This window comes from Rhopilema esculentum, chromosome 1, assembly GCF_057945365.1.
Source record: "Rhopilema esculentum isolate cy_ngs chromosome 1, ASM5794536v1, whole genome shotgun sequence".
NCBI classification, from domain to species: Eukaryota; Metazoa; Cnidaria; class Scyphozoa; order Rhizostomeae; family Rhizostomatidae; genus Rhopilema; species Rhopilema esculentum.
This window is the reverse complement of record NC_142815.1, coordinates 3,221,005-3,439,584: the sequence shown is the minus strand read 5'-3', so window position 1 is coordinate 3,439,584 and position 218,580 is coordinate 3,221,005. Positions and strand designations below refer to the sequence as shown.

The 218,580-nt window shown below is 37.7% G+C and overlaps 12 protein-coding genes across 15 annotated transcripts; 5 read left to right on the top strand and 7 right to left on the bottom strand.

The window, feature by feature from the left end:
• Positions 1-7,591: 7,591 nt before the first annotated feature.
• LOC135690302 (uncharacterized) lies at positions 7,592-23,001 on the bottom strand. The gene is made up of 2 exons (XM_065207822.2): positions 22,422-23,001; positions 7,592-9,137 (listed from the first exon to the last, which is right to left on the bottom strand). The coding sequence occupies exons 1-2, from the start codon at positions 22,522-22,524 to the stop codon at positions 8,680-8,682; spliced, it is 561 nt and encodes a 186-aa protein (XP_065063894.1). The 5' UTR covers positions 22,525-23,001; the 3' UTR covers positions 7,592-8,679.
• An 18,024-nt stretch (positions 23,002-41,025) lies between these two features.
• Positions 41,026-86,959, top strand: LOC135690278 (uncharacterized). The gene is made up of 38 exons (XM_065207786.2): positions 41,026-41,417; positions 43,611-43,870; positions 44,626-44,748; positions 46,444-46,488; positions 47,421-47,483; positions 48,087-48,107; positions 50,653-50,738; positions 51,473-51,574; positions 52,209-52,294; positions 54,722-54,794; positions 56,178-56,205; positions 57,293-57,367; positions 58,017-58,109; positions 58,616-58,682; positions 65,558-65,679; positions 66,317-66,472; positions 67,040-67,612; positions 68,025-68,078; positions 68,973-69,026; positions 69,802-69,861; positions 70,445-70,510; positions 70,969-70,992; positions 71,709-71,738; positions 72,682-72,768; positions 73,530-73,646; positions 74,686-74,955; positions 75,421-75,477; positions 76,078-76,198; positions 77,020-77,174; positions 77,876-77,995; positions 78,552-78,719; positions 79,323-79,527; positions 80,030-80,252; positions 81,257-81,512; positions 82,552-82,661; positions 83,982-84,118; positions 85,217-85,337; positions 85,827-86,959. Exons 2-38 carry the CDS (start codon positions 43,682-43,684, stop codon positions 85,885-85,887), a joined length of 4,398 nt encoding a protein of 1,465 aa, XP_065063858.2. The 5' UTR covers positions 41,026-41,417; positions 43,611-43,681; the 3' UTR covers positions 85,888-86,959.
• LOC135690280 (trace amine-associated receptor 1-like) lies at positions 58,033-63,706 on the bottom strand. The gene has a single exon (XM_065207787.2). It carries the CDS (start codon positions 61,307-61,309, stop codon positions 60,380-60,382), a length of 930 nt encoding a protein of 309 aa, XP_065063859.2. The 5' UTR covers positions 61,310-63,706; the 3' UTR covers positions 58,033-60,379.
• A 710-nt stretch (positions 86,960-87,669) lies between the features above and the next one.
• On the top strand, positions 87,670-92,907 carry LOC135690281 (ropporin-1-like protein). Its single transcript, XM_065207788.2, has 6 exons — positions 87,670-87,872; positions 88,959-89,079; positions 89,726-89,817; positions 90,118-90,187; positions 90,782-90,957; positions 92,694-92,907. The coding sequence occupies exons 1-6, from the start codon at positions 87,742-87,744 to the stop codon at positions 92,770-92,772; spliced, it is 669 nt and encodes a 222-aa protein (XP_065063860.1). The 5' UTR covers positions 87,670-87,741; the 3' UTR covers positions 92,773-92,907.
• A 3,717-nt stretch (positions 92,908-96,624) lies between these two features.
• Positions 96,625-100,931, bottom strand: LOC135690436 (cathepsin Z). The gene is made up of 4 exons (XM_065207997.2): positions 100,764-100,931; positions 100,063-100,298; positions 98,919-99,119; positions 96,625-97,834 (listed from the first exon to the last, which is right to left on the bottom strand). The coding sequence occupies exons 1-4, from the start codon at positions 100,886-100,888 to the stop codon at positions 97,500-97,502; spliced, it is 897 nt and encodes a 298-aa protein (XP_065064069.1). The 5' UTR covers positions 100,889-100,931; the 3' UTR covers positions 96,625-97,499.
• Positions 100,932-101,585: 654 nt separating this feature from the next.
• On the top strand, positions 101,586-105,098 carry LOC135690437 (cathepsin Z). Its single transcript, XM_089115424.1, has 4 exons — positions 101,586-101,743; positions 102,636-102,871; positions 103,840-104,044; positions 104,627-105,098. Exons 1-4 carry the CDS (start codon positions 101,622-101,624, stop codon positions 104,955-104,957), a joined length of 894 nt encoding a protein of 297 aa, XP_088971550.1. The 5' UTR covers positions 101,586-101,621; the 3' UTR covers positions 104,958-105,098.
• A 5,899-nt stretch (positions 105,099-110,997) lies between these two features.
• LOC148960645 (uncharacterized) lies at positions 110,998-124,565 on the bottom strand. Its single transcript, XM_089115126.1, has one exon. The coding sequence runs from the start codon at positions 116,150-116,152 to the stop codon at positions 113,018-113,020; it is 3,135 nt and encodes a 1,044-aa protein (XP_088971252.1). The 5' UTR covers positions 116,153-124,565; the 3' UTR covers positions 110,998-113,017.
• Positions 124,566-124,702: 137 nt separating this feature from the next.
• On the bottom strand, positions 124,703-132,456 carry LOC135690438 (isochorismatase domain-containing protein 2). Its single transcript, XM_065208000.2, has 5 exons — positions 132,295-132,456; positions 130,507-130,554; positions 128,811-128,963; positions 127,803-127,919; positions 124,703-125,025 (listed from the first exon to the last, which is right to left on the bottom strand). Exons 1-5 carry the CDS (start codon positions 132,421-132,423, stop codon positions 124,879-124,881), a joined length of 594 nt encoding a protein of 197 aa, XP_065064072.1. The 5' UTR covers positions 132,424-132,456; the 3' UTR covers positions 124,703-124,878.
• Positions 132,457-134,624: 2,168 nt separating this feature from the next.
• LOC135690440 (methanethiol oxidase) lies at positions 134,625-157,092 on the bottom strand. Its single transcript, XM_089115170.1, has 11 exons — positions 156,906-157,092; positions 146,672-146,835; positions 145,021-145,091; positions 142,450-142,561; positions 140,694-140,814; positions 139,622-139,804; positions 139,207-139,388; positions 138,423-138,501; positions 137,596-137,717; positions 136,466-136,677; positions 134,625-134,957 (listed from the first exon to the last, which is right to left on the bottom strand). Exons 1-11 carry the CDS (start codon positions 156,913-156,915, stop codon positions 134,795-134,797), a joined length of 1,419 nt encoding a protein of 472 aa, XP_088971296.1. The 5' UTR covers positions 156,916-157,092; the 3' UTR covers positions 134,625-134,794.
• A 3,460-nt stretch (positions 157,093-160,552) lies between these two features.
• On the bottom strand, positions 160,553-164,975 carry LOC135690439 (signal peptidase complex catalytic subunit SEC11A). Its single transcript, XM_065208001.2, has 6 exons — positions 164,816-164,975; positions 164,427-164,536; positions 163,388-163,537; positions 162,759-162,878; positions 161,781-161,838; positions 160,553-160,709 (listed from the first exon to the last, which is right to left on the bottom strand). Exons 1-6 carry the CDS (start codon positions 164,882-164,884, stop codon positions 160,659-160,661), a joined length of 558 nt encoding a protein of 185 aa, XP_065064073.1. The 5' UTR covers positions 164,885-164,975; the 3' UTR covers positions 160,553-160,658.
• A 3,219-nt stretch (positions 164,976-168,194) lies between these two features.
• LOC135690434 (tyrosine-protein kinase Fer) lies at positions 168,195-182,633 on the top strand. The gene is made up of 14 exons (XM_065207995.2): positions 168,195-168,846; positions 170,517-170,980; positions 171,754-171,891; positions 173,468-173,596; positions 174,310-174,364; positions 174,925-175,004; positions 175,751-175,829; positions 176,363-176,461; positions 177,003-177,185; positions 177,822-178,007; positions 178,912-179,299; positions 179,476-179,706; positions 180,173-180,339; positions 181,090-182,633. The coding sequence occupies exons 1-14, from the start codon at positions 168,622-168,624 to the stop codon at positions 181,246-181,248; spliced, it is 2,583 nt and encodes an 860-aa protein (XP_065064067.2). The 5' UTR covers positions 168,195-168,621; the 3' UTR covers positions 181,249-182,633.
• Positions 182,634-183,690: 1,057 nt separating this feature from the next.
• LOC135690290 (paired amphipathic helix protein Sin3a) lies at positions 183,691-213,505 on the top strand. 4 transcript variants are annotated; one of them, XM_089109722.1, is made up of 35 exons: positions 183,691-183,775; positions 185,044-185,250; positions 186,141-186,213; positions 186,800-186,871; positions 188,071-188,177; positions 188,365-188,578; positions 189,491-189,739; positions 190,074-190,112; positions 190,736-190,822; positions 191,310-191,351; positions 191,642-191,674; positions 192,411-192,579; positions 192,852-192,979; positions 193,447-193,533; positions 193,923-194,041; positions 194,622-194,746; positions 195,530-195,722; positions 196,912-196,933; positions 197,667-197,737; positions 199,042-199,128; positions 200,323-200,491; positions 200,961-201,056; positions 201,538-201,603; positions 201,749-201,885; positions 202,109-202,152; positions 202,337-202,371; positions 202,802-202,864; positions 203,127-203,310; positions 204,376-204,482; positions 205,289-205,471; positions 205,883-205,963; positions 207,757-207,851; positions 209,959-210,072; positions 211,076-211,229; positions 211,924-213,505. In XM_089109722.1, the coding sequence occupies exons 2-35, from the start codon at positions 185,075-185,077 to the stop codon at positions 212,140-212,142; spliced, it is 3,840 nt and encodes a 1,279-aa protein (XP_088965848.1). In that variant the 5' UTR covers positions 183,691-183,775; positions 185,044-185,074; the 3' UTR covers positions 212,143-213,505. The 4 variants fall into 4 exon arrangements, with proteins under 4 accessions (XP_088965848.1, XP_065063871.2, XP_065063872.2 ...); XM_065207799.2 differs by having other exon boundaries at positions 197,667-197,752; XM_065207800.2 differs by having other exon boundaries at positions 189,491-189,748.
• Positions 213,506-218,580: the final 5,075 nt, after the last annotated feature.

The window sequence follows — 218,580 nt, the reverse complement described above, 5'->3', positions numbered from 1 at the left end:
GGGCCCTTGAAGAAATATTGTATAAAGCAATTTTAAAGTGAGAAAAGTTTGTATTTGTTTCTCCCTAGCATCTGAAGGTAGTTTTAAGGACACTGAGAAGCTTATGCAGTATGCGGTATTGAGCAATGTCCTGGCCCTTCCTCTCGATGTGACCACACCTCATGATTCCTGCACCTGGAATTACAGAGGACTGGCGACTCTCCTCACTCTGGGTGAAGGTTTGGTCAGGTCAGGACTCGAACCACGGACCCTTGGATCTGTAGTCAGCGCCTCTAACAACTGAGCCGTCCTCGCATCCTTGAATCTTGGATCTGAGACCCTAACCACTGGGCCATCTTCGCACGAAAAGTTAGTACCGTTTCTGAGAGGGTTGGAGAGGCTGCCCCCCTTAGGAAAGGGTGGGAAGCTTTACACTTCTGTAGACCTTAGTTTTTAAGCAAATTATCTTCACTAATAGAGGTTAAAAAGAGGTTAGTAGACTGGAATTTAGGAACCTGAGATGCTGGGAATCAAATAATGTAAAGGTGTTGAACATTTTAAAAGAGGAAAAAGAAGACAATCTTAAGAGAAGATAGACTTACCTTGCAGGTCTAGTACCCGAAGAAGCTGAAATTAATTGAAAGTTAAAATCAAAACAAAAACATTAACAAGATGAAATAATACTAATACAGAAGTAATGTAATTACACAATAGAATAAGAAAATAGTGTATTAACGCCGCCATGTATCTATTCAGAGAAACTTTATGCAATTAAGCATTTCAATTTCTTTGTGTAATTTTTTTATTTACAAAGATGAAGTTTTTGTTATGTGTTATTCCTCCGGCAGCGAGTTCAACATTTTAATGTCATCAAAAGTGAGAAAGTTTCTCTCTCTTTTGGAAGTTTGTTGAAACTGTTAAAAAAACCATTATCTTGATGAGAATATTGCCTTGTATTGCAGTTGTGGAGTTTATTTGTATTGATAATCTCGTATACATTTAACAAATCTTATTCGGAAGAGATTTATAATGAAAAAAGAAGATAGGAAATCAAGATGAGAAGGAAGAGAGGGATAACAGAAGAAAGAAGAAGATGACAGAGAAGAAGATGAAGAAAAGAAAAATTGAAAAGAACACTGAGAAGAAATGGAAGTTGAAAAAAATACCACAAACAGCAAATGGTTTTTGATTTGATTAAATTTCATAACGTAAATTTGTTCAGAAAGGCGCAGTCTTTTCGTTATGTAATTTTAGTCTAAGTCTTCCCAATAAATTTTTGCCATTGAAAAACTTTCACTTTTGAGTTATAACCATAAAAACATAAAAACTTTTCACGTTACTGCATATATCAGCGAAGTATGAACACAAGCTGAGTGACCCAGTAAGGCCATGTCGAATGACCTTGGACACGTTTCAGAGATCGCTAAACAAATTCAATTTTTTTAATAACCACACTATGCATTTCAAAGACATTTTCCACACAAGAATGCTTTATCAAAATATTAAGAGTCAAAGAAAGTTTATTGAACATATGTAGTATTGCAAAGTCATTAAATCTAGAAATTTACCCAATCTACATTCTTAATCATGAAACATCTATCCAGGAAGACCCAATGATGGTAAGATCTTTTTATAAATAGGGTATTCTTTCTTTATCGCTTAAAATTTAATAGTTACTATATGTTATGATTAATTTTGCAAAACCTAGTATTTCATAATGGCGTTATAATATCTTCGGTGATCCAGACTTATTGCTTGCCAGTTCCAGCAAAAGGGACCATTTTGACAAGTTTTTTCTCATTTCTTATGCAAAAAACTTTTAGCATTAAGCAAAATTTGCCCTCTTAATGCAGTTGGCAATTGCTGGAACTACTCGATAATTTTAGTTTACACGCAATTTTGGCAATAACAATACCTAACAATTTTTCGTAACATATTTTTTCCATTTTCATACCCTCCCGATTTGTGTCTTAAGGCAAATAAATATTTTTTATAGTTTTCGATTTATCTTCGTACCTGCGAATGTCTTGAAACATAAACAATATTTTTAAAAACTTTTGGAAATACGCATTTTTAGTATTTAATGATGAGTGTTTAAAAAAAGTCTTTTAAAATTCCTTGCACTAATATCTTCGAATTTCCAAAAGTTTCCAACATTCTTTGAACTTAAGTGCATAAACCATATTAGCTTTTTCTAAGGGGATCAAACATGAGTTGAGGATCAAAGCTTTTGTATTGATAAAAGAGGAACAATAGTCTAGTTTCGTACGAAAAAAATTTCTCTTGGAAGGGAGGGTAAATTGACCCCTGGTTAGCATGATTGAAAGGGCTCTATGTACACGTGTCAATATTTCAATTCAATGACACAATAGAAGTGTAATAAAGATGTCTAAATATCAGAGTCGAGTCAAAATTTGCAAAAATAAAATCAATTCTTGTTCGACTTTCCATGCTCTCGTTCGTAATAGGTTGAATACAAAGCAGGCATGTCTTTCTAAAACGAGTCTCATTCCAAACGAGGTCATGTCGTAACAATGTAGCTAGCACATATCAAACACGTTCTGAGATTTTTAGTGACCCTAGAGTTTTTGTCCTAGCTAACCCTCTGGGAGCCTCTGTTATTGGCCTAACACAGTAACAATTTGGCAGTTATCACTTGGCTAAACCAAAACTCAAGGTCCAAATATTGATATCACATAAAATTGTTTTTGTGATTACATTTTGGTAAGTTGGTTTTAAAGTTATAATCAATTAAGTGTGTTTTGCGACAAGTTGGTTTTAAATTGCCATTTAGATGGCAAAACCAATTCTTCCGAGATAATAATTAAAGTCTCGACCAACAGCATTGAGAGCATGTTTTCTTGAAAATCTCCAGAGCACCTCCAGAAAGATGACACGGTTGTCTTATTAACACCATAGCTAGAAATTAAGCATTTCCCTCAGACAAAAGCTCTCTTGGAATGTAAAGATAATAAAGCTACCCACTGGAAAGTATATTACATTCTGGAAAGGTATTTTTGCTTTGTGTTTAAAAACTACGTGTGCTTTGGGCGAAAACTGTATGAATCTTCAGGATCAATGACGTTATTTTCAGCGATCGTAGTTGCTATGGTTTCTGTTTTGCTGACGTGATCGTGACCTGCCATGACAACAAACGAAAGCTTTTAGTGGGCACGTGATTCACTGTGAGTTAATCATTGAAAACACTTTAAATACATAAATGTAGAATTTTTGTGACGAACTTGAAGTTGAGTGGGAAGTGCAGTGGGAAATCCTCTTTGTCTCGATAAACAGTTACGTAAAACCCAATCAAAGTTTGATTCAAACATTCCTTGTCTGAAACAGCTGGTTTCTGATACTCTACTCTGCTATCAAGATAACATCTGGAAACTCCTATGTAATCCTGCTGTTTTGTACATACAGATCGCTTCAATAAATTGAAACAGAAGCCTGACGTAAGTTGGAAAGTGGTGGGGGAAAGGGTTAACTAAAGACTAAAAACAAAAACTAACAGGACAAAAGTATTGCAACACCCAAGTGAAAATGGCATCCAAAAAAATGAACTTTTGTAAACTTATATCTTTACGGTGAAAAATTCCGGTTAAAAGAGAAAACAATCAGGCTAAACCAGTAATCAAATTTTTTGAAATTTATTGAGGATTTCGAAATACTGTACTTAGAATTACGATATTGATTGAGAATGAAACAGAATCCCAGTGCATTTCATCAACAAATTTTGTGCATCAGTTTCAAAGCAATTTTCCGCACTCATCAGAGCCAGAAGCACCTCCACAAAATGTGTGTTTAATTTAAAGTTACTTGAATTGCTGATTTAAAATGATTAAAAAATAAAAATGAATATTTGAATTAACGCATCATTGAATTTTCAGTTTTATTTGCGCGCCATTGGCTGATTAAACAATAGCTTATCCAGAGAACAACAAATTTATTGCGTGACCCGCCATTTATCGCCTTCGCAGGTGTTGCAATATTTTTGTCATGGTAGTGTACAATAAGCTTATCTTGTAGCAAGGGTTGTGGAGATACATTGGTCTGTAGTTCAAATCACCGAAATGAAATAACTTCTTTTAGAGTGAGGAGAGTCGCCAGGTCGCTGTAATTCTAGGCGTACATATGTATACGATTGAGACCATACAAAAAACTGAAAAAAGCAACCAAAGATGAAAATCAAATTTATCATTCAAAATTACATCTATACTATTAAAACTATTTTCTGGAAGATTTAAATGTTATTTTGACTTTCAGATGGGGTAGCAATTGTTAGAGGTACGCGGAGATTGTTGTAGATATGCGAGAATGATACACAACAAATTCAACAATGAAACGAAGTCAGCCATATTGAAATTAAAAGTACGAGGTAAATCTCATAGGTTAAGTACCTCATGTAAAGATGAAACGTCACTTCAGTACAACAATGTCGAGTATACATAACTTTTCTTCAAATATTTTAAAATGCAAAATGAATACCAAAATTGCAATTTTTTTCTTCAATTTTCCACTGCTTATAGAATGACATAGTTAATAGAATATTCAGCAAAAATTTGGTTCAAGTCTCATTCATAGTTTTTAGGGAAAATGCAATCATACAAATGTACTCTTTTTTATAAGAACAATTTTGTAAGAACACGAGCCTCGAAATTGGTCAAAAGTTAAAACACATTAAGAACAAGCTGAGGGTGAGCTTCTGCAAAATGCAATTTTGAACAACGTTTTATCTCAAAAACGAGGATTTTTCAACGAATATTGAAATTAACCCACTTTCCTCATAGTCCAAAAATTTGCTGTTCCTTTGTACGATTCAGATTTTACAGAAAAAAAACATTGAAAAAATGTGGAATTCAAAATTATCAATTACAGTGACATCAACACAATTAAAATTAATTTTTGGAAGATTGAAGGATGCGAAGACAATTGCACTCTATTAGATTGTCGTGCTGTTTTGAAGTAAGATGGACTCAGTATACAACTTCAAATTCAAGACAACATCTTAAGTTCGTTCGCTTTTATGACTGACTTCATAAAGGTACTGAGCCTAAAGACCAAGTTCTTTTGGGAAGTCTACGAAATTATGATTTCCTGCCCGTAATGTATTTTGGGGTTCATGTGATATATTTGGGTAGATTTCAGAAAAAGTTGCAACGCAATTCAGCTAAGGTTTTTTAAATTGGAAAAGTATTGAAAAGATTCCTCTCAAGGCTACAGCAGCTGAACGATACTAGGCCTCTCGGTGGTATATGGGAGGAACATTTAATTGGGAATGTTATATAACAGGGACTATAATCCTCCCAACTTGTTTGCAATAATAGGCTAGGAAATGTTTTGAAAGTTTATGCTAACGAACCTATTAGTAGCAGTTCTTCTTGACTGGGAACCCGTTTTCATTCGTTTTCGTTATATTCTATCTTGTTTGATCCAAAATAAACCTGTATCTTATCTAACACGACTTTGAAATTTAAATCTTCTCTGGATCGTTGTGTTTATGAAGAAGGACAGAAAAAAGCAAATATTCTCTGAAAGGGATGTTTTCCGGAGTTTCAAGGGTCGTTGCCGTAACAAAACTTAGGGGCAAGCCCCTAGCTCCTTTCCAGCCATTCCCTTTTGGGCTGGTGCGTGGTGTCTGCGGTCAAAACAAGATGCAGATAAACATCGCGAAAATAGAAAATGAAGAGACAACCACAATTTTTACGTCAGTGAGAGAAGATATAATTGGCCATCCATAACGAGGTTCTCGTTAGTAATAAACATTTTTGAGGAAGAGGAAAAGATTTGATGACAAAGAGTTTGAGGGGCTGAGTGCAAGTAAAAAATTTTCATAAGCAAAAAGAGACTTAAGAAAGCTTCATCCAGCTTTTGTCCCAGACAAAAATTTAGCAAGATTTCATTTAATTATGCATTGAAGTTTGAGAAGTGAATGATTTTGATCACAAAGATCTGAGACTTATTCTTAGAGGAATTCTACCAGGCGAGACAATGGCTCGGATTCTCGAAGCAAACTCTAATTCTGCTAATGTAGAGAGGCTGATTCCCACCTACAACAAGATAGAAGCAGGTGGGGAAAGCAGCATAGCTCCAGAAAAATTTAACAAATATATGAATATTGCAATAAATTTGTTTCTTCTTGCAAGTTTCGAGTTCTGTGAACGACTGCAAAAATATTGCTCCAAAAATAATGACTTTTTACTAACAATTGAAACATCACTGAAATTTATGATCAAAACATTACAAAAATTTCATTTGTGTTCGTTATTCATGCGTGACCATTTTCATTATTTTGAAAATATAGCAAAGCAAGTACAGTTGTTGCTTTCCTAAATTCATTATTGCTTCTGACATTTTATGATGGATAAGAATTACATACATAGCATTTCTAGTAACTTAATATAATATCATTCCCTAACTAATTTTGCTTCGAAAGATTTGATTGTTTTACTGACAAATTACAAAATTCATACTTGTTTACATTAAATGGAAGAATTAGGTTTAATTTTGAGTTCGGTTAGGTGAGCAGTTGACTGACACAGAACTCTATCAATCGTTTATAATTATGGTTTATTATTTACTGACAATTTTTTCATCTACTTCAATAATTCTTCAATTCATATTTTCCAATTCTCGATTGTTCACCAATAATTCAATAATTTCAAGCTTTTGCGATTCTCTAGTTATTCTTTTGTAGTTTCTGACTTTTTTCAATTACTTTTTTGCACATTTATTTAACTTTTAGCATTTGATTCAAATTTAAATCTTGTTTCGTATGCTTTTAGCGTTTCTTTAACTTTTTATCTATTTGAAATATCTTATAACTATTTGAGGTTATTTTAATGATTTTATGATACATTTCTGGTTATTTTTTACTTTGATCAAAATTTCCATTGTCATTATTTCTTCTAATAAATTCGATTATTCTATATTTATTTGCTAATATAAGCAGTTTCTGAAAAACTGTTTACAATTATTTCATTTGGTAGTGTAAAAATTGAAAACGGTTTTAAAAAACCAAGCGTTTTAGATATATTAAAGCTTTTTGCCTCACACTCTTCAGGAGATAAATCACAGACCAAGGACGGCGACAAAAAATGCATCGCAATAGTAGTTTTGTTCTATTGACTTGAATTCCTCATCAAAATAGTAGCCAAAATCATGAGGATAGGAAATACAGTACATACCCAGTTGAGGATCGAAATAGACCAATCAAAAACGCGAGAACAAGGCAGATATTGTTTGATTACCCAATCAGTGTAACATGCTTGAGAAAATTTGCATTTTCGATCCACTTTCTGACGTTTCATAATTTCAGTCAGTCTAAAATTGGTTGCTTTTTCAGAACCGCTTTGAACTAAATTATAATATATCGTTCTTGGATTTCTATGGGATCATATGGGATCAAAACTCAAAATTCTAAAAAAATATTTTTGTGACGTAATCTGGTTGCCACTTCATGAGAATAAAGGAATTTCAATCACCACACCCAAACCACGCCCTATTTTACTCTTCTTTTCAGTAGGATATTATATTGGTTTGGCTCACTGGCCAAGAGAAGTATGAACATTTTCCAAACTCTGAGAAATTGAAAGCAGAAAAGAAAAACGACTCTCTGTTCTCATTTATCTTGAAATTCGCACTACACAATAATAACAATCTGCTTGAAATTTACAAAATTTTCACCCACATAAAATAAAATAGTCTACACTGTTCTTAACCCCCTGCTATAATCATTAATGTAATCGAGGATTCATTATTCTCCTAGCGATCTAGGGGGGTTATTGTCAGAAACACCGTTGTGTCCGCCCTGACCCCCACAATCATCAACACATACATTATCAACGAGCCCCACGCAAAAATGGCCCCCAATCTGTTCTTGACACCGTAGGATCAAAATTTAGTCACAATCTAAGAAAACTCTATGTCTTAGAAACTAAAATTTGAAAAAAATTCATAACAGATCTTTTTACTTGAATTTACCCTCATCAGTAAAGAATCAAAACTAAATTTAAGGTCTACTTTTTGTTAACTTGAACCGAAGGTAATTTCAGGTTTGTAATTTCGTAAAACTAGAATATAGTTTGAAATTTGTCGATAATAGTGGTCAATTATTAGATTAGGAACTTTTGAAGCTATTTGTGAATCTCCTAAATTTTCAGCTAATTAGAAAGCAACTTATGTATCGAATAATCCATACAGAAAATAAATTTTAGGCACTTTCAATTAGGTTTTGAATTCAGTTGGAAATATCTCACACCGTTCTTTTATAAGCAGAAATTCCCCACTTGTGAAAGAATAGCTCTTTAGAGGGTAGGGTCATCTTAATAGTCGTAAAGGCAGTAGTTTCTGATTTACATGAGGTAATTGAAAGATCAATGACTGGCTTGGTCACATGTAGGCAAATTCGTGATGCTTCGAATTCATTAACTTGAAATTCAAGAGGACTGCTTTACACGTGACCTCTGTCTGAAATAGACACCAAAACGAGGGTTGATTCTACGCAATGCTTTCTTTCATGCCTAGCTAGGCTAAGAACTGCCAAGATGGTGATTTACTGATTTCATTTTCTAGTAACAAAACCATCCAATTTTATCGACACTGTTCTTCGTTTGTCATCCAATCTAAACACCATTATCCATTCTGCGGGTAACTGCATTTTAACTTACATCCTAACGAGGAGAGATAGAAATCTGCGTATTAAACGAGGGTCTCACGCGCTTCAATGGTTTCACCAATAGTCCTTGATCTTGGATCCATTTGAACGAAATACGCCTCTTGTTTCGCGTTCGAAACGTCGAAAATCCTCATTACATAATTCTGAATTTTGTATCGAATTCCCGAAGTTCGCGTCCGTGAGCAATGCTCGCAAAGCGCTTCGACGTCCTTGCCGTGCGGTAGGTCCACAATTTCGTATTGCCGCAACAAATAGACGCCAATAACGACCAAAAATATAATGAATACCGACCCAACAATTGGCGCGACGACAACCGCGCGGTCATAAAATACATTGTCGTTGTCCTGATGAGGATTATCCTCGTATGGAAACGATCCTCCTTCCCAGTCCAATTTACTGTTACTGAAGTTCAAAGGTCGGAATTGAGTTGAATTGTCTGATACATTGTGTCGAGTGTTGAGTTCTGTCTTCAGCCGTTTACCTAAAAAAGAATTCAAAAAAATCAAAGACTTTGCAAACAAAATCCAATTTAAAGCTAACAGTTTAAAAGTAAGAGTCAGAATTTGTCTGAAAGTTTAGTTAATTAGGCATTGAAACCCAGTAATTCAATTCAATTCTTGCAGAAACGACAAAAACAACACCAACACCAACACCACCACCACCAACAACAACAACAACAGCAAGTGCGTTGCCAAGAGCAACGGGATAAACAAAGGAAATATTGAATACACCTTATCAGATCACATAACTAAACTCTAAAAGACTCTTCTATCTGAAAGATTTTCGGTAATGTTTTAGCATCTGATTGAACCATAAGCTAGACTAAGTCCTTTAAAGCGGGTGTTGGTCACCCGCTTGTTTAGCCCTTGATCAAGATTGCCGAGAGGGAATATAACTCTATAAAAACCTCCTATATTTTTGGTAGAATCCTATTATTTTATCAGTAAATCCCTAGAAACATGGACGTAGCGAAGGCTAGAAGTTTAGGGGGTTTAGCATGGGTGTTGCCGAATGATTTTGCTTCGTTGAAACAAAATTGTCCGAATGGGCCTAAAACTGGTAAAATTTGCATGATTTGGGAGGGGGGGGGGCTGCAGAGCCCCTATGTTTACCACGCCTATGCCTAGAAATTATTTCGCTTTGGTGGAAATCTCCTACACTATTTACAAATACGAATTGCTTCTCGCCTATTACAGTTGATCATACGACCAACATCGTGAGAGCCACCAGCCTCGATTAAGTTTAAACCATCCTCGATTTAGCTGGCAAGGTCGCTTTGACGTCACAGCACACGAATAAACAGGATTTCCATAATCGTACACGCGCTTTCCCCCGGCATCAGTTAGCAGACTTTAATAAGTTCAGAATACCATAGGATAATAGAAGGGCTGTATCTTCAGTGATATAGTTTAATCCAATTTGAGACGGTTTTGCGAGTATTGTCTTGTAATCCAATACAAGACAAGTTTCCGAGGTTGGGTTGGACGGCCAGAGATACGAAAACCAAAGACCTAGTAATACTTGCTAATAACGATAACAAGTTTCCTAGCCTTTCACTTGAATCTTCTTGATGAATTAAGCAGCCGTTCAGAGCATTGCACTGCTGTGATGAAGTGAAATTACTTGGCTGCTGCGGGGCCTCCTTCGTAGTAGTAAGCCCAGGGAAGTTACTTTACAAGGAGTCACTTGAAATGCATTTCTGACAGATTCAGAGAAACGTAATGTCTGGGTTTTAATTAAGATTTCGTATAAAACGTTTTTAATCGTTGCCACGGCTGTTGTTGCGTTAGTTGTGTTGGTGTAAAGATAGAAGAGAAATCTAGACGTGATTCTCCAACGCTGACATTATATTATTTCTTGTTTGTACGTGTATAATCCTTGACGTGCCGTTCAGATTACTTCAAACAAAAATATACTCCCCCCCCCCCCTTCCCTGCGATATGTCTAATCGGGCTCTAACGGAATATAAGTCTTCATCCCTACAAGTAATCAAACTTCCTAGTTTTAAGTCAACCTTGAAACTTTTAGTAACTAGAATTCACTATCTTAATAATAAAAAATTTGTGTACTTTTAATTAAATCTCATTTGTAAGTGCCCATGGCCACACGCGTCCCGTGTAAGAGGCTGGGAGGGCGCGAGTGGACTCATGGACTGCAGAGCATATTATAGATTGAGGGGGCTGAAACATTTTGTTTTCTAAACTTGTTAAAAACCAAGAGCAAGACGACTTTTTGTATGGTTTTAAGTACATTTTGGAAATTATTGGAGGGGCGAAAGCCCCCTAACCCCTCCAACACCTCCGCGGTCCCTGGGTGGACTTGCTACAAGCCTCTCTCTCTCTGTTTAGTTGCCGGAAATAGAGAATAAAAGAGAAAAATGAACGGGAAAGAGAATCTTTATTTTTCAGATTACTAAATATCGAGAGAGACCTGTAGTAAGTCCAGGGGGTGGGGGACTGCAGGCCCCTAGAGTTAAATATTCGTGAAAATTGACTGAAGATCGGTCGAAAACGCCTTTCATGCTCAAAAGAAACTGCCATACATGTCCAATCAGTTAGAATTTTAGCGCTCGAAGTTTATAAAACACGTAACAACCTTAATCCTGTTTTCATGAAAAACTTTAAAAATTTGATCAAAACTTGGTTCCTTGAAAACAAGTGCGCATGCTCATTTTGCAGTGAATGAACTGTCTTATGCAATCCTTGAAATTGCTTCATGTTAGTCTTAATTAGTGTATATTTACTATTGTAGAAACTAACATTAAATAATCTACAATACAATACAATACAATACAATACAATACAATACAATACAGTACAATACAGTACAATACAGTACAATACAGTACAATACAGTACAATACAGTACAATACAGTACAATACAGTACAATACAGTACAATACAGTACAATGATAATATAAGCATCATAACATTCTAAAGAAAATGCCGTCAATTTTCTATGAACGAGTAACATGACCTAGCTTTTAAAGATAGTGGTTGTGATGTTTCTGCAAGTATAATCATCATAACTTTCAAATGAAAACATCATCACATTTCAATTAACTCTTGACTCTAGCTTGTATTTAAAGATTACGGTTGTATACAGGATAAGTGGCGCCGTAATCAAACGCGATAATCCACAGACCAAAAGCAGCCGACCAATGATAAGCAGGTATTTGTGTTGTTAGAACCCTCAAGACAACACTTGCCCAAAAGACACCGCTCGGATAAACGATATACTTTAAAATTCAGGAAAGACCAGCTTGAAATAATCAGCAACAACAACGTGCTAGGTTGTTTACAAAAGCTCGGACCATATCCGGAAATAAGGGGCTGAAAACGGGGGATTTCTTCTCTGAGGTTGTGTCAACCCTTTTTTCATGTACCATAGCATTTCATGACGTAGGGCGAGGGGCAAATCATTCTAAGAAAATCTCGTACACCTTTTGTGAAAATCCTATCGTTTTACCCGAAAATCCCCAGAAAAACTTTTGTTTAAGGCAAAATCTTGTTCGCTATTTGCAAGAGTGAATCGCCCCTCAACGTAGGGGCTCCTGAATTGTCTTTTAGTCACAGCCCCGTCTTTCTCCATCTCTCTCTGTCTCTCGCAATATTCCCAACTACCCGGGTGTTTTTCAGCTTTTGACTCAATCCCGGAAAATATTTCAGAGAGGTCTCAACATTTTACTAAAAAACCGAGTCTATAGCAACATGATAATAAAAAAATCTTTAAATTCAAAAAACCCATTTTAACAGTCAAATTATTAATCAAAAGGACATCACCGTTCCTTTCACAAATATAATAATAATAATAATAACTAAAAAAGGATTATCTACAATCATTCCAAAGTCCACAGGTCCGCAAATTATAGTCCCCCTTTTGCCCTGGTCCATTCAAAAGCGTCCGGCAATGGCTGTGACAGGTGGTGAAGACGAAATGACGACATGGTATTGACGGAGCATTGTAGTGTCACCAGACAAAACATGGCACACTGGACAAATATTTACTAAACATAGCGAAATAATACAATGGCCTTGCAGCGACTGTCTGCACCACCTAGACGTCAGGGGGGACGAACGTAAAACATCATGAAGATCACACCATCAGTGATCATAATAATCAACACCATTATTAATCGTTATAATTGTCATAATTATCATAAATAAAATCATCACCGCTATTTGTCGTCCTAATTATCTTGATTATTATAATTTTACGAAATTATATCATAATTATGTCATAATAATAATCATGATCAAATTCATAATCACAGCCATCACCACCATTGTCATAATTATCATAATTAAAATCATCACCACTATTTGTCGTCCTACTTTTCTTCATTATTATAATTTTACGAAATTATATCAAAATTATGTCATAATAATAATCATGATCAAATTCATAATCACAGCCATCACCCCCATTGTCATAATTATCATAATTATAATCATAAACATAATTATGATAAATGTCAGAATAATAATCATGATCAAATTCATTATCACAGCCATCACCACCATTGTCATAATTATCATAATTATAATCATAAACATAATTATGATAAATGTCAGGATAATAATAATGATCAAATTTATAATCACAGCCATCACCACCATTGTCATAATTATCATAATTAAAATGATAAACATAATTATGACAAATGTCAGGATAATAATAATGCTCAAATTCATCAACCAAGCCAATCATCGTCATCGCTTTAGTCACGAGGATTGTAAAAGCAACAATAGTACTACACGGCGGACCAAATGACTTGCCACTCAGATATTCGGGTTTCAAAACATATAACCAGTCTGCGAAAGCCTCAAAATGGATCATGGCTTGCAGACTCATCCTCACATTTTGAGTAGGTATCCATTGAATTGACCCTTCTGAATTTAAATTACGTTTTGTAACAAAAGGCTTTTCATTCTTGTCCATGTGGTATACACATCTCTTGGCCGTGAAATTTGTCACTTGGCCTAACAGCTTTGCAGTAATCCCTCCGTGGTCAAGTACGCTTTACTGAGGATATTTAACGAAATTTTTCATCAACACCGACAACAGTGGTAAACCTTTCGGATCTGAGAGAAAAATCAAGGAAACAGAGCCAAAAGATCTTTGTCTATCCCCAATGAGAACGAAAAGATCACGTGTTAATCATAGAACCAAACTTAACTACGGCGGTATTCACTTGACTGAATGCAGGTATTTGGCATTTGACCAGTGGTGTAGTGCTATCAAAATAACAAGAGGGGCTCTTGCATTAAATGTTACGAAGAACAGTAGCAAAAGTAGAAAATTTCTAATTTTTGGCATCAACAAAGGGGCCTAGCCCCCTGAGCCCCCCTAGCACTACACTACCCCCTGCATTTGACTGAAACTGCAAATGTCAAGAGACCAAGAATGACGAATACAGGGCCTCCGACGAAGGGGGGGCCGGGAGGGCCGTGCCCCCCCCCCCCCACTTTTTTGCAAAACAATGGAGTTTTTTTCAAAATCTTTTGTTATGGGTGTTAAATTCTCTCTTGGCCCCCCCCCCCCACTTTTCAACCTTTGTCGGAGCCCATGGAATAAGAAACAAAAAAAAAGCACGTGAGGCTGAAATTAGGCAAAAAATTAAGAAATTCCAGGTTGAAACTGGAGCCAAATGTTCTTATAAAAAAGCATGAATCAAATCCTCCGGGCCTTTCTTCGCCTCGGTTTTAAAAGCGGTTCTTGGCCCGACTGATATCACCACCTTGCGGAACACAGTATAGGCGCCTGTCTGCCCCTTTCTACTGGAGATTATCAACCTACAAATGAGGTGTGGCTTGTACAGACAGCTATTTAGAGAAACATGTCGCCTCCAACCGGGCCAATCAAAACACGAAATAAAACCACATGCACAGACTGTCGATGAAGTGTGAATTCTATGCTATGACTTGTGATTCTGGTGATAAAGCAGGCCCAGATTTTCGGAATATTTGCTAAAAACAGCAACAAGGACTTGGTAGAATTAGAGTGTAGTATACTGTATATCGTTATATTGAAAACTCTGAATCCTAGTGTGGGGGGGGGGGGGCAATTCCCTCTTGCCAATAGCGTACTCTTGCAGGGCCTACGCCACGAATTTGAAAATGGGGGGGGGGGCAAAGCTATCAAAAGTAAGGGGCCAAGTCTTTTCGCCCTTTTACTGCAGCTTTAAACTATTTGCTTAGCAAGAAAGACGAGGGCATGGCTCCTCCGCCCCCGGTCGTGTAGGCCCTGTCTTGTTTTCAATGCGTGATAGTGAATTGAGAAATTTGATGTGAACTCTCTTTTTATAAGAACCAGTAAATAAAAGTTCAGAATAGCTGCTTTTAATTTTTTCGAAATTTGAGATTGGATTGCTCTTAATTGCTCTTATTTGTGAGGGTGGAAGCAGTGCAATTGCTAGCTAGTGGGCTCATTTGTCCTAGGGGGGCTGTTCAGGCTTCGTTTGCCAACAAAGTAAATGAGGCATCCTTTACTTGCCAACAAGTTTGAAAATTCACCGAAAAGCACCCATCTCACGCAAGAAACTCATCGTTCTTGAGATGAAATTTGTTGGTTCCATAGCATTGTTAATAATCACAATTTACAGTAGCTTAGCCTTAATTCTGTTCTTAATTTGTTCTTAATCTTTGATCAATTTTGAGGCTCGTGTTTTTATAAAATTGTTCTTATAAGGAGTGTAGTGTATATTCAAATTTTCACAACTTGAGGCACAACAAAACATGAATACGGACTCGCTCTGACCAGTTTTCTTTGGTCGCAATTCTGTTTGTTGTTCGTTTCGAGAATAAACTTAAGTAAATCCAGTTTGATCTTGTACAAATCGCAAGATTAATTGCACATTCCAATGTTAGTTCAATGAATTCACAAATATCACTTAAATGGTTCAAAGAAAATCAACATTTGCAAACACGAGACATGCTGTTTTTCTTTATGTTGCGATGAATGATGAGGTAGGGGGTAGAAGCTGGGGTAGAAGCTGGGGCAGAAGCTGGGGCAAAAGCTGGGGCAGAAGCTGGGGCAGAAGCTGGGGCAGAAGCTGGGGCAGAAGCTGGGGCAGAAGCTGGGGCAGAAGCTGGGGCAGGCGATGCCCCCTAAAGCATCAATCTAGAAATTTTGTGAATTTTTGTATTGTGTTCGAAATCTTTAGATTACAGTTATCTCAAACCCCTTCCCAAAGAGAAAATTAAACTCCCACTGTCCCCCTCAAACAATCAGCAAAGAGACTAATAGTGATCCTTGTAGAACTACATCTTATCAGCTTTTTGCATATAACGTAAATCCTCGTATAAGCCTTAAAAGGGCTTATTTGCAAAAATGATTTTTTAGGTGGGGGCTTATTCGAGGAAGGGGGTTTTATTCGGGAGGGGGGGTTATTCGGGGGGCTTATTCGATCGTAGGGGCTTATTCGAGGATTTACGGTATACTGCAATGCCACTGTTTAAACAACAAACAAGAGTGCCATTCACATCAAAAGAAAACCTCTTTCCAACAAGTACCTCGCAAAAGAACTTCGTCTTTGACTGCAAAAGTATCATATTGACATATCCCTACAGACGTTCTACAGGTGTTCATTACACGGAATTCATATTGTATGCAAGACCAGCCTCGATCACACAATAAACCAAAGTTATAGGAACCATTAGGAACCAAATGGGGGGAGGGCACATCTCCAACTCCAACTCCATGAGTTGCAAATAGGCACTTTACTTCTATTTCTGAAAAGAATGGCCCAATGTGCCCCCTCCCCATTTTTAATACTGTTTACGACACCAGCTTTGATTATGCAGTTAGCCATGATGTACAAGAACCACGTTCTGTTGAAACACAAAAAACTGTTTACGAGACATTTTTAACTAACCTATCTCTTCAGAAAGAAAATTCAGATCTGATTGGATAAGGTGAACTTGCCAGTCAACAAATAACCAATCATAAAGAGGATTTAGACCAATCAAAAACGAGATTATTGCCACGTTTTTTTCTTCAAAGTCGAAAAATTTCCCCGTCTCTTAATTACCTAATACTTACTTCAATAACTAAAAATGTAAGCTCGATTCATAAATGTATGATTTTCTGTCTAGCCTTTAAATATCTTTTACAAACTCAACCAGACAATGAGCCCCGTGGAACTAGTATGGGTTGGTTAAGGATTTTGATTGATTTGAAAACTAGAGCCAGCGATTGCCTATGGATTTCCTATGGTTTACACAAAGATTCACTTTGATTAGTGGGCTCTCCATTATAGTTGACTTTGGATTATGATGGATTCATCTAGGATTAAGAATGATTCCAGTGGATTAAATATCATTGGCTTGGCAATGACAAATCTCAAATAAACCCTTTGTTTTCAATTGCATTGAACGTCTCTGAAAAAAGTAATATGTAATTCCTCACCATATAACTTGCAAGAAGACCCACAACTTCCAAACCTTTCGTCACCCCCTAGCAGACTAGAGAACACACACAGTTTTGGTAGAAGTCTGTGTGGGAGGGGCGAGGAATGTCAGGGGGGCACAACTTCTTCACATGTTGCTAGGTACTTTAGCTAAGAACACATCAACAGTAAATTATGATGGGCTTGAAAAGGATTTAGAATGTTGGATTAATATGTATTTGTATTTTTGTATTTGTACTTGTGTTTGTTTCTACCTAGCATACGAAGTTAGTTTTTTAGAACACTGAGAAGCTATGCATGACGAGCAGTGTCCTGGTCCTTCCTCTCGATGTGACCACACCTCGTGATTCCTACGCCTTTCATTACAGAGAGCTGGCGACTCTCCTCACCCTGGGTGAAAGTTTGGTCCTGCCATGGACCCACAGAACTTTGGGTCTGTAGTCCGCGCCTCTAACAACTGAGCCATCCTCGCAACCATTCTAATATCCATTAATGGATATATCTCCGCTTTTGGAACTTTTCGGTGTTGTTCTGGCCCCAATATGTTTGTGCCTGAGGCATTTCTGTTATTGAAGACATGTGGTTTGAGGGGGAGGCGCTTAGGTAGTCCGTTAATGACAAGCAGGTGGTTTAAGCCCCTATGTGGAGGAAATTTCTTTATGAATAGGTAATATTGGGGTGTCTTGGATGATCCTGTTACAAATCTAAAAGATTTTGAATCCCTTTTTTAAACTTTATTTATGCATAACTTAGCTTTTAAAAACTATTTTATCAATTTCTAAGTTTTGTCTTTTATTTATTTGTGAGTTTTTGTCATAGCCCCCTGACAAGCAATCTGCATAGATTGACGGGGTTACCGTGAATAAAGAATTTAAAATGAAATGAAACGAAACATTGGTCCCTAACTTTGACAACATGTACCCTCAAATTTTCCCCATGTATGTATATATGTGTGTACCCTGCAAAAGTTCCTGTATCACAGTTATCTCATGACGTCACTAGTCCAGTTCCGTTAGGAAGGATAACTGACTTCTGGGCGCAGTACCTATGTGTCTTTTTTAAATATTTTTTAATCTTTCCTAGTCGCCGCTTGTCTAGCCGTGGTCAATCTATATTGCTTCAATCCTTCCGATGGAAATTTAAATGATTCAAATATCAGGATGATAGCCCACGAATTGCCATTCGTCTGATCCGCAACACGAGTACAAATTGAGGGTAAATCCGGGGGTTTTGATTCTTACGGATATGAGGGGTTTTGACTCTACGACAGACGACAGCTGTGTCTTTTTTAACATATACAAGGGATCAGCCTAAACCCCCTTTGCCCCCAAACTCCACACCTCTGGCCCCAGCAAGCAGATTTATCTTTTTTATATAGGTGGATTTCGACCACACCAAGAGGGCTTCACTAGCACCAAGAAGGTTTCATTAACACCAAGAAGGTTTCCACAACATCAAGAGGGTTTCGACAAAAAAGAGGGTTTCGACAACACCAAGAGGGCTTCATCAGCACTAAGAAGGTTTCATAAACACCAAGAAGGTTTCTAAAACACCAAGAGAGTTTCGACAGCACCAAAGGGGTTTCAATGACCTCGCGATGGTTTCAAGCCTTTGAGGATTGGGTCTGTGACGCAGGATAATTGGCTTCAAACACTAAACGTCTGCACACTGCAAAGGTTTCAATTAAAAAAGATGCCATGGTTTTTAACAGGCACTTAAAAAACAATTTTCTCAATGTACTTTACAAGCAACAAATTGATTAACCATCATGTTATGGAACTTTCATTAATTTTCTGAGGTTGCTTCTAAAGTAATCCTTTTTGATTATCTTTACAAACGCAAGAAACAGCACTAAAAACACAGACATGGCTAAACACATTTAATGATAAAACGAAGCGTGTGTCAAAAGAAAAGTTTTACACGCTTTTTTAACCTTCATCAATAGGTGTTATTTATCAATTTTTAATACGATTGAAAAGAATTTCGCAATAGAATGGAGAGGTCATCGAATGAAGTGCATGGGCACAGAATAGAAAATCTCCCTATGCTCTGAAAAGTCTTTTATTTTTACAAACAAATTGAGCAGCAAATTGAAATTTATCAGTCATAAAAAATGACTGATAAAAATCTGGAGCTCATTGTGAATTGCAGTTGGTGTTTCTACTGAGAAACTTTTGGAGAAATTGACACAAGGCACAATTTTACCTAAAGAGGGCCTGGATTTTTGGATTTAGTGCCAAAAAGAAATCTTCAAATCATTAACGCTTAGTTTGTTTACCTTCATCCATATCAAGAAATATCAAGGAAAATCATACCTAACCAGCGGAGTAACTACCTTTGCTCGATTCTTGATTGATTTTAAGACAGGAATGTCTCTGCCTTAAATGTTTCTTCCACCGACCGGATTTTGCCTAAAATTTTCTATTGGGATATTATTGGGGGTATGACACCCCCACACCCCCGGTCGTGACGCCCCTAAGTCCTCAATATCAATTTCTTGCCATTTTTTCTAGGGTTAAATCACCTTCCAATGTCTACCTGTTACTTGAATAGAAAAATCTTAAAAATAAAGAATTTGACGTAGTAAAATTTGATCCTGGCAGAAATTAGCAATGATATTATATCTTAAAGCTACCCCAAAAAATAGGAGGAGGTGCAGCCCCCCATTCGAAAAGTTGAAGGGGGCTGAGCCCCACTCTTCTACAGCCCTGGGTAAGGGTACAAGGGAATCAGGGATGATACCCTGGGTTCTAGAGAATCACAAATGGATTTTTGATAAAGCTGGTTGTTTTGAAATGTAGCGAAGGAAAGGAAGAGCGACTGAAGAGAAAGGTGTCTTTCTTCTTAACTTCACACTAACCCGTACCGCGTACCATGTTTTTACCGCAAACCCTTGTCAAGAAACATATAGAGGCGGTAGGCCGGCTTATAAGCATTCGGGTTGCAAAAAACAAGATCAATGGACCGTTTTTGCTATGATCCTTTTCTCTCTGTTGACTGTATCAATTAGGCCGTCTAGTCAAGAATGATACTTTGGAGGCCATGCTAAATCCAAACCCAGTCGAGAGGATGGATGAAATTTTCATTTCGACATGTTTTCATTATGGCAAAAAATATTATCATGTGGTTAGAACAGCTGGTATCCTATAAGGTTCGCAGTAAACGAATAGTCAATATTTGAGGTTAGGCGACTAAATTTAAGAGAATATGCCAACCAGGGCTTCCAGGCAAGTCCTCTCTAAATATCATCATCAGGTACGATCAGAAGGTTGGCTACCATGACATTCTAACTATCCCAAAATCTGAGGGTTTGTTGTCATGATCATAGATAAAACTAAGGGGCTAATAGTAGAAATGGGCCCCCAGAACCAGCTAAATAATTCAATTCTCTAAATAATTCAACTCTAAAAAAGTGCATTATGTGGGATTCCTTACACAGCAAAGGCTTCATTCCAGAAATCTTCAAAAAGTACACCGAGACCTTTGCTGGGGCCTGGGGCAAAACATGGGCATATAATGACGCAATCGTGATTTAGCCCATATCAGTTCAGGGCTGAAGCAATCTGCACCCTGCACCGTATCTCCAAAAGAAACCCATCAAAATTTCATACAACAGTATCTTATAAACAAGCCTGTTTAAGGTTAACCAAGACAACTCATCTTATGTTATCTTGTCTTACAAAGATATGTTGGACTATTCTCTACTTTCTGGTGATTTCATCACATATTAAAGTCCCCAGCAGATTCTTCGAAACTGAAACTTGCGAAATGGTCTCGAAATTGATTTCAGGTGCCAGAGGGAAAGTAGAAAACTCATATCGATCAAAACTGATACGATCAATCAATCACTGAATCAATCGAAAAGCTCCAATAGCTCTGCTGTTCTGATATTGATCGTAGTGATTAATTAGGGTTTTAGACGGAGAGTGTGCTTGTAATAACACCAAGATAAAATAAGAGAACTTCTCTTGTTTTATCTTGATAACACTCCCAACAGGAGGAGGGCATTGATGACGGAGGGGCTGTTTCATAAATAAGTCATTGCAAAATAATGACACAGTTAAGTAGACCCCCTACAACCATAAGTCTGTTTGTGGCGACAATTGGCAAACAGTATTGAAAAACACAAAAATTTGGAATGGAAACTAGCCGATTAAAATTGCCATGTACGCAGAAGATCGCTTCATTCAATAGCGGTGTTTACTACCAGTTATTTAGTTAATTAGCACAGTAATGTTAATTAGAGCTTTTACAAGAAGCCAACAGTTACAAACATAACTGCCCTGCAAAAATATTGGCCTCCCCAAGCTTTCAGTGACCCGTGTAACTTCGCAAAGGTTTCGCTAAACAAGAAGCCAACAGTTAGAAACATAATTGCCCTGGGTGGCTTCATATTGGCCACACCAAGCCTATCGTGACTCGTCTAACTTCGCAAAGGTTTCGCAAAACAAGAAGTCAGCAGTTGGAAAGATAACTGCCCTGACATAATAGTGGCCTCACCAAACTCGTCTGATTTCGCAAAGGTTTCACCAAACTAGCCTGGCTTCACTGACAATAATAGTACACGGATTTGTTTTTGTAAATCGTTCGCATTCCTAGAAAGCTTCCTTGATTTGTACTAATTATCGGAAGATATTGAATCGAAGTTGGCAGAAAAACATACGGTTTAGTTCAGCAGATTTAACACTGATGATAATATCACGAAAGACGAAATCACGCAAAAATTATTTGTGTTGCTACATTGTTGTTTCCATCGTGTATGTTGTTGATAAGATATTCATGTATTCTTCAGGATTTGCAAACAATAAAGAGCTATTTAAAATTCATAAATGTAACAAAGACTCGGCCAAAAATCCAAACCATGATTACTTGATTTTTCAACCGGGTTTAAGTCAATCAAATTACTGAATATTTGGGTTTGATGTACTAAAATTGAGACTTCAAAACCATAATTTTGAGCTAACTCGTGTTTCGCAGAAGAACGATATGATAATGATATCGATTTCCAATCTACAGTGTAATATCGAAATGACTTTCAAAGAAGTATGATATAATCGAAACAGAAATCGTATTATTGAGGATTTCCATGCGGGCTAGATTTAGAAACTGAGGTGGGAAAATATATCAAGGAAATCTGTTCCGCCTATATTGACCTTAAAACTTAGAACTAATATCACGAAAGAAGTAAGGATGTTTTATAAGAATGAAGTAAGATCAGACGAAAAATTTTTCTAGAGCAACGGTCGTTCGATACAGGAAATGAGAATAGTGCCATGTTTATGTTATAATCTAAAAGGATACACCTCGTGTTGACGTCAAAGACAAAACATTGTATTTAGAATGTTTCAACTAACCTTTATGTTGTTCTTTCGCTGCAGTTTGGCGATTTGATGTGATAATTAGAGCGAACAAGAGGAACAAACAGGGGCTTAAAGTCCCTTTCTTATGACAATCCATGTTCGGTTAGATGCGCTGTGAAACTCTGTGAATTCCTACAGAGATAGCCAGTCACAGATTTTGATGACCTTTTGAAGGCTGCAGCTACCAAATCGCCACCAGCCGATAGAGTAAAGAGCTAGCAAAACCCGGCTTGGCTTGACCACATTGATTTCGTGAAATAAAATTGTACTCTGTTATCTTTCTTGCGTTGATCAGTAACGATACGCGATCATTAGCAACATCACAAGGGTTTCAACAACACCAAAGGGGTTTCAACGACATCACATTGGCTTCAAACCCTACGTCTGCCCACCGCAAAGGTTTCACTCCACTATTAAACTGCATCCAGCAGGCAAGTTGTAGCGGACTATTACTGTTCCATGACACATTTAGAATGTGGCCATTTAAGCGAGGGTTAACGAATTCTAGACAATACACTGACTCCAGAGTGTCTGCCAAAGCGAGATATGAGGTGCTAAGCATTCTCTTTTCAGAGTCGCATTGAAAATGTAGTAGACAGGACGGGGGTCGCTTGCTCAAGCCTGTTGGTGTCAAGTGGCAATAGGAATCGTGGACCGAAGGATTCAGGGGCTGGCAATCTGAGATTGATGATGAGTGGAAGTCTCGTACAGCTTTTGTGGAGATTCTATTGCTGCATCAAAAAATTTGTAGAAATCCGTTTGTTTTGATGAAATTCTCGTACGCTATTTACAAAAGTGAATTCCCCCTTGAAAAACTAGAACTATAACTGTGCTAAGAGCCTGTCACAGATCTTTGGAGTGACTTCACCCTGGACAGACAATTATACTGACAGACCACTTATGTCAAACCAAACTCTAAGTAATAACAAATGTAACACTCAACTGATAGGTAATGGATGTCAGAAAAATAGTCTGTCCTGGGAAAAGCCATTCCATACTCATCTTATTTTCTCAAAAAGATAATTTTGTTGTCTTAATCTAAACTGTTGAAAGAATGTCTTCTTTACAAATAAATTTCTTATCTCCGAATAAATTGTCCAAATTATTCTTGAATGAATTTGAATGATCAACTTCATTTCCATTATTTATTTGCAAGATAAAATAAGGTCTTTTATTTTATCTTGATTTTAGTAATAACTGGATTTATACTTTAATGCTTAATTTTATTCTTAACGTTACAAAACTCTTATTTATCAAAGAGTGATTATATATTGCGTGGGTCCTTTGATAATTTTTTCTACGACATGGACAACAGAAGCGGGAGGGGGCTAAGGAAACCTACACACTGTACCAAAAGATGTTTTGATAACCCTGGAATGCGTTGTCTTGGTTCTAAACATTTTGAGCCTCAACAAAATTTATTTGCCCCTCCAATTCTAATTAATTCTCCTATTTGTTTTGGCATTCAGAGATAAATTCCGTTCGGTTGTTTAATCCTGGGGGTCAGGGGGCACCATTTACTAAGAGGGGCAAATCACTCTTGCAAATAGCGTACGAGATTTTTCCCTAAAACAAAAGGATTTCCAGGGATTTTATATAAAACAATAGGATTTTCACAAAAAGTGTAGGAGATTTTCTTGGAGTGATTTGCCCCTCGATTTATTAAAGTCCCAATGTGGCTAGCTGTTATTTTTAATTATTGTTTTATAGATATTTCTGAGTACCCAGCATACCCTACTAAGGTGCCTTAACGGCAGAGAAAATCTATAGTCGTTTCATATCATTCGGTTTCGCTCAAGATTTATCCAATCAATGCTCGGCTAGTATATCCCTCGGACATAGCGAAACCCTTGTAGTGTCAAACGTGGATGGTTGAAACGAAACCAAATACCACGAACATCGCAAATAAAACCCGAGCCACGTATAGATCTATAAATGAAAAACAATGAAATAGGAGAACAGAAAAATGACACTGTATATCACACAAAACAAATAATGATGTGATATGCGGACATAGTTTCCCTGTCTGCAAACAGTTATCCTCAAAACTCCACCGAATTTGAGCGAAAGTTTAACTGATGTCTGAAATGCTGTGACTCGCTTGCACGATTTTTGGTAGCAATTTTAAAGAACTAGACACTGATCCTATATTTTTATTTGCTTTAAACCAAATCGAGTGGGCAAATCTTGCGAAGGCCTAAGTTACATTCAAGCAACGTTACTCCTTCAGTAAAAATCGTCCCCTTTCGCATAATGTACATTATATTTTAAAAAAACAGAACTTGCTATAATTTTACTGACTTGTCAGTTTATTACCCCCCTTCTTCTTTTTGCTATACCCCTGTACATATAATATATTTCAATATTTGCATTCCATGATCCGCCGGTCCGAGTCCGGGTTTTACGCTATTTAAACAACCACAAATTGGCTATTGAATTCGTGTCTGCACCACTTTAATTATGATTGTTAAAACTTATTTTTGCTTATTTCATAAAAGAAGATTTATACAAAGAAATGAAGATAAGGCAAAGGCTACCGAATTTGAAAGGAAACTCCAAATGTTCATTGGTAAACATCCCATCCTATTCGAAGTACGAGATGTTTGGCGTCGACAGTCGAACAATCAAACAATGAACTCAACAATCGTGGACTAAGGGTTTTCTTTAAAGGTTACTCCATTCTTTTTGAAAACAAGTTAGGACTTTCACAAAAATTTTATCGCTTCATTCAAAATGTCTGGCGGAGTAAAGAGGAGTTATGAAAAGGTTCACTTAGTGTAGTGAATTAACGAACTGTCAACGATTTAACAATTCCGTGAAATTTGCTCTAAAATGCCCGAATCATTTGTGTTAAAGCCGTTATTGTGTCGCGGATAAACTCGAGGCACAGTTAGAAACTGCAAATTTAATGTTTTGCCACTGAATTGGAAAATTTTTAAAATCTTATCATAAAGCTGTTTTCCATGGATTATTTTCTGAAAATCGAGGGCAATCAAATCAAAGACTTTTTGCTCAGCAATACACCAATTTAACTTACAGCCTCATTGTGGAGAATTCTTCAAATTCTTTTGTACAAATTTTTCATCTCAATTTCAGAACGATGGCAAGGTTTTTAGTCTTCTTGGAAGTGTTCATTATACTTTTCCTCGCGATATCGATCTTATAAAGGCATGAAAATGAAAATTCTATAAGGGATTTAACCTTGATTGGCAAATGTGAGGAACAATTTCTTCACCAAATTTTCAAACTTCATTTCTCCGTAAAATCTAAAATACAAGCGCAAACAAAATGAAAAATTGTACCCGGCCTAAAATTATGGTGATAAAACCAAATCTGAGCTTAAAAATAGGTACAATGAAGTTTGGAGAAATTTCTAAAACGAGGGCGTAAGTTGAATTGGTGCATTAAAATAAAATATAACTTGGGGGCACTTAGGGGGTCGATATGATGGGGATGTAGGCAGTGGTGTAATGCTATCGAAAAACAAGAGGGCTCGTGTACAATTGGCTAAAAAAGAAATTGACTAATTTTCGGCTTTAAAAGGGGAGTTAAGCAAGCTGAGCCCCCTAGCGCAGCACCCCTGGATGAAGGGTGCCCCTAAAAAAACATGGTACATATTTCGGCTGGAAAGGTTTTAAGAGCTCAACTTAAAAGATGATTCATAGTTTATGATACGTGTCGGGAATTATTTGGGGGCTATACCCCTACTGCCCCACCCCTTACAGCACTCGCCCGTTACAGGTAGTCCCAGTGGCGGCGCCAGCTATTACAGAGTGGGAGGGCAATGGGCGTGGCCAGTGTGACCACGCCCCTTTTACCTCGTTCAAGTGATTCGTCCCTTACCTTGGAAAATTTGATCTACCCCTACCCAGCGCTTTTTAATCCATTTTTAGAAGAAATATATAGACCATATTTTCAGAAAAGTGGGGAGGTAATTACTCCCCCCTCCCCATACCACCCCTTGGCGCCGCCACTGGGTAGTCCTACTCTTAATCTTACTGTTTAGATTTCAGATGCCAGTACTGATCTGTGCAGAATTGTTATATGCTGATGGCTCCAGTTCGGTACTACAGATACTGGATAAAAAAGACAACAGTAAATTGTTTAGGCCCAAATTTTAATTCCAATGTATAACTTCGATCAATCATAACATAAATTCTAGTTTAGGTTCGAACTTCGATCCGTTCTAATTCTCTGTCTTCCAACGCACACTTCAACGTGTACATCAAGTCACTTCAACAACAGCATCTATTGACGAGTACGTCATACCATACAATCTCTTACAAGATCTTGCTGTGATAGAGAATGGTTTTAAGCTTTTTATTTTAAGATAGTCGGAGACATAGTTGTTCTTGAGCTTCAAGATAAGAACTGGCAGTATAGGTAATATAGTTTTGTTATAGAATGAATAGAACTTAATCTATGTTCAAAAGTATTGACCGTTGTGCGCCAGACCCCTGTGACGTCAAAGTTTATCCTGTTCTTCCGACGGCTTTGAACAAGTATGAGCAAGTCAAAATGGTTTTTACATGGTTTTGCATTTATTGGTAATTTTTTCTACCTATCGGGTAGTTTTTAAGACATTGAGAATCTATGCTTATGAAGCTATCGTCCTCTCGATGTGACCACGCCTCAAGACCTCTTGAAAGAGTTACTTTTCCTCTATATTATTGGGCACGTTAATAATGGTAAACCCTACAATGCCTGCCAAAAGTCTTGGAACACTGACATCAATTTCCAAGGTTAAAATCAATCATCCCCCTCTCCCCTACAGAACAATCTTGGTTTATTATCAAACGGGTTAGGACTTTAGGAAGCACTTTCTTTTGCGCTTCTTTTATGATATTTCTCTAAATCATTAACATTGTTTTAGGGGAAAGGGGGAGGAAGTAGCAACTTTTCTTCATGAAAGGAATGAAAGAAATCAAATGCAGCGTTAATTGGTGGGTGTTTCCAGTGAATAGCTTGTGGCAGGCATTGTAGTTCACAAAACGGCGCATCACACAAGAAATATAGTCAGCAACATTTATTCATAGCTGAGGCAGTCCACAATTCCTTATCATGTTATAAGAGTGACATGTAGAAGAAGGTTCAATTACATCTTAGTTTCATAAAACGAATTTGAGTAAATGAATTCGAGTACTGCTATTTTGAGTAACTGTCGTGTTCACGACGGCAGCGGTGGACCATTAGCTTTTAGAATGGTTGGGCATTGTAGGGAACGGACCTTTATCTATTGAAGGGCAAGAGGGCAACCCTTGATTAGAAAGTTGGCGCCCGAGAGACGGGTCAATCTGTGATAAATGAATGCCAGATGTTTTCGAATTATTTTCAAGAGATGGGTATCTTGTGGAATCTATAATGAGGTGGTCACAAAAATATCCCCTACTCCCGAAAGCTAGGCCTACCCCATTCATGTTTGCCCCCAAATCTCTTCACCTTCGCTACGCTAAACCCAGTATGACAGTATGACATATTTCGACGACCACGGACTGTGTTTGCAGGAACTATTTCAATAGCAAACATCAAGCCTAGTCGAAATTTCGAAATTCGGGGCCTAAAAGTGAAGTACGTTTCCTCTACTGTAATACAAAATAGCAGGCTTGCAAAGGCAGTGGCCAAGCCTCGTTATTGTGAAGATTTCTTGGCTGGGTCGCCTGGCTGGGAGGCTAAAGTGCGAGAGGCAGGATGCTGGAATGATGCTATCCCCTAAAGATAGGACACAATGAGATTTTCTCCCCTTAAAGATAGGACACAATGAGATTGTGAAGATTTCTTTGAAAAGAGGTGGCTTCGGAGAAATCATTGTCATGTCAGTGTTCACGGCATCCTCTCTACAATTGTGAAAGGTTAGTTACTGATGCGAACTATTAAGGGAGGTTTGAGTCAAAGTTCAGAAAAAATAATCACTGGACTAGGATCTTAAGTGTACGAAGCGGGATGCTGCTGCCCCCTAAAGATTGTTTAAAAAGAGATTTTGTACCCCTAAAGACAGGATACAAATAGATTATGTCTGCATTAAGATATGGTTGCTTAAAATTTGTTAAAACGATTGCTATACGTTTTGGAAGCCTAAGGAACGTGCACTCTCTAGGATCATCATGATTTCTTGGTTTTTGGCTTTTTACTGACGTTTTGTGGTAGCTTTTATTTGCTCAATGATTTTCAATTGGCCTTTGATTAAACCAAAAACGCGTAGGTGTTCGAACGTCATATAGGGTTTCATTGCCAGAGATATCTGATGGTGGAAATTGAATCTAGTTGCTGGATTATGAGATGGGACTAACTGTACAGAAACCATACATGGACTTCAGACTCGTGACGTTATCGATGGTACATACCAAGTACTCATAGCTAAGGGTTAAAGGCAATCGACAGTTATAAAAATGACTTAGGTCATCTGTCAATATATGTTAGCCAATTAATGAGCGTGTGAGTGGAATCTCACTCTCTGATTGGTCAGTTCTTTTATTTAAAGATGGCAAAAGCCCCTCAGTAATTTGCGGTTGCCATTGATGATGTTAATGTTTTGCTTAGGAGTCAGACATAGCTAGCAAATTTGGGCGTGTCCAATTTAGGGCGTGTCCAAATTAGGGCGTGTCCAATTTAGGGCGTGACAGATTATGGTAGTGTCCAATTTAGGGCGTGTTCAATTTAGAGCGTGTCTAATTTAGGGCGTGACCGATTAGGGTAGTGTCCAATTAAGGGCGTGTTCAATAAAGGGTGTGTCCAATTTAGGGCGTGTCCAATTCGGGCGTGGTTTACAAGGTTTTACACAATACATCTTATCCTAGTCATGTTTGCTTGTTTGATAAATCAATTTCATGAGAGAATACAATAGGTTGATTTGGGGAATTTGTAGCACATTTAACGGATTTTTATTTTTCAATTTCCGTGGAAAAATTAAAAAAGTTCTAGGAAAGATTTTGGTCAAACACTGTTGAGATGTATTCAATTGCAATCACAAAATTATTTTGCCAAGAATTTATTTTAATGTAAATACTGTAAAACTACATTTTGGGGTAAATATAGTATACATAATGCATTTAAAAAATTTCTATATATTTCTATATAATAGGAATATAATAATTTTAAGTGGAAGTGTACCATAGCTGTACGAGCTATTTCAAGGGGAGTGACCCTGAATACATGAACTCAAAAATACCGATTTAGTTTTAAAAATTTATAATCCGTACAGAAGAGGGTTCGGACTTTCTAACCCTTTAAAGATCTGGCTCGTACAAGCTATAAATGGGAAAATGACCCTAGGCATATTGTTTACCTCAAAAAAGCACAGTTAGTCTCACAAACCGGAATTCCTGGACAAAAGGGGGTTAGGACTTAGGCACTGTAAGTTACTGTGAATCCTCTGTAATGTGAAGAGTCCAAGAAAGCTTTGCCCAAAAAGCTTCCAGACTACACAATTAAATATCTTACTTTTTTGCTCGTGCCGTTCAATGGTTTACCGAAGAATTAAACTTCTATTTTAGTGAGTTTTAATTTCGTAACAAAGGAGATCTCTTTTATACTATTGTTCAGCTATACTAATTTGTGATGCTTCTCCAATTTCGAGAACCCTCAAAATTCAACAAACCATAGCCAACAAACAGCGCGAAATACTGCTCATAAACCACCCTCAAATATTAAAATGTCCTCCTAAAATCAGTAGTATATTCCATAGGCCCTGACATCTTGTTGTGAATTCGCTATAGATCTCTGAACATTTTGATCTTAGAACCATTACGAACGTATCAGTATTGCAAATTATGAAATATATAACATGCAACAATCACGTGGATTAGAACCTTTATGCACATTTCCTTTCAGGTATCATATTCAAATCTGTATCTCGACATATAACCTCTATTTCAGGAAGCCGCTGATCCAAAAAAGAGGCTGTTAATGATGGGGGATTAACATCGGATATTAAACAATTGATTTGGTGTTTATTGGAAATTCAGACCTTCTTAAAAACGTTGCTTTGTGGGATTAAGCAAATGGGTTTCTGATCTCATAGAACCTACAAAAGATGGAATGCTTTTTGCACTGTATCATATATCTCTCCCACGTAAAAATAAATCTGATAAGGGCATTGAAATGGATTTTGACTATCGTAATTACTTTTCCATCTTCTTTTATTGCGTTTCCTGGTTCAGAATTCTAGATCATAACGAGAGGCATATCACTTAAAGAAAATATCTTACATCTTTGGCAGAAATTCTTTTGTTTTTGAGTGAAATCCCCGAGAAATCCTTAAAATCCCGAATAAAATGGTATTGCTCTAAAAATCTTCTACACTGTTTGCAAAGGGCTCTACAACTCTTAAATTATACTCTGCATTCTAACATACGCTTTTTATTGTCTATTGGTGGGCTGGGGTGCGTGGGGGCCAGAATTGAGACAGAGATGCAAGCACCGCGGAGCATTGAGAAAAGTGGGGGTTTAAAAATAGTGGGGGGGCTAAAACCGTATAAAAAGAGGCTTTACTGGTAATTTATTACTTAGTTTTTGTCATTTTTTTGTAAGAAGTGGGCTAAAGCCCCCCAGCCCCCCTGCTCCGCGGTGCCTGAGATGGCACCAGAAATTTCCAGACCGTAGTGCCAGAAATCCCTCTCATAATGCTACCCAGCAAAGCCAGAGGTTTTCCACTTGCGTGCAGCTCAAATTCGATAATAAAGGGTTAACGATGGGGTGGGGGGGGGGGTGTTATAGCTCCTTTAGTTTTCCCTTCGCACCACTTCTTTATGTGTCCCCTCTCCAACCTACCTAGGGTGCAAGAATCTCTAAATACAAAAAGGGATCCAGTTAAAAAGAATTTTGGGAGAGACATATGTCACCAGTTCTTCAACCTCTTTTTTCGTCTCATCTTTCATCAGTACTTTAACCCCAACACAGATTAGCATTTATCTTCGGTCCCGGGGTGTCTCTTTCACTCCATTGACTGAGAGACCCTTGCTTCCTCATATACAATTGATTATTGCATTACAAAGTTTGAGCCAAATCAATTTTGTCTCTAGGCTAAGTTTCAATGCCTCTCCTCACCAGGGAAGTTGGAACTAGAAGTCACCAGGGGCACGTGGCTCCTACATTACCCTTTTTCTCAGCACCTATTGCAGTACCCACGCCACCGGGGGGTATCAGGGTGGCCATGGCCTCCCCTCTTTTATCCGAAGCAAATGGTTCCAAAGTCGCAATAGAGGGTGAAAAGCCTTGACCCTTCATGTTTGCTACCTTTGCTTACCCCTATCTTAAACTTCGTAGCGGGGGCCCTGTGTTGCCCATCCCCAAAACTCTGAAATGCTTCCCACAGTCCCTGGAACAGCTGAGTTAACAGCAGTGTTTTTAAAGTTTGAAAATCAAGTCATTTTTTGTTTTTACTGTTCTTTGGAGAAACCACGATGTAATGGAAAGAAACCCACTCATAATGTTGGTTGAGTCGAATGGTGATATTCTTATTGAAAAAGTAATTAAATAACAGAAACAGATAAGAAACATCGTTAATGCCGACCAACTTCTTGAAATAGCAACAATCTAATTATGCTGTCAAAGAACTTTGGCCGAAAAGATACAAGGAAAGTTGACGAGCAAAAAACACACGGAGGTCAGTAGTGTCGAAGATCCATAGGAGACTTAATGGATTGTCCAAAATAACACGAAGTCCTGGGGGCTCGAGCCCCCGCCCAGTAGTGTAGTGCGGCGAAGACAAGAGGGACCTGACGCCTCCTCCCAATTGCAAAAATTATCTTTGAAAGGGCGTTCTCCGGCGTTCCAAAGGATGTGGACGCTCAACTTGTCTTTGCCCTCCAGTCATACAACCCAGTCTACGATATTGAGAATATTTCACCTGAGAATATTTTAAGAGAGAGCTCAACTATTACTGGTATCCAGTAGCGGAACCAAGGGAGGCATGTGGGGGGGGAGGGGGATTACATACACACTTTTCTGAAAACATGACTGCAATATTCCATTATAAAATTACAAAAATGCACTGGGAATCCAAAAGCTTTGTTTAATGAAGCTTGCTGTATAGCACATAAAAGAGGTCAAAGGAAAGTGTTCTCGCGAGCCCACTACGCAACTCTATGCAATCGAGGGGCGAATCACTCAAAGAAAATCTCGTACACCTTTGTGAAAATCCTATTGTTTTATCTGAAAATCCCCAGAAATCCTTTTGTTTAAGGGAAAATCTCGTACGCTTTTTGCAAGGGGGAATTGCCCCTCGTATGCAGTAGTATGTCTTCACTGTGGGCGCATTTTCGATGCAAAACGGCACTGGGGGAAGCAGCAAAGCCAATACAATTTTTACATTTAAGAGCAAATATTTAGCAAAGGGTGTTTTTAGCAGACAAAATTTTCTATCAAAGATGACTTAAATTTTCAATAAGCAAATTGCAAAGATATTGTCATCATTTCATAACAATATTTTCTTTTAGTAATTTCAGCTAGCACCCCTTTCCCGATCGAGTGTTTGGCTTCTCTTTCAACTACCATAGGGCTTCTGAATGGCTGTTTCAAGTGTGGCGTCTAAAAATTGGCTGAAGCCTGAATGTCATAAAAAGGGCAGAGATATTTTTTAACTTTTTAACATGTTATTTGAAAAGCCGCTTTGAAATACTCCTAAACATGCAAAGTTAGTTGAATTTGTCGAAATTGATTTAGATATTGCCAATGAAAGATTTGTAGATTGCTAACGGATAAATGCTATTTTGGCTCTGTTCATAAAGTTATGACTTGCCTTGGCTAATGTGGCTAGATCACTACCAATTCATGTCACATTTGACTTAATTTGCAAATTTAAAGATATATCATGATGTTTTCTTTCGCTATGTGGTCAAATTTAAAAATTGTAGAAATAGTTTTTGTGACCTCGTCACTTAAGAACTCTCCAGAACTCCATTGTCGTTGCTGAAATCGTGTGATTAGGCCATTGGATATCAATTGCAAATGGGTGCAAAAATACAAGTCCAAAATAATCAAATAATCTTGAAACATAAATCATTTAGCTGAAAGTATCTACTGATTCAAATTTTTGCTACGAAGAAGCTTTATTAGCAAATAAACTGAATGTTTTAAATTATTGTGAAAGGCAACACAGGTTTAATTAATGCACTATCCTCGTGTCGACTGCGTGCATTAACAGCCAATCAGTTTGGCGCATGCACGTCGAATTCAAACACGGGGGATTCCTCATTCGACGGAGAATTTCACTTTCTCGTCGCCCTTATAATCAAAACTGTTTGTTACTTGCCAGCTTTGTTAAATGAGCAAGAACTAAACAGTGGCAGACAGACCATTCGAAGATTTCGTTCGTGATAAAATCACTTCTAGTTTAAACAGATCTCTCACAGTCAACCTGTCTGCTTTTAACGCACTAGTTTTAATTATTAATGTTTGGTATCTTTTGAAATTAGATTTTGACGAGCAAAAGAAAAACTGTTTTATCTTAGTCTGAAATCGGCTGTGTCTTGATAAAACCTGTCTATGATGAGGTCACCATGAACGATTCGCCAGCAATCATATGTGGCGGAACAGATAACATCAATTACACAAACACATTTTTAGCAAAGTATGAATAATTGGGTCGTTTTCACTTAAACGATTTCTGAGCATTTGAAATCTTTCTGGCGTAGAAGAAACTGCTTTCTTTGATTGACCTCGCTGTCACGTGAGATGTTAGGCCACAATGATTGGTCCAAAATCATTACGTTCTTTTGGATTTACACCAATCCAAGTCAGTAGGTGCGGTCAATTGGAACATTAACCGAGCTAGAAATGTGGAGCGAGTCACTTACGTCTGTTGTAGAGAGCAACTTGACACGCAACAGTGATCAGCGATTGGCTGAGGATTTATGGGGAATGAGGAATGAAGTATGCCTAGGCAGAGGCAATGCCCGTTTTTAAATGAAACATAGCACTATTCTTAGACGTTTGGTTTAGTGGTGGCGCCAGGGTGGATTTAGGGGGCTACAGCCCCTCCGTCGGAAGCATCTGCCCCCCCCCCCCACCCACCCACCGGAGGAAATTTTAGGTTATTGTCGGAGCAAAATTGAGATAATAACGTACAAAAAATGCTTATTTGAGTCATTTTAGCCCTCTTGTCGGAAGCTCCAACCCCTCTGTCGGAAGATTTCTGGCGCCACCTCTGGTTTGGTTAATACATGGCTTTGACCTATGTCGTACAGAGAATCACCAAAATATTCCACTCAAGATAGAACGATAGTACATTAAAATATTAAATGTCCCAAATATCGTGGCCACGGGATACAACCTGACTGATTCTTTAGATGGTAACTGCAATCAAAGTGTCCTAATAGGTATAAATTTGGCTGCGAAATATATATGCCTTCAATTCTTGCATTGAAATGACAAGGAATTAAGGTCAAATAGTAAACCACAATGAATTTTGCTACTTCAATAACTTTGCTGCTAAGAAAGCATTGTTGAAATTCCACAAGAATTAATTTTAGTGACATTCATGTTGATTCAAGAAAGCATCTACTGTCTGGTATGCTTATGCGAGTTATAAGATGTCTACCCTGGGTACCAGGACCCAGGAAATAAAATGCTCCTCCGCTTCTCCACTCACATCTCCTCATATTTTCTGCTATTGAAAATCATCATGATGACGCTTTAGAAGTAGAATCCTCCTGCGCTTCTCCGCTCATATCTCCTCACATTTTCTACTCTTGAAAATCAGCATGGTGACGCTTTAGAAGTAGAACCCTCCTCCGTTTTTCCGCTCACATCTCCTCACATTTTCTGCTATTGAAAATCACCATGGTGACGCTTTTGAAGTAGAATCCTTCTCCGCTTCTCCGCTCATATCTCCTCATATTTTCTGCTATTGAAAATCAACATGGTGACGCTTTAGAAGTAGAATCCTCCTCCACTTCTCCGCTCATATCTCCTCCGCTCATATCTCCCAATATTTTCTGCTATTGAAAATCAACATGGTGACGCTTTAGAAGTAGAATCCTCCTCCGCTTCTCCGCTCATATCTCCTCCCCTCACATATCCTCATATTTTCTGCTATTGAAAATCATCATGATGGAGTTTTAGACATCTGCTGGCGATGGCGATATCCAATTTTGATTTGAATATCAAATGCCCATATCAGACTCGAGTTATGACAGTCATCCAGTTAAACCAGAGACTGCTATGTATAGCTTATCGGAGGTTTTGAAAGCCAACAATTAATTGTAGACATTGAAGATTTCATAAAAGGATTGGGGCGTTATATACCCACAACAGCCCGGCTTTGACATGATTTTTAAAATGATACCCCAGGGGCCTAGATCATAAGAATAGAACGGGGGTGTTGTGCTATGATAAAGGTTTTCACTTGCAGATGTATGGAAAACGGAACAAGAAACCTGTCACCTTATAAAAAAGACAAGGCCCCCCTTGCCCCTTGGCACCAAGACAATATCGAGATAAAAAATCTGTCACTTTTTGGCAGAAGAAGAAGCCCCCAAAGGTACTCTGCTACTGGCACTAAGGCAATAGCAGATATAAAAATCTGTCACTTTTTGGCAGAAAGAGTAGCCCCCGCTGTACTTCACCCCTGGCACAAAGGCAATATAAAAAATTGGCACCTTGAAGTAGAAGGGGAGGTCCTCAAAATTCTCCACCCCTGGCACATTGTAGCTTGTTTTCCTCTTGTGCCAACATCCAATTAATACGATCACTGTTATGAGGTCCACTGAGAGGGGGCATGGAGGCAGATTGCCACGGCCCTGTATCGCTTGCCACTATTACATGTTTAGTTAAAGAGAGCTTAGATTTAGGAAGCACACGTACCACTTTTTAATGGCTTAGCTGTACTGTCGATTAGACAAGATACGTGTTATACTGTATGCGAGAATAATATCGCTTAGTCCTTTTGTTTCCATCCTGGTTTTTTACTAAAAGTTTAGTTCGAAACCGGCTTTAATTGTCCGTAGTTATATCGTTTAACCTCCGTTTTGTAACTCAGTTCAGTTCAGTTTTTTATTGAAAATTCCACTGCATTCAATTTATTGTTACTAATTATGAACAATTTCTTGGCGGTACAGAACTTGAAAATGGCTTGAAAATATTTTCCATCGTGTTCTTTCAGACCCTTATTATGACGTTTAGTGCTCTGAAGATTGTCAGACGAAAAAGCTTTTAGCCAATATGTTATAAAATGTTTGCTTTTTCGAAGCCACTTGCAACTAATTAGGCAAGGTAAACATTTCCTTAACACATAATTAGACAAATTGATATATTAGCATGTAATTTATATTATTAATATATGAATTAATTGATAAAATATACAAAAACAGAGCAAGGAACTAATTGTATAGAGGGAAATATTTAAAGAAGAATTTATTCCAGAAGATAAACCAACCGAGGAGAAGGCACCTTCCTTGTATAAAAATCTATGATTTTTGTATTCAAAATCATGTAAAGGTTGGCCTCGTGTTAATATGAAAATACAGTCAGAAGATCTTCAAAATCTAGACTGACCCCTGAATTTCACACAGTAGCTCTCTTTGATTTTTGTGGGAGTTTTTGGGGTCACCTCCCACCTCCCCAGGCACCGCGCAGCCATTGGGCTAGCAGGGGCTATAGCCAACCCACTTTTTGCAATAATAGGCTAGAAATTTTTTGAAGGTTTACTCTAACTCAACTTTGGATAGTTTACTCCTATGTAGTAGCAGTTCTCATTGACTGGGAACCAATTTGTTCTTTTTCTAGGTGTTTCACCTTGTTTCTTAATATGATGTATTTTTTAACTTGGTTAGCTTGGTTTTTTATTACCCTCGAGCTAATTATATCTATTTTCATAGTTATTGATATCTTCTCTGAACCAGACTCATTATAAAAATTCAATAGAAATAAGCAAGCATCTAAAGCGGCGTTTTCCGGCGTTCACGAGGGCGTGGCCTCGAAAAATTTCGGACACACCCATTTCAGCCCCTCCACTTTTAGAGAAGTGCGCGGTCCCTGCTCCCCCAGCCATAGCACGCCCCGCCACTGGCCTCGGTGCTCTTATAAAGTGCGTTCTTACAAAGAATAAAGAATGTAGAAGCCTCTCTCTCTTGCACATATGAAAAAGTTATAAGACCTTCCCCCTGGATTACAAGACATCCCCCCTGGATTTAATCAACAGTTTTACGCTTTAACATTCTCCTGACTTTCAAGCTAGATTGCATTTGCCTGTCGAATGACATACGTCGCCATATTATGAGACTTTCAAACATAATCGAGTTAATAACATAGCCACATCCCCCCGTCTAAGGATTAAATACATGCCATATTTCCAATCCAATAACCAACATAATTGGTAATCTTCACCGGGTGATTGCTACTGCCGCCTCTTTATCAACCAAAGGCCCTTCATCCGTTTAAAGATACATCACCATCACAGTCTCAGAAGTACTGATCGAAATCAAAGAGAAAAGATTAGAAAGAAACTAACCAATCAGAGAAGGGGAAAGACCACCACGTAATACTCCTTCACAAGGACAGTTTCAAAACTAAAAAACACAGAAAACACTGCATTCCTGGTAGAAAATAAAGAAGCAAGTATGTGCGAAACCGAGGGGAAATTCGCTCTTGCAAAAAGTCAGAAGAAAGATATTTCTAGGGATTTTCAGAGAAACAAAATCAAGGGATTTTCCCAAAAGGTGTACGAGATTTCCAAGTGATTTTCCCCTTATGGAAATTTTTCTGCTAAAAATTCCCTTAATCAGCCTCCACCAGGGACACCGGAACGACCAAGGGGCAAGGGGGCCGGCTTTAGTAAAAGGGCATTTGAAAAAAGATTCCCAGCTACCAACAATTCTTCCGTAACTGTCATTTAGTTTCGATCTTCTGTGGGTGTCTTTAAAATCGGCTAACTACACTTCGCCTTTGTAAAAGGCTTAGTGGTGCAAGTCGTACAATAATATACGTTAGAGAAAACTATATCTGCGTTTATTTGTTGTGTCATTCTGAAGTGTTGCCGAACATTTAGCTCGGAACCTGCCGTATTTAGAAACCATTTTACACTTTGATAGCCCCACTTAAAGGCATTGAGTCATGATAAAATGGATTGGGTATACCCTAAATGCCAAAATCCGCTGAGTCATGATTTTCATGACTGCAATGCTATTGGTTGACCTGAAACTGGTCACATGAACTCACCTCGTACTGATTGACAAAACAATTTTCATCAATAGCAAGTTGCTAACAACGGATGCAAATATCATATGAAACAACAGCGATCACGCCGAAACCAAATGACTCCCTATAGTGAAAGCCTATTTACCATGACTCAATGCCTTTAACTACCAGTCTCGATTCAACTTTCCTGTGCATGCCAACGAGGTGAATAGAATACGAAAACCTCATTGGTGCATGCTCGCTAACTGGCTGCATTCATTCACTACAGGAAAAGCAGCTATTCGTCTGCCAAGCAACCCCCTGGCCTGGAAACCACCATCAGAGTTCTGACAGCAGCCGTTTATAACCTACCTTCATATGTAGCCATGGGAACAAAGGACTTAATTCGTATTTTCATCAAGCAGGTAGTAAAAAGTGTTAATAGAAAGTGTATATTATTAGAAAAGGACAATTAAAATGAAAATTCGGCTCTTTATTACTTTACATATCGTTTTATTGGAAAAAATATAGCATCGCGCGTCAGTGGACTTTGAACATTAAAACTACAGTTCTTCAGGACCTCCTCTTCACATTGAGGCTTGGGACATTCCAAGTACAGTTTACGTAGAATCAGGTTGTACATAGCCTGTTCCCCAGACCCCAAAAAGTCCCAGTATTCTTAGTTTGGGGTTTGGAACTCAGGCTAGCTGTACATGGCTTTTTTCACAGGTGCGCAGTGGCCGAGTTGGAACCGGCTACAGCCTCCTAAAGGACAATTTCACCGAGAATTTCTTTGATGAGATCCAAAGAAAATTTGAGCTTTAAACCCTTCAAAATCGAACTCCCACTGCACCCCTGTATGTTTTAACACTGTTCTATATATACAAGGATAGATAGAGGGGACATTTGTTAATGGAACTGTAATTTTTTCAAATGGTGTCGAGGCCGAGCCGGCCCTTCACCTACAATGCCTGCCAAAAGTACTTTGAACACCTAGCAATTTGCGCTGTATTTCATATCTCTCATTCCTTCTCCGAAAAAAATTACTTCTTTCGCCCCTTCCCCAGTTTAGTTTGAAAAGTGTTGACTGCTTAGGCTATCAATGCTGACTGATCAGCGTACTTTTTACTTATTATAAGACTATCAATTGAACAGTGATTTACTGATTAATGTTGATCAGCGTATTTCTGATTGATTACAACACTATCAATTGAGCAGCGATTTACTGATTCATGTTGATCAGCGTATTTTTCTGATTGATTACAACACTATCAATTGAACAGCGATTTACTGATTCATGTTGATCAGCGTATTTCTGATTGATTACAAGACTATCAATTGAACAGCGATTTACTGATTCATGTTGATCAGCGTGTGTGAACAGAGTTTATAGCCTATCATTAGAGAAACGCTAAAGAAGGTACTTCCTTATTCCTTTACTCAATTTAAAGTAAACAAACATTGTTCCGTGAGGGGGGGGGGGGGAGGGGATGGCTGAATTTGATCTTGAAAATTGACTTTTAGCAAGCATTGTAGGCATAATTCAACGTGCTTTTAAAGTACAGAATTAATAGCGTAAGACTACGTATCCGAAGCATAACAAGAAACATACAATAACAATGATAGTTATTAAATTAAAAATGGCTTTGAAAAAGCAAACATTTTGAGTCATACTGAAACTTTTTGTCTGACACTCTTCAGAATTCAAAAGGTCTGAACATAGATCGAAAACTCTACTCTAGAAAACATATATACCCATAATATATTTTTCAAAGCCATTTTTAAGTTTTATACCACCAAGATATTGTTTGACTGTCAAAATATGACAGTACACAATTGTCAACACATAGTCCAAGTAAGTTTATTAAACCACAGATACTTAAAGAGATATTAAGAGGTATTAGGTATTTTGAAAGAGATATTAGACCACAGTTACTGAAGATTTAGAAGTTGAAATGTTTTTGAAGATGCATTGTTGTAATCCCATTGCTAGTTTGTTTAGTCCTTTCCTGGAATGCTCTAAAACAATAGACAGGCTATATGGAAGCCTAAAAGACTAAATCTAGCTTTTTTATCGGCTTATTTAATTCATTTTACAGCTATTTTCAGCATTTTATTATCATTTTTTACAATATGGCTTGTGAACTGAAACGGCCCATCGCCAACACAATTGCTATACTTACAAGTTAACATATTCTCCATAATTACAAAATTAGCAATAAATCTAAGAATACAGCAAACAGATAAGCAAATGTAAAAATTATCATAAGCTATACAGTTTATTTTACGTAAGGGTACACACAGAGGACTTCCCAAAAGATTCCCGTGACTCAAAAGCCAGTGACATGAAATTAGCCATTTTATCAGTAGCCTCAGTTAAAAGGAAGAAATTTTGTAATTAGGAAAAAAGGCAACAAACAATAGCATTGTTTATCTGGTGTTCCAATTTGCGTAAAAGCAAGCCTTGATGTCTAGATGTACCAATAGGGTAGGTACAAATTCAGGGACCCCGGAAGCGGGGGAGGGCCAAAAAGTTTCAAATATCCTTTAACCATACAAAAATCGCCCTGCTCTTGGTTTTTTAGCATATTTAGCCCCCCAAAATATTTTAGCCCCCTCAATCTCTAACATTCTACGCGGTCCTGGTACAAGTTCCGCATGGAACCAAAAATTGGGACCTGAGAAAGAATGTTTGACCAGGAAGAATGGATCTTTCTTTGGGCGTTGCGGAGCAGTTCTGTTTGTTATGGCAACGCAGCCTCGTTTCTGGTAAACAGTCAAAAGAGCAATGGCGGATGCTTGCAAATATAACGAATCGACAACCGCGATAAATTTTGCTTTGAGAAGCAGCTGCAAGACACATAGATTGTGTTTCAAAAGGTATTATCTTTTTGCTTATCATTTATCTGACTTTTGCAGCTGTCTTAAATTCCAGATCGGCTATTTTGACATCCAAATTATCTCATTTGATTTCTTTTCAGGCGCCTAATTTTTTAGGCATTGAATTGACTTAAACAGTTCAACAGACGAAATAAATTATCCTGTAAAGAGAAAAGAAACATATTTGTATGTTTCACGGATTCTGTAAATCAAAATACCATGTTATGTCGATGAGTTGCTGGTGTATTCTGTGAATTACATGACTATATTATGTCGGTAAATTGCTTGGTGCATTCTGTAAATTAAAACACTATATTATGTCGACGAAGAAATGGTTTTGCTGTCTTATCCAATCCTGTTTAAATATGACCAGCCATCCTTATTTGAAATTAAATCTTATGAAATGAAATTATGATAATAATTGTTTTGCCCAGAGGTCATAACTGAGAGAAGAAGGAGTTTTGTAAAATGTTTCATTTCATAATACTCAAGAAATTATCATTAAGAAATAAAGTGGTTGTTAAGAAGAAAAAGAGATGTGTTATATCTCATTCAAAACTTTTTAGGGCATTCAACATTGTCTTCCAGATCAATTTGACATAATTATAGTGAGTCTTATAATGTGATGCTACAAGCAATTTCAAACTATTAGATTTATCTGGAACATTGAAAATTTAGGTTTAACCATCTCAACTCGAATAACTACAAAACTATTAACTCATGCTAGGATGCAAAACAAGTTTTTGTGTAAGATCAACTAGTAGGAAATAACAAGATTGTGATTCGCACTTAGCGTGAAAAGAATTTAGGTGACATTGTTTGTTCATAGCGTAAACTTATAATTTTTCTTCTTTACACATTAAGTTTCCTCCTTTTTTATTTTTCTTTACACATCAAGTTTCCTTCTTTACACATTAAGTTTCCTCCTGTCTTTGTTATTTTTTCCTCTCAACTTTCTCCTGTAAACTCGATCTCCAATCAGCCAACTTATCTATTTTCAGAATATCATGTAAAACCTTTTTAAAACTTTATCTAAGTTTTGGTAGAAACTATTTGAGTTTTATTCATATTGAAACCCTGTTGACAAACCATAAATCAAAGAAAAATTCTGATGATCTGTGAAGACAAAGAAGGGGAGGTCTGTGAAGAGTCATCAGTTATAAAATTTACTGTTTAAGTTCCAGGTGAAGAAGGAAGTAGGTGCGATTTCACCTACTGCTTGGCAATTTGCCAACAAATGAAAGATTTTTGATTTGGTCTTGATGACAAACAAAATTACAGTTTTTCCTTACGATAATGTTCAATCTAATCATTGATCAGTGGAATCTTCTAGCACTTTTTATCCATTAATCTATTATTTCTTGCACTCTGAGCATTAGACTGATGCTCAGTATCGATGTAGAAGTAGATGTTGACTGAAGATTCATCAACCATTATCTCAGTGTCCTAGGCAACATTTCTGGGAAATTTTTGTCACAATCTTTTTACTTCTTTATGTTCACAACAGCAGATTGGTTTAATTAAATAGATATTTAATATATGCCTTGAGACTGTTGCTTAATGAAATCAAATTTGAACTGAATTACCAAGGTTATGTAAAATTTGTGGTGGTGGGTGTGTCATATCACCTTACACCCCTCATCTTTTATGTCCCTAAAAAAGGTTTCTTGTTATTGCGTACCAAGTTATTGAATGGCTTCTTCTTGTTTCTAATATTTTATGGTTAGTGACATATCTTGTGGTGTTAGGAAAAGGTGGACATTCAATAATTTTCTTTATTTTTGCACAAGAGATTCCCTGTATTTTTTGTATTTTTGTAATTTACTGTATTTTTGTGAAGATCAGGTTGGAAAACATTGTATAATGTAGCTGAGAACAGTTTGTGAATTTCCAAAGCGCAAGCAGGGATCCAAATAAATTGCAACATCATATTTTGTTTAATGCATAGAATAACTAATTATTTCTTGAGTTGAAAATGAATGTTATTCTAAACTGCATGCCAATAACTTTTTATTGTAATTGCTGTCAATGTTTTGGCTATATTTCTCAATATGGAAATAAAAGTTCAAATTTTCAGACCTTAATCTTGTTTATCACTGTATATGACTGCAAGTTTTCCAATCTGCTTTAATTTTTAATGTACAAAAACCCTAAAAATATATGTTTTCTGACACTATCTCACTCTTTTTGCAGATATATGTGTTGATGTTGAAAATACTGTTTAAAATAAGGAAAACAAAGAGACGTGGAAATCAAGGAGAGTTATGGCATCAGAAGAATTACAAGATCGAATTATATCAACTGCAGGCAGTATGGTATCTGAAGGAGGATTCCTAGAGAGGGGTGACGCCCCTGCCCAGGCTGTTTTGCATTCAAATGCTCAAGCAATGGCTCTGAGAAAAGCAGCCGAAACTCAGGAAGAGCTTGGTAAAATAACTGATCGCGTTGACAAAGTAAGTTCTAAGACATTGTGAGAGATAATGGAACAAATTGGAAGATTGTTGTGCTCTTACAGAAAGTATATGGTAAACTGACTAGGAGGAGTTTTGAACACCCTGGCTTAAAGATTTCAAATTTGTCCTGCAACAGTGACTTTTTCATGAAACAGTGGCCTTTAGATGCTACCATTTTTCTGAAACTAACTTGTTGATCTGATTCTATGAATTAGGTTTTTATTAGATAAAAGTATAGTTAAGTAAGTATAGAATTTAGAAACCAAGTTAAGAAGATTTCTGAAAATTGTTGCAGAATTTGTGTACAGATGCAAGGTTCGATTCTAAATTGCTTAGAAATTACCAAATGGAAAGATTTAAACCTATTTAAATGTATCTTGTACTTCAGTGCCGAGTCATCAGCATTGAAGTTGTAAAGAATAGTTCACAAAATTTGTCTACCTCTAAGGACATCACAAACAACCAGAACATTAAAAGCATATGAGTCAGTAGCACAGGTCAGAAGAGGCACACATCTTTAAGAAAAGGGGTGCTTTTCAAACATTGATAAAAACCCTGAGAGAAAAGACACTTCTCTTAAGTTGCAGGCACGTGCCAATGGAGGGGCGGGATTCGAATTTCCCTACATAGAAGATTTCTGTATCTGAATTTGCCATTTTGGATAAGGTTCAAAATATATTTCACAAAATTATTATTCTGTTTAGCCTTTACAGCATAAGAAAATAACTGATACAGACTGTCCTTTTTTATTTCAGACTTTGAGTTCATATATATTAGCCGACTCGATAGAGCAGCCAATAACAGGAGCTGACATCAATAAGATAAAGGACACATATGTTAAAGACAGAAATGCGACGCTGGAGCTTGTCGATGACCTGGTAACCATAGAATTATCCTTTCATGCTGAAAATCTATAAAGTTAGCTTGGTATAGCAATAATTTTATCTAAGTATGACAGTGACGGCGTCGTCAATGGCTTTAAAGGGGGAGGGGGTACAAAATTACGAAATCTAGGCCACCTTCTTTATACTGTTAGAAAACCCCAGTTTGCCAACAAGGAGCACCAATTTTACCTTTTGCGAACGCCCACGTTTAACGTTTTGTAAAGTCATTGCAAAATCATTGAACTACGTCACAAAAAATACTTTGTCAAAATAACATGCAAGATCAAGAATGAGAATAGCTAACCGGACTTTGAAAGAGGGAATGGATATCCGGACTTTGAAAATAGAAACCCTAAGAGAGAGAGTAATTGACAGGACTTTGAAAATAAAACAACTACCCGGACTCTGAGAGAGGGAGTGGATGTCCGGACTGTGAAAATAGAAACCCTAAGAGAGAGAGAGAGTAATTGACAGGACTTTAAAAATAAAACAACTACCCGGACTCTGAGAGAGGGAGTGGATGTCCGGACTGTGAAAATAGAAACCCTAAGAGAGAGAGAGAGAGTAATTAACAGGACTTTATAAAAAACAACTACCCGGACTCTGAGAGAGGGAGTAGATGTCCGGACTGTGAAACAAAAATAGTTACCCGGTATTAAGGCTGTGTGATTCAACCTTAGATCCTAATGTGTCCAACTAGCTTTGATAGGAATTGATAGGAATTTTCCATTAGCGATGAATGGGACACGAGAGGTTAAAACTATTAGAAATATGATCTGAATCGAATCCAAAAAAGAACATTTTGTTTATCGTCCTTAGCAACAGAATTTTTGTCCAAAAGATTTTGTTTATTCCAAGAAAGCTCGTTAAAATATTGATCATTAAACCGTCACGAAAAGTGGGGATGTTATCAGCTTATACACATGTGCCAAGAATCGTGAAACTATGCATTAATAAAGTTCTTATTTGCCCACTCTCTTGGTTCAAATAGAATAATGTGTCAGTTTGTTAGAGTTAAAAGGTACATTTTGTGCCAGTTTAGGGAAGTGGTTTTGTAATTTACGGAAAGTCCCTCAGAGAAATATATGGCACTTTATCTAAAGAACCTTTTTATCATTGTTATTAGGTTTGTCATGTGAGGAGAGAGGGAGTGGATAACGGGGGTGAAATGATATGTCCTGGTAAGACGTTCTAAATGAAAGAGAGACTAGCAAAGGATGACAATGGAGAAAGAGATGGATGACGGGATGGGAAGTGAAAAGGAAGGAAGTACAGTAGAAATTTTAGGATAACGAAGGAGTCTGGGCTTGATTGGGAGAAGGGAAGTTAAAAAGGGGGAGGGAGGAGGGGTAAGCAGTGGGGACTATAGGATGGTGGGGAATAAACGTTTACAGGAAATAAGATAAAGCAAAACGGACGGAAGTAGAATCAGGGAAAGATAGATTGGGCTTGAAAAAAGAATGGTAAATTGAAGTAATATGGTTGATAATAAGAATCAAAGGAAAAAAAGTTATGGCTGATAGAGTTAAAGCAAAATAAAGATGATTGAATGATGTTATTAAGATGTTTAGAGAAAAACAAGAAAACAGGACAATTTTTTTGCTTAATTAACGGACTAACTAAAGTAATAATATATTGATAAACACGAGATGCAAATATGACATCCGAACTATCTTTCTTTTTTTGCAGACACAGCTCATTATTATTTTGTCAGATCCCATCGCCAAGAAAAAGGTAATTTCAGCACATTTTGTAGATTGCCTGCAAATGCAACTCCACTGTTGCCTAATTTTATACAACGTTTATTGGTTTCTTAAGCATAAGTGCGTTTCTTTTTAACTGTAAAATTAATATTTTTCTTAAAATTTCTCCGCTCTGCAAATATTTATTGCAGAATGAGTACCGGGCTGACAGCTGAAAAATTATAAAAATCTCTAAATAGATAAATATGAAATAGAATTATTTTTATTAAGCACACAACAAACACGGCGATTAAAAGATACATTTTCTGGATATCAATTTTCGATAAAATCGGTGAAACAAAGCTCGAAATATAAATACGAAATAATCAGAAAGACATAATCCGTTTTTTAAATGTTTTAACTCTAGCTAGAGTCATCTTCAGTAAAATACTTGAAAAAACAAGAATTACACTATAAATAGGAAAGGATAAAACAATAAGGATATTATTTTAATTAATATCTAGAACAACTCTGGAGTTGAGAGACTGAAAATATTATTCTCCAAATCGATATGGAAATATTAAGGGCCATGAAATAGAAAATCAGTGATGACGTCATGTTTAGACTTTCCAAATTTTTGTCATCCGGTCTAAAATGTAAGGAGGGGGGATGAGCTACGACCCCAGGGGTCAACGGCTTCGGGCGGAAGAACTCCTGGAAAGAGGGATGGTGCCCCTTTAAAAACACTGTAGAGGTGGTTCTGGGGGCCCATCTTAATATTAGCCCCTTAGTTTTATCTATGACCATGACAACGAACCAAAATTCAGATTTTGGGTTAGTTGGAGGGTCATGGTAGCCAACCTTCTGATAGAAGATGTTAATGAATCTAAAATGTAGCAAAATAGTCCTATGTATCTCAAAATAGTCAAGCCAAATATGAAATATGTTTTTTATATATTTTAATATACTTAAATTTTCTTTTAGTATCAGCAACAAGTGACAATCTTTATTGTGGGATATGAAAATCTGTGTGGAAACAGAGTGAAAGTATGAGATCGCTCTTATCTCTTTTATTTTACATTTTATTGATCCATCTTTTATTTAAAGAAAAATAGAAGTCAGAAATACGAGACTCAAATACCAACAAAACTGAGAGACATCTAAGAAACAGATAGCTTAGGTAGAGGGATAAGGAAGAAAAATAAGTCAAATGTCATTGCATAGAATCTAAAGTATAAATCAGAATGAATCTCAATTAGAACAAGCAGCTTCTGTTACGATGTGACACGGAATGTGACACGCAACGTGACACACAATGTGACACTCAAGTGTCTTATTTGTTAACTGAGAGCCTTAAGAGACGTAGAAATTCAATCTGAAAGTTTCGGCTACAGACTTTTTCCATGTAATACGCTAAAACAAGAGTCCGTTTTTAAGAAACATTTAAGAAGCATTTGAGGCTCCAATCAACAAGATTTTAAGAAATTTTAGGCCTACCTGGTTTGACGTGATTCTTTTAATTAAAAAGTCCTGTTATCGTTATCGACAGTATCTGGCGCCACCACCAGCTGTATCATTTAAAGCCGGTTGTATTTTAAAGATATTGATATAGAACAATATCGATCTTTAATTGTTTTATCTTTTTTTCAGATCCTGTCGCAGTTGAATGAGGTTGGTATAATACAGATGTTTTGAAGTTGAATCTTACGGTTTGTTTTGAAGAACAGGTGGTTTTATGTTGATCTAGGTGTTTCAGCAGCCACGTAGCTGCAGGGGGGGACACGGGGGGCTGCCCCCCCCCCCAAATGAAAATTTTGACAACAGCTTGTCCACTATGGCTACAGTTTTTCCAAATGATATTTTGAAAATTTGGCATATTTATAATTCCATGATCTTGATTTTGTTCAAATATATCTGTTTTCTTGTTTTAAAGCCTGCCCCCCTCAGGTATGGTTCTTGCTGAAGGGTGGCCTGTTATATTACTGTGGACCAGTTTGTTATGTTACAGAGCTCTGGATATATCATAGGACCAGTATAAAGATTTGTTGATTAGATGGCTCTTTGCTTCACATGACTGTTCTTTGCCACAATCCCTGCCAAAAGTTCTCGAAACGTGCTTCACATGACTGTTCTTTGCCTTAATCCCTGCCAAAAGTTCTCGAAACGTCCTGCGGTCGTTGAAATTTTTTGGTACATTAGATTCCGGTCATAAGATACAGTAATGTTGATTGAAAATATTATCATTATTATTTCAATTAAGGTTCTGATGTAATATATTAAGTTAGTTACGAATGATAATATTTTAAAACACTTTGTTCGTAATTAAATCTACTTAGTGTAACACAAGTTTTTAGTTGAAATGTATTTGCCAGGCAAGTCTATATTTTGCTAGTTAACAAGCTTCTTTCCATTCGACTTATAAATGTCTCGTAGGTTTGATGTTATTATTCCGAGACAAGTTAGTTTTGGGCGGCCTCTTGGTCCTGTTTATTTTTCATCCGCGTATCCTAAAGCTAGCTGTGCAGGGGTTTGTTCTGGTAAGCAAAGTGCATGTCCTCAGGGGTGGCGCCAGAAATCTTCCGACAGAGGGGCCAAAGCTTCCGACAGGGGGGCTAAAATGACTGAAATAAGCAGTTTTCGTACGTTATTTTGTCTAATTTGCTCCGATAAAAACCTAAAATTTCCTCCGATGGGAGGCTAGATGCTTCCGACGGAGGGGCTATAGCCCCCCCTAGCCCTCCCCTGGCGCCACCACTGCCTGTCCTAACCATCTAAATTGACGTTTTTCCATAATTTTGCTCAATGATGTTTCATTAGTTTGTTGGTAGACAGCATCATATTTCATTATATTTAGTTTTATATGTATGTTCGTTATAATCTCTTATGAAAAGCCCATAACTCTACCTAGCTGATAGGGTTACAGTGGTTGAGTTTCCAACTTATTATCTGTTGTTATTCAACATTATTTTAAAGGGGAGAGAGGGGGGGGTTGGGGGTGCAACCGAACTTATGCGAAATTTTTGTTCACTGTACCGAAACGTTTGGCAGGCATTGTATCCGTGTATTAAGGCCGACCTCCACTTGGCCGCGCGTACGGTGCGGCCAAGTCACCAAGTCTTGCAATTTGATTGGATAATCTCCGACGTACGTAGAGCGGCCGCTCTGAGAGTAGAACCAGGTTCTACTTTCAAAGCGTACAAAGTTTGAACGTGACGGGCAAGAATATTGCATCATACCGAGTCACTGGGCATGCGCTGACTTGGCCGCACCGTACGCGCGGCCAAGTGGAGGTCGGCCTTTAAGCATGCTGGATAAATAACACTCCCGGGAGATTCTATGTTGCTATTCCAAGTTCCACGCTAAAGACGATCATCAGGAAATATTCACGTTAATATATATACTACTTAACGTTTAATGAATATTGGCTAAATGAAGATTACCTTTTGGTGGTCTGTGGTCTATGGCTCGATGTCTTGACTCCTGCTTAAAACGATTTAAAATGAAAATTTCTCTTTACCGGTCTGTCACAAAGTGCTCGATGACGTATAGGCAGAGCTGTACACGCTATTTGGTGTATAGAACAGGACGCTTCTAAGTTGCAACTCCGAGTTTCACGCTTATTGTGATCGCAAGACATTGTTTGTTTATTACTAGGCTATTTGTGTAAAAGCATATTGACTAATGAAGATTAATGATGATTACCTGTTTTATAGTCCTTGCCAACTGCCTAGCTAGCAGAGGGTGAAGGGGCGACACCCTCCCGCTTCATTCTAAATGATTTGGTTGGTAGAAATTCAGTTGGTCCAAAAACTCCTTAGTTTGTCGGTAAAATCGTCTATAGGTAGGCTAAGTAACACTTAAGTTGTTCTTCATCTTTGATTAACTCGACAGATTTTACTATGGAGGATTCCTCAATTTTCTATAGAGGATTTCTCAATCCACCAACCCCCCCCCTCCCCCCCCTAATGCCTTCCCTCCCCTGGTCTGGAAGGCCAAGCTACGCTACTGGTGTTCGATGCCTCAAAGACATGACTTTACATGCTTGGTGTGTAGAACGGGACGATTCTTAGTTGCAACTTCTCGTTTAATGTAACCTCGAGATGTTGGCAAAGAAATTATGTAAAATAAGTTTGAACTTTCTAAGACATAATTTTCCCAAACAAAGCTGTTAACAAACATGAACTATACTATACTTTATTTTCGTATTCTTTTTTAGTTTTTCATTCAAAATAGCAAAGACGAAGATGCATATGACATAGAGTATCCAGATTTCGACATTGAAGAAGTTGGTAAAAATGTAAGGTAAATACCCCGAATAGACATCATATTTTTATAGTATGTGCTGGCTGAATGAAGACTAATAAGTGGAAAACTATATTTCTTCAAAAGGGAATGTGTGGGAGAGAAAGGGGTGGAGAGAAAGGGGTGGAAAGAGGGTCATGGAGGGATGGAAGAGGGTCATGAAGGGATGGAGGAGAAGTGAAAAGGGAGAAAGTAATATATTCTATGTACTGACGATCATACCAAAAGTTAAAATAACAACCAAACTATTTTTCCAACAAACTTTCCAAAAACTGGGATATGTGCTACAAGCACACCACTTCAGATAGAACCACTCACCCTCAAATGCAGCTACTTTTCTATAAATGTAACGACTTCCCCTTTATATACAGCCACAACTTTTCAGATACTGCCATTACCCCTTCAGATAAACCCACTTCACCGTTAGATACAGCCACTCCCCCTAAGAAACAATGAATCCCCTTCAGATTCTGCCACTTTCCCTTCAGCTACTGCCACTACCCCTTCAGATAAACCCACTTCACCGTTAGACACAGCCACACCCCCTAAGATACAATGAACCCCCTTCCGGTACAGCCACTCTCCCTTCAGATACAGCCACTTCATCCATTGAAACCCCCAGAATGGTGTAAGTCGAAGCCATGTCTCTCAGAGACGTAACATTTGCACGTCATCAATTCTTAATGAATTGTATTTTAAGCGGACTCACTTTTTGAACATTTTCTATGTTTCAGAACCGCTTTGGATAGAGCAGAAAAAGCTCACGAGCGACTTAATGCAGTTTCCACTGAAGTTATAAAAGTTTTAGAAACTGTCAACCCAAAGGAAGCAAAAAGGCAAGTTTGAAAACAAATTAGTCATATTGTATCGTTCTGTTTTCCTTTGTATTTGTTTACTTGTTCTACATAAAACTGGATTTAATTTCAATGTGATAGTTTCGGATCTATATTTTCTTGCATTTATGTTTCTTTAGCGTATATTGATATGTAGTATATTTAATGGTTTGTTGTTGTAGTAAATTAAGTTTTCTGTTATTCTATTTTATCTCACGGTACGGTACGGTACGGTACGGTACGGTACGGTACGGTACGGTACGGTACGGTACGGTACGGTACGGTACGGTACGGTACGGTACGGTACGGTACGGTACGGTACGGTACGGTACGGTACGGTACGGTACGGTACGGTACGGTACGGTACGGTACGGTACGGTACGGTACGGTACGGTACGGTACGGTACGGTACGGTACGGTACGGTACGGTACGGTACGGTACGGTACGGTACGGTACGGTACGGTACGGTACAGTACGGTACGGTACGGTACGGTACGGTACGGTACGGTACGGTACGGTACGGTACGGTACGGTACGGTACGGTACGGTACGGTATGGTACGGTACAGTTTAACAGTTAAATGCATTGAGAAAATGATTGTTTTGCAACTGGTAACAAATTTTTATTATCCAATAGCCGGAAAAAGAAGCTTGAAAAAGCCATCATCCAATCAAGAGATGACATCATCCAGCTCACAGAAAAACTCACAAGTGTCCAGAAAGGTGAGTTCAAATCGTTTCTTGTTCAAATTTTAATGCCAGTTGAGTGGTGAATATGCACCCATCCGCAGAGGAGGACAATATAGCCCTCGGACTAAAGGACTATTTTTCTTGGGGGAAAAGGCGTGTCAAAACCTATTACAAACTTAAAAGTCCCTTGTTTTAAATTGAAAGTATCTTTTGTTCCTAGAGTTTCCAAACAAACGTGGCTAACACTTGTAGAGGACAGGTGCTCAATTTTGCCCTTATGCAAAGCTCCTCCCCCCCCCTGATGATGTTATTGCTCCTACGGCATTGAAAGAGGAAAAACCAATCGTACCTTCAAGGCAAATTTTGCCAGAAGCCTTCTTATACATCGATATGCCCTGTCGATCTGTCTCCAGTATAACTTTCTCCACATGATCCATATCTTTGCCTTAAAGTGGGTAATTAACTTTTTATAGCCTGTGTTTGTTTACCGAAGGGTTAGGCTTTTTAGACCTGGGTGGAGCTCAGCTAAACCCATAAGCCCTGTTTAGCGAAAAATGATGTGCTTTTGTGGTTGGAAATAGGATCAAACCTGGTTGGCTGTTTAAATTCCAGTCAGTAATTAGAATAATGATACCCAGTGGTTTTTCATGTGAAAACAGGGATGGTAAGATCTCATTGCTATTTAGAATGGACACAAGTTCTTTCAGCGGTCTTTATATGTAGCGATTGGATTTCCAAGCGGATGGCAAAAAACTTTCTGAATTTACCGGTTGTTAAAAACATTTCCAAATCTTCAACCGCAGCGAATAACTTAGCCTTCCAGCCTTAAGTTCAGTTCCTTTTATTTTAAAATTCCACTACAATGCAATTCCACAAATTATACTGTAAATTAAACAACAAAAGCTTTACAAAATCAATGAAATACAATTCTACAAAACAAACTACAATACAAAATAAAGGAGGAGAGCCTTTTATTTACCCCCCCCCCCCTGCCTTTTAAGGCCCCTGTTAAGATCAACTAAGTGGATTAAATGTACCATCATTTTAATACTCTTGCATAAGACGGGGTTTAATGTTGATTTGACTGGAAATTAAAGGCAAGTTACTTTACAGGAGGGTACTGGACCAAACAATGTTAAGATATCGTAACACCTTGTCACTTATTTTCTTATCTTACTAATAAAACACAGACAGTCTCCAGTAGTATATCTTTCTAATTACCAACGACACACACAAAAACTGAACGTCTCCGTTTTTCTAACAGATTCGTGATGCAACCCTCTTGTTAACGCCCTTTTTGTTAACGCCTCTCCTTCTTTTAAACATCTTTTTAAGAGAGCTTAGTTATCATGATCAGCCCTTTGACGTTGAAACAGTTGAATGGTAGAATTCCACCGGCCAGGAGTCTCATATTTTCAACGCTCTTTTCTGAAACTCTGCTCTCAAAATATCATATTTTGGAACGATTGTATATTTTATTCATAAAGGCATTTTTTAATCTTTTAGCATGAAGGCAAAATGTCGGGTACAAATATCTTGTTGATTTTCCACCGTGTCATCAGTCCCGGGCTCAGACTGAAGCGACCGGAAAATTTGCTCCAGATAGCATTTCAAAATAACAGCTAACTGGATATAACGTTTTTTCTCAGCGTTTGGTTTTCGATTTTGAGTGAACGTTAAGAATTCTAATTAATTATTTGCAGACCTCTCGGATCCCTCCTCTCATCTCTCCTTGCAACTATTCTTGCCCCCACAGAATCTCTTTGTTTACATTTGAACATCTTAATTTTGAATGCATCGACTGGAAGGAGTTATTCATAATTTTGCACCAGCTGACAAACGTTATGGTCTCATAAACCAATGGGATCACTGAACTTTGCTCCAGTTGAAGCAAATTCGCTTCGGGAAGTGCTAGATAGCCAATCAGATCGCGTAACAGCTGGAGCAAGATCCAGCCTTTTGATTGGGTTAAATTCCTTAGCATGAGGAAAGTGGAGCGAGTTCGTGCAGGTAGGAGCACTGCAAATAGACAAATCATGATGAACAAAGAAACTGCAATTGCATGTTTGCTATCTCCAGCCCGAATTACAGCATTATATTTCACATCACTTGATTTTCCAGCATAGCACTAATAGCATGGGATCCGTCATAAGCTGGAAAATGGGGGGGGGGGAGAGAAAATTTATCACTTATAACCAAAAAATTTGAAAAAAGCTCTACTGTTTTGGAAAAGGTGGGCGTGCCCCCCTCCCACGGCCCTTCCTCCGTCGGAGGCCCTGAATAAGTTTGGTTTCAATGCCATCAGAAGATTTTCATGAACGGATTGACCTCTTTTAACTTTAGGTAGGAATTGAAAGAAGAAGTAATGAAACCAGGCCAGAGATCAGAATTTTAAAATCAAAGGTGAAAAGTCAAAGTTTAAGTTGAAAATTAAGTAAAAGTAATTTTTTTGCTTTTCAGAGTTGGAGGCAAACGAAGGGAAATCATCGCAACTTTATAAGACACTGGAAGGCAAACAGATGGAAATTGAAAAGTAGGTTTCCGTTCAATTTAATCAACTTATGATTAAAAATATTTTCTAAGTAAACGCAGTGTCTTATTGTTATATATTTGACACTATCGTACTCTATCAAATTTATTGTCTTATATTTTTTGTTGTGTTTTACTTGTTTGTCTTCTATCATGTTTCAGTGTATTTATGATTCATCATATCTTATTCTATCGCATTTATTGCATTTCTATTACTTTCTATATTTTATGTATCATATTTCATTAAATTTCCTGTATTGTACTTTATTTATTTTATCATATTTTTTTATTCTATGTTTTTGCATTTTTATGATTTTTATGCGTTATTTTAATATATTATATTTATTTTGATTTATTGTACTTTACTTATTTGGTCACACTTTTCACCAAACACAATTAATTGCTTTTTGAAACCTTCAATCCTTTTTTTGTGACATCTGGTAGTGCTCTGATGCGGAGCCCAGATATCCCTGAACCTTCCTCTTAACAAATTATACAATTGACCTCTCTTTTAAATGAGATACAAAAGCTTCAGGCTGTGGAGCTATTTATGTTAATTATTCTAATTATGATCATTCATTCCATCTATGGTCATTCAGATTTGTGATAAATTATGATGATTATTCTCTTTATAATCATTCAGCGAAGGAGAAATGCATTGTACTTTTTATGTGTACTGCCATAAATTATGCTAAATTTATTGATAAATTATGTTGATTATTCTAATTATGATCAATCAGCGAAGGAGAAACGCATTGTACTTTTTATGTGTACTGCCATAAATTATGCTAAATTTATTGATAATTTATGTTGATTATTCTAATTATGACCAATCAGCGAAGGAGAAATGCATTGTACTTTTTATGTGTACTGCCATAAATTATGCTAAATTTATTGATAAATTATGTTGATTATTCTAATTATGATCAATCAGCGAAGGAGAAATGCATTGTAGTTTTTATGTGTACTGACATAAATTATGCTAAATTTATTGATAATTTATGTTGATTATTCTAATTATGACCAATCAGCGAAGGAGAAATGCATTGTAATTTTTATGTGTACTGACATAAACTATGCTAAATTTATTGATAAATTATGTTGATTATTCTAAGTATGACCAATCAGCAAAGGAGAAATGCATTGTAGTTTTTATGTGTACTGACATAAATTATGCTAAATTTATTGATAATTTATGTTGATTATTCTAATTATGACCAATCAGCAAAGGAGAACGCATTCTATATATTACAATGTTTGTCTTCGTGTGATATTTTTTGTCTATTTGATTCTTAAGGATCCCTTCGACAGTTCAATAATCTTAATATATAGATAAATATATAGATTGAATCACAATCGCTTATATTGGTGCTAAATTAAATTTCAGGTTGAAAGGACACGTTGAGATGGGGAAGGTTTGAAATTTTCATCATTTCTAGCTTGCCTCTTTGTTTTGAAATGGTTCTTAATGAATAACAAATCCCCTTGAATTAATCCTGTCTTTATGGTCCAAGCAAGGATTTTTGAAAAGGAAAATCTATTCTTGCCCGTCACATTGTATTCTATTTGCTATCTTCAGCAAAGAACAAAACGCATTGTACTCTTTATGTGTATTGATTCAAATTATGCTAATTTCATTGATAAATTATGTTGATTATGCTAATTATGACCAATTAGCAAAGAAGAAATGCATGCTACGTTATATGTGTAATGATATAAATTATGCTAATTTCATTTATAAACTATGTTGATTATGCTAATTATGACCAAGCAGCAAAGAAGAAACGCATTATACGTTATATATGTATTGATTCAAATTATGCTAATTTCATTGATAAATTATGTTGATTATGCTAATTATGACCAATTAGCAAAGAAGAAATGCATGCTACGTTATATGTGTAATGATATAAATTATGCTAATTTCATTTATAAACTATGTTGATTATGCTAATTATGACCAAGCAGCAAAGAAGAAACGCATTATACGTTATATATGTATTGATTCAAATTATGCTAATTTCATTGATAAATTATGTTGATTATGCTAATTATGACCAATTAGCAAAGAAGAAATGCATGCTACGTTATATGTGTAATGATATAAATTATGCTAATTTCATTTATAAACTATGTTGATTATGCTAATTATGACCAAGCAGCAAAGAAGAAACGCATTATACGTTATATATGTATTGATTCAAATTATGCTAATTTCATTGATAAATTATGTTGATTATGCTAATTATGACCAATCAGCAAAAAAGAAATGCATGCTACATTTTATGTGTCAAGAAATAAATTTTGCTAATTTCATTTATTAAACTATGTTGACCAATCATGTTATAAACTATGTTATAAATTATGACCAATCAGCAAAGAAGAAACGCATTGTAAGTTACATATGTATTTATGTATACATATGTATTCAAATTATGCTAATTTCATTGATAGATTATGTTGATTATGCTAATTTTTTGAGCATTTGAAATTTTATTGTAGAGAAAAGCCCAAGAACTCGATGAACTAAAATCTGAAGCTGAGCAGAAAAATGCCACCATTCTAAAGATGCGGCAAGTATGTTGCATTGACTCTACTAGATCTCTTTTTGACACATGACATTTTGCACCTAGAGCCACCGAATGAAAAACAGGCTAACGGTTGAGAATTAATTAAATGAAATGAATGCACAGCATGAAAAACAGGCACTTCAAAAGCAGGGAGATTTTGTAAATACGGTTTTATAGTTTGATTCAGCTACAATTTTTTCAATTTCTATTGTCGTTCCCCTTGCAGTTTTAGAATCTATCTACATAAGCACGATAAAACCGCTACTGTGTAGACAAAAGGAGTTCGTTTTCACCTTAGGATTCCACTGGTAACATTCTAATAGGCAAGCGGCACTGACTGGTGAACCTTTACAGTCATGTGCTCGTGTTTCTGATTGGCCTATTTCGATCCACAACTGGGTATATATATTTCCTAGCGTAGAGTTTTCGGTCTATGTTCTGACGTTTTAAACTCTGAGGAGTGTCAGACGAAAAGCTTCAGTTTACTAAATGTTTGCTTTTTTCAAAGCCATTTCAATTTCTTTCCTTAGATTATATTCAATGTTTTTATCCCTTGAAAACAAGTTTCTGTTGAAGCGCAACCTTCCTTGAACGAATTAAATATGAATATATGGTCCACTGACTGCCAATTGTAGTACAATTTTGTTTTTTTCCAGGAAATGGATAAATTAAAACTACTGCTCGCCCACGCAGAGGACAAACACGAGCATGTGTCGAACAAGCAAAAGGAGTCTCGAGAAAAGCAACAGGTATAACAACATCGGTTTGCTCGAATAAAACATCCCTTTGATCGACCTCTACGATCCTTTTCACAGACCTTTAGAGTCTGTGTACTTAATAGCCTGCATCGCTGACCGTATTCTTCGTAAGTTTTTTATTCACATGGGTGAAAAGAGAAGGCATCACACTAGGCCCTAACCTCGCATTCGCGTTAAACATTTTGCATAAATTATATTCCAGCTTTCCATAATTTAATTTATGCAGAGATCGCATGTTCACAGATCTTATTCTCCTTCAGAGCATGGTCTGCGACGCAGGCTACGACCTTAAAGGCTCCTGCGCAACCAGCATGCTTTGCGGTAGCAGTTTTTTTACGCGGGAGAAATGGACTGTATTTGGTTATTTCATGCAGGACGATATTCGGCCGGTTTTGAAAACATTGTTACAAATCAGGCCGGATGCGCAAGGGCCTTTAACCCATTATCCATCTTGCACCTTATAAAAGTTTTTAATCTGTAAATGTATTTCTTTGTAGAGAATGCAATCCGACCTTGAAGAAAGAGTCAAAGAACAGCAGCAAAAAGTTGCGGAGATACGAAAAGGTAACTTCTCAGAACATATTGTTTATGCAACAATTATCAAATATTTGTTAACTAACAGAAGGGGTTTTACAGGGTCTACGATGCTAGGGGGCCAGGGTGGCCGTAGCCCCCATTTTTGAAAAAAAAGCTTTTTTGCAAAATATTTTGTGATGAGTCTTAAAGACTCATTGCTAACAATGACCATTGCGCCACGCAAGCATCCCATAATGCATTTTCAGACAGTCTGAAATCAATTTTGGTTAATCCGTAGAAGTTTACTGCCATTGTTTGGATTGTCACTCTCGCAAAGGCTCATTGTTAGCAATGAGTCTTTAAAGGCATTGAGTCGTGATAAAATGGATTGGGTATGCCCTAAATGCCAAAATCCGCTGAGTCACGATTTTCATGACTGCGATGCTATTGGCTGACCTTAAACTGGTCACATGAACTCAACTTGTACTGATTAACAAAACAGTTGCCATCAATAGCAAGTTGTCAACAACGGATGCAAATATCATATGAAACAACAGCGATCACGCCGAAACCAAATGACTCCCTATAGTGAAAGCCTATTTACCATGACTCAATGCCTTTAAATTTGTCTCTGTTCCCTAAATGCTACCTGGATCCTGGAGGTTACTTGGAATTAATAATCAGAGGGTTCAACGTTACCAATTCTTCGACGTGCATTGAAAAATTACTAAATTCGCCGTGCATTCAATGGAAAATTACTAAATTTCTGCAAATGTACCAACTATTGAAACGAAAAATGTATGTTAATTTGGTCTAGGCTAAGGAAATGAAGCTTAATTCAATCATGGCGAAGATATTCCGTTTCTCTTGGTGAATTTAGATGGAATTAGACACTCTATTACAAAATTACTACTCCAAATTTGTCCTGCAAACTTTAATAATGCTTTCCGCTCATGATTTACATCAGTAAGGGAAGATTTTTAGTGTCATTTCGGCCAATTTTTATAAACAGCACCCTGCGAGTTGTAGTATCCTAGCCGTGTTGTGCAGAAGATTTTCAGGACTTGAAACAACATATGTTTCCTAGAAATATAGTCAAATGCCTCGACGCATTCTGGTAATGCCTCGAGCATGAATATTTCAGAGCCTAAGTAAGATGAAAGTTATTGGGAAGGCTGACAAGGGGCCTAGGGGCAATTTCTTAAAATATTTGTTTGCAAGCCAGTCCTTTAAGATAGTCTTAGGACGTTTTTTCTTACATTGTAGTATCGCATTGGTATTTAATCAGAAAATGTACACAAGGACAATTTGAAAATATACACTTTCCTCCTTAGCTGTTTTGGACCTGATATTTAATCCAAAAAATTATCCCTTTCCTCATTTAAAGGCAATCTGTCACGACATTGATTGGTTATAAGAACAAAGCGATTTCTATTGTTTGTCCAGTCCCTCTTTAATTTATCGCATTGTAAAAAATATGGCGGAGCGCTGGAATCGTGTTTAGGCTATTGTTCCAGCTATTGTTCTCGTTAACCAATCACAACGAGACAGATTGCCTTTAAACTTGAGAGCGTATGTACTTTCACAAACTGTTTAGGATTTTAGATGACATATTGACATGAATTTATAAGAAAGTCATCCCAGGGGTGATGGTTTTTGCTGCCCCCTAGGTTACAAGATCATTTTCACCCTAGATTACAAAGTCATGTCATAGATTTGTTTGAGTTCCATCTTTGTTGTTTGGGTTAAAACCAGAATATGTTTCTGGCCCTTTGAAAAGTTTTCTGGCAATAACGTCCACATGTCCACATTTTCGTAATCCTTTTCCTGTATACCGGACTGAATGCACATGATATGACCGGATTTATAAGCGAGTTTCCGACCAGGAATGTCCATTCCCAGCACAGTAGCCTATCGAGGACCGGACTTTTGACTCCATTTAACCTCAACAAAGCCCGGATCACTGATGGCAAGTAACAGAGAAACATCGAAACTACAATAAGGCCTCCTAAGGTTACAAGTTTCCGGTCGCCTCGGCTAAGTGTTGTATGCCCGAATCTCGCTGCCACAGCATGTATCCGGCGTCGTGTGGACCACGCAATCTTCAGTATACTTCCATAGCTGAACAGAACAGTAATCGCTCCGATTGCTATACTGCCAAACATCGATACATACACAACGATCATATTTTCCGTTAGCTGGTATGAAATCAGGACCAGAATAGGAAGAAACCAGGCAGTGAAAATAAGAATCCGGGTTTTCAAAGTATTGAATTTGGTAAAGTATGTAAATGGATAGCAGACTTTTGTGTACCGTTCTAGAGATACCGTTGTTATTGTTAGAAATGAAGTCGAACCGAGAATAAATGCTACTGAAAATGTAAAATCCGTTATTGTACAATATTGATCCGGACCAATCATTCCACCAAAAACTAAAAAAAGTCCGGGCATGACTATAACGCCTGTTCCGACATCGGTAATTGCAAGATTTAGTAGTAGTTTCTGACATGGGCTGGTCCGGTCTGTTGTTGTCAATATGGCGATGATTAAGGAAGTATTAATGACAGTTGTTGGTAGTGCAAGAATCATACTTACAATGGCACATATTTTCCAATCCTTGATCTCAGTGGTTGAATTATTGATTAACTCGTTATAATAATAACACGAGAGCTCCATACGTCGTTTCCGGCCTCTGAAGTAGCTCTGTATCCTAACTTGGTCCTTTTCACTTAACCACGGATAATTTTCTTATTTCAATTCAATTATAAAGGGCCCGCGGGTCTTTTCCGAACTCTTTGGCACAAGCAGTAACTCTGTACCGAAAGCCGGTCTTTTCACTCAACCACAAGCTATGTTATTACTTACAAAGAACCGACCGTCATTCTGATAAAGTTAATACTATGCAAAGCAATTTGTGGCAAGTTTCCTGGCAAGCTCCGTATTAAAAACATGTAAAATGACTTGACTCGCGAGTTCTTGTATTAACTTGTCCGCTTTTTTCAGGCCTTCCTTTCTCGATCTAGTGAGAACGTAAGCGCCAGTGTCTACGAGTAGCTGTTTCGAATTCAAGGCCAAGTTCTATGCTCTGTTTATCATCAAATACTTCTCTATTGTACTAGCAGAGGTAATTTGTACTCCAAAGCATAGGACGCATTGTCTATCATTTAATTAGAATCTTGCCTCTCAGTCTAAATATTGCCAAGTTTCTCTTCAAAGAATTTCCTCTCCATGTAGTAAATTTGCCATTGTATTCTTTTATTGTGTTTATCTCCGTTTGCTTGAGGTATTTCAATTTTTCATACAACTGTCTTTGACCTCTGTTTAACTGCACTCACCACAGCACATAGTCAAAACGAATGCAGTGACCCAAGCTCCTATTGGCTAATATGTGTTAATCTACGTTACCAGTCTCACAAAATATCACCAAACAACGAAAACATGGCCTGATAGCATGGACTTAACAGCTGCATGCAGACTTTGCGTATCTGTACAAGATCACAATATAGCATCAACTGCGACAAGTATTTCTTTAGCGGTCTTTTCTACGCATTGAATGACACAGTTTTTCGGAGAATAAGACAAAGAACCCATGCAAAATTTTGAGAAGATAACCAACGAGCAATCAACACCATCAATAAGTCTGTACAATAACGTTGATCTGAATCAATATGACAATTTTCGTGTTTTCTGAATCAGCGACATACCTTTCTCAAATATGACAGTGAAGACATTAACATCGCAAAAAGTTTCTAATACTGACAAAACGACGAAACAGCAAAAGGCATCGTGATTTCGTCATAGAATTGATGAACTTCAATTTATTGTGGCTGTGTGCTTCGATTGTTGAATAGATTACTGAAATTTCCAGATAATTTGCTGAATCTTTCAGAGGAATCGCTGCAACTGATAGATTTTCCTGAAACTCAACGACTAATCGCTGCAACTTAGATTACTCACTGAAGTAAAACTCTCAGATATATTGCTGGAACTTGATGACGCTCTCAAATAAACTCTGCGAGAAACTGCAGATGGCATGAAACTCTATTTAATTTCTCTAGCCGCAACATACCTGTAACAGATACATCAAAATTTACTTTTATAGTTCTTTTGTCCGATTTCTTTCCCACTGCATCGTTAGCAAACGTCTTCTCGTTACACGATACCTGAATTTCCGCTGTCTCTCTCCTCAATTCTTAAGCATGTAAACAGTAACAAATGTTAGTTACGTTGTGTCAAGATCTTGCCAAAGTTTGTCAATGTTAGCCTCAAACAAGAGGAAAAAACGCAGAGAATCTTCTTAAACAAAACGGTGTGACAATGGTAAACAAAATTTCAAGTAAATTTCGTCGTTAAAACCAAAGTAAACATCCGTACTGGTTTTGTGAAACTTATGAAAGCAGCTGATAATTCTCAATCATAACGAAAATATATCACAAAGCTTTTTGTTGCTAAGGGGGGACTATCACGCAATGAGCATGCGCAGTATAGATTGCCATCAATGCGCATGCTCGCTGATACTAAAGGCGGGGAATGACTCATTCGACAGAAGTTTACGGAATTGTCTAGTTTCCATACTGCTCGAACTGATAGTCATAAATAAGCATGATTAATTATTTCAAGTAAAGGGTTAGGGTTAGGGTTAGGTTTAGGGTTAGGTTTAGGGTTAGGGTTAGGTTTAGGTTTAGGGTAAACTAATTACGTCATCAGGTCGAGCAGTATGGAAACTAGACAGCTCCGAAGTTTACAGTCAGTCACCGGAAAGTTTTTTTATTCTGTTGTCTTATTGTTGGCAAGATCTTTTTTTCCTAGAATGCTTGATTATAAATGTATCTTTGAAATCTTATATAGATTATTGGGATTTGTAGATAAATATTATGAAATGAATATAATTAAAAAAGCATATCTAAATACATATTCGGCGCCAACTACAATTGAAACTTGGTTTTCCAGGACAAATGTGAAATGATATTCGCTTCCTCCTGAAACGTCACACAATTTCTACAATTTTAGCAACAAATTGAGGCTGCATGTTGTCCGGAGAACGGGGGTTGTCTCATACAGGAAAAGACTACGGCCTCTTCCTCCCAACCCCCACCCCCCCCCCCCCCCCTCCCAGAAATTCTTGTTGTTGTGATGAATAGATGTGTCAGTTTCTGGTGTATATATATTGAAGACAGTAAAGAAAATGATATGATAGTGACTCCTACATAGTGCTGTTTAAAGCTTTTCTGGGGCCTGGGGCAAAAGGACAGTTAGGCCCGTGATGACGTCATTGAAACTGTGATTGTTATTATTAATTTTTTTGTTATGAACCCAGCTAGAACTTTTCAGAGGCCCTCTTAGCTCGGAGCTCGGGTCTATTTTTCTCCTGCCCCTTCTCGACGGGTCTTGCTCCGTATCCAAGGCAGACATAATTTAGGGGAAGGCCAGACTATGTTACCAACCTTTTTTCCTTTCTTCTTTCTTTCTTTCTTTCTTTCTTTCTTTCTTTCTTTCTTTCTTTCTTTCTTTCTTTCTTTCTTTCTTTCTTTCTTTCTTTCTTTCTTTCTTTCTTTCTTTCTTTCTTTCTTTCTTTCGTTCTTTCTTTCGTTCTTTCTTTCTTTCTTTCTTTCGTTCTTTCTTTCTTTATTTCTTTCTTCCTTTCTTTCTTCCTTTCTTTCTTTCTTTCTATCTTTCTTTCTTACTTACTTTTTTATAACCCTGCTATTCTTTAAACAACTATTGCTGAACCAATTTTCATGGTCATCGACAGTGAAAAGTTTTGCATCCCTAATTTTTCGTGAGAAAGTATCGTGGTTACTTAGTTCTTTCCCCTCCTTCTTTTCTTGACCCTATCCCCATATATCATGAACCTAGGAGTAGTTACTCTGTCTGGTTGAAAGCAATCGAAAGATTCTTTAGGCATTCGACACAGGTAAAAATGGCTTACAGCCACTCGACCACGATCCGCTGACCAATCAAATTGCGCACAGAGAAAAACACGTGAACAGTTTCTGCCTTTCTGCAAATCGGCGAAACCCTAGAGTGGTTTCACGTGAGCAGTTTCAAATTCCTTTCAAACGCGCGTGCTCTGATCGAGTTATTTTTGGATTGGCTGTGCTTATGCATGTCAATGCCTTTAAGGGGCTTATGTCATCCTTCAATCAAAAATTGACCAATCAGTGAGCGTGATTCTATTCTACGCTCATTGATTGGCTAATGTTGATTGACAGATGCCATAAGCCACTTTTATATCTTTTCATTGCTTTAACAAGTCAACGAAATCTTGCTGAGGATTAGCCGCCCATTTACAGTCAAGGAGGCACTATTTTAGTGGAAATGGGTCAAAAACGTCCTGCAAAACGTATTTCCGTAAAAATTATCTTCTTTTAGGTACTTGGGGGAAGAGGAATCAAACTCTCCTCGTTTCGATTCAAAAGACACTTTAAAGTTAAAGTCAAGCAGTTATTTTTATATGCTGAAAATTACTCTTTTAATCTTATTTATTCTTATTCATTAAAATTCATATTTTATAGTATTAATAATCAATCTTTGTCTGTGATTCGGCGGTTGGTTTGGTAATGTGTGGGTGGTTGGGGCTGGGTTTGAGTGAAAGGGGCTGGGGGTGGATGTGGTCAATTCACTCAGTTGTGTTTGTCCCACACCTGAATGCAAACGTGATAAGTTTTAATGTTATAATGGCTGTTTTAGATATATGTAAAATTACGTTACCAATTTCATTTTATTAATCTATTATTTCATATACCTTGTCCTTTTTATTTGTCACCAACAACTAAGTGGTGCTTAACTTTCTGATGTCCGTTTGTGCGCTGTCAGAGCGTCGTTTATATCTTTAAAACGCACGAGAGCTTTATCGTTGATAGCCTTCTAAATACCTTAAAAACTCTGTTAACAATCTCATCTTTGTCTTATTTCTATTTTCAGCTATGGAGACACAGCATGACCAAGAATTAAAAGATTTAAGGACGAATTACCAAACTGAGATGTCTGAAATAAAATCGAAGTATGAGCAGGAAATATTCACGCTTAAGGAAAGCGTTGCATTGGTATGTATAAACATTGCATCTTGGCAACATTGCCACAAAGTCTGACATAGTCAAATCTATTTTTAGAACTTTCAACATTTGACCAGATATTCTGAAAAAAATGGTCATAAAATACCTCTAAATGTGACAAAGCAGCTAATTCAGTTACAAATTGCCTGAGACATGGCAAATGAAGGAGCTTGACTTGGCCTTCTGGCTTGACTAGCAGTGAACATCAGGTTGGAGTACACCGGTTGATGCCTGGAAATTTTAGCGCATGCGTTTGCTTAGCCAAGGCTTAACATGTATCTGTGGCAGAAATTGCTTAAAACAAAGAAAGGAGAAAATTTGGTTTTGATAAAATACCCCATAACTTGTAAAGAAATTTTGTTTTGAAATTTAAGTAGTTGACTGTGTGAAAAGTTAGTGAGAATATATCAGGGGATGATTCAGGCTTCAAAAACAACAAAGTTACCTTTCTGCCTAATTCCTATTCTGTATCCTGGTTCATCGATTTTGGAATCAGGACCAAATGACAGTGCTATGACTGGTAGAAATGACTTTTCTTCTGTTACTTTGTCACCCTGATCTTTGATCCTAAATGACGTCATCTGTTTATCTTTGACCCTTATTTAGACTCTTTGCTACAATTTTTTAGACCGAAAAACAACGAGATGACGCTGAGAAAGAGCGAGCAGAACTGCAAAGATTCACGACATCATTTTTTAACGAAGACACAGAGAAGAGTCGATCTGCTTCCAAACTTTCTTGGAAATCTTCTGCCAAAGCACTGCGACTTACAACTGCAAAGAAGGTATGTGTATTTCATTGATAACGACTGAAGGTTCAAGGTCGTAAACCAGGTCTTAGGTCAAAGGTTAAAAGTCAAATACCACTGCAGTGCAATGCAGTGCAGTGCTAGAAGGCTCAGGGGGTTGAGCTCCCATTTTTAATGCCGAAAATTGGCAGATTTCTACTTTTGCTATTGTTTTTCGCAAAAGATTTTGAGCAAGAGTCCCCTTTGTTATTTTGATACTACAACAACGCTGCTTGTAAGTGCCATTCATCGTGGGAACTCGATGATCATGTGTCCATTCTCGCCGTGAATGGCCAACTTGAATTTTGTTGTGCTTAGTTTGTCTGTTAAATGTTTCATTGCGTATTTTTTAAAAGTTTATTAAAGATAAGACCCTTAGACTTTCCCATAAGAAAACTGATAAAGTTCCGCTAAAGCGATTTATCAATCTGAGCCTCGTTTCCATATCACATCAATACGAGACCATATATAAATTTGGGAATGGTGTATGGTGTATTTTTAAAAGTGAGATCAAAACTTTACGTAGTTATATGCTTTCTATGGCAAAGCTCTTTTCTCTCATAGAGCCAAACCCTGGGAACAGATTCACTGCCATCAACTCCTAAGAAGGCGCTACAAACTGACGGTTCCATCGCCTCTTTGAAATCAAAGACGGCTTCAGACCTGAAAACAGATGCCAGCCAACTTGATCGATCAAACACGGAAGCAAGCTACACTGGAAAAATTCCAGGAACTCCAGCAGCTGCAACTCCTGCTACCCCTGCGGTGCAGAAGCAGCCGGATAATGAGCATCGCAGCGTCTCATTCACGGGCTCCTCCGTAAGCGGGACACCAGGTTTGCCATCAAGCCCGGAAAAGTCTATGGGATCACGTGGGAGACGCCGCACAGGGAAACTAGTGCAGTCAAGGAGCAATCTTTCGCGCACGTCATCGAAGCCATTATTGTCGACCCAAGAAGAGGCTGCTGCAGCTGGTTTAGTTGAAATGATTGACGAAGCTATCCAAACCGAGGTTACTGTGCCGGAAAAGAAGGAACTCGATTCGGATATGGAAACTGCTATAAGGAGGCTATCGCTGAACTTGATTCCTGAAGATGCCATCAAAGATATTGACTCAACGGATTTTACTACGAACTGGGTGAGTGCTATAATTCTTTAAGTGACGTCATGATAATGATGACGTCATTTTAGTGCTCTTGAAACTGCTATAGCCATCTTCAGCAATTCGAAATGCCTTGAAAAAACCCATTCAAATCTTTGGGCCTATCTCAAAATGGTCATTGGGAAACCAATTCCCTTCTTGTCCTTTACTCTGCTCAATATGTCTTTTAAAATATTAATTGTCAAATCTTGACCCCCCCCCCCCCTGTACCCCAAGTTCCTTTGAATTAAAAAAGAATCGATGTCCTCAGGCAATGTCTTTTGAAAGTTTCATTGTCAAATCTTGACCTCCTGTTTCCCGAAGTTCCCCTCCTTTCACTGTGTTTGGCCTTAAATAGATTATTCAACTCATTCAATCGCTTATTCAAAAGCAAATCTTGAAATTTCAGGAGGACTTTCCCATTCAAGAAATCCCGGCAAGATTTGCTCATTACAGAAAGTTGGTAAGTTTATTCAATGGTAACATTTTTACTGTTATGTAAAACCAGCGAATTTAAATGGTTTAATCTTTTCGTTGATGACCGACCACATGACCGAAGCTAAATACTTGTAACTTAGACACTGTTAGCCAAATACCTCCTGAAATCAAATTAGAACCTCATAAAACTAACGGAAACCTCAAAATGTTACAAGAAACCATCTAAAACCATCTGATATTACCTGAAACTGCCTAGTAACACCTAAAACCTCGAGAAACTACCGGAAACCTCGAGAATCTACCTGAAACCTCGAGAAAAAACCTGAGACCTCGAGAAACTACCTGAGACCTCGAGAAATTACCTGAAACCTCGAGAATCTATTCGAAATCATCTTTTGTCACCTATGACCATCTAGATTCTAGAACCACCTAAAGCCAACTTAACTACCTGAAACCAACTTAAACTACTTGAAACCAACTGGAGCCACCTCATCTCACCTAGAACCAATTTAAACCAGCCAAAACTAACTGAAAATATTATTAAAAAAATAGAGGTTCTCATATTTATCTTTTGGAAATTATTATATCTTTAAAGATTTGTGGGAAGGCACTAGCCTCCCCAACGCTATCCCCCCTTGTCTATAATATCTTATTGTTGAAATAAACTCCTAAAACAATACAGCGCAGGAAATATAAATGGAATGGCTAAACCCTTTTCCAAATTGGAAAATTGAACTCGCTAGAGGGGATGCAGGATCCTGATATTGTCTGGCCAGGATCGCAGATGCTCGCAGTCTCGTTTTAAGTTTTTTAGCTTTGGGAGGAATTCAGAATATTGTTATACTTATTTGGTGATCATTCAAGGTACTAAATTGTCCCGTGTATCAAACGATTTCATGTTTTATTCTATTGTCAACAGGCCCAGAAGAAAGAAGAGGAGATGTTAAACGAGCTGACAGAACTGCGACAAAAGGTAAAAAAGATTTTTCTACCAATGTTAGCTAAAAAAAGATTAATTTGAAGTGTTAGAAAGGTGAAATCTGTGTACAATTCTTATCTTGGGAAAGTGCCATTTAGAGAGGAAAATTGTCCTGGGCCAACAGCGTGATGAGACAAAGTAGCCGGCCTTTTCCTCGTTGTCAATAAACTCTCTTGTACGAGCCAAACGTAGGAGAAGTGTCTGTTGGAGAGGGAACTTGTTTTTGGCAACACCTTGATGGGGTAAAGTGGCCAGTTTCTTTCCTGGCTTCCTTTAGTTTCTTGTTTCTACGGCAAATGACTTTGAGAGAGGATACTAGTTCAGAGCTAAGTGCAAAATGCGGTAGGGAAAGTGTCTGCTAGAAATGCCACTTGTGGGTGAACAGCATGGCTAGGTAGGGTGGGTAGTTCCTTTCTGCTTTTAGAATCTCTTACACTATATGAAAAAAACGAAGATGCCCCTTCGAAGTGACAATTTTCTTTGGCCAACTGTATGGCTAAGTAGTATTTTACTCTTAAATGCACTTCCCCTATGTAAAAACTGTGGAAAAAATCTTTTTTGTATTTAAAATTTAAATATTGCGTTGAAAAAGCCAACATTTGAAACATACTAAAGCTTTTCGTCTGAAACTCTTCAGAGTATAAAACGTCAGAACATAGATCGAAAACTATACGCTAAGAAATATTTATTCCCAGCTGTGGTTTTAAGTTAGATTCCAAAAGTCAGTATAGCGATCTATCTAAAAAGTATTTGGTTTATTTTTTCGCAGCATAACAATAAAGTTCAAGCACTGAAAGGGATGATGGATCTAAGAAACAATTGGACCACGGTATGCCTTTCATTTGTCTTTCATCATAATGTTTCTATCATTCGCCGATGATTGTATTTCTATGCTCCCATGCTTTATTGCCAAGGAAATCACATCAGATAGTGAAAACATTGCTAAACATCTTGCCAAGAAGGAAGATAGATTAACAAGAATAATGGAAGCTTTATCAGTACAGGATCCTCACTTTAGGGGCCATGAGGGGTGTGACACTCCCTTTGAAAAGAATCCGTTACAAAAACGAGGATATTTTGCTATCTAGGGGTACGTGGTCACCAAATTTCAACCTTGTCAGCAAATAGAGGATGGCTCACTCACTTTGTTAGCAAATGGGACCTGGACACCCCCCCCCCTCACCCCTTCGGCACAATAACTAGTGACGCCCTGAATCAGTATCCTACAAATCTATCAGGTGTTTCTCGTATGGATGGTCAAATGCAGGGCCTAACTGTATTGCAAAATTGTTTTCATTGCTATTTCCATGGATACTGTTTAGAACCAGATATTTAATTATATAACGAGATAATGAAACTGTTTTATGTGTCCTAAAAGTTAAGCATATTTATAAACTACCCTGTTTTCATAGGAACGAGAAGAACTTGTAAGACAGCTAGAGACTGGCAAAGCAATGAAAGAAGAGGCTGAAAACGAGGTAGGCTAAATTTCAAGATCATTGTTCAAGAATATTTTCATTTTTTCTGATGTCAAAATTCTCTTGATATTTTGTGTAAAAGCTCTTTTGTAAATGGTTACTAGTTCATATTTTTTAAAACCTTTTTGGTTATCAACCCTGAAATAAAATTTTCAGACATAGCCCAGATTAAAATTCTTAAGAATGGCTACAGCTGACCAGAATTTTGGCGTGGTAGGGTGTGGAAATGACGTCAAAGCTACTTCGGAGAGGTAAGCAAGTGCCGCATTATTCCAGGCTCGTGTCAGGCGAACATCCCAAGTAAAAAATTTGGGGATAACGAGAAAGTTATTTTGATATGGTGGGGTTGAGTTGCCTGAAGGGGCATTGAGGGACCGATTACAATTGTGCCATTTTGTACCAAATAGTTAAAAGTATTGTTGAAAGGAAGTAATCTTTTTTTTAATTTGTCGTTTTAGGCTGAACTAGCTATGCTGCAGTTGGTAAGTTTGTAATAGCGTCACCTTTATTATATTCTCAATTTTCTTTAATTTTCCTTTTGAATTTGATTATTGTATTCAGATATCAAGCATTTTTAGTTGCACTTTTGATTTAGTCTTAGTGCCTAAATCAAAATAATATTGAGTGCCTAAGCTATTAAAATGGGGTTTAAAAGAAGTAGGGGATGTTGAAAACTAAGTGCCTTTTATTTACCGTAATGCCTCGAACAAGCGCCCCCTTGAATAAGATCCCCCTTCGAATAGGCGCCCACCCTTCGAATAAGCGCCCACCCTTCAACCTTCAGAAACGGCGCTTATTCGAATTTTCAACGAAACCATAATTGGAAGGCAATTCAACAAGAAATATTAATGAACAACACAATTTGCAAATCTACTTTTTAAATAAGCGCCTCCCTCGAATAAGCGCCCACCCTGGAGCCTCAAAAATTAAGTAAGCGCCCGGGTGCTTATTCGAGGCATTACGATATCTAAGTATCATCTTGTACTTGTGACGTTGCTCAAAAATTAAGATCCCAAAGTATGTGATATTTTTGAAAAGGACAGCTGTTAAAGGGAATCAACTTGTAAATTGTAAACTATTCTTTTCTTCTTCAAAATACATATTGACCTTTGCAAACCACTCTTGGTAATACAAAAATTAAAAGTGGCTTTGAAAAAAACAAGCATTTTTAAACATACATTTTCATTTGTGATTTCAGGAAGAGATGTTGGTTGAAAAAGAGGAGCTTGTAAGTAAAGAATTCGATATATTTGCTGTTATTTCATCATGTAAATTGATGTGTAGAGCAGGCATGTTCTAGGTTGGTATCTCTATTTCACGGTCAGCACAATTACACAACACTCTTAATCGTTATCTTGTCAATGTTTATCTTGTGAATGTTTATCTTATAATGATCATTTAGTATTTCATTTTATTACTTATTTATACTTACAGTTATCACTCTGTATTTATATAATTATATTTATACCTCAGTTTGGTAATTAGCTTTTGAAAGAAAAACATTCCTATGTCTCTAAAAGCCATGCATCTATGACCTTCATCTGACATGCTGACTTTCGCTCATCTCTAATCTCGGGTAGAATTATTGAAAAAAAGTGCAATGTTAAGAGATTCTGAATTTGCACCTACCCTGAATCAGAAATAGATACCCTTTTCTCCAAAATCAGTGCTGATTTGGAGTAACATCAAGTAGAAATCGATTATAGAAGTACAGCTGGGGATGCTTTTCAACTTTTGCGACAAATACAACGACCAAATTTGAATCTAACAATGACACAACGATTGAACGAATCACTTTAAATACGTCATTCTTACTGACATGGCCACGTTGGTGACAATTGACAAATTCAATTATAAATTGACTCATAAATGTGAAGAAATAAAAATTAGAGGAGCCTAGGCGAACTCCGATTTGAGTTCTTCGAGACTCCTCATAGCATCGAGGTCACTGTGCTCTCTCCTACCCCTTCCCTGTCGTGCAGGTCTCAGTAACTAAGGTTGCCTTTGAGCTTTAGTGGCAGCTTTAGTACCTGTGTTTTTCTTAGAATCTATCTCCAATTAGAATGAATTAACCTGTGCTACCACAGTAAACCTCGATGCCAAGAGGAGGTGAGAGAGCATTGTGTTGTTTATCATGCTGCTTATGAATTATTGCTATGTTTTATCGACAGAGAGAAGAAATCGAGAGGAAAACGCAGGCATTGGTGGAGCTGCAGATTAGAGCCAGTAGCCCAATTGAGAAGGCGCCTTCGTTGCATGTATGAACAACCACTTACGCCTTTTGTTGCACTCTACATATACCGTATTTCCTCTAATTAACGCCGCCCTCTGATAAACGCAGCCCTCTTTTAAACGCCGCACCTTCAGCCACCATTAGTAATAAATGCCCCCTCTGATAAACGCCGACCTCTTTCAAATGCCGCATCCAAAATTTGAGATTTCGTAATAAACGCCGCGGCGCTTTTTAGAGGAAATATGGTACTAAGAAATTTTTTACATTTATAGCTGTGTTCTCATCTATATCTTACGTTGTCTTAGCTGAAATTTTCTTTTCATATTAATTCAAAACAAAGTTTATAAAAGAATAATTTACCTTTATGATAACACATATCGCATCTAGACAGGATCTACATTTATGTAACGTAGTGAAAAAAAATAGAAACAGATTTAGTAGACATTTAACGAGCAATATATTAATGAGACATTCACCATCATCAGGTACCATTTTCTATCAGAAGGTTGGCTACCATGACCCTCCAACTATCCAAAAATCTGAGTTTTGGTTTGTTGTCAGGGTCATGGTAAAACAGGCACCGCAGAGCAGGGGGGCTGGGGGGGGCTTTAGCAAAAAATGCCAAATATTAAGTATCAAACTACCAGAAAAGCCTCTTTTTATACGGTTTTAGCCCCCCCCCCCTTCCCCAATTTTTTTAGACCCCCCACTTGTCTCAACTGTAAAACTGAGATTGAGAATGAGACATTGCGGAAGTATTTAATGCTCTTCCTGTTATTTTTCTAGGAAATAGGGGTTGGAACTGAACAGTTTGATGAAAGGCCGAGTGACAATGAAAGCCAAATGACTACCCGGCCTATGACTGTACCCACCATCATACAATCGGATGATTTCACATCTGAGGTAAATATTGTACAGTCTTCACGTGACCTGTTATTCTTTTTGAGTCTGGGCTAGGCAGAATATTGACCGTATAACTTGGTTCCTTAAGCCCAATCTCCAGTGAGAAAAAGTCTTGCTTTCAAAATTTCGCTGCTAAATACTTCACGCGACAAATAACTTTGAATGCTTTTGTTGACCTCACGACATTGGAATGTAAAGTTTGGAAGCGTGACAAAGGAATACGGAATATGATTGGCTGTTGAAGGATTTCGCAAGCGAAAAGCGAAAAAAGTTGAACTAATTTTAACTTTTTTCCGCAGAGAAATTCTTCGCGTGAAATCCCAGCAAAAGATCACTGCGCAGGCCTAAGACGTATTTCGCGCGAACTTTTTCGCATTTCGCTGTGTTTTTTTTCTCACTGGAGATTGGGCTTTAGGCAGACCTTCCTTTCAGGGATTTAGGAATGTGTCAATTCAAGGTCTGCAAGCTTTGCCAAAAATTCTTTGAACAGCACCACGATATTTGAGTTAAAAGTATGAGATAACCCTAGGATTTATCTCCTTATGTTATCAAAGCTGTCGTTATTTGAAACAAGGCGAATGGATCGTTTTATTATTCGATAAACTAGATGTTTTGAATGATAAATCCAGCGTTTGACATTACGGGTAATATTGGATAAGCAATCTTTAAAGTGTTAAAATGCTTTTAACAAGAGCGATTTGCTTTTAATTCCATTCTACTTTAAAATTTGGGCTTTGTGATAGACTGACATGCGCACTATCAACTGAAAACCCGAGTAAATTTTCCGCAATCTCGCATTTTGGTATATTTTTGCCGATGAGTAGTAGTACGGGTAATGGCATATGATATGGACATATAACATTTAAGGGTTAAATGTCAACTTTCCTTCCAAAGAATCGATAACATACGCAGGTGCAGTCTACCTGAAGTTTGGTAACTTTTGCTACATCTTTGATTATGGCAAATTTTGACTATTGCCTCATAAACATTTGTACGATAAATATTAGATTCAAAGTGGCAACATTTGATTCCTGCACAGGTCATCCACGAAGGAGAAGCCGAGGTCACCCCTGGTACTTTGACCCATGATACTTTGACCCATGAACTTCCAGAGCGTATAATGAGTGCTAGAGCAAGAACGAGGCTGGTAAACTCTGCATTGAGCAGGCACCCTGTGGCAAGAGAAATATCACTCAACTACAAAAGACTACTTGCTTTCAAAGAGAAAATTGTCGAGATACTTAATAAAGAATTTCTTGAAGACGAGGCCACGCAGCTGAGTGAATGCGAGGTTGTGCCAATAGATGAGGTAATGATTTTAATAGCTCTTTGCTTCTTCAGTTCGATAAACGATGCGTTTCATGGTGTTTTTAATACAAGTGATAGGCTCAGTTCATTACTGAGTTTACGTAAGGTTGAGGTTTCTCGGATCCAAGTAACTGTCTGATGTAAGGAGATTTCCGGCTCTAGAGATTGCTTCTGCAAGGTCTTAGAGACAATAAAGAGTGGCAAGTTGCTTGTCCGTTTGAAAGTGTCCATTATTTCAAGGTGTCCACTCTGTTCATGAGTGCAAATCGTTTTCACTAGTAGGTATAAACAGCTTCAAATTTTTAAGCCCAATATTGCCATTATTGCTATTTAATGTGTATACGTTGTACGTTTATACTTTATTCGATTTTTCTCCATTTTAACATAGCTTTTCGTCTTTGTGAACTTCTTTGTAATTATCTGTTAATATTCGCATTCAATCTTATCTAAACAATTCATCTTCCAGACTAACAGCCTGTCGATATTGGAGAAAGTATCAGAAATACGTAATAGTACCACAGAGGTAATTATGCTAAAATATTCGTCATAATAAAACATTCGTATTTATGCTAATTATGCTAGGTTGGTTGCATTAACGAGAATTTCAAGGCAATTTGTTTTTAACAGTTTATTTACAAATTCCTAAGAAGATTTTTGTTTTCCCTCTATAAAAGCGTTGAATTTTCCATGTCCTTAATGTTAGTAAAAATTGGCGCGAATTAGTGCAAAAGAACTTTATTTTTACTAGAAATGGAGAGAAAATAAAAATTCCTCGAGATAACAATTGTTTGATATGGAAGATATTCCAAATAGCAGGGAGTCTCGTTTTCTTTATTCTTGGTCTTTTGATAAAGGGAAGAAATCTGGAAAATCGTTTGAGATAATCAACGTTCTTGATGATGAGGAGTCGGGACGTAGGGAGTGGAACTCGTACACCGGTGATCGAAAAACGATTTTCAAAAACCCTGTTAACACCCTACATCAATAAAAACAAAAGTTTTAATGACATCATCACTAGCCTTATCCTTCCTTTGTCCCAGACCCCAGGAAAGCTCTCGACAGGCCGGTCTACTATCTCAACAACCGCTTTCCTTATTCATTGACACATATCTTCTTATTTCAGATCATCGATTGCCTGTCACGGATAATTCCAGGCCTGATTACCTCTGAGGATATTTTGTACAGCACACTTGCTGATGGCAACAATGGAGACGTTTCTGCGGATTCAGCTGTCAAGCTAGAGAGTGAGTTTGTCAAAGAAAGCTTTGAGATCTGCTGGCTTTGAGGTCATTTAAATAGAATAGGCTCTAGAGTGATAACTGCTACTCTGTTATCGGAGAATGATGGGAATCACTGATTCACTGATTCTTTACATTGATTCACTGATTCACAGTTCAATAGATTGATGGAGCCACCAAGCCTGTAGAGATTGATTTACCGTTCCCTGATTTATTGATTTGCTGTTTCGCTGATTTACTGACTGAACGATTCGTTGATTTACTGATTCACTGATTTTCATCATTTACTGATTCAGTGATTGACTGGTTTACTGATTTCCCGATTTACTGATTCATTAAGTTGCTGATTCATTAAGTTGATGTTTCACTGATTTGCTGATTCACTGATTTGCTGATTCACTGATTTGTTGATTCAATGATTTACTCATACCAGCTTACTTTAAAAAGAACAGGCTTTAAAAGAAATGAAAGGGATGATTGATTCACTGTTTCATCAGCACCGGGCCCCACGATTTCTTCTTCACAATTTCTTCTTCACAACTCCTTCATCCATATCTTGAAAACAAAAAAGTTTTCTTTTTGGCGGTCGAAATCCTCTGCCAAAGAGATTAAATGCAGATTCTTGACGTCGAAATGCGACATTAATATTTTGGTAAATAATGCGAACAACTATGATGAAAATAATTGTTTTTTTAATCTTGAGCCAAACACGGGAAATCAAAAATCGTTGCCCATGATTTTCTGTAAGAATTCAAGTAATGGCGCAGAGATATAATTTTAATACTATTTTGACATTATGATATTTTGATGCTATGAGTATGTTCTAGGTGCTGTTGACTTGCAAGAATCCTTAGTGTCACTATCAGACAACAAACTTAGTGCAAAGGTCAAAGGTCAAGATTCACAAGAGCAGGGTTCTCATGGTAGCACCAATCAAATTGGTGTTCAAACTTTGAGTGAACCGAGGAAATCCATTTCTCAGGTATGTCAACAACAGGACCGCTTAAACCGCTTTTTTGCTGCAAATTTTGAAGACAGCATTGCAAACCCTAAAACTGTTTATATGCAAATTAAAATTACATCCTTGTCGGGTAGTTGTCGTTGATGAGATTTTTCATCCACTTTAAAAGTATACTACCGTCTTGGAAAAAATGTATTGCTTCATAGAAGAAATATCTAGAAATTTATTGTTAACTTTTCAACATCCGCCAAGCGTCCTCCTTTTGTTAAGCTACAATCTCGGACAAAATTGTTGAAACAGAATGCTAATTTTGCAATTTTCTACTTTGCGTTGTCCCTGTAAATTCGAATCCCCTTTACCCCCCAAATCACTGTTGGATTTGTAGTTCTATAATTTCCCTTTCAAAATCATGCAGTTATCTATAATTAAATGTAACCCTGATATCCTTTAACGTCCAAAAGACAAGCCTAGCCTAGTAATCCTGATATCCTTTAACGTAAAACTGGTTCAAATGTCATTGTCACTGTGTGAAAAAGTGACAGAAAATCCACATTTTTTGTACTTTGATTCCTTTAGACAAGTTACAGATCTATGTATGCAAAGATATTTCTTCTAGTTTACCTTGTGCTTATGAAGTTTCCCAAAAGGAAAAACCAGCTTCCTATTGGTTTACAACAAAACTGTGGATTCTTTTATATAATCCGTTCATGTTCTCTACCTAGTTAAGTTCAGACGAAAGCAATCAAACTCTGGGAGCAAAACAGACTGGTAGAAAAGAGGGAAGGAAAAAACTTGTAGCTGACTACAAAGAACTTATAAACAAACACCAAGAACTGACTGAGGTACGTCAGCAAAGTAATGTTTCATCCATGACACACTTCAATCCAGCTTTAATATTGACAAATTGTGGCAATAAAATGCTGTTTTCCCTTAAAACCTATCTCCTTAGGGCGGTATCATTTTCATTTCATTGGACTTGCAATTCCATTTTGCCTTCAACTTGGCCTATGATCTTCTAATCATTTTCGCCCTCAAGTTGCCCTATGGCTCTGGCCTTTGACCTTCTAAAATATCTTACCCTCTGACCTCCCATTCCTTGTCCTCAATTGACCTTTACCCTTCGATTGATTCTTGACGAAAAATTTGGATACAGAAAAGGTGAGTTCTTTTTAAATATAGATTGTTTCACGCAGAACAAAGGCAGGATTTTGGCTAGCTTTGTACCCCTTCTCGCGTTTTGGCCTTCTACATATGCAGATCTCTACCTGCATTGAAGAAATACTTTACTACCAAATTGATTATGGACTAACATGGCATTTCATAGGTTTATTGATAAACTCTTCTTCACCTTTATAATTTTGTTTTTTATAACTAACTAACTTTTTCATTTGCTACCAGTTATTTGAGAACCTGACTCGCGATACCAAAACAACCACTGCTTCATACGAGCAACAGCTATCCCAGAATGCTCTCACGATGCAGGAGATGCAAGACGCAATCAACGAACTGCAAGAACAGCTGCAGAGTTATCAAGTCACGCATCCACTAACTGTGAAATCAGCACAGGTAAGAACTGGCTCTCTCTGGTGTCATCGCTCTTCTGTATCTCTTTTTTCTTTGTTCCGTATTTCTGTTCCAATTCGAAACAAAATTTCTCTACTTGTAAAAAATGTGACTACTTAAATATGAACCTCTTTTTATTATTGACCCTCTTTTTCAAAACCGATCTATCTAGGTTCTTTTTTGAGCTAAAGTCCAGAACCAGCACTTGAATAGATATCAAATACTTTGAATGATTCATTTGTTTGAAATATTATGTATTGATTTTATGTATACAGTTGTTTCCGTTAAGTCGGACCTTAAAGCAACGGGGGGGGGGGGGGTCTAACTTATGCCGAGTACGACTTTTTACCTGAATGGGATAGAAAACCGGTAATAAGTCCGACTAAGTGAAAGTTCCGGTCATCCGGGGTGTGACGTAACACGGGTTAAGTATACATTGCTCTTATCGTGAAATATGTAGCACCAATAGATCCACTTGTTGCATGAATTCGACTGTCGTATTTGCTCTAATGTGCGAGAGATCCGTTTTTGCATTCTCCTCTTTTAGAAAAGTCTTTAGTCTTTCATCAGATTTTTTACAAGAACCGTATCACTCAACTTTTTCAGATCAAGTCTCCAGACTTCATGTTTACCCGCCTCGATATGGAGCACAACGCCAAAGCGTTAAAACGAGGCCTTCAAAATGGTCGCATCTCTTACGAAGGATATAAGGAAATGTGCAGCCAAATGGAAAACTACGTCAGCATCCCCGGCAAGAGATTAGCTAGATTGGCTCGTAAATATCTCCATCACACGAGAATGAAAGAAGTCGGTATGTAATATGATTTCTGTACAACGTGATAGAGTGTTGAATTCTTCCAATTTCTAACAGATTTTCCTAGATATATTTTTAGACAAGGACCTTTAAAGATACGTTTGTCAATAATATTACCAACAAATCGCTACTCCTCCTTAGCTCTTTTTGTTTTCTAGGTTGTTCAAATGTCGTTGTTGTCTCTGAACGTTGTTTCTCTTGACCTTTGCTTTTTGACCTGCTTACTTCTGACCCTCTGACCTTTATCACTTTCGCATTTTTTCTATTTTTGTCTTCCACTCTGGCCATTAGTTTGTCGTTGCTCATCTATGTGTTAGATTACTCTTGAGATTCTGATGGTAATTTGGCTAGACCAGTTTTTTTATGATCTTTTGCTATTGTTTCACGACCTTTGCTTTTCTAACCTTTGTCGTATGACCTTTGTCCCTTGACCTTTGCCTCGTTACCTTTGCCTCTGGATATTTTCCACACTAACCTTAGATTGTTTTCCGCACAACAGAGGCAGCAATTCGAGCATCTCGGCGTTTGGATGACCAGGTTTACGAGCTTCTCGATAGAATGGAAGATTTTCAACAGACAAGAACGATGCGTTGGGAACAGAGGATGGAGATGTTGGCGGGTGAAAGAGAAGAAATTGCGAAGCTTCTTGTGAAGACCTTGGAGATGATCGAGCATGAGACAGGAATATTTTTGATAAAGCCGATCATGTCCATCCCATCGAGGTAGCATACCCTTGAGTTTTAAAAATCGTTATTTTGAGTTTTCAAAAATTTATTGTATACCGTATTGAAGATTTTTGCAGTCAATACATCTCTTATTAAGAAAGGTAGTCTGTCCCCTTTTGATCTCAGAATCTCTTTTCGTGGCCACGATGAAATATGCATCGTTTATTTAATGCACAAGTAACAATCAGAATGAAAAAAACCACAATCGCGTTCTTTCGCTGATTAAGTTGCTGTGAATTTGTTTTGGAAGTCAGATTCGATTGTATAAAGATTAGGCATTTTTGTCGTGTTCGCCCACAATAACAAATGTCGGATGCTAAAAATGCAGAGGAAAACCCTCTTTTAAGGAGAGGCTTTCAAGTTAGAATTAGCCAATCACGGAGGGGACAGGCTGTCTTTAAAGGGATGAGAAGCAGCATGTTGACTCTCGTAGAGTCATTCAATAGACTATAGCAAAATTCATAGTTAACTTACGGTAACCAGTCTGAGGTAACCAGTCTGAGTAGTGGGTAACTCGGAGTTACAGCTTCTAGACTCTCAAATACCAATGGCTTGTCTAGCGCAGCTCTGTTTATTTGCTACTGGACATTTAAAATAACTGTTAGCTGGATATTTGCGACTTAAGGCTCTATGTCCCGTCAATCAACCTTTCAGGGTTAACAGCCGGCTCTGCAGCGCATTTATCATCTTAAAATGTTTAAATTAGTCCTGCCATGCTGATTGGACGACGTAACAATAGCCTATTGTATAGTGCAACCAATAGGAATTGAAATGGCCACTGAAATTCGTCGATACATGGTGCCTTGAAATTATCCAGCCAGTTGTCTAACTATAACACCAGAGTCACTACAGAAAACCCTGGAAAACTAGAGAGTTACCACTCGTAACCATTCTGAAATAATTAACTAGTGTCTTCCTATGTACACACCATCAAGCAGTGTATAATGCCAAAAAATATTAATTTTTCTATAAAGTGAGGTTAAATATGTCTTTTCACGCAGGCGCAGAATTGGAAGTGGATATATCGTTAGCCGGAGGGTCAAATCGCCTAAAGATGATGGTTTCACAAGGGAGCAATCTTCAGGGTTTTTAGCCCCACATTCAACCCCATCCCCAAGCGCAAGGAGAAGCCCCCATAGGCGCACAATTGAGCCGGGCGCATCGATACAGAGTCTTCGTCGATTGAATTCTGATGAACTGCAAATGAATGTCAAATCAATGCTGGCAGAAAATGGGACAACGGATTCAGTTTGGAAGGTTAGTTCCCCCCTGGAATATTTGAAAATGCAGTTACTATCAAAATTGACAAGGGGGTTACCCAAGGAATGTTTCAAAGCCCAACTCCCATGGAAATATATGACAGCTAATGAACTTTAATCGATTGGTGGTGACCATATAGGATCCGCCCTGAAAGCCTTTGAGTTAAATAAAGAGCAAGACATACGTACTCAAGTTCTGTGGCGACGCCAGCTCGAAAAACTGGGGTGGACGAAAAGAAATTTTCTCGGCCACGCCCTTCAGACTCCTGGAAAAGCCTTTTTAGTATTTTTTACCCATTTTGAAATTTTTGGACAAGCAACTTTTTCAAGCAGCATTTTTCGAAAATCGAAATCGATCTGCTCAGCCCACCTCCCCCCTCAAAGGTTTTTCAACAGATTTCGAGAAATTAGAAAGTCGATTTCTAGTAAACTGGGGTGGACATGTCCACCACAGTCCACCCCTTGGCGACGCCACTGCTGAAGTTATAGAACAAGAGATTGCGTGAATTCCAATTACGAGGTATGATCTTCAGTTGAAAAAAGCTTTCACTATTCGAGACTAGAAGCTTGGAAAGACATCACTACCACCATCAGACAACTCTCTACTCTGCAACAATTTAAAGAACACCACAAAGAAGCTACATTTAAGCAAGCGCCGCGGAGAATGAAAATTGCTAAGAAGCAAACGACCAGTAAAGCCTCATTTTATTCATTTTTTGCCCCCCCCCCACTTTTTCAGACCCCCTCCCATTTTTTCAGACCCCTCACTTTTTTCAACGCTCCACAGTATCTTTTAAGTAGCTGAATTGAACCAAAGCACGACTCCCTGGAAGATCAGTTTGGCCTGTGTTTTATTAAAGTGCCTTTATATATTTTCAATACTCTTGTATTATTTAAGTTTTTTTGCTGAAGTGATTTTCTCGTGTATAAGCAAAGTCTAATGATAATTGCCTTACATGCCAGAGGCCTTGACAACTCAGTGTTACAATGTTATTCTTATCATTATAATTCTTACAATGTCCATTTATCCATTTAAGGTACAATCATCCCTGAGCGGTCCTTTACCCATAGCCAGGTCTCTTCCCAATATCCCGAAAATTATGGAGCTGGACGTGAACAGAAGTATGTTCGCAAACAACCTTGTCAGGTACGTAATATAATAATAATGATGATGATAATATACAGTGGCGTACCCAGGGCGGCAGCAGTAGGGGGGGGGGTCTGGAGGAACGTCCCAAGAAACTTTTTTGGGACCACGCCCTTCAAACACTCGCAAATGGGGGGAACGCCCTTTTTGCAAAATTTTCCTCCATTACTTGATTCATTTTAGCTACGGTAAATAGCAAAGTATTTTACAATTATTATTGACACAAGCATACAGTATACTACATCCCCCCCCCCCCCCCAATGAGTTTTACGTCGTTTTTGGACAAATCTCGAGGATCATATATTTGAAAAGTGGGGGTCCGGACCCCCCTATTCCCCCCCTTGGGTACGCCACTGATAATATAGGCATTTTTATAGTGCCGTATATATGTGTAACTGCTATTAGAGAAAACATATATAGAGAAGGGCTAGAGGAAGGTGCTGTGCTGTAAAAAGAGCCAGGGTGTGGGGGATCTATCGTGTGAGACATCAGAAAATTCTGCACAAGAAGTAACAGTTATGATAGGTTCTAAACATAACTATCTGTTTTTTCTAAGCATATTTATCTGTAACCATTAACAAAGTCTCTCTGCCCGCCATCTTTAAATGAATGGTCGAATGCTCCCCTCTTTTCCTGTGCCACTAGATACAATTGGGTTATTGTTTTTTATGCCTATCTCCAGCCACCAAGGTAACCGCATTTTATCAATGATGCTTTATCTCTGATTTTATCGATGAAACTAACAACTAATTGAAAATGTGAATTTTTATCTATGAAACTAAGCCCAAATCAGTCTCCAAAGATCTGGTCTGCAACAAAGTGCAAAAAATTACTGAAAATTTGATTATTCTTTGAAATTCTTGCTAAGAAAGCTTATCGACGTTTGAAGTTATGATGCAGTAACTTAAAGGCATTGAGTCATGATAAATAGACTGGGTATACCCAAATTGCCAAAATCCGCTGAGTCATGATTTCCATAACTGCGATGCTATTGCTTGACCTTGTACTGGTCACATGAACTCACCTTGTACTGATTAACATAACAGTTTCCATCAATAGCAAGTTGTCAACAACGGATGCCAATATCACATGAAACAGCAGCGATCACGCCGAAACCAAATGACCCCCTATAGAGAAAGCCTATTTACCATGACTCAATGCCTTTAAGCTTTGCTTATCAAAGCACACAACTTCTACCCGACACGGATACGATACTCGTCGTAAGCAATTACGATACTGCTTTACTTATACAAATTGAATAGCTAACCTGCAGATAACAAGGTTTGTAACTACTTCTGTACGACAATTTTCTTCTTCCAGCACACGACTACCATCCGACACAGATACGACATCAGGTCCGCTGCATTCCAATGTCTTGTCATACATAACAGTCACACGGCCATCGGGCGAGATTGGAAAGCAAGCATCGACAAGATTCGACCAATCAACTGGTACAGGTGAGATCGCTAATATCCGTGCGTTGCGTGGACTTGCGTGTCTCTTGTGGCTTTTCGCGAGTCGACTCACAAATGTTTTTTCATTATCACAGCATTTGAACTTGTAGCGGCCCAAATCAGACTCAGGAAAATGAAAAGCAAAGCCAACGATACAGAAAAGAAATTAAAAAAACGCAAAAATTCGCGGTCCCTGAAAACGTTACAGAAAAAGCAGTTGAGACCGCGGGTTTGCTGCGAACGTTCGACTAAACCTCGCGTTTTCTTGAGGCTGTACGCGTAGCATTAGCCAAGCCGGCGCTTTTAAAGTCTAGTTATTAGACTGGTCGTGAATAGGTGACTTAATAACAAAAACAATCTAGATATCGAACTGGTTGAACCATGTTGTTGAATCATACTTAGAACATAAAATGACATACCCAGAATTGTTGTTTAAAGGTTTTCACGGATATCGAAGCTCAAAATTTATTTTTCCCAGAAGTCACTTCTCTACCCACAATTCATTTCATTTCACGTAGTCAGCCAAGTCATGAATCAGCCAGTTTAATCTGCGAAACGAATAAGACAAAAATTGCTTATGAAGATGTCAATGTTAAACTTTATAGATGGTAGCCAAACTCTTCTGTCGTTAGTCTTATGAAAAGCTGAAAGTTTTTACGCTGGTTTTATAGCAACAAATTTGCAGGTTTTCAAGTTTTCATCAAACCTGGGGTAAAAAAAAGCTGTCTCACCAACTCGCTGTAAAAGAACTCATTTACAACAGTTTGAAGTACCGTTATAATTCGATTAACCCCCTCTTCTCGACTTAAGCATAACCTTTTATTCATTTACCAACTGCTCATAAAAACACAATTCCAGTATCTAAAGAGAGCTTAGTGTGTAGGAGATTACCCCCCCCCCCCCCCCTCCTGCAAAATTGATAAGAAACCCAAATTACTCCGTGTTTCTCCTGTTTCCTAGGCTTCCTGTTTTCTTTCATTTCTAGGCTTCCTCCTTGCCTTAATGAGCTTCTAACATTTCAGTTGTAGGCATGGGACGGACCATTTCCTTTTGGATAAAAACTGGTTCTTTGTTACTAATGTTCTTTCTTATCCTTTCCAGGCAATGAAAGTTCTCCACCTCCACCGTCACCATACGAGGAAAACAATTCAACTCAACAAATCCGCAAGCCACAAAGCCCGTTGCCTCCCATTCGCCCATCGCCATATAACGATGATGGAAGGTAAGTGAAATTGTTTAACCGAATCACGTGGTAGAATATGTTTTATGAGTGAGTAAGACAATTCCACAAGTGCTGTAGCTAGTATGAAAGGGGGTGGGGGGCATTGCATGATGACATAGACAAATGGGCACTTCCACCAACAATAGACATGTAATACAAAGCCTATCATTCAGAATTATTTGGGGCACAAACCCCTTGCTCTCTACCCCTTACAGTCAATACGGGTCTGAATAAGACAAATTATGTGTAGCAAGTAAGTCTCAATTGAGTAAGCAGAAGCGAACGCTGTAGGGGCATTCATTGGCGGAAATTATGGATGGGAGGAGGCAGGCTATTGTTTGCAGTTTGTCACGATTAAGATAATTTATCCATAAGTATGTGATGTTTTCAAAAACCTAAAATTCTGGGCTAAAATGGCCTAGACCATACCATATTGGGTGATCTAGGCCCTTTTCTCAAATGCCTGATACATCTGCTGGTCTCTTTTAGGTCTGTGTCAACGTATCTCTCAGACGCTGAACGTGTTTGGTCACCAGTCATCGCCCATTGAAGCTTTGAAGAATTGGGAGGGCCTCGCAGAGATGTCCTTACAAGAAGGGAGGCACTAGAGAGGAGAGAGCCTCAAAATGATGCTTGTGAAGAAAATCTGCGTGAATTTTGATGTTTTTGAAACAGTTCATTACGATTATGTAAATAACATACAAGTGACAATTGATCTCTCCAAGAAGATCATAAGAGTAAAGGGTTTTTCTATGGTAAAAAGATATGTCAAAATATCTTAGGTGCATTGCAAGAAGGAATAAGCCAAGAGGAGAGAGCTTTGAAGGCACAATCTTCCTAATTAGACCATTAGAAGAAACGCTTGTGTACCCATCCTTCTTGGTACATCTTAGATACATTTGGAAAGACAACAGGGAATAATCTTTACGTACATCAATAAGACTAAAATAAGATCAAAATTCTCTACTGATTATCCTCAAGAAAAGATCGACTGTAATTGTGTTGCTGTTTTTAGGATTCCTGTTTTGCGACAGTCAAAGGAAAGACATGTATATCATGATCTTAATGATACTGTCTTTGTAAATATATTTTACATTTTAAGATTGTGTATATAATGTGGTTTCCATAGCTCTCTATTTGCAACACCATTGATTGGACACCATTAGCACTTTTCTGCTCTCTACCACGCCATATATAACGAATCCTCCTTTATCAACCGAGCCACCCTAAAATAACCAGTTTACATATCACTAAAAACATTTTCATTTTCTATTCTCTCGTCATTATCCATTCTTTTTAAAGAGGAAGAGAAAATATTGTTTAAGAACAGTAAATGCTTGTAGTAACTTTTTTTGAAGGAAAGATTGAATCTATGATCTCGCCTGTTAGCAAAGTTTGACAAGCAACCCATCGAGAGAGAAAATTTAAGTTCAGACAGGATGATTGCTGATACTTTCAATCATTTCTGGCTATAAAGAGCAATCACGATCATTTTTACAAGTCTCTTGTATATTGATTCTTTCCATTATTTTTTCTTGAAAAGATTCATCAGAACTGATTGCAGAATGTGAATAACTGTTGAATGTTTGATTGTAGATTCATATTATTTGTATAAAAAATTCTTGAAGAACTTGTTTCTCTATGTTTTAAAACCTTCATTTGACTCATTCTGGTTGTTTGCCTTCCTGACCTGCACAATTAAAGAACTACGTTTTTTAAACCCCGGGAAGCAACTAAATATATCAAAACCCATGCAGAGAGAATATGAACATTTTTTTGCAGTACAGAATTTGAAAATGGCTTTGAAAAAAGCAAACATTTTACAACATACTAACAGCTTTTTCGTCTGACACTCCTCAGAGCATAAAACGTCAGAATAAGGGTCTGAAAGAAATAGGCCAATCAGAAAAACGCAAGCACAAGACCGGTATAGTTGACCAATCAGTGCCGCGTGCCTAAAGAAAAATTACCATTGGAGTCCAAGAGAGAAAACGAACTCCTTCTGTGTACACAATGACGGCTTTATTTGTATGTAGATCGACTCTAAACTGCTAGATGGAATAGTTCAATAGCTATTCCAAAGCAGATCTCCAAAACAGAGAGAATAGTTCAACAGCTGCCTGATGATTGCATTAATCGTTTCCCAAACAATTTCCAAAAAGCATGATTGACTATAATTTTTGCTTCTTGGATTGAGCTCTACCTAAAGACAATTTTTAACAATTAAAACAGTTTTTGAGAAAAATTTCTATTGTCATTCTGTTCCTGTGAAGCGGAGCTGTGGAGGAGCGTTTCTATTGACAACGGCGTATTTCTTGTTGCCAAGCCAATGTCAAGATATTACAAGTTGCAGGAAAGCAAGAAAGTTGAGGATCTCCATTTGTTTTATATTTTAAATATCAAGATGACATCTACAGAGCCTATGTATTGTTCTCAACAGATAAAGATACCACCAGAGTTACCAAATATATTAAAACAGTTCACAAAAGCAGCGATCAGAACACAACCAAAAGATGTTTTGCAGTGGTCTGCAGCGTAAGTGATTATAGGCCTAAAGCCGGGCCGGGCCTAGCCTTGCTCGTTTTAAACATTATTTTATGATCTATGGGATCTTCAGTGGTGATTTCAGAACGAAACACGTTTTTTCAATAATTTTCTTCCAAAAAATACATGTCAAAGCGATATTTACATATTCTCAAAAAATCGCCGACGAAACTTGATCCAGTCCAGCTAGCATTTGAACCCCATATCAAGGAAAAACCTGTTCTACTCAAGATAAGTTTGTAAAATTATAAGGCCTTTTCAGTAATTTCAAAATCTATTCTGCGACTTGTGATGAATAATCTCATGACAAAAAGACAAATGAGGTGAAATAGTAGTTATCTTATTCAGTCAAAAACATCAAAACCACTGAATTATCATTTACTTTACCATTATCAACTACAAAAGAAGAAAAATGGAATTAATAACCAGTCAGAAATACAATTATAAAAAATAATGACTCATTTTGAAGTCTTTGTATAAATCAGCAAATTCTATGTCTTAAATTATGTATTTATTCCTTACTATTTTTCAACTACATTTGAAAAAAATCTAGTCAAACTTCTGGTAAAAATTGGTTCCCATGGTTAGGATACACTAATTTTTTATAAGAAACAAAGGTCTATGTTGAGTACTCCAGTTTCTTAATATTCTGGAAATTTGATTACTCGTTGTTTCTTAAGAGTTTCTTAATTATGATGTCATGAATGATGTTATGAAATGTTCATGACCTTTTTGTCACGTCAAGAGATTCGCTTATGTTCGATGCTGTATTTAGATGTGGGAAGTATATTTTTATCCCTTATGTCTTAAGTTCTAGGCCAACAGGGCAATCATGTTCTTGGATTTTACAAAATTTTGATGTTCTCAGTTTTATCATGATTTAAAAATTTCTTAACTTTTTGCTTTGATTATAGAAGTTTTTTAATTTTTTCTGACTGTCCAGTACTTGTTTCTAATTGCCAGTTTTTTAAAATAAATTGTAGTGGTGCAAACTGAGGTTTTTGGGAAATTTTATAAGCATCTGCCCCCTTGCATTGTTTTAACTTGCTCTAAATTAGATCATTTTATGGCTTCCAGGTACTTTGATGCATTAAATAAAGGGGAACAGCCTCCAGTAAAAGAGAGACTAGATTATAAACTCGGCCAACCACTGGATAACCCAGTAACAAAAGGGGCACTGGCTGTTCTCCACAAGCAGGTAAACTTGTTGCTTTATTTTCTTCCATTTTTAATTTTTATTTCCTATAAATATAAAAAAAAACTTTGAAAGGTATATTTTTGTCAGGAATTTTGTGAGGAATAATTTTTTTCAAACTAATGATTTATGGTTAGTTTTAGTTCTTCGCACTATTTGCAGTTTTTTGTTGTGTTTTCCTATCTGGGATTTGTTTAGAATATTATGAAAATTTCCAAAATATTTTATCAACATCCATGACCCTATTTACAGCATAAAGAATTAAAAGTTGGAATATTTTTTAAAATATAAATTAAATCTCAAAATTCTGCATAGTTTAGTCAAAAAAGAGTATAGGTAAAAGTAAACTGGCTATCTATGAAAAACGCATCTCTGATTCACACATGAAAACAGAAATAACTTGATGTTTAAAAACAGAAATTAGTTGAAGACATTTAGCTTCTTCATATAATCCTTTATTTTCCTTGATTTTTTCAAAAGCAACGATCTGAATGATAGATAAGAAGATGTGTAGTTTCTCTAAACAAATCTATCCACTCCTCGGAAATCAAGTTGAGGTGCAGGAGTTGACAGAGCAATGGCATTGACAAAGATTATTATCATTGCTTGAAAGCTAAAAGCTCTTGCTTTAAACTAAATTTTTTTGTAGCTTGGAAATAAACCAGTTGTTGAACTTTGCAAAGTTGAAGAAAAATGGAATGCATTGTGTTTACCAAAAACGAATTTGGATGAAGTTATGAGGTATTTATTATTAAGTTTATGTACTGCTTTTTACATCTTATAAGCAAAAGTATTTCTTTAAAAATAAACCATTTTTTTCAAAATTTTAATTTGTTTGTCGTGAGTCTTTTTCAGTAATCACAATCATTTATTTATCCATAGCCTTATAAATCAGAAATGGACAGAAGTTTCTTTGGATCATATAGCAAAATTTTTCTTTGAAGCTAAAGCACATATTTCTGAAAAACGTTTTTAAGAGTTTGAGTTGAAATTTTTCGCATGTTCATCTTATGAATCTTTTTCAAATTAATTATTTTCTAGGTTAGGAAGTTTTGGTGAAGAATTCAACTGGCTACAATTTTTGGCTTTGGCCTGCAGTACTATAAACTCGGTAAGTTAATTCCTAAAAAAGAGTAAAATCCTCAATTGACCTAACAAGGAACAATACTCTTAAAACCCAATGCTAAAAAACTAGTGTCCAAAAAACAAGCGCAGATAGTTTTTTCAACTTACGAAAACATGTCTCGTGGCACATTTATTTGTTGATGTTTGTTTTCCTTGTTACCCTTTGTTCCTCCTCCTACTTGACCTTTTTTCTCCCTCGTGTCACAGCCCCCTACATTTTCACATTCTCCTTCCCACTTGTCATGATAAGCATCTCTCTCCAACAAGCATGATGTCTACAATGCAGGCTAAATGCACAATTTCACCATAAAAAGTCCCAGGCCAGCCATGATTCTTATGCCCCCTTCTAACAACCCCTATTAATTTCTATCACCCTTTTCCTCTTCTTTCTGCTTCCCACTTGAAATACTTATTCTCTGTAGTATTTTGAAAAGCAATTTTGATGTCCCAATGCAATTTTTAACCTTTTTCACTCCCCCTTGTATTTTCCAAAGAAGGACAATGGTTTGCAGTTTCCACTAAACGTATAAAAGTTTTGAAGACAATTTTTGATATGATAAACTCTATGTTTCTCGAACAGAACCTGACCTCAACAATGCAAACGATATGCGACATGATCACAAAAGACCTTGAAGGGGGACCATCAAGAATATCATTTAAGAAATTCAAACTATTGTACACGTACCTAGCTGAAGTTGATGGTGACATCTCTGCAGAACACGTGGCTTCTGTTCTCGAGCATTTGTCATCTGACGCGTGAGTCTAAAAAAGAATTTACATGTTTTGCCATTTTTCTTCCTTTAAAAATGATCAGGTTTTATAGACGCCTGATCATAAGTATTTGAGAATTGAACACAACATTTCAAGCAAGCCCAATAAAGATGACTCCTTTTGCCTCCTTGTGGCCAATTCTGAAAATTCGACTTTGTCTCTTCCATATTCATTGATCACCAGATAGAAAAGTTAGGCCTGTCATGGAATTTTTTCTACCCATCAACCTTGAACAATTATTGTCTTACCAATCCATGAAGGGTAAAAGAACAATCCGGAGAGGTACCATGTTTTGTTTGATGCCATATTTCTAGGAGAGGGTTCCCTGACCTTGGGCGATCTGTAATTCGCTGAAGCAGTCAAAAAACTCCTCGACGTGTATGACACGAGGTTAATCGGATTATCCGAACCCCGGGTAAACGAAGCCACCAAAGGCGTGGGGTGTTTCATACTTTCCAAGCAGCGTACAAGATTTTGGGACAATAGGATTTTCGGGATTTTTCGGGGGTTTTTCTCGAAAACCAAAGGATTTTTTCAAAGGTGTACGAGACTATCATGAAATGAAAACCTCTCGACCAGAAGCCACGACAGACTTATTGGTAATGGAGGCCCGCTAGTATCATTAGGGGGCTTGAATTTCCTTAGAAGATTTCTCTTCGGTGATTGGTAGGTTTAACTCATTGGCGTCGCCAGGTCGAAAAAACTGGGATGGACAAAAACAAATTTTCTCGGCCACGCCCTACAGACTCATGGAAAATCCTTTTTTTTAGTATTTTTATCTTTTTGAAATTTTTGGACAAGCAACTTTTTCAAGCAGATTCAACGGATTTCGAGATATTAGGATATCGACTTTTGGGGAAACTGGGGTGGACCTGTCCACTCCAGTCCACCCCATGGTGACGCCACTGTTTGGTAACCCTCATTTGACCACTCCTTGTGTTCCCACTCCTTAAAGAAAATCTAGTGGTAAACAAAAAAAAAAGTAAGCCCCCTCTTTTAAAAGACATTTTGACTACGTTAGGTTTGTCAACGTTTTTTTGTTGGGCTACCCTTCTTTCATTTCTGTTGTTGATAGCATGATAGGTCAATGTTTATGAACCCCCAAGCCCCGTTAAGAAATCTCGTGCACCTTGATCGATAGTCGTTGCATTTTTCCACCTGTCAGCGATCAATGCCATAACTTGTAGAACATTTGTGATTTTTCAACCTTTTGCGTGCATCTATTCCCATACCCTTCAAACAATGATACTAATTAACTATCAAGCGGGGAAGTTAAGACATACTTTTGTGACAAATTATGTAATCACAATTGGTTTAACTTTTTAGTGTTTAATCAACAATGTTGAAAGGGATGGGGTGTGGTTGGTATATTGGAATTTCGGAAAAGAAACGAAAGACACAAAATGTAGCGAAATACATTACCATGGGTACCAAAGCCCTAGAAATTGGAAAGAGAATAGAGAAAGAGAAGAAAAAGCAGACAGGGTAGTGGAAGAAAAAGAGAGAGAGAGAGAGAGAGAGAGAGAGAGAGAGAGAGAGAGAGAGAGAGCGAAATAGGCCTTTCAATGCCCCTTCCCTCTCTATATATTTCTCTCAACTCTATTCCCCTCCAAGTTTCTTAGGCTCTAGGACCCGGGGTACCCATTCATTTTAGCACTATGCATTCCTTCTTCCTTAAATATTGTTGACAGCATGAGAAACACGGTTTTTCTATCTTCCAGCGATCGACAGCAAGGCAAGGTTGGACCAGGGAATTTCATGAACGATGCATGCCCGAGACTTGCACCCGAATCGTCTTGATGTGTCTTTATTTATTTTTATGTTGTAAATACCATTTCGTATATATTGATTTGAAGTTTTATTTGAAGTTCTATCTCGTCATTTTTTGTAGATAGTATCAGACGTGTATTCCAGCTATTTGGCTTGAAAATCTTATTTCAATGTGTTTTTCTGTTTGTTTTTTCGATTAAACAACAAGCACCTAATATTCCGGGACACCAATAACATCAAAGAATTTCGTCTTTGTGCAAAAAATGGTTTACAGCTCCAGACTAAAATCACCGCTCCTAGAGGCATAAACTTACTAAAACATCTGCTCCTAGAGTTATTGCCTACAACTCCAGACTAAAATCACCGCTCCTAGAGTCATAAACTTACTAAAACCTCTGCTCCTAGAGTTATTGCCTACAACTCCAGACTAAAATCACCGCTTCTAGAGGCATAGACTTAGAAACCAGGGGCGCAAGGAGCTCGTCTCCCCTCATGTCAGAGGTACCCCTTTTTTGCCTACATGTGCTGGCCCCTTCTTTGAAATGTTCCTACTTTTATGCTTATTCCCCCACGCCTGATTTGGTATCAATTCACTGTTAAATACTGTTAAATTCGCTGTTAAGTACATTTTTAACTGTCACTTCAGTGGTTTTGTGGTCAGGAGGGTTGATAGGCCAATGACCCTTCAGTTTAGAAAATTTTCGGTTTTAGCGCAAAATTTTTTGCGAAATATTTCTAACACAGTTGTCCTGGACAAGGGACGCCGGATAATTGGGTCGCGGGGGGTTCAACCACCCCTGTTGCATTTTGATAGGAAGGAAAAGAGGGGCCAGAGTGCTGTTTTCATTAAAGTGCCCTTGAAACCGGCCATTGGCAATAATCAGAGAGATTTCTATGAAATTCTTATTGTAGTGCCTAATTCATGACGACATTTCTCAAAACTTGTACCAATTCCTTATTCCAAAAGTTAGCCAAGATATCTACAGAAAATTGAAGTAAATTGCAGGTCGTGGAAGGAATTAGTAGAAGCTGGGATTTGTCTTTCAAATACCCTTCTATTCAAGCCCTCTTGCCCTTTAGTTGTTACGGCTTCCCTGTCCTGGACTGATACTTGGCTATTCGCGTTTTCTATTCTCAGAAAATCTCTGGCCTTCTTTAAAAATCAATCACATCTTTGGTTCTGTTTTCATACTTCTGAACAGGATAAATTTATGACATCTTCATCTCACTCGAGTCTGCTATGACGTCCGCTTCCTTATAAAAAATAAAAATTGTATCGAGGTTTTCTTAAAGAATTCAGGTAAAGGTTTTCTCGTATTTATTTCGCTTCATCAATGAAACTTCTTTTCTTCAATGACTGTAATCTTCAAGGATTATTTAATGAGAAACAGAATTTAATCCTAGATGTTTTTGCTTATTAATTTGTTGATTTCAATCAATAAATCTCAAAATATCAAGCAAAGAAATTTAAATTGATTCTATTTGGAATATGAACAATATTTGGCTTATATTGAAAAAAGTTCTGTAGCAACAATCTCAAATACCTAGGCTGTAAAAGTAAATCAAGATGTGTCACAAAAATAGCTGTTCGAAAATGCTATTCTGTTAAGACAAAATTGTAAACGAAAGATGATATTTCTAAAGTATGACTGCAGTAGAAAGCTCAAACCAGAGAACTAGACAGATAAACATATTTTTCAGCACTAAAATCGCCTTTCGATAAGATATTGTTTTGGAACCAGTAATTTCTTATTAATTCGTATCTTGTTGAACTTAGGCATGAAAAATCTCACAAAACGAATATCATGGAAACATTTTGTGTTTAATTGAAAAAGAGTTACAAAATTATCGACAGCAACCTGGAATTAATTTTCTAGCAAAAACAGATGCATTTGTTAAGACTAAAATAATAACTGTTCCACAATGAAGGAGATGTACTGCGCGTTGACTGTTCGAACAAAAATGTAATGTAAACAAATTCCTGGAAGGGCCTAAACTCCTTCAGTCTACCTCTAGCAAAATATCACCGCATACTGCCGAAAGATTTTGGTAAAACAGCAACAAACCTTTGAATAATGAAGAACCATAACTTCAGCCCAAAGCGTGGGTAAATTTGTCGATTTTTTGCAATTTTTGAGTAAATATATCTTATCCTCGCAGCAACACAAGTGCACGTGTTTACAAATGTTCAGACATGCGCGCGCTGGGAATTGCCCAATGGGATTGGTTAAACAAAGAAAGCACAATGTGGTTATTCTCATTAGGCCAAGATTGTGACACTTGACAATTAGGTACACGTGAAACATTCTTTTGGGAGTGGAATCCCCGGAAGTGGATAACACCCCTGGCCCCAAAGCAAACTCATTCTGTCCTGCACGTAACGATGTGGGATCGAATGGAAAAGTGACTAAAGGCGGGTTTACACGATCGTTTTTCCTTAAATTTTTTTTCGATATTGGACCGCGATGAACGACAACGATCGTGTAAAAGGCTAAATTGCTGAAAAAAGATTGATGCTATCTGTCGTTTTTAATCCGCTTAATTGGCGATAATGATCCATCGCTGAAGATTTTATTTTGACTCCGGGTCAAAATAAAATCTCTACCATCATTTTTTTTCAAAGGGGCCGACAAATTCTGACGTCATGTCAGCCTCGGGGAGAGAATTTCGAGACTTTTTACTAAGTATTGGGGTGAAGAAAAGATTGGATTCATGCTATGAGAACTAAAATAGTCGGGGAAGGTAGTTAAAACGGGCAGGGGACTATTTTTAGATAAAAAGAGGTTCGGGTTTTACAAGTTTTCTTTGAGAATGGCCCGTCATTAGCTACACATTAAAGGTTTTGAGCAACAGAAATAGAGAACAATCCATCCAATAGACAAAATGCACAAATAAAAAATTATCTGGACCTCGCCGGGACCATAAAAATGTTCTGCGAATATTTCCCTAATTTTTTCGGCCTAAACTTTAGGCTTATTACCCTTTAGTCTAGCGGGTAAAGGTTCCAGAAAAGAGCCAGTGTTACTCTCCCTCCATCGCCCATCAATCACGTTGTCATCCAATCATTAAATGTGTAGCTAAGGACGGGCCATGCTCAGAGAAAACTTGTGAAACCCGAACCTCTTTTTATCTAAAAATAGTCCCCTGCCAGTTTAAACTACCTTCCCTGACTATTTTAGTTCTCAGAGCATGAATCCAATCTTTTCTTCACGCGAATACTTAATAAAAAGTCTCGAATTCTCTCCCCGAGGCTGACATGACGTCAGAATTTGTCGGCCCCTTTGAAAAAAAATGATGGTAGAGATTTTATTTTGACCCGGAGTCAAAATAAAATCTTCAACGATGGATCATTATCGCCAATTAAGCGGATTAAAAACGACAGATAGCATCAAACTTTTTTCAGCAATTTAGCCTTTTACACGATCGTTGTCGTTCATCGCGGTCCAATATCGAAAAAAAATTTAAGGAAAAACGATCGTGTAAACCCGCCTTAACTAAATAAGTTTTTTCCCAATATAACGGTGTCTCAATTATCAATTAAACATTTTTTCAACGAAGCAACATAAAAATTCCTCTAGATTTGCTAAGTTGAAAGCACTGAGAAGCTGTGCTTATCGAGCAGTGTCAATGTCCTTCCTCTGGATGTGCCCACACCTTGTGATTCCTAAGCCTGAAATTTCAGCAAGCTGTCGACTCTCCTGTATTTAGCACAGAAATATAGCATCAAAAAACAAAAACAACTCTGACAAAAACCATAAAAGCTTAAAGCAGTGCAAGAAATGTTTGGATAGGGGGTTAACTTAACCACAAACCACCCCCTACCCCCAATCCTATTGACCTTAAGAGCAACAACAGCGGTAATTGAGAATTAAACAAAGTATCTGGATGACAAAATTATCTCTGGAAAAAAGCTTTATATTCAAAATTATTTCAATTACAAGTCTTAAATAATATTGATCTCACACACTTTGCGCCAGTCTTACGCATTCGAGAAGGAAGGAAAATTACGAAAATACAATACAAAAAACACTAATTAAAAGTGATACGCACTAATTAAGGAGCAGAAACGTGACAATTAAGCTATATTTGTAAGCAATATAGATTGCATGTTAAATAAAACCCAATAAAAGAGGGAAATTATGACAGGATACTCAAATTTTGTATAAATGTTGAGCAGCTTCCTCAAACGAACAAAAAATTTAGGAGAGCTTTATCATCACTGGAAAGGGTAAGAATAACTACTTAATGGAACGATTGTTATTAGAAGAGCATTGTGGGAAGGGGCATCAGATCAGATTTCTTGTTTAACAGTTGTACTTTTTCACTATCGTTCGAACATGCCATTATGGCAAACGTAAGCAAATCACAATTGGTTATCATACAAATCTTAAGCCAAACATAATTCATTAAGCGCCAAAAATTGCGGGGGATTTATTTTCGATGAAGCTAGTTAAATAGTAAATAAATCCTATCAAATTTATCTAAACCAAAGTTTTATCGCACGGAAATTTTTCAAAATATAGAAAACTGTAATTTTTCGTTTTTACACGAGCTTTCGGCAATCTCTAAATCAGCTTTCTCAAAATCAAGAGTGCCAATTTTTTCGCATTTCCCCTTTTTGGCAAAATATCAAAAGATTCAGCAGAAATCAAAATATCGAAGCTCAAATATGTAGAGGTCAAAGGTTAGAATAGCGAAGTTCAAATACGTTGAGGGCAAAGGTCAAGGTATCAGGGCTCAAATATGCAGTAACTGTCCTAAAACGTTGGAACTGCAAATGCGCACTGACTCTCAATTCCAAGATTGTAGCTATTTCCTTCCCCATTTTTGTACAAACTCGTAACAATTTTGAACCATCCCTTTTCACCCCACGGCTGTCCCCACGAATTTCTGCCAATCCAGTATTCAGTGCCATCATTATCCACACCCCAACCAACAATGGATATGATATGGTTGATCATTGAGAAGAAATGGTATTCTTTGTAAACTCCGCCCTCATAGGCATCCAGTCCGCTTGTGGCCATTATACCACAGGCGATTGGACCACGTTTGTAGATCTCCGCCATCATTTTTTCACGTCCGTCAACCGAGCCTATGAAGGAAAATGTAAACATTCAGTGGCGGCACCAGTTATCGCAGATTGGTAGGGTTATGGGCGTGGCCATTGAGTCCTCGCCCTTTCTGCCTCGTTTATAATTTTTGTACCAGGTTAATTTTTTACGAGGTATTTTGCTAATGTTGTTAATTTTGTACCCTGCTTTGTACCTGGTTACTTTTCTTTAGGAAATATTATCTACCCCTAGCTAGCGCTTTTTAATTCGTTTTAAGAAAAGTAGTGACCCCCATACCTCCATACCCTCCCCCATTGGCGCTGCCACTGTATACACTTTATATAAGAATCAAATACATTCTGTGAAGGCTCAACTTTCTTACTTTTCAGTAATTCGAAGCTTGGGTGTTTTTAACATCGTTCTTAAGTTCACATTGCTTTTTCAATTTGCTTACACTTTCATTTTTTGTAAGATCACTAAATGACAGCTCTGGAAGAAATTTTAAAAGCATGCTCGATTTGCTGATAAAATTTGTTTTGTTTTGTAAATAAGAGAGAAGATTTTTTCTTCTAGCTTTTCATCTGAAGCTAGGCACGTTCTTACCATATTCTTTATTTATGGGAAAACTGAGCCTTAGTGTTCTTACATAAAAGAGTGATTATAAATTGATGGTTACTAAAATTCAATCAAGAATATTACAACTCAAATATCAGATTTTAATTTTTTAAGTCAAAGGCATAACAATTTCAATTCTTCACTTAATATTTACAGATAGCAATTGGCTTTGGGCCAGGGGTGCTGGGATGATATTCTTAATTCTAATGCCAAAAAAACTACATTGTAATTGTTCATACATTTTCTTTCCCCCTTTAACACTTTTATTTTTTCATCACATTGCGATCATTCAGACAGTCGTGAGTTAATTTTACAGGTTTTTCTCAGGGATAAAATTCACTGTTCATGAACCTCAAGCCCAAAAAGTGGCAGTATTGATAACTTGGTGAGGCAGTGTCACCATATGGGCTTCAGAATTTCTGTGACGAATTGGTGAGACAGAATTTGGGACATTTTTGTTTTCCAACTATTTTTGGCACAGCTACATCCAATTTGGAACAATTTACTTACCATACTCTCCTGCTTTCCATAGGGTGTAGTTCTGTATAACATGGCACTGACCAAAAGTGACACATGTGCCACATTTATTGAACGCAGTGCAACTTTGGTCCTTAGCTTGATAATTGTTGCATGTTTCATCTGGAATGCCATTTTCATGTGCATACTGATAAACCCCAAGCATACCTCCACCATGGCATGTTCCTGCATCAGCTGCAAGACAAACATAACAATCAGAGATGTAAATCTTTTTTCTAAGAGTGTTATCTATTTTGAATATTGGATACAAGATTTACAATCCCGGACAAAAATGGTTGACACTTTTCAAGGAAAGCTTGCATTTTCACTTTCTTTTCAAAAATAACTCCCCCCTCCCCAAATTCAATGTTGAATGCACGATTTTGAAGGAGAAATGATAGACCTCCAACATTGCTTTGGGGGGAAAGCTGGGATTCAATTTTACAGGAGCAAGGTAAAGTAGAAAGGGACAAAAATTGCATTTTGTCTCAACATTTTTGTCCGGGATTGTAGTTTAATTACAAATACTACATAAGGGACATACTGGATGCATTAGATTGAAAATAGCTTTAGTTGTCTTTCAAATATTTCTACATATAGTTTGCAGTTCTTACTTTGACATGGATATAATTGAAAGGTAGTTACTAGGTCTTCAGTTCCTCTAATCATATTCGGGTAGTTCTATCTTAATAAATCAATATTACTCAGGCAACATCCATACAAACCCCCATAAAGGTTTAGCATATACTATTTTCTAATGTGAACAAAAAGTACACTAATGGGAAGGAAAATTCTATAAATTAATCCCAGTATTTTTACAAGGCTTTCAAAAATCAGAACAGACGCAAAGATGACAATGACCTATTTTGATCCACAACTGGATTCATATATTTCCTAGTTTTGATTTTCCAATCTATGTTCTAATCTATACTCTGAAGTTTGTCAGATGAAAAGCTTGAGTATGTTTCGAAATATTTCATTTGTTTAAAAACATGTTTAAAAATGACAAGAGAAAAAAAATTCACTATGTGTCTTGTGACAATCATATGTTGTCACTGTGTGTTTTATGATTCAATCACATGTTGTCACCACCTACAGTATAGGGGTTAAGGAAGGATAATATTGGCACTTTACTCACCACAATCAAGAACATTTTGAACTGACAAAAGATTTGATGGCCAGGCACCTTTCCTCATAATGTTTATTCTGTCTGACATGGCACTTGTTGTCCCATGAGCCCAACATGACCCACAATATTGGGGAATGTGTTGGTTTCTTGTTTGGCTGACATAATTCCTTCCACTAACATTGCGCCAATCCCATGCCTTTGGAAGCTCATTTAGGCTCATCAACTCATGGGGCCTTGGAGTTTTGCTATATCAAATGAAAGAGAAAACTACAGTGTACCAAAGGAGTGCATGCAAAGAAAGTGAGAAAATCTATGTAATGAGATTATATTTATTTAAGCTTTGCCTTTTATAGTAAACAAGGGTTGACATTGAAAACTCCAGTTCCTTGAAGCTGTAGCACGTTTTTCAGTAATCTTCGCTCCAAGAAATTCTTAATTTCGATGTGATTAATATCAAATGAGATTAATTTCGATTTGATTCAACCTAAGACCAGAAGATAACCAAAAATTTTGTAAGAGCTTTCAAACAAATTATCTAGGGTATTTTCTTTTATTAACATTTGTTAATAAAATTTTTGATCGATGTTTTCATTATAATGTTTATGATCTTTAGTTTATTTCAAAGGAGGGCCTTTTCAGCACATGATAAGCTACCCTGGCTTGGATATACATATAATAACAAATGAGATGAAATAATGTATAAAGCTTACATTTTTTCTTCGATTCCTTTGTCAAATTCAGGCCTATAGCAAGGCTCTTTGTTGTTCTTCACTACTGAAAGAGCTTGGCAGATTGCAAGGACACAAAACAAAGAAATCAACCTGAAAAGCTCCATGTTTTCTTCCTCCTAATTTCTGGAAGCAGAGACGAATGTTTGAATTTTCAGGAAATGCTTCAAAAGAGATCTGGGGATAGTAATCATGTGACTGCATCACGCGCAGAGTCAGTCGACTCGTGATTAAAGGCGATGTCCCTAACAAAGAAATTAAATTTTCGCCAGGTGGATTTTTCAAATTAACTTTTGCATCCATTGTCTTCTGTTATGCAGAAGGGCCCTGAAATAAATTCCCAAACCTCTGCAAGCTTTCATAGAATTCGTTTCACCCACATTTTCATTCAGATCAGCTTACAAATTGAGGTTTTATATAAAGTTTTCAGCCCCCCTTTGAATTTTTTAAATAGGGGGCAATTTCCACCATTGACTCCCTTGTATAATATAGTTGGTTTAACATAACGAAGATAAACGTGGAACTGATATAGTTCTTTAGTTCTTAATTTTATCTTGGTTTAGCTAAAACGAAAAACATTTCTGTATATTGTATGTCACGAAATATTGTTGTTTGCAAAAGATATTTTTGACGAAGAGACCACACCCTTTTGATGGGGCGACTGCGTTTAAACGGTGTTCCGAATCATCCATTATGTAAGATAGGTTATTTAACCATCCATTGGATTTTAAAATTCACGGTATCGTACGTTTTGTGAACCATTCCGGATGCAATTGGTGATTCCCCCTGAAAGCTTTAAAAATCGTCGAGTCTCGTGAGTTCAGTTTATTCTAAACAAAAATGGCTGCCAGCATTGTGGGAGCTACGTTGTTCGTCTCGCTTTTTCTTCTTGGTCATGGCCTTAGACTCAACAAAGAGCCATGCTATCGTCCAGAAATGGACAAAGACATAAAAGATGTCGTGTGAGTATACAGATTATTTTATTACTGCCATAAATGAAAGCCATTTGCAGGAATGTAAGCCTCACCCTCACGGAAACGATGATTTCTGACAAAGAAACAAAATGACCTCTTCACATTTGATACTTACCATGCAAGTAAAAGAATTTCAAGTTCTTACATTTCTCTTTGTCACAATTTCCATTCCTTGTTTCATCAAAGTATCTTTTCTTGCAAACAATCTTTTCGTGACACAGAATTTAAAATGGCTTTGCGAAAGCAAAGATTTTGAAGCACAATACTAAAGCTTTTCGTCTGAGACAGAGTATAAAACGTCAGATCATAGATCGAAAATTCTATGTTCCATGCATAACTGGGTATATATATATTTACCAACGTAGAGTTTTCGTTTATGTTTCTAAAAAGAAGCTCTTTAGCATTTGGTGTTTAAGAAATTTTGAACAAACTTTTAGCATTGAAGTTAGCAAAAATATTGAGAATTGCTAATCCCAAACTAATATTCTTTTGAAAAATTTGAAAAATCTTTTGAAACTGTAACTCAGCCAATTGACTGTAACTGCTTTTTTAACAAGAACTTCTTGTCATCAATGCAGTATGCATGCAGTGGAAGATATACTGGGGCAGTTGCCCCTTCCACACAGAGTTGAAACAAGTCTGGTGCCCCTTTTTGGAAATGGTTTGGTACAATTATTGTGAAAATTTCCTTTTGAACGTTCAAGGAGGGTCTTCTGTCTGTAGTTAGGGTCTGAAATTGTTGTATAAAGTGTACTTTCATCACCAATTTCTGAAAATTTATCAGCACCCCAACTACCAATTGCCCCTCTTTCAAATGTGTTCTTGATCCACCCCTGTATGCATGATCTCTAGGCAAATGACTCTTATTTTATCATTTTAGAAAGACACCACTGCCACATAAAGTTCTGAATGTAGAAGACCTACCAAAAGCTTGGGATTGGCGTGACATTAATGGTGTCAATTACGTAAGTCAAACAAGAAACCAACACATTCCTCAGTACTGTGGTTCATGTTGGGCCCATGGAACAACCAGTGCTCTTGCTGATAGAATCAACATAATGAGAAAAGCAGTTTGGCCGTCAGCACTTTTGTCAGTCCAAAACGTCCTTGATTGTGGTAAGATGCCTTTCCATTGTATATACAAATTTGGTGATGTCATAGGCAGTCCTATTTGTACCTTCTATTCTGAAGTTTGTAAGGAAAAAGTTTTTAAAGTAATAGAAATGGATAGACATCGTTTCTGTAAAATATGTCAAAATATGGTTTTTGGTGCCATAAAATTTGAAGATGGTACGAAATTGGGGAAACCTTGCAAACTGAACCACTTTACATCCAAATTTATACATGTCACTCTTCGGAGTATAAATCAGGTAATGGGTGAGAGTAAGCAGACAATTTAAATCAAGGTGTGGATTGAAAGCAACATAAAACATGTTTGAAAATTTTCTTTTCGGTCCCCCATAGATTTCAATCGGCCAGATAACCCTGCACAAATTACAATATAAAAGAAATTGGGAATCCTTTGATCATTTACTTTGGCCATATTTTCACAGTTAAGAAGGCTTTAGATAAAGAATATTTGGATATCTGACTGTTTTGGTGTGTAGATTTTCCCTTTAATGCAATCATCGGGCAATATGTTGGCTTGTTTCTGTACCATTGGTGCTTCAAGCATATTTGTTAACTAGGTTGTTATATAGTGACCAATTCCAGGTAGATCTATCAGATAGAAAGGGGCACCTTGGGGACTGCAAATCAGCACTGTAGCTCTGTTGCTTTACTTCTGAGGAGGCACTTTTTCCTGTGTCCCTGGTTTCTACATAATAAGAATGGATTTTAGGAGCCAGGATTGGAGGGTATTTGATAATGAGTTGATATTGGCGCCACTCCTTTCAGGTGCTTGGAAAAGGATGGAAATGCCAATTTTACAATTATAACACTATTACTATTATAACATGAAGAAGATAAGAGATAAATATAAACATATTGGGGGTGGCACACCCTCACACACCTCTGGTAAGCCCATCTCTGCCTTCAAATGCTCTTGGCAAATTAGATCATTCATGACAGCGTTACATCCACAGGTAATGCTGGATCATGCCATGGAGGAGGAAACATAGGAGTCTATGCTTACGCACACCAGAATGGTATTCCAGATGAAACATGCAATAACTACCAAGCTAAGGACCAGAAATGCCTTCCGTTTAACCAATGTGGGACATGTACCACTTTTGGCCAATGTCATGTCATCAAGAATTACACTCTATGGAAAGTTAGTGAATATGGTAGGTGAAGGTTATTTTTTAAGGAATTCAAGAGAAGCTTTTGTGACTTAAGCTGCCTATATGTGGTATCACTCTCACTGATTGTTGATTGAAAGATGGCTTATAAAAAGCAAAGTTCATTTTCTCCTTAAGGCTGATTTCCACGAGGCGAATTTCACAGCGAAATCGCTGATGAAGGCATCAAGGCTTGCGCAGTTTTGATTTTTGATTTCGCAGCGAATTTGCAAGAAAGTAGAAAAGAGTTCTACTCTTTCTCTGCAAAATATTTCGTAGAACCTAATAACCAGTCAAAGCATGGTAAATTTGCTTGATTTGTAAGAAAACAATCTTGGAACATTTGTCATGCATGCAGTTCTGAAAATGGGTGCCTTAGAGTTGAGTTTTGGGGGAAATTTTTATATAATTTCGCAGCGAATTCGCAGCCTCGTGGAAATCAAAGACAATTTTGAAGTGAATTCGCAGCGAATTCGGTGCGAAATTCGCCTCGTGGAAATCATCCTTTATATAAACAATTAGAATTGAGGCATACCTGAGATTTGGTATTTCAATTCATTCTGATAAAACCTTTTTTCACATCTACAGGTAGAGTTCAAGGACGTGACAAAATGATGGCTGAAATATACAAACGAGGGCCCATCTCATGTGGTGTCATGGCAACTGAATCCCTTGAGAATTACGCAGGAGGAATATTTCAAGAATACCACCTTACATCTGAAATCAACCATTCAATCTCGGTTGTTGGCTGGGGAGTGGAGAATGGCACAGAATTTTGGGTAGTCAGAAATTCCTGGGGGCAGCCATGGGGTGAACAAGGCTGGTTCAGATTGCCAACAAGTGCATACAAAGGAGGCAAGGGTAACTTCTATAATATTGGAATAGAACAAGACTGTTCTTGGGCTGTTCCAATTTTGCCCTAATGTAGGACTCAAAGAAATTAAACAAAAAAAAAACGATTTGACAATGTACTTTCTTATTTCTCATTATTATCAATTGTATGTTGCATCTTAAAGTTGAAATTTTGGAAATAAGAATTCCAAACTTTACCATGTTGTAATTTACTGTGCTTTTTGTTTATTTGTTTATTTTTCTTTTCTCTTGATAGGAAAATACACTGTTACTTTAAGTTATAACATAACAGCATGACAGATAAATAAAAGCCAAAAAATATTTGTGTGGTGTTTATATGAAACTGAATATATGATAAAAGCTAACTCGAAAAAAATTTTTTTTGCTTTTCATACTGCCTGTAATTTGTTGTTTTGCAAAGTGTCAAAAACCTCTATGACAAAATTAGCCTGTAAAACACAGACCAGATGATGAAAAGTGCAGACCAGAATGCTGTCATCTTACTGGTCACATTTCTGCAAGGAACACTTTCTTTATATAGCTTTTGTGCAATAGGGTTTGACCATGTGAATTGCATGGTCATGCATCGGACACTCCCACCTTGAAGAGACAGTCGTGCAGTGTCAATAGTTTTCACTTTCCGTTCGCGTGTAACATGAGCCTTGACGATCTGGACAGCTTCCCTATCCGAAGCCGGTTTATTAAAAGCAGGGACATATACACTTGAATCAGTGTAAAGTATGTTTACATAGACACCAACCGCAGATCTACCATGCCAGTCGCTTATGTTAGAATCCGGGCAAGGCATCCGGACAGTTTTGATATCCGGAAAAGTTTTATTGATCATGCGTTTGACTTCTGTAAAGAAACTCTGATCATTATAATCTCCAATAAGCAAGGTGTCCGGTTCAATGAACGACACCATTCCGTCTGCATGCCCGGTCGTATCCAAAGGGTCCGGAACGAATGCTATTGTAGCGTTGAGTGACTGCTCTAAACTGCGGACCAAGTCTTGTCTGGTTTTCAATGAACTAGAGTTGCTGTTTTTGAAGAACCTTTCTGAAACAACAGCTTTTCCATAATGATTGTCGACAACATTTCCACCGTCAACAGTCAGCAAATCATTTGAGACAAAGCCCGTTACACCACGGCTGCTTAAGAACTTTCTGAACGAACTATCAACAAATTTCGCATATGCTTTGGACAAGTACCCTTTCGGCTCAAACTTAAACTTTACCGGTCTGTTCGGATTCACAAAACCGAAATCCCGCGTCCATAAATCGATTTCTTCATTTGTGTATATGCATCTTGCGCTAGATAAGTTGAAATTCCGCTTATCAGATCCGGATCTCCATTGCTGCGGATACAAAACAACAACTTCGTCGTCTCCAGCTGCTATGCTTGCGAGATCGTTCGCAAATTTAGCAATATCGTTGACGTAATTTTTGTAGTAAGGATCGTAAGGCATTGAAACTAGAATTAAATGCTTCTCTGCCTCGACATTTGCCAATGAAAGCATAAAAATGCTGCAAATCGCGATAGGCCAGAAATCCATTGCTTACAACGTTTGGCAAGGTCCAAAACCAAGAATGCTTTTGTTTTGTCCAGGCATCTGGGTTTTGTTCCGGTTGTCAACAACAACAATGCTGTATACAAACAAACTTGATGAACAGGTTGTGATCAAATCAATTCACAAATTAAATTAATGAGGCCGTAGTTGTTCAAAACAATAAACAAACCTATTCGATTATCCTGATACCATTCATTTATACTTCTGCTCGGAGGCGCCACTTTGAAAACTAAAAAATACCATTGAAATTCCTCCAACCAATCAAACTCGGTTCCTTGAATTTGAGGCATTGGCTCGGCTTTGCAGACTCTACTTTTTCTCCTATTTTCAATTTTTTCAACAGAGTCTGCACGCAGGCTAAGGGACAATCGCTCTACGAAAATCTAAAAAAAATGGTGTGTTGTAATTATCGTACGTCACGTAACGTTATCTAATTTGCATGCAGTTTTGTTCAGCAGTTGTTGAAGAGAGTGAGAGAGTTACGTTGCGTTGACGAGTTACGTTGCGTTGACGAGTTACGTTGCGTTGAAGAGATACGTTGCGTTGACGAGTTACGTTGCGTTAAAGAGTAAAGTTGCGTTGAAGAGTTACGTTGCGTTGAAGAGTCGTGGAGTCCAAATTATGAAGAGTTAAGTTTGCGTTGTATATATTATTCTTTTGTAAGTAGCCTTGTTTAGTTGAGAAAATTATTGGAGTCAAGTTTGGAATTGCGTTGTATTCAGTTATGTGTTATCTGGTAGGATTTCATGAACCAGGGCGAAGAAACGAACCTTAAAAAAGGTTTGAGCATGTTCTAGATTGATATTTTTAAAAATATTTATTTAAAAAATTGTAAACCTGAAAAATTCGAATCACTTAGTTCAGTAACCAATTCAGAACGAGGGCATGTCTCATTCCAGAAACGAGGCTATCGCGTATCAGTAACCCTTTGACCAGCGGAGCTGTCTAGTTTCCATACTGCTCGACCTGATGACGTAATTAGTTTACCCTAAACCTAACCCTAAACCTAAACCTAACCCTAAACCTAACCCTAAACCTAACTCTAACCCTAACCCTAACCCTAACCCTTTACTTGAAATAATTAATCATGCTAATTTATGACTATTAATCATGCTTATTTATGACTATCAGGTCGAACAGTATGGAAACTAGACAATTCCTTGACCAGCATGTCTAAAAACATTTTCTTCGCTCTTGCAAAACATTAATCATAAGAAACTTGTACTCACAGTCTATAAAATTTAAAAATATGCACAGTTATTCAGCAAATGTATGAAAAGAAGAGACAACTTGCTGTCATAAGAGTTATAATACTAAAATTTCACACGAGCGACGTAAAGTCGAATGAGTGTCAGATGGCCTGTTTGACGAATACAAAGGCTGGATCGTGTGCATGACTTATAGCATGATTAAGTACACATGGAAATTGAGAGGGAATTTGTTACTTTTCTCATGCTTCTAGTCTCTTCTACATGATTTGTGCGTACGGGAAGTGCATCCAGGTTCTCGGCAGGACCAATTATGTATTTCGTCTAAATTTGATGGAAAAATGTTGGGGGAAAGATAATATTTTGGCAACGTACTTTTTTTGTGATGTAATCTTATGACCTTCAATCTACCTTAACGTAACCAAAAATTAGTCATGGGCGTTCCTTTGAAGTAAAATCGGCGTTCCTTCTGGTGGTAAAAAGGGCGTGGCCAAAAACATTTTGGTTTGTCGCTGGGGCTGTCATTGCTCTAAGATATGGTACTTGTGCTGGACAAACAGCATGACGAGGTGCGGGGACCAGTAGAGCTTTTTTTTGACGTCACACTTTAGAAATTCTGTTACTTTCAGTTTGTACACCCTGGGTACCAGAGCACCAGAGGGAGAGAGAGTGGGTCGAAACAATACGGCCTTCGTTGTTCGACCCACTGATAACCAGGGTATGACGGTAAGTGCCTGTTAAGAAGGTCTTTTCTCTTGCAGCAACAGTATGGTCAGGTAGGGTGGTATGTTCCTCTCACCTCTGCTTTTAGCCTCTCTGACATGAACCATACGTAAGAGGGAAGTGTCTGCTAGCGAGGGTGCTTGTCTTGGGCAACGTCATGATGAGGTGGCGTGCCAAGCGCCTTGAATTGTCTCCCTCGTCACAAAACAGAACGAGAAAAAGAAAACCGATGGGAAAATTTAATTATTTATCCCAGTTCAGTGCAGCTCAGCAAGCATCGATTTTTAGGAAATTTTTAAGGAACATGTCAGATTGGGAAAAGAACTGACAAAAATTAATTCATTTTCTTCTCTTTTTTACGCTACACAACAACCATGTAAATCCGTTTCACATCTGATGTTAGGCACATGGTTTATAATTAATTTCAAAACAAATCAGAAGTATATCAGACCATCGATATCGTAGAACCTGGAACCTCAACCTGACAGCGTGTGTACAGTTTGCTGAGCAATGGGGACTCTGGAGGGGTCTGGAGGGGGGTGAGGAGGGGGTCAGTGGCTGCAGTAACTGCTGTCTTTTGTTCCGTGTCAAAAATTTTATATGATATAAAAAAAAGGATTAAGGCAATAATCAGGTGATCAATGATTAAGTGATTAATCAGTCGTTATCAAAAATAGCAAAACTTGCACACAAGTTCGCGAAACCTACAATATTTTTTTAGAAACTTGAAACATTTTTCCACAGTCCGTCTTATTTTTGAATCAGCCATGCTTGCGTCCTTTATGCTTCAATTCAAAACAATTTTTTCTCAACTGGGAAAGTCATTTTCTTCGTTTACATATCAGGGACCATGTGCCAAGGCCATATATAACAGGGGATCCCCCGTTTCTTTTCTCTGTGGATGAAAGCTATGGTTAATTTGACATTGATATCTGCCCATGACGAAAGCACAGATTCCACCGCTGCGGTCTCCTCACGCGTGCCTCCGCATTGAGATTTTGATGTAACGACAGAATCAGAAAGGAGTGCGGTATTTTAAGCTTTAAAGCTGTGATGAACGCTAAGGAGTTAACCAGGCGACAGATTTTGGCCAGCCACAGCTGAATAAACAATGTACAAGGGGCGTGGCCTGCCATGAGTGCCTCGTTTTTACTCAAGACCCTTGACCCAACCTCGCTTTATGAGACATCTTTAACTCAACACACAAGTGTATGGAAAGATAGGATTGTAGCAAATATGAAACACCGCAATACGCCGAGAATAAACAAGAGTAGTGTATTTATTGTTGTTTATTCTCGGCGTATTGCGGTGTTTCATATTTGCTATATTTTTATCAACTTTTCGCCGCAAGAACTCCTTGGAGCCCGTCGAGCAGCCTGCTACAGTGACCTTTTCTTCATTCACACAAAGATAGGATAATCTGAAAAAGGCCCAGAGCCCCCAAGGTGTAGAGCTGGGAGGGGGCTTAGGGGGCTGAGCGCCTTTGCAAATGCCGTGCAGTTGCCCATTGCTACCTTTTGCTACTGTGTTTTTGAGAAATTCTTCGCGAAGGCCAATGTTTGTACTTTTTAAAGCAAACACCCGATGGTATGGTTAGAGCAAAGGTGAAAGTGTTCTAGTCCATCGTGCATTTAGTTGAATGCTGGGTATGGAAACTCTCAAATTAACTAACCCTGACGGTCAGTAAAAGACTTACGTTTAACTGTATGTGTATATCAATATCACCTTCGTGTATATGAAAATAAAATGTGTTTTTATTATTATAATCTAGTGTATATTAATGAAAATAATAATAGCAGGAAAATTAACTCTAAAAATTGGCTTTGAAAAAAACCGTGAGTTTGTGCCATACGAAAGCCATTCGTCTGACACTCTCCCCGAGTATAAAACGTCAGAACATAGATCAAAATACTACGCTAGGGGATATATATATGTATATACCCAGTTGTGGATCAAAATATTTGCTTTTTTCAAAGCCATGTTTAAATTTTGTACCTAGAAAATCTCCTTTTCGAAGCAGTTACCCTGCAACTGGGTACAAAACGCTTGTTGCTACGTATAAGCAAAGCATTGTTTTGAGTAAATATAGTCCTTTGGTTTCAGAAATATTTCTTGGTTTTTTTTAGAATTTTGGCGGCTTTATTTGTAGCCAGATTAGACTTTTCCATCTTGGGTTTTTGGTAAAAAATTTGGATAATCTCATGGAAATAACATCTGCAGAAAGAAAGAGTGTACACTCATTTGCAGTTTGCTCTTTGGTATCGGAAACGAATGCATCATTGTCTAATGCATAAACTGGATAAGGAGTACATATGTTATGAAACGGTGTGCTCACTCAGAAGAGAAGTTAGGGAGATTGGTTAAGAAATCTTCCCTGATAGACAACTGATTACAGTTTGGTGCTTTATTGTTAATAATGACAAATGGTATTGAATTTTGCTTTATCTTTGATTAGATAGAAAAACGTAAAAATTAGACATGCTTTATTTCAGAGGGCCCAGGATTCACTCTAGTTGCTATTTGAAGTGACGTCACTAGTACCCGGTCTCAGTGATTTGCCGCGAAACTCTCGGTAGCTGATAGACAAGGAACGCAAATAAAAAGAGACAGTTTCACTTCGTGGTATTGTTTTCTTGGAAAGGACAATTTCAGTTGAATATTTTCTACTCGTGACGTGTTTGTGGTGGAAATATTTTACAATACTTTACTTTTAATTGTTATTTCTACTTTCATACTTTTACACTCTATTTTTACAAATATCTTAGCAGAACCATACAAGTAGACTAAAGGTGATCAAAGAAAGCTTGTAGGGTAAGGATTGGGGGCATGAAAGCACACAAAATTGAATGCGAGGGAATGGGGAATAGTTCACCGAGAAAATTTATAATAAATTAAAGGCCTACCGTTAAAATTGTAAGCAATTTCTTGTCACGGAAGGGGGCAGATATGCAAAAGAACAAAAGCCCAACACTAACTTGTGCATCTCAGGCCCCTTGCATTTATGGGTAAAATGAACAGGGACAAAAGGTTCCTCGCCATTTTATATCAATAAGACTCGCGTGATTAAAATAAACCTTTTAGAAATCAGTAATAGCTTGGAAATAGGTAACTCAAATGACTAAATGGGTCAAGATTTTCCTGCTATCAAAAATATTGAAACAATCATTCTGTGATCGATAAACAAACATCGGGTTACAGCTGACGTAATATGTTACTTCGCAAGGTGACGAGTTTATAAATATGGATGTTTTTAAAGATCGGCGTTGTTGATTAACATAATGCCAAGTGTTCTGTGTAAGTGAGTCGAAGTTTCACAAATCTACAATACTTGACAAAAGTCTTTGGAACACCCAGCCATAAGATAAAGAAATACCCCCCCTCCCCCCAAAACAATGTTGGTTGAAAAGCCTGGCTGATAAAGAAACATTAGATGAATTTTAAGCTTTGGAACTGTTATTATTCAACATTGTTTGAAGGGGGAGAGGGGGTATTGCTTCTGAATTTATGCGAAAATTTAGCTTAATGTACCAAGACCTTTTGGCAAGCATTGTATGTTGCATAGATCGAAGAATATTCCGGGATCTAATCATGATTATTATGATGAAATAGTTCAGGCTTTCCAGTCAATACACTTGCCTGTGCCTCATCTCAAAGGGTAACCCACTCTTGCGAATAGCGTGCGAGATTCACATTAAAACAAAAAGATTTTCAGGGACTTTTTGATGAAACAATCTGATTTCCATCCAAGGTGTACGATATTTGCATGGACTGATTTGCCCCTCGCTTCATTATGTTAACAAACGTGTATACAAATGGTATTGATGTTAAGTCATTAAAAGCAATGAGATGGTTCGGAAGGGAAGAAATATTTTCCATTTAAACATATGAAACATTAAATAAAAGCTTTGTGGGTCTTGTGAAAAGAACTGCTTCTAGAGAGATCAAAATATTGGATTTTTTCGTCTATAATACTGCATTAATTACTTTTAATAACTTTTAATAAAACTAGCCTTACCTTTAGAGGGATTAACAGTTGCAGGAGGAGGCAATCATGAAAAATTATGCCTTCTATTGTGGAGTACCTAAAAAGGGTATTTTGGTGTTCTTGAATATTGTTACAAAAAATTTCTTACTTTTAGAGGGTTAAGGGCTTTTTGAAAACTAATTTTTCATCAAAGGAATGTTTGAGGGGGGTTTGGGTTTTTTTTGAAATTTTCAAACAGTTGGTTGAAAAGTTATGAATTCGTCGGGGCGTGTTGGAAGTTTGGCGTTTTTCGCCCTGTTTTTATGGAGATAGGCAATTAGGGGGTTGCGCAGAAATGGGGTTTTTACAACAACAGAGGTTATACTTTAGAATGGTGCGTTCTATGGGGGTTTTAGGGGGTATTTGATTGACAAGGGGGTTCGTGGCTTGCTATCAATGAGTTGAGGCTTTCTTGATATCTTCTAAAGCCTCTTCGATTTGATATGTGCATAAATTAATACGAGATAACTAAGTGGTATCTAAAATCCGGGGGTGATTAAATAAATTATAAAGAAGCTCGCACCCCCGTCAAAAATCACTCTGTGATATCTATACAAGTATGGACTGCTTTGAGATATTGTAATAACATCAATGGTCTTTTTGTAGTTATGACAACCCTCCAATTACAATGTCTTTATCGTTTAACGGGTCATTAGGCCCATCAACGGAGTCGTCATATCCAGTAGCTATGCACATCCCACATCCACAATGCTTCCCTGTGTATCCGCGACCATCGATATTCTGCGACAGACTCCCATTGTCCTCCATCATTACATGTTCAAAAGGTTTTATTTCACTACAGCGCCGATCATATACAATCGAACCCTCGAGGTATGCGCTATTGTTAACGGTATATTGCAACGGCGTTACGTCATTCGCATCGATAACAAGCGAACTTTCATGTGCGAATTTACGCGATATGTTTGATAAAACACTGCCATTTTGTCCACTATACATGTTATACTCCCGGGTAGGCCTTCGAAACCATGCTGCTTGGTAAATCTCGTTTCCAGAATAGCCTCGTCCATATGTTCCGTATACGTTATTGTCATCGCTATAGATATATCCCGCTAAACCATCATAATAATCATAACAATCCATTCCGTTGCAAACTTCGGATCCTAACCGTGAAACAGTTCCATCATACATGTAAGCATGGCCTGCTCCTACGCAGTTTCCATTCATGCAACCCTCAAGACTCTCGGTATAAGCACTTTCTCTGCTAGCTGAATCAGTGTCCGAAGTTGTCCCTAAATATCTGTGTGAATTCGGACGCAAGTACATAGATCTTATATCAGCATTTGGCATATCATAACAATGGGAATCGACAAATGGAGAGACCAACTCAGAACCAGTACAGGTGCCAGAGTCACTACCATTACTCCGACAGGAGCCTTCGTATCTCAACGACCCACTGCCCTCCTTACGACACTCGTTCCAGTCTACTGGACCTTTGTACGACATTTCACATGTTCCACAATTCAATCCGTCTCCTGACAGTTGCTTCACAACATGGGGGGCAAATCTGTTATCTGATCTATTTACAAAAGAGGCCAGCCTCTCTTCAGGTATATGATCCCCATCCACGTGTTCAGTTCTAAATGTCTGTCTTTGCCTATGTTTCCTTTTAGCTCGCGATTGTCTGCGACTTTTTCCACCTTGCTTGAGATCATAACATCTGCTTTTGATTTCGCCATAATGCCTCGAATCTTCAACACAATTCCTTGCTCTGCAACTTTCCAGACGATCCGTGTCTTTTCTCCTACCCGAGGTGTCAAATTTGTCTTTTGTTGACGTTCTCGAGTACAAATCCTTTTGATTGCATTCCGGCCATTCACAGTCGCATTCCTTCTCGAATTTATCCTTCTCTTTACATCTGTTCTCTAAAATGACCTTTGCCAGGACACCCGTTTTAGTCTCCAAACATTTACTATTCAGATCAAACATCCTTTTCTTATCGCTTTCCTTGCTCCATCGTTTATTTCCTTGGTAAAAATAACTCCCATTAGGGACATCTGCATTCCCATTATCAAAATTCCGTTCTGAATTCTCTTCAAAATCGGCAATCGAATTTTCGATCTCCTCCCTGGTCCCGCAAATTGATCCCCGCATGTCCCTTTCACTTTGACAGACACGCAACAAATCGTCATGATCCTGCGCAAGGTCATTCTTTTTCTGGCGCGAATACCGTACTTTACCACTTCGTTCCTCTATATGCAGCTTCGAACAGCTATCCTTCCCAGAATGCAAACTTCCACTGATGACGTCATCACTATAATGGCTATCGCGTATTCTAATCCCGTGGCAACCAGCTGCAGGTCCATGACAATCATCACAACCATCGTATAAAGACAATCGTTTTGCATAGTCTCCAGAACTAACTGACGATTTATTACAATTTTTACCTTGATATCCATGACATTTATCGAGCATAATATCACTGTTATTCGCCACTTTCTCAAGACCATCTCCACCTGGCCTAGCAACAATAAACTTCGCCGACTCGTTTTGCGAAACTTCTTTGCCTTTAACGGAATTACTGCCGTTCGATTTGTTGAGACTTAGTTTTAAACGTTTAATCCTTTTGTTTTCGGCGACCTTTTCTGTAAACAGGCCAGTTTCCTTGCCATCATTGTCTCTTAACTCCCTTCTCGTGTTTCTAGCTCGTCTGACTCTAAAATGATAGCAAAGGAACGACAAGAGCGAGAGCGGTAGCATTGCCGAAATTGCGATTGGCAACAAAACAGTCAGCAAATCATTACGCGATTTCGCGTTATCCTCAGATCTTTCCACTTCATTTGACAACAAAACTTGTTTACTCGAACTCTCTGCTATTTTCTTTATCAAAATATTGGCATCGTTCTCCGAAACAACTTTCCAAGATAGCGTATATCCCCTAACTTTCAATCGATCTATCGAGCTCGTAATTCCGGTTAGCCGCACAGACATTTCCAGCCGACTGTTATTCGAAAGAACATCGCCGAAATTTTCCTTTCCACAGCTCGTAACCACCTGGGATTTTCCATCTTTCGACGTCGGAATTTGTCGAAACCCAGCAGCTGTTAGTTTTTCCAGATAATTTTTGTGAATTCCAGATAAGCGGACATAATCTACACACTGACCTTTGTCTTTAACCTTGAGCGAAAACTCCTCGAAATTAATTTTAATACGGTACGACGGATCGGTGTAAAATAAAAACCGACAACGGAAATTTGTTCGCGGATATCCAAGTGGATAATTTGGGCTCGTGATAATGCCAGCAGTTTTTTTACTCTTCGGGTTAATAAAAATCATCTTTTTTGGATTTTTACAGCCAATTTCATCCGTGCCATCCCGACAATCCGCATTACAATCGCAACGAAGTTTACGATCAATGCACTGAAGGTCCTTACGACAGCGAAACCGGCCTTTGCATTCGATTTCGCCAGTTCGAATCTCACGCGAACATTCGCCTGCTTTGCGAGTGTCCGGATACCATCGTCCGCTGATTCCGCATATACTCCACATCGAACCTTTAGTGTGTCTATACCCAACCCTGCATATGAAATGAACCCTTTGGTAGGCCTGAAATCCGTTGAAATTAAACTCGTCCAAATAACTTTGTGCAGATAAAACTGCGTGGTCCGGAGGCACTGGATAAGGGCAGCCGGTTTCGTAGTTTTGCTGTCCGGAAACCACAACAAGGGTGAAGAGAAATTGCACTATCCGAACAAAGATCAACTTGTCAACGAGAAAAACCATTGCTTCGAGTTACATTTTAAAAAGACTGAAACCTTCACGAATAAATATTGTCTGTGTGAAGATATGGTGCAAATCGTTTGTGAATATTCAATACAATACAATTCTATACAGAGAAAATGCATACGATTGTTACTTTGAGCATGTGTAGATATGTCGTTCTTATCCAATTAACATCAAGACATGCTCCGCCTTCCATTAAAAAAAACGAAAGCTTGTAGTTTAAACATTCAACAAAAGTTAATATCGCTGAACAGAGATGAACTTGACCAGGTCTTTGTCTGTAAAACTAAATTCCGCTTAAATTTCCAAGTAGCTAACACCTCCATTCATTGATCTTTTAGGGGCTGAGAAAACCAACAAAATAAACCTTAAAAATTCCAATAATTTCGCACAAATGACTTCGCTAATAGCTGAAACAAGATTCGCAGCAGCTGGTGTTTCGTTAAGCCACCAAACTCGAAATAGCGATAATCAGAAAATACAAACTGTGTTTGAAACCAATACACCGTTTAGGAAGTCTTTACGAATTCTGTTTGAAACCTTTGCACTGGCGTAAGAATCCTCCACAATGCAATTTGAAACCTTTGCGTTGCTGCATGTATGACTATGCCAAGAGGAGTACTTTAACTAACGAAATCGAGCAAAAATTGCTTCGTAATTCTCGAAACATGAAAATAAATCCCAAAACTTTGCCTAAATGCTTTAGATACACGCCACTTCGAGATCAGACAACTGGATTTGACATCCAGCCACTTTGGTTGTTCTTTGTTATGACTTAACGACGAAAGGCAAATATTTCTGAATTTCAAAAAGGAAGTGATGAAGGGCCCTCGAACTATTGAATTCGGTCAAGACGGTTGAAGCTAATGGCTCTCTAATGACAGAATGAGCCTAGTGTTCAGATATCAGCCTGCACCACTTAAACAGGGGGGCGTATCAATCATGTATCATAAAAGGATACACATTTGTAATGGTTGACCAAAAACGGGGGACAATAACCTGTATCAATGTTATGGGCCGACTAGGCAAAGCAAAATAAGCTAAATTGGTGGAAATATCAAGTTATTTTATATTTCACCCCGGAATTTCAGTGGTCTTTCTAAGCTCAAAATGCCATTAGGACGTCATGTTCAATTACGATTCAGTACAGCACTACAATAGTACGAGTGGCTGTTTTAAGAACTTCTTAGAGTTCAGTATAATTCACTCTTGTAATGCAGATTTCCCCCGGAAATTCAAATCTATTTGGTCACCATTTGCTAAGACCCGTACTGCCCCCTCCCTGTGGATCAAAGTAATGGATTCGACATCTAACTTAGCTTGTGGATTAAAAGGACACTTTTCCACAATCACTACAATTTGGCTCTTGAAAGGGCTTATGGTTTCGGTTCAGCTCAATAAAAATACCTATAAACATGATGTAACAATATTAATATCAGATCACGTGGTACTAACTACCAACATAAACCAAAACAACACCTGTTCGAATCTTGCATATGACGACATCAAAAGTCGAAACAATGTGCTGCTAGAAGTCAGTCGTTATATATAATGCAACATTAAAAGTCCTTTACGATGTGACATTTGAAGCCTAAACACTGTAAAATTTGAAGCCTTTACAATGCGACATTAGAAGCCTTAACAATGTAAAATTTGAACCCTTTGCAATGCGACATAGGAAGCTTTTACGATGCAACATAAGAAGGGTTTACAATGCGACATAGGAAGCCTTTGCAATGCGACATTCGAGGCCTTTGCAATGCGACATTCGAAGCCTTTGCAATGCGACATTCGAAGCCTTTGCATTGCGACTTTCAAAGCCCTTGCAAGAAGCCTTTGCAGTGCCGACCGCCACCTTTAACTATGGCACGTTACAAATTACATTGTAATTGCACATGTGGGTAGAGAAATGGGTAGTGTAAAGTGGCAAGTGGAGAATTATTTGAAAACGACCGGATGATTTTGCCGAAAAAAAGACAAAGCATGGTCATTACCAAAGTGTTAATTTGTATCAAGAAGTGATAATATCCCTTTGAAATGATAGCCTTACCATTGCGAGCAAGAGTAGTCATTTGAAACAACGAAATCACAGCAACAATGTTATGACAGTATATATTTTCACCTAGTAGTATAAATGAGTAACGTATTTAGGGCATTTGGAGGTGTTGGAACACGCATAGGGGTGGGGACTGTTGAGTTGCTTTTGGCATTAGAAACTTGAGGCCCCGCCCCATTAAAACTATTTATAGCTCATTCGATCCGTCATATGTCCATTTACTGTACCTGATAATGACTAAGATCGAGGGCATGTCACTACATGAACAATTTTGCGCTTGTCACAGAATAGCTTTGTTTACGAGAAAAATACCAAAACACATAAAAAATCTTTATCTTCATTAAGATCTCATAGGTTTGAGGAAAAGACAGTGTCTAAGAAATCTAGCGAGTGCCTTGTTTTGCACAAAGAATGAGTACATATTTGTCTAGGTGTTTGACGCCTTGACTTTTTACTGTGAGAAGAAGCTCTTTACAACCTATCTGTTGGAGTCAGCTACTGCGATTCTCTAATTCCGGCAGGCGGAGAAAATTAATTGCGAAGGCGGGTCTTGGGAGAATTTTGTGGCCAGCCACCACTTGAACCAGCGTTTTGTTCATGCGAGAGATATGGAGTTACTGTATGAAAGGAAACCTGTGTGAACAGACATTTTCCATCGGTATGAAACCGCCTTAATGGGTATGAAACCGCTTTAAAGGATATGAAACCGCTTTAATGGATATGAAACCGCTTTAATGGATATGAGACCGCTTTAATGGATATGAAACCGCTTTAATGGGTAAAGGGTAAATTTTGCGATATGAAATTAAGATAAATATAGTTTTTGTGTACTAGGAGTTCCAAAGTAGCAGGCATCTGCCGGGAGGGATACATGAACTTGGGAGGGATAAGGGTGCATTTGGAGCCAGGAGTGTTTAGCGAATCAAATTATAGGGTTCGTTGGAGTTTATAATGGGGTTTGCTGTCGAGATGGAAACATATAATTAGCGATATAAAATTAAGATAAAAAGTTTTTGTGCATTGTAAAAGAGATGGGTTGCTAAGCTGTTGGCATCTACCGAGAGAACCTTTGTGCATGAATTGGAAAAATATGTTTGTTAGTTATGGGTGTAGCCTGCGTGCAGACTCGACTATGGGAAATTTATGTCTGCACGCAGGCTAGTTATGGGGTTACTAGGGTGCATTAGAAAGTAAATTACCCACCAGAAATTTAAGTATCAATCTATATATTGAAAATTCTTTTACATGGAAATGAAGATCTGCCCTTGGAAGCTAACAAGCAAATTTTAAATTTCACAATAAAGTGTCTTTTTGAAACCAAACGATTCCATTAAAATTTACTTCTTAAAGGTCATAGTATTTGAAATTACAAACGTTTTTTTTTCATCTCTTTGTTATGGCCCAGGGCTAGAAAGGGTTGATGCTCCAGGGGTAGAAAGAGTTGATGCTTCAGGGGTAGAAAGAGTCGATGCTCCCCGAGGTATCATCTTTTGTAATGTATGTTAAGTAGCGTGTAGTTAAGGTATTACAGTAACATGTTATGTAATTTTTTGGAATGTATAAAAATATTTTTAGGGTTCGGGGGGGGGGGGGCAATAACCTGGATCAATATTATGGGCCGACTAGGCAAAGCAAAATATGCTAAATTGGTGGAAATATTAAGTTATTTTATATTTCACCCCGGAATTTCAGTGGCAATATGTAATCGTGTTTACAGTTGCGACGAAGATATAAAATTGCGATGGAAAAGGAAAAGATGATTTGTACAATATTTTCCTATTGTAATTCTGATATTGTTTTCTGAATATTTTCACACCAGTGCAGTTTCTACCCCCGTCTCGAAAATGTGGTATTCCATGTCAGTCTAAGAATGGTTACCTAAAATGACGTCATATGCGATTGGAGGGACCCGGATGCGTGAAGGCTAAGGAATGCTATGATAAAAGACTAGGCTTGGCTCGTTATTAAAATATAAATGGCATTTGAAGATCCGATGTAGAGAGATTAATTTATTTTTATTGAAAAAAGTATCCTTGAAAAGGCGCCTCATTGTTAGGCTGGTGAAAACCTTTTGTCTATGAATCAAGTTTGTGAACATAAAGTCACGAGTGCCTTAACAAAAGGTGTGTCACATGACGTCATAGGGCATGTGTCAGAGGACAAGTCATAGAACACAATTCAAAGGAGAGATCAAAATAGCAAATGACAAAGAAAAGATCGATTTCAAGGTCTTGACTAAGAATTTCAAGGAAAGATGATTAAGAAGGGAAATGGAAATTCACCCTTTTAATTTAAGACCAATGTTTTTTATTGAACAAAGTTTTCACTTTCAACCGAGGGGCAGATCACTCTAAGAAAATCTCGTACATTTTTTGTGAAAATCCTATAGTTTTATCCGAACACCCCCCAAAATCCTTTAGTTTTAGGCAAAATTTCGTACGCAATTTGCAAAAGTGAAACACCCCTCGCTTTCAACAGTTGACTAATTGAAAGGTTAATTCAACTGAAAGGCTGACTAATCTTAAATGTTGGCCTATGGCCTATGGGTTCCGAAAGAATGCTTGGGGCATGTCACTCCACAAAAGTTGTCGAATGTCATTCCATAAAATCCTCTTACTTTCGAGAAAGATTATTCAAAAATCCAAATTCAGATGTCCTAAAAATATATTTTTGACGTCATCATTTTAGAACTCCATGGTCTTTGCCCTTTAGTAACCTTACTTCTTGCGAGAGGCGAATCACTCAAAGAAAATCTCTTACACCTTTTCTAAAAATCCTATAGTTTTATCTGAAAATCCCCAGAAATCCTTTTGTTTTAGGCAAAATCTCGTACGCTATTTGCAAGAGTGAATTGCCCCTCGACTTCTTGATGCTTTTCCAGACTTTGATGCTTGATGCATTGCCATTTCTTTGTATTAATTATTACGACTATAGAGCTCTGTATATTCTTTTGAAAAATACTATAATTTTTTCTAGCTTCGATATTTTAAGACATATTCGTTTTGTGCCTGATCATATTCCTAAAGTTTTCTTACTTTTCAGATAGAGTTTTAGGGGAACATCGCCAATTCTTGAAAAAACCGAGGGGCAATTCACTCTTGAAAATAGCGTACGAGATTTTCCCTTAAACAAAAGGATTTTTGGGGATTTTCAGATAGAACAATAAGATTTTCACAAAAGATGTACGAGATTTTCTTGGAGTGATTTGCCCCTCGAGCAAAACAACGCTTTTTGAAAAACAAGATATGTCATTCCTGCGATTCCCTGTTATGGACATAGCAAAAACAAAAAACGCTGAAAAAAGGAGACACAAATATGCGAGCTGGGGCTGGGCAATATTCTTATGAAATCTTTGAAACTAGGATGATTGTGCGCGTGAATATTTTTATAAACAATATTCTCATAAAGAAAGAGTGAAGCGAATGACCTTATCCTGCCACTATGCTCAACATAAAAGAAGCTCAAATTCGATACTCGAACTGACCAGGTCAAAAATCACAGTAACACAAATATCAACCTTACATTGTAAACAGATAATTTGTCAAATTGCCATAATTATAATCACATTTTTACTTTCGCTAATGGTAATTACATTTCCAAGGGTCGTTAGAAACAAGAACAAACAGTTTCCTGCAATGGGTTGGCCCATCTTGGCTAAGAGTTTCCGAGAACCTGGTTAATTGCCCAATGAATTAAACATAACGATTATTTATCAAAGAGAAATATCTTTATTAGTGCCAAATATTGAAAAGTCTAGCAGTTTGGCATAATTAGACAACGCAAATTGTTGGAAAGTGACTTAATAGCCCAAGGAAGTAAACAACTTTCGTATATTGTAAATGACAGGCCATCTAATGGGAGTTAACTGGGGGAAAAACTTCCTTAAGAATGGGGGCAGTACCCTCATGTCAGACTGTAAAGTTTGGTTTCGCGTTCCCCCGCGCAATAATTTTCATCCTTCATTCCGCCCGCGCATTATTAAGAATCTGCCGTAAGTTCCGCGCACAATATTTGTTTATCCATCATGTTCCTCGCGAATATCCGACATTGAAACTTCAGAGCTCTGATAACATGAAAAAAACAAAGAATACAAGACTACTTCCAAAGCCTTTGCTACAAACTCCGCGCATGATTTCTCACGAAACGTTCGCTATCCGCAAATTTGATTATCTACAAAGCAATGGCGGTACCGCGGGGAAACTGTGGGACACATCTCCTAATTCTAAGCAGGAACGATCTTGAATTTCGGCGTTTAATAGGGGATGGCGTTTATCAGAGGGCGGCGTTTAATGAAAAGTGTGTCAAATGAAAAATGACAAGAAAGATGCGAAGAAAAAAGATAAACAGACTTTAAACAATGTTTACTTTTCCCAAAAACACGAAATAATGATTGTGTGAAAATTTTTTAAAGTTAACAAGAGGTATGTTCACATTATGGAAACATCAAGGAATTTGTCTCCTGCCTCCTTCAGAGCTCTCGTCTGTGACATTAAAATTTTCATAGCTTTGGAATAGTATGCATATAAACTATTTGCTATTTCTTGTTTTATATAAATATAAATATCAATATAAATTAATCTTTACTTTTTCTTTTTTTAACTTAATAGCTGATAGGGTTTCTGTGTAAAAATATGATGAAATAAATAAATAAAAAAATAAATAATGTTTGATCTGTTTATTAATGAACGCCACTTCTCAAGATGCGGCGTTAACAAGAGGGTGGCGTTTATTACAAATTGCTGATTGAAAGAACGGCGTTTAATAGAAGGGCGGCGTTAATTTGCGGCAATAAGGTAGTGCGTATTGCAACAAAATTACAAGAATTTTCAATTATTTTCAGCTGAAGTTGCAGTCACATAACAACGGCAGAGAACATTGCACGCGAAAACAAATGACATTTATCCAAAGCGCAAGTCTGCCAGCCATCAAAACTGAAGCAGATTTTGATAATACTACAAAAGAAGCCTCAAAATGTTGGCCAGTGGGAGGAGCCTGTGTCCCTGCGACAAATTGACATATTTGTAAAGACATTCCCTCTTTTGTTAAAGTTGAATCGAGTCTGCCAGTTCTCTCATTCCAACTATGAATTTTTGCAATTGAATTTTAAATGCGTGTGGCAATAGATTTAAAAATTTCTTTCCACAATACATTTCATTAACCGAGTCGCCAAGTCGATATAGCAAAAGTAAATTTTTGCATAACTGCCAAAAGCGAAATGATTTAAAGAAGAGCCAATCATTAACGACTATTGGCGATATCTTGCTACTTGCTACCTGCACTTGCTACTTGCAAACTTTAAATACCATCATCAGGCCCCCTGTTTCATTTTCCCGTTTTTAAATATTCAGGCACGGTAGCCCCTTCAACCTGATCCAATTGCTTCTCAGGGGGCATGCTAAAAAGTATTCTTACACAGTCGCTTCTTTAAACACCATACTTCCATCACCTCGTCAATATCTGCAAGTAACTTGCCCAAGGCAACACTTTCACAGTCCAAGAGATCGCGGACCTGACACTGTACTGTTTTCAAGAAAACATACTTAAGAAAACAATTGGACACTAGAAGGGGAAAATCAACAAACCAACTGAATCGTCTAGTACCCGTGCCCCCTATGAACCCATAGAGGTAGGATACATAGGGGCCGCAACATTCATCGCATTTCAGGGTTCAATTTGGCAATACTATCTCAATGAAGCAAAAAGATTCAGACAGTTTCCGCACCCCCCCCCCCTCCCCCTAAATGCTTTGCATCCACTTCGCCCATGCCAGAGACCAATTGGCGTTTTAGGAATTTTCCGTATGCAACTGGACCCTTTCCTTGACGGCGCACTGGATACCAGTGTCTCCGCGATTTGGTCTCAAAAAATACAACCTTCTGGTTCCTCGCAATCACATAGATGTAAAATCATTGACTTCTTAGGCTCTGTTACCACGCAGTTTAGGGCACCTTAGCTCAATAGGGCCCTATACCCGATCAAAAGGGGCCCCAAAGGCACCCATATTTTTCAAACTTTGCTCAATTTCACATTGTTTTCAAACTCTAAAAGGTCTCAAACTGAGGCACATATAAAGCATCACTCTTACACCTTTTTATTGTGTTTGACATACACTAGACCCTTGAATGGGACCTTCTTGCAGTTCGTGAATAGGGGTCCGTCTCAGTTTTTCCAAAGAGTCCGGAGTGCCTCCGTTACGCCACTGCTGTTGCCCACGATAACTTGATGGAGACGTTAATACCTCATGTGTGTTCTTCCAGTGCGCACTGGGGTATAACACTCTCCTCAGATACACAGTTTTAAAAGAACCAGTAAATTGAAGTTCAGGCTGGCTGTTCTTAATTTTTTTAGAAAATCTGGGCCTGGATTGTTTTTAATTTGTTCTGAAGTGAGTGAGACATCCTTTATTTGGTACAAATTTGAAAATTCATCGAAAAAGCATCCCGAGATTGCAAAAGACTTCTCGCTTTCGAGATAAGACATTATTCAAAATTGCATTTTCCAGTTGGTCAGCCTCAGCTTATTCCAACTTTATCAAACTTTTCTTTCCAAATCGATTGAAAATTTATACCTAAGTTTTGAGTCCACTACTCAAAATATGAAATTATTGATCACTTAATTACACGAAATATAAATTTGCAGGGTACACAAAATAATCATGGAAAAATTGTCCTTACAGTTTTCCAAGAAGTGCTGAATCAGGAGCTGATTCTTGGACTAGAGATTGTACTTGCTTAAAGCATGGATGTTTGGCGTCTTTCATCAACATGAACAGAACTGACTCGCTGGTTGTGATAAACGCACCACATTGCTTCATTCTCTACAAAGAAAAGGTCAAATGTCAAATACAGTGAAGTCCCGATATCTCGAACATTTGCTAAGTCGAACTGACATTGCATTCCTCTTGCCCAATACATTCTTTTTACTTAATTTTTTCGAAAATCTGAGGCTGGATTGTTCTTAATTTGTTCTTAAATTAAGAGGGTGTAAGCAATGCGATTGCTAGCTTTTCCGCTCTAGGAAGGTGTTCAGGCCTCATTTACCAACTAAGTGAGCGGGACAACCTTTATTGGAAAAGGGCCAACTGGAAAATGTAATTTGGAATAGTGTCTTACCTCAAAAGCGAAGAGTTTTTGCAAATTTTTGCCGACAAGTTTGAATATTCACCGAAAAAGCACCCAAACATGGCTAAAACTCCTCGTTTTTTAGATAAAACGTTGTTCAAAATTGCATTTTGCAGATGCTCAGCCTCAGCTTGTTCTTAATTTCTTCTTAACTTTTGACCAATTTTGAGGCTCGTGTTCTTATAAAAATGCTCTTTTAAAAAGGAGTGCACATTAATTTTAAAATCCGCCCATAACTCGAAAACTTGCTATCTCGAACCATTTGATTGGACCCTTAAGAGGTTAGAGCTATTGGGAGTGTACTATAAATTGTCCTGAGAATATTTCTATTTATGTAAAGGATATATGTAATTCTAGAATATATGTAAAGGACGGCTTTTACCAGGGAATGATTTTACCAGGGAAGGTTTTTACCGGGGACTGTTTTTCAGCGGGGTATTTTTTTACCGGGGACGGTTTATACCGGGGAGGGTTTTTACCGGGGAATGATTTTACCGGGGAATACTTTTACCGGGGAATGTTTTTACCAGGGAAGGTTTTTACCGGGGACGGTTTATACCGGGGAGGGTTTTTACCGGGGAATATTTTTACCGGGGAATGTTTATACCGGTGACGGTTTTTACTGGGGACGGTTTTTACCGGGGAGAGTTTTTACCGGGTTTAATGGACAGGGGTGTCTGATATCGAAATAACGAAGCAGTACTGCAATTTGAGCGAGAAAGTGAGATCATTTTTACACTTATAATCAGAAAACCATTGTTTTTACCATTGCTTGAACTTTAGACCAAAGGAGGGTGATTACTCACAATTTGATCATGAAGGCGTGGCTTCGATTAAGAGCTTAAAGGTCAGAGGTCAAACCGGGGCATAAGGTCACCTTAACGTGGGAGGAGCTTTCAATGTGAAGATAAAAAAAGATAAACCATTGTGAATAAGAATAGTGCTTTTGAAAACCTTATTCAGAATTCTGAACTCTCGAATGTTGTAACTTCGACAGTCATGAGGTTTTTAGAGACAAAAGTGTTAAAAAAACTTTTGAAGATGCCCATCATACTCTATGAACACAAAAAAAGTTTCACACACTGCTTGGGTAAGGTAGCCTGCGTGCAGACTCGGAAATTCAAAACAGGAGAGAAATTAGAGTCTGCGCAAGGTTGACATTAAAATTTTATTCTAGGCACTAGAACAACAACTCCATTAGTGTGCAATGTTTTTCTGTAATTTTAGTTGTTCAAAAGCACAAACAGACCTATTCTATTATCCCGATACCATTCATTTATACTTCTGCTCGAAGGCGCCACTTTGAAAACTGAAAAAAAACAATTGAAATTCTCCCAACCAATCAAAATCGGTTCCTTGATTTTGAGGAACCTGTGAAAAAGAAAATCGGCTCGGCTTCGCAGACTCTACTTTTTCTCCTATTTTCAATTTTGTCGACAGAGTCTGCACGCAGGCTAGGGTAGGGAGGGGCACAAGTGATTTACTGGCGCTAGAAAGTGAGCTGGGAAATCAACCTTTTTCGCAGCATGATGTTCTGAAATTACAAACTTTTACGTAGGCTCGTGAGCTCTAACGAACCGAAATTGTGGTCTCTTGGAATTCCCCTAGTGTAAAGCTCAACTAACTCGCGCTATTACGAGCACCACATATTACGAGCTTCGCGCTATTACGAACTGAAAGTCTAGTACCTTTGATACACCCAGCATAAAACACCCGTACTTCTCAATGAAGAGCAGTCACATCCACCATGGACCTCCCCCTTTCTCAAATGTAAAAACAGGCCTTAGAGTGATGCTCTTTAAGGTCATGTGGTCCAAAAAACCATTTGAAAAATATAATGTTGTGACGTCATCGTTGATTGACCTCCCCCTCTTTCAGAAGCAAACAGAAACTGTAGGATCTGGACAACACCCAGGAAGAAAATTTCATTGTAAAAACGGTACGTTTTTTGCCATTTAGGGGTGTTTCGTCGGCAAATATAGGATGGCTCACCCACTTTGTCGGTAAATGGGATCGGGGCATCCTCTAGTGTACAATAGATAGCAACGGCCCTGGATAAGCATAGCTTGTCAGTGTCTTATAACCAAGTTATTGCTCGGGAGATGAATCATGCCCGTCTTCCAGACATGCATTAGCCACCGTTTCAGGGTCATTGCACATGCGCATCAGCACTTGAAGCCCTGGCGGGAAGTTGTGTTGTTTCAAACAGAAAAGCTGTGCGAATACTGTTATTAATGCGCATGTGCTATGAACCTGCGACACTGATTGGTTTAAGACGGTACTATTTCGAAACAAAGGACTGAAGGTTTCGTCTCCCGAACAAGTTTGTAAGCTTTGTAGCAGCAAATAAAAAAGTGAAGAAATTGATTGACTTCCCCCTCTTTCAAATGCAAACAGAAACTAGATGTTTAAAAACTTCCAAAAGGCTGTGTCATTCAACAAATAGTCTGGAATGTAGCAATGTTTGACTTACCTCAAAAGCAAACATCCGATCGACAAGTGTCCTTGAAGAGCAGCTATCAGCTACAACATGAACTTCATAGTTCTTTTCAAGCAGATCAAGACAGGTTTGCTGAATACAAACATGAGTCTAGAACAAAAATCAAAATATGAGTGGATTCTGTTCTATTGAAGTCTGAAAGTGTTGGCTTTCTACCCAAGGTACGTGCATGGATGTACATCGGCTTACCGTTAAGACTGGAAGGGTCATTGAAAATGACATTTAACAATAAAGACAATGCTGTTCCTACTCATTTTGGTAACTTTCCCAACCAGCTAATGAAAACTTATGGTGCTGCACTCAAATCCCTAAACACTCCAACATCTTCACACTCCCATCCATTCCAACTCTAACCCCTTCAAACCCCCTCACACTGTAACCCCTTCACACCCCGATCCATTCAAACTCACATCCTTCCGCACTCCGTTCTCTTCATCTTCGAATCCCTCTACACTCCCTTCTCTTCACATTCCACTCCCTCCACATTCCCATCTTGAAAAATGTTTTAACATACACTCAGCAGTTCCTACCTTTGTCCTGTCTGGTGACTTTTCCAGCAAAGGAAAGATTTCTCCAATTTGGGGACTTCTCCAACCAACCCCACCACCAGCTCTACCCCTACCCCACCACAATCTAAGAATATCCTTGCTTGTCAAGAAAACGAGAATTGATGTACGTTGCACTCACACACTGGGTATGGGGAATGCTAGCGGCAGAAGGGGAAGCATGGGGGCAAGGGAGCCTAAACCACTGGTATAATACTTAGCCTTGCCTCTGCAGCACCCTATCTGGCAACCTCAATGATAACCGGATGTCATGCAAATCTATTAACATTTGCTGGTAATTCTTAACTTTTTGCCTTCTTACTTGAAACGATTGATGATTAATAAACTTCAGAATAGAACATAGGGTTATAGAGCAACAGAGAACAACCCCTCGCCAGTCAGAAACTGGTTTAATTACATCTTTATGACACCGTACCTCAATTCCAAACAGAACAATTGTCTTAACTTCAGGCAATGTCTTCAAATGCTCCTCCACCTCCGGTATCATCATTGAGAAGACGGTCTTTGGAAACACCTTGGCATTACTGACATCAATTTCACTGACTGTACTGCCAAGTCCCTTTGGGTACTAGAAAAATATGACAAAAAAAGTCAACTTCACTGAGGGTACCTTGAATCCAAATTCAAGCATAGCTTCAGTGATACCTTGAATCCTCTGTGACCAGTAAATGATGGTATTGGGGATATGAAACACTTCTTGCTGCCCAGCAATGCTTATGATACAGATCTTCTCGACAGTGTAAGGGCTATATTGCAACCCAATGGATTAACAAACCTTTACTGCAAAAAATACTTTATGGTTACAAAAATGGCGGCATGTTTCGGATTATTGGTAAAGCCCGATCGTCGTTCCACCTAGCAGTTTTAGAATCTATCTACATAAGCACGAAAAACCGCTACTGTGTAAACAAAAGGAGTTCGTTTTCACCTTAGGACTCCATTGGTAACGTTCTCAATAGGTAAGCGGCACTGATTGGTCAACCTATACAGTCATGTGCTCGTGTTTCTGATTGGCCTATTTCGATCCACAACTGGGTATATATATTTCCTAGTGTAGAGTTTTCGGTCTATGTTCTGACGTTTTAAACTCTGAAGAGTGTCAGACGAAAAGCTTTAGTTTACTAAATGTTTGCTTTTTCAAAGCCATTTTAAAAATTATCTGTGAATTCAAAGACAAAAATTCTTGAGGCAATATTAAAATATATTCAGACCTCTACAAGGTTCCAATAAGTAGTTTTACAAATCTTCTCTCCTTTGTAACTTGTCTATCATTATTTTTTATTTGTTTTGTCAATGTAATTTTTTGCATAACTTAATCATTTTAAGTGTTATTTATATGAGTAATCTGTAATATGTAATTTGTACTATTTAATGTAATTCAAATTTTAAGTAAACATGTTTAATGTAATAGTCACAGGGTTGCTATGTCCTTCCATGCTCCTTGAGGCATTGTCTTGTAGTTTGTTTATTTTGTAAAATTTTTATGATATTATAAAAAAATTTACTGATGTGCTGCCAAGTCATTTTGGGTACTAGAGAAATATGACACAAAGTATGAGGAATTTTCAAGACAGCATTTGGGTACTCCCTTCTGCATGGCAAATAACATTGAACAAAAATAAACAGGCCTGCAATAAACGAGCAGTGCATATTCTACAATTTCTGAAGATATTAACAAAGGCATGGAAACTAAAACATTCAGTTCACTGAACAAATATATCAATCAGTTCTATAATCCTCCACAGCTTTAGTGCTTATGATTCAATAAATGTTTTGATTCCTGCCTGTAAACTTCTTGCATTGCCATACGTAACGAAAAATTTCTTCCTAGGCTCCAAATCTTTGTTACAGCTTGCTTTAATCTAGTCATGTTAATTTTTATAGTAAAAAAGCAGGTCCTCTTTCATGTACTTTTTTTCCCAAAGCATCTTCACTTTATCAACCTCTCATTCAATTTATCTGATCTTTTAATAGTTGCATCTCTACATAAATGTTGTATCCTTTCCCCTTATCAAATTTTTCAATTCCTTGTTCGAAATCTTTACAAGGTCACGTGTTTTAACAGTATTCAAAGCAAGCAAATGTGAACGCATCCAAATGGTATCACTTACCTGTTCTGTGGCAATCATGGGTATCTTCAAAATGCCAGCTGCTTGCATCTAAAACAAAGCAGGTCCAAATTTCTCAATCAGCAACACATACAAATAATGTGATTCACGGCTTTTACAAGCAAAGTGTCAGTAAAAATGTGATTAAAATCTATTCTAGGACTTTTATATTTTGACAAAAAGGCACTTGAAAAAATGTACTGGGAAGGAAAGGCCATGGTAGGAGTCTGTTCAGCCGACTCCAATGAAATGCTTTTGTTGAAAGTTTAAAAAATGTAGAGAATAAGGAACACTGCAAGGCACATAAAACAAGCAACAATGAACACTTGGAAATTAAAGATTGCTAATATTTCCCCTCAGCATTTGGGACTTCACCAGAGCGAAAGTGAAGAGCGTCTTTTTATTTTGCAAATTGGCAGAGATGCAGCCGAGTTCTGGCTGATGAAAGAGCTGAGTTTTGGCTGAGCTGAGTTCTTACAGATTACAGCTGTTTTTGTTTGCTTCATAAGCTGTTGCATATCTGAGGAAAAACATGCTGTTGCATATCTGAGCAAATTTGTAACTTATTTGCCTCTGTTATAACCACAATGAGAAGATAAATAACTTTAAAAATGTTCAAAATGCAGAAAGTTTTGATTAAAGTTTGTCTGATGACAGAGAGTCAGCAGAATTATTTAACAGGAGTTAGGATAGTTTGGGTTTGGTTCCTATTCTTTCATAGCCCAAGACAGAAATAGAAAGTGAGTCCAGATTTATTGACATGAATGTAAGATCCTTTGGTGTTTGCTAAATTTTGCACAGTCTGCTAAATTTTGTGCTAAACTAATACTGCTGTTTTCCATCTCTATTGCATTTCATAAGAAGCCTTTTTCCAATTCAAAGGTGACTTAATATTTTACCACTGTAACTTGGTAAAAAAGTCTAGGTTGCAAGTGAAGTTGACTTTAGCAATGTTCAGAACCTCACACTGAACATTGCAGATACAGTCAGCTTTGCTCATAGGCACTCCACTTAAGCCATAATTCTTGTATCAGTCACATAAAATCAAGACCTGAATATTGAAAACAGCCCTTTTTACAATCACGCTTTTTTACAAATTTTAAGCAACATTTGGTGTGACTATATCCAACACTACAGTCTGTAGCAGTGGCGGAGTATTCCCCCCCCCCCCCCCACTTTTTCAGAAAGTTGATCCTAGAGATTCTTTTCAACCTGATGAGGGGGGAGGGGGGGTATGTATGTTATCTATCGTCAAATTTAAATAACACTTCTTGAGAGACAAGAGGTGTTTCCTCCGGAAGAAAATGTTTCTGAAAAAGGAAAAGAAAATGAAGTGGTCCCATACACACCTTTTTGTCCCCCCACTTATCCCAGGCTGGAGCTGCCACAGTGCACTGGTCTGCAGAGTCTGGCAAATGCATGTGCGAGGTCAGTAAATTTGAAAATGCACTCTGAGTTTGCTACACTAAATGGGTAAAATCAAGCTTGAAATGTTGTACACAAGCAAGATCTTGTCAAGAGAACTGTCATACTCTGCAGACTGGTCATGCAAAGAACCAGACGCAGAATTAAGATACTCACACAAGTCTTTCACACAACTTATTCTGCACACTTACACGCGTTTTAGTTGCCTCTGTACACACTAAATCTTGTTAAGAATTGCCATGCTCTGCAGACTAGGACCAGAGTCATGGCAGCTCAAATAAACACAGGAAAACTTTGCAGTAATTCAAAACCGAGGTTTTAACCTGGACTTTGGTCACTTTAAAACACAGTGATGCAAACACTTACCAGCCTGTTCGCTACTTTTGCAATCTCAGGGAAATATCTGATTGTCGGCCTGAACTTTTCTTGCATATCGCAAAGAAAAAATGCAGTGGAATCAGCTGCCATTTTTCCAATCCTTCTTGCGACGGCCATTTTGAAAAGTGGAGAAATTCGATAGCCTCGGATCGGGTGCATAACGAAGGCTGGCTGCATCGCAGCGTGATTTTCAACGATGCAGTTTGAAAATACTATAGCCTTTTATTTAAAAATAAAATGATTATCGGATAAATGAATTAAGCCTATACAAATTTTATTGTCTGCTCCTTTTTCAAATCAATTTTTCTTTCTGGTGCAATATCATTGGAACTACAATCCTGGGCAAAATCGTCGCAACAAAATGTAAATTTTCTACTTTACGTTGCCCCTGTAAATTCGAATCCCCGCTCCCCATCCCGAATCAATGTTGGATTAGTAATTCTATCAGTTATGCAACAAAAACATGTACCGTATATCCTCGAATTGGCCCCCTCGAAAAAGCCACCCCCCCTCGAATAAGCCCCCATCCAAAAAAATCAAAAGAGATAAGCCCCAAGGGGGCTAATTCGATAATTTATGGTATTCAAAATTAAATCGAGGGAGGGGGAGGTTATTTTTCAAAGAGAAGAGACAACATCAACACCATTAAAGAGTCTCGACTATATTTGCAGGGATTGTAGGTACAATGGCCTTTAAAAGGTTTTTGGGGGCGTGCTCTCTTTATGTTTATCAGTGTAACTTTAACCACGTTGATGAAATGCAAGATCGATTGTTTTAGCAAAAAGCTTTTCACGTCAACATCTTCTTGACACATTAACAAATATTTTTTCCATTTAAAATTTTGTCTTAGGTTTGGGTATTTTTCCTCAACACTTAATTTTTAACATGAACTAATAAAAAATAACTTTTAAAAGCAAAATGAGTTTGACAAAGACCTCATTTTCTAAAATTTTAGTGCTAAACTATTTGTTACAAACCTTTATCAACCATTTGAACAATACAGTAAGGCCCTGCAAATAAGAAACCTGTTTTTCATTTAGCAAAAGAAGCTTCTTAAAAACTTTGGTCTTTTTTACTTTAGGCTAAAATTGTTTTAAATTTTTAAGCCTGGGTACCATTTTCTCTTAAAAATAGTTCCTGTACTGTACGATTTACCAAACAAATCGCACTTCAATCCGTTCGTGTGGGCATTTAATTTAAAAATTAGTGCTGTTGTGTACTTAAATATTCTGTCACCCAAAAAATAACCTCATTTTGTCAGCTAAAAATGACTGTATACATAAATGCATTTTTTTAAAAAAAAACATTTTGGACCGACTTAAAAGATTTTTCATATTACACTTTAGTCTCGAAAGTTTTTTATAAACCAGAACCTTTCAGAAAATATTTGTCAGTATGTTGCAGGGCCTTACTGTATTATCATTTCGAATCTTGAGCCCCTGACGGGAAAATCGACTTTTTTCTTTCATTGGTATTGTAGATGACCGAAATAATACGGCCTCGTCATCATTCTGTTTCCGTGAATACGGCCTCGTTATCATTCTGTTTCCGTGAAACACCCACTGATCTATAAAAAGACTGGATTGAGCTTCCATTGTGGCCAGAGGGTCGCAATCCGAGGAGAGCCCCTAGGACAGCCCATACGAGGAGACGGCCTTCTCTATCACTCCTAGCAATGTTTTCAGCTGCTCTGGCCTTGTTCTTTCTCAGCACTCATACACACAGCATCGCAGCTTTCGCTTATCCATATCGTTTAAGTATTGGTTTTGAGTAATGGCTTCCCGCTATTGTTTGGGACCATCTCCCTTTTGAAGCCAAATTTCGATTAAATTCAACCTCATTCAAGCCACTGATCTAAAAAAAGACTGGATCGAACAACCTATTGTTCTCCTACATCGCCACCAGGAAGCTCTCCATCTTGAGACCTCTTGCGCTTAAATTGTGCATTAATCACTAAATTTTTAAATAATCTAAGAGGAAAAATGCCTAGGAAAACAAGTGAACAGTGGGTTCTCCCCGTTACATAAACTTAATACCACGGCAAAAATGTTTAACGACACTTATGAATGCTGCAAGATCTTGTTTCAACGGTTACTTTGAATTTTGAAATGAAAAAGCAAGTAGAACTAAAACCAACATGATTGCTCTCTAGTCACAAGCAACACGTCGAGGTCTCAAGATGGACGCTGCAATGTGGAATCGACGCTGGGCTGGAGAAGCTCGATCCAGTCTTTTTTGTGATTGAGCGATCAGTGATTCCAGCTCATCGAAAGATGAGTGGCGCTCTTAGCAGAGAACGAAGCATAAAGAGCAAAAAAAACATTTTGATTACAATGCTGAACAGTCATGGCACGACTAGATTATTACTGTTAATGCAATTCTGAAATAAATGAACATCTGGTGAATGCAGTATGGCTAAATAAACTGTTAACGGTGATTATTGCGACTCGGGTATTGCGACGTCACAGCACATAAGTGATTATGTCATTCAAAGCCAAATGTCCGATGTGCAATCTCCTCCAGGGTAGCGTATTTCATGCGCCAAAGCAGGGCCACTCGGTTCCAGGCCAAAATCGACAAAGAATTTTTTGTTCAGGGTTAGGCCACCATTGACATTGTCAACATCTATTTGCATCATAACAGATCCGTTCCTAAAAAATATTATAATAAACATTAAAACGAGCCTAGCCATGGGGGTAAAGACAAAAACAGGGTTTTTTACGTCATAACAGTATGGTCTTGACCTTTGACCTTGATAGTTACTTTCTGATTCCAATTAAATCTCAATCCAGCCAATTAAGATGTGCAATGACTTAAAATGAAAGCTTATATTTATGATCAACTCTGAATTTCTAAATAATAGTTATAAAAGATATCAATTATTTGACCTTTGACCTTTGCCCTTGAAAATATCTTCCTGATTTTAATTAAAGGTAATGTGTCCATATAAAAGGGCTGTGTATACCCAACTTGTCAAGCCACCCATCAAAATAACAGTTTGCGATTGGTCAGTATTCTTGCGATGCAAAACTGCTCACATGAAAAGCTAACCTCGCAGCAGGGTAAATAAACAGAACGACCGTAATGACTGGGTCGATGACATAAAAAAATCACATGTTTCTAAAAACCCCCGCAGAGTCGCTTGCTATAGCTGGACACATTACCTTTAAGTTTTGACGTATCAATTTCCATCCAGCATATTGATATTCTTAACGCTTTGGGAAACTTCTTTGTTTCTTAAGTATAACGTCAGTAATTGTAATATTAGGGGTCCTTTTTTGATTTCCATCAAGAAAATTTCCCAACAGAATCGTAGTGGGGAGGGTGTTCGTAGGTGCAAATAGCAAGACTCATCTATGATTCTATTGTTTTCAAATAGTCTTGGCAATTCTGTTAAAAGATACGCTTCCGTTCTAATGCTGGACTTAACTGAGAGAAGCGTATTTTGAAGAATTTTGTCAATCAACCAATTATGCTGATGGATTATCATTAAATTTAGAGGTTCTGTTTTTTTCAAAATTCAACTTTTCTTATTTTCTTGTTTCGTGTACGGAAGCTCCATAACTTGTTCTGATTTCCGTTCACTCGTTTCTAATAGTGCGATTCTTAAAAGTGGAAACGTAAAATCAAGCAGCACAATCTCAACATTTTTTTCTCTGGCTAAGAGTTTCTTAATTAGGATGTCATGAATGATGTTATGAAATGTTCGTGATCTTATTTTATCACATCAAGAGATTTGCTGTATTTAGATGTGGGAAGTAAATTTTTATCCCTCGTGTTTTTAGTTCTAGGCCAACAGGGCAATAATGTTCTTGGTTTTTACAAAATTTCGTTGTTCTCAGTTTTATCACGGTTAATAGATTCTTAATTTTTTTGCTTCGAATACTGAAGTTTCTTAATTTTTCTTGATTGACTGTCCAACACTCGTTTTATGAAAAAATGAGTGTATGAGTGTAAACTCGAAAGTCTTAAAGGCAATCGATAGATAAAAAAAACTTAGAGCAGCCTGTCAATCAAAATTGACCAATCAAGAAACGTTTGAGTGGTATTACGCTTTTTGATTGGCCAATTTGATTGACAGAAAACTTAAGGCAATTTAGAATCTGTCAATGGCCTTAAATATTATCTTCTCTGGCTAGACTGATGAAGATAAACATACTTGAGCATGTCAGGGTAGAACTGCTTATCCCAGCAGCTGATCAATGACGTTGTTAAATAGAGGCGTTTCCCGTCCAAGCTCAGCTGCAACATTTGAGGTCCACCCTCAACCTTTTTCTCGTTCATGATCAGTGCCGGGGGTTGCTCCTTCAGCTCTTTGTCCTCTGTGACTTTGACTGGTCCACCTTTTATCACGCTTCCACCAAGGAATAACTGGAACAGGAATACAGAAGATGATATACACAGAAAAACCCACGATACAATTTTCCATTCATTGCAGGAAGAAATCAAAAGGAAAAAGAACGAATTGTACATGGACTACAGTATTTGAAAGAGAACAAACTACAATTCAATTTTGTACGATACGCTATTATGAATCTATAATGTTATTCTAATTAGGAGACGAAGAGCCTAAGACCGCACGTAAATACAAACATATTGCTCCTTTCGAAAGCGTGAAAGCAAACCTAGCAAGCATTTCTGAATCAATCTTGTCTGAGTCAAAAAATCTGGACTATAAACGCAAACACGTTTCTTACGTTTCTTGTTTCCAAAACCCAAGAGTGCACATAAACGCAAACATGCTTAAAACTTCAAGGTTCCCAAAGTTTCAAAACACTCGAAGCTTCACCTGACCAACAAGTTTCAGCCCCACACAAAATTGATTCCAACATCTCCCCCTATTCTCAAGAACATTCATAAACGCAAATACGTTTCACAAACAAAGTTGCAAACGTTCGAAGACCTATCTTCGCCCCTTTAAGTCAGCAACGCCATTTTGATTCAAACATCTTTCCCCTACTATCAAGAACATTCACAAACGCAAACACGTTTCACAAACAAAGTTGCAAACGTTCAAAGACCTATTTGGCCAACAAGTATTGGCCTCTAAAGTCAGCAACGTCACATTTTGATTCGAACATCTTTCCCCTATTATCAAGATAATTCACAAACGCAAACACGTTTCACAAACAAAGTTGCAAACGTTCAAAGACCTATTTGGCCAACAAGTATTGGCCTCTAAAGTCAGCAACGTCACATTTTGATTCGAACATCTTTCCCCTATTATCAAGATAATTCACAAACGCAAACACGTTTCACAAACAAAGTTTCAAACATTCGAAGACCTACCTGGCCAACAAGTTTTGGCTTCTTTGGGTCAGTGATATCATACTGACGAACATCTCCATGCAGCCAGTTGCTAAAGTACAGGTATTTGTCATCCAACGAGATCAAAATATCTGTGATAAGACCTAAAAGGCGAAGAAAGCAAGCTTTGAACAAATTTCACTAGTATGTTTTCTATTATAAACCCATTAGAACTTTACATATAGTCAGTGGCGGACAAATGGGAGACGGGGGCCGCCACCTTACCCCAATATTTTTAGGATAATGTTCTAAAACAATGGTAAATGTGACGTCATCTTACCAAACAATAGGCTTGCCCCCCCCCCCAATATTTGACCAAGTGTCCGCCCCTGCATAAAGCGGAGCCTCAATATGATGGAGAATCTTCGGGCCAATAATTGAGATGGTACAAAATACTGTAGAATTTATATGGGGGTTGATAATAGAAGAAAAGTATTGGAAGTCCCATCCCTATCACCAGTTGCTACAATATCAAATAACAAAAAGACTCTAACTTACAAGGTCTATCAAAGATCAAATGAATTTTGGTCAAACCATAGTTAAATATGGTTTGTAAAGCAAACGGGAACATGATTGAAATATAACAGAAAAATGATAAGGCTCTTTGGATGAGTATCTATAAAAACGTTTCACAAGAACCTATTGAAGAACCTTTATGAAAAGTATATAAATATAGAGCAATTAAGTGCAATATATTTGTAATTTGCGTACATTAATACACAGAAAAACACAGAATAACAAACATCTTGCTCAACTGAAAAAATTGAAGAGATTTTGAAATGATCCATAACAGTTCAATGACTATTTACCTGGCATATTTGGTAGTGCCCAGCCCTCTACCTTTTTCGGTGGCACCTCGATAACTTTTTCTGCCTTCCATGTTCCATCCTTCAATCAAAATTATAAGCAGTGAATGGTCTGTAAAATGTGTATGTTAAACTGGGAGTGTGTGTGATCGATGGTCTCTAAAATATTAGTGTTGCATTGAGACTATACATGACCAATTTTCCGTAAAATGTGTTTAGTATATTAAGAACATGTGTGATCAGTGGTCTGTAAAATAGCCACGTCAAATATTCAAGAATCTGGAATTCTGCGATCTTTTAACCGAAGAATCAAGAGTATGCCATGGTTCTTTTCAACTCTTGTGAAACTTGAAGACCCGTAATCTAAAACTGTGTGTAAATTTACATGAATTTTTTTCATTTTTACTAAATATTCCTCCTTTTGTATTTCCCTTCGAAATTTAGCCAGAAAGAGAAACATTTGTAGAAGTACTCAAGTAACTGATCAAAAGGCAAAAACCATGACGATTGACAAAAAGTTAGTAAAAATATAGAAAAAAATAATGAATTAGACAAATTATTCTATACTGTAACAAAAAATCATTCATTTGGGACCATCAAATAACGAACCATCAAATAACGGACACTGGTAAAACCGGCCACTGTTAACACAATGTCCGTGCTAAGAAGGTTTCAAGGTGCCTTTCAGTGCACGGCTACTTGATGAATCTTAGAGAATAGCCCCATCTCCGCCTACGATCCCCTCTTTATGGCATGCCGTCCTACGAGATATATAAATGTTACATACCTCAGCTTTGAAGAAACGGAAAACAGTGCTGCTAAGAGCGCATCCCACAAAGCCTTGGGTTTCATTTGGATCATGCAAAAACCGAACTTCCAGAGGAATCTGTCCTTCGTCCCCAAGATCAATGCGCTGTATGAGCTTGTGTTCCTTCCAGTCCCAAACATTCAAATGTTGCCCGTACTTTCCTTAGGTGAGAAAATATTGCCTCAAAATACAACCAAGGGCTCTAAATTCGTGAGGGATTGGGAAAAGGAATCAAGACAGGGGTAAGAAAAGAGCAGTGTTCACTGAGAATGTGTGAGAAGGAAGAACCGCAGGATAGGCTGTCCGCCGGATTATTATTAAGCTACTAGAAAGTACAGAACTTTACAATAAAGATCAGCACTGTAGAATACACAACTAAATTATTTAAACGCACCAGCCTTGTGATCTGCTAAGTCAAAACCCTTCATAAATGCACTTGGAGCACCCCATTCACTGCTCACCATCACGTTGTGTCTGGGCTGATACCAGAAGTCGTAGCCAAATGGAATTTCGGAACCATCTTTTTCCCATTTACCTTTCACATCGAACGTCTGGCCGTCCAGCAGCAAGAAACCCCCTGTGAAATCAATTGATACTATTAATATATATGGCAGTTATGTGTTTTCAAGGGGTTTCGGCAATATCAAAGCAATATAATTCTGAATATCAAAGAAAAGCCTGCACTTATAACTGGACGTGACCTTAGCAATGCATTGCCTCCCTGACTTTAAAGGCATTTGACACAGGTAAAAGTGGCTTACAGCCACTCGACCGCGAGCGGTTGACCAATCAAATTGCGCACAGAGTAAAACACGTGAACAGTTTCCGCCTTTCTGCAAATCGGTGAAATCCTAGAGCAGCGTGCAGTGGTATCATGTGAGCAGTTTCCAATTCCTTTCTTGTGCGCGTGCTCTGATCAATTTGGCCTAAGTTATTTCTGGATTCGCTGTACTTATGCATGTCAAATGCCTTTAATTCCAGTCATAGGAAACGAAGAGATGTCATATCAAATGAAATTAAGAGGTTTTATAGCTCAAAGCCTCGTTTCTGTGACTTTTCGCCTGCTGTCTTTCACCTATCTCCTTTCATTCTCTAAAAACCTAATCTAAACTTTTGGGCATCACAACTTTTCAATATTACATAAAAGTTCCTTTTCATTTCCACTTCTTATGTTTACTTCTTCTTATGAAATGAATGATTTTGGATTGTATTATTCATTAAGGTAGTAGGCTGTATCCAATTGACAGTGCCTTTTAAAATTCTTCGATATCCCAGATAGAAAGGCAACTGGAAATTAATTGGAAAGGTCAGAAGTGCTCTTTGCTTCTAGATTTTACATAAAGTCGTTTAATTTCTAGCTCTCTACCTCAGTCAGAACAAAAAAATGGACGAAATCAAAGCAGCATTTCTCTTTGGCTTTTAACTCACGACCTTTGACCTTTGGAGTAAGCCCTTTAACCTTTTACCTTTCCCGTTTCCTTCCCGGTCACCCATTCCGCTGATCAATATATGGCCATCAGCAAGACAATGAGAAGTGTGTGGCCAACCAATTCCTGCCTTCTCAAATACATCATCGGCTTTGACAATCTAAAAGGGAGGACATTTGACCTTGACATTTGACCTTCTTTAAAGACTCATTGCTAACTATGAGCCTTTGCGAGCGTGACAAATTTTCCTGGTGACGACCCAAACAATGGCAGTAAACTTCTACAGATTAACCGTCATTGATTTCAGACTATCTGGAAATGCATTCTGGGATGCTTGCGTAGCGCAATGGCTCACTATTAGCAATGAGTCTTTAAGAAACAAAAAAAGCTCCTCTTTGAAAAATGATAACGTAATACTAATTTTTCAAAAACTTGGACAAACGCTTGCGTTTGGCAAAACATGCCCCAACTTAGTATTACAAAAAAATGCATTACTTCATGAATTAGCATTGGAAAGAGGTAGAAAAAAACTGCAAAAAAGTCTTCGAGTATGGTCAAACATAACAATCTCCGCGATAATGAGGTTTCATTTAATATTTGGCATTGGGCAGCCCTAGCCCCTCTCACCCACACTAAACACTCCCCCTCATTTTATAGTCGCTCTCCTTCATTCTATGCAAATATCTCCCTGTCACTGTAGCTTTTCTTCTTGCAATGATGCTATTCTGTGTATTTTTTTCCACCTAGCATTTAAAAGTAGTTTTAAGACACTGAGTAGCTATTCTTAAAAATGGTTTTGAAAAGAGTAAACATTTTGCAACATGTTACAAAAGCTTTTCGTCTGACACTCTTCAGAGTATAAAACGTCAGAACATAGATCGAAAAATCCAGTAGTATTCTGGTCCTTCCTCTCGATGCGACCACATCACGTGATTCCTACACCTGGAATTACAGAAGGCTTGCCATTCTCATCGCCCTTAGTGCAAATTTGGTCATGGAAAGGACATTGGCCCCCTGGATCTGTAATCTGACACGGCCTCTCCACTCACTGAGGATGTAACAACACACGGAAACTCCTGATAGTTGCGATTATCCTCACTCTAAGTGCAAAATTGGTCACGTCTGTGACTCGAGATACAGAACCACTAAGCCATCGTCAAACCCATAGGCGTAAACTCAGGGGGGCTCTGGGGCTTCAGCCCCTCCTTCAGAAAATAAGAAAGTGCTTTACCAATTTTAAGATTAGTTTGTTATATTATTGGTTTCACCCATAAGATTTGTTGCATTAGATAATTGCGTTTACAGCAAAATAAAGTATGAAATTATTGTGAAATTAAGGTCAGATCCAACTCGAGGCGAATCCTTCAGAGAGGCTGGAAGCATCAGAGGAAATTTTTTGAGCCCCCCCTAAAAAAAAAGCCTACGCCTATGGTCAAACCTCAGTCAGTTTTTGGGTTGTGTGCACTATCTCGGAATAAACCCAAACCGCAATATTTCAAATATCAGTCCAAGTTAAGGATCTTGTAGGTTGGAATGATCTTGTAGGTCAGTTTAAAGACACTATCCCCCGACGCATTTCGATGGCCATTTAAAGCTCCCATTGGTTGGACTATACAATAGACCTATTGTTACGTACCCAATCAGCAACGTAAGGCTGATTTTCAATGTTTTCTCAATTACAAAACAGCGTCGCAGAACCTGTTGTCAATTGACTAACGGGATATGGCGCCCTTAAGGGTGGTGTTCATTCTCTGAAGCATTTGTGCTATTCTATAAAAGGGGCCTAAATTTTTACCTTGTGGAGAGTGGGTGCTCTTGTTTCACTTGTGTCGAAAATGAAAATGTTCGTTGAGTTGATTGAAGGAAGAATCAGTTTGTCCCTCTTCTTGGTTGAATCTCCATGACAGCTGGAAGAAGAAAACCATTTATTTAAAATTGAATTGTTCATTTAGAACTGGTTACGACATAGTAGGTTTTGTTTTTTCTAAGGTCTAACGAGAAGTACAAGTATTGATAAAAGAATCATTTAAAGCAGAGCTCTCAAATGGCATTCTCCAGGCAATGTTGTCTGATGTGGCCTAAGGCCTAAGGTGAAGACACACTCGAAGTCGATGGAGATATATTGTAATCATTTTAAAAAAGACAACACATTGGATCTAGTCAAGATCAAGGAAGACAGAGCATATCACAGATTGAAGGGCGATTTTTGGTATGATTTTGATTACACTAGGGAAATTATTGGGGGGGCTAAAGCCCCCGTAGCCCCCCACATCCGCGGTCCCTGGTCAAGATCGGATCCATACAGGCCTGCCTTTAAAGCCACATTACACGAGCAATTTTTCCTTGGCAATTTTCCATGACAAGTTTCCTTGCCCGTGTAGATTATAAACAAGTTTTGTTTGACAATTTCTACACATTTCGCGTAGAAAGATAAAAAATCTCTTTGACCATATCTATTTGTGTTATGGCAAGCGGAGTTTATAGGTTAGCTTCGGTTTTCTGACGAGGCTTATCATTTGTGCAAATTTTTCTTGCCAAAATGGCCCCTTTAACAAAGAAGTAACTTTTTTCGTGTGTGGGACAGCTGCAGCCCTACTCAAGTACTGTGAGTCTAAGAAAAAAATGCAGCGAAAGTGGTGGGTTCGGCCTTGGGCGAGCCATCGCCACAGACAGATCATAGGATTAGCAGGAAACTTGATTAGGGAACTCAGACTCACAGTAAGTCCAATGGTTAAAATTTTGCGTTTGAAGTCTTTGAAATTTTCATTGGAAATCTTAGCAGGCAATTATATTTCATTAGTCTACCTATTTTTGAAACTTGTTCTGTATTCCAAAGGCTTTTGCGGTTTTGCAGAGCTTCCAAGAGCATTGACGTTCCTCAATCGGTCCAGATTAATCTCGTGGCGGCCATGACAGCCAAGCAAAAGCAATTACTTACCCGGAAAGAAGGATCTAGAGTCATAGATGCTGGAGTTGAGTCAAATTTGTCAAGTTTACTTGTCAAGTTTACTTGTCAAGTCATCTACACGGGCAAGTTTTGCATATGACAATTTTTTACTTGAAAAACTGGCACGCCTGCTTTTGAACAAGTAGACTTGTCAAGTAAAAAATTGTCATTTTTCCTCAATCAACCCCAATTTACACGAGCAAAATAAACTTCTCAAAGAAAAATTGTCAAGGAAAACTTGCTCGTGTAAATGCGTCTTAAAAGAGATCCTAAAAGTGTCGGAGCAGCAGATCAAAAGGCATGCAGATCCATCTGTTCCAGTGTAAACAGAAGACCTATCTTTTGAATCCGGATCTCTTAGATTCTTTTGTAAACCGGGTCTTAACACCTATAGAACATTTTACATAGAGCAATGAAAAAGACATTTAAAGCATGGTCTCCACAAAGCTTTTATATGTCGGCGATAAATGTCGCCTTATTGTTACAAGTTTTTGATAAGATTGGAAGATCTTCATAGATATAATAAACAATATAAAATAAATCATAACAATTAATTTCTATTCATGCAGTCCCTTGGTGACCAGTTAAAATAAAGTTAAAATAAACAAACGAAGGAAATAAACAGAAAAAACGAGATTTTTCCCAATGGATTTATTTTGTTGTTGAAATTTCTTTTGCAACAAACACCGCCGATTTTTAAAAACAACAAGACAAAAAATATTGCTTTATTTATGTACGGTTGCACAAGCGATATTTGAATAGGTTCGCGATGATTAAGTAAGGACTTTCATATAAATGAGTCAACCCCCCATCTCATCATTCCAATAGCATGCGTAGTAATGATTGGATTCAGACGGGGGTGGGTTGTTTAAATGGAAGGACGGGATGGCTTGTTTTTCCAAAGACGGGCGTGGCTTGTTTAAATGGAAGGAGGGGTTTGAATCATTCGGATAAAGATTGTAGAATTTTCTATTGTCAAATTAAGACTAATTATGTGGTTTATCCGTTACACAGCATGCTTGTAATAAAGAAATGAAATCATGAAATTTCCTTTTTATTTTGACTTTTTTTAATTTGAAGCCCTACACCCTCTTTTCACTCCTTTTTTAGCCGACAACTTTGAAGGCCAATTCAATATTGCAAAAAGCGTAAGAGATTTGCAGGAAAACAAAAGGATTTCAAGGGATTTCCAGAAAATACAATAAAATTTCCGATAATGGTGTACGAGATTTTTATAAATTGGTTTGCCCTTCGGATTGACAAGGGGCAAAATCATTTTCTGTTTGCATAAAGCTAAGGGGAAAATAACTGGATTGCTAAAACTACTTTCTGAGAACAACGAGAAGGGGGTGGGGGGAGATAGACAGCTTGGAAGCCCCAACCTCACTGGGTAGCCCAGATATAGAGCTGCGAACGCACCTGCTGCATGAGTTCCAGCCGCTGTGATGGAGCTCTGCTCCTTTCACTGGAATCGTAGTCCTGTGAATTACCTACGAAGAAGCATTAAGATTGTGATGTCATAGTTATAAAATTTATCGTTGTTAGCCTAGGCTGCTACTAAAAGGGCAACTTATGGGGGATCTCCCAAAGGATGTCTCTTTAACAATAGAAGGAGTTAGAATTTTCCATGTAGACTCCTCCCTGCATCTTCCAACGCATTTTTAACGAGGCCCGCCAAGAGCTTTTTCGGGGCCTGGGGCAAAAAGAAAGATGGTGACGTAGTTAAAACTTTGATTGTTTTTATTGTCTGGTTGTCATTGTAATTCATAAAAATTTAAACTCCATCGTCCGTGGTTTTTCATAGTTTTTTGTAAACTCTCAACCGTACAAAAGTAACCTGTCATTTTTGCATCTAGCTGTTCTGTTTAATATGCTATACACCAATGGATGGGAGCGTGTTGCAATACGTAGATACGGGCTCCGTTTCAGCTTGATTCCTAAGATATCTATAGAAATATATAATAGATCCCAGGTGATATTCTGTTAAGCTACTGGTGATATATTAAGACATTTGTATACATCAGCCAAAAAATTGCTTGAATCCAAGATAATTAATCAAAGAAAGAAAGCTTATATGTTCTTAAGTTCTCAGGTTCTTATTTGCGGGGATCTACTTTCCACTCACAGCATCATTGCCTTAACCAATCTGTTTACATGAGCCCGGATTTGCTTCTAGCTGTGCGCGTTGAGACAGGTTGGCTGCTTCTGAAGTTTTTCGTGTGAAGTCGCGTCAGCTCAACCCAGGGTCGTGTGTAACCCTGAGGTCAACCCCCTAAAGGAACCAGCTGACCCCAGGGGCGTACCCAGGGCTGTAGTAGTGGGGGGTCTGGAGAAAATCTTTTTGGACCACGCCCTTCAAACACTCGCAAATGCGAGGAAACGCCCTTTTTGCAAAATTTTCCCCCACTATTTGATTCGTGTTAGCTTCGGTAAATAGCAAAGTATTTTACAATTGTTATTGACACAAGCATACAGTATACTACCCTCCCCCCATGAGTTTTACATCGTTTTTGGACAAATCTTGAGGACCATACTTTAGAAAAGTGGGGGGGGTCCGGACCCCCCTATTCCCCCCTTGGGTACACCACTCTGACCCGGGCTCGTGTAAACGTAAATTTTTTACCGCAGCGTGTTGACATGGCCCGGGCTCGTGTAAAAATGGCTTAAAGGGGTCGTCATTAATAATGCTGGGTGCCAAGGTGGAGGAATTTTCGGAGGGGTGTGGAATTTTTCAGCTTTGCCTTATTAGGTTATCAAATTGTTTTCACTTATCCAGGTGGGTTATCAACTTTTTAGTACATACAAAGAGGTATAATTTTTAAATCTTGCATAAAACAATTATCATTGTTGAATAGCAATAAAGATATATAATAGAAATAATATTGGGGTATTAAATTGTTTTATTACTTTGAAATGGATTTCAAATATCATTGGAGTTAGTGATTGGGTTATGCAAACTTTCCCATTTGTTCTCCAAACTTCTTCCACCCCTGAACAATAGGGAGTAAGTCTGCCAGAAGTCTTTACCAAAATCGTGTTCAGTACGAACAGGGCCTAAATCTCAACTTACCTTTGTATAGCTTGGCGAATCTGGATCAACATCAACAGTGGCCAAATAGTCGTTAGCATCTACCCCCGTGCTTATGTAAATGCACGGGAGGTAGACAATTTTCTCCCTTGCGCCATTTTTCATTGCGTCAAGTGGGCTCGGGTAGCCCGGTCCGCATTTACACCCTGGAATAAAAAGATATTTATTATTGTAGAAACGGTCCGAGGATGTTGGAACCGGGGGATACAAATACTTTGTTACTGTTGGTACCACAGAAAATTCACTGAGAACTAGTAAATCCTGACTTAATATTCCTGTTTATGGCAATTGAATCGGGATGTGGGGACCGGGACGAGTGTCTTTCAAACTTTAGGAAAAATACTCCTTTTCTCTTCGCGACTTTTTGGAAAATGTCATTCTCCTAGACAGCCTTTTTCGCACCTTTTGAAAGGGCACTCCTTTTCTCAGAGGCGCCCTACTCAGAGCTCTAAAACGACCCTGTAACTAGCAGTTACTTCACATAAATACATGTGGGTATTGTTCAGAAGACAGACATGTGATACTTTCATTCTTGTAATTGTTGATTGGAACAATAACTTTTACGCGTCTGGACACAATAGTTGTTTGAGCAAGTTGTTTTGCGTTAAATTGGACAATGGTTGGTTAGTAGAGAGTGTTAATGTGTTTTTAGAGGACAGTATTTGTTAATCCCTTGCGTAATGGACAATCAAACTAGTGACAATATTTTAAAGTTGTTTACGTCGTTAATAGTATAAATTAGGTTCGTATTCGTAGTTAGTTAGTTAGTTTTTAGCCTTCGGGCTTAAGGATCAAAAGTCGCGGACGGTCTTTCAAACATTTGGTAGCAGAGGGTAGTTTTTGCCGTGGACAAACTTGGACAGAGGAAGGCCAATTGACGAGAAGCATGACTTCAAACGCAGGTGAAGAAGGAAGGACAGAAGATGGAATCGGAAGAGGGGAAGACGTGGAAGATTTGGAAGAAAAATTGGAAAGCTTGAAGCAAGAAAAAGCAAAAGCAAAGTCGGCGTTCACACGTGCAAGAAAGCAGTTGTTGGAACTGGTGGAAGAAATGGATCTACCAAACAGACATCAGGTTCGAGATGGGCAAACGAAATTGGACAGCACACAAGAAAGGGCACTGAAGATCATGATCGCACTGTCAGAGCACTATCAATGGCAGAAGAACGGAACAGCAAGACAAAAAGTTACTCAGGAAATGGAGCAATTGGTGCAAGAATTCGAAGAGACCCACAACAGAGTACAGGAGTATCTGGATGAACGAAGAGATTCAGAATCAAGTAAGACAGCGGGATCTTACAACCCACGAGAGGATCGAAAGGTAAGCCTGGGAGCACCTAGATTTAATCAAGAGACTTATTTGCCATTTCAGGAAGCGAAATTTGATTCTTCTCAATTTCACAACAATTCTGAGCGACAAGAGCTTCAGCACAAGTCAACCAATGTCGGTGTTGGCGCGAAAAGAAGTCAGTTTCCAATGACCCCGGAGGAACATTCACAGCAACTGCAACAGTCAGTCAGATTTGGTGGTGATCACAGACGATCTGAGCGATATTCACACGAAGAGTCACTTGGTCAGGACATGTGGCGACAGCTGCAGCGTGTTGCGATTCCCGTTTTCTCTGGTGACAAGCGAAAGTATGAGAACTGGAAAGCTGCATTTCTGGCTTGCATTGACAGAGCTCCTGCGACTCCTGAATACAAGCTGCTGCAGTTGAGGCAATATCTATCTGGCGTTGCACTGGAAGCGATCGAGAATCTTGGCTTTTCTGGAGCTGCATATGAAGCTGCAAAGGACAGGTTAGAGCGAAAATTTGGTGGCAAGAGGAGGGAAATCGCAATTCACTTGGAGGACATGGATAATTTCAAACCAGTGAGAGATGGATGTTCAAAAGACATAGAGAAGTTTGCAGATCTACTTGATGTTCTGGTGGTGAATCTACTGGAGAGTGGACGTCACGATGAATTGGGAAATGGATCTCTCTACATCAAGCTACTGAAGAAACTTCCAGAAACACTGCTGACGCAGTACAATCGATGGATCTTTGAGAATCGAAGAAGAGAATGCGTTGAAACACTGAAGATGTGGGTGATTCAAGAGTCTGAATTCTACACAGTTGCAAGAGAGACAGTGCATGGTGTATCAAGCGAAAGAAGAAACAGTAGATCAAGAAACTTAGCAGGAGAGAAGAAAACCACATTCTTTGGTGCTACTGAAGAATTAACACAAGTGAATCGTTTTCAAGTTGGTAGATCAGGTGTCACTGGTGGGAAATACGGTAAGCAGCGACTGTGCAAAGTGTGCAATGGTAGACATGGTGTATGGGCATGTGATGCTTTTCGAAACATGGACATTCGACAGCGATGGAATGTGGCAAAGCATTTCAAATTGTGTTTTCGGTGCCTTGGTGATGACCACAGTGGTAGTAAATGTACTCGAAGTAGAGTGTGTGGTATTCGTGGATGTCAGGAAACACACAACAAGTTGCTGCATAGCATGGGTAACAGGATCACTGGAAAGCAAAACAGCAATGAAACAAGGACACCAGAAGCCTTCAATCAGCAATCAGTCAGCAGTAGCAGTCAGCAACAGTTGTCATCGTCAGTCACGGAGGGGGAGCGTTTGCAGAGGAATTTTGCAACACAAACAACGATGGTGTGCTCAAAATCAGATGTCAAAGGAGCAACAGCATTGAGAACCATTCCGGTTGTTTTGAAAAATGGCTGTCGAAGATTGAAATTGAACGCACTTCTTGATGATGCCAGCACTCAAACGTATGTGAATGAAGATGTTGCAGCAGAACTGGGTCTCAATGGTACCTTTGAAACAATAAAGGTCAATGTTTTGAATGGAGATTGCAAGTCTTTTCAAACCATGCCTGTCGAGTTTGGACTTGAAAGTGTAAGTGGTGATGTTGACATCAGAGTAAAAGCACTTACTGCAAAGAGAGTAACTGGAAACATGAAGGTCATCCAATGGTCACATCTAGCAGACAAATGGCCTCATTTGAAGCACATTGATTTTCCAGACACCGGTTTGAGACCTATCGTGGATTTGCTGATTGGTATTGACTACCTTGACATGCACTATTCTTACGAAGAAGTCAGGGGACAAGAAGGAGAGCCCATTGCCAGACGAACGCCATTGGGGTGGACATGCGTAGGATGTCCAGAAGGCAAGAAGATCCCTGATACCCATTTCAGCAAGACGACTTTGTTTACTACAAGCAGATCTGATGTCGATGAAATCAACTCAACAATGAAGAAGTTTTGGGATATCGACTCAGCTGGAACGTTCACCCAGACAACAGTGGTGAGTCCTGATGAGAAGGCTGCATTGGAAAAAGCTGAGAATTCTTTCAGGTTCATTGATGGTCGATATGAAGTTGGAGTACCATGGAAAGAAGATAGTTATAGAATGGTGAACAATCACAAAATGGCAATGAAAAGACTTCAGAACACCGAGAAACGTTTGCTCAAGAACCCAGATGTGATGAAGGCATACGATGAAGTCATTGATCAATATTTGGACAAAGGATACATACGAAAGGTTCCAGTCTCTGAGAAGCAACCTGACAGCAAGTGGTATCTTCCTCATTTTGCTATATTGAAACCCAACAAAGCGACCACCAAGATCAGAATCGTCTTTGATGCTTCAGCAAAGTATGAAGGGACATCCTTGAATGACATGATACATTCAGGCCCGAAGCTGCAACGAGAATTGTTTGATGTTTTGCTACGCTTTAGATGTCATCCCGTCGCTGTTGTCTGTGACATTGCTGAGATGTATTTGAGGATTCAGATTCCAGAAGCTGACCGTGTGTATCATCGATTTCTTTGGAGAAGATGTGACCAGGACAGAGATCCAGAGGAGTATGAATTCAGCCGAGTGGTGTTTGGTATAACAAGTTCACCGTTTCAAGCACAGTTTGTGATTCAAAAGCATGCTCAGTTGTACAGATCAGAATATCCGATGGCTTCAGAAACTGCACTCAAGTCAACCTACATGGATGACAGCATTGATTCAGTACAAGATGACGAAAAGGGAATCCAACTGTATCATCAGCTTGCAGCTCTATGGAACAAGGCAGGCATGCATGCAAGAAAGTGGCTCTCTAATTCTCCAGAAGTTCTCTCTGCAATCCCAGTAGAAGACAGAGCATCTGAAATTGATTTGGACAATGGAGAGCTTCCAACTGTAAAGACCCTTGGAATACTTTGGCGAGCAAAGGAGGATATTTTCAGTTTTCACTCAAGCCCACCTGAAGAAAATCAAATCATCACAAAGAGATCGTTTCTGAGAACCATTGCATCATTGTTTGACCCTCTTGGTTTCTTGGCACCATTCATCGTTAGAGCAAAAGTGGTAATGCAGGAAATCTGGCGACAAGGCTTCGATTGGGATGATGAGCTCGATGGCGAAGTCAAGTCAAAGATTCAGAGTTGGTACAGTGAACTTCACGAGTTGTCAAATCTTTCAGTGCCAAGATGTCTTCACACTGGCAAGCATAAAGATGTTCAATCAATGCAATTACACGTTTTCAGTGATGCATCAGAAGAAGCTTATGGAGCTGTTATTTATGCAAGGTATGTCTACGTTGATCATGCAGCTACTACTAATATTGTCGCAGCAAAGTCACGTGTTGCACCACTGGCAGCTATGAGCATTCCAAGGATGGAACTAATGGGAGCAGTCACAGGACTTCGATTGGCGGTATCGGTAGCGAATGCAATGCAAGTGTCAGTGAAGCAAGTCAAATTCTGGTGCGACAGCATGAACACACTTTGGTGGATCAGAGGACATAGCAGATGTTTCAAGCCATTTGTTGCAAATCGTGTTGGTGAGATTCAAAACATGACAAACCCTGAGCAATGGAGATATGTTCCCACGAAGGATAATCCTGCTGATCACTTGACAAGAGAGATGGTAGCATCTGCGTTGGCAAACAGTGAGCAATGGTGGAAAGGACCAGAATTCTTGGAAATGGCTGAGGATGAATGGCCTAATAATCAATTTGAGATGTCAATGGAAGCAGTATCGGAGCAGAAGAAGTCTGGTCGTTCAAAGATGAAGTCCGTAACAGAAAATCATGAAGAGAAACAATCATTGTTTGCTGATGCAGTTAGCAAAAAGAAATCTACGACTGGTGAACAAGTGGAACCAAGTAAACTGATGAAAGCGGGTAAGGAGAATTCTTGGTATTTGGATCCTTCTCATTTTTCAAGCTGGCTTCGACTTACAAGACTTGTAGCATGGGTTTGCCGTTTCTTGGACAACTGTCGAACAGCAAAAAAAGAAAGAATTAATGGAGAATTGACATATGAAGAGATCAAAGATGCAGAAATTCATATCATTCGAGACGTGCAGCAAAATGCATTTGCAACCGAATACCAGCAACTGTTGAAAGGAAAGCAAATGAAGAGTGACAGCAAATTGATTGTGTTACAGCCACGAATCGATGAAGATGGACTTCTACGGTGTAATGGAAGATTGAGGTATGCTGACTTCCTGCCATACGATGCAAAATATCCTATTATTCTACCAAGGAAGAACTGGGTTACAAAGCTGATCGTGAAATTCTATCATGAAAAGGATCATCATGCAGGTGGCACAAATCAGACATTGGCAGCTATTTCGAGTCGTTTTTGGATAATTTCAGCAAGAGAAGAGATAAGAGAATGGGAAAACGAATGCAACTGGTGCAAAAGACGAAAGGCGAGAGCATGCAGTCAGATCATGGCACCCCTACCAAGCATTAGATTGGCAATGTCATTGCGAGCCTTTGAAAGAGTAGCTGTAGATTATGGAGGACCATTCATCACCATGCAAGGGAGAGGTAAGCGAAGAGAAAAACGATATCTTTGTCTTTTCACATGCCTAGCTACCAGAGCAGTACACTTGGAAATGGCATTTGCCCTGGATACTGATTCATTCTTGAATGCCTTTTATCGAATGGTGAGTCGTCGTGGGAAGCCTGAAGAAGTTGTTTCTGACAATGGTGGCAATTTCGTAGCAGCTGACAAGGAGCTACAGGAGCTCGTTAAAAGATTGGACCAGAATCGAATCATCCAGAGTGCTGCAAATCGTGGTATCAAATGGCATTTCAATCCTCCTTTGTCACCACATTTTGGAGGAGCTCATGAAATTATGATCAAGGCAGCAAAACGTGCGTTGAAAGGAATCCTGACAGATGCAAATGTGTCCGATGAAGAGTTGATGACTGCCATCACAGGAGCAGAATCGTTGCTGAATTCAAGACCGCTGACATACCAGACAGCAAATGTGGATGATGATGTGCCTTTGACCCCGAATCACTTTCTCCATGGCCAAATGGGAGGCAGATTTGCACCAGAAACGGTAGACCAGACAACGTTCAGTCCAAGGAAACGATGGCGACGTGTTCAAGAACTGGTGAAGCACTTCTGGCAACGTTGGTTGAAAGAATGGCTACCAGGACTAAATCCAACGACAAAATGGCACAAAGAGAAGAAAAATTTGAAGGTAGGGGATATTGTTATTGTTATATCGCCTGATAGCCCCAGAGCTCATTGGCCCCTTGCAAAAGTCACCCAAGTATTTCCTGGAAAAGATGGAAAAGTGAGAGTGGCACAAGTACAACTGGGAAAAAAGCTATTGCAGAGACCAGTGACAAAATTATGCCTTTTGGAGCATTGTTGAATGGTTGCTGGTGGCATTTGTTAATGGATGTATTTTTCTTGATGTGACGTTGCAGATATCACAAGATGAAGGATTTTCAGTTGACATGCATAGCTGTCAAGGAGGGGGAGAATGTTCAGAAGACAGACATGTGATACTTTCATTCTTGTAATTGTTGATTGGAACAATAACTTTTACGCGTCTGGACACAATAGTTGTTTGAGCAAGTTGTTTTGCGTTAAATTGGACAATGGTTGGTTAGTAGAGAGTGTTAATGTGTTTTTAGAGGACAGTATTTGTTAATCCCTTGCGTAATGGACAATCAAACTAGTGACAATATTTTAAAGTTGTTTACGTCGTTAATAGTATAAATTAGGTTCGTATTCGTAGTTAGTTAGTTAGTTTTTAGCCTTCGGGCTTAAGGATCAAAAGTCGCGGACGGTCTTTCAAACAGGTATTGGATGCTAACAACTAGGGGGAGGGAGAGAGGTTTAGCTTGGATCTTACCCCAATACCGTTGCTTCATTAAGGCAGAACAGCAAAGGTTTTACCATCTTTTCAAAAAATTGTGAAAAATGGTCAGATGATCAGACAGAAAAGATAAGATGGTCAACCTGTGGTGAACCGTTCTCATTAGAATTCTGTTTATATGAATTTTTTTTACCTACTTGGTCGGCAAATGGGACCTGCTCACACCCCATTCAACATAATATCGTGATTTGATGCAAAGTACTGAACGACAAATGAATAAAATATCTGTTTTTATCAAGTTTACTTATTTCGGCATCAGTGAAAATTTGGTGTGGGCTAAAATGAGAGGGGGGCTAATTAAATTTTTCCTTCTCAAAGGGGGGCTAATTAGAGAGGGAGCTTAATTGAGAGAGGGGCTTAAAAGATAATTTACGGTATTCGTCTTCCAAACAACTGACAGCTCTGAGGAGGTTCGTGCATTCTTGATCTTATTAATGAATATGGGAGGGAGTAAACTTTGATAAAATGAGCATGCATAGGGGTACGTACCCTGGGTGCCAGAGCCTCAGAGAGTCAAAGGGGGTACGAGACACGGGCCTGGGAGGGCTGCATGTTTTGATGATGATTAATATGCTCACAGAAGTCGAGGGGCAATTCACTCTTAGGATTTTCACAAAAGGTGTACGAGATTTTATAGAGTGATTTGCCCCTCGACAGAAGTAACATTCTTATGTGAGGCAACCTCAGTCCTGTCTGAAATTTACTGAGAGTTGCGCTCAATTTAAGCAACTTTCTAAATTAGGGTAACCAGGTCAAAACATAAATAAACATTACGTGTTTTCTAAAACCAGGGTAAATCGACGTGAAAATCAAAACAAAGTAATCGATAATGCGTCAGACAAGCAATTTGTCGCGTTGGGTTACAAAACAAAAAAACCAGTGTTTGATGACAGCGTGCGTAAATTCTAATATTGTCCTTCAAGAAATAGTGTCCTTTTAGAGATTACCTAATGCTTAGGATTTGCCACAATCATTATGATTGGTTATGATTGCGATGATTGACTATCATCATGGACGGTCGATTATAGTGATTCACGGTTGATTATAACACAGAATACAGATTGTCATTTCTATTCTGTGATTATAATGGCTTATGATTGGTTAATTGTTAGATTGATTGATTTATGATCATGATTATGAAGATGATGATTGCTGATTGATAACGACGATCGTAAGTGATCATAAAGATCACTTTCACCCTACAGGCTACACTATGTGTGGCCATTTGAGAAGACAAGATCGAGAAAAAACACATCGTTACTGACGCGGTTTCTCACTTGCTTGGCAGACAAGTTAAGGTTTTTTATTTGCGTCAAGGCGACATGCAACAGATTTTCTAAATCCAGTACCAATGCTTGAATACCACGAGTTTGTTTAGATTATGCCGTTGTTGATGGCATGTTTGCATTAAAAACCCACGAAGATTACGGTCATACACAATGGCAGTGTCAGGAGGGGTGGGGGAGTGTGGGGACACGCCCCCTTAGTTCCTAGCAGGATTGATCTACCCCTGGGCCACAATGGAAAGTAAGTATGACAGCTGCACGCCCAAGGTAATTTTTGGAAATTATCACTGCACACTTGATAAAATGCGTGTGTTTCGAACATGATGGGCGTGATCAGAAATAAAATTTAGGAATTTTAACACCCTAAAGGTGCAATAAAATAAGGGGAACTCCCTCCATGCAGGGGTGTAGGGCATGTGACATACCCCAACACGCTATGAGCTCGTCGGTAAATCTTCAATTTTTCCACTAAATTGTTTGTTTGTCGGGAAAATCGTCTAATGATAGGTGAAATAAAATTGGATATGTCTTCGTGAGTAAATTTTACTATCGAGTATCCTCCACCATCTTGTCTGGAAGGTCAAGCCACAGAATAGGAAATAGGCAGAAGGGTAACTCTCGTCGGTTCCTTTGTTGTTTTTGGAGCCTGAGTCAGCAATAGAATTCCTTAATTCCCCTTTAGCTTCGATATCATTAGATGAACTTAGCCATGACAAATTATCATTCATTGATCAGATATAAACGAATTATGATACTTAATTGAATTTGTTCACTATCATGGGGCATTTCGTCTCAATTAAAAATTGTCTACTTTCATTCTTTTTCAAAATTTCCCCGACAGATACATGTTACGCATCGTATAAGTTAACGCGTGCGCAAGTTTTTTCCGGCTTCACCTGATAGGCAGGAGTTGCAGAAACGAGACATCCAAATGGGCGAAACTGGAGGTCAGAATAATACGATTAAAATTGTGTCAAACACTTCGAGGAATTTTCGGGTTGCAGTAACGAGTTACAGGTCGCCTAGGGCCAGGGAACGCTCTCCTAAGAATATGACATCCAGCAAAACATGATCCCGGCCCGGATACTTCGTGTGTCCGCAACAAACGGTGATTGGCCTAGGGCCAGGGAACGCTCTCCTAAGAATATGACATCCAGCTAAACATGATCCCGGCCCGGATTCTTCGTGTGTCCGCCACAAACAGTGATTGGCGTTTCCCAAGATTGATGACTAGACTCGCCATGCACGAGTGATTCTTGATAAATGAGGTGCTTGGACCATGGTCCAAAAACATTTGCAAATTGTTCTACATTGAATTCGAGATTCCAGGGGAACAATTGATCACAGTTCCTGGACTAAGATCCACCCACAGCCACACGTGTGGATTTCGTCAGCCGTGGGATCCCAGAATTGCAGGTAATTTTACACAAAAGAGGATAAATAAACTAATTTATTTGTTTACCTATAAATTAGTTTACACGATCTATCTACACACAACAAAACGCAAACACAACAAAAAGGGAGACCTTTACACAGATTCATATAGATTCATGTTTTCTAATAGATTCATAGGGCGAATACAAGTATCTTTGAGCTTTATTTTCATTATATAACCGGATCATATGACTTGCACCTTTGCTACGTCCTATAAAAACGATATCGTGGTGCAAAAAGAGCCATCGACAAAGTCAACGTCAAGTTAAACCACTTTACGGTCTAAAAACACATTTGTGATACTTGCCATTTTCCATGATGAATTCCAGAAAGATCTGCAAAGATCGCGATGCTAAAAGGCCAACAAAATTGTTGATAATTGCAGCTCAGCTGGGCAGCAAAAGAAACCTTTGCACTGTGCACAACTATGGCTTCTCCAATGTCACAGCAGTGGTACCACCACGCTCCACTGATGTCCTCCTTCGCTTCTTAACATGCCACTGACCAGGGGGACAGTACCCTGCACGTCAGTAACAATAGTCTCCAGTGGCTGGTTTTATCAATACGGGGGTCTTGCTGGTAAAATTAGCATTTTGCTTATTATCAGATTGCTATGAATAGCCTGTTAAATATGCTAAAAATGCGATTAAAGTAAAAGACGGGGCGCGACTTGCCAAAAAAGAACAGGGAAAGCTACACGCAGGGCTGCAGCTCCAATTTATATAGGGGAGCAAATGCGTAAGAGACATAAGGGGCTGCAGCCCCCCAATCAGGCAAACGTTTACAAAATTTCATGCCCATTCGAGAATTTTTAACATGTTGCCTGAAAAACAATTCATAGAGGGTCAGAGTACAGAAAAATGTTAGTTCTTCTTCCGGTAAGTTTTCTCAAGCTTTGGCAACGTTCCCCTGTGTTCAAGATACCTACAAGTTACCTACAGAAGATACCTACAGAAGATTGAAATAAACTGGCAGTAACGTAGGAATTTGTAGAAGCTGAGAATTATCTTTGAAATGCCCTTTTACTCAAGCCTGCCCCCCTTGCCGCTTGGTCGTTCAGGCGTCCCTGGTCTTTTTTTGTATTAACATATTGTTTAGAAGAACATTCAGGCCCAAAATCATCTTATTTCTAAGAATATTAGTGTGGCCTTTTTGCGATGCTCATAAAAGGGACTCACATCGCAGGCATATCTCCTATTCTCAAAAAGTTCTATTCCAGGGCTGGCAATGTTCTATAAAACCATATTACATTTGAAAGAAAAATAGAATACTTTAAGAATATATCCGGGCTCAAATATAAAATTTCTTAAGAATATTTAGGATGAACAAAGTGTTTTTATAAATAAAGGTTTACATCGATTATATTTTGAGTATTTTGACTCGTGTCTTAGCACTTATCGTTAATATTAATAACACTTTCTTTACTTCTGATTATTCTATGGATCTACTTTTGATTTCTTTACTTCTGATTAAATATAATTTTTGGTGATTAATTTACTACTTAGTGTGATTTTATGATTATTCGTCTTTACTAATTGATATTTGAATATTTGAATGCCGATAAATGTTTTACACTTTCGAAGCGAGAAGGAAGTCCTGCCAACCTGTTTAAATTAAAGTTCGACGAGAATTAATCTGATGGACAAAGTCCAAACCGCTACAAATGAAATATCAAAGGTTATGTCAATTTAAAGAATCTTTATTTTGGCCTAAAGATAGAGAAGAGAAACTTCAAGCTGAAATCAACGATGAACAAAATCTGATACAATGAAATAACGACCTTGAACCAGAAATGAATATTTGGTACAACGTTTCAACCATAACTCTTTATCTGGTTAAAAAAGGCTTAATGTCAACTTTTTTCAACTTTTATCAAATTTTATCAACCATTGTATCAAATTTTGTTCATTTTCGACGTACAACACGCCCAATTTCATTGATTATCAACTTTTTAAAGATACCAAGACAACACATATTGTTTTGTTTCAAACTAAAAACAATTGGTTAACTCATTCTTTACTGATAGAAAACTGAGTTCTGTTTAGATGTAGCAGGTCTCTGAGATCTACTCATTTGTCATCTATACTCGGGATTAGCAAACACAAAAACGTTAAAATGATGCCATGAAATACAACACCTAAATGTCACAAGGAGATCTTCTTTCCAACTCATTATGTCAACAGAACATGGATTTCCGTAAAGCTTCGATTAAACGCCCCTCTTTTAAACACCCCCGAATAGACGCCCCTAAAAGATAAAAATAAATAAACGTTTAATCGAAGCATTGCGGTAATTCCTTCGCAGGGACCCCTAAATTATAGCTGCCTTGTCGTCGGAAAGTATCATTATACACCATCTTTAAAGGACGCCATGGATTAAGATTTTTCATCGATGGAATTGGGGCAGCGCCAGCCACTAGGCCCTAGGGAGACAGCGAAAAAGCTTAATCCACGTCCTTTCTACTGTCGGAAAACGCCCCATAACCAACAAGGAACGACAAATTTAACACTAGGAAATGCCAATGACCAACCTTTAGTTATGTAAAAGCAGATTCAAAATTATAGGATTACATCACAAAAGTTACGCTGTCAAAATATTACCCCCCCCCCCTCCTAAACATTTTCTCATCGAATTTAGAGGAAATACAACTTGATCCTGCCAAGAACTGGGGGGACGTATCCTCCAAACCCCCTCCCCGTGCCACCGCCACTGGATGGAACAACATAACCATTCTTGTTTAAGAACACAATTCATAAGAAATCCAATCCTCTATTTGCTAAAAATAATAACATGCTAAGACACAGAAGAAAAATTAGAAGAAAAAGCAGTCTGCTTTTTTAAAGATTTCTCTCGTGTGAAGGAAACAGAGCAGATTACATAAAATAACCAATTATGGTACAGTAAAAACCCGCGTGTAAGAACCCGCGTGCAAGAACCCGCGTGCAAGAACCCGCGTGCAAGAACCCGCGTGCAAGAACCCGCGTGCAAGAAGGGATTTAAGAACCTTCTCACAGAAATTCTATTTTTAATTCTCCAAAATATAAGGACCTGTTTAGCCAAACAATTTCCAACAAGTTTTTATATAGTTTTACTATTTAACTGATCTACTTTTTACCAAAAATCAAAAAGGTGACAGAAAACTGAATTGTTAAAATATACGCAAAATGTTTCTTAAATTTAAACTGTTTTTATTAAACAATTATTGCTACTATTTTATATAGTTCCATATCATTGTTGGTGGACTTTTGGCAACATTGGTACACTAATAAATTTTTAGAATGGAGAAAAGACCAGATTGAATGATGGTTTCTGATCATCGAAACAGTATATACTCAGTAGAAATTAAGAACCTAATTAAGAACCTATTTAGCCCAAACTGTCAAGAAATACCCCATTATACAAGGACCAGTTTTGCCAAAATCTGAAAAAGTAGGTTCTTACACGCAGGTTTTTACTGTGTTGAATTTGTCATGGAGAATTTAGTGGTATAAGATTCAATTCATACTTAACTTTGAAATAAGAACAAAATTAAGAAGCCTCCAGCCTCAACTTTTCCGAGAGATAACATACTCGAGCTCTAGCAGAAGTTATCTGGTTCTTATAAAAAAGATTGTACGCTTTTTACCTAGTCACTCGAGGAATAAAAATCTGTTTAAATTGATCATATGAATTTTCGTATTTTTACTGGGTTTTGTAAAGGAGGACTAGAAACCTGTTTACATTGATCGTATGAATTTTCGTATTTTTATTACGTTTTGTAAAGGAGGAATAAAAATCTGTTTACATTGATCGTATAAATTTTCGTATTTTTATTGTGTTTTGTAAAAGAGGACTAAAAACTTGTTTACTCTGGTACCTTATAGCATTACCCCCAGTCTAGCACCATAAACCTTGTTACTGACGATTGACGCAAAGGAGCAATTAAGAGCAAGGCTAGAACCAAACGAAGACACATAAGACACTTTAAGTTAATTCTAAGGAATGGCTTTACAAGAATGTTTATTAGTTTGTCTTTGAAATAAAGTTGCTTTGAAATGTTCGGTTGTTTGTCGTTGTTTCTTTATTCTCGATGGATCAGAACGAAAAATGCCAACGCTGCTAAGATGATGTACTGGAAAAGAGAGAAAGAGAGATAATTGAAATTGTTGAAGGATGGGAATCGAGTGCCGGGGACTATGGGGTGTTGAATACGGTGCTAGGCAACTATGGGGTGTTGGGGATCTACGGGGGAGTGGAACAAAGAAAGCCAACGCTGCAACGATGATGTGTTGAAAAAGAGAGAGATGACTGAAACTGTAGACCGATGTTGGGAGAGCAGAGGGGGGTAGGGTGCGGGGAAACTATTTGGGGCTGGGGAACTATAGGGTGATGGAGAACAATAGGGTGCTGGGGAACAAAGAAAGCCTACACTGCTAAAATAATAAACTGGAAAAGAGAGAGATGATTGAAACTGTAGACCGATGTTAGGAAAGCATAGGGGATAGGGTGCGGGAGAATAATAGGATGCTGGGGAACTATAGGGTGCTGGGAAACTATAGGGGGCTGGGGAACTATGGGGTGCTGAAGAACAATAAGGTGCTGGGGAAATATGGGGGATGGGGAACAAAGAAAGCCAACGCTGCTAAGATGGTGTGCTTGAAAAGAGAGAGATGACTGAAACTGTAGATCGATGTTGGGAAAGCAGGGGGATAGGTGCTGGGAAACTATAGGACACTGGGGAACCATGAGGTGTTGGAGAACAGTAGGGTGCAGGGGAAATACCGGGAAATATCGGGATATATCGGGAACTATGGGGACCTATCGGGAACTATTGGGAGTAAGGAAACTAGGAAACAATGGAGTGCTGGGGAACTTTGGGTTGCTGCGAAATTGTGCAAGGTGGGGAACTGGGAAGGTTGGAAACTTTGGGGGCTGGATGACTATAAGAATGCTAGGGTTCTACGTGGCGATAAGGAGTTATAGGAAGGTGATTTCTTTTAGGGGAATAAGGCCCAAGCTCAAATTTTCCAGAAAAGCCTGAAACAACGAAAATAGTGCTGTAGCCCCCCCCCCCCTGCCCCAACCACTATCGCCCGATGACTGGTGAGAAATGAGAAAGTAAAAGATAGTGGAGAGAGAGTTGGGAAAAGTAAAAATGGAAAAAGTGAGAAAAAACCAAGTAAGAAGATAAAAAAGTACAAACCTTTATTTTTGGATAGTCATTCATTAAAATAGTAACAATGCCGATATAGGGAAGGTATCTATAAAAAACAGGATAGAATAAGTAAAATTGTTTAAAAAGTAGAAAAATTTGTGACAAAATCATCAAAGCAAATGAAAATCAAAGATAATTTCTATAACTTTCTTTGATCCTATCCAAAAGATTTTGGCTTCACTTTTTGTATTTTTGAAAGATTTTGTTACCTCAAACGCCTTACAGAATGTTACTAACAGAATAAATATTTACATATCAATCTTTTATTGAATTAGTAAGATTTATGATTGACATTTACAACATATTACTGTAAATTCCTGAACAAGGCCTCCTCTCGAATAAGCCCCCCCCCCCCCCTCCAGAAAAACACTCAGAAAAAGAAGAAAGGACTCCTTAAGGCCCAATCCCACAAAATGGAAACATTACACCTTGTGGGTAAAAATGATCATAGACATAGGAGCTATGGAAGTTCTTGGGGCTTCACCACCCAATTTTCCTAGATATTTTTTGCAAAAATCCTCCCCCCCCCCCTCCCCTTTGTCAACCTCTTCGTCAGAAAAAGTACCATTCTTCAGAATAAAGTTTCCTTTTATCAAATAAAAGACCCGTTTTTCCTGAGAGATCTTCTCTATAAAGTAATAATAGAGACAAATAGAGCGTATAAAGAATAAATAGAGCCGTCCTTAATTCCTCTGTTTAAATACAATTTTAAAAAGACCTTTTCTTGTTTACCTGACTCGCAATCTACTTTCTACTTGATATGGCTTTTCTCAACAAAGAAAGATCTAGCACCCCACTGTTTCCTAGTTTCCAATGGTTCCTGATAGTTCCCGATATTTCTAAACTTTCCTTATTGTAATCCTAAATAGTATACCTTGAAGATAAGATACTTGTATAAATGAATATCTTGTGCAAATAGCTACTAATTGCATACATATAAACAAGTATTTCAATAAAAAAACACACCCTTTAGCTCTTCCAATAACGTCCTTCTTTTGAAGCCAAAATTGCCCTGGGGCATACAATCCTCGGTCATCTACATTGTTGTTGTCACCCTTTGTAAGGAATTTGACATCACCAGATGATCTAAAAATAGATATTTTGACATATGAAGATTTTCAGAAAGAAATTTGATGATTTTGCAACTAAAATATCTAGAAAAATACAATTGATCAAGGGTTACTGTTTAAAGATTACAAAGACAAAGTTATAATAAAGAAAAAATTTATATTTTTGGCTTTCAATGATAATCTTCTTGCAGACAACATACCCTATTACCCCCTACCCCTGGATGTGCTATTGTTGTGGAGAAGGGCTAGCATTTGTTTGGAGTTCTGTTGGTTTACAAAATTTTTCATCATATGTATATACATGCACAGTTAAAATTGACGAGGTTATTTGCACATGGCAAAATGTATTTTGTGGTAGGAAATTTGTGGCACTTATAGGAAAAAACTCTTGTATCAAAAGATGAACAAACTTTAGAGAGAAGAGTGTCACGAGAGGAGTGAGAACCTCCAATTTTTGACAAAGGCTGATATTGTATTTATTGCGGTTTTTGTCTGACTTGTGTCATGGTGAGCAAAGTCACTTACTTTTCATGAACCTTTATGACCCTGTGTACTATCGGAATCTCTCTGCCTTCAATCTTAAAAACCACAATCTCCCCAGCTCTAATTGGTTCTTGGACATCGTTACCAAGGAACAGAAGGTCTCCTCTGAAAAATGCTGGCTCCATACTGCCACTAAAAGACAAAAATAATAAACACCTCTAAGTTTGATCAAAAGTCAAATGAAAGCTTACCAGGGATGGAATTCCGTGCCATGGATTGTGAGAGGGCTCTTTTTTTGGCTGTGAAACTTCTTTAGAATAGGGGAAAATGCCAGAATGAAAATTGATTGTCAATAGACCCTGTCTGAGCTACAAAGGAATTTGCAAATCTCAATGATACAGGCGGCCATTGTATTTTTTGCGGTTTTTGGTTTATGAAAATCTGAATTTCCGTCACTGTATCTATGTGAACAATTAGTCACTTTTAGATGACTTTATGTGATAATATATGTCTTTTCAGAATTTCTATTTCCTCACCCTTCACCTGTTAAGTTCCCTCTTTGCAAGAACAAGCAGTAATTTTCATCCTTAATCCTGCCTGTGCATTTTATTAAGAATCTACCCTAGGATCTTGGCATACTGTAAATCCTTGAATTAGCCACCTGGGGGCTTATTTATTTTTGATATTTTTGGATTGGGGCTTATTCGAGGGGGACTTATACCACAGGGGGCTTATTAGATTATTGTAGACTTTCAGAAGACAGCGTTGTTTATTTCAGTAGAAATTTTTTTAAGAGCATTTAATTACCAAAAGTATGAATTTGTTGTGGTAATTGAATAAAACGCCATAGGCAACCTCAGATGGCAAAAATCATCAAATTGAGGGGTCCATTTTGAGAATTTAGAATTTAGAAATTAGAATTTTGAGCATTGGGGGCTTACTCAAGGGGGGGGGGTTTATTGACAATTTGTAGTTCTAGGATTTCAAACTCATTGTTCTGACATTCCCTGCACAGAAAAGAATACTTTACAGTCAACTTTACTTCATGCCTCTGAAAAGTCTTCATTTAAGGAATATTTACCTTAAAACAACAACTATCGGGCTTTCACTTCCAGTTGTCACCATCAGACCTTTCCAGATCATCAGTGCAGAAGAAACTATCATTCCGAAATTTAAAATTTGGTAACATAGCTGTAGGAAAGAAAAAAACAAATGTGTTTACAAAATATTCCTGAACTGTTGATAACCTTTTTTAAATTACATAACCAGTTAAAGTCATGTTAAAATATTGGTAGAAACCAGATTAAAGGTTGCGTTTATAAGGTAAAACATCACTGGAAGTTCGCTCTATGCTAACAAAACTAGTTTTCGCAAACGGTGGTTTATTTAGGCCTCTCATGCCATAATCTAACGACATATTGAGGTCATACACTAAAATCATTGCACCAAACAAAGATGAAATAGCTTTACCTGTCTTTTATTCATACGACGAATGTCGTCGAACCAGCTTGAAATATCGAATAATCCCGAACTAGACATTTTTACAAGTCACTTTTCCTCCAAAACTTTTTCATTCAGAGATCCGCCATGCTTGAAATAATAACACCTCCTTAACAAGGACGTGACACCTTAATAATACGTTTCTTCAACATAGCTGCTCCTCCACATCCATGGTTGTTGAATGAATGGGATGGGGGGAGGGGGTGTAGATTTTGAGCAGCCCCCTGATTGGGGCCCTCCCTTCTAATAACTCCCTTTATATATTTTGTACAAAATAATTTATGACAGTTGTGCATTGACCTTCTTTGAAACTTTTGTATGTTGGTTAGCCTCGGCTCACAGCCTACCTGCCCTAGTAATGAATGAGGAAGATGGGTGTCGCTGAAAAAGGGTATGAATGAGGGCAGGAGAACTGAACCGACCAATTATTAAGGGGGCAGGCTTCAGGAAAAGGGCATTTGAAAAAAACCCCAACTTCTATTAATTATTTAGAAACTTTCATTCTGTTTCGATGTTCTGTAGGCATCTTTATATGGGCTAAATGCTGTCATCAGAATTCGTTTAACAAGTTTTGAGCGATGCAACAGGCGGGCCTGGCGAACTTTTCTATCCACGGGGGATAGCAGGTGAATATGGCAGGGGGCAGAGAAAATTATCCTTGTCTGGTTGAGAAAAAGCAAAACTTATAATCATGTTGGCAACGTTCGGGGTCAAATAAGTACACTTGTTTATAACTCTAGCAAACCCTTCGTATTGCTATGCCATGTTAAAAAGAGAACTTAAGACCGAGGACAGAAACCTCAGATTGTTTCAATCCTAAACAGAAGCATTAGCAACATGGATGCAGGTTACAATAACCTGGAATGAAAACATTGAACAGTTGTAAGAGACATTAAGACAAATCAGGGTTTATTCTAGGAACAATTTTCAACACCACAAATTCAAATACTGAGGATCTTTTTGTAGACTGTAATAAATTACTGAAAAACCGAACAGAAACAACGGTAGAACGAGAACCATTGATCTCAAATGATAGGACTTTCGTTTGACTTCATTGTTAAAATTGGCATTGGAAACAGAAACTATTTACAGATACAGGGTATAGTAGAGGTTGGTATGACATTACATGATAAGAATGCAAACGATAACGATTTTACCTGATAAAGGTGTAAACAAAGAAATAAGCAACCAAAATCAAAAGCTAAGGTGTTTTTAGGTTAAGTACTGATTGACTATTCAATATAATTCTTCCTTAATGTCTAGATTTTGTTTTGATTCGCTGCATGAATTTGCCTTTTTATTTCTTCCAACGATTTCTACATGCCCCAAAAGTTATTCAAGATTGCTGATTTTTTTACAACACCGCAAAATTGAAATCATACCACAAATCTGATTTAAAATTTCACAAAACGGCAAAAATCCACGCTAGAATAACCCCTGAGACAAATGAATGTTAAGCGATGGAATTCAGGTTAGGAGATAAGACTGGATCCGCCCCTGAACAAAGTTCCTTATATGTAAAACTACAACAATAAAAATCATAGTGTTCGTGACGTCATTACGGCCCGTTGTTTCTCTTTGCCCAGGGCCCCAAAAAGTTCTGTGGGCCTACCTAAATTCAGAAGATTTATCATCCGGGAAGTTTTGAATAGAAGATTCTGATATAAACAAGTTATGTCAGAATAATCACGTTAACGAAAAGGTCACTGACATAGAAATGCCACAAAAACCAATGAAAGAAGATCTTCTTGCTAATTCCACTCAAAAATTTGAACGTAGTATCTTTCCTTATGACCGAGAAGCAGTTCATTCTTTTAGCCTACGTACGAGATTCCCACAAAAGCAAAAGAATTTTCAGTTGTTTTCAGTTAAGACAAAAGGGTTCCCCTCAAAGGCAGTGGTGGTTATAAGGGGGCTCCAGGGAGCCATGGCCCCAGAACCCGCGCTTATGATAGCCAAAAGGGGCCCCACACCTAAGAGAAACGATACAAATTGTAAAGAACAGGGTCCCCGCAGATTTTTTGGCCCCGCAGTCCCTAAAACCGCTATTACTCAAAGGTGTATGAGATTTTAATGCAGTGAATTACCCCTCGTTGGAGACTGTTCAGTTTCCTACCAACGAATAACAATGAAATTTTTACAATCACTTATGTTCTATGTCTACCCCTCCTACACGAATGTCAAAAGAATAGAGTTTTTCTCCAACAAACAACTGTAATTTGGCTCAAGTTTTAAAACTTATGAACTATATAAAAATAACATTTATTCGTTAGCTTTCTTTTGCCTACCCTGGGTACCAGACTCACTATATATAAATTAATAGAGAGTCTGGTTCAGCACATCCCAACCAGTTATAACGCTCGATGGTAATTGGGGCACTCAAAACTGTTTTGTAATTGTCAAACTTTGGGAGCAACTCTATTTTTACCCAAATTCAATTTAGGATGTTCTGCAGAATTCTAAGGGTGAAGCTGTCCCTATCTCACCAGGCAACTACATCCCTGACCTGGCACCGGGGAACGTTGATAAAAGTGGGGGGTCTAGAAAGTGCGGGGGCTAAAACAGAAAAAAGACATTTTACTTGTTGTTCACTTCTCTACATTTTGCATTTTTGGGAAAAGAGGGGGGGGGGCTATAGCCCCATAGCCCCCTTGTTCTGCAGTGCTAACTGACGTCATCTATAAGGTCTCAAATTGAAATTTATTGCTTCCACAACATTAATTGCAAGGAAATACTAAGTTAGTAACAAAAGAGAAAGTTAAGTGGATCACGAGAAGTCACGAGAAGATCACGAGAAAGGTAAGTGCTAAAGTGGTATGTTTGGATCGCATATTGTGTGAGACACTGAAAAAAACGGTTATGCCTTTTGCTGCTTACGTCATAAGCATTTTGCATATTTACAACTTAGGCCTAAGGTTTTATAGAAGTTTACTAGGAACAATAACAAAAGAAAACCAAAGACAAATTGGGATGCAAAGGAAAAGAAAGAAGATGTGAAAATAGTAACAGAAAATAATATGTCACGACAATCTCGCCCATAATTAACATTTATATTAATTTCTTCCTCTTTTAAGTTTACACATCTTTCGAAACAAAGTTAATTTCTCCATACATTTTTATCGAACTCGGCAACCAGGAAATAATTTTTGGCAACCACTTTTTCCGTTCGACTTCTGGATCCGCTCCCGTTTTAAATAAAATTACCAACCCAACAATCAATGGGAAACATTTTTATACGAGTTTTATTCAATAAGTGTATTTTTCTATGTAAAATAATATAGTAGATCGAATCTGTTATTTTAGTAAACAAGTTTGGTGTTGTTTTCGTTTTTTTCTCGCTAATTTTCGCGAATTATATTTTTTCAAAGATTTGTAAGCAAATTCGCAAATATCGCAAAGTTTAGCGGAACAAAAACCGTAAACGGAAGTTACAATTCATATTAGATGGAACAAAGAATGCTTATTATATAGAAGTGGTATTTCACACTAAAGAGAAGGTTTAGATCTCAAAATTGGATAATTTTGTTTTTATTCTGGTTTTACGTGCTTAGTTTAGCTTGCTGGAAGGTTCTTAAGCATTCATAATTGGAGCTTTCGTTTTCCGCCGAGGAACTTTTCCGTGAAGAAAGTGAAAATTGGCTAGGCCCATATCTGTCGGAACATGCTGGTGGGAGCGGCTTTTTGAATGGTGCAATGCAGCAATGGATCTTACCAAATATTTTGAATAATTCCTTTAAAATCATACAAACAATATAATATTACCAGAAAGATTCATTATGGGTGAGGAAAAACAATTTGCTACAGTGTTAGGCCCAAGCGCCGAGGCGAACAAGCAATTGATTGAGAAGAACGAAGGTGAAATAAAATTTCTGGAAGGAATTAGAAATTACGTGGAGAAAAGAGCCAAGTTAGATTTGGATTATGCAGATAAAGTTGGCAAGTTGCACAATAGTATTAAAATGGACGTTAGTACAAATGAAAATGATGGATTTCTAGAAAAGGTATTAACATCTGTGTTTTCTTTTATAATTCATTCTGGTTTCTCAATGTTTGTTTGGGTTTCTATTAATCTGACAACTTTTTTTGAAAATGCAAATAATTAATATTTAGTGTTTACTTTAAAATGCAGCATATTTTTTGCCGATCATGGCTCAAAGAGCTACGCGGAATTTTGTAATTTTATACTTCCTGTTTTCAATTCATATGTGGGAGGCTTCTTCATCCGTCATTGATATCATTTTTGAACAAATATTTGCATGTGACAGCAATGAGGAAGTAGGATAGCTATCTAGGAAGTAGCTACCCTACCTCTTCATTTTGTTGCCTGTCACAGATCTTTGGAGTGAGCCTGTCACAGATCTTTGGAGTGAGCCTGTCACCGATCTTTGGAGTGAGCCTGTCACCGATCTTTGGAGTGAGCCTGTCACAGATCTTTGGAGTGAGCCTGTCACAGATCTTTGGAGTGAGCCTGTCACAGAACCTTTCCTCAAAACACACGAATGCTTTAACAGGCACGCCTCTTATGTCTTAGGCAACAAGAAAAGGAACTAACAAACCCTTCATATATTGCTGTTGGCAAGGGAAATGTGTATTTTCTACCAGTCACTAACAAGGAGTACAAATTGTGTAGGAGGGGCTAAATGTATGAAAGGAGAGACTAACTGCACACAGGAATAACATAGTCTTCCTATCTGTACAAATCATGTAACAAGACTGAAGACAAAAAGGAAATGAATTTGTAACCCAAGCCCTAGCTGTTGGCCCTGGATGATTCTCTCCCCCTTTCATGCACACACACACACAGATGCTGGAGCACATTTTGGACTGAGGAGCTCTAGACCAATTGGCAAACCTTTATGGTAGTCCCCCCCCATAATCTTTGATGCCACTACCTGAATATCATAGTTAAGCAAAAAAGTGGGAGGGCTATAGCCCTTCCCTCAGCCCCCTGGCTTTGGCCTGCCTGTTACACACAGAGAGGTCATGAAAGGAAGTCTCATCTGTTTGCTTGCGGTTTGCACTGTAACATGAGAAGATTAGTATAACTTTTCTAAGAAAAAATTTTAATAAAAGGAAGTTCTAAGAAGAAAGTTGTTTTGGAGCTTAAACATGCACCTCAAGGAGCATTCCAGAATCAAAGTCATATGTGTGTGACCTTGTATTAAGTCTTGTAGAGGATGACAACTAGCACTTGTTTGATGTATACAGTTAAGCCTTTGCGAATGGACACCTCCCAATAACAAATAGCTCCCATTAACAGACATCCTCAATTGGTGTGCCATGGCTTTGATGTCATGAAGGGGATAAGAATCCTATAATTCTGATTAAAACACATATTCAATTCAGGTGTTGCTTTTTAGGGCTTTATTTTATAAAATGTTATTTTGTTTTATAGGATTATAGATAAGCTGAATGGTTGACTTTTGAATCTGTTTTCTGATTTCATGGAATTGAATATTAAAAAATTTTTGAAGAATGATGCTAGGGGATATTTGCCCCTATACCCTCCTGCCATGCTACCCCTGACCCGCAACCATTGTTGACTGCAGCATTGCTTTGCCTAAAATTTCTTCCCCGTGATCATTGCCTGGTGCTGCCAAGCAGATTTTTCATTTTTGTAATCCAACTTTACTAATTGATCCTGAAATCATTATGTACATTTGTTTTTTAGGCTTGGAAAACTTATGTTAATGAGACTGAAAACAAAGCAATAACTATGTCACTAATGGTGAAGGAAATACAATCGAATGTTTTAACAAAACTTGACAAAGTTATCCAAGGAAAGAAAGATGTTTTGAAAAGATATCAATTAGACAGATCACGGTCAGATCTTGATTACACTTGTTCCAAAGATGAAGTCAAAAGGCTTAGTGATCTTTATCGTGTCTCTGTGAAAGAGGCAACAAAAATTCGAAGCAAGTTGGATGAACTTTCTAATAAAGGGAAGGGAGACAAAGAATGGAGAAAGATGAAGGAGAAGTTGGATAAAACTTGCCTGAAACTGCATGCCACACACAATGATTATATTTTATCTGTGAGAGTTGCAAATGCTCATCAATCATATTTTCATGATACGATAGTGCCGTATCTTTTGAACTCAATGCAAGAGTTACAAGAAGGCTATGTTGAAGAAATGTAAGTTTTGTCTTTGTCCTTCACAACAACATATTTTATTACAGTTTGACTTTTGCTGTGCTTTTGGGAAGGGATTAAGGAAGAGTTTTAAAGTGGCATTGAAAAGTGATTTCGTGGGCCCTTGTATATAAGCAAATTACTAGCCTTGAATTCAATTTTTCCTTTTGTTTCTTTTCATATACATATAAAAATAGTTCACCTGGAAATTACTAGGATAATTGTTTACTGTTCCCCTGCTAAAAGACTTATGACTAGGCCTGGTGTAGATAAATTATATGTTTTTCTTTAAAGGCAGTGTGTCGCGCTGTTCATTTTGTTGAAATTAGAGAAGCGTGACAAATTAGAACAACTCATCGTTAGCATCATTAAGTGTCCTTTGTTACGAAATGAAAACTCACTGAAATAGAAATTTTGTTCTTTGTTTCGATAAACCAATGAACGGCGCGACATACTGCCTTTAAAACAACATACATTTATTAAAACTGTGCTTTGAGGAATAGATTTAAGGAGAATTTGAAAATTGCAAGGAAACTGCAATTTTTTAGGGCCCTCTTACGTTGATTGTATTTCATGAAAATATCAGTTTAATTCAATGCTGAAACTGATGGAAAGTTATGTGAATGAATTTTAGGTTTTATGGCTATCTTTCACATTAACTAGCTTCATTATAACTCTGCTTTGGGGAAAGGAATTTGAGAAGATTTTGAGAGGGACAGGGCATTAGATAGAGTTGCTATTTCTATTGCTATATCATGTTCGTATTTTCTTTTTAGCAAGTTGGTACTTTTAAGCATCTTTGAAAATACCAATTGGTGCAAGGAAGAATTTATTGCATCATCGAAGCAAGTTGAAGGGAGCATCAAGATGGTTGAAAAGGGGAACGAGTACCGCTCATTTCTTTCTAAAAGTAGGTAGGTAAAGCAGCAAGTATGTTTTTTTAAGAACAATCAGTTTGATTTCCTATAAGAACATCTTAAGAACATGCCCAAGTGGAAAATTAGATGAAAAATGTGTATTTAAAAATTGTTACTTGTGTTAACAAGACAGAGAAGGTTTTTTCTCCGTATGAGCTGTCATACTAAAAATGTCATGCAAAACTGTTATTAAGTTCTCTCAGAAACAATTCGATTGTTTACAGAATTCAAGTTGTTTTCAGAAAAGTTGATTTCAAAGTAAGAACAACATTAAGAACATACATGCCTCAAATTATCAGAAAATACCAACATCGAGCTTCAAGAAAATCTCCCTGATTTCTAAAAAAGAGTATACTCTACCAGGGCCGTGCCCAGTGTATTTTGAAATTGTTTTACGGGTATTGCACTAAAACTCCATCAGCCAAAACTCAGGTCACCCAAATGAATTCATTTTATGACAAAATGATCAAACTAGAATTTTATAACCCTTGATCCCTTGCACAAGATGTTTGAAAAATATAAAATTATCAGTATGTTATTTTGCATTTATAATATTTCTCTATTAACGCTTTGCTAAGATGGATGGACATTATACAATTTTTATGATGTACTGGTGGCCTTGTTACCATAACTTAGCATTTTCTGATTTTCAATAGGTACTTAGAAGCCCCTGCGGTTTTTTATGCATGTCTTGAGATTTTTCAGACCAGTCAACAATGATCTTCCTTAGCCAACATCATCATACAGGACATGAATTGATAAATACAAAGATAAATAAATAGATAAGACGAAAATAATGCCTGATGGTTGCTTTAATCTTATCGTAGCAAGTTAGAAATGTCCTTTCCTACACATGAAAGCATGCAGAGCTTTGTCTATATGGCATCGTGTCATATAAAAACAAGGTAACAAGTAATGAGCCTTGTCGCATTCCGCCACTTTCCCCTTAATTGGTCATTTTCGTATATAAAAGCAGATCAATTCTCAGTAGTTTTCTTTAGACAATGTGCCTTGTACATGCATAGTCTAGCAAAGAGCATCGAAATGTCTGATGATTAATCTTAAAACTTAGAGTAGCGACTTAGAACTGAAATGGGACTCACTTCAATCACGTAGATTACTATTTCAACTGAAATATGTTTATAAAATGTTTACAAATCAGGTTGCTTTGGGCCCTAACGTTTTCTTGTCCCCTGCAACTTGTTCAATGACAAGGAACTCTAACTCATTGAAGATCATGCCTAAATTCGGAAGGGTCGATGCTGTTAGGTTTTCATTTTTTTATTCAATCGTTTCTGTATGGAATAGCCTGCCAGACAGTATTGTGATGCAGGCAAATTCGGATACCTTTTACAATCTATGTCGAAATCACCTCAGTAAATTTGAATGTTGTAGTTGACTGGGCAGACATTTATATGACCCAAAGGGTTGCTAAATGTAAGTGTAATGATGATGATGATGAGAACCGTCCTTTCCTACACAACAATGCGTGTAGAGCTCTTTAAATACACCCTTTAGCATTATACAACCAGGTAGTTAATAGCAAAGCTTGAAATAATGTTTTATCACGCAGGAACCCACCACAACCCAACATCCCTTTTTATTTTGATGAAACGTTGGTGGAGAGTGACAAGGCAACAACTGGGCTGGTACAAGACGAGCTGGCACTAAATGACTTGACACACGAACAACTCAAATACAGGTTTGTTGTTTTGAATTATAAATTTTTTTTTGATGCTGCAGAATTTAAAAATGGCTTTGAAAAAACCAAAAATTTTGAAATAAATTAACGCTTGCGTTTGACACTCATCCGAGTATAAAACGTTCGAGCATTTATCGAAAACTCGAAGTCAGTTGTGGATCGAAATAGGCCAGTGAGGAACGCGGGTGCATGACTGTATAAGGTAATATTTTCAACAGCCAAACGGCACTGATTGGGCGACTTTAACATTCATGTCCCACTTCTGGCTATATCGCTTTGTTAAGATCCTACTTTAAGCAAGAGCATTAAGAAACCAGCGAATTTTTTATATTTCTTCTGTTTCAAAATTAAAGGGACTACCACCCATCCACAGTGGAGAAGGCTGGTAGGCTGCCCCCTCCCCCCCCTCCATTTTAACATGGTTAGGAAAATATCTGCGATAATCATAGCAAAAAGAAGAGAAAATGTCCTTTGTGAAGCAAGAAATTTGGACAATCCATTTGGCTTGTCCCATTTCAAAAAGTTAAATTTTCTGTCTCTGCCAACGCCTGTTTATTGCTTTGCAACGTGCATGTTATGTTATTTTATGTTATGTTATGTTGTATGTTATTTTATGTTGGGCTCTATCTGTATGATTTATAAGGATCTATCTATCCGAAAGATTACAACAAAGTATATCGAAACTATATAGAAAACATTCCAATTCTTTTTAGAATGAAGTCTCTGGAGCAACAAATAGATACGATAAAAGCAGAAACAAAACTGAAGGTATGAATTTTTTATAGTAGAAACCCTCAAAATAGGCCATATCGGATTTCGCGAGGCCATGACGCAAGTGGGGCAAAAACAGCCATCAATACAATGGCTTCTAATGTGACCCGAGTGTCGCCATCCGAGAAGAGGGCCCCAGAACAGCCCATGCGAGGAGACAGCCATCTCTGTCACCCCTAGCAATGTTTTCAGCTGCTCTGGCCTTGTCCTTTTTCAGCAATCATACACACAGCATTGAAGCTTTCGCGTATCCATATTGTTGGAGTGTTGGTTTTGAGGAATTGCTTCCCGCTATTGTTTGGGGCCCTCTTCCTTTTGAAATTGAACGGGCTTCAAACTTTGGTATTTCAAGACAATAGGAAGCTCGATCCAGTCTTTTTTATAGATCAGTGCTTTAGATCCTTGAGCACCATAATGATAATAATAACATTAAGAAAGCTAAATCTCCATTTCGGAGCAGTATCCTTGCAACTGTGCTACTTTGCTAAAAGCCCATCTTTTTGCTTGACCAGCTATTTCCAAGAATTTATGAGCCTTTATTAACGATTTCCTTGAAGGAAGAAGCGATGACGCGCATAATGGCCGATCTCAATGGAATCGCCAATGGCAACAAAACCGATGAAGTTTCAAATCTAAGGTAGGTCAATGAAAATCTGGTGCCAGGGGGTCTGGAGAACAGGCCAAGTCCGTTGCTGTTGTGGGGGCTGTCGTATAGGGTGTGACCCCCTTGAATAAATTTCTTTGCAAAATCGGAGAGTGTTTCCATTCAAAGGTACTTAATCGGAAAATTTTCAAACTTCACAGCAAATACAGAAAGGCTCGCCCAATTTTCGGCAGATGAAGTCCTAAAACCCCCTTGATCACAATAGCCAGCGACGGACAGCGACTTTTTTATATCTTTTTGTTTTGTTAAAAAAAGATCATGATGTATTTTTTCAAGCGATATTGTGTGATGTCGTTAGCAGACGGACAAACAATAAAATTCTTCTATCTGAATTGTATGTGATGGATAAAAATTAAGAATTTTAGTATGTTTTATTGTAAACAATCTTTTGGTGGTACAAAACTTGAAAATGGCTTTGAAAAAAGCAAACATTTGAGTGAACTGAAGCTTTTCGTCTGACACTCTTCAGAGTTTAAAACGTCAGAACATAGATCTAAAGCTCTACGCTAGGAAATATTTATAAATATATGTATGTTTTATTGTGTTATTTCATAAATAGGCAACGAATAGGTATATGTTTTTCTAAGCCAATTTTTCTGAAAGTTGCGACATCGTAACCCGCCTTATGTTTTGAATTCTCTTTGAATCATCACCCCCACCCCTAAAATTGCAGTCACTTAATATTAGCAACAGTGTAAATTCATTTTTACACTCCTTAGCGTGCTGGAAAAGACTGCACAGTCGTGTCACGTGAACAGGGAAATTAACGAACTCTCGTGCAAAGAAATGCTTGCCCTGGTTTGTATTTTGCCATTAATTTTGGCAATGTGAATAAATTATGATAATTTATTCAGTGACCAATAAGATAGTGGTCACTGGTTTTCTGCCTTAATGCGTCTATTAACTATATTTACTTAACGCGTTTATACCAGCCGTTCTTAAACAGTGAATAATTTCCAGATTTATATTAACAACATAATCCCTGCTGTCGCCTGTCGTTTTACCTTGGTGTCCCTGTGTCTTGTCAGTCGCCTTGTGCGATATCTATTTAAAACCCACATCCGCTGTCTCAAGTACCAGCTATTTCGAACATTCGCTATCTCGAATGATTCTCATTTCCTCTTCGTTTTACCATAAAGCAAATTACAGAAACACCGTTCACTATGTGCAATATTTGATATGTTGAATATTCTCTATCTTAATTAATTTTCCCTTCATTTATTCTAGTTTGTGGGTAAGCACAAAAAACGTTCCTTCGTCTAGAATGCCCCCTACCTCGAACATGTTTTCATTGGAATTTATTTTAATTTTTTCTTCTTAAACCTTTTCAGATTCAACTCGAGCATATCACAGACAAAGTAAAAGAAATTGGTGACGGCCCCGCTCCAGCTTATATCGAGGTTACAAACCCAAACGAGAATTCGTTCAAGGTATGTTACGACAATTCTTGAACGGCCTAAGTATTATTTAGAAATCCGGAATAAGTATTATTGCGACAAATCTCGGTGAGCTTTGGGCTGCTATCAATCTAAACAGCATTAACCCCCCCCCCTCCCGAGACTCAATATCTAGAAATAAGATCATCGATCCGGGGGGAGAGGGGGAGGGGGGAAGGGGGGATAACATAGGAAGCTCCACTACCTTGATTTTGGCAAGAATGGTAGCTTTTTGGTAGAGCAGTTCTGGAAAACTGTTTTGTGGCGCTTAGGATCGATGGTTTTGAGAAGAATGCAGGAGATTTAGGCCATATCGAGTGTGTAAGGAAATGACTTGTAGTTGTAGCAGCATGTAGTAGTTGTAGCAGCAGCTGCGTGTAGCATCAAAGGCTGAAACTACGACATGAATAACTGCATAAAGATATAGTAAATCTCATTACTTCATATGAAATTGAAACGTTTCTTATTAAACAAAATGGGCGTATACTGCAAGCCTTTATTGCTGAGAGTTTTAAGGTAACCAATTTTTTTGCAGGATACAAAAGATCGTTCCAAGAGCTTAAATACAGAGGACAAATTAAAGGTTAAGGAGAAGAAAGGCAGACATTCATTGTTTTCAGCCAAGAAGACAAAAAGTGCGGATTTCTCGTCGAATAGTCTTGACGTCAGCAGGCACGAGAAGAGTCTTTCTGATAGTGAACTTAATGATTATGACGAGGTAAGGATAAGGGTCAAGTTAATGGAGGGCCAAGAAGGGCCAGGGAAGCCAGGTGACCAGGGAGGGTAGGAGACCAGAGAGTCCAAGGAACCAGGGAAGTCAGATGACCAGGGAGATCGGGGGACCAGGGACATTGGGAGACCAAGGAGATCTGGGGCCAAAGAAGTCAGGGAAATAGGGAAGTAAAAAGCTAGTGAAACCAGGGTATCAAGGAGGCCAAACGAACTGGGAGTTCAGGGGAACAGAGAGGTCAGGGGAACAGAAAGGTCAGTGGACCCGAGATGTTAGGGGAACAGAGAGTCCATGGGTAACCAGGGAAGTTAGGGGAATAGAGAGTCGAAGGGACCAGGAAGATCAGGGTCCAGGAAGATCGAGGGGACAGGGGAATGGGGGACCACGGAGGCAAAAGGAACGGACATTTAAGAAACAAAATTAAGGGCAGATGGGGGTCTTGCCTATGGTTCTTATTTCGAGAAGTTGTCGCTCAAGTTTTTTTACCTGATTTTACCCAAGATATATTTCCATTGTAAATCCTCCGCCTTTTCCTGTGTACACACAAGGGAGAAGCAAGAGAGACGAGAATTTGATGGGGATCTTTCATATTAACAGCAAATTTAATAATTTATTTTGTTTCAGCCTCCAGAGGACGTGACTGTTGAGCCTTGGTTCCATGGCAACATTGACAGACGAGCAGCAGAGCGACTTCTAAAAAGTGACGGAGATTTCCTTGTAAGGGAAAAATCAGATGGAACTGGAACGTTTGTCGTCAGCGTCCTTTGTCGTGATACGCATAAACACTTTCTTCTTAACAGAACCGAAGATGTGAGTTCAGTGCAATGTAATACAAAACAAAAATAGAATACAATACAATACACACACAACACAATACAAAGCAATATAATACAATACAATACAATACAATACAATACAATACAATACAATACAATACAATACAATACAATACAATACAATATTATAAAATACGATGCAATTCAATCTCTACAAGATGCAATATAAGACGATACAATACAACGCTATTCAAAATAGTACAATAAATATTGTACAACAAAATAACAGACAATGCAATACAATGCAGTACACTATTGTATACAATGCGATGTAACCTTAGGAAAGTACAATAAGATGCAACACAATAGAACACGAGACAGTACAGTACAATACTTTATTTTCACAGTAGAGCTCATTGCAATACAAGCATTACCGTAGATGAATTGATATTCGCGATAGAACACGATACAATACAGTACAATACTATATTTGAATGTTAGAATTCATTGCAATACAAGCATTACCGTAAATGAAATAATATTCGCGATAGAACACGATACAATACAGTACAATACTTTATTTTCACAAAGAATTCATTGCAATACAAGCATTAACGTATATGAAATAATATTCGCGATGGAACACGATACAATACAGTACAATAATTTATTTTCACAGTAGAATTCATTGCAATACAAGCATTAACGTATATGAAATAATATTCGCGATGGAACACGATACAATACAGTACAATAATTTATTTTCACAGTAGAATTCATTGCAATGCAAGCATTACCGTATATGAAATAATATTCACGATAGAACACGATACAATACAGTACAATACTTTATTTTCACATAGAATTCATTGCAATGCAAGCATTACCGTATATTAACTTATATCCACATTAACTTTTGCCATGTTTTTTGACTGCAGGGTAAATTCAAATTCGAAGGAGAGGCTTTTGCCAGCGTATCTGGTCTCATTAACCACCACCATCGGAACTGCATACCGATAAAAACCGCTGACCATGTTTTAATAGTTCGGCCAATCCGGCCACCATTCGTAAAGGGCGATAAGTTCTTGTTCCCGTCAAGCGATGTTCGTCTGGACATCAAGCTGGGGAATGGCCATTTTGGGGATGTCTTCAAGGGGATGTTGCTTTCAAAAAAGATGCCCCTGGCAATAAAAACATGCAAAGAAGGCATCGATGAAATTAAAAAGAAACAGTTTTTAGAGGAAGCAGAAATAATGAAACCATACAATCACCCGAATGTTGTTAGGCTGATTGGTATATGCAATGATAAAGACCCTTTTATGATCTGTAAGTACATGACCCCCGGTTTGTTTGTTGTGTTGGCAACAGTACTGCGATCTATGTTTCCCATTATGTCCATATTTTGCTTATAATCTTGTAACCTTCAAGCTTGGTTTACTTGCCTTTTTTGTTTTCTACAAATGGATCGGCGTTGGAGCAATATTATCTCCCTCCTTTTTCAGTAATGGAGCTTATGCCATATGGTGACCTCTTGAACTTTCTGAAAAAGCGCGGAATGACCCTTGGGATGGCCGATCTTCTCAGAATGGGGCAGGACGCAGCCAAAGGGATGACCTACCTTGAGTCTAAAAATACAATTCACAGAGATTTGGCTGCGAGGAATGTTTTAGTGGGTGAAAATTACGTTGCTAAGATTTCCGACTTTGGAATGTCAAGAGAGGAAGACGAAGAAGGTGAGAGGTCACAGGTCATAGGTCATAGTAACAAATGCCAAAGGTCATAGTAAACAATTAAAAGCTTGGAGATAAATTTCTTTTAAATCTACACTCGTGACCAAACTCCTTGGCATTGATTTGAAAATTTAGCATGCTTAAAGCTGTCCTCAAGAAAAATGGGGACATTCAAATTCTACCCCCCCCCCCCCCCCCTACTACATTTACCCTGAAGCACAATCCCTAGGAAACTGATTGGGACTAGGAGCTACGCATTCTACTTGTAATTAAATTATTTTAATGAGCAATACTTTGTAGATTTTTCTCTGCCCAGTTTTTCTAGTAGAGTATAGTTGTTAAATTTAATGCAGGTTTTTATTTAATATTATGAACAGATTTTACATGATTAGCAATTTGACATGATTGTAGAAATTATGCTTTATCCAATCTTAGTCAGAATTTATCTTAATAAATGTTATTTTGGTAGGAATTTATCAAATTCAAACGACAAAAGAGATTCCCATAAAATGGACAGCACCAGAAGTGTGGCATTACCAAACATATACATCGAAATCTGATGTTTGGAGTTTCGGTGTTTTGCTATGGGAAATATTTTCAATCGGAAATGTTCCGTATCCTGGCTGGAATAACAGGGTAATGATGTTATGCTATTTTTTAATAAATGGGTATACAGTGCAATGAAATACAATGTTTTGATATGCAACAGATATAATAAAAAGCAACACAATTCTATACATTGCAATCTGAATGCAATACAATACAACCTCGATACAATACAATCAAGATAAGATAAGATTTAATTTATCTTGATACAATCAAATACAATGCAATACAATACAATATAATACAAAACAGTACAATACAAACAACATAAAGCAATACAAAATAATGCAATGCAATACAATACAATATAATACAATACAATACAATACAATACAATACAATGCAATAACAACACAATTCTATACAATGATTTTTGAATGCAATATGATAGAGCATCGATATATAGAATACAATACAATGCAATACAATGCAATACAATACAATACAATACAATGCAACTTAATACAGTACAATGCAACACAATACAATACAATACAATACAATACAATACAATAAAATATAATACAATACAATGCAACACAGTACAATGCAATGCAATACAATGCAACTTAATACAGTACAATGCAACACAATACAGTACAATGCAATACAATACAATACAATGCAATACAATACAAAACTATACAACACTATGTAGTACAATCTGAAGTTAAATGGTTTTGACATGTTAATATTGAAAGTCATCCTGAATGACTTTTTGTCATCGCGCACTGAGGAAGAATTTGGAAGTTTATTGATGTATTGCTTTCATTTTTGCAGAGAACTCGAGAAATGATTGAAACGGGATACCGAATGCCGATGCCAAGCGGAACCCCTGGTAAAATTTACGAAGTTATGAAAAAATGTTGGTTATATGATCATTTGCAGCGACCGAGCTTTTCAGAAATTGAGGCAGAAATGTTGTCGATAAAACCCTGAAGGCAGAGAGTGAACTGCTTAAATAGATTGCAACGTTTGCCATTTACATGAGATAGAAGCTTCCACGGCCACATTTAAATAGAAGGCCATTTACATGAGAAATTTCAACCCGCGCTGAGAATTTAATCCTTCGCTTATTTTAGTATTTGCTTCCACGGCAAATCGCAAAACGTTTTGAGATTACTTGTCGAAAATAAAGTAAACATTTCCAGCTATTCAAAGCTTTCAAGCCTTTTATATCAAATTCTAAACTCGTGTTGAAAACTCAGCCCGTGTCTAAAACTCAACCCGTGTTGAAAACTCAGCCCGTGTTGAACTCTAGGCCCGTGTTGAAAACTCAGCCCGCTTTGAAAAGTCAGCCCTTGTTGAAATCTCTGCCCGTGTTGAAATCTTAGCCCGTGTTTGACTAAACACAATTTAAATTTTTTATGTAAACGGCTTCTTGGAGAATTTTCCATTGTTTTCGTTCAAAATTTCGAACCAGAAAAGCATCTGGGGTCCGATGAAAGCTATCCCTTTAAAATATTTCACATGCTTCGAGGGATTGAATACGATTTCTAATCGTTGGATTGGTGCTTTCCATTGACGGGCTGTAACTTGAATTTTTGTGCAAGAAATCCGCTTTTCATAAATTTTTAGTTGTAGTTTGTATCAGATTAAAAGAAAATCGGTTTGAAATTATTAGCAATTAGAGATAACTGTTTCGAATATTTGGCTATAGAAGTACGTATAAAATTTTTAATCAGAATTGTGTACAATTTTTCGTATATCTAAGGTGGGTTAGACAATTTTATTAGAGTAATTTCTTAATTTCAGCAAATTCTGTATTTTTAGTTTCCAGTTACTCAAACAGAGTCCATTTGTACCTTTCATATCGTATTTTTGTACAGCTTATCGTAGAATAGAAACGTATTTTTATGACGTCAACAAAGTTGCTAATTTCCAATCTCCTTACTCCATATGCCCACTGATACAATATGTTTTGCTGTTTAAGCATAGTGTTTAGAATCTAGAAAAATGGACCTTCGACCGTTTATCACTCTCCCCCTATGAGACTTACCCCTCCCAGATAGAAGGGACCAGCAGCTTTCAAAGATGAGCACTATAAACCCCCATTAAGTATATAACCCGCCCTTGCAAGAACCCCAAGCCCCTATAAGAACAAATCAACCCTCTTGTTGTTCTCTATTCAATGATGATAATTCATCATTTGCTGCAATCGCAAAGCAATGCTGCATTTAAAACTTTATTCTTGTATATAAACGAGCTTTGCATATCAAATGTTTAACGTAAGAATGATTTGCTTTTTTGTGTTGCTATAGTCCTTTTTATAAATCTCTTGCTTATTTCTAAATTATAGTCCATGCGAGAAAATATACTCTTTGGGTTCTGTCATGCTCTTCATATGTCGTACCCTGGGTTCCAGAGCGTCAGTGTCTGGAAATAGGAAACAGGGCGTCGAGCCTCTCTTCTCTCCTCCTCCGCCATCTCCCGCAACCCCCTATTTCCTCGACACTGACGCTCTGGAACCCAGGGTACATGTGTCGATGCGAAGAAGAAACAATGGATACAATTTTTTGAATAAGAAATTTTGATCGGCATTAAGTACGAAAGGCTTTTTAACTTGGCATCCAAATTTTGACGCTTTAGTTCTAAAAGTCTTTTAGTTAGTTTCTTATTTCGAGGTCTCAAAATACCTTATTGTTTTGAAGTTGAGATCGTCAGGAAAGTATCATCTTTCAAAAATGGAAATTTTAAACTTTCTTAATATTCTCGAGTCTAGTGCTAAAGTTTCTAGAATTTTTTGCCGTCCTAGCACTATTCAATAAACCAGTTTCTTATGAATAAAAAGAAGTGTACCCGAGGCTGTTTTTGCGTGAACTGAACGCAAGGAGGAGGTAGAACATACAGTAAAGTATATTTAAGAGTTCGAGAGGGGGGGGACACAGGGGAGTACCGACCTCGAAATCCATTGCAGCGATTTAAAATAAAAGTGAATGATCAGTTGCCTAATGATTGCATTAAGCGTGAACTCGGAATGGCAACCTCGAACCATCCTGTTCTATACACCAATATTCTTAAGCAAAGGTGCGTATATTTTCACTGAAAAATACGGAACACTTTAGACTAATGGGCTTCTTTAAATCAAAAACAAATTTTTAAATTTTCAAAACTTTTTAAGAATTGGTTTTGAATTGATCTCGAAATTTAAAAAAAAGGCACTGAAATTTTAAATCAAATTTTGAAGTCTCCAGAAAATTTCAAGGACCACCATCTCGATAATCTTTCTGTATCGAATAAATTTTAAAGGTTTGTCTCTTCCGCCATTTTGGCGGCCAGACGGCTACTGGAACAAAGATCGGCGGCTAGAGGCCGAGGCTGTAGACTTCAGGGATCAAGCTGGGCGCGAGGCCCCAGACAGTAATTTGGGGATTCCCATTTTTGAAAGCTAACCGCCTTTTGAAACACTGTTTTTGATGTCTTCCCCAATTTCTAACTAAGATGGCGTCGTAAGGAAACAAAGTCTGTGAGTACACAACTTGATTGTCGATATCCATTTGCATCGTAAAATCTACTGAAGAAATTACCTTGAAAATCATATAAAATAATTTTATTATCTTTTTTATACATTAATTTTTTGATAGTTTAGTATTCCGATTGCAAAGAGCTGACTTTTAGTTACCGGCCTACGATATGAAATTTTATGCCGCCTTTAGCAAATTTGTCGCCAGAAACGTCTATTTTAAACGCAAATCATAAGTTATAGGTGAGCTGGTTATTGTAAAATGTTATGGTGGTGTTGCTTAATTGTTAAAAGCTACTTTTTATATAACTTTGAATGAAAATAGGCCTAAAATCGTCAATGAGTGCTACTTCTTTTCCTTCCTTTTCCCCTAATGTTTTTGCGGGTCCTTCTGATTAACGAACGCTTCACAATTTGAATGTTGGGGTTTTGTTTTCGTCACGAAAAATGAGCAATGCAGTATCAGATAAGTCAACTTTATTTTATAATTGTGAGCTTGCCTATCTTGGTTATTTATCACGAAGCCTTGACAATATAAATCACGAGCTTCTCCGAAAAGTCCCCGTTTTGCAAGGGGCCTCTGGAGCAAACTTATGCCAGCCCTTCGTGACGTGATTCACATGATCTCCTTCATAAGTTTTCATTGATATCTCGGTAAAGGTTTCATAAAACCTTGCATTCTCGTTAATTTTGAATGAAATTATTGTAATAAGTTGTAATCCTTTTCGCGATGTTTTGACTTCCCCGTTTTGTGATTACCATACTACGGATCAAAATCTATAAGAAAAGCTAGGCGTGTTATATTACCAACAATTCCACATTTTTTATTTAATATCTTAATTTTTTAAGCAAAACCATTTATTTCGTTATTTTTATGAACAACCCTTTGATTTTTTTATGTATAAGAAACATTTTACATGATTGGCATTTTATGTTATTTTGCGCTGAAAATCGATTTAGTTTAAACAAAAATCTGAACAGTTCATGATAGTTTTCAAGGGATTATTTTGTTTTTAGGTGTTAAAAGAAAGTTTGTTAAAATTTGGATCTGATTTTAACTTTCTAGAGGCACAAATTAAAATATTAGAAAATAGTTGATAGCTTGATTTCTGCATAAAACATCAAATTGTCTCAAAGATTGAAGATTTCAGTCAAATTTTTGTCTATAAACTCTTCTACTTAGAAATATTTAAACTTTAATTGTAGCTGATAGTTTTGATAGAATAGCTCAGTCTTGCTGGTGTCTTCAAATTGTTTATTTTCTGTTTCAGGTTCCGAGTTCTGAAGTAATTGTTTGTAACCATGAAGCGCTCACACCCTGAGGATCAAGAAAATGTCTATCCTGGTAGTAGGAGAGCTGCACCCCAGTTTAGTCACTTGGCTCCTGGTGCACCTGTCAACCGGGGACACCATTTTGAAAGGGTATCAGAAGTGACAAGGCCACCATTTTCAGTGGCTCATCTGCCAAGCGGGCCAGGGTAAGTTATCTTAAATACCTTGTAGATAGTGAATAAAAAGGGAGACATTTACTTAAGAATCCAAAATTAGAATCAAACAGAACTTAAAAACTATGTCAGGAAATGTGAATTTTTGAAGAGATACATATATATCTTCAGTTTGGTTTTGAAACAAATATGGCCACTTGGTCAAATATTTGAGAAGTGGGGCAGGCAAGCCTATTGTTTTGATAAGATTATGTCACATTTGTCTATTAATTTTTAACAAGAGACCATTGTCTTAAAAATCTCAGGGGAGAGGGCGGAATGCCCACCTTTTCTCCAGTTGTCTGCCATTGTTTTGAACCTCTAAGAACGTTTCCCATTATTTCAAAATATGACCTAAAGACTTGAACTGCCTAGAAGAATGGTCAGAGAATCAGCAGTTTTAAGTTTAAAAACATCGCAACTATCAGTTTAGTTAATAAAATAAGAATATTTTGCATAATTATTGGTCTAGAAACTTGGAGTAACAATAAGGACCAAGGTTTTCATTGACAGCATAGTCAAATTTTGCAAAGAGTGATAAAACTTGTCAAGACTGCCTTTTTGTTAACTCATGTTTATATTACAATTTGTAATGTTATTTTTTCATTTATCTCTCAACTTTTCTCTTTCTTTTCCCTCTTCATTCTTTTATTTCTTAATCCTTCCATATATTTATCTTCTCTCTTTGCCTGTTCCTTTTTCTTTTTCCAGCAGTTTGTTTCTATTCAAATTTAATTGCACCATTGTCTCTCTTTTCTTTAATCTTTTTCTTACAATTCCCTTTTCTGATGTTGCTAGCCTGTTTGTTTTCAAACATGATTATATCAATAATTTTGCACAAAATCCATTTCTAATGCTGTTGACATATTGAATCTTGTTTCCAGAGGCACACAAGGAGGCCAATCTTCAGCTCCTGGAATGCACCCACATCCACCACAGCAAACTGTCCATGTGCAGGTAAAATTTCACCTCTAAAACTAATTTTTCATTTATCAGTTCACAGTAAAGCTTAGTTGTCCTTGCAGTCGACTCAGAGTAGTTTGAAAGCTTCTTGTTTTGTATATATTATTTAGGAAAAATTCACTTTCACAGGCCTGGCCATTTGAGGAGAGCCATAGCTCTTGCTCCCCTTCAGGCTCTCCTCAAACGCTGGAGGGGAGCTAGAGATTGCTCTCCTAAATTGTTCTAAAAAGCAAATTTGCTCTCCTTGAAATCAATTTTTCCTTTGTTTCTATTCTTATAGCTCACCTGAATACTTCTAGGAGAGCTGTTTGCTGCTCCCCTGTTAAAAGTCTTACGGCCAGACCTGCTTTCATCAGATAGTTACTTTAGCAAAAATTTGACCTTTGAGCAAATCATTGGCGACCATAATTGCCATTGCTGGTATCAGATCTTGATGATTATCTCTCCTTCCTTAGTGAAATATCGATATTTCGATAAGCAAGTCCCAAATAGTTATTTCATGTATATATTTTACAAGATTTCTGTATCTTATGGCCACAAAATACTTGTTTTTCATGTTCTGATGTTTTTCTTTTGCTAGACTCCGTTCCCCCATGGCCAAGGTGCTGTTAGTTCACAGGTTGCAGGTCAGCAACACTTTCAAAGGTTAAAGGTGAGTTTATTCCAGGTTTTTTGACTTCATTATTTTGCGAGAATGAAGACAATCTTTGTTTACATTGTTTATACCTGTGTGCTACTTTACTGTGTTTAGAAGTTAGAAAAACTGTATATCAAGATGGGCTTGTTATCAATGAGCTGGCTGATGCTTAGAATTTATTCAGCTCACATCCCAATTTAGCTCCCTGTTTATCATACCAAAAAATTATTTGAAAAAATACAGGAGCTCTTTTCTGGTGTGCTCTTAATACTTGCAGATAGCCCACATAATTCCTACCCTATCCTCTCTCAAGCAGACAATGCTTTTCAGACATAAACAGTCTTTCTAGCAGATTGAAACAGCCTTCCCAAATCAAGCTTTCTACCTTGCAGCCACACTATCATCTTGAAACAATCCTCAAAATTTTGTATGCCTCTACTTCACGCAAACCTTGAAACCTTTTATATTCACAAACACACTTTTTATAAGAATAATTTTCACTGAGTTTCATATTCTTAAAAATATGTGATTATGAGCCTAAAATGATGTGAAATCATTCTTAACATGTGAATTTGGTAAGATTCGAGAAAGAAAGTTCAAGTCCTTGTTACTGTGTTTCTTTTTTACAAAAAAAATGTAGTAAACGAAATACAAAACACCATTGTGTAGACAAAAGGAGTTCGTTTTCTCTCTTGGACTCCAGTGGTAATTTTCTTTAGGCTCGCGCCACTGATTGGTCAACTATACCGGTCTTGTGCTTGCGTTTTTCTGATCGGCCTATTTCGATCCACAACTGGGTATATATTTTTTATCTTGTTCTTTCGGACCCTTATTCTGACGTTTTATGCTCTGATGAGTGTCAGACGAAAAAACTTTTAGTATGTTGTAAAATGTTTGCTTTTTTCAAAGCAATTTTCAAATTCTATAACGCAAAAAAATTGTTGGAAATACAAAACACAAAACAAACTTGATGACTGCTCCTCAAACTCTTTTTTGTAAAATTCATGTTTTTGCCTTCTTTTCTCAACAAACTCGAACAAATAAAAAGTCAAACAAATTTTTATGAAATTTGAACCTGGTAATTATTCTTAATAGATCTTTAAATTTCACAACTTTCAACCCCAAATATTCTTATCAAATGTATAATTTTTATAATAGTGTGTAGAGATTTTTGTATAAAAACAAATTTTAACAATTTATTTCTATTCCCAAAGGTCGAAGACGCCTTGTCCTACTTAGATCAAGTGAAACTCCAATTCGGGACGCAGCCCCAAGTGTATAACGAGTTTCTTGACATAATGAAAGAATTCAAATCCCAAACGTATGAACTATTTTTATTCTAATCATCTTTTATTATTTTATTCAATATTTTGTATTTCATTTTTCAAGAACATTTTTCTTAACAACGAAATGGAAGTGAGCTGCTGGTACTGCCTCCTCCGTGAAAGCAAACCCTTTCCCAACATTGAATTTCTGTAGGCACCAATGCTTTTATCTCTTGTTTATAGAATCGATACACCTGGAGTCATAAGTCGCGTATCAACCCTGTTTAAGGGACACCCGGAATTAATCGTTGGCTTCAACACGTTCTTACCCCCTGGTTACAAAATAGAAGTCACTGACGGAGACTCAAACACAATCAGCTTTCATGGGCCTGGGACCAACAATGTCCAGACCATAATTCCAAGCGTGACGCCGACTCTGCCATCCCAGGCTTCCAAGGTAAGACCTTGGAATTTGTCAGAATCTATCGTTGTTGTTCTTATGTTCCGAGGCATTCTGGCAAATCTTTAAAGGCTCTTGCGTAACCAGCATGCTTTGCGACCAAATTTTCAAAACCGGCCTAATATTGTACTGCAATAAAATAGAAAACACAATCAATTTCTCAAGATAGCAGCCGCTAAGCATGGCAATTACGCAAGAGCCTTAAAGGCGTTCAATGTTTGCAAGGAAAGGTTCTAACCTTCAGAACAGATAAGTTGAAAAGGCTCTAAATTTTGTTAGAGACGGAAAATTTTAAATGTTTTTATGTTAAAACTAATTTCCATTAAAGGATTCTTATGTTAAAACTGATGTTGAAAAATCTCTTTACGAAATCCAAGGGTTTCTTAATTTCGTGATATAAAGACTGTTAATTTCAGTTGGGAAAGATTTTCAGTAAGAAATTTGGTAATTTCGATTTTTCACTTACGAGAGCTTCTAAATTTCATTGAGAACTTGTTTTGAATTTCAACACAGAAAGATTGTAAAGAAATATTGTGAATATGTACTTTATTTTTGGACTAGTGCTTTACTTACTAATGCTGTGTCGTGAATTCTTTTTAAGAATGCAAAATTTCTGTTGACATTTTCACTTGCTGCATGCGTTGGTAAAAATCGAAAAAAATTTTACAAAATCGAAAATTTAAAGAACATGTTTAGCTTAGAGTATCACTGTATTTAGAATTGTTTCTGGCTGAACTTCTATTAACAAAACAGATCTAGGTTTAGCAAAATTTGAGAATGGCTTGTCAGTTTTCTTAGATATAGCCCTTAAAATTCTTGCGAAGGTAGGTGTTTGGTCCCATTTATGTGGAGATGTTTTAGGCCATATGTCTGATATCATTTACAGTAAGGTTCTCTGTTCACTTCTAGCCGCATGCGCCACAGAATGCCGCCGCTGGTCAATCATCATCATTCTCACAGCATCAGCAACAACAACAACAATCAACACCATCTGCAAATTCAAGTGCTCCTTCACAGCCGTCATCTCAGCAATCAGTGCCTAAACAGCAACAACAGCAGTCACAGTCTCAGCAAGCACCATCGCAGCAACAGTCGCAAAGCGGACAGGGACTGTCATCCCCAGGTGCAAGCAGTGGTAGTGGGCAGTCACAGACACAGGTAAACAAGGTAGATATTAGAGGAAATTTTCGTATTTATTGTTAGGCCTATAGTAAACAGTGATATTTGTGGACCATCGACCGTAGCAATTTCTTAATAGCTAAGCCACAAAGCCCAAACTCACACACAATTTTACGTTACCTAACAAAGCTATCTTTGTTTCCATTGTTTTGTTCTCACGCCATTGTTTCAGCCAAAACCAGCTTACTTGTGCACACTTTGTCTCCTGTTGTTTGTCATTGGCCTCAAGGCTTTTTCTCGTTGTCTGGTAGTCTGACTGTAAATGAATTGATACTTCTGACGTATGTCTGTAATGAAGAAACATTGTTTTTAGGCCCAGCACCATGCTATCAACTATGTGACAAAGATAAAGGTGGGTTTATATAATTATTATAATAATATTATCCATCAATATTAATCTTGATAATTTGTAATGTTATTATTGTACTGTGTTATGATGTAGTCTTGATGAAAGTCGACATAGTTAAAATTGTCAGATTCGTGTCCAATTTTACGATGTCTTTGAGAAGATATCTCTTTGCCGTAGCAAGTATTTTGCGCTTTTAAGAATCGCCTTCTGGGTAAAATTTTTGGTATATGTTCATTCTAGATGTACAGATTTGAATAATGTGTTCTCTAGCGAGACTATTTCAATATTTTGGCCGCAAAACTGTGAATGCCTTTAGGCCTGTCTGGACCACAAGTGGCCCTAGAAATGAATTATGGTTTTGTTAAGCCCTGTATGCCGGGGAGAAATATTAGTATTCGTTTTATTTAATTTATTTTGAATTACATTGGATTCTCGTCGCCGTTTTACGTTGTTTCTGAATTTTATATTTGTATCTATACTAATTGCAAGATTCACAGAATCTGGCGGACAGCCTATCCTGCGGTTCTTATTTCTTACACATGGTTTTAAAATCTTTTGAAAAACTTGTGCGTATTTTGCTGTCTTTGTTTATCGCCTTGAAGTCATAAAAAACTTTTCTTTTGCAGAATCGCTTCCAAGGCCAGCCAGAGGTTTACCAAAAGTTTTTGGATATTCTGAACAATTATCAGACCGAACAGAAAAATATCAAGGAGGTTAGAATTCGATTTTAACTTCTCTGACCATAATCTCATGCAGATACATTGCTGGTCATATACTGTAAAATACCATTTGTGTCTAACAAAAAACTAGCTCCAAAAATTCATTTCTTATTAAAATGGAATATTTAAAAATTTTAAAGGGAATGGAGCTTTGATTCTTCGACAAAATCACTTTCTGTTTTAAGGTTTCAGAATGTGATTTGCCTAAGGTTATCCCGGGTGAATTGTTCCAAGTCTGGTTTTTAACATAAAGGGTGGAAGGTTAGTTCAAAGACCAGATTTCAAAGGCCAGAGTTCAAAGGCTCAAAGGCCAGAGTTCAAAGGCCAGAGCTCAAAATGTCTATTCACTGTGTAAAGGTCAATTCAGCCGTGTTTGAAGATTATCAGAAGTACTTTTTCTGACAAATGACTTGAATAATTTCAACATTCTATAACTTTTATCATCATTTCATGGTAAATATTTTGTCTCCTTTCTTCACAGAATGCCCTGGACAATTTTGGGCGTGCACTTTCAGATCAAGAGGTACATGGCTAATGTTTTGGGTAGCTTTTGCTATTATGACCATGAAACTATTAGGACTGTGTTTTGTGGTGGTTCTTGTCTTTCGTTCTCTGTTGACAGGTGTTTGAAAAAGTCATTTCACAAGATACATCCTTAGCAATAACTGCTGTTTACCAAAGACGTTAGCAGTTACTGTTTTTTGCCAAAGACGTTAACAATTACTGTTTTTTGCCAAAAAATAGTACTTTTCTTTTTTTATGAGTTTTTGTCCTTGCCTTTTCACTTATTTTGCATTAATTATTAATCCACAGGTGTTTTCTAAAGAAGGAAAATTGGCAAATGAGGTACGTGAATGACTTTTGGAACATGTCAATCTCAATTTATTATATAGATTTCTACCACAAGAAGCTTGGCTTTTAAATACGATTAAATGCACCTTACCCCGTCTCCATCTCCGTAATAGGCTCTGCAGCGCAAAAGGGGTTGAGAATTAGTCATAAGTTTCCGATTGGATACGTAACAATAGGTCTATTGTATAGTCCAACCAATCGGAAATTTAGATGGCCATCGAAATGCGTCGGAACAAAGTGCCTTTAATGATTGACAGATCTGATTGACTGACAGATGAGCGTTGGCACTTAGGCCGTCACATGGCAGGCCTTGTTTGGGGGAAGGGCGGTGAACTAGAAATTCACCCGATTAAGAATGTTTTTGCCTGTGTACAATTGTACATTTGTCAGGGTAACAACCTGTGTACAATTGGTAGATTTTGGATGGCATTTATTGAACAACTGTGTTTAGTTCATATAGATTTGACAGTCTTTGATTGTTAGATAATAAATGATTGATTGGTAGTAACGAATTGATCGACAGTAAAGGGTTTTTAATTAACAGTAGTCGATTGATTGACAGTTACTTATTGTTTTGCTGCAACTTGATTGATTGATACTAGCGAATTGATTGACAGCAACTTCATTGATTGACAGTAGTGGATTGATTGACAGCAACTTTATTGATTGACAGTAGTGGATTGATTAACAATAACTAGTTGATTGACAGTATCTGCTTTCTTTTTCGTAGGTTTACCAACAAGTGGCAAAGCTGTTTCAGAACCAAGAAGATCTACTCCAAGAGTTCAGCCAGTTTCTCCCAGATGCAAGTGGATCCACTAACCTGAGCATATCACAAGCTGTGCCAATGAGGGACAATTCTTCATCATCATACATGCCTCCGAGCAAAAAGATCTCAAGTAAGTCGAGTTTATCTTACCATACAATAAATATCAACACAGCTGATACCTGCTGTCTCGAAATTCTCGTATTACGACTTTCGCTATCTAGGTTCGAAAATTTGAAATGCTTAATGACATGCTAGGCCAAAGCCATTGGATTGTACCTAGCTCTACGATGTGTAATTCCAAAACTGTCTTGGTAGCTTTTGGAATGACGTCACGATACTTTGCTAGGCCCATTCCTCCTACATTCACACTTTGCAAGCGATCACCTCTCTGTTTCTTTCTAGTGACGTCAGGTATGGTGAAACAGAAACAACAAACAAAAAAGATCACCTCAGCTCCACTGACACCAACCCTAAAACCCGAACCAATGGACACAGATTCTAAGGATGGCTCAGAGAAAATGCCTACAAAGGTGACAATTTTATCTTGTTTTGCTTGAAAAATTCATAGAAAGCTGAGAAGGATTTCATTGTAGCAAATATGAAACACCGCAATACGCCGAGAATAAACAACAATAAATACACGTAAATCAGCGAAGGCTTCACTGATTTACGACTTTTCGCCGCAAAAACTCCTTGGAGCCCGTCGAGCAGCCTGCTACAGTGACCTTTTCTTCATTCACACAAAGATTTCATTGTGTCATTTTGTCAGTTTCATACCTCCTTTTTCGCCTAAGTATATTGCTCTGGTTCTTTCATTTACCTAAGTAACGAGTCAATCAATTTAGTACTTCGAGTCAGATTTGGTTACGAGTCGATTTGATGCCACTGTTTTAAAGACAAAAAGAGACCTTATGTCTGACGCGAGGAAATAACACGTTTCTTGTAATCGAGGCTTAGTTATCCATTCTGAGGCTGAGGAATTTCGATTTTGTTACAGAAGAAGCACCGATCTGCCCTGAAGGATGTCTCCCTCGCAGAGGCTGTGAAGCATGGCTCCTTTAGCGAATTTGCTTTCTTTAACAAGGTACTGTATGCATACTGAGTCAATTAATATTCTTTTTTATCTAAGAAACAATTTTTTCACACTTTTGCAAGGACATTTATTAGGATCAGTCCTGTTTGCACAGAAACATTTCGTTTGCATTAAAAAGCCTTTTTTCAATGGCTTACTTTGATTTAGGTAGAGATTTAGCTGACGTAACCTTTAGGCCCGAATTAAATGTCATCGAGAATGAAGACTGCAAGGCTCTGGTTACACGATACCGCTATTCAGATAAATAAAGTAACTATTTCCATCTACGCGTCTACGTTAAAGGAGAACGCAAATGAATTAAGATATCGTGACGTTTTCTGTCTCATTCTGTCTGTCAAGTCCTTGTCTCGTTTTCAAGTTATAGCGCTTTGTTGCCATAGGTACGCAAGGCCTTGAAGAGTCAGGAGGTGTATGAGAATTTCCTTCGCTGCCTCGCATTGTTCAACCAGGAAGTGGTTTCGAGGCTAGAGCTTGTTCAGCTCATGACTAACTTCCTTGGGTACGTATGCTTGTTTTTCATAATTTTCAGACCTATCCCCCGTAATTGAACACATTATTTCTGTATTAAACACGATGTTTGGTGACAAGAAAAGGGGGTTTGTCTCTTCCATTAATGGGCTTTGTTTGTCTACAAAATAAACAGAATTTTCGAACGAAAGACATAAAGATTTTTAAATTTTTGTTTCTTAAAGCATGATATCCCGACAGATGATCGCTTTCGTTAACAAATTATCTGCAGAATGTTTTTAATTGGTTAACGCTCAGAACTAGCTCTTCGTTGTCGATTAATCCAGCCAATGGAACTCAAGGTGACCACTGCAGTTCGTTGGGACATTGTGTCTTTGAACTTCCCTATTAGGGTCATTTGTCACAAATTTGTTAGGATAATTATTGATACGAGCACTATCCTCTTTCTGAGGGATATAACCTCCTTTCAAATTTCACCATGGATGTTTCTCGAAGTTTAAGACAAACCCTGAAGAATCTTTACATTACTGTAAATTGCTTTTGTCTCTTCTGTAAACATAGATTCATTTCACATTTTCTTGTCAAAAAATGAACTAAATTCATTCTTGCAGGAAATTTCCGGACCTTTTTACTTGGTTCAAAACTTTTCTTGGCTACAAAGAGAATCAGCCAATGGAACCGATGTCCGGATTCAAAGACAGAGGAACCGGTGGAGAATTGGCCCATCTGGAACTAGGTACTTGTTCTGTTTTTGTTTACACAACCCTTTGATACCTCTACGATGACCCCTTAAGCCAACAGCCAAATCATTTTCTACAACCCTAAACTAGACCCCTCAATTACCCGCACCACATCCCCATCAAAACTCCTCTACACCGCCATTATACCCGAATAGCACTTTTCTCTATGCTTCTTTCACTATCTTCCTTTATCCCTAAACTACAATCCCTTGTTACCCTACTGCACTTCCACTACACCCTCAACTATACCCCAAGCCAGAGCTCCCCTTTACCTCAACCAAAATTTCTGTAGGCTCCTTTTGCTACTTTCTACATCCCTAAGCTACAACCTCTTTTACACCCACTTCACCCCACTACAACCCCTCAACAACCCCTCAACTACACCCCATCACAGCCTCTCTTCACCCCCACTGCACCCCAACCAAAACTTCCCTATGCCCTTTACTATTGTTCTGTATCTCTAAACTACAAGTCTTTTTAACCCCACTACACTCCCTTTACACTTCTCTTAAGCCCCACTACACCCCACAACAACCCTCTACAACAACCTGTCAGTGACTCCAAATGCCCAACTCTGGCAAAGCAATAGGAGCTGCCCCCTTTTCTATGCACTATATAGGGCCCTGTTAGATTTCCATTTTTTAACGTTCTTAACAGTAAAACGAGTTAAACATTTGTAAATTGCTGTTTAAGTTTCTTCTGTATCGAACTTTGATGTACCTGGCTAACCATCTTATCTTGGTTGGATTCTAAACCAGATTAATTTGATTCCATTGAAGATTATGCCACTTGCAAACGCAGCGGGGCAAGTTACAGAGCTCTGCCCCAGAGTTACAACCAACCTAAGTGCACAGGCAGAAGCCAATTATGCAGGGAAGTCTTGAACGACGTTTGGGTCTCATTGCCTTCTTGGTCAGAAGACACCCAGTTTCCAGGCACAAGGAAGACGCAATATGAGGAGTATATTTACAAGTAAGACCGTGTTTTGGTTCGCATATTAAACATTGTATATGGTTTACTGCAATTCCACTGGTCTTTTGAACGTATTGTGGTTTTTAATTTCTCGTCTACGGTTCGACTGTTTGCTAACATAAACAGGTTACCGTTTGATGAAAAGAATGTTTAGTTCACTATATAACTTGTAATGGAAATGCTGTCTTATTTTCTATACAAACGTTTAAACAGTTTACTAGTGTAAACAAGTTACCGTTTGACAAAAGAAACGTTTGGTTCACAAACTATCTGATACAAATTCTAACTCGCTGTTTGCTACACTGATAGTCTAACTATTTTCATTTATAAACAGTTTGAAATCGTACGGTTTAGTTCACTATCTTTCTTATGAAATTTCTTACACGCTGTTTGTTATACAAATGGTTTGACTGTTTGCATTCCTAAACAATTGGTCGTTTGAAAAACGTACTGTCTAGTTAACTAACTTTTTAAAAAGAATTGCTTTCTACCTGTTTGCTATGCAAATGGTTTTTCAATTTGTGTTCTTAAACAATTTAAAGTTTGAAAAACATACTGTTTCGTTGCCTATCTTTCTTATGGAAAAGCTTGCTTGCTGTTTTCTATACAAATAGTTTGTCATTATGTATTCTTAAACTAGTTACCGTTTGAAAAAACGTTTGGTTCACCTACTTTCTGTTAGAATGACTACAAGGACTACTCACTGTTTGCCAAACAAATAGTTTAATAGTTTACATACTTAAACAGCGAGCTGTTTGAAAAACGTACTGGTTGATTCAATAACCTCCCGAATGAATAACTTGGTATGTGAATCGGTGTTTGACAAACAAATGGTTTAGACACTAAGTGTTTGATTCGGTAGCTTTCTGAAAGAGTAACTATGTGGATGAAGCGCTGTTTAACAAACAAATGTTTCGATTGTTTTCCTGCTCGGAAAATCCGACCTGCTGTTTGATTTACTGTTTTGATATCCGACAAACATATAACTAGACTAAACGTTTAATAAAAATATTTTGCATGGTAATTCCTTTCATAATCTTATTGACCATTTTACATAATAACTGTTATCCTATTTTTCACAGTTTCCTTCATTTGTGTGACCCCCTGATAATAATCTTATTTATACTTGATCGAAATAGAATTAAGGAATAAATTGGGAGGTAGCTATAATATTTGTTTTTCTTTGTAGATGTGAAGATGAGAGGTTTGAGGTTTGTCAACAAAGCTGTTTTGTTCGAGTGTACTTCTTATAAGGTCGCAAAATTTCTCCCAGCTCCTCTTCAAGTTTCTTCAAATTCACAATTCTCCATTCTCTAAAATCACCTCCCAACCTAAATTCCTTCACCCAGTCAATCAACGTGTTTAGTCCCGAGAGGTGGTTTGTATTCTTTTCAATCTGAACACGACAATAAGCTGACAATTTATGCATCCCCATTCATGTCAATAGGCCTGTGGACCAGGACCACCAGGTTCTACCTGAATATGTCCTGGAAAGTTGGAGTACGATTCATTTCTTGTTTTCTAAAAATATTTACCACAAAATATTTGACATATTTCCTTTCCTGTCATCTTGCTAGCAAAATCCTAATTACGTCATCAATCCCCAGGCCCCGAACAGCTGTCAGAGGGTCTACCTTCCTCCTCCTTCTAAGCCCTGACGTACTCCCAAGGGTGGACAATTCGGTCTCCCGCCCACCTGGAACGACCTGTTTTATCTGCAGGGAATCGCTTATCGTTACACAGGGTAACCGCCGGATGACCAAATTTTTACTGGAATTGTTCAGCCTTGTCGCCAGAGTGCTCTATTTAGAGACCTCAAGCCATATGCAGAAGACCACAAAAAGAGCTGCTAGTCTCCCACCTCTTTACCGGAATTGCCCCCCCCCCGATACTTATACCAGCCACTATAAATTGCTATGACCCATCCTATCTTGTTCTTTCCAGCTTGATATAGTTATTGAGACGAATCTCGCTGCCATCAAGTCACTAGAGGCAATCCACAAGAAGCTTTTCAGGTATGGCAGTCTAAGGTATGAACTTTTTGACATAGAGATAGGTATGTTTTTAACGAGGCATTATTTAACGGCACTGTCTATTACCACAACGTCATTGTCACAGGTATAAATTCAATTCAATCAAATCCAGATTCAACTCGTTTACGATTCAATTCATTTTCTTTTTGGTCCAGAAATATTTCATGCAATTTTGTTCCCCAAACAGTGACCTTGAATCAACATTTGCTTCTGTGTTAACGATTGATCTCGATTTTATTGAACGGTCCAGGTTTTATTTAAAGAGTCCATGCAAATATATCAAGCCTTGATTGAAACTTGCGTGGTTTCATCCAGTTTTGCTCATTAAATTATTTCTGTTTCGAGCGTGTGCAATGTGTTTTACTTACGGCTGTCGAGGTTCCTGAGAGTAGAGTTTTATCTTTCTGAATATGATTTTGTAGCCTATCTTTGCTCAAATTATCCACTGATCAAGGGCTTTGATAAGCCATTGCTATCGAAGAAGCTTTCCAAGAAGCACAGACGCTTGCTTTTGATGAATCGCTTCTCCCCCCTGTTGTTAGCATGTAACCTACTTGAACCCCCTCCACTTCTGAAACTTACATTTTGAAAGATGACTACCACCATAGGTGATTACTTGTGATCGCTTTTGCATGCTGATTAGAATCAATAAATCGTCTATTTGTTGTACATTATAACCAACTTAATCTTTCTCTCTGCAAAGCCATATCTCTGCAGGATATTACGAACCCAATTTACTTGTAGTATTCATGTTTAAATGCATTTTATTAACTATTATAATACACTGTTTTCTGTATTCACCGCATCTTAGCTCTAAGCCAAAATTTCTAGCAGGAATTTTAAAAAATATGAAGCCCATGAAAACATTTTTTTAGTCCCGTATTCGATATGGAACGTTGGGGAATGCGCTGTTAGGGGCGCATCGTCCTGGGCCACAGCATTGTGTGGTAGGGTGGCCAGTTCCTTTCCACGCCGCTTTTACCTCCCTAGTATGTTTGAACTAGGTACTCATTTTCAGCTGAGTGAACTGGGGGCCATCCGCGAGCCGGGATCGAACCTGGAGTGCTGGAAGGGCAGTAGAGCCCCTTAACCACTCCGCTACTGCGGCACATAAAAATATTTCACGATTTTAAGTTTATGTCATTTTTATTCCAAAATCACAATATTATAAAATTTGATGTTAATCAAACATGATCATGAATTTTCATGAGTGAAAATGACCTTCGACCTTTGCCATCTTCTACGTAAAATTACATTGATCTTTGGCCTTTGATTCCTCCATTCAGAATGTCATATGAAGATCAACAGCGCTACCGATTGGATAGTTCTCTTGGTGGCAGTTCAGAGGTTATCTGCAAAAAGGCCATTTACAGGTAACAGCGTGCATAGGCCGCTTATTTGTTGTATAAACTGATTTTGAGTTGGGGGAGGGGTATCTGAGAATGGAAACCTCAGGACAGAGTAGCGTAACAACAATCTGAATCCCCTGGTGTTCTTCTGGGGTCCCAGCCTGGTCGTGAAAATCTTGAAGAAATCAAGCACAAAACAGCTCGATATGTAACGCCAAAATTTGTTTAAGATGAAGTTCTAAGATTGAGCAAAACAAGATTTAGTTAAACTGGAATAAAACTGGAGCAAATGATAATTTTTAGTTTTTTTCAGATTCTGATAGCTTTATTGGAAGTATTCCACTTTCCTACAAAACAATACTTACCTTGTATTTATGTATTCTTAGATATGTCTGAAGTTTTACTCTGGGACAAAAGTTAGACCTAGCTTTGGATTCTTGAACGATCTATATATATTGGACCTATAAATTTTCATTTTCATAGAAAAACGTTTGAAATTGACAAAATTATAAATTATTCTTAAATTTATTAATGCTGTGCTGAAATGAGTACAACGTAAATTACCATTCTTGTCCCTAGTCATTTTGACCTTTGGCCAAATTAACCTTTGATCTTTGAGCGAATTTGACCTTTTGTCCTATTTGACCTTTGATTTTTATTAGCAACAGACTTTTTCTCGCATGTATTGATTTTAGGTATCGTGACATCTATCCTAATCCTGTATCCTAATTGGGTGAATCTTTGCCAGCTTAATTGACGATAAACATACTCTCAAACTTTCTTCTTCGAAGCATTTAGCTGTGACTCTGCTCTGTCTTGTTTCCACAGTAGCTCTCAAAGTCAACAGTTACTTGACTTCAATCATTGGCAACATTTAAAAAAGTATTAAGAGCACACCCTATAGAATGCGACTGTAGATTGTGTATAATATTGCTGGGTTAGGTTTTATTTAGAGAATTATACCATAAACATGTTTAATATTGTAACGTTGCATAAACATTTTAACGCTATACCATATCAGTCGTTGCATAAACATTTTTAATATTGTATCATATATTTATTTAATACTAATTCTTTATAGATAGTTGGCCTTAATTAGCTTCTTTATAGCTATTAGACGTTCATTTAGTACGCCAACTTTAAACAAATTATTTATTATATATTATTATTATCATTGTAGTTACTGTCTGTTGCTAAATCTTTTCCTTTCTCATTTAGAATTTATGGTGACAAATCAGCAGAAATCATAGATGGTTTGAAGAAAACACCACATGTAGCTGTCCCATTGGTGCTCAAAAGGTTAAAGGCCAAAGATGAAGAGTGGAAGGAGGCTCAGAAACAGTTCAATAAGATTTGGAGAGAGCAAAATGAGAAATATTATTTAAAGGTAAGATGGTGTTATCTTGACCTTTTAACCCTTTAAAGCGCCAAAGATGGAACCATTTTATTTTGTTGTTGTTTTGTCTCATCCGATGTTCAGAACCATAGAAAACCCTTTCATCAAACTTTGATGATAAAATTTAACTTTGTAATGGCGAATAGACATTGAATTTCTTTATTTTCTAAGCTAGGTATTGATAAGGGTTAGCGTGATTCGCGTGAGGCTTTGTGGGATTTTTCAGAGGAGAGTGACTAGCGCGTTCAGCTTCCTTTACACGCAACACCTTATTATTGAGACAGCCAGTGGATACGTTGTTCCGTTTCAGAAAAGAGAAAAAGAAAAGGCATCTTGTAGCACACGAGATTCGCCATAGAAAGGGCCTGTTTTGTATGTTTACTTTCCCATTGTCAGTTTTCTTTTCTAATTTTCTTTGGCATAACTTTTTTATCGATAAGTGATTTATCATTGATTTCAGTCCTTGGATCATCAAGGCATCAACTTCAAACAAACGGATTACAAAGCAATGAGGTCAAAAAGCTTGATACACGAGATTGAGCAGCTCTTCGAAGAGGTATTGTCAATACACATAGTTTACTTTGCGACTCTATATCAGCTGTATGCACATCATTATCCATTTTAATCAGCCATCGTCAATAATTCTGATTTTGATCATCATCAATCATTGACATGATCTGATCCTTATCATTACCATTACCATAAATCATTCAATCCATATTATCAATCACTCAATCACTTTCGCAAATCATAGCATCAACAGTCATCGTGATCCTGACTGTGATCAGCAATCAATTAATCGCCATCATCATCATTCAACAACAATCACCATTGATAACCGTCGATCGTCATAGGCCTCTTCATGCTCATCTCTATCACCAATCATTCAATCGATCAATCGATCATTAAAGCATTAATCATCATTAACAATCGTCGCTATCACTATCAATCATGATCATTTATTTAGTACACACTTCAAACTATCATTCATTTTACCTTCAATTCCTTATTAATAATTATTTCTACCTCAACTGTAGCGGACAGATCAGGCAGAGGATGGCAATGCCGAAGTTTCTGGGCCACATTTGACCTACACTTACAAGGTATTAATTTACAAAACACAATTTATTTGAAACCTAACTCTACTCATATTGTTTAACGGTTTTATCAAACATTGTTTCAACAAAAGTTTTCTGTAGTAAAGTTTTCCCATTTTTTATTGACTCTATCTTTGGTTGATCTTTCCAGGACAAATCAATCTTGGATGACGCCGCTAGTTTGATAATTCACCACATGAAGAGACAAACAGCGATCCATCCGGATGACAAAACAAAGATCAAACATTTGTTGTACCAGTTTGTGCCAGATCTGTTTTTTGCACCAAGGTTTGTCCATTTGACTTAATCCAAGTGATACATTTTATAGCAAATATGTTTGTGAATCAGTTGACAAGGGATCGTGATAGCCGTTGCTATGTCAACTGACATAGTTCCATTTATTTTTTGACATTGCTTGAGTGAATTCCTGGTGATTCAAATATTTCATTTTTCCATGCAGCAAAGTAACTTTTTCTGTCTATACCAATTTAGATTTTATCATCTATTTTAGAACTGACCTGAGTGATGATGAAGAGAGTTCAAAGGACCAAGAAGGTGTGTTCTGTTAGCACGTTTTAAATTATCGGAAATTAAATTATTAGGAGTTAGGGATGGTGGGATTCCATTTCATGTGGTTTCGTTTCTTCCTCCGAGCCTTGTGGTTATGCTACGAATTTCTCTTATAACAATTGATTTAAAAAAAATGAATCTAAAATTCGTATTTCGTTTTGTTTTTTAGTCAAACCAGAAAGCTTTTCTGCCACTGGTGACACGGTATGTTGCTTAAATATTATCTTCTTTTCATTCGAAGTGGAAAATGAAATTTGCACTCCAGCATGGTTCCGATAACTCGAATCTCTTGGGAAACGATGAGCATGTTCTTTGTTGACTAATGCTCGAGTAATAGAGAAGGGTTTTACAAGGAAGTATTAGAGAAAGTTCAAGGGGAAAGCAAAGAAGTTGGATTTAACGAAAGTTCGAGCTACTGGAGGCTTTAACGTACTTGTGGAAGTTCAAGGGAATGCAGAAGTAGTTCGAGTTAATGAAACTTGGATTGATACGGGATAATGCTTAAAGGAATGAAAAAATTATTTAAGTTAATGGACATTTGAGTCACCGCATCATATATTCGTTATTCGTTTATTGTTGTGGATATTTGAGTTGGTGAAATATATGTGGTTTAACTTTCTGTCATTTTTTGCAGGATGATCTTTATAACCTGTTCTATGTCAACAATACTTGGTATGTTTTCTTCAGACTTCACCAGGTGAGCTGAAATACTTTGTGTTATGATTTATTGTTTGATTCACTATTGTTTGAAAATGTTAAACGAGTGGCCGTTTTTCGAGGGTTCTTTAAACGAGGTTGCTCTTAATCCCTTTGCTCGAACTAATTCTGTTTATGAAATTAAGTAACCTTATCTTTGATGGATTTACTCTGAACTCGAATCAAATTTCAAAACGGAATTTAACAGAATTTTATACTGAAGGAATTTAATGACCTTTCATGCATCCCTTTTCGTCCAATAGATGTTATGTGAGCGTCTTCTAACAATGTACGAGCTCGCAATGAAGATAGCTGAAGACGAGGCTAGAGATAAGATGCACCGAAGAGAGGGTACAGCAGTGGCACTGCGCCTCAAGCAGGCAACCACAACTGATGTGGAGGAATATTTCCCAGTATTCCTTGAGATGGTTAGGAATCTTCTGGATGGTGCGTTGAAAATTTGTCGACATTCCTTTCGTTAATTGTTATTATGCAGGACTTTCAAAAACTAAAGGGATATATTCGATAAACACATAAGTCTAATGAGTTGAACTTACATATAGAAAAACTTGGGCCTACATTTAGTTCGACGTAGGCCAATGTCGACAAACTCTTTTAATCAGTTAAACTTGCCAAAGAAAGGCTCTATGTAAATAACTTTTTACCAAAAGCTGGTGGATCAAAAATCTACAGGCTGAAGTTATTGAATTAGGCCCCCATCTGATAATTACGTCCCCGTCTGATATTTAGGTCCCCATCAAATAATTAGGCCCATATCTGATAATTTCACCTGCATTTGATAGTTAGGCCCCCATCTGATAATTACGTCCCCGTCTGATATTTAGGTCCCCATCAAATAATTAGGCCCATATCTGATAATTTCACCTGCATTTGATAGTTAGGCCCCCTTCTTATAATTAGGTTCCCGTCTGATAAATAGGCCCCATCTGATCATTACCTGACTTTTATACTCTGAAGGGATGTCGGATAAAAAGAACGTTATTGTGCTATGTTTCTGCTTTGCTGTGCTATTTTTGAACTTTTCAATTGTTTGGAACCCAAGCTCATTGTCAATTATTTCTTATTACTACCAATTGCAGAAGACTTCCAGATCTCGAAGGGAATTTAACCAGTTGCTTACGCTCTACATCCTTCTTCAATTAGAGCCAGATAATCTTTGCTGGGGCTCGACATCTTTATTTGTGGATAGTTTGAACTCAAGTTTCTTCAATGTTGTTCATATTTGAACGTCGATTTTTTACTTTTTGCGACAAAACTGTTTCTAAGACCACTAAATAACTGTTTTGCATGGCAATTTAGGAGCACGATTATTTAGCTGATTCAATCGAGTCTGTTTTATTAAATGAGAGAAAATTTTCAAAACACATCTTTTTTCTTTTGAGACTGGGCGTGTCCTTACATTTTTTTATTCTTTTAGCGATTTGAGCTTCTCTGTTCTTAGAAAATGTGTTATTTTTTGAAAGATTGTATTCAATTTGAAATTCCCTCTAGGAAACATGGACGCAAGCAATTTTGAAGATACTCTTCGAGAGATGTTTGGAGTCAGTGCTTACATTGCATTCACGATGGACAGGCTGATCCAGAATATTGTCAGACAGGTTTGTCATCTGATACTTTGTTAATTATCAAGCTGAAATATTGCCTTATAATAAAGAGAAATATTTAATACAATGTAGTGTAATAAAATGCGGTATTATTTCATGAAACGTAAGCAATTTTTGTAGAAAAGCTAAACATGATTTTAAAGAAAGCAAACATTTTGAAAACTACGAAAGCTTTTCGTCAGTGTATATAACATCAAACGAAAAAATATAAAGTGTAATTATATTTTAATAGTAGAAAGGAATAGAACATAACATGACATTACAGAGTATAATATTATGTAAAAAGAAATACAATATAATATTATTTAATAAGTTATTATGAAATATAATGAAATAAAATGTAGTGTAACAATTCTCCTTGAAAATGAGATGATATACAGCTTAATATTTTACAATATTATATACTATCAATTTATTCAATACAGATTAGTTTGGGCTTTGATATTATTTAATTGACTGTATAATATTGACGTTGTATAATACTAAAAACATTGGCTATTGTACAGCTTCAGAATACAATATTATATACTGTAAATTCATCTAATGCAGATTAGTTTGGGCTTTGATATTATTTAATTGACTGTAAAATATTGACGTTCTTTAATACTAAAATCATTGGCTATTATACAGCTTCAGAATACAATATTATAAACTGTAAATTCATCTAATACAGATAAGTTTGGGTTTTGATATTATTCATTCTCTGTTAAATATTAGAGTTGTATATTAATAAGAATAAGAGATATTGGTGTTGACTGTAAAATATTGTATAGTAATAAGAATATCGTCCTATTACACAGCTTCAGAACCTTATAACAGACGAAACCTCCCTTCAAGTCACCGAGATGTTCAAAGGTGAAAAACTGAGCGACGCTACGGGCGGCCCATCAGCAACTGTTACTGCGAGAGCTGTGCAGGAGCAGACCTACCAGAAGAAAACAGAAAACATATTGAGTGATGAAAACTGCTTCAAAGTTGTGTTTGTGAGTTTCTGATTGGTTCATTTTAATCAAATGTGTCCATAAAAGGCAGTATGTTCCCCATTGTTCTCAGAATCTCTTTTCATGGCCACGATTTTCATGCATTGTTAGTTTAATCACAAATAACCAATCAGAATGAAGAACCACAATAGCCCACTCTCCACGAGCGAGTTGCTGTGAATTTTGTTTTAGTGTTAAATGTTAGTTTCGATTGTCGTCTTCACCCACAATAACTAACGTCGGATGCTAAAAGGCAGAGTAAGACCCTCTTTTAAGGCGAGGCTTTCAGGTTAGAGTTAGCCAATCACGGAGGGAACAGACTTCTTTTAAGAACGCTGTTTGTTCGTTAACTTCCAAATATTTTTCCAGTAGACATTCCCATTCAACTATACAATATAACTCTTTGTTCTACAGCACAAGGATCGTTCTATCTGCACGCTGAACATCGAACTGCTTCCCAGCGAAGATTACCAATCCGAGGATGTTCAAGACGAGGTTGGGTCTATTATAACCAAATTATATTCGTCCGAGGGCCAACGAGCAACAGTATGCTCGTTGGCCCTCGGGTTGTGGCCTTCTGATGAGGGTTGTAGCCTTCCGATGAAGGCTGTGTCCTTCCGATGCGGGCTGTGGCCTTCTGACGAGGGTTGTGGCCTTCTGATGAGGGCTGTGGCCTCCTGACGAGGTCGGTGGCCTCCTGATGAGGGTTGTGGCCTCCTGGTCTAGCCAATTCCTTAGTCATGATTTGCAGATACATTAAAGTTTTTTAACAGTCAAAATGAGGCTTTGTTTAGTGAATATATTACTTTACAAAGAGGCAGAAAACATCTATATATGAAGTTTTGATATGCCAGGCCTTATCGGTTTTTTTTATTATATCTTCTCTAAACATAAAAAATTTTTAGTAACAAGTCTATTAGATAACGGGATAATTTCCAGTCTGTTATGAAGCAAGACACGCCAAAAGTTGAACACCTTCATTGCCTAAAATATACTCAAAGCGTAACAAATTTTGCATGGCGCAATGCTTGATTTTATCATTTGTTTGTTTCTTTTTATTAACACTGTTTCATGTCTGATACCATTACAATCTGTACTCAAAACATAAACTTATCTGAATTTCGCAACTACTCGTTCTTATCAAGTTTTATTTTGAAAATTTACAATGTTACTTACAAACTGATAAGAACTTGCCCAATTGCAGCTTCTACAGTTTCAAAATATTTTGATATTTGAAGTATATGCAACGATGTTGTTATGCCTCAGTCTTTTTGTTACAATCAACGCTAACCACGTTATCAGTTTTAGGCCATCACTTAGGTGAAAACTAGAGAATGAGTTAGGCCACAGTGTTTGTAAATATCTTCCACATAGCTGTTCTTGGTTAAAATATTTATGACTATGAATAAAGCGATGTTGGCGCATGAACCGTAATTTAAGGCCATGATTTAGGCAGCAAAAAAATGAGAGAACTGTGTACAGCGTGTCAGTTCAGTTGTACAACGTAGAAACATTAATTAAGAGATCTATATGCTGCGTTTTTAATACGTCAAATTAACCTCACATAAAGTTGTTCATGTTTTGAGTAAGCTCCCCTTTTGAATAAGCCCCCTTCTTGAATAAGCCCCGTCTTGAATAAGCCCCCTCTTGAATTAACCCCTCTCTCGAATTAGCCTCTCCCCCCTCTCGAATTAGCCCTTCTCTCGAATTAACACCTTGACTAAGCCCCTCATCAAGTTTTAGATAACCCCTCTTTCTTGCTACTTATTGGAATTTATGCGGTATTTCATGCATATCTTGGGGCCAGCCTCCACGATTTCTTTTGTGAAATGACCTCTTTGATTGTTGTCCTCAAATCTGAACTCTAAGAATTGTCCCGTCTCATACCAGTATATAAAAATCTCTGAACTCTTATATACATACATTTTCAATATTGCTTGCTCTTTACTTTTTATTTAATATTTTTTAAGTATTATCTATTAACTATTTGTTTATTAGTTTTCCTTTTTGATTACTGTAAGGCTAATCGTAAAACGATACATATGCTTTGGTGCAAAGAGAAAGACGGTTCAAAATTGCATTTAACTTGGAGTTGCAACTTCGAACCGTCCTGTTTACACATTGAAGCTTGCACAGCCCTGTCTGTAAGATATTGAGCAATTTATGACCTTCCAGTAAACTTTAAGTATTATTTAAGGTTCGTTGATACTATTTATGATAATAAACAACTCACTGTAAATAGTACTCACCTTTGAGTATATATCTCAAATGAATTCTTTTATCTCTAGAAATGGTCTGAATACGTAGAGAAATTCGTTGGCAGCAAAGAAGTCTCTGTTGAAGTTCAAGATCATCTTTACAAGAAGCCAATTTATCTGTGCAGGTAAAAAGGCCTATCTTTTTCGATTATTCCTTTGCTTGCAAGGTTTTATACTAGGTGGTCGAATAAGTCGTGACTAGCATCAAGTCCTTGTCGCAGCCGATATTCGACTTACAGAAAAGTCCGATACGTCAAACCTAGGTCTAGAAACAATCGGGACAAGCTTTATAGTTCCACACAACCGGTTTCGAGCTTATGTCGATTCGACTTAAGCAATATTGTTTTTAGGCCCTCCTTGACCTCCTACACCCCCCTCCCCCTTTAGCCGACCCAAAACGTATCTTGAAAAAGGAAGAATGGGATCGGGCAGAGGTTTCATTAGGAGCCGGCAACCAGCGAAAGTTCACTACTTACTCACCAAACCTTCACCGCCTAATTTCACCCTCACTTTAGACTGCGCAAACTTTTAAGCAAACCTATAGACGCCTTAAAAATTAATGAAAACCCTGATCAGGTTAAAGCCCAATGAACCTATACTTGAAGGAACATCTCAACCCACGAAAAATTATTTTCTCATTTAGAGTTTCGTATTGCTTAATAAAAAAGATAGGTTTTAATACGATCAATAATTGCCACCTCCCGAAGCCACAAAACCTCCATACATAATAGTTGAACTGGGTTGTGATATATTGCTTCAATGGAATTAGATTTAAAATTGTTTTTCTTACTTAAAAGTGTCATTGTTATGTTTAACTTAGACACATCTTACTCGGAAACTCTTTGTTTAGAATAATTCTCTTTTCATTTTTGTCCCTGCCTCCTTAATCCAGAATCTCCTTCGGTTGATAAAGAGGTTCTCATCCCAAGATAAAGAGGTTAAGAGGCGACACCTTAGGTTAAGGAGCCATGCCTAAGAACAAGATTATCAAGTCTGTTTTCATCTTACTAAGAATATGAAAGCTTGTTAATGCTTTGTCTCGGTTTTATGAAGAGGCTATAGACACAACGGTGGTTAAGCGATTTTGGCCTAAGTAAATTACTTACGAAGTTCAGGAAAACAAAACGGAACCAAAGACGTGATTTCATAGCTCTTAATTTCTAATCGCTGTCTAAAAATGTCTGAACAAATTGTTGTTTATGCATTTTTGCGTGTTATTTTTCTTGTTTATTGTATCATTTTGTTTGATGAACTTACAGAATATGTTTTCGATGAGTTTTTTCGCAAAGCCACAAAGGATTTAGCAGTTGCTGATAACAGTTAATTTATTGTTACGCCAAGCAAAGACGATATGAGAAACTAAGAACCGATGATTTTTCCCTATGAAAATTAATTTCGGGTTTTAGAAACAGGACAGCCTGATTTTTTAAAGAGAAACAGAAATTACAGTTGTAGAAATTTTATAATCATGTAATAGTCAGTGAATCAACAAATACAGTGAGGCAAATTTCTTTTACTGCAAAACTTCCACAGAATAGTGTGGAAAAGCGAAAATGCCAAACTTTGGTATGTTTCCACTCTTCTTTGCTGTTTAAACTGGTTGTTCAAGTCAAATAAAATTATCATCAACAACATTTATTAAACATTCTAAAAAATCTCCTGGCTCCCCCTCAATGTAGTGGCTGCCCTGGTCAAAAAGGTGTTCTTTAATGAGAGATTCAAAACCCCCAACACTTTGACAGATTTCATGAAAGTCTTCGCAGGGCCAACTAAAAACATATATGTTCCCACCAATCAGAATTTCTTTCCTCATCTTTGTCCTAATGTCACATCTTTCTTTGGTTTTTTCATTTGAGAAATCCTTCTATTCACCTTTGGTCATTTTCGACGTCTAAGGAGTGTAAGACAAAACTAACTTCAGAAAGAAAAATATTATATTTCCTCTTATTCATGTAATCAGTTGATTTCTATTACGAATTTTTACGTGCAGTTGCATCTTCCTTTACGATTTAGATTGTTACTTTACGATTTCTGTCACAATTAGTTTTTGTAGGCAATCGCAAATTTCGTTACGATTTTTGTTACGATTTCTGATAAGATTTCTATAACGATTAAGATTGATATTTAGACGCAAATTTTGTTACGATTTTTGTTACAATTTCTATATCGATTTAGATTGATATGCAGTCGTAAATTTCGTTACGGTTTCATATTTCGTATTAACTATTGCAGGAATCGTCGGTTTCTCAAGTCAAAAGCATTCAGGAGAGAAGATCCCAAGAAATTGGAAGGTGATGATGAAGATAAAGGGTCTTCTGCAGACGAGACAATCAGTGGTAACACAAGGTCAGAGATTTGTGTGACTTTTTCTGTTATTCTTTTATCGGCATTTTTTTTAGAAAAAGGGTTACTCTTATAAAAGTTCTATAAAGACTGTTCTTTCAAGAAAAGGAGTGTGTCCAAAATTTGTGGCTTGTGTCCCCTCCTCCGACGCCACTGCTCGTTGGTTCTAAATTTGGGGCATGCTAGTCCTCAACTAAGTCTGAATAAATCCCTCTTTTGTTGAAGCGGAAAAGTAATTGCTCTGCATCGAGTTAATGTTAAGGATGCTTGTGTTGGATGTGAGAATGTGAATTAAAACTGAGTGAACAGGCTCGCTACAGTCATAACAAAGTAAGATCCCCAATATGTCAGGGCTCAACCGAATAATGAACAGAATTTAGCCTTCTCCTCTGTTTGGATTGCAGCCGTTTCTTCGGAGACCCCAGTCTTGTCGTTACTGTGTTTACTTTATTTCAAATTGAACTCTATTGTTTTACGATACTAGGGTTGCACCAATTGGAGTACAACCCCAGTTTTTTGGATTAGCGTCTATGAATAGGGTCTGCAGAGTTTTTTTATCTTGTTTAGGCGAGTTGAGGGCGGCTAGAAAAGCCATGTAATTTGTTATTAACATGGCTGAACTTAATAAACGTATACTTCACGGAACTATAATATGCTCTGATTTTGCCCAGGGGTATATGACGTAAATCCCCTATTTTTTTTAAAAAAAGTCCCTCTCTGACTCAAATCATCGCCTATGATCAAAAAATGGATTTGGCACGGGTAGGCCATATTTTTATGCTAAAACTTAGGAAGTAATTGAGCATTTATGAAATACGCTCGGATTTCTAAATCATGCTCTGAAATTTTGTTGCTGAGTTGTGCAAAAAGTGTGTATACCTGTAAGCGCCCATGTTTTGTCCCCATGTAACCATGTACCCTTATTCGCGTCTCCACTTGGGAAGAACCTCTTCAAGTTGCTCTGGCCTGGCATCCATCTTGATCATGTGATCACATTTGTTTCCAGCCCGAAAGGCGAGCAAAGGGATGTTGTTTTTCATGACGTCATCAACGAAGAAGGTCTTGAGTGTCGATTCAAGGTGAATTCATACAAGATGACTTACATTGCTGGTACTGCAAATTTCATGTACAGATTAAAGTCACTGCCGAAAGCTGTAAGGGTGAGTGAACTGATTGTTCAAAATTCATATTCAAAACTTATAAACCATGGGAAATAGAAAGCAGCAATACATGTAAACATGTAAAGTTATTTTTCAATGAGAATAAAACACCACTCATTAGAGGTCAAAGGACAAATTACATGTCATAGGTCGAATATAGGCCAAAGGCCAAATAAAGGTCATAGGCGAATTAAGGATCAAAGAACAGTTGGTCGGGCAGTTTGTTATCCTTTTTCGCTTCAAATTGCCATCCTATCTGATCCAGAAAATGTCTGAAAGAGTCATAACAATTCTTTGCTGCATAATTAATTTTTAGCTTCGCTAAATTTTGGTTCTGTCTATGTTTACCTAAAAAACAACAGAAATAATTCCACTTTAGATCGTTATATTAACCCTATTTATGTTTGCCACCTTTCAAGTCGTTGCTCCTCTTTGTAAAAATCATTTCCCTCGATAGACTATGTTTTTTTTGTAAAAAGTATGAAGAATCCGGTAAAAAGTTTCTTTCTATCATGTCAGCCTCAATTTGAACATTTTAGCCTCGGTGTAAAATGTAAGCCTCTCCATGAGTAGCGTGACAAATCTTGTTTTCCGTAATTCGTTGCTTCGCAATTTGGAGTTGATCGAATAAACTCGCCCAAGTTCCGTCTTTTGAAGCTTCAGGCCTAGTTATGATTTAATAATTTTTTTGCAGCTCCACTCGAAGATCCATAGCAGAGTACACCAGAAATTCAAAACCAGTCATGATCGTTGGTTGGCTGATAACGTGTCACGTGAACAGTCAAAGAGCTGTGATGATTGGTTGATGGGTAAGACTGAAGGTCTGAAGCCATGCACCACACAGAAGAAGACATTTCAAATGGGAGGCATTGTTTTATCCTCATACTCTGCGAAGTATAATACCTCGGAATGATGTTAAGTATTGAAATGGAGACTATTGAGTGACGTGCCTTTCGCGTTGAACTGTAGATTGTAGTGAGAAAGATAACATGTGACTGGACCATGCTTTCCTTCCGTGTTGTGGTATTGATACACAGGCCTTTCTCTGGCAAATTTTATCTGATGATGGAAAGGAGGCAGATAGGTAAGTCAATACGAATAGGAGGCTGGCTTATCATTAAAATGTAGAGAGGACAAAAAAGTTTAATTTAAATGCAATAAGTTCATATATTAAGAAAGGATTTCAAGTATCTATTTTAGCTGTGGGTTCAAGGGCGGGGTTGCCAAGATGTTTGAGGCAGCTTCTGTTTGTGTGCGTGTGGTGCAATAACGGCATCCATAAATTGCATTTACAGTTACCGGTTACTGTTTTCTTCATTGGACTGATTTTGTGTCCCTCAAACCCCCCCCCCCCCTCCACCCCACTTTCTTCTATCAAGACATTGTATTTTATGTAACCCTCCTCCAAGGATGTGTTGCTATTAAAAGTACAAGGGTGTCTTTGTGTAAAATTTCTAAAAAAACAATAGAAAAAAGTAGAGAGATGGCCATTTTTCCAAGGCCCACTGTCGACCTTAACAAGCCATTTGTAGCTGGGACTGTTTTCTGTATCCCCTCCCCCCTTTCCTCCAAATATCTGTCAACCATCGATATGAAACTGTTTGCCAATAACACCAGTATTTTTCTTTCTGTTAGGTTTTTGCCCACAATTGATATTAACTGGCAACTGTTAACGCGGACTTTTTCTGCCCCCCCCCCCCTTTCTCCCCCACCCTTCAAAATACCCATCAACCACTGATAGAAATCTGTATGCCGAAAACACTAGTATTTCCCTTTCTCTTAGTTTTAGGCCCACATTTGCTATTAACTGGCCACTTGTATCGCAGGCTCTTTTGTATGTATACTAACCTAATGTCCGTTGCAAGCCTCTTTAATCTTGACGTCATCTGCCGTATGTATCTGCCTGAAGTTTGAAGCTATCTAAATAAATTTTCTGACCGGCAGTACATTCATTGCCAGTCCATGCCACACTTATTTATTTTCGTTTGATTGAGGACTATGTTTTATAGCAAGAAGTTTCGGCAATGTAAATAATAGCCTCGTTTGCTGTTCTTTATAAAGAGGCAGCAGATGACGTCAATTTTGTCTCGGTTGTTTTCTTGTAAATCGATAATATAACCTTACACCCGGATATTCCGAATTTTTACTGTTGTTTACGTTGTAGAAGAGTTGAAATACGGGGCTGCCCTTCTGTTGCCGGCATCCTGAGTTACGTCAGTATTTTTATTTCCCAGTTGTATTTATGTAATCATGAGATACAACTCTTAAACAAAGAACAGCTTCCTTGTTTCTGTGTCCTAAATCTTGAAATATTTTCCGAAAATTATATGAAAAACGAAACTTGTTGGAAGGAGTAGAGCAGAGAAAACAATGGCAGCGCCAAGTGGACACCCTGGGGGCACCTTTAAACTTCACCTGGGGGCACCTTTATACTTCACCTGGGGGCACCTTTATACTTCACCTGGGGGCAACTTTATACTTCACCTGGGGCACCTTTAAACTTCACCTGGGGGCACCTTTATACTTCACCTGGGGGCACCTTTATACTTCACCTGGGGGCAACTTTATACTTCACCTGGGGGCACTCCCATACTTGACCTGACGGGATGTGCCGCCGAACTGGGTGTCCTTTTCTGATAAAGATTATAAAACACGGTATTATGAATCGTGCCATAATTCAAGAATATGGTATCAAAATTAAGAAAATACTAAGAAAATACAGCTTAGAGGTTTCTTAGAGTGAACATGTTTCAGTTACATTTGCTAGTGGTTAGTATCGGGAGATCTGGTATATTTTTTTTTCTTTTTTTCATAAACAAGAACAGCCGCTTAGGGCCATAGCATATAATACAACGCGATGAATATTGCTAAGAATAACACAACGAACTAGAAAAATGAATCGTTCCAATGGCATCGGTGTTGATTTAGAAGCTCTGGCTTTTTAGGCTAATCTAAAAAAAATCTGGTATATTTTTGAATAATTATGCCATATTTTTGGCATCCTTTTTAAAGGGCAGGGTGGCAAATTATTTATGGGACAGGGTCAGATTGAAAAAGGGTTTTCCGCACACCCACTTCATTTTCATATTCAAGTGCCACCCCCTAGTTTTTGGCTGCATCGACTCAGGGTCATCGCTACAGGGGGCAGGGTGCGACAGCCCTTGACAAAAAATTTCACTGTGAAAATGAAAAGTTGTTTAACCATCTAGAGGCAAATTCCAGATTTATCGGCAAACAAGGGACGGTTAACCAAATTTGTCGGCAAATGGGATCATAGCACCCCTCCTCACCCCTTCAGCACTGTAGCTAGCGACGGCCCTGTATCAACTCTGTTTTTCGTCTAATCTCAATGAAAAAATATTACAGAAGGGGTAATTTTTTCCAATGTATTCTATGTATTGAAGGGGTGATTCTATGTTGCCTATGCGTAACAAAGTATTAGACAATAATCGTTTCCTATTAGTAAATATGCGTCATGTTATTAAAAGGGCGTTTTCTGACAGTAGAAAGGGGCATGGCCCAAAAAGGCTCATTTTGTCGCACATTTAGATTTCATTTTCGAAAATCCAGTCCATATAAAGAAATTTGCTTTTGAAGAATTTATGATTGTGGGGCGCAATGCGACGTCTGTCTTGCGCAATTCGACTCTAGTCGCCAGGATACGATTTTGAGCTCAACATAGAAATTTCTCGGCTGACGTCTTATGGCTGATATTCTCTCCATCCACAGCTTTTTATGGAAAGACTTTGCGTTTAAACGGCTTTTGTGAAAATCCAAGTTAATGACTGTTTTCGTAGCTTCAATCTTCAAAGACTTTTGACGTTTGAGTCACTCCTTTAATCAGATTTGATAACTGATCCCCTTGCCAATAAACGTAACGGCCAGCCTTGTATGCATGTAACCTCGACACTATGCATATGACCTCATAACGATTAAGGGCACTGATCTGAATTAGACAGTTCATCAATTGGAAAATTGATTCCCGTATACGGCCAGTGGCGTAGATAGAGGGGGTCAGAGGTGGCAAAATCATCCCATATAAAGCTAAATTGCTATTTTGTCAGAAAGCTTCTGATCTTTTCGGAAATATAACATGGCTCTCTATTCTGTATCTAAGGGTACCCTGAGTAGCAGAGTCTCCATTATTCAGTCTCAGAAATATAGTTAAAAAGAGGTAACAGAAAAATATCCTAGAAAGGATTGGAAATAGAGAATTTCCTTCCCCTTCTCCGCATCGACTTATTATTTGCCACCATAACTGTCTACAATACGGATTCTTGAGGCTCTGGTAGCCAGGGTAATCAAAGGGTTACTATTTGAGAGGAAATAACAAAATACCATTTGAATCTTTCTTCTGTTGCTCTGAATCAGACTAGCAATCTTTTTCAATTAGGTACACCTTATTTTTATAAGAACACCTGGCTCCAGTTTCATTCTGGCGTTTGTTGTTTCTATGTTCATAATATCAGCTGACCATAACTTGGGCCTAACCATACCAAAAAAGGTACACTCTTTCTTATAAGAGTATTGTTTACAAGAATATACAGACCCAAACTAAGCAAATTTTTAAGAATATTAAAATAATATTGTTCTGCCTCAGCTTTCACTAGTAGCGGTTTTAGGGGGTCCAGAGGGCCATAGCCCCAGACCGTGAGCTTATGAAAGCCAAAAGGGGTCCCACACCTAAGACAGAAGTAACAAAAAGCAATAATTGCGAAGAATAAGGGCCTCGCAGATGATTTTGCCCCTGGCCCCGCGGTCCCTAAAACCGCTACTGGTTCGCACATTTGTGTCTCATTTTCAGCAGTTGCCAGACATGACTGACACAAACTGTTTTTTTAATATACTCATTTTTTTATAAGAAACTGGCTATAAGAAACGAGTACTGGACAGTCGGAAAATATTACAAAACTTCAGTACTCAAATTAAGAAACTGAGAAAAATTAAGAAACTGTTAAATCGTGATAAAACTGAGAACAGCGAAATTTTGTAAAATCCAAGAACAAGATTGCCCTGTTGGCCTAGAAATTAAGACACAAGGGATAAAAATATACTTCCCACATCTAAATACAGCATCGGAACGGAAGCGAATCTCTTGACGTGATAAAAAAGGTCACCAAAATTTCATAACATCATTCATGACATCATAATTAAGAAACTCTTAAGAAACAATGAGTATTGAATTTTCCAGAGCATTAGGAAACTTGAGTATTCAACATCGACCTTTGTTTCTTATAAAAAAATGAGTGTATTCAAACTTTTCCATGCAAATCGCGGGAATACCTTTCTGGTAGCTTGTAAAAATCAAGCTTAAGAAACCAGTTAATAGGAAAGAGTTTTGTAATATAATTAAGTTTGTCTGCTATATGTAAAGAGACAGTTTACAAAAGCAATGCAAGTTGACAGGCTCGAACCGGATAAGATTTCCTGCTTCTTCTGTAGATCGTAGAAATCAGAAAACTCACCATGATTATTATTATCAGTATCATTTGTCTATATATCAGTATCATTAGTATAATAGTATAATATGGTTTAATATTGCTAGAAGTGGTCTGATAGAATAATATGGTTTAATATTGCCAGACATGGTATAATAGTATAATATATTTAGTATAATATTGCCAAATGTAGTCTAATAGTAAAACATAGTTTGATATTGCCTGACGTAGTCTGATAGTATAATATAGTATAATATAGCATGATATTGCCAGGCGTAGTCTAATAGTATAATATAGTATAATATGGTTTGATATTGCCAGACGGGAGATTTAAAGATAGTTAATTTCCAAGTATGAACGTAGAAAGCATTTCAATAGTTGGACGGGGGCTACCCTGTCATTTTATACAGAGTGAGTCTGGTACCCAGGGTAGAAGGGACCATATGTAGTCAAAATAGGGGCACCTCTGTAAGCTGTAAGTAGGTACATTGCCCTTGACTTAGTGGGTTAGGCTCGTGCCCCTTGTGCCCCCTGGCTCCTATGTCTACGTAGCAAAGTTTTTGACTTGTATGTTTTAGTGACGTCATGGTCTCACTATGGTAATCATCAGAGGCTAAACACTTCTGGCCTCTCTCCGAATTTCCTTTCCCCATGTACAGGAAATAACTTGTCGATGTTCTTGATATATCAAGAACGAATATAGAACTTGAAATCAATCAAAAGATTTGCTAATATCATTTAAAAATCATTTTTCCGATAGAAAACATAAATTTAGAAATTCCACTTTTTAATTAGAATAGTTAAGAGCAATGTTTTAAAAATTATTTTCTTTCAAAGTGTGTTTCTGCGTGTTTGTAAATTTATGATGAGGGTTTTTATGAAAAACAAATATTTGATCGTCGTTGTCAAATGATCTTTATTCAAATACAAATATGATATTGCATTTTATTAAACACAAGGTTCCTCAAACATCATAAATTATTCATGACTCATGGTCGAATAAAATACGAGCTTGTTAGCAAGTAAATAGACTTATCTCAGAAGAATATTTCTATCGAATTGTGTACGACCAACCTTAGCATGATAATCATCTTAGGTCACTGATAAATATTATCATTATTATTATTATTAGCATTCTATTCTTTGACAACTTCAAATCACAAAAATCAACAATCATAGTTGCTGTCAGGGCAGTCTAGACGTTTTGGAGACTCTGGGGCAAAATCTAAAGACCAGACTCTTTGCGAACAGAAACTTTTTGCGACCGCGACCTCCACTTTCGCTTGAAATGCATTTCAGAAAATTCATTTCTTGCAATCATTTCAAATGTTGTGCTATTTTTAAGCATACTTTTGAAACTTTATTTAATCCCATTCTTAAAATTGAATTCGTTGCTTTATGAGCCCCCCTAGAACTTGAGGCCCTGGGGCAGTTTGCCCCCCCTTGCCCCCTCTCGGCGGCATTATGATAGGTCATCATTGATCTTTGTATTCAGTCACTGATAATAATAATGATAATCATAATCACAGTTACCCATCATCACTACCAATCATAATCATCAGTCATTGCTATCAACCGTCAGAATGATTATCACCGTGATACTTCATCAACGACGATCGTGATTAATCATGTGTTATCATCAATAATCAAGCATAAGCATCAATCATTAATCATGATATATCAGCATCAATCAATCAATCGATCACTACAAACAAACAAACAAACAAACAAAAAATCAATCAATCAATCAATCAATCAATCATTCATTCATTCATTCATTCATTCATTCATTCATTCATTCATTCATTCATTCATTCATTCATTCATTCATTCATTCAATCAATCAATCAATCACAGTCATCGACCAACCATAATCATCAGCCAATCAGTCATAATCATCAGCCTATCATGAT

Excerpts from the sequence above, each read along its gene's own strand:
- LOC135690302 (XM_065207822.2), bottom strand. The coding sequence starts at position 22,524 with ATGGATTGTCATAAGAAAGGGACTTTAAGCCCCTGTTTGTTCCTCTTG. Across the intron at positions 9,138-22,421 it reads AGCGAAAGAACAACATAAAG|GTAAACGGCTGAAGACAGAA; the intron begins GTTAGTTGAAAC and ends ATTCTTTTTTAG.
- LOC135690278 (XM_065207786.2), top strand. The coding sequence starts at position 43,682 with ATGGCATCAGAAGAATTACAAGATCGAATTATATCAACTGCAGGCAGT. Across the intron at positions 50,739-51,472 it reads GAAGTTGGTAAAAATGTAAG|AACCGCTTTGGATAGAGCAG; the intron begins GTAAATACCCCG and ends TCTATGTTTCAG. Across the intron at positions 70,511-70,968 it reads AAGAAGAGGCTGAAAACGAG|GCTGAACTAGCTATGCTGCA; the intron begins GTAGGCTAAATT and ends TTGTCGTTTTAG.
- LOC135690280 (XM_065207787.2), bottom strand. The coding sequence starts at position 61,309 with ATGGAGCTCTCGTGTTATTATTATAACGAGTTAATCAATAATTCAACC.
- LOC135690281 (XM_065207788.2), top strand. The coding sequence starts at position 87,742 with ATGACATCTACAGAGCCTATGTATTGTTCTCAACAGATAAAGATACCA. Across the intron at positions 90,188-90,781 it reads CCTGCAGTACTATAAACTCG|AACCTGACCTCAACAATGCA; the intron begins GTAAGTTAATTC and ends TTTCTCGAACAG. Across the intron at positions 90,958-92,693 it reads GAGCATTTGTCATCTGACGC|CGATCGACAGCAAGGCAAGG; the intron begins GTGAGTCTAAAA and ends TCTATCTTCCAG.
- LOC135690436 (XM_065207997.2), bottom strand. The coding sequence starts at position 100,888 with ATGGAGCTTTTCAGGTTGATTTCTTTGTTTTGTGTCCTTGCAATCTGC. Across the intron at positions 100,299-100,763 it reads AAAGGAATCGAAGAAAAAAT|CAAAACTCCAAGGCCCCATG; the intron begins GTAAGCTTTATA and ends CATTTGATATAG. Across the intron at positions 99,120-100,062 it reads TCAAAATGTTCTTGATTGTG|CTGATGCAGGAACATGCCAT; the intron begins GTGAGTAAAGTG and ends TTTGTCTTGCAG.
- LOC135690437 (XM_089115424.1), top strand. The coding sequence starts at position 101,622 with ATGGCTGCCAGCATTGTGGGAGCTACGTTGTTCGTCTCGCTTTTTCTT. Across the intron at positions 102,872-103,839 it reads CCAAAACGTCCTTGATTGTG|GTAATGCTGGATCATGCCAT; the intron begins GTAAGATGCCTT and ends TTACATCCACAG. Across the intron at positions 104,045-104,626 it reads AAAGTTAGTGAATATGGTAG|AGTTCAAGGACGTGACAAAA; the intron begins GTGAAGGTTATT and ends ATCTACAGGTAG.
- LOC148960645 (XM_089115126.1), bottom strand. The coding sequence starts at position 116,152 with ATGGTTTTTCTCGTTGACAAGTTGATCTTTGTTCGGATAGTGCAATTT.
- LOC135690438 (XM_065208000.2), bottom strand. The coding sequence starts at position 132,423 with ATGGCCGTCGCAAGAAGGATTGGAAAAATGGCAGCTGATTCCACTGCA. Across the intron at positions 128,964-130,506 it reads CCATGATTGCCACAGAACAG|TACCCAAAGGGACTTGGCAG; the intron begins GTAAGTGATACC and ends ATATTTTTCTAG. Across the intron at positions 125,026-127,802 it reads ATCGGATGTTTGCTTTTGAG|AGAATGAAGCAATGTGGTGC; the intron begins GTAAGTCAAACA and ends TTTTCTTTGTAG.
- LOC135690440 (XM_089115170.1), bottom strand. Across the intron at positions 138,502-139,206 it reads TCCGTTTCTTCAAAGCTGAG|GATGGAACATGGAAGGCAGA; the intron begins GTATGTAACATT and ends TTTTGATTGAAG. Across the intron at positions 134,958-136,465 it reads TTCTACCCTGACATGCTCAA|GAACGGATCTGTTATGATGC; the intron begins GTATGTTTATCT and ends AATATTTTTTAG.
- LOC135690439 (XM_065208001.2), bottom strand. The coding sequence starts at position 164,884 with ATGTCTAGTTCGGGATTATTCGATATTTCAAGCTGGTTCGACGACATT. Across the intron at positions 164,537-164,815 it reads GTCGTATGAATAAAAGACAG|CTATGTTACCAAATTTTAAA; the intron begins GTAAAGCTATTT and ends TCTTTCCTACAG. Across the intron at positions 160,710-161,780 it reads ATGACTATCCAAAAATAAAG|TACATCATCTTAGCAGCGTT; the intron begins GTTTGTACTTTT and ends TCTCTTTTCCAG.
- LOC135690434 (XM_065207995.2), top strand. The coding sequence starts at position 168,622 with ATGGGTGAGGAAAAACAATTTGCTACAGTGTTAGGCCCAAGCGCCGAG. Across the intron at positions 174,365-174,924 it reads AAGCAGAAACAAAACTGAAG|GAAGAAGCGATGACGCGCAT; the intron begins GTATGAATTTTT and ends ATTTCCTTGAAG. Across the intron at positions 180,340-181,089 it reads ATCCTGGCTGGAATAACAGG|AGAACTCGAGAAATGATTGA; the intron begins GTAATGATGTTA and ends TCATTTTTGCAG.
- LOC135690290 (XM_065207798.2), top strand. The coding sequence starts at position 185,075 with ATGAAGCGCTCACACCCTGAGGATCAAGAAAATGTCTATCCTGGTAGT. Across the intron at positions 185,251-186,140 it reads CATCTGCCAAGCGGGCCAGG|AGGCACACAAGGAGGCCAAT; the intron begins GTAAGTTATCTT and ends TCTTGTTTCCAG. Across the intron at positions 202,372-202,801 it reads TTTCTGCCACTGGTGACACG|GATGATCTTTATAACCTGTT; the intron begins GTATGTTGCTTA and ends CATTTTTTGCAG.